This window comes from Toxoplasma gondii, chromosome X (assembly GCF_000006565.2).
Source record: "Toxoplasma gondii ME49 chromosome X, whole genome shotgun sequence".
Lineage (NCBI taxonomy): Eukaryota > Apicomplexa > Conoidasida > Eucoccidiorida > Sarcocystidae > Toxoplasma > Toxoplasma gondii.
In genome coordinates this window covers 605,491-872,839 of record NC_031478.1, presented here as the reverse complement: position 1 = coordinate 872,839, position 267,349 = coordinate 605,491, and the positions used below count along the sequence as shown (strand labels likewise).

General features: G+C 53.9%; 40 protein-coding genes across 40 annotated transcripts in view; 22 read left to right on the top strand and 18 right to left on the bottom strand.

The window, feature by feature from the left end:
- Nucleotides 1-917, bottom strand: part of TGME49_227615 (hypothetical protein) — a 3,160-nt gene extending 2,243 nt beyond the window's left edge. The window contains exon 1 of the mRNA XM_018780178.1: nt 728-917. Within this exon, the coding sequence (XP_018636073.1) occupies nt 728-892 (165 nt within the window). The 5' untranslated portion in view covers nt 893-917. The remainder of the gene's footprint in view (nt 1-727) is intronic.
- A 114-nt stretch (nt 918-1,031) lies between these two features.
- Nucleotides 1,032-3,438, top strand: GRA2 (dense granule protein GRA2). The gene is made up of 2 exons (XM_002366354.2): nt 1,032-1,614; nt 1,856-3,438. Exons 1-2 carry the CDS (start codon nt 1,466-1,468, stop codon nt 2,262-2,264), a joined length of 558 nt encoding a protein of 185 aa, XP_002366395.1. The 5' UTR covers nt 1,032-1,465; the 3' UTR covers nt 2,265-3,438.
- Nucleotides 3,439-3,579: 141 nt separating this feature from the next.
- Nucleotides 3,580-5,028, top strand: TGME49_227630 (hypothetical protein; the record flags this gene model as incomplete). The annotated part of the gene is made up of 3 exons (XM_018780179.1): nt 3,580-3,926; nt 4,299-4,368; nt 4,975-5,028. The coding sequence occupies exons 1-3, from the start codon at nt 3,748-3,750 to the stop codon at nt 5,026-5,028; spliced, it is 303 nt and encodes a 100-aa protein (XP_018636074.1). The 5' UTR covers nt 3,580-3,747.
- A 1,116-nt stretch (nt 5,029-6,144) lies between these two features.
- Nucleotides 6,145-7,991, top strand: TGME49_227640 (hypothetical protein). The gene has a single exon (XM_002366356.2). The coding sequence runs from the start codon at nt 6,877-6,879 to the stop codon at nt 7,627-7,629; it is 753 nt and encodes a 250-aa protein (XP_002366397.2). The 5' UTR covers nt 6,145-6,876; the 3' UTR covers nt 7,630-7,991.
- Nucleotides 7,992-8,088: 97 nt separating this feature from the next.
- On the top strand, nt 8,089-10,682 carry TGME49_227650 (microtubule-associated protein RP/EB family, putative; the record flags this gene model as incomplete). Its single annotated transcript, XM_002366357.1, has 3 exons — nt 8,089-8,265; nt 8,971-9,246; nt 9,495-10,682. 3 exons carry the CDS (start codon nt 8,089-8,091, stop codon nt 10,281-10,283), a joined length of 1,242 nt encoding a protein of 413 aa, XP_002366398.1. The 3' UTR covers nt 10,284-10,682.
- Nucleotides 10,683-11,683: 1,001 nt separating this feature from the next.
- Nucleotides 11,684-15,109, bottom strand: TGME49_227660 (DNA methyltransferase 2, putative). The gene has a single exon (XM_002366358.2). It carries the CDS (start codon nt 14,375-14,377, stop codon nt 11,867-11,869), a length of 2,511 nt encoding a protein of 836 aa, XP_002366399.2. The 5' UTR covers nt 14,378-15,109; the 3' UTR covers nt 11,684-11,866.
- A 1,922-nt stretch (nt 15,110-17,031) lies between these two features.
- Nucleotides 17,032-42,166, bottom strand: TGME49_227780 (hypothetical protein). The gene is made up of 27 exons (XM_018780180.1): nt 40,980-42,166; nt 39,900-40,241; nt 38,664-39,365; nt 35,264-37,888; nt 34,286-34,422; nt 33,734-33,834; nt 33,199-33,263; nt 32,644-32,835; nt 30,496-32,142; nt 29,928-30,013; nt 29,238-29,308; nt 28,598-28,688; nt 27,517-28,112; nt 26,516-27,006; nt 26,138-26,258; nt 24,535-25,712; nt 23,786-23,904; nt 23,238-23,340; nt 22,907-22,967; nt 22,229-22,343; nt 21,711-21,835; nt 20,796-21,112; nt 19,760-20,219; nt 19,118-19,213; nt 18,566-18,632; nt 17,831-18,182; nt 17,032-17,256 (listed from the first exon to the last, which is right to left on the bottom strand). The coding sequence occupies exons 1-27, from the start codon at nt 41,496-41,498 to the stop codon at nt 17,095-17,097; spliced, it is 10,941 nt and encodes a 3,646-aa protein (XP_018636075.1). The 5' UTR covers nt 41,499-42,166; the 3' UTR covers nt 17,032-17,094.
- A 245-nt stretch (nt 42,167-42,411) lies between these two features.
- On the top strand, nt 42,412-50,823 carry TGME49_227790 (glycosyltransferase, group 1 family protein). The gene is made up of 11 exons (XM_018780181.1): nt 42,412-43,478; nt 43,971-44,087; nt 44,452-44,528; nt 45,223-45,349; nt 45,892-45,964; nt 46,464-46,583; nt 46,986-47,122; nt 47,769-48,019; nt 48,776-48,862; nt 49,099-49,156; nt 49,656-50,823. The coding sequence occupies exons 1-11, from the start codon at nt 43,166-43,168 to the stop codon at nt 49,682-49,684; spliced, it is 1,389 nt and encodes a 462-aa protein (XP_018636076.1). The 5' UTR covers nt 42,412-43,165; the 3' UTR covers nt 49,685-50,823.
- Nucleotides 50,824-52,003: 1,180 nt separating this feature from the next.
- Nucleotides 52,004-62,778, top strand: TGME49_227800 (EF hand domain-containing protein). Its single transcript, XM_002366362.2, has 12 exons — nt 52,004-55,112; nt 55,231-55,443; nt 55,722-55,906; nt 56,537-56,609; nt 56,921-56,998; nt 57,481-57,615; nt 58,197-58,361; nt 58,770-59,198; nt 59,838-59,943; nt 60,630-60,880; nt 61,460-61,610; nt 62,130-62,778. The coding sequence occupies exons 1-12, from the start codon at nt 53,127-53,129 to the stop codon at nt 62,198-62,200; spliced, it is 3,843 nt and encodes a 1,280-aa protein (XP_002366403.2). The 5' UTR covers nt 52,004-53,126; the 3' UTR covers nt 62,201-62,778.
- A 1,521-nt stretch (nt 62,779-64,299) lies between these two features.
- On the bottom strand, nt 64,300-68,105 carry ROP11 (rhoptry kinase family protein ROP11 (incomplete catalytic triad)). The gene has a single exon (XM_002366363.2). The coding sequence runs from the start codon at nt 66,896-66,898 to the stop codon at nt 65,321-65,323; it is 1,578 nt and encodes a 525-aa protein (XP_002366404.1). The 5' UTR covers nt 66,899-68,105; the 3' UTR covers nt 64,300-65,320.
- A 216-nt stretch (nt 68,106-68,321) lies between these two features.
- On the bottom strand, nt 68,322-78,252 carry TGME49_227820 (hypothetical protein). Its single transcript, XM_002366364.2, has 4 exons — nt 75,696-78,252; nt 74,821-74,891; nt 73,805-74,204; nt 68,322-73,300 (listed from the first exon to the last, which is right to left on the bottom strand). Exons 1-4 carry the CDS (start codon nt 77,241-77,243, stop codon nt 69,263-69,265), a joined length of 6,057 nt encoding a protein of 2,018 aa, XP_002366405.1. The 5' UTR covers nt 77,244-78,252; the 3' UTR covers nt 68,322-69,262.
- Nucleotides 78,253-80,025: 1,773 nt separating this feature from the next.
- On the top strand, nt 80,026-87,098 carry TGME49_227830 (mitochondrial inner membrane translocase TIM44, putative). The gene is made up of 6 exons (XM_002366365.2): nt 80,026-83,280; nt 83,631-83,715; nt 84,170-84,260; nt 84,563-84,674; nt 84,926-85,155; nt 85,771-87,098. Exons 1-6 carry the CDS (start codon nt 82,044-82,046, stop codon nt 85,810-85,812), a joined length of 1,797 nt encoding a protein of 598 aa, XP_002366406.1. The 5' UTR covers nt 80,026-82,043; the 3' UTR covers nt 85,813-87,098.
- An 83-nt stretch (nt 87,099-87,181) lies between these two features.
- Nucleotides 87,182-94,785, bottom strand: TGME49_227840 (Memo family protein). The gene is made up of 13 exons (XM_002366366.2): nt 93,982-94,785; nt 93,348-93,429; nt 92,988-93,056; nt 92,573-92,691; nt 91,505-91,616; nt 90,845-90,909; nt 90,260-90,291; nt 89,771-89,817; nt 89,154-89,214; nt 88,704-88,752; nt 88,258-88,328; nt 87,796-87,858; nt 87,182-87,449 (listed from the first exon to the last, which is right to left on the bottom strand). The coding sequence occupies exons 1-13, from the start codon at nt 94,028-94,030 to the stop codon at nt 87,360-87,362; spliced, it is 909 nt and encodes a 302-aa protein (XP_002366407.1). The 5' UTR covers nt 94,031-94,785; the 3' UTR covers nt 87,182-87,359.
- A 1,552-nt stretch (nt 94,786-96,337) lies between these two features.
- TGME49_227850 (peptidyl-prolyl cis-trans isomerase, cyclophilin-type domain-containing protein) lies at nt 96,338-101,219 on the top strand. The gene is made up of 5 exons (XM_002366367.2): nt 96,338-98,211; nt 98,850-99,027; nt 99,388-99,508; nt 100,028-100,171; nt 100,571-101,219. The coding sequence occupies exons 1-5, from the start codon at nt 97,360-97,362 to the stop codon at nt 101,052-101,054; spliced, it is 1,779 nt and encodes a 592-aa protein (XP_002366408.1). The 5' UTR covers nt 96,338-97,359; the 3' UTR covers nt 101,055-101,219.
- Nucleotides 101,220-102,237: 1,018 nt separating this feature from the next.
- TGME49_227860 (hypothetical protein) lies at nt 102,238-107,618 on the bottom strand. Its single transcript, XM_002366368.2, has 7 exons — nt 106,653-107,618; nt 105,734-105,897; nt 104,965-105,059; nt 104,351-104,451; nt 103,682-103,909; nt 103,245-103,300; nt 102,238-102,823 (listed from the first exon to the last, which is right to left on the bottom strand). The coding sequence occupies exons 1-7, from the start codon at nt 106,671-106,673 to the stop codon at nt 102,355-102,357; spliced, it is 1,134 nt and encodes a 377-aa protein (XP_002366409.1). The 5' UTR covers nt 106,674-107,618; the 3' UTR covers nt 102,238-102,354.
- A 778-nt stretch (nt 107,619-108,396) lies between these two features.
- On the top strand, nt 108,397-109,859 carry TGME49_227870 (Tim10/DDP family zinc finger superfamily protein; the record flags this gene model as incomplete). Its single annotated transcript, XM_002366369.1, has 3 exons — nt 108,397-108,525; nt 109,275-109,378; nt 109,781-109,859. 3 exons carry the CDS (start codon nt 108,397-108,399, stop codon nt 109,857-109,859), a joined length of 312 nt encoding a protein of 103 aa, XP_002366410.1.
- A 4,086-nt stretch (nt 109,860-113,945) lies between these two features.
- Nucleotides 113,946-115,002, top strand: TGME49_227875 (hypothetical protein; the record flags this gene model as incomplete). The annotated part of the gene is made up of 2 exons (XM_018780182.1): nt 113,946-113,993; nt 114,451-115,002. The coding sequence occupies 2 exons, from the start codon at nt 113,946-113,948 to the stop codon at nt 115,000-115,002; spliced, it is 600 nt and encodes a 199-aa protein (XP_018636077.1).
- A 633-nt stretch (nt 115,003-115,635) lies between these two features.
- TGME49_227880 (hypothetical protein) lies at nt 115,636-116,759 on the bottom strand (the record flags this gene model as incomplete). Its single annotated transcript, XM_018780183.1, has 2 exons — nt 115,636-116,240; nt 116,570-116,759. The coding sequence occupies 2 exons, from the start codon at nt 116,757-116,759 to the stop codon at nt 115,636-115,638; spliced, it is 795 nt and encodes a 264-aa protein (XP_018636078.1).
- Nucleotides 116,760-118,351: 1,592 nt separating this feature from the next.
- On the top strand, nt 118,352-119,873 carry TGME49_227890 (hypothetical protein; the record flags this gene model as incomplete). The annotated part of the gene is made up of 1 exon (XM_002366371.1): nt 118,352-119,873. The coding sequence occupies exon 1, from the start codon at nt 119,085-119,087 to the stop codon at nt 119,871-119,873; it is 789 nt and encodes a 262-aa protein (XP_002366412.1). The 5' UTR covers nt 118,352-119,084.
- Nucleotides 119,874-121,947: 2,074 nt separating this feature from the next.
- AP2X1 (AP2 domain transcription factor AP2X-1) lies at nt 121,948-128,747 on the top strand. Its single transcript, XM_018780184.1, has 2 exons — nt 121,948-123,525; nt 123,746-128,747. The coding sequence occupies exons 1-2, from the start codon at nt 123,435-123,437 to the stop codon at nt 127,531-127,533; spliced, it is 3,879 nt and encodes a 1,292-aa protein (XP_018636079.1). The 5' UTR covers nt 121,948-123,434; the 3' UTR covers nt 127,534-128,747.
- Nucleotides 128,748-130,061: 1,314 nt separating this feature from the next.
- On the bottom strand, nt 130,062-133,496 carry TGME49_227910 (hypothetical protein). The gene is made up of 3 exons (XM_002366373.2): nt 131,996-133,496; nt 131,137-131,253; nt 130,062-130,486 (listed from the first exon to the last, which is right to left on the bottom strand). The coding sequence occupies exons 1-3, from the start codon at nt 132,238-132,240 to the stop codon at nt 130,480-130,482; spliced, it is 369 nt and encodes a 122-aa protein (XP_002366414.1). The 5' UTR covers nt 132,241-133,496; the 3' UTR covers nt 130,062-130,479.
- TGME49_227920 (hypothetical protein) lies at nt 132,904-135,134 on the top strand. The gene is made up of 4 exons (XM_018780185.1): nt 132,904-133,227; nt 133,412-133,495; nt 134,028-134,112; nt 134,707-135,134. The coding sequence occupies exons 2-4, from the start codon at nt 133,423-133,425 to the stop codon at nt 134,804-134,806; spliced, it is 258 nt and encodes an 85-aa protein (XP_018636080.1). The 5' UTR covers nt 132,904-133,227; nt 133,412-133,422; the 3' UTR covers nt 134,807-135,134.
- Nucleotides 135,135-137,388: 2,254 nt separating this feature from the next.
- Nucleotides 137,389-144,963, top strand: TGME49_227930 (hypothetical protein). The gene is made up of 5 exons (XM_018780186.1): nt 137,389-139,108; nt 139,386-139,577; nt 139,836-139,994; nt 140,177-140,490; nt 141,028-144,963. Exons 1-5 carry the CDS (start codon nt 138,668-138,670, stop codon nt 144,581-144,583), a joined length of 4,662 nt encoding a protein of 1,553 aa, XP_018636081.1. The 5' UTR covers nt 137,389-138,667; the 3' UTR covers nt 144,584-144,963.
- Nucleotides 144,964-145,028: 65 nt separating this feature from the next.
- Nucleotides 145,029-157,603, bottom strand: TGME49_227948 (peptidase M16 inactive domain-containing protein). Its single transcript, XM_002366377.2, has 13 exons — nt 155,116-157,603; nt 154,614-154,738; nt 153,774-154,037; nt 152,847-153,067; nt 151,941-152,035; nt 151,163-151,334; nt 150,590-150,655; nt 150,189-150,366; nt 149,645-149,799; nt 148,928-149,179; nt 148,272-148,622; nt 147,203-147,607; nt 145,029-146,627 (listed from the first exon to the last, which is right to left on the bottom strand). Exons 1-13 carry the CDS (start codon nt 156,474-156,476, stop codon nt 146,352-146,354), a joined length of 3,921 nt encoding a protein of 1,306 aa, XP_002366418.2. The 5' UTR covers nt 156,477-157,603; the 3' UTR covers nt 145,029-146,351.
- Nucleotides 145,062-145,691, top strand: TGME49_227940 (hypothetical protein; the record flags this gene model as incomplete). Its single annotated transcript, XM_002366376.2, has 1 exon — nt 145,062-145,691. The coding sequence occupies one exon, from the start codon at nt 145,062-145,064 to the stop codon at nt 145,689-145,691; it is 630 nt and encodes a 209-aa protein (XP_002366417.1).
- Nucleotides 156,794-163,053, bottom strand: TGME49_227952 (14-3-3 superfamily protein). The gene is made up of 5 exons (XM_018780187.1): nt 161,136-163,053; nt 160,432-160,590; nt 159,804-159,978; nt 159,111-159,340; nt 156,794-158,661 (listed from the first exon to the last, which is right to left on the bottom strand). The coding sequence occupies exons 1-5, from the start codon at nt 161,575-161,577 to the stop codon at nt 158,399-158,401; spliced, it is 1,269 nt and encodes a 422-aa protein (XP_018636082.1). The 5' UTR covers nt 161,578-163,053; the 3' UTR covers nt 156,794-158,398.
- Nucleotides 163,054-166,433: 3,380 nt separating this feature from the next.
- On the top strand, nt 166,434-170,717 carry TGME49_227960 (PCI domain-containing protein). Its single transcript, XM_002366378.2, has 3 exons — nt 166,434-167,767; nt 167,944-168,109; nt 169,185-170,717. Exons 1-3 carry the CDS (start codon nt 167,012-167,014, stop codon nt 169,781-169,783), a joined length of 1,521 nt encoding a protein of 506 aa, XP_002366419.1. The 5' UTR covers nt 166,434-167,011; the 3' UTR covers nt 169,784-170,717.
- A 72-nt stretch (nt 170,718-170,789) lies between these two features.
- On the bottom strand, nt 170,790-173,697 carry TGME49_227970 (histone family DNA-binding protein). Its single transcript, XM_002366379.2, has 2 exons — nt 172,347-173,697; nt 170,790-171,789 (listed from the first exon to the last, which is right to left on the bottom strand). Exons 1-2 carry the CDS (start codon nt 172,677-172,679, stop codon nt 171,415-171,417), a joined length of 708 nt encoding a protein of 235 aa, XP_002366420.1. The 5' UTR covers nt 172,680-173,697; the 3' UTR covers nt 170,790-171,414.
- Nucleotides 173,698-174,247: 550 nt separating this feature from the next.
- TGME49_227980 (hypothetical protein) lies at nt 174,248-178,138 on the bottom strand (the record flags this gene model as incomplete). The annotated part of the gene is made up of 3 exons (XM_002366380.1): nt 174,248-174,923; nt 175,377-176,951; nt 177,481-178,138. The coding sequence occupies 3 exons, from the start codon at nt 178,136-178,138 to the stop codon at nt 174,748-174,750; spliced, it is 2,409 nt and encodes an 802-aa protein (XP_002366421.1). The 3' UTR covers nt 174,248-174,747.
- Nucleotides 178,139-183,933: 5,795 nt separating this feature from the next.
- TGME49_227990 (hypothetical protein) lies at nt 183,934-189,462 on the bottom strand (the record flags this gene model as incomplete). The annotated part of the gene is made up of 5 exons (XM_018780188.1): nt 183,934-184,086; nt 184,594-184,695; nt 185,088-185,847; nt 186,619-186,807; nt 187,949-189,462. 5 exons carry the CDS (start codon nt 189,460-189,462, stop codon nt 183,934-183,936), a joined length of 2,718 nt encoding a protein of 905 aa, XP_018636083.1.
- A 136-nt stretch (nt 189,463-189,598) lies between these two features.
- Nucleotides 189,599-191,155, bottom strand: TGME49_227995 (hypothetical protein; the record flags this gene model as incomplete). Its single annotated transcript, XM_018780189.1, has 2 exons — nt 191,106-191,155; nt 189,599-190,169 (listed from the first exon to the last, which is right to left on the bottom strand). Exons 1-2 carry the CDS (start codon nt 191,129-191,131, stop codon nt 189,599-189,601), a joined length of 597 nt encoding a protein of 198 aa, XP_018636084.1. The 5' UTR covers nt 191,132-191,155.
- Nucleotides 191,156-191,354: 199 nt separating this feature from the next.
- TGME49_228000 (splicing factor 3A subunit 2, putative) lies at nt 191,355-194,698 on the bottom strand. Its single transcript, XM_002366382.1, has 6 exons — nt 194,111-194,698; nt 193,291-193,439; nt 192,844-192,992; nt 192,523-192,614; nt 192,058-192,158; nt 191,355-191,639 (listed from the first exon to the last, which is right to left on the bottom strand). Exons 1-6 carry the CDS (start codon nt 194,271-194,273, stop codon nt 191,565-191,567), a joined length of 729 nt encoding a protein of 242 aa, XP_002366423.1. The 5' UTR covers nt 194,274-194,698; the 3' UTR covers nt 191,355-191,564.
- A 1,221-nt stretch (nt 194,699-195,919) lies between these two features.
- TGME49_228010 (hypothetical protein) lies at nt 195,920-204,306 on the bottom strand. The gene is made up of 9 exons (XM_018780190.1): nt 203,503-204,306; nt 202,380-203,192; nt 201,834-201,970; nt 201,249-201,493; nt 199,653-199,820; nt 199,081-199,165; nt 198,319-198,411; nt 197,207-197,748; nt 195,920-196,603 (listed from the first exon to the last, which is right to left on the bottom strand). Exons 2-9 carry the CDS (start codon nt 202,487-202,489, stop codon nt 196,529-196,531), a joined length of 1,455 nt encoding a protein of 484 aa, XP_018636085.1. The 5' UTR covers nt 202,490-203,192; nt 203,503-204,306; the 3' UTR covers nt 195,920-196,528.
- TGME49_228020 (hypothetical protein) lies at nt 203,185-205,378 on the top strand. The gene has a single exon (XM_002366384.2). It carries the CDS (start codon nt 203,799-203,801, stop codon nt 204,663-204,665), a length of 867 nt encoding a protein of 288 aa, XP_002366425.1. The 5' UTR covers nt 203,185-203,798; the 3' UTR covers nt 204,666-205,378.
- TGME49_228030 (hypothetical protein) lies at nt 204,725-210,347 on the top strand. The gene has a single exon (XM_002366385.2). The coding sequence runs from the start codon at nt 205,979-205,981 to the stop codon at nt 209,387-209,389; it is 3,411 nt and encodes a 1,136-aa protein (XP_002366426.1). The 5' UTR covers nt 204,725-205,978; the 3' UTR covers nt 209,390-210,347.
- Nucleotides 210,348-211,716: 1,369 nt separating this feature from the next.
- Nucleotides 211,717-216,104, top strand: TGME49_228040 (PPIC-type PPIASE domain-containing protein). Its single transcript, XM_002366386.2, has one exon. The coding sequence runs from the start codon at nt 212,655-212,657 to the stop codon at nt 215,391-215,393; it is 2,739 nt and encodes a 912-aa protein (XP_002366427.1). The 5' UTR covers nt 211,717-212,654; the 3' UTR covers nt 215,394-216,104.
- A 2,566-nt stretch (nt 216,105-218,670) lies between these two features.
- Nucleotides 218,671-221,243, top strand: TGME49_228050 (hypothetical protein). The gene has a single exon (XM_002366387.2). The coding sequence runs from the start codon at nt 219,065-219,067 to the stop codon at nt 220,730-220,732; it is 1,668 nt and encodes a 555-aa protein (XP_002366428.1). The 5' UTR covers nt 218,671-219,064; the 3' UTR covers nt 220,733-221,243.
- A 1,208-nt stretch (nt 221,244-222,451) lies between these two features.
- On the top strand, nt 222,452-226,869 carry TGME49_228060 (hypothetical protein). Its single transcript, XM_018780191.1, has one exon. The coding sequence runs from the start codon at nt 222,898-222,900 to the stop codon at nt 226,282-226,284; it is 3,387 nt and encodes a 1,128-aa protein (XP_018636086.1). The 5' UTR covers nt 222,452-222,897; the 3' UTR covers nt 226,285-226,869.
- Nucleotides 226,870-227,515: 646 nt separating this feature from the next.
- TGME49_228065 (hypothetical protein) lies at nt 227,516-229,681 on the top strand. The gene is made up of 2 exons (XM_018780192.1): nt 227,516-228,915; nt 229,488-229,681. Exons 1-2 carry the CDS (start codon nt 228,674-228,676, stop codon nt 229,510-229,512), a joined length of 267 nt encoding a protein of 88 aa, XP_018636087.1. The 5' UTR covers nt 227,516-228,673; the 3' UTR covers nt 229,513-229,681.
- Nucleotides 229,682-233,461: 3,780 nt separating this feature from the next.
- TGME49_228070 (hypothetical protein) lies at nt 233,462-263,767 on the bottom strand (the record flags this gene model as incomplete). Its single annotated transcript, XM_018780193.1, has 30 exons — nt 233,462-234,136; nt 234,650-238,393; nt 239,076-239,135; nt 239,770-240,703; nt 241,427-241,836; nt 242,640-242,931; nt 243,536-243,645; nt 244,141-244,433; nt 244,996-245,074; nt 245,412-245,599; nt 245,927-246,018; nt 246,343-246,788; nt 247,871-248,008; nt 248,360-248,446; nt 249,087-249,377; nt 249,999-250,213; nt 251,257-251,482; nt 251,963-252,033; nt 253,087-253,303; nt 254,164-254,373; nt 254,859-254,939; nt 255,499-255,748; nt 256,151-257,304; nt 257,701-257,836; nt 258,350-258,565; nt 259,253-259,542; nt 260,446-260,807; nt 261,572-262,306; nt 262,928-263,042; nt 263,630-263,767. 30 exons carry the CDS (start codon nt 263,765-263,767, stop codon nt 233,462-233,464), a joined length of 12,255 nt encoding a protein of 4,084 aa, XP_018636088.1.
- Between the last annotated feature and the right edge of the window lie 3,582 nt (nt 263,768-267,349).

The window sequence follows — 267,349 nt, the reverse complement described above, 5'->3', positions numbered from 1 at the left end:
GCAGATGCAGCAGAATGCTCAACGCGGGCAGCACTTTTCCTCCCATATATATTTACTTCAGGAGTTAACAGTTCCCTTGTGGCTGGTCGAAAACATTTTTTCCGTTAAGCGTAGGTGTGTGTCTTCATCTATGGAACAAGCCGTGTGTCGATAGCGAATACATCTTTTGTTTGCGTCCTGCACTCGACTTGACGAGGCGGCTACAGTGGAAACGAAAAAAAAGGGTTTCAGGAGAGTGTGCAGATTTGGCGTAGCTGATTTCGTACACAGACAGATCCCGCTGAAACCTCTAAACACGAGAGATAACTGATCTCATGGGGTGTGAGCATGTAGGTGGAACGCGCAGATGGTCACACTTACTGTTCCCATGATTGGAAGGCCAGTGACCTTCATTCGGACACATTTCAGCAACTATACGCCAAGGGTTTCGTCGTAGCGCAGTCCCATAATCCCCTGGGATCACTGTAAACCCCAAGTCCAAGTCAATATGTTATGTTACTGAAAAGTATAGTCAAGCCTTCACAGTAGTTTCCAGTGTCTGCCACAGTATCCACTTGCCTCCACGAGTATCAACGCTACGCTGCAGTCTTAATCATTTCCACATAGTTTTTGTTCCCCCAGACTAACAATCCTGGCTGAGCCCCCCATGTACGCGTTCCACCTGCCAGTGCATATGGGTTTGCATATTTTTGCTGAAGTCCGAAAGAGGGGCCACGCAAAACGTTACCGGTTTGCTGCAGGCAGCCAGGTAGGTGGAACAGATCTCCAGCGAGTACGACCACTGTGCGTGTACTTCGCCAAAAGGAAAATACACCTGCACCGCTATTAAGCGGCAGTCGTCTACCTGAATCGTCTCCCCGGCCTCATCATTTTGTTCGACACAAGTTTCCATTAGGACTTTGTGACAGTCGTCTGCTCTCGACCTTTCCAACCGTCTCGTAGGCGAAAAATCCTCGGGTGACTTGCCGTGGACGAACGCCTCCCGTTTGCTTCATCAAGTAGCTATGCGATAGGTTCCGCAGTGCAGCCAGGCTTGCGAAAAACAAGTTCGTCGCAAAAGGTTAATTACCTACGCACCACGAAGGAAAACGCGTATCACGTCAGTCCTTACGGTCAATATACAAATACTTGGGCCGTCCAGTGGAGGCAACGTGCCCGTCGCACGGTGATACTGACTGGTGACTTGCACGTACGTCTCTCGCCGGCGTCCAAACCAAATTGACCCGGGGCAGCCTACTCCCTGTCGTCCCTTAGGCTAAGTGCGAGCAACATCTCTACACAGAGACGACGCCAGAGACGCAAAATGAACAGCGGAACCTGCGTCGCTGTCTGTCCTGCGAACTGATGACAGAAAGGGTCATTAAACGATTTCTTTTGCAATTCGCGTCGTTATCGCACGTTGTTTCTCGTCCCACGAATAGTTGTTTTGATTAGATATTGCTTCTTCTCCACATATCGCCTCACAATGTTCGCCGTAAAACATTGTTTGCTGGTTGTTGCCGTTGGCGCCCTGGTCAACGTCTCGGTGAGGGCTGCCGAGTTTTCCGGAGTTGTTAACCAGGGACCAGTCGACGTGCCTTTCAGCGGTAAACCTCTTGATGAGAGAGCAGTTGGGTAAGTTGGCAAAAGTAATGATAGAGGCAGGGGTTGAACGATAGGCGGCTGCAGATTTGTATAACACAACATGATGTAGCTGCCACGGTTTTTTTTCGGAGAGTGATGCCGTCTGACTGTTCATCGCACCCATGGGAGCTAGGGAGGTGCGCTTTCTGTGTGATATGTATTGTCCTAGTCCAATTTCCCACGCACTGTAGTGTCTTGAGACTCGGTGCCATGTAGAATTTTGTGTCTGCAGAGGAAAAGGTGAACATACACCACCACTCCCAGACGAGAGGCAACAAGAGCCAGAAGAACCGGTTTCCCAACGTGCATCCAGAGTGGCAGAACAACTGTTTCGCAAGTTCTTGAAGTTCGCTGAAAACGTCGGACAGCACAGTGAGAAGGCCTTCAAAAAAGCAAAGGTGGTGGCAGAAAAAGGCTTCACCGCGGCAAAAACGCACACGGTTAGGGGTTTCAAGGTGGCCAAAGAAGCAGCTGGAAGGGGCATGGTGACCGTTGGCAAGAAACTCGCGAATGTGGAGAGTGACAGAAGCACTACGACAACGCAGGCCCCCGACAGCCCTAATGGCCTGGCAGAAACCCAGGCTCCAGTGGAGCCCCAACAGCGGGCCGCACACGTGCCCGTCCCAGACTTTTCGCAGTAATGTTGACTACGACGAAAGTGATGCGCAGGCTGGAAAGCCGCTGAAGGGAGAAGTCTACAAAGCCGATCAGTGAAAAATGTGTGGGGAGGTGGTCTTGTTGCAGGAATGCAATGGTGTTAAGCATCGTGTTCGAATGCAGTGCGTGTATCAGTTGTGCGCGGAAGGACACTGCTTCAATGTTAAGAACCTGTTTTCTCCGTAGAGAGGACCAAAAGACGATTGCAAAACTGGTATGTACGCAATAGCCCAATGCCGGACGTCAGTTGGTTGTATGTGACGCTCCCAGATGTCATATGCCTTGTGAGTGTGTCTGGGATGCAAGTTTTTGGTGTGCGTTGATTTCGCCAGCTTATGACAGTGGCAGACGAATTATTGACATGATACAAGGACGCAGAAAGAAACAAACACCGATGTTCCAGTCGACCGTTGCAGAGAACGCAACGTAACACAGGAGGAAATCGGACTCGAGGGACCACTGGTCGCAGCATCTGGCAGCAGAAAGTCTCGACTGACCGGCTATTCTTACACAGTAATGGAAAGGGACACTTAAAGCAACGAAACAAAGTTTCAAGCAGCAAAGTTGTACAGGAAGTGCTTCTGGAGATTCTACTTCTCTGGAATGCATTCATGCTGCAGGAGACAGGAAATGTAGACGAACGCTGCATTATGCTACGCTATGTTTTTACCGCACAGCGGCTTCCGCGTTAATGGGTTCAGATGGTTGTGTTGAAAGTGGCGACAAGGAAGATGGGACGGCAGATATTGAGGAACTGCAACGGGATAGCAGTGAGAAATTGACTGAATGCACCCTTTGAAGGATATTTGCTGTCCACCCCATTAGAGGTAGCACGGGGATAGAGATACACGTGGTGGCACCTTGGAGAAATCACGAGGGCGTTCCAGCTTTTCTGCATTATCCTGGGGGAAGGATCGGGCAGAAAGGTACACGATTCAGTTGTTTCTGGGTGTGCACGAAGATACGTCTTTCTAGCAACATGTTTCCTCTGTTCTGTAATTTCACGTGATGAAGCACGTGTCGAAAGATTGAGAGGGAAGAGCGTGGGCCTTTGTTCGGGTGACAGTCGGTGAACAGGGTGGGGACAAACGGAGACGGTAGTGGAGTCCCATTGGAATTAAATGATCGGCACCGAAAACGGGGCCCGTGACTCCCTGGTTCGGGAGACACCGCCACCGCGGGCGGGTGCGAGGCGAGACCACGCCGACCGAAAGGGTGGTTTCGCAGTGTGATTTCGCTACAGAGGTGTTTCAACGCCAGTACTTTGTCGAGTTATTCTGGCGCATTCGCACTTTTCCAGTACTTTCCACACAGCCAGTTTCGCTGTTTTCCATTTACCACTGCTGTCGTTCGACACGTCCTGAACTGTGCCGTCTCCACACACGGATGACCGACTGGGGTAACGGCCTCGTCCGAGGACACTGTAAGCAACAAGTGAGGGCACCTGTCAGCGAGGCGGTGTAAATCATGTCTCCCGCTGTTAGGCAACCGCAACGCTTGCCAGGATACGTGTGTGCGCTTGCTAAGATGACGACAGTGAAAACGACAAATCTTCAGCGCCTCCTGGCCTCCAGCCTTGTTCTCCAAGGTCTCGTGACGGTACTCGCGTGGGCTCCAGCGCAACCCACAGCTGGACCATCGCCCGGGTAAAGCCAAGAAGCCAGCCGAGATGAGATGCAAACTCAGCGCTCGTTCTTTTTCGTATACAACAGTGACCATTTTCCAGAGTATGGGGCCTCTTTTCAGCGGCGCGTAAGCTGAAACAAGTTGCGTTTAATGGCCACCCTTTCAAGGCATTGAACCGTAGCCACGTTTGCCAGACCGACTGCACAGCAGGACGCATTCGTATGTGTGCCGTAAGTTTGAGACACGTGGTATATCCGATATTCCTCGGGGAACGAAATAACGTGACTAAACTGAATCCACTCGGGCAGACAACACAGTGAGGAGCGCTAAACTCTGGATACGCCATGATTCGCTGTGAACATCATGTGCTGTGCGCTCCTGTCTTGGTTCAGAACTGCGACTTTACCTGTTAATGAACCTTATGGAGGACTGGGTTTCGTTCCGGCAGCAGGAGAGGATCTGGTGAGCGCAGATGATGTAGCGGTAGCTGGAGACTCAGCAGGTTCCAAAGCCTTGACAGTCGAGGGCAGCCTTGGAAAGGAAGCAACAAAGAACGAAAAGAGTCCATTGAACGCTCCTGGCAGCAATATAGTCGAAGTTGCTGGGCGCCCTGGCTCTTTTGACGAGGAGGGCGTTGCTGCAACGGGGCAAGCAGCCGCTAAAGCAACTTCTGTTGGTGAGAAAGGTGTAACGAAAGCAGACGACGTGGCGAACCGTGCTGCAGTGTCAGGAGCGAATGATGCAGCGGCGACTGCAGGCAAAGCCCTAGGTGCTGCTGAGCGCAAAGCTTCTCCTGGAAAGGATGGTGCGAAGGGCGCCGGCAGGAAACCAATGAACGATGCAGGAGGAAAAGAACCCTGCACTATGCTGGAAAAACTCAAAGCCGCATGGAGAGCTTTCGTCTGTTTCTTCAAGCGCTTACTCAAAATGAACAAGTCTGAATCCCCTAATGTATGCCAACACAGAGAGACACTTGAAGACGACAGAGGTGTCAATCCGGAGAAAGGGAAAGCTGGTCGGGCAAAGCAGACAGAATGAGGAACACGAATACATTATGTGAATGCGCAGGACGACACAGAAGGTCATCGTGCAAGTGTGTGTAAACACCTAAGCGGCGAATAAAGCTGTTGGATTTGGGCGCGAGCGTCGACCATGACGAAGCAGAATTGTCACAGAATGGGGAATCAGTCTGCATCTTACACGAAGGATTGTCGCTCTTATCGTTGACAAGATATGCTGTTTTTTTGTCTGAGGAACTGAAACACAGGCGACTCAGACGAGGGCGCTCGTTATGCGTGTTCCTCGTACGTAGAGCAGTCAAGCTTTGTCGTCATGGCAGTGGCTTACTGCTGAGATAAAAGAAGACTGTATGCAGATATTATTGACAGACACCGGCTGTAGGCGAACATGTTTACCAAAGGCTGCCCTGGTGCAGGCCCCCTTCCATCTTTTTCCTCGAGTGAAGTTATGCTGCGTAGTCACAGTATGCGCTGACGTCTTCAATTGCTGCAGAGGGATGATTGTACAAACGGCGGCTTCCTCCGCTGAAAAGTGCATAGCATGCGCTGTCGACAAACTATTGTGAAGTGCCCGTAAGCGTTCGTTATGCCAATCGATTCTTTCCGCGCTCTGTAGAGCTAATGACGAATGTGTGGTATAATGCGTCAGCCGGACAGAGGTCGCACTGTGCAAACAAACATCTCCGGCCGGATTGAACTGTGCTACAACACTCTAACGGGTTCAGCTGTGGCATCGAGTCGCCCAATGGCTTCCTGTTGGCAATGCTCATCGCTTTAAAAGACGTGTGATGGCGTGAACCAACATCAACAAATCAGTTCGAATCCAGCAATTGTACAGTTGCATTTACAGTTGTTGCCACCAACTGGTTCTAACGCTTTTTTGAAGCTATGAAAGAGGCGCAGCTTTCCCCTTAGAAGACAACGGCTGTATGCAAAAGCTCAACTTGAAACCTGGAGTACGAGTTGGAAGGACCACAGACATGTAGCGTCTGCTCACCCCAGCTGTTTCCACGAAGGCATAGCTACAGTGGTCTGGCACCGAACAAAACACATGACACGAGCACAACAGAAATAGGGAAATTAAGACTGTCCTTCAAGCCGAAGGTCAAAGCAGCGTCACCTGCGGTGAAACTACAGCGACCTTAGGAGTGTAAGACTACCCCACAGAACTCTGTTGCTTGACTGACAGTTACACATGGATATGTGCAGCAATAATAAATGCACTATTACACGCCAGATATGGTGCGCACAGAAAGCGTCCAACACGCAGAGTTAAAACAGCACCGGCATACCACGTTCCGGTTCCATCTTGGTACTCGTCCGCGTGTGCCCTTGATACGACTGAATGAGAATTGCAGCGCAAGGCCTCTTTACCGGTGAATGTGCTGTTCCCCTGTGCCTAGAAAATGGATAGTAAATCATTTGATCAACTACACTGCCTATTGCGTTCGGCCGATGGCCAGCCGGCTGGAACGACAAGTGAAGTGCTTGTGACGGCTTACCGGTTTCTACAGTGACCGTGACTTCAGCTATCAGAGGCGCTCAGCTACCTTTGATCGCAGGCTGTAACCCACAAAATAAACTGGTTCATGCGTGTAGTACGGCCTTATGTTCATTTGTCGTGAACGCGAATTCCGATTTGCTGCATTTCAAGCGTGTGTTGTCAACCAAAAGGGCAGGGACCCCGCAACGTACATCGCGGTAGCCTCGCGTCATGCCACGGGATGACCCTCCCCCAAGAATTTTCTTTTGCAGTCCCGCTACTAACGTTCCGTCTCCGAGATTTGTTTTGGAGCAGAGATCGAGGAGGAACTAAAGAACCGAGTGATCATGACGATGAGTTGCTCAACCAAGCTGAGTGCCGTTTGATAAAAGGCGGACGCCTGCATTTGCTGGACACGTACTCCGGTCAGTTCGCGCGTTTCCGGTAGACAGTGACTTCCGTTTCTGTATGTGTACATGGGTGTGCCACGTGTCAGAAAATGATGTCTGCCACACAAGCTTCAGGAGGAAACATGGGCGTGAACGTGGCTGTCTCTGCAACCATTTAGGGCACGAGAAGCCATGGCCACTGGACTGCCTTTCGCGCAGCACATGCGATCCGGACACACACACCACATTCCAACTGCCCCCCCTTCAGCGATTTGTGCAATCTTCTCCCTGGTGGCCGTGCGTTTCTTCTTCTTCCAGCCACTCGCCCCCCAGCGAGGATTTTATTCGAAAAGTAGATAACGCACGCACTGCGATTGCGCTTTCCTTCCCTATGTTTTTCTTTTCCCCCCTCTGCAGTCGCATGACTTTTCCGCTTGTGTTTCCCCTGTGTGTCTTGACGGGGACGGCACGGACGGCTGTCGCTGTCTTCTCTCGTCACTCCATTGCTCCTGTTCAGGGCAATCTGTGGTGCTTGTCGTCCAGCTTGTTTCCAGTTGACAGTTTCTTCTTTGTGTTGACATTCGCACCTCTTTTCACCACCATCCCGAGTTACGAGTCTCCGCCGCGCTCGTCACACATTGTCGTTGGTGTCCGACAGGGGAAAACACCTTGTCTTCGCTGCCAAAACATTGTTCTCTGTTGGCTCTCTTGTGGCACAGCTGGCAGCCGCCTGACTGGGCAGGTTGCTTGTTTGTCGACGCTTTCCGTGCCGTTTCCAGTCTCGTCGTCATGTCTCTTTGCTTCGCGCCCCTGCATTCCGCAGCTCTGCTAGCTTCCGTTTCTTCTTGCCAATTTTCTCGGAGCCAACTCTTCTTTCCACTTCCTTCTCAGGCGTCCATGTCACTTCGAGCCCGACGGTTCATCCGTTCACACCACCTGCAGACGACCCTCCCCTGACCAAAGCAGTAGTCACACCGCGTTCCACTACTCTCTGCAAAGGTCCGCCACCATCTCTTGCTCTTGCAGTGCTAGTTTTTTCTCTATCTGTGGTCCCGTCTTTTCCGTTCCGTCCTCTCCCAGAAACACAGCCTTTCTACGTCCGCAGTGTTTCCTGCCATCTCGCTCTCTGGTCCGCCGCCTGCTCCGCGAATTTCCCTCGCCGAAGCGCGAACTGTCGGGGGCTCCTCTTCTCTGGGGAAAGGTGTTACAAGGAGAAGACAGAGGAAACAAACGATCTGACGCTCGCTACAGTTCGCTTACTCGGAGTAGAACATAAACGCGAGCAGCGAAAATGGCGCTCGCACATGCAAGCTCTGGAACCGTGAGGGATGTAGACCCCAGCAGTGTAGGAATGATGGAGGGGGCGTTTTTCGTCTCTCGAACTGAGTTGCTGGACTGGGTGAATACGACCTTCAATCTGTCGCTTACAAAAATCGAGCAAGGCGCCTCTGGCGCCATCTACCTCCAGGTATACTCGACATCTCCCGCGTGGAGGGTATTTCTCGTCTTTGTATCTCCAGAAAGCCTCGCTCTCAGCAGCCCTGTGCATCTCTCCGTGGAGAGCCAGTTCCCCCTGTATACGTGTCACGTCTCGTCTCAGTGTATATTTTGAAAGCAAGACGTCTCTGTAGCTGTGACACAGTTAGAAACGCATACACCAAGACAAACGCAAAACATGCGCTAGCTCGTTATCTGCCGGGCGGGTGAGTGTAAGTGTCGATCTGCCTCTGTCTCGAGCTGCCTGTTGCCGTGTCTACATCGTAGCCTCGGACGTAGACCGTCGTGGAATGCGGCGTACCAGAACCGGCCGGACAAGGAGGGTGTCTTTCTCGAATTCTCGACTTCACTGTGCGAGAAGCCGGGACAGAGGAGTTGTTCGAAAAAAGTCTGACGCGGTATTTTGAGCCTTTTTTCGTCGAATGCACTTTGCACGGAGTTCCCAGAACAGAAGTTGTTCGCCTTCCCTCTCTTCGTTGCTTTTCTCGCACTGCTCACATCACCAGTGGGGTCAAAATCTTCGTGTGTACGATGTTCCTCTTACGCGTATGAACATTTCCGGTCCTTCTTGCCATCTGAAAAAGGTGTGTCTCTGCGAAGCGTGTCTCTTTCGGTGGATTGGTGTGAAAGGGTGAGGAGAGAAGCGGAGGCTTGTGGTTTTTCGCTCTCTTTTCAGATCGTCGATGGCTTGTTCGGTGGAGGTTCCAAGGTTCCCATGGCAAAGGTGAAATGGAACTGCAAGTTCGACTACGAGTATATCCAGAACTACAAGTTGCTTCAGTCGGTCTTTAACAAACAAGGGATCAAAAAGCACATTGAAGTGGACAAGTTGATCAAGGGGAAGTACCAAGACAACCTCGAATTTCTTCAGTGGCTGAAGGCCTTCTACGATCGCCAGGCTGCTCAATTCCGAGCGCCTGACAAACCCTACAATGCGTACGAACGACGGAAGGTGAGACCACACACACCAGGCCTCTGTTTCTCGGCGCTCTTCGCTCTCCATCCCGTCACGGGACATGCGTCTTGGCTCTCTGTTGGAGTCACTGGCCGACTTCTCTTCGTCTGTAGGCTCCTCCAGTTCTTCCCCGTGGATTCAATCCGTGGACGCAGAGCGCCGTAGAGAACGCGGGCTCTTGCTCGTTGTTCTGACTTACGTGAGTTCTCTTTCCCCCTTTCTTCTGTTTCCGCTCTGTTGCGTAGCTCGCAGGATCCACGTTTCCGGACTGGGCGCAGCCTCACGACCCGGCAACCTCCAGTGTCTCCGTTTCGAGGGAGACACCTTCGCAGGCTTCCGTCTCTGCCCAGGCCTCTACGTCTCCAGTGACGTCTCGGGCAACAGGCTACGGCTCTCAGCAGGGGGAGAAACGGCGAATGACGTCTGCGTCGCGGCTGTCGAGCATGCAGAGTTCGGTGAAGGGCCGCGGAAGTCCGTACGGCGAGGGCGAGGCAGAGGCGAGGAGCGTGGGGTCTTCGAGACAAGTCTCAGGAAACCGCGACGATCGAAACTGCCTGCGCGAGCTGGAGGCGACGACGCTGCGGCTGCGGGAGCGCGTGAAGACGCTCGAGGCTGACGTCGACCAGGCGCGTTTGGAACGAGATTTCTACTTTCAAAAGCTCCGGCGCCTCGAGGTCATGTGTGGACCCTCTGGCGCTGGAACGCTGAGTGTGAAGGACGTCCTCGCCGTTCTTTACGCGACAGATGAGCACCTCGAAGAGGGAGAGGACGAAGCCATGGACGTCCAGGGAGAAGAAGAAAAGGAGGAGAATCGGCGCTACAAAGCAGGGACGATGGAAGACCCGAGTGGCTTTTCCAGAGACGAAAATGTGCGACGAACCGACAAGACAGGCGGGGCTTGCGCTACGCATGCACAAGGCTCACGGCTCGGCGGTCTGGGAGAGGAATGCGATAGAGACCTTCTGGCAGGAAAGCGCCGAGCGCCGGTCTGCGCACGCCCCGGTGTCGAGACAGCTGAGCCGATGCTTCAATGAAGCGACAGGGCGGCTTTCAAGAAGCAGGAGCTGACAATAGAAGAGACGTGGAGGGCCTCTGAGACTGGAGGTTCAGAGCGGGAGTCGGAAAAGCTTGCTCAGCGTTTTTATCGCTCAAGTGCCTCTGGTGGATTGGTAGAGTAGAACGGAGGCGAGAAATCGACGGCTGCCGACAACACGCGGATGAAAAGGGATGTGAACAGTGGAGAGGGGAGAAGAAACAGAGGGTCGCTTGCGCATAGAGAAAAGGAAAAGACGGATCAGCCACACTCGTCTGCGGCAACATTCTGCGACAGCCTGGCAGTAGACCTCAGAGACGCAGTTCGTCGGGAAGCAGCAGGCGTGAAAGTGCATGCTCTCGCTGCTTCGGTGGCTGCAAAATGACCGCACTGTTTTGTCTCCCAGTACGATGGATTTGCCCATACTAGCATATGAGTAGTAGTTTTCTCTCAATGTTAATTTGATTGAGAAACGCCATCCATGTATTACGCCTAGAGAACACAACCGACGATGAAAACCCAAAAACGTAGAACCTAGTCGGTCGACCTACTCACCATTTCTCGCCACGCACAAATCTCTCGAGATGCAGTTGCATGTACAGTATGTGAAGAGGCGTGAATGCGTACGTAGCTCTGGCTGCTTGTCGGGGTTTTGACTAAACACTCAGATACAATGCAGAAAGCACTCTTTCTGCGAAACACTTGGACAGCGGGAGGAGTGCCTCCGCCACAATTGTCTTTTTTTTGGTCGCTTTTCTGTCAACAAGGAGGCGGAAGGAACGTTTCTCCTCTGCGGGCCTGTTCGCACACGCGAGGAAGTGGGGACCCCAAGTTCCTTGGGATACTTTTTTCTGCTGCTTCAGTCTCGAAAAGACATCGCCGTGCGTTTCCACGCTTTTGTCTGGTTTTTTCTGGCGAGTGTGAGATAACGCAAATGCGAATACTTCGAGTGCGTTGTTCACGGTCCTGTTTTTCTCTCCAGTGGAACAACAGCAATGACAATTTTGACTGCTGAACCTGTACGAGTGGAACGAACGCTCATCCCAAAGGCGAAACCAGTCGCTGTGCGTGTCGAAACAGTCCCTCTACCTCTCTCTGCGACTTCATCGATCTAGCGTTTGGCGACATGTTTTCTTGCGAAACCCAGACCTAGTGTCTCTCGCCCAGTGGTCCCCCGTTGAGCTACACTGTCTGCGAACACAGGGATGCCCACAAGCGCTGCACTGCTCGGCAAAAGAGACAGGTTCGAGTTTACAGACAGACATGGAAACAAGAGGCGCAAGCCGAGGGCGAAGGAAAAAAATCCGGAAGGGATGCACCGTTTTTTTCGGTCTCGCAAGGCTCAAAAGAGGTGAACGGACGTCTGTCTCCTTTTTGAGGCCTTCCTTGGTCGGGCGACACAGCGACCCTGTGTCGGCGTCCACGACAGAAGCATCATCAGTGGTAAGCGGCTGGACCAAGCACCCTGTGTCACGGGGGTCGGCGAGTGGCTAGTAGTTGGATTCGAAACATAAATGGCCTTCGACACGGAAGACCCAGAGAGCTCTGTTCTCATGCTGCACACGACGGCCCCCGAGGTCTGAGTCAGTCTCGTCGGCAAGAGAAGAAGCCGAGAAGCAGATGCAGAAGCAACACCGCGACAACGTCCACATTTACAGAGTTTCCGACCAGGCTTGCTGCCTTTGCGTCTCGGATCGACAGAGGAAACGAGAAAGACGGAGGGTATCCGTGCAGCCGCAGCAGCTCCTCGCGCGAGAAGAAGCGGACAAAGTCTGTCGCTCGAAGCGCACGCTGGAAACGCGTTTTGTCCAGCTCCTCCGTCGCAAAAACATGCTGGTAAGGACTCCCCACCTCCTGAACACATCGAACCGCCCTCACCGCAGAAGGAGATCCAGACGACTGCATGCAAGGACATGCAGAGAGAGACGAGGACGAAGAAGAGCAAGAAGAAGAGCAAGAAGAAGATGAAGAAGTAGAAGAGCAGAAAGGAGGCGGTTCGTCAGATGGTTCTGAAGAAGAGACAAGAGACACATCCGGAACGAGTAGAAGAGGTCCCCCAGTGTGAATATTGGTTGTGTATCCCTTGGTGAAAGTGCTACTTGCAGTCGATTCTGGCGTCACGACATCCAACCGAAAGACGAACGAAGCACAGCTGCAGTTGCCCTCTTGACAGCATGCACAGGTGCACTCGGGAGGCCCCGCGGAGTTCCCCGAATGCTCCGCTCCCTCCGGCCCGCTCGCAGAGCCGTCGTAGGCCTTCTGCGTACACGACTCTTTTGTGCTCGCTTCCCAGGCTTCGCGCTCGAGCTTCGACGCCTGCCCAGACGACAAATTTGCCAGGCGCTCTCGTTTTTTCTGGAGGCGCGTGTGAGAACATCGCGGCCGATCAAAGCCGATGAATCGCCGAAGCTTGGTCGAGGGAACTTGCAGAGTTCGCAGCTTGTCGGGACTCAGAAACGCGTCGAGAAAAGCTCCAATGTGTCGCGCTACAGGCTGCAGAACCGCGGACGGACGCCTCGGCGAGAGGGAGGAAGGAGACGCTTGAGAAGGCGAGGCAGAAAGCCTCCACGGGAACCCAGCAGCTGTCTCTGGGTCTGCACGCAGCCGCACGCAGGGCACTCCAGTGTACTGACACCACAGTTCGAGGGCGGCTGCCGGGGGACTGATACAGAGGTTGAATGGATTGTCTGATTCGCTGTTTCTCTTTCCTCGCACAGCAGTCTCCTCGCTTTTAGCCACGAGTAAAGAGCCCTTTTGACACTTGTCTCCGCCGGCCTGCAAGCCACCGGAGCCGCCTCCTCCTTCGCCTTCTGTCTCTTCCGCCTCTCCACGAGCTCCTCCTCCTCCTCCTGTCCCGTATAGCCGGCCTTTGCCTTCCTCGCGCTCGCGCTCACCATCCGCGTTTTCGCTTTCTTCGTTTTCTTCCTCCTCAGCTCGCTCGGTCCTCGCGGCCAGGCAGTAGTACCGAACGCGCGTGTTGGGACACCCCAGCTGGGTGGGTGAGAGGAGAAATTCTTCGACTGTGTACGCCTTTTTTTTCAGGACTGAGAGAAGGCGCTGTCGCGTTTGCGACTCTTCGAAGCCGCGAACATTCTCCAGAAAAAGCAGCTTCGGAGGAGTCTTCAGACGCTCCAAACAGTCGAGAAGATGCAGAAGGCCGCGCGCGCGCGGGTCGTGAAGATCCTCGCGCTTCCCCCCTCGCGTGTAAGGTTGACACGGCGGAGACAGGAGCCAGACGTCTGCGGCTGCGTCGTTTCTCCTCAACTTTTTCTTTATTGATGGAGTGTCGAATCCATTCGCTGTTCTCCCGTTCTGTTCCCGCTGCGTGTCAGAGATGATCGGTGCTTTCAAATCTCTCATCTCGTCTTCTTCGCCCATGTTCAGAGGCGTCCCCGGCCGCGCGGCAGGCGCCTCCAGTGCCTGCGGGTTTGCCTTACAGATCGGCGTTTCTGCATTTTTGAGCTTTTCAGCCTCTCTCACTTCTCCTAGAACAGCCGCCGGGACGTATTCCAACGAGAGCGGAAGGGGCGCCAAGCCAAAGTTGTGTGCGTACACCTGATTCGCCGTCGTATTCACATCGTACGCGCGACACACTGGCGCATGCAGACGGACGGTCGTCGCAGACTCGCGTGAGGATGAGGAGGAGACAGGAACTGAGGGCAGCCCCTGCGGTGTCTCCGAATCGTAGATACATTGAGAACAGGGTATTCCGTCGGCTTGAAAAGCCGCTGTTTCCTGGGGACCGACAGGCGCATTGCTTGCAGGTGAACCGGCGACGGCGGGGCGTCCCTGTTGAGGTGTATGTACACCCGCCGCGTTGTTGAAAATCTCGACGGCGCGATTCCAGCCTGCATGCAAGCCTCCTATGCCGCTGAAAAACTCAAAGACCTGCCAGTCGACAGCTCCCGGGCTTCTCTGTCGAACAGGCTTCTCCGTGACGACTCTCCTCTCTTCTGGGACGTTGCTCTGTGCCGCAAGTCGTCTGGTACCTTCCTGGGAGGCTTCGACAGACTGCCGTCGTTGCAGGGCGCATCGGCTCTCCTCTTTCACTTCGGGTGCCGCCTCTCGACTCCTTCGCTTCTCCATCATCTCCATTCTTTCCTCTCGGTCTCGTCTTCCTGTGTGCCGGTCCTCGCCGTCTCTCTACATTGCGTTCCGCTCTTTGCCTTTCTGTTCGCTGTTCCGTCTCCTCTCCGTCTGCGAGCAGGCAAGGTTCTTGAGTTTCTCTCGTGCGTATCGGTGGAACTGAATGAGCAGCACCGCCGCCAGAGGAGAAGGAGTGGACGAGCCACCCACGAATCGACTCAGTTTACCGTCTCTTGACGCAGGAGTAGAGCGACAACTCGAAAAAGAAGGGGGAAGAAGGTAGAGAAGAAAGGAGGGAGAGGGAGACGTTGGAAGAAGAGAGCAAAGGAGGATAGGAGAGAGAGAAAGCCGACTCGAGAAAGGGAAAGATGAGGAGAGAGGAGAAAACCGGAGAGACGAGACAGAATAAATGGAAGGAAGAGGGATCAAAGAACGCGCCAAGAGAACGTAAAGGCGACGGACCCAGGAGGAGAACCAGACAAGAAAAGAGGAACGAGAACAGCGAAAAGAGAAGAGAATCGGAAGCAACGAGACAGACGCAGCGTGAGTGACGCTCGACAGAAACGATGTGCATGACACACACGAGAAATGTCGTTCGAAAGGAGAACAGTTTGTCGACGTCGACAGCGGAAGACGCGCTCTCTCACGAGCTCACTTCATCCTGTCTCGTCTGCTTTTTTTCAGTATAGAAACGACTAAAATCCTTGACCCTCTCTCGAGGTTATCAGCGTATCTCACGGAGAAAGTCGCTTTATTGCATGCATGCAGAACGGCGACACCCACCGGAGACAACACCCTCGACCAAGTTCCCTCTCTGCGTAAAAAAATCTCAATTTCCCTCCCTTTCTCAGTCCGCGAAAGCTCTCTTGTCGGCGACAGGAAAAGCGAACGTCAGCGCCGAAGCAGATGCGCCAGGCGATTGGCGGCAGATGCGCTGGTCTGCTGCATGCGCGGACTCGAACGCGACGGCAGAGCGACGACCCAAAACGAGATAAAACCATCTAATTGGCGATGCGAGAAAAAACCTTGCTGAAGACAAAAGCACCTGCCGGTTCACCCAGATCAGTGCACACACAGACAATCGTTTCCGACCCTCTGAACTGCAGGAAGGCGGCGTTCTTCTTCTTGCTCTCTGGCGACTCAAAACGCCGCGACGTCGCGTAGTGCTACGCAGGGAGGCGAGACAGCTGGCCTTCAGCACTGCGTGGATGCGTCGTGCATTCACCCGTTGACGAGAGAAATTCGAACGCTTGTCTGCCTCTCTGGAAGCTTCGCTGCCTCGGGAATGCTGCGTTTTTTCGAAGGGATAAACATGCGCAATCACGGCGACACAGGATTGCCCACATAAATAGAGATCTGTGTGCCTAATTCTACTTACATCGGCCTTTACAGCGGTGAGGTAGGTGCATGTCTCGCCATGAAGACATCAGGACCTCGCTCTCTGTTGCAGTGCATCTGTGTACGCGGCACTGCGACCAGTGTTCGGACAAAAACAACACTGGATCAACGTAGAGTTGCTGTGACAGAAGAGGCCGACTCCGTTTTTCGCGATCTTCGAGAGAAGCCGTCAGAGAGACCATCGACTCCGCCAAAGAACGATACTTGCCACAGCACCACACAGCAGAAATCCACCAATAGCTCTCCACCGATAGGCATCCTGTACCTATCCCAGTACAAATAACGGATCTACCTCTATGTCAGTGCACTGATATGTCTATCTATCTAATTATCTCTATATCTGTGCATCTATGTATCTGTCTATCTATTTGTCTCTTCTCTGTCCATCGATCTTCATCTCAGTTTCTCTCTGCGTCAATCTGTCTCACATCTCTCTGTGTCTCTCTATGCATCTCTGTATCATTCATCATCTACGCAAATAGATCTGTGTCTCTGCAAACGCACTGGCCCGAGTCTTCAAAGGCGTGTGCATGCACCTTCGTCTCTGGATTCATCTCTGCCGTTCTGAGAGAATTTCGGAGAGGTACAAAGATGCTCTCTCATGTCCGAGAAGCTGCAGAGGACTAGAGAGGACGAACGCTCGAGGGAGTGACACGACGTCGGTTCATGCGACGCACTTCCACACACCAAGCGCATGCAGCGTTGGCTGCCTTAACCAGACCGGATGCAAATCGGCGCAAGAAAAAAAGTTCTCCTGCCGTTCAAGACCCACCGTTCCTTGGCCCTGTGACGCGCAGCCGCGACGGCTTGACCACAGTCAGATACATTCGCTATACATGGAACCCCCACAAACACTTCATTCCCCAAATCCATCCGCTGGCAAAGGGAGTTCGTGATCCAGAACTGTACATATATACAGGTATATGTATACCTATAGACAACACATGCAGAAGGTACCTGACGTACACGACTAAAGACATTCATACATATATGTATATACACATATGCATATATGTATACATATGCATATATATATATATATATATACATAATGAAAACCATATATACATACATGTGTGTAATGTAGATATACTTTACATACACAAGGTACCATAGAGAAGAAGCATGCACAGAAAAGAGTAGGTACATATATATATATATATATATATATACGCATATAAACATGCATGTGATTGCATACATACGCATGTGTATATTTCGCTGTATCGATGATTGAAGGAGCCGAGTCAGAGGGACACAAACACCGTAAATACGTCGGCACCGCTGAACCCGTGGACCTTCTGCAGTCAGCGTTTGTGTCGCCTGGTCTACTTTGGACTCCACATGCCCAGCCGCGTTGCGAAGAGCACCTTGAGATACTTTTGGTGGTGTTCGTGCGTCTGTCTCTCAACGCGCTTGACCAACTCGTCGACGATCACGACGAAAATCCAGAGCAATCCGGCGAGTAAGCACAGACTCCAGTGCGGCCACTGAAGAAAAGAGATTGACAGACGAGAGGACAAGTGCACCCGCGGAACGGCGTAGACGAAGAGACGAGAGAGATGCACAAAGGACAGGGCGGAAGGACGGGGGTCGAGGAAACGAGTCTTTTACAAATGGAAACCTGTGGCGCATGCAAGTGCGAAGATACGCATGCGACATCGCTCGGTACCAGTGAAACCTACGCACTGCATGCGAAAAACGGAGGAAACCGGCGCAGAGTCCCAGTGCGTGAGGAGGCGTCGCTGGGAGGCAACTGTGCCGAGGCTAGCCGCCAGCACAGACAACAGGGAGAGGACGACTTGCCGATGAACAGCAAGGAAGAAAGTCGAGGTTGAAACGCCCTACGCGTGTCTGATGTTTGAGGAAGCATGTGCTGCCTGTCTGCCTGGCATCCTCTTGTGGAGTGCAGTGAAGAAAACAGTAACACAGATACCGGACTCGATGGAACAGACACTGGGTTTGACTGCAGCAAATTGAACGTCACACACACGAGACACGAGCAACGCCCCAGCGACGCCACAAGAGGCTTCAGTCTATGGGCTCGCGTCGAGACACACTTACAATGAGAGCAGCGTAGTTCGTGAACTTCCTGGTCTCCTGGGGGCGCGCATGCACATCTGCTCTGCCCGCGGCTTCTGGTCTGTCGTTCCCAGCTCTCTGCTCGGGTGCTGCCATCCTCCCTCCTTCGGCTCCAAGTGCACCCTCGCTTTGGAACGGTCGCGAAGAGCCAGAAAACACAGCAGAAGAAGAGAACTCCGCTTTCCTGCTTTCTTGGCAAGCCGCAGAGTCCAGATATCTACGATGCAGAGTGACTCGAGTCGTCACAGTCAACGCGATGACGACCGTCAGCAGCGCACAACTCGCGAGCCACCAGCGATTGCGAACGGGAGGAATTGCGAGAAGACTTTCGAATCTGAAGACGAACGCGCGACACCGGAGGCGAGAACGCAAGGCGGCAGAAATCGTGGAATGAACAGAAATTCGGGAAAAAACGAAATTGAACTGTGTGTTGAGGGCAACGCGGACCCGATTCGTGCGACAGGCACCGACCCAGCTAAGCCGAGGGAGGGAGATCTACATACAGACGCCTTTGTACACACAGAGAGCAAATACTCATATGTGTCTGGCTATGAAAGAAAGGACAAGGCACATCGCAGGCGCCGCTACTTACAACTCTATAAAAATGTAAATGTTGACATGTGTACATGCGCCTGTTTCTTGTCTTTGGCCGAGAGAGCTGCCGCTTCGACGACTTCCAGAAAGGGTGAAGAACGCGTCTCTCTCCCGATCGCTCACCGGTCGATGTAGGACATGGAGAGAAGCATGAGAGTGACGCCAACGAGTGTGAAGCAGAAAAGCTCCCCTAAAGACAGAACAGAACGACTTCAGGCGCGCAAGATGTCAAGAAACAAGTCACCAAAGATGAAGCGCATGAGAGCTGTGTTACAGCGTGCAATCACCGCTTGGGCTTCAAGGATCCCCTGATGCTCCACCCCTGTGCATGCCAACGATTCCGGATCGGCAACGGTCCAGCAAAACCACATGGCGTCCGAACGGGAAGACGACCGTCTGGACGATGAAGTAACATGCGACCAGGGAGGCAGAGAAAGAAGAAAACCTCGCGGGGGTCAAAAGCAAGACGAGGCAACATGCAAAACGTCGGAAGTGAAGCAGAAACGCGGCACCTCTTGAAGAGGGAAAAGGCGAGGAGAAGGAGAGGAGAAAACGGCGACGAAGAATGCAGCGAAGAAGCGGAATGAGCAGAGGGGGACAACAGCATTCACCGCCTGATAAAACGCTGGATGACTGAGAAAAAACACGAAAACTCACCTAACACAAAAAACTCACCTAACACAAGAGGCGTGGAGGCAGCGCAAACTAGAGAGGCTTCGCCCAACACGGACCCCGTATCCTTCATTGCGTCACCGCAGGCTAGCCACTTGCCTGAGGAGGTCGAAAAAGAAGACAGGATAGACACACAGAGAAATATCTCGTAACGAAGGACCGGCCAACGAAGAGCTATCCGCGAGTCCGCCACACACGCCACGAGAAAAAAAAGAAACGCCAAAATAAAGGGATAGGGGGAACCAGCCTCACGCATCTCACAACCGAAAGTGAGACAAGCGAGAAAGGGCACTGTATGTGCGACTCAACACCATACACCCGTTTCAAGTGTCTGGTCGACGCAGAGTTCTCTAGATCTCTCAACACCAATCTGCATGTGTATAAATCTATGTCACTATCTGGTTGTCATTGCACATATATATATATATATATATATATATATATATATATATATTTGTATACGAATACGGTGCTTGTCGTCTCGCCTTGCTGGTGGGGCGGAATGAAGTCAAACGCGAGCACAGGCGCCATGCGTTTTCGACGGTGTAGTCGTGCGTCGACCCCCAGATCAGCTCAAACACCGCATTCGCTGTAGTCAGCCTCCAGAGGCTCCACACTCTCTGTTTGTTACCAGTCTCCTTTTACCTGAAAGCCACGAGATTCCGAAGCGAAAGTTGTTGCATTTTCGCTCGAGAAATTCGAGAAGCTGAGCAGGGGTCTTTCCCTCGAGGTCGTCGAACCGCGCCTCGCTCGTCAGGTCTCTCTTTGTCTCTCTTTCTTCTCCAGTCTCAGCGCTTCCGTCGCGGCTGCGTTGGCGTTTTCCTCTTGTTCCTTCGAGCCGTTTGTCTCCGCCGCCTTCACTTCCACGGGCGTTCTCTCGGGGGCCGTCGGCGTCTCTGTCCTCCAGGCGCCTGCCTCTTCCCTCGTCGAGGAAACGCGGGAGAGGCGACGCATGCAGCGGCAAGAGAGAAGCAGAGAGAGCACTTCTGACCTGAAGCTCCTGGCGCAGGTCGCCGTAAAGATCATGGCCCATGTTGAACATGTACGTGAGCGAGAGAGCAGAAATGACAATCACCGACGGAACGAGGCGCACAGCGAAGTGCATCTGCGAAGCCAGAGGAGGGCAGGGGAGGAGAGAGAACGGAGAGAGACACGGAAAAGACGGCGATAAGGAACTCGATGTGCTACCGCGCAGCTCTCTCTGGGGGGGCGCGTCGAAAAAAAGAAAACGTCTGTGCGTTTCTATCCAGGTGGCGAGAAGAACGGATGGAGCACCCCACACCAGACGTTACGCGTGAAAGCGAAACGACTCGTTTAAGAAAGTTGGCTCTGCTTTCGATTCGAAGCTGGCGTCCAGCTCGAGCGACAGGTCGACCGCTCTGGAATCGTCGTCCTTGGTTGCAGAAAACGCAGAACAACGCACGCGCGAACTAAAAAGACGCGGCCTCTCTGGGCACAAGACATACGCCAGGCGCAAGGTCTCACATTAGGCCACAGTCTGTTCCGTTGCTTGATCTTTCGCTTTCGAGTTTAGCGTTGACGAGGACTGAACCCAGTCGATCAACGACAAGGAACGCAGACAGAAGAGATACGCCTTGGGCGTTTTCGAGGCTGTCGACTCGCCTTTCTGAGAGGACGACGGCCCGCACCGGAGCCTCTTTCTTTCCTTTGCGGGACTTACAAAGACGACGAGCAGCTGCCGTTGCGTCTGCGTGGGGTCCATCGGCTTGTACGGATACTCCTTCATGAGCTTGTCTGTTTTGGGATTTAGGAGGAGTGCGAGAGAGAGAAGCGGAATGAAGAGAAGGAGGAACAGCAGCAACGACACGAGGTCGAGGAGGTTGGGGATGAATGCGAAGGAGTTGAAGAGAAAAAAGAGCGAAAGAAAGATCGAGGACGAGAGACACAACGTCAGAGACTGCTGGATCGAGTCGACGATGCGCCGAGACTCCCGAAAGGCTTCGTAGATCACAGCCATCGTCACGTGCGGGTCGGCAACTGCGCAGACACAGGACGGGGAAAAAAGTGACAAACAGAGACCTACAAAAGGGAGGCATCGGAAACGCCGTGGAGACAGAAAGTGTAAATTAGTTACGCGACCGAGGTCATGGGAGTCGCCCACAAGCGGCACCAGATGCCAAACAAGCAGAACTCCATACATGCAGCTGCACACGGAGCAAACAAAGAAAGGAACTGAGACATCAACAAAGAGACAGACACGCTACAGATAACTTGCCAATCTGTCCATCCACCCACATCTATCTATTTATATGTACGTATGTATGTATGTATGTATGTATGTATGTATGTATGTATGTATGTATGTATGTATCTCTATGTATCTATTTAGCTGCCTGAAGCAATGAATCTGAATGAATCTATCTGTCTGTATCTCTCTCTCGATCAAGCAGAGGGGACGTAGGTGTTGCGGGATCGATATGTACGGTTCCGTCTACGTATGCGGATGCAGTGGAGGGATATCAAACTATGAGGAGAGTGCCTGTTGGGGTCACAGCTTCCAGGAGGTTTCATGTTTTCGTCTTCGTCCATCGCAGACGGCGCGGTCAATATCTCCCAACCAGCGTCCCCTGCCCACCGGGGTAGCTGCTCTGCTGAAGAGCACAAGGAAGGGAATTCAAATCGGCCGCAAAAGCGAGAGAAGGATTGAGCGTTGGCAGAGAGCTGTCGCATGCCACAGGCGACCATCGACCGCCGCAAGCTCTGGAGGCAGAAAGCAGACACCAGACACAGATGCTAGTGAACCTCCTCGAGAAACGTCATTGATTCCCCGCCACAAACTGGTTCTTCTCTCTTGCCATGTTCGACGCATGCCTAGACGCACAAGGGCGCTGTGAACAACGTGAACGAATACGACGCAGATGTACAGGGGAGTTGGGGATCTGCGCGCGTTCTTACTCGACAGGGTTCCGAGAAGGAATGCACATTTGGTATCATCGGATATCAAGGATGATTCTAACGCAGATGTCACGCTAATCTGGGCTCTGAGAGAAGACATGTTGAATCTTCTCAAAGCAGCGCAGATTGAACAATGAAAGAGTGTAACAAGGGAAGTCAGAGCAACGTGCAGTCTGCCTTTTCGATTCCTTCACTCACTTGCAGCGAGCGTCAGGGGCGACGAAGGTGGCAATGGAGGCATTGGCTTGTTCAAAGAGAGGAAAGTTACTCGTCCGCAAGCAGCTGCCGACGCAGGTCATCACTTCATTGTTTTCTGGAAAAAGAGAAAACGATAAAGGAGGGCAGCATAAGAAACAGTCAAAGCGGGATAAGCCTCGATTTGCGAGTTTTGTGTCCATGCCTCTGGGGCTCTGGAAAACGTAGGGGGAGAACATCTTGGGAGGCACCAGAGGCCGCCGCAGACACTCCGGCAACTCACGCGGGAGGTGAAAGAAAGGAAGAAGACTGACAAGATCCGCGCTAGGGTAAGATCTGTGGCTCTGACTCTGTTCTCTTGGACAGGAAGACAAGGACGTAGACGAAGACATAAACATGGCCGCGGAAAATTACGCATACGCAGAAAGATAAGAGAACCGCGTCGAGCGTCCTGCATGTGCATCCATATATAACTGCACATATATATAGATATATAGATATATATTCAGATTGCGCCTTATCTCTATATCTCTACAGATATCGATAGAAGGCATAGAGTGAAAAAGAGGTATCTGTGAAAAGAGGGAGAATACTCGGAGAGCCGCGAAACACGACGCGTGGAAGAGAAAGGAGAAAGGGGGACTGGGCAATATCGTCCTGTCACAACTTGCGAAAGACTACCTTGCAAGACTTGCATCATCTCCTGGACGGTGTCTGGCGTCGAGTTGCAGAAGAGCGAAACCTGCAGACAAGAAGGAAAAGAGGGAAGGTGAAGTGAAACAACTCAACTCTCGAACCGCGGAAGTGCTCCGCGGAAGTGGAGAACCATTCGCCTGCATGACCGTTGAGACAACAGAGCTTTTACGTTGAGAAGAGAGACCCCAGGAGAGAAGCAGGCGAAGAAGAGAAAGGAAAAACGCGGCCCGTGTTCGTCGAAGAGGACATCGAAATGCAGGCTGAGAATGGGCTACCACGCCAGAAAAAAGAGAGCAACGATATGCGTTCTGCGTACCTGAAGAGGAACATTGTCGACTTCCTCCACATGCTGTCGAATCGCAGCAATGCCCGAAGGCAGGACGATCTTTCCATCCATGTTAACGTAAGATGTGTCTCCGCTGTCGCGGCAAAAACAAAGGAGAAAGATCCACATGAAAGCGGAAAAAGACCGGCGGGAAGCCCCGAGAAACGGGAGAGTGAAGAGACAAACAGAGTCGCGAAGAGCAAGGTGGACCCGATGGAAAAACCGGGTGAAGTCTAGAGAAAACGTACGCGAATGACACCGGATTTGAACAGCGGAGTCCCGCGTGTGAAAGCAGGCTCGACAGGAAAGAACAGGCGAGTGGTGCGAAACATGGGGAGAGAGATAGACCTGCGTGGATCGGACAGCACGGGCGATGGGGAGAGGAGAGAAAAACACGAAGGAGAAATGAAGAAGAAAGGAAGGAAAACGAAACGGATGCTGCATGCCACAGAGACAGGCGCGAGACGGAAGAAGTAAAGAAGTGAAAAGGACGCCAGACAGGAAAGTGTAAGGAATGGACTTCAACAACGACGACGGACCCTGAAGTCGGCTGAAGCGAGATGATGCAGTTCCATCCAGTTTCGAGGCCGAACGCAGCGCCGAGAGCTCGAGTTCTCTTTTCGTCTTGAGACGAGAAAAACACGAATCGAATTCCTGCCTGAAGTCAAGAGAAAGTCCACGCAGACGAAGCAGGTTGCAACAGAGTGTTGCTGTCGGTGTTTCGCCGTCCACGAATCGGTTGAAAGCGGTTTTCCTTGTCTTCCTGGATCCCTCACCTGGTCAACCTTGAGTCGCAAGGTTCGAAAGCCACTGGTTTTTCTTCGTGTCTCTTTTGCTTCGCCCACCTTCTCCCCAGTGCCTTTGTCTCCTCCCAGGTTCATGCCGGTAGCTGCCTCAAAGTTTCTCTAGCGCCACCGGTCTCTCAACTTCACCTCCTGTTCTGTCTCTCCCCCACCCCTCCCCCACCCCCCCTCCCCCTCCCCTTCCCCCGGTTGTGTCGCGGCATCCGACGCAGAAGTGACTACGGAGGAAGCACGAGTCAAACTTCGAAACTGAACAAGACATCCACCATGAGCCGTGCACGGCGCGTTCCTACACAAGTGCAGATGCTCTGGGAAGGACTTTGTTTACCGACGCCGCATTCATCGTTTCTGGTGTGCCTCCTCAGGTGTCAGCCCGCAGCGCCTACGTCTCTCTTGTGTTTTCAGAGGTCCCTGCAGGACTGCGGAGCGCGCGGTTCTTTCAAAGTCATTCGTCCCCCGTCACTCCTCTTTCGGCCCAATCCTACCTCGTGCAGATCTTGAATCCGCGCGGCGACTTCCTTGGCACACAGTTGCTTGCTCGCTCCCATGCCCAACAAGATCAAGTGACTCTGCAGCCGCCGCAGCAGTTCGCCGCCTGCGTCTTCGTTCAGAGAGAGACAGAAAGCGGGGAGCTCGTCCCCTTGGCGCTCGGCGTCCTCCGCATGCTGTAAGGAGTTTGTCGCTTCTGTTTTCTCCCGAGTCCCGTGAAGGAACCACGTTTCATTCGTCAGGAGAGAGACACTGTCACTCTCCGTCGGCGGTTCCGAATTGCGACACCCGCGATGATCCATTCGATGCACCTCTCTGGCTGTCTCTCCTCGCCACTCTCGTTCTTCCAGAAACGCAGGTTCGCTCCCCTGAGCAACGTCTCTGCCGTCTCTGCCTTCCTGGATTTCTCTCAAGTTTCCCTCGAGCGTGTGTTCTGCCTCTCTCAGCGCAGCATGCTTCTCGCCAGCCTTCAAATGCGCGGACGACCGCGGCGTCTCGTGAGGCTCTTTCGCACTCTCTTGCTCGGCCTTTTGCTGAACTTGTCCCCACACCCGTCGCCGGCTTGTCTCCTCTTGCACTGTTTCTCTTTGGGTCTCGCCCCTCGGGCCGATTTCTCGTCGCAAGTTCCGTCGCATAAGGAGTCGACGTTCGCGCCGCCGGGCGTAACGAAGAAGACTCGACGCTTCGACGAAGGATACACGCGGCACCGGGGCAACCGTCTCCATCGCGCTAATCTCTCCAACATGACAAGGGACAGAAATCCATCGTTCTCGACTACAAATCCCTTCGTCTTCTCTAGCGTCTCTCTCGTCTTCTCTGCCGTCTCCTCTTTCTTCTGATTGTCTTTCATCTGCGTCTCTGGCCTCGCGATCTTCTGCGTCTCGTTCTTCGTCTGTGGTTTGAGGTGTGACAGACGCCGGAGAGAGGCGAAACTCGAATTTTCGCCTCTTGTTCGGATGCGGAACGCGGTCTCGCGTGCAGCGAAGAGTGTCGTTTTCTTCTCGTTCGTCGTCTGGGAGGTGACGGCTTGCATGAGGGTCCGGCGCCGAGGGTGTCGGAGACACCACTGGTGGGGTACAGAGAGAAAACAGTGACCTCTCGTGCAGCAGAGAGAGGAGGGCGTCCTCCTGGTCAAGCTGCAAAGGTCTGTACCCAAACGCGACGGCGTCGAGGCCTGCAGAGAACTCCAAAATCGCGTCAAACACTAGATGAAACAGGCGAGAAAGGAACAAGGAAGAAGGCGCGAAAAATGCCGACAGCGATGGAAGAACAGATCGACCCCGACAGGGATGAAAGGTGCACAGATGGAACGAGAGAAAACAAGAGGGAGAAAGAGAAAGGTCGAGACAGCGAATACGCGACTGAGAGAGCCAGCAAGAAAGGAAACGCACTGAAGCGAGAGAAAGAACGAGAAAGACGCCCCGCCTCTCGCACACAAGGCTATCTCCGCGCAGCAGCGGGCGGTGGCCCAGTGAGACAGATGAAAGCAAGAGGTTCAGTGAAAACGCGCAAGTCGAGAATCAAAGTGCACGCAAGTTTGAGCCCCCTTCACTGCTACGTTCCCCACTCCCGGCTTTCTGCCGCTCTGAAGCTCTCTACCTGTCGATAGCCACTGATTGTTCAGTTCGAGGAGGGAGTGGGCAGCGCCGGCATCAAAGGGGAGAAGTTGCTGGCCATCAAGATAGAACTTCACTCGAGGGAGAAGCAGCGCGGGGACGCCCTAAAAGCCGAGACATCGAGAAGCGCAAGAAACCTCACAACAATTGAGATAATTTCGTCCTCCATTTGCACTTCTTCCGGCGTCCGTCCGTCCCCCCCCCCCAACCTCGTGGATTGTGTCTGCTCTTGCTCAGCATGCGATCCCGAGTATTTCTACATTCGCTTCACCTCTATGGACTCCGCGCTTTCTCCCAGGTCTCGGTCTCGCGGTTCAGGCGCCAGGAGTGCTCTGCCGGTTCGCTTTGTTGTGTCGCCTACTTTGACGAAAAGGTGTGCGACATTGCTGGCGATGTCGCGGACCACCCAGAGCATGAGAGCGTCTCCGTCACTCGCTCGACCTCCTGGACTTTCTCGAAGGACTTCACTCTCCTCGTGGTCGCTTTCCAAAGCCTCTCTCTCCACACGTCCCTCTCGTCTCTCCTGTCGCGCCTCCCTCGTCTGCTCATCTGCACTCTCTCGCCTCCATTTCCCCTCTTCGTCTTCGCGGTCTGTGTCTTCTCTCCCGTCTCTTTCGTCGCGCTCTGTGTCTTCCGGATCTGTGTCGGTTCGTTCGCCTCCCTGTCGCGTCTGCTCCATGCCACTGTCCTGTTCCCCGAGCTTTCGAGGCCTCGCCTCTCGTTCCCTCCCGCTGTCGTCCGAAGGGGAAAAGGACGACCGCAGACAGGCACGAGGCCGACTCCTGTGGCTGACAAACACTCGGAAAAACGGAGTGAAAACTCCGCGTTCTTCCGCCGCTTCGCTGGTGTCACCTGAACCACACACACACACACACACACACACATTTGCACTTCACCAGGTGCATCCACCTCGATCTCTACCCTCACGCGAGTCACAGAACTCACGCGCTTCGCCCTCTGCGAACGCAGCGAAGCAGCCGTCGCCACAGAAGTTTTCCCTTGCAGAGAGGAAGACATCGAATCTGGAAAGAACACGAGCGAGAGAGAAGAAAGGGAGAAAGAGAGACAGAGAAAGAGGGAGAAAAGGGAAAAGAGAAAATGTGAGAAAGAAAGGGAAACCGCAAGCGAAAGGACTGCGGGCATTGGCCGCGATGAGAAGCGACACGAGACGGAGTTTGTGAAACAACGCTTAGCCTAACAGGGGGACAGTGAGAACGAGAGACTTCCGCAAGTATGAAGACGCGAGAGTGAGGAGAGAAGGGAGATGGCGAAGGAGCGGAACACAGGCAAAAAAGCAATGGCCTTTTGATACCTGTACCTGAGCTGAAAAGGAAGGATCTTCCTGTTCCATCGAGCACTTACGCTGGAGCGCAAATGAACGATCGCAGTTGGGGGCGGATGGCGTTTCTTTATCGGGCTCTGTCGCCGCCTTGCAGTGCGTTTTCCTGTTGCCTTTCGCTTCTTTTTTCAAAACTCCACATGCATCTGCCCATCTCACTCGCCTGAGAGTGAAGGCACGTGTGTGTTTATTCTCTCCATTCACTCCCAGCCGTCGCGCGTTCTCGTCGTCTCTCGTTTCGCCGTCCGAAACATCCACGTCTTGCCCCCAACGTTCTCGCCTCGCTGCGCTCGCATCCCGCGCCCTCTCAACGTCGCTTCCTTCGTCCTCTTCGTCCCCGTATCCGTCGTCTTCGTCGCCGCCCTCTGCTCCTTCTTCCTGTCTGTCTCCTCCCTCCGCCTCCACTGCTGTTCCCGTCGCGTTTGCCGCCTCCTCCGTGGCGTCTGGGTCACTGTCTCCTTCTGGAGCCTGCCGTCTTCGGTCCTCGCTTCCTCGTCTTTGTCGAGGACTGGCCGCGCGGCTCGCGGAGAGACGCGGAAGACGGGAGCAAGACGCCGGACGCGAGTTCAGCGATGCGGAGTGGCGCGGGGGCAGCGACGCCGCGACAGCCAGGATGAATCTGGAGCAAAGACCAAGCCACAGAGAAGACAGCGAGAGGCTAGAACATTGCGGAGGACGCGGGGAACTCGAAAGGCGCTGTCGAGAGAGTAACACAAAAAGCTACGCCAAGACAGATTCCAAAGCAGGTGCATAAGCTTTTTTCTACATCACGTCACGCGGGTCCGTGAGACGACCATCTTTTCGACGCTCGGCTAGCACACCAGCAGTTGAATCCGCAACGGAGAATAAACGGAAGAGGAGCAGGGAGGAAGCATGCGAGAACAGCGGCGGGGAGGACAGGAGAAGAGACGGTCTGGACAGTTGCGCGCATGCGCATGTCTCGGTTTCTGATCTTTTTGGGCGTGACCTCTCGGCGTCTCTCCCCTCCGCAGCACAAGCACAAATACGCAGAGGCAAGTGGAAGCATGTTTGCGGGGAACAGGGAAGCATGAGGATTGGGAAGCGACGAAGGAAATCCGAGAAGAATGATGAACAGTGTCACACCTGAGCGGAAGGAAGTTTCGCAGAAACGTATCGGAGCACCCCACGATCTTCGCCAGGCTGCACTGACAGTCGAGGAGTTCTTCATGAGCCGCTACGCGTCGGAGAAAATCCAGGATGCGAGGAAAAGAAGACACAGAAGGAGCGAGAAATCAGTGTGGCAGACTCGCAGAATCCGCGAAAAATACAGCATGCAGCTAGACGGTCGACAACACAGGGAATGGAGGGTACGCAGACGCGAGGGAGGTCGGCATCGAATCGTACGCAGACGGCTGCTTTTTGCGCGCGCTCTCTCAAGGGAGGAGAACATGAGCGAAGAAACAAGCGAGAGGATGCGGAGACACAGGAGATTCACGAAGGCGAACGAAGACGAACCGACATGACTAAGCAGACGGTCGAGCGGGAACACAAGAGAAACACTGAACCGCTGTGGAGAGTGAAGAATAGTGCAAACAACACAACAAAGAAGGACCGCAAAAGCAAAAATAAAAGCAAACCGTGAACATCTGGGGGAACGCGCACGCATGTGGTCGACTGGAAGATGTCGACGGAAACGAATGCGAAACAGAAGCGCATCTCAAACAGGCTTTTGCACAACTCAAAGGCCCTTTCGCACACTAGCTGCGAGAGAAGAGGGACGGACCTTGGCGATCAGGATGAGGCAGAAAGACGTCTTGAACGTAGAGGGAAAAAAGCCAACTCGGATCGGCGAGGCTGCGGCCACAAACACGAAAAGAGTTCAACTGCTCAGCAGCCTCTTGCTTTTTCGGAAAGGTGGAACTTCTTCTCGCTCTGTTTCAGCTCTGTCAGAAACCTCGCGTCTCACACGGTGCTCACCCGCGTGCCGTCGTGGATGTGAGACTCAGCGATCTCGCTCAAGAGTCAACAGACTCGCAACTGTCTCTAAGATAGCGAAAAAGCTACACCGGAATCAACGCTCGCTCCCTTGCGCAATTGCAGTCCAGCGACGTGACAAGACTACAAACGTTCGCAAACTCAAAGGCGCACATGCAGGTAAAACACGGACATGCAAATATATATATATATATGTATATATATATATATATATATGTATATATATATATATATATGCTTATACACATATGCGCGCGTCTAAAAGTGTACACATACATAGATATAGAGAGATAGAGAGGTAGATAAATCATGCCAACGCTTTTCATGTACACGCATCAGAGAACACATACCCATATATATATATATATATATATATATATATATATATATATATATAGTTATATATATATATATGTGAAAGTAGATGTGTGGCGTTGCATTCAAGAAATCGTAGTGGCGAGCCAGACTCTCCATTCACCTCTGTCGCGGAGTGCGAGGGAGCTGCGTCAGGGCCATGGCGAGTGCGAGAGCCTTCAGCTGAGTGCTGTACTCGATCCAAGAATCCTGTGGGAATGCACGATGCATGCGACCAATGAAAAAGCATTTCATGTTCGCGTTCCTGGCCATGAAATCCCTTCCGACACTCCTACACACATGACTCAGAGAGGCAATATATATATATATATATACATGTCGTGTGCTTGCACACGCATGTAGCTTAATACAGATATAAACAATATATGTACATATGCATAATATACACGAGTCTAGATGCTTCTGTGTTCGGGTGTGAATCGAGCTCTACATGCCTGTATCAGCACTTATACATATATATATATACATATATATATATATATATATATATATATACTCAAATAGATGCGTCGGAGCGCGCCTGCACATTCCGGTCACAGATGCACAGGGTAGAAGATCCGTAAAACAACTGCAGCACAACCAAGAAAAAGCCAGAGACATGTGGTGCACAGCGGCGTTCTAGCACCCAAGAGAATGAGAAACAACGAGAAGTGGAGAAGTCGACAGCTTACATTTTCGAAGCGCAGGCCAACCACGCATTCATCGTCGTTCATGAGGTCGAGAACAACTTTTCTGAACTCGGTTACAGGCCTCAACAAGACTTGGCTGTCTTGCGCATGTCGCTCGCGTGTATAGTCTTCTTCCTCTTCCCGTAGGCCGTGTGCTTCGTCGGCTCTTCGCTCCTCCTCGACCCTGCGCTCTTCCTCTTCCCGGTCCTCGCGTCTCGCCTCCTCGCTTCTGCGTTCTTCACCTCTTTCGTCGCCTTCCTCATCATGTTCCTCGCTGAGGTCCGACTGAACAAAGCGTTCGGCATCGACAGCGGAGACGCCCCATTCTGCGTCTCCGCGTCTCTCCTCTGTCTCGCTGTCCCCACTCGTCTGCCGCGCATCTTCTTCTCCCTCTGGGCCGTGAGCTCTTCCGTCTGCACCTTCTCGCCTTTCTCTCAAAGCGTCTCTCTCGTCTGCTCTTCCGGCCTCTCTGCTTCTTTTTTGCGTCGCTGCCCGACTGCGCTGGAGGGAAGGAAGAAACGAGGCGACTGAGGAGGCGAGGGAGGAGGGAAGTCGTGCAGGCGACGAAGCCGGTGACTCGTCGCGCGACTGCATCGCGGACTCTTGAAATTCCTCCTCTTCGGTGGGCAGGCGCCGAGGCGCGCCCAGTGGCTCAAGGAGCTGCCGACTTTGCTCAGACGGCCGCGTTGCGGTGAACGATAAAAACGAACGCTTGTTTCTTGCCTCTCTCGGAAGTGCGTTTGCTTCTTCCGTTTCAAGTCGCTCCTCCGGCAACTCCCGGCTTCTCTCACTTGCCTCTGCATGTGCGCTGTCCACGCATGCGCCAGATTTTTCCCGCTGACCAGCTTCTGTGTCTGTCGCAGGGATTGACGACGGCAACTCCCGAGTCATCCCAGAACCGTCGTCTTTTTTGGAGTGAACGCTGTCTCTCTCACGCCTCAGTTGGTCGCAGCGCTCATCGCTCGGTTCGAAGTCTTTTGACCGCCAGACAGAGACTCGCGTCGGTTCTTCTCTCTCTTCGCCTTCTCTCTCCTGTCGCTTCATCGCCTTCGCTCGAGCGTCTGCAGCTCGCGCAGCGCCTGGCCCTGTGGTTGTGCTCCGCATGCGTGTGCTCTTAGGCTTTCGGCCCAGAGTGAAAGGCGCCGCATGCTCGCCTACTGGGAGAAAACTGTAGAATCCGCCATCGACGCACTCGTCTTCTGGGTTGGCGAAAAACAGCGACGGCGAGTGCAGATGGTCGCCTCTTTCGTCTCCCTCCTCGCGCTCATCGTGCTCATCGTGTTCGTTCGGATCCTCCCGTCCACCTTCTTCCTGCTCGCGGTCCGGTCGCGCGGTCTCGTCTGGCGCGCCCTGTCCAGACTCATGCTCGTCGTCGCTCTGCTCGTGCTCCTGCTCTTCTTCTCCCTCTTCCTCACGAGTGCCGAGGGTCCCAGACTGCCCCCCACCCGCGAGGTGGAGGGGAGGAGATCCCGGCAGGCCTGAGGCCTCGCGAGCGGCTTCAGGCGCAGGTACATGCACCGTGCTCGACGCGCCTACAGCGACCTCTTGGAGCGTCCGGCACGCGTCGACCAGAATTCCATCTTTGTCGACGAAACAGAGAACCGTCGTGCTGTTCATGGTGTGCAGCAGATTCGAAGAGCCGTCCAGACCCTGAGAGTGGAGAGGAAAAAGCTTCCAGCAAAGAAGGTGATGATGCACCGACAAGAAACAGCTCAAAGAGACGATGGCCAACAGCCGGGCAAATGAGGAATGCCCCACAGTTGAAAGCGAAACCGAAACACAAACACGGTCAAACTCTTTTAACAGATTCCGCAGATGTACACACTCGTGGACTCGACAGTGTGCATCTACATATATAAATATAAATATAAATAAATAAATAAAAATATAAATAAATAAATATAAATATATTTATGTGGATCCTTATGTCATGTGCATCAACGCCCAGGCGTACATGAAAGTCGGTGAATCTGTGCTGGGATCCCTGTGTTGCTGTACCGAGACGTACACGCGTATTTTACATCCAGTTGTTCAGATCGCAAGAAGCGTATATATAGAGATATATGAGTGTGTTGCGGAACCTATGGAATTCCACATCTAAAAATAAGCTCATAGACATGTAGGAGTCCCACAATGGGAGGGACAGTATACCCTTTTGAAGATGTAGATCAGTTCCTTGATTTGTTTGCTGATGGGGACATTGGAGACAGAGACGGTGGACGAGACCGACGAAGCAGCAGAGGAGTCATCCGTCGTCCAAGAAGAGGAAGAAATCGAACGACAGACGCGGCCTTCGCCTTCCACGTCCACGCAGGCATCCTTGCGCGCCCGGTAATGCGCCTCCTGAACGCGCGCAGCGAAGAGAAGGAGGAAGGTCGCGAACAAGAGCCAGTGAAGGCGAGAAGGTGCAGGCGATCGACAAGGATTCGAAGAGGCAGAGCGAAGACGTGGAGGCGACAGCGACAACAAAAAAGGAGAAGGAGACAGAGCACAGATGGAGGAGACAGAAACACACACGAAGAGTCAAACGCAGAGTGGCACAAGGAGAGACAAGAGCGAAGCAACAAGCGACTGGACTGAGAAGCGAGGCTACAGTTAACGGGACCTTCACGAGAGGAAAGAGGACCGCGAACGACGGGGAAGACAGAAACAACCACGGGGAATTCTCTTAACAGGTGAGTCTGTTGATGAACAAGGAGGACGCACCTGAAACAAAGACTGAAGCCGGGCATTCCCCCAGATGTCCGTCAGTTCTCCGAGGATCCGCGGGACTGCATGCAGCGGTTTTAAAATACACAGCAACGCCTGGCGAACGCGTCTACATTTCCTGACAAATGAAGCTCGAAATACCGGGCGCGACTCACGCATCTGCCTTAATAGTAAATGCATGCATGTATAAAGGAATGCATGCGTGTATGTATGTATACCGCGCCTCTACCTATTTTCATAAAAATTCATATATATATATATATATATGAGAAGAGCGATATATATATATATATATATATATATATATGGATATAATAGTAGATATAAAAAGGCTGTAGATGTTTCGACATCTATACGCGTCTGTGTGTAGCTCCATCTTTGTGGTTGCGGTATTCGCGGTGCATCGCGGATGCTGTATATGTCGTCGAAGAGGATGCGGGTGAGTGGCGCATGAGGTGTCAACTTCCTCTGGGTTAATTTGTCTTTCGCCGTCTTGTCAAGCTCTTGTGTGTGAGTTTGCGAGAAGCCTCACTGGCCATGAGCATGCAGAAGGTGACGTTGATGGGAAGCTGCCAGCGAGCGATGCGGAGGCCGAGAGGTACGACCTCGTCACCTGTGCGCGCGATCACGTCCCTGGAACAGGCGAGACGACCCAGGAGAGACAGACTGCATGCGAGCGCTACGCGGATCCACCTCCAGAGGCTGTGGGGTGGACAGCTGTGGAGTCGCTGGCCATGAAACCAGCAGCGTCCTCAGTTCTATTAACTGCGTTGAGACAGGTGTCTTCACGGGAGCTTGTGCCAGAAAGTGAAACGGGCGTATACACTGGAATCGGTGCGGGAAGAGGGCCGCCGAAGAGCTCCACACAGAGAGCGATGGAGGCGAAGACGGAGAGTCCGACAACCGGAAGACGAGAGAACTATCGAGACGAAAAGAGACAGACAGACGAGAAAGGGAAGTAGACGCAGTGAAGAGGATGTGAAACCGCGAGGTCGACCGCGAGCTAGATCGAGAGGGAAAGCGACCGAGGCACAAGAACGAGAGACGCGCTTCGGTTGGGACTTTGGTTTTCGTGGAGGCTCACCAGAGGATCACGAAGACGATGCACACTGTGCATGCGACGAGCCAGACGACAGCGAGCTGCCGGCTAACTAAGTCTGCAGCCTCGAAGAAGGGAACTTTGGCGCGGCTTTTCGAGGACGCTGGGTTTCGCAGACTCGCCTGAACAAGGTGGAGAAGACGCGACACCCGCGAGAGGAAAAGCATCAAACTGCCGCATGCCTCCGTCGCCCAGACACAAGCCAGCACAGCGAGCGTCGGACATGATCAACACAGCAGAGGGGGGAAGCAATGTCACGGACGCACCGAGGGAACCAGAACGAGGGAGAACAAGGTAAGACGCGAAGAGCAATGAGGAGACACCCCAGAGAGCGAAACGGGGGCTGAGGGCCGTTGGCAGGAGACAGAAACAGAGATGACGCACAGGAGAAAAGGCGATGATCGAGGAGAAAAGGAGCGCCGCAGAGCCAGGCGCCGTATCGACTGGGGCGGGAAATCTCGCGTTTCATGACACTCTTAGCGTTTGCTTACAAATGAACTCCCAGCGAACACACGGAGTCGAGCCTTCAGCACACAAACCGTCTCGGAGAGTTTGACCCGGTAGCGAACTGGCGAAGGCGGCGCGCTGCGGTGGGGTGAAGATAGAACAGCGAGGCAACGACAGGGGGGGAGGGGCGAGAACGAGAAGGGCAGACGGGAAGAAGAAAGAAAGATCCACATGCAAAAAACGAGGGTGGAACACGAAGCGAGGGGGGCAACCACGGGCCGAGACAGCGACCGAGAAAGGATGAAAGAACGCGAAGGCGGAAGGGAACAGAGATGCGGAACTCGAGAGCAACGCAGCCTGCGACCAACGACCAGAGAGAAAGAGAGCCGCGAACAGGGACATGGAGCAAAAGGCGTTCTGAACAAAGAGGTTCACTTAGAGAGACAACTCAGAATCCCCCCTCCCTTCCCCATCGTGAGAACGGAGCAAGCCGAAACGCGGTCACGTGTATCTCACCTCCAAGAAGGATCTGAGCGTTCCAACGCACGACGTTCGGAGGGCGATGAACGTTCCTGACTTCAGCTCGCCAGCGACACCATCATTGTTTGCGGCCTCTATCAACTCTTCTTCGAGTTCTTCGACTTCCCACCACGCTGCTTTCTGCTTCGCTTCTTCGCAACTGGCTGCGAGTCCGATGCGACCTGTGTCTCCTCTCTCGCCTCCTGAGTCTGACTCGCGGTCTTTCCGCCCCAGTCCTGAGGTGGGGTGTTGGTCCGCAGGTCTCGAGAAGAAGTCGAGAAAGCGCAACGGCAAGGACGGTGGAGACGTGAGGGAGGCCGAATGCGACTCAGGTCTCGCTCCTGCATTCTGTGTCTCCGAGATGTCGTTTTCGCGGTTTCTTGTAGAGAGCAAGTAGTCGTCTGAGTCGCCGTGAGGCGCTCGACTGTGCATCGGTGCGTTCCCGAGGAGCCGCGGGCGCAGGGGCCGCGTCGCTTCTCTGTCAGCGAGGGACGCGCAGACGTATTTTGACTTTGTTTTGAAATGAGCTTGAAGTAACGGTTGTCGTCCTCGCGTTTCGTCTTCAAACGAGCTTTCGGCCGCGACAGCCAGAGTCTCACTCGCGCGCCACCGTTCTATGCAGTCTTCGAGACCTTGTCCATTTCCGTGACGACTGCTTCCATGCAGAGCTCGCTCTCTCGCCTCTCGCCGGTTCACGCATGTCTGTCTTTCTTCTCGCTGTTCAACCGAGGCACCACAGGATCCGCTCCGTCCACGTTCCTTGTCACCATCGCTCACACGGCGTATTCGGAGTGTGGTAGATGCATGCCCTGGCTCTCCCGACTCCTCTCTTCGCTCTCGTTCTCTCCGCCGCCTTCTCCTGCCCTCGCCCTCCCTGTCCCGCTCTCTTCCTCTGGCGCGGCTGCTCTCTTTCTCTCGCTCTCTGCCTCTCTCTTTCTCTCGTTCCCGGTGTCGGTCTCTGCCCCGCTCTCCCCGTTCTCTCTCTCGGCGACTTCGGACGTCCAGGTGTCGCCTCGCGCTTTTATCTCTGCGTCCGTCGCCGTGAAGGCCGTCATCGTGCAGGTCGCGTCTTCGTCGGTGGCCGTTGCTTCTCGCGTCGTCTTCGCTGCTGTCTAGCCAGTACCCTTCGTCGACGTCGGAGAGCCAGCGCTTTTTTCCAGAGTCCCGCAAACGCCGTTTCCTCGTTTGGTCGCTGGCGCCTCGCCTCGAACTTCGCCACGAAACCCCGCCATCTTCTCGGTCGGTTCTTCTTCTTCTCTCTCGTGACGGAAGCTGGTTGTCGCCTTCGCTCCGAACCGCGTCTCGACCTTGCTCCGCTGTCGTCCCCGACACCCTGCTCGGCCGCGACCGCTTTCGCGAGTCCTCCCCCCCCTCCCTGCCGGTCAAGGCATCCCTTCGTCTCGACTCTTCTCGGCTTCGCCTGCCTCGCCTTCCTTCCCTGCCTGCGATGGCGCCTCGTGCGATCTTGAAGCGACTTGAACTGCCTGCAGGGTCAACGGAAAAGGACAGGGGAGACGATCCGCGGCGCCGCGGTTTCCGGCTTGAGGCGTATGGTCGGCGAGACGCCCGCGGGGGCGAGTCGACTGGAGAATGTCTCCTTCCAGAGGCGTCACTGGACGCCCCAGAGAACGCCTTTCTTCGGCGAGGCGAGGAGGCCCTCAGCCGTCTTCCAGGGCGCGAGGCCGACCGCGAAGAGTCGTTTTTATTCGAGTCCGACGGTGAAGGGCAAAGCCGCGTGCTTCGCGGTCTCGCGTATGCCGCGTCTGCGTCGAAAGCTTGCCTGCGCGACACAGACTCCCAACCGGAAGACGCAAGCGCAGACGCGCCATCAAGACGTTCGCGCGGGGCGTCGGCCCGCTGAGTTCGGTCTCCGCGTCTGGGTCGCTTCGTCGCGTGGTGAGGTGATAGAAAGCGAGCGAGAGAGGAAGTGCGGGGCTCTCTGGCTCTCTCTTCACCGTCCGCCGAGCCGGCCAGAGGCGAAGAGGTCAGAGGCGAGGCTGACAAGGACGACGACGCCCTCCGGGCTCCAGTGCGCCGCGCTGGGTCGGAACCGAAAGGCGAGAAGACCGTGCCGACGCGGTAGACGCCGGCTGAGAAGACTGGACGAAGGACGAGGCGCGTGGACCTCTGGGACGCGGGAGAAGACGCAGCAGACGATGGGGAGGAACGGGAGGAAGCACAGGACCGAGACAGATACCGAGAGAGAGAGCGAGAGAGAGAGCGAGAGCGAGAAGACGATCCGGACGACTCAGACAGAGAACGCGCAGGGGAGGAAGAAGAGTGAGGTCGAGAAGAAGACGGCAAGGACAGTTTGAGTGCGGTTGCACTCAAGGACCGCGAGGGGGTCTCGCGAAGACTGGGGCCGCCCCCCGTGTGAGGCGAAGGCGCCTTGGAAGCCGTTCGCTGTCTCTCACCGTGGAGCTCGCTCCTCGGAGGAACGCAGGCAGACACAGCACGGCCATGTTCGGACCTGTGAGACATGCCCGAAGGCGAGTCCTGTCTCCGCGGACCTCCCGCGCTCAGCCGGTGGCGACGGGAAACCAAGAAGGCCGGAACAACGCGTACGGCGTCGCAGGGCAGTGGATCCCCCGGGCGAAGTTTGAATACATCGCCTGCAGCCAGCTGTGGGCCGAACACAGGAGTCAAAGGAGAGATCCACACAGCGCTGACCAGACAAAGGCGCGACAGACGGCTGACAAGCAAAAACAATAGTGGTAGGAGCGAAAAAAGAAACGCGAAGGAAACAGAGAGCACCTCAAGTAGCTGTGTGTGTGTGAAGACATGCACGTGTAAGAAGGTATTTCTCAATGTAGGGAAGATCGACAAAGTGCTCGCATACTTGTGCGTCTCCTTGGGATGTACAGTCATACGTGAGAAAAGACACAAACATCCCGGACAAGGCGCAGCCCGCGTTGCCAGTTGCGTGGAATGAAAAACAGTCTCAAAACGAAGTCAACATTCATTTTTCGTAACATGGAGTCCATACTTGTACGTGGTCAAGGTGCCTGCTTAGCAACGCAGCTGCCCATGATGCACATATTGTTAATTCAATTGAACCATTTGAAAATGCATCTTATGTTGACCGTGTTTCTCCGTCATCTAGCGGTGCGTACATTGCGTCATTTTCAACCGCACAAGTTACACCAGCATATCCCGTGACCCAGACCTCTGCTTTTTTTTTGTCATGCGTCTGCGCATCGACGTTTTTCTCCACCCATCTCCCTGCCTGATGGCCTAAAAAAGGCTTCTTCTTCCCCCTTTTTGCGTGTCTTCGGTCGCCCTGTTCCAGCGCCTTCTTCGTTGTCTCGCCTCTCCACATGCCATCCACAGATCGTTTCTATCTCTCTGTGTCTCCCCGCCTTGTCTCTGCTTTCTTCTCGCTCTTCTTCCACCTCACCATGTTCCTCGGCACCCGTTGCCACTGAGAATCTCGCAGCACCGCAACGAGCGACGCAGCCGGGAGATGGTCGTCGGGGGCGAAGTCGGCGCCTGTGGCGTCCTTGTCTTCCCTTCGTTTTTCTCCCTTCGCCGTTCTCTGCGCGGTCGCCTCTCTGACCGCCTCGGCGCCTGCGCGACTCTCCTTCTTCCCCTCCGCGGCGTCCCCGCTCTTCGCGGGGAGAAGACGACTCGCAGGACGTTTTTCGAATGCATGCAAGACTGCCGAGCTGCCCCCCGTCGCGGCTTCTCCGGAGCACGAGAGAGAAGAGAACCGGGCGTCGGCGCTGTCCCCGACGAGGACCTGCAGCGCGGCGAACAACTGGGCAGGCGACAGGCGCGAGTAGTCCGGCGGATAGTCGCCTCCCAAGCCACTGGAGGAGCAAAGAAGTCCTTCGGCCTGAGCGCGCTCGTCCTTGCGGAACACCGGAGACGACGCATGAGCAGCTGTCTCCTTCCCGATGAAGGACGCCTCGTCCCCAGGGCACTGCGACGACGCCTGTGAAGACGCGGCATGAGAGAAGAGCGCCGAGGACCCAGGCCGGCGAGGCGCAGACGAGGAAGGAGACAGTTGAGACGGAGACAGAGGGCCGCACAGCGAGGCGAAGCCTGTCTCCGTCTTGAACTCATCCAACGCCTCCTGGAGTTTGGACACTGCCCGCAGCTGCAGACATAGCTCAACGCGAGACATGAGGTGGAAAGTCTCTGAGAAAGAACTTCTTTGGAGACAGGAGAGAAAAGGACTGTGGGGTGCAGTCCCAGGCAGAGAAAAACATCCCGACGTCGGCACCTTCGTGTCTTTCTCCATCTTCCTCTCACTCTCTATTTCTGTATCTTTAGAAATTTGCCTCAACGTCGAACTATATTCGAACTATATCCGTACCTGTTTGTATACAGGTGTTCATGTCGCTCTCTGGAAGCACATAACTGCATCGCTCTCTGTCTATATCTCGATCTATCCATCTATCTATATATCTCCCTCTGTGTATGAATCTAGATCTCGATAGTTCTTTCCACAGTCTACATCTGTTTGTATCTGTCGCTTTCTCTCTCTGGTTCTCTGGCTCTCTCTAGGTCTCTCTCTCTCTGTCTGTCTAGAAATCTCTACTTCGCTCTCTGTCTCTATTTTAGGGAGAAAGGCAACAGCAGTAGGACTCTGTCTCTGCGACCGAGTGGGCGGGGAGCTCAGGAGTCTCACATGTTCAATGGTCCGGCTTCTGTACGCCAGCCACGCAGCGAGGAGAACGGGAGGGAGGAAGATGACGAAGCGGACGAAGGAGACAAGCGAGGCCTCGTTGTTGCTCAGGAGACAGCAGACGACGCACATCGCAGCAGACGCGAGGAGGGCGGCGGCCGCTACGCCTGTCTCCGCAGCCGGCAGCGAAGAGACAAAATGGTACAGGAAGGAAACGTACGGCCCGCATGCACAAGGAAGCAGGAAGGTTGTCCGAAACAGAGACGCAGAGCGTCCCGACGAGGCCGCGAGCAGCGGGCGTGAGGAGGTCCCGCGGCCAGCGCGACGAAATTCGTGGACCAGAGACTGAGGACAAGACGCGGCAGAGAAAAGAAAGCGAAGGAAATGGCGCTGGCGAGCTGGCGCGCGCGATGGGAGAAGTGAGGCCGCTGAGCAGAGGCCGAGGGCGGAAAGAACCTCGCCGGCAGAGCGCAGAACGATCGGGACCCAACAAGAGACGCGGAGAGACAGAGAGAACAAGGCGGGTGGAGAGGCCAGGCGGACGACAAGTGAGGAGCGACGCAGTGAGGCGACGGAAGGGGAGACAGAGGAGAAACGAGACGGTAGAGACAAGGGAAGGAAAGGCAAGAGGAAGAGACAAGAGCCAGGCGGCGGCATGACGCACAGCATACGCAGCAGCACTGAAGAGGAGAAAAGACAAGAGAACGCCGGACAGACGCGACACCCAAGAGCGTGCGAAGACAAGGAGTTGCGAGGTCGCTCGCGGAAACCGTGGAGACGAAACGAAAGAGATGAAGGCCATCGGTGATGCAGAAGGATGAGGAAATAAGAGGGACGACACCAGCGAGGGCATCTTCCTGGATGAACGCGGAGACGGAGGCTGGTCTGGGAGTAAAGGGAGGCAGTCGATAAAGATACCCGTAGCCACAGCTCCCTTAGAGACGTTTGGAGCGACGCGACAGAGAGCAGGACGAGCGGAGGAAGAGGCAAGGGTGAAGGCGTCTCCGCGAAACCAGCGTTCGCGATGAAGACAGAAGCACGATAGAGAAAGCAGAGAGGTCGAACAAGAACAAATCCTCTTACCTCGACAGCCTCGATGATTCGTTGGGTCGCCGCCACGGAAGACAAACCATCAGGCTTGCAGACAAAAGGCACAATTGGAGAGGAAGCATGATACGCCGCATGCTTGTTTCTCCCGTAGGGTCGTCGTCCTGTTTTTTCTCGTCCTTCTGGGTCACGATCTCCGTGTCGCTTTTGCTCTGACTGTCTGCTCTGCCGTCGCTCGAGGACAAATCTCGCCTTCTGTGACGGAACCGGGACTCGTTCACTTTCTGTCGACTTCGTCTTTCTCGTTTCGGAGCTTCCTCCTCCGCATCCTGCCTCTTTCTCGCCGTGGAAATCTCGAAGACAGCGCGACGCAGACGCAGGGTGACTCGAAAGAAGTCGAGAAGACTCACGGCACTCTTCGGCTGCTTCTTCATCTGCATCTTCCTCGCCTTCTTTCTCTTCGTGACTTCCCTTCTCCAGTGCTGGCGGAGAAACGCAGGGGGCTGCGCCGTCTGAAGAAGAGGGAAGAGTCTTATCCTCCCTGTCTGACGGCATCGCCCAGAGAGAGAGAGGAAGGAGGAGAAGGAAACGAAGAAGAGGTCGCCTGCTGAGTTGTAGCGCCCTGCGAGAGCCGCAGACCTAGAAGGATCGGTCGCTCTCTTCTTGACAGGTAAAAAGATGAGGAACGAAGGACGGTACGGACTCTGCGGGTGATTCTGATCTTCCCCGCTCTGAGGGAGGGTCCTGAAGGAGCTGAAAACAGCTTGAGGTCCGCGACCATGAAAAACTTGAGAAAACGCAGGAAACAGAGGCTAGCAGACTCGCTGCTAAGGTCTCTTGAAGCGACAGCTATTCGTTGCCACGACAGCAAATGGCCTTCTCTCTTGCAGCTCTGCATGCCAGAGAAAGAGAGAGAGAAAGAGAGAGAGAAAGAGAGAGAAAGAGAGAGAGAGAGAGAGAGAGAAAGAAAGAAAGAAAGAAAGAAAGAAAGAAAGAAAGAAAGAAAGAAAGAAAGAAAGAGAAAGGAAGAGAGAGGGAGAGAACTCAGGGAGGAAGAAGACGCGCGTTGCCCCTCCGTTAAGTCGACTGAACCTTTCTAAAAAAACAGAGAACCGAGAAGGTGAAACGTCTTTTCAGATCTTGCTCGTTTCCTTCTCGGAAGCGCCTCGCTCTTCTTCCATCTCGTCGAAGGTCACTCCTTTTCCTGCGTTTGAGTCTCGTCCTTTTTTCACCGGAAAAAAAAGACGCACAGTGTCACGACAGAGGAAGAAGAGATGGTTTTCGGCATGCATTGTTCGGCTGTCTCGGCTACCTGGCAAAGGAAAGGGAGAAACAATCGACGGGCCAAGGGAAATCGAAGAAGTCGCTGCGCATGCATGCACAAGTAGATGCGCTCCCGGCGGAGATACTGCGCGATATATTTGGCGGGGGGCCGAGCTCGCAGCCACAAGGCACACAATAATTGCCTCGACATCTTTCCTCTCTTCTTCACCTCTCTTGTTCTTTCTCTCCTTCTTCCCCCGGTTTTCGCTCATTCTCCTCCCTGCCCTTTTTGTTCTTGTTCTCATTCCTCTTGCTGTTGTTCGTCTTCTTGTTCTTTTTCTTCCCTGTGTTCTGGTTCTTGTTCTCGCCTTCAGGGACCTAGTAGAGAGACGACTGCGCTGTCGCTCGGAGGTCTTCCCTCTTCTCAATCCGGTGTCTCCTTCGAACCTGTCCTCCAGAAGAGACATGGGAGACTCCCTCTTTTTCTCTGTCGTGCATGCTTCTTCCTCGCCAGTGTAGAAGTCGAAGTCTTTGCTCCATCTACCTCCTCTGCAGCAGAGACAAGACACAAGCAGAGAAGGAGATACTTGGAACGCAAAGTGACGGGGGCCGAGACGAAGGAGGAAGGTTATTCTCTGCCTTGATTCATCGCTTGTCCTCATTTCCGTCTATCTTTCGCTTTGCTCTCTAGCTGTCTCCCGTCTCTTCCCCTGAGTTCTTCTCCCTCCTCTCTCGCTTCTCTCTCTTCTCTCTCTTCTCTCCCTTCTCTCCCTTCTCTCCCTTCTCTCTCTTCTTTGTTCCTGTCTCCCAATCCTTCGTCTTCTCCTCTTGCTTCTCGATCTTTCTGGGTCTCGACTTGCGCTTTCATCTGTTGCTCGTTCTCCGTCCTGTCCTCTTGTCGTTCGTTTCCCGCCTTTCCATTCTCGTCTCTTTCTTCTGTCGAGGCTTCGAGCACCAACATGGCGACGCGCGGGGAAGCTCTGTCATCTGAGGGCGACGAGAACATCGAGCAGAGCCAGGGTCACCGAGGAACGCATGCAGACCGTCCAAAGTGCACCATCGTCCACTTGGACCTGGGCATTGGGGGGGCAGAGCACCTCATAGTTCTTGCGGCTCTCGCCATGCAGGGCAGAGACTCGACGAGCGAAAGAGCAGACTCTCGAGGACAACAAAAGGCGGAAGAAAACGGCTCGCGAGCAGACGACGGCTACGATGTCGAAGTCATTACCACGCGTCACGACAGAAATCGATGCTTCCCTGCTACAGTCGATGGTGAGCAAGTGACGGCATGACTTTTTGCACCAGGACAACGAAGAATATAGAGACTGGTTTGTGCGGTTTCCTCGATATTTGGAGGGTCAAGGTCTTCTCGACTTCGTCACTCGCCTAAGGCACTTGGGGTCGCCCTGTTTCCTATCTCTTCTCTCTTCGCTTCTTCCCTGCTCTGTTGCTCTGTTGCTCTGCTGCTCTGTCCTCCCTTCTCTCGACCTTATCTCTGTGTTTCCTTCTGTCCGTCCTCCGTTCTCTCTCTGCCATTCCCCCTGCACCGCATCCACCGCATCCACGTCTTGTCTCTCTTCTCGCGTTGCCTCGTTCTCCATCGCGGTTCTCTCTTCTCCGTCGTGTAATTCTCTTCCAGAAGTCCCTGTCCCATCGTGTCTCCGTTGCGCCTCCTGTCGCGTTTGTTCTCCCTTCCTCGGCTTCACGTTGCGTTTGTTCGCGTCTTTTTCTTTCGCTGCATGCGGTGCCCCTTGGCTGTGTCAGGCCGGCTGAAAGTCTTTGAGTATGGCCATTTTCTGCCGCGAAGCATTTTCGGGAAGGCTGTCGCGTTCTGCTCACTCCTTCGCATGCTCTGGCTTGTCCTCGTCATCTTTGTCACAGGTAACCTTGCGCTTTCTTCGAAACGCATTCCGGTTATGTCTCTCTGAGGATCCTTCTCTTCCCGCGTCCTCCGTGTCTCTCCGTTTCTCCTTTACTTCCTCCAGTTCCTCGACGAAGTGCGTTTTTACCGTTTTCCTTTCCTCGTAGCTTCATGAGCTCCTGCAGCCGTCGGTGTCTTTCGCCATTCCTTCTTTCTTTGATGGCGTCAATCTCTCTGTCATCGTTTTTCTCGAGCGGTGGCCAGAACCGCACTCCCCCGACACCACCGCCCAGCTTCTCTTCCCTGGAGCTTGTTTGAAGCCTTGAATGTGTGAAGGCGATGTTCCCGTGACTCTGTGTTTCTCTGTTTTCTCTGCGAGACAAGGCCGGTGGAGACGAAACGTAATCATTAATGATCAAGTCGCAGCTGTGAATCCCCTGCTCTCGTTTTTCTGTGAAAAGGTGAGGAGTCAAACAGGCCATCGTGGTTTCGGCCGCTGTTCTCTATCATGCGGGGGCGGGGGAGGAGGGGATTTCGTCGTCCTCGAGTGCACGCGTTTTTTTCTTCGGAGATGTTATCCGATTTTCTTCTTTCTTCTGTCGTCTTGCATTCTTCCTCGCCCCTCGTTCTTCTCCCCTCTTCTGGTTCCTGTTTCTCCTGCCGCGTCGCTCTTTCTTCTCTCTTATTTGTTCTCCTGCCTGTCTCGTCTCGCGTTCTGCTCTTTGCCCTCGGATGTTTCCCGGTCGACTTCTCTCTTTCTTTCCTCGTCGGCGACTTGTCCCTCTTTCCTTGTCTGAACCGCTCTGCCGCTATTCGTCAGCGCCGGCATTACTCGCCGTCCTTCTGCAGAGTGTATCTCCAAGTCGCGCCTCAGGCGTTCTCTCGGCCTTTGCGTTCACAGCGCAGAACTTTCGTTTCCTTTCAGGGTGGCCTGTTTACTCGGCCAGTCTCGTCGTCTTCCTCTTGTCCGACGCTGGAAATATATATATATATATGTATATATTTGTAGTCCTAAACCCTATAGATATATAGATATACACTGGATGCCTTAAACATGATGGTTTTGCAGTGGGCAACAGCATCTGTGTCCGGTGGAAAAGGCCGCCAAAATCTACCTCACTTGGATGTGTGTTTTCTTTCGTTCCTCGCTGTTAGCTCGTCTTCTACGCGCACTTCCCGGATTTGCTCCTCGTGCAGAGAACTCCGCATTCTCCCGGTTTCTTCGCAGCGCTCAAGAAGCTGTACCGCGTCGTTATGGACGGCATTGAAGAAGCGACGACGGGTCAGTTTCTCCTGGCTGTTTTTCGATGTCTTCTCTTCTCTGCCCTCTCCATCAGTGCCTTCTCGTCCTGCGTTGCCGTCGTCTTTCGTGCGTCTCTCTCTTTTTTCCTCATGTCCCTTCGCCGTCCTCATCGCGCTGTTCGACCGTTCTTTCTGTCTCCTCTTCGCCGCGCTGCTGGCTCCTTTGTCTCCTCGCGCCTCGGACGCCCATGCAGCGCTCTTGCGTCTCTCTGCCAAGGAACAGGGACCGATCGAAGTGACACAAGCTTGCCCCCTAGGTCAGGTGCAGCGCCCCAGGCAGAGCTCTGGAGTGCATGCGCAGGGCGTCGCACTACTGCCATCAATAGGGAACCGAGCAGCAAGAGCGAGGCAAGCAAAAATCATTATACGTCTCGCTCATCTCCTTTTCAGGGGAGTAAGCACTGCGACTGGAACGCCATTTTCTCCTCTCTAGCCGGAGACGGCTCTCGCCATCGCGAAGAGACAGGTCCGCTGACGCTGTGGACCGAGCCCCTGCGTTTGATGGATTTGCCTCTTCTTCAGGGAAGTGTGACCTTCTTCTCTTCAACTCGCGCTTCACGGAGCAAACGTTTCGCCGCACGTTTCCGTCCCTGAGGTACGTTGTGTCGCCTCGTCGTTTGCTCGTATATCTTCTCCCCTTTCTACTTCCGCCCCAGGAAAATGTCCTCCCTTCAGGAAACATCACAACAGACGCCGCTGTCTCCATCCGCGCTTTTGACCTTTCTTGAGTTTCTCTCTGTGTCTCTTTTGATCGTGAGCTCATTGCTTGACTGTGTGTTGTCATTATCACGATCCCGGGAGATTGCCTAGTTATCGTTGGACAGCTGATCGGCGATCCAGACCCGTGTACTTCAGCCGGCGTTCTCACTTCGTGCTCGCTTCTTTGAAGTCTTCTTTTCGCTGCAGATGCGGCTTGGAAGTCGCGATTCTTGTCTCTCTGCTCTCTCCTTTCCGCAGGGGACGACGGGGGGCAGAGCTTTTTTCTTTGGGGGGATATGTGACGCTCTGCAGGCCGTTTCTCGAGCTGGAAACAATGCACTTTTCGTGTCTTTCCTTTGCTCAAAACATCCCTCTTTTATCTCCTCGATTTGCAGGTTCCCCCCACACACAGTGCTCTATCCCCCGGTTGACACCGCTGGCGCAGATGCCTTTCGTCGCCGCTTTTCGCGCGATGCATGCATCGCCTCGCTCAAGGCCCTCCCAGAGTTCAAAAAGTAAGTTCAATCCTGCAAACAAAGCAACGGCACCAGCCGCCGAATACGCGCAGGCCGCTGATCCATGGTTTCTGCTTCACTCTGCACACTGTCTTCTTCTGCATGCGTGCATGTGGACGGAAAGCTATATTTGGAAGCCTGTCCATCTGCATCCTTCATACCGAACCAGCCTCCTGTATATGCAAATGTGCCAAGGAATGCGATCACATATATACCTACACATATATGTATATGTATACATGCATACATTTATATGGATCTGGACAGATGTACAGACACCTCGATAGCTTTGTGGTCGTCCACAGCCAGTCTGGATTCCCCTGTCGCCCTCTGCCTCCGAAGCATTCTCGGCCTCGACAGCTCCGGTCTTTCATTCCTGTTCGGGTGTCTCGGTGCGCGCAGCTTCGACTTTTCGGTCCCCTTCGTCTTCTCACTGAATCGCTACGAGAAGAAGAAAGACCTCCCGTTAGCCATCCACGCGGTGGCGCATGCACGCCGGCACGACGCCGCGGGCGCGCCTCTCAACCTCGTCATGGCAGGTGAACAAACGCACTCAAGATCTACAAGAGACAGCGCAGTCTGTTGTTTCGTGTTTACTGGTTCATTACCTGTCTTTCAACGTGATCTACCAAAGCCTTTTTGTGCGTTATTTGCCTGTGAGCAAGTGACTCAATGTTCCATGCAATTTCTAGGTCTTACCACAGCATGATGATGCCCGTTTCCAGGGATGTAAATGGATACACGATGGCTCTGTTCATAGACACAGACGTATCTACATAACTCCACACACACATACGCATGTACGTACATGTGTACATACGCACATGAATCCATACAGGCGCATGCTTGTGGTGATACACGCATGCCTCGAAGCGGTCTTTCCTGCGCCAAGGAAGAGAGGCTTTTTGAGCGTACGGAGTTCTTCGTTGACTTGTGCGTCTGTCTGTCTGCACGGCGTATCTGTGTACACTGTCGCTGAGAAGTAGCCAACTGTTTCCTCCACCATGGAGCGGCTGTGTCTTTCCGCGTACGGAAGGTTTCCGGCCTCCAATCGTCACAGGTACAAGCGCATCTCCCGTCTTGTAGATTTCTTTGTGGATCTACAGAACTCGGTGCATCTTCCCGATTTTCGCTCGCAGTTTCCTGGAGAGGTTTCTGTCGCTTTATTTCTGCATGTGCGTCCAGGAGGCTTCTGCAGCCAGCTGCCGGAGAACGGCGAGGTTTTTGCAGACTTGCTTCGTCTCGCACGCATGCAGTCGGAGCTCGATGTCCTTTGGCCTGCCGCTGCGTCGGAGCAGGGATCGTCCGGGGCATCGGAAATCACGGAACGCACACAGGTCTTGTTCCTGAAAAACATCAGCGAGGAGACGCGCCAGAGCCTCATGGCCCTCGCTCTCTGTCTCGTGTACACGCCGTTCGAAGAACATTTTGGCATGGTGCGTCTGTCTCTGAATGGCAGCCGAGTTCCGCCTCCACACAGGCACTGTTTTTCAGAGAATTTGGCTTCATGCGCGTACTTTTGTGTCTCTGACTCTTCGCCTCCGTCTGTGTCCTCCCGTGCAGCTTGCATGTGTGCCCTTCTCCCCACAGCTCCGCTTGCGTCTGTAAACCTATGCATGTAACTGTGTGAATATACATCAATGGGAATGTATTATTTATGCCCGTCGAGAGGTGCATCCTTTTCTCTATAAAAATCTATAAATGTATAAAATAATATATATATATATATATATATATATATATATATATATACGTCTGTCGGCAGGGGACCCAAACAGTCCCGCAAACATTTGGTGTGGACTCCCCATCGCGTCCGTTCACACTTGCATCTGTCGTGATTGATTTCTCAACATATCTCTGTATGCGCGGATATACACACGAGTGGGTGGAGGAGTGAATCGGGGGAGGGGATAGGTTTGGAATGGCGTGCATCTCAAAGCATGTACAGTGACGAGTTTATCCATCTTTATGCTTCTTTATGCTTGTATATATATATATATATATATATATATATACCTGTATGTTTGCTTGTACAGAGACATGCGTATTTATATACATGTCTTGGTGTAGATCGATAGTTGCAGATATTTTTTTTGCTCAGTAGAGAGGAGAGACCCTTCGCGCTCTTCCGACGTGCAGATGGAGACGAGGGAGTCCAGATGTGCACACTTGGTGGCTGAGTTCTCGTTCAGGTGCCTTTGGAGGCGAACGCGCTCGGATGCCCAGTCGTTGCCTCCAATTCGGGGGGTCCTCGAGAGAGCATTCTTCATGGAAAGACGGTATGTGGAGAAGAATAAACGGCTTGTGAGGAAGCGTGCAAACGTCCGTTTTAAGGGATCCAAAGCGGCCCTCTCTGTCGAGCTATGTCCCCCGACATGCCCATGGCCGTGTGGGCCTCTACGTCTGGAGGAGACCTGTTTTGTGTTGCAGTTCCGTTGGGTCTCTGCCTCGCTCTGCATGCGTTTCTCGCAGTGCCTGTTGTGTGCCTTGTCTCTTCACATGCATGTCTCTCGAGCGAAAGGGCGTCGCCGCTGCCCGGTCTTCTCTCGCCTTGCATTCTGAGATGCGACCGGGTGAGGCGAAAAGGCACCGATGCCGGTATCCGCTCTCCGCGAGGGGGGGGGTCTGTCTGTGTCTGAATACAAGGCACCATCTTGATGCACATCGCCAAGTCTACAAACGGAGTTCCCTCGTTGTCTCCAGTTGATTCGCTCGCATGTGGAGGGGTCGGCGCCACGCACCTGCCGCACAAGCAGCCTTCGAATGACATCATCCTGTAGATCAATCGCTCCATGTCGTTTCTCGCCTGCACCCCGATCAAATCTCGGGACAGTCGCCTCTTCGCATGCGTGAAAGTATCAACGCAATCCGACACAAAAAAACGTACACACACGCGTACACAAATCTATCTATCTATCTATCTATCTATCTATCTATCTATATATATATATATATATATATATATATATCCAGTCAGGGAGGAGTGGTTGTGTGCTAGCGGCAAGAGATGAGGCATGGAAAGCGGAACGGCGCCCTCGAAAAGAGTTTCACTGGTGTTGTTTGTTTTCTCAGGGATTTCTGTGCGAACACGACGCGGGTAGTTTCGGAGACTCGATCTTGATGCTGGTTCGCATGCAGCGGGGCGAGCCTCACATCTACACGGTACGGTGGAGGCCGATCAGAACCCGAAGACGAAAAAGAATTCGGCGGAAACCGTTCAAAAGAAAGGAACTGGAGGTCAGGGCGTGGAGGCGGGGGAAAAGGCGAAGAGACTAGGAGAAGCAGAGACCAGAGAGACCGGAGTCCGCGAGAATGAAAGGACATGGGGAAACCGCATGCGACAGAAGCAACAGGAGATGCCGAGAAAGAAGACAGGGGGGAGAGCGAAGATGGAGAGTCTACGGAGGTTCGTGCATGGTTTTTCTCTGGATTTGTTCTGGACTTGGCACCAGGTTGTTTTTCTTCTTCCTCTGTGTCCCGTGTTTGCAGGAGATGAGGGAAAACGCGAGGCGTCACGTCAAGGAGAACTTCGATTGCGGTCAGTGTCTCGCGGGACCCTCGAGGCGTTTTCTGTTTCTACTTGTGTTTACTTAGCTTCTCGTCCTGTCTTTTTTCGCCCTCGCATTCGCTCTCTCTTTTTTCTCTTCCTTCGCGATTTTCCAGGTGCGTTTGGAGCGCGACTTCGCCAGTTGGTGGCAGAAACTCAAAGAAGAGGCGTGCGAGGAGAAACGAAAGCGCTCTAGGAGAAGCAGGAGGATTTTTGGAAAATGTTAGCGGAGTGAAGGACATTAGAGATAGAGAACCCAAAAGAAAAGGAAAAGGAAGCATTCAAGAATTCGACTCCACTGTTTCTGTCACACTTTCGACACCGCTGCGCCTCCGAAGGACCCGTCTCGATCCTCCACCTACAACTCTATCTGCGTCATATACGTGGATTTACACATGCATACACAGAAGCAAACACAGACATATATGTACATCTCCATATAAGTAGATGCATAGATCAACTACTCATGAATGGATCGATGTCCATGTTTGTTCCGAAAGGACTTAAAGGGGGCTATATGTGTGTGCTTATCTGTCGTATAGGGAGCAATGCATTTGTACGGTTTTTAAAGAAACCTTTGCGTGTACAGTAAATCCGGCGGTGTTTGCCTTCTTCAAGTTTGACCATGCATATGTCATTGATACAAATTTCAGTCAGTGTTGTTCTGCAAGATAAACGCTCTTCTGGGTCGGCGAGTTTCGCCTCTTGGAAGGCGGTTCCTGGAGCTTCATTTTCACCTTCCCTTCTGCCTTCTCTTCTTGTTCGCGCGATGTTTCCGGGTCACATTTACTGAGCCTTTCAGTGGGAAACTGACACAAACCCGCTCCGGAAACGCGAACTCTTTTTTCTCGGTTTCCACGTTTCCCTGCGTAGAAAAAAAAAGCTACCGACACACTCCTTGAGTCTACGAAGCGAAACGCACAGTTTTCTCCAAACCAAGCAGCCTGCAAAGAATTCACAACACCCCTGAAGACGAAACAACTGGATTCCCTGGGTTTCCTCAAGCACAATCCCGGGTATCAAGACGCACACGTGGCTGCAACACAGAAACTTATCAGTTTGACATACGGAACCGCGGTCGTAATTGCGTACTTTTGAGAGAGAAGTAGCTGTCCTCGTCCAGGGTCGAGATCTGCTTGACTTTTCGTCCGGTAAATGCCAGTGGCAGCAGGAGTCCATGTGCTACGCTCACAACAGAGCCGTAGATTGTGGCAGTCCCGCAGTTTTCAGCGTTCCATCAAACCGAAAGTCGCTTATCAAGGAAACCGATTAGTTATGATAGACAACTGGGATCCGTCATAGTTTGCGTTGAGGGTAAAGGGCGACCTTAATGGCGGTATCGATATCTCTCGTGTCTTCACTTTCTTCACGATTCTCCCTAGCGCTCGCAACCGGTCGCTGTCAACCAGGTACAGCGACCAGGCATTTGCTTTCGCACCTCTTTCGCGTTTTTCGTGGTCTCGGTTAGGGAACGAGGGCATCTTTCAAGAGAACACAGAGAAGTCCTACGGGTTCCGAACGCGTTGTTGAAGAAAAGTGCGAGCTTCATCGTGGCACTTTCTTGCGGAGAGCGAGACAAGCTGCTAGCCCAGGCCCTTTGCATTCTTTCTTGGCAAGCGCCCTGCTCGCGTCGGTATCGGCCCTGTTCGTTGAACTGTCCACCCCAGGGAAACGCGGCAAACGAACTCCAAACTCGTTTCTTTTCCAGTGCCGGCTTCGGGGAGGCTTTCCATTTTCTTTTGGCCATTCTCCTGCGAATCTGTCGGCAGTGCCTACATGCAACTTTTCGCTCAGTCGCGGGCGCCCAGCGAGTTGCCAGGAAAGCCGCAAATTTGCGCGTTTTTCAGGATTTCCTCGAGCGGTGCCTGTCGAGTTCGGCTTCACACATCGATTCCGTTTTCCCGCAACCTCGCGCGATATTCCGCAGCGTTTTTCTTGGGGAATGGCGACCGAAGCAAAAAGGGCATGTCGGTGCGGGCTGCCGAAAATGAATGAATCGCAGGCGCCGTGAGCCGAGCGTCGCCGGCGTTTCTCCCAGGCGACTTTTCCTTTTTTCGCGGGACACCTCCACGCAGTCCCTTCGACTTTTGCTCTTTTTCCGACGGCTTTTTGGCGTTCTCTGCACATCCGTTTGGGGCACTCGACACAGACATTCTCTCCACCTGCGCGATGTGCAGCCGAGGCAACCCGCTAGGTCGAGTCCGCGAGGCAAAGCTGAAATTTTGGTGTGACTCGCGTGTGTCTCCAAACACAACTCTTTTTCTCAGAGAAACAAGCGCATCGTCGCGCGTCTTCGACTGTAGCAAGGGAAACCTGGGGTATATTCGAGTGCAGAAAGCTGGATGCACCGCGTACACATGTCGGTGCTCTCGACTGGGCCAAACTCCTCGGCAAAAAGAATCCTTTCTGCTTTTCTGTTTCGTTTCGCTGCCTCCACATCTCCAGAAGCACCTCCGTCCTGTGTCTGGCCAGTTTTCTGACGTTCCTTCCTCCCCCGCAGTCGCCGTCACTCGCTCGCGGCACCCTCCCTAGCCCCTTGTTTCCTCTCTGTGGGTTTCTTCCGCGTTTGTCCCGTCTCGCGAGGGCGTTGCTGTGTTCCGCCTCTCCCAGTCCTTCGCGAGTCTTCTTGCTTCCTTACTCGCCTTCTGGCTCCTCACACCCCTCAACGTGTACGCATCCAAACTGTCGCTTTCGCCGTCTCTCCTCGGTCTTTCTCCTGTCTGTCGTCCTCCTTTTCCTTCCTTACCCTTGCAGTGTCTGTAGCTTCGCCCTGCCCCCACCGGGAAGATTGCCCGTTCAGTTTCGCTGGTCTCTTAGGATGTCGAAGGTGAGGCCTCAGAGTCTCCCCCTGAGTTTTTGTGCGTGTAACTTCCTCTGTTCTCCACTTCCGTCGCTCTGTTCGCTCCTGCATGCACTGCCTCCTATTCCTGCGCATGTGCAATTCCTTCTGAGAGTGCCTTTTCTCTCTGTTATCCACCATCGCCTCTGACAAGTTCATGCCCGAGCGGGAGAAAGGTCTCCTTTCTTTCCCTATCATGGCAGGTGCGTTTTCGTCCCCGCCCTTCCCTTCTGTTGGGTTTGACTTTGCTTCCTCAGGCCAGGCGTTGCCTGTGCATGCGTCTTCCCCGCCTCAGGGGCCGCATGCATCTCAGCCGTTTCCTTCTTCGTCCTTCGGCATGGAGCTCGCGTCCTCTGCTCTACCGGTCTTCTCCTCCTCGCCGGGAGGGCCAGGGGATGTCTCTTCTTCCTTCCTCCCTGCTCTCGCTTCGACCGGCGGACCCGACCCCGCCAGCCTCCTCGCGAGTTCTTCTCTCGGCTCCGCAGCGGCCGCGCCTGCGTCGCCTGCCTTTTTCTCAGCTGCCGGCTCTGCCCTGCCCGCCGAGACCTCGCTCTTTGCCTCGCAACAGCCTCTCTTCCCCTCTGCTTCCCCCTCGTCGGCTCAGCAGCGCCTGGTCCTCACGCCCCAAGAGGTCGAAACCTACATGCATCTGTGGCGCGCGGCCGGAGGCTTCGGACCCGATGCTTCTGCTCCCGTTCTCGAGGGATCTGTCGCCGCGGCCTTCCTCGAGAGCTCCGGTCTCGACCGCGCCCTCCTGCACGAAATCTGGCGCCTGGCGGACGCAAAAAACACTGGAAACCTCGATGTCGAGAGCTTTGCATGCGCATGCAGACTCGTCGCGCATGCGCAGAACGGCATGCCCGTGTCCGCGGAGGCGATCTCTGTCGAACCTGCGGCGCTCCCTCAGTTCGCCAGGGCCTCGCTGCAAACATCCACGCTTCCCTCCACAGCGAGTGGAGTGAATCCTGAAGCCGGACCCTTTGCAGGTGTCTCCGACCTGTCTCTCGGGATCGGGCCCGCCGGCGTTGACGGCGGTGCCGCTCCCGAAAACGCCGCCCTCTTCGGCTCGACGCTTACCGGCTCCGTCTCGAGCCCAACTAGCGGCGACCGTAGTGACGCGCTGTACGTGGGGACTCCTGAGGAGTACAGGCGATACGCGCAAGTTTTCGCAGACACCGATGGAAACCACGACGGCTACGTGGAGGGGGGTGATGCCCGGAACGTTTTTACATCTTCGCTGCTTCCCGACGCGGACTTGGCCGCCATCTGGGCCCTCGCCGACGTCGACTGTGACGGCCGCCTCACCCTCCATGAGTTTCTTCTTGCGATGACTTTGATTGGAAAAAGGAAGAAGGGAGGCCTCCCCATCCCCGCGGCGCTCCCCGCCGCTCTTTTCCAGTCCGTCCAGGCTTTCCAGAGTTCCGGGGGCGCGGGGGCCGAGGGCGGTGCCGGGTCCTTCTTCGGAGACACGGGGACACTTGGCCCCTCGGGCCTCGCGACCGCGCCCGCAGGGGGCCTGGGCGCGGGATTGGAGCCCACGGCGCCGGCGCTGCTGGACGGGCCCGCGGGAGACGGCGGCGGGTCCTGGAGTTCCTTCGGACTCGAGGGGCAGCCGGGCGGCTTCGACAAAGAAAGCGAGGGCCTCGGGGCCCTGTCTCTGTCTCCGCGCGAACAAGAGACTGTCTCCAAGCGAGAGAAGAAGAAGGCCTCCAGCTCCCGCGGCGGCTCCAGAAGCCGGCAGGCCCGGGACAGCGAGGAGGAACGGGGACAGAAGAAGGCGGAGAGCGGAGACGAGGAGACATCTTTGTCGTTCGGAGACCGAGTGAGTGCAGCAAAGGAGAAGCGCAGCGAAGGCGAAGGCGGCGCTGGCCGCGGGAAGAAGGAGAAGAAGAAGAGTCGACGGTCAGAAGAGACCCTCTTCGATCACGGAAAAACCGACTCGGACTCCGAACGCCGCGCCCTCCCGTCCCCCGCGGACCTCCGGGAGGAACGGAGAAAACGCAAAGACGAAGAAACTCTTGAGGCGAAGTGGCTAGCCAGACGGAGGGAACGCGTTTCTTCCAAACGCGCAGCCGCGGGTGCGGGCCTCCCTGAGGAATCGGAGGAAGAGCGGACTCTCGCGCTTCTTGAAAGCGTCGTCGAGGTGAGAACAGAGAGAATGGACCCATGCGAAAGACCCGGGATTTACAGACAAAGCTGCAGCCACGCTCCTTTCGCCTTCTTACAAGTAGCATGTCTTTCATGGGTGTTCTCTCTTGCAGACCGACAAGCGTCTGTCGGACATTCTCCGCGCGGACGTCGATGGCGACGCCGAAGAAATCGAGGAAGTCCGCGAACTCCGCATTTTGCTCGAGGCAGAGCTGCTCGCAGAGAAGAAGGAGCTCGCGCGCCAAATCGACCGAAAAAGAGACTTTGCTCTCCAACTCGAAGACGAAAAAGTCAAACTCGAACAACTAAAGGAGGAACGGAAAAAGGTGAGCAACATCCATCGTGCTTATCCAATAGCAAATACCCAAATCTATGAAAGTATATACGCATGAATTCATAGGTGTATATATATATATATATACATATTTGTCTGTGTATATGTATATATTCAAGAATGTGAGAGCATGCAGAGGGGAATGCAGATCTGCATGTTCGAATGCGTCTGCATGTGTATGTTGTATACGGTTAGGTCCAAAGATGCGTGTATCTCTGTGTCGGGTGCACTGTTCGAGAGACGTTCTCTGTCCTTCTCTGTTGCTTCCAGATTGAGTTCGAGCGAATTGGCATCGAGAGAGATCTTTCCCACTACGTCGAGGAGCTTCTGTTTCTTCGCGGTCAAGTGGATGACATGCAGAGAGACATCGACGCTCTTCACCAGGCGAATCAGACGCTCGTCGCCACACATCGCCATCAGCAAATTCAGGCCCAGAATCTCCACGCCACTCGACTGTAACTGCAAACCATCAAACATCAGTTCACAGTCAAATCCCGAGCTGCTTCCGCGATCGTGCAATCTCAAATCTGTCTATGGCTATCGATACCTATCTGTTTATCTATCTATGCCGATCTGAATCTATTTGTCTACAGATACCTAGTTTATCAGTCTATATCCAAATCTGTGTATGTATCCATTTGTAGCTTTATCCATCTGTACCCACGTGTACGTATGTATCTATCTGCCCCTATCTGTAAATCTGTCTCCTGGTGTCCAGCATGTTTTCTTCTCTCAATCTAGCTGTAGTTGACGTAACCGTATCGATGTGTATGGATGTTTTTTATGGATGTATGGGGCCATCAACGTTTATCTACGCGCATCTTTCTCCATGTATATTTACATGTAACTCTCTGTGTGTGGCTCTCGAGTTTTGCGAATACGGAAGGGGTTGATGCCGCGACCTTTCCACGTCTTTCACGGCAAAGATTGACATGGTTTTTTTACTTCTTCAGAAGTTTAAACGGACTTTTTGTCTTCAGGGCCCGACCGACTGTGACTCACTGGTGGATTCTTCCGACGGTTCGTTGCTCTCTGGATATTTCTCTTGAGTTGTCTTTTTTTTCTGTCCTCATGCTCCCGCTCAGGCAAGCGCAGGAACAGCTGAGGGGCGAACGCGAAGCACTACAAAAAGAAGAACGCGAAATTGCCGAGTTGAAGGTGAGAGGGGAGCTGCGCGGCCACCGAAGAGAGGTCAAGGCTCTTCCAAGAAATGGAGGGTACAGAAACACGGGGATCAAGCAGGGAGATTGTCAGAGGGCGACCATTAGCAAACAGAAGGAGGCTCCGTGGATTCTTCTCTGTCTCGTCGGAAGCGAAGATTTCTCGTGAAACTGTTCAGGTTTTCCTCCCGAGAGCGAGCACAGACTTTCATTTCTTCAAGAGTGGGGGTAGAGGGAACCCACGGCGCATTCGCAGAGTGGAAAACGTATTTTCAAAGAGACAAACAAGGTTGTGTCTTCGTCTCTCAGGCGCTGTTAAGTCGCATGCGAAGAGAGAAGAGTGAGGCGCAGTCGAGGAACGCCGTGCTCCACGAACGCCTTCGGCAGGTACGGAAAGCAAGCCATTGACAGATGTCGATGAAGCATAACATGTCTTCTGTCTTGTCTTATCGATGTGCATGCGTTTTCAAACGGTTGCGGATCTCGTCAGTTCACGATGACACACACACACCCATACCTTTTGTGTTGTGCACAAATGGATACAGATACAAGCGCATGAATGCTATGTGAAGGTCTTTTTGTGTAAGTGTCAATCTCTTTCTCTCTGTATGTATGTGTGTGTGCACTCACATATCAATTTAAGTGCATCTGGGTCTGGAGGGAGATATCTCTCTTCGTGAATGTATTTTCTCTTCGGCGTGAGGAAAGGCGTGAGGCGCATGCGGCGCATGCAGCGCATGCAGCGCTAACTGGGCCCTGCGATGCTTTGTGGTTTTTGCAGCTCCTGCGGCTACTGCGGAGCCACGAGCCGAGATCCGTCGCTCGCTGTTTTTTGCTCACCCCTCTCTTATATGTTTCTTTTTTTCCAGGCCGACCAAGATAAGTCCGTCCAATTCGCATCCCTGGACGCTGCGCGCCTCCAAGCTGCCGCTGTGAGAGACGAGCGCATGCAAATTCTGCAGCAGAAGCAACAAATTGTCTCCGACTTGAATCAGCTGGCGCAGGTAGGAGGAAAGCGAAAAAGCGCAGAAAAGGAGAGCGAAGAACAAGAGACAGAGGCGGCAGTGAAGCATAGGCAGACGGAGAGACAGGTGTAAGCTGGAGAGAGATCGCTGCAGACAAGAGGTACAGGTAGACATCTAGACTCAGATCAAACACAGATGTATATGCATTCTCAACGGGGATGGAGACACAGCCAGACGTTCGAAAATGGATAGGGGCGAGGGAGATAGAAATACAAACAGAGGCATATCGATATAGATAGATAAATAGATATGTTGAGACAAAGAGAGAGAGAGGTGGAGGAAAAGAACTACAAGAAGGTAGACACAAGACACAGAAAAAGGAATAAGACAAAAGGGGACCAAAATGAGAAAGCAGAACTGATTGGGGGGTGTCTATGATTTGCTTGACTCCTTGTCGCGTCGTTAGTTTCCCTTACAGTGTCTCCTTTGTCTCTTCTCTCATATACGGGCGTACCTCGTCGTCGCGTCGCTTTTTTCCTTTGTTTGCTTCCTCCTTTCTCTCGGCTTCTCATACTCTTCCCTCTCGCTGCTTGTCTCTGCGTGGGCATTTTCTTCAACAGCAAACAGTTCTCGAGCTCCAAAGGCCGTCGGCGCGGACGGCCTTGGCAGGCTCAGCCCCCGTCGAAGGCAGGGCCGCGCCTGTGAGGCGCGATGCGAAGGGCGTCCCTGCAGGAGCAGGCCCCGCAAATGCCAATCTCGTTCTCTCCAGTTCTCGTCCTATCGAGGTAAGAAACTACAGCTTCATTCGAGAGCCCACTAACGAAATCGGTCAACTGCACATTCATCGATGTATATCCACGTCTATGTATGTAAATATATATATATATATGTATATATATATGTAAATGATGCGTTTCTGTGGACCTAACTGTGGACCGTGTCGTGATTGGGTCATCGACTTTTATTACCACAGATGTTTGTCCAATCCACTTATTTCGTATGCAGACAATGTTATCTTCTCCACGAGCAGACGTATGGAAATATTTGTATTTCTGTGTCTTGGCATCAGTTTGCATCTGTTTGCAGTCTTGTCCGTTTCGGCGAGTCTGGGTCTGCCGTGAACGTGGATGCAGACGCTTGTGTGAGGTTGAAAAGGACGCGGTGTGATGCGTGTCTTCGGTGGTTCTCTGCAGTCGTCCAGTCCGTCGCACTGGACTTTGTTTTCGTCAGTCCCGGCGCGTCCTGCGTCGACCTTTCCCTCGTCTGGCCGACCTCTCGCGTTGCCTCTGCAGGGCGTGAGAGGCCCCGAGGCCGAACGTCGAGGCATGTCTTCTTTCTCGGAGTACAAACTCAGAGAGGCGACAGAGAGCGGCCGGCTGCCTCACGTCGCGCCGTTCTCTGCGGCGCATGCAGTTGCTTCTGATGGTTCTGCGCCGAACGCCGCCGGTCTCGACGCTTACGGAGAGGCGCCTTTCTATGGAGTTCTCAAGCCCAGGAGTCTGCATGCAGGCGGTCGTCGCGAAGCCAGCGCCGTGGCGAGAGACCTAGAAACTCGAGGAGTGGAGGGGATCCTCGGCATTGAAAGTGTGAAGTCCGACGGAGACAGAAACTATTCTCGACATGTGAGGCAGAGCCTCTGATGCGGTGAAGACAACCGCGGAAGAGGCAGACGCAGAGAGCGAGAAGAAAACAGGGGAGCCTGCCGTCGGTGGTTCGTGGAGGTATTGACGCACCGACGCATGTGCATGCGCGAAGAGGAGGAGCCCAGTCAGGGGACAAAGTGTCTACGAGGAAGGAGATCATGGAAATGAAAGGGGAATGTGCAGATGGTCTTTTTGGTGGACCTTGTTTAGGATGAGAAAAGAGTGATCAAGTTCGAATGGGTTTGGTGACACGCATGGGCGGTTGGACGAGTTCGGCGTCGCTGCTCTGTCAAGTCCAGTACTCGACTGTGTTTGAATTGTGTTTCTGGACCCACTGCCCTTCTCTTTGGAAGCCCATTTACCTACTTCACAGCAACAAGATACAAAAACTGTCAGGGCATACGCATGTGTATACAAATGCATATACTTGCATATATACATATTTATACGTAAGAGTGGGTATATAGGTATATGGGATGTTCTCTATGTTGGTCGTTGGAAAAGCAAAGATACTTGGACTGTCTGTGTTGGGTCCTTCTTCTTGTCTCAGTGGATCCTTTTTACACTTCACTCCGTGCAAATTTCTGTCTCAGTCTTTCTCGTTCTGTGCTTTTCCAGACTAGCGGCGAGTTGGACCGTAGGCGCCATACCGATCTTCACTGGTCCTCTGTGGGTCACTCGAGAGCAGGGGCAGGCGTCTCGCGTCGAGGTCTCAGCGAAGCAGGTAAGACAGGGGAGAAAGAGGTGAAAACAGTCTTCTTGCTGTCTTCGTGTGAAGAGGAGATGTAGGAAAAACTGGGGACGACGAGAGCCACTGCAGTCGACACCGCATTGCCAGTCGTGTACCTGTGCCGTCGCTGAGGTCTCGCATGGGTCGCCGGAGGCCTGCAGGTCTCATAGGCGAAACATAAAGTGACTCAAATAGTATACATATATACATATATATATATATATGTATATATATATATGTATATATATATGTATATATATATATATATATGTATATATATATATATGTATATATATATATATATATATGTATATATATATATATATATATATGTAACTGCATATGTGTCCACGATCTTGCAGGTTTCTTACTTCGTGCGAGAGGCTCGTAGATCTGTGTGTGTGCGTGTATATTCACTGGGAAGAACGGCTTTCGGTTCTCGCGAGTCGCTCCCTATCTCACCGAGCCAAATACACAGGCAAATCCTACGTGGATTCATCTGCATACCTATGCACGTATACGTGTATATGTATTCCGACTTACACATGTAGGGTTATGTTTGCAAACAGGGAGACGGTGAGACGTCAGCCCAGTGACTGCGAAAATGGTGTATCTGCACCTTTCCTTTGGGGAACTCGCGACGGAACCGTTTCCGATGTTCCCTTGACTTTGTTGCGCAGGGGCGCACGACGAAAGAGGCCATAGTCCAGGATCTTTCGGGAGTGAAGGCGGATCGCATTCAGGAGCGTTTCTTTCCTACGAAGGAAGTCGCATGGAAGAAGAGCGAACAGGAAGTGGACACGACCGAAGTGTAGAGTCCTCAGGCAGTCCTGACCGTTCAGAGAAGAAGGCGGAAAAGAGAAGCGACGAAAAGAAAACGCGCGGATCGTCTTCGGGGCGTCATGGCAAATCGAAGAAAAAGCATGAAGAAGTGAGAGACAAGTCTCGATGCTTGACGCGTGAAGAAACAAGGCGAGACTACCCAATTAACATGTCTTTGATACAACCTTGCGGTGCGGGGAAAAAATTAAACCGTAAAACTGTGATCCAGCGGCAACCAATGGAAATGGGCAGGCGTACCCTTGCTTCTGGCCACGTCGGCTGTCCCATCTTTATATATATATATATATAAATATCTAGAAATATATATATATATATATAAATATATATATAAATATATATATATATATGGGTTATGGAATGATATACAGACCCATGATATATATGTGTGCATATTTGTGTGTACTTGTGTATTAAAAAAGCAGATATCTATGCATGATATGTGCACGTACACGCCTGCATGTCGTAATGTAAATAAGGGGATATTTATGAACGAGCATGTTTACGTCGTTATCTGTTTATTCAGTTCAGACCTAAACATCAAACCGGTTGGGCGCGGCGAAGCACGGCGGTCGACTGGTGTGAAACGGATGACGCGTTTTCGCGTATTTTGTCTGTTCCGTGAGGGGCATGTCGAGTTTGACGGGAGTGTCTTCTTTCTTGTCTGCAGTCGCGTCAGAGAAATTCCGTCGACGACGGAAGTTTCGGGGCCGACTTCCGATCTTCTTCAGATGAGAAGAGAGAATACCAGAGACAAGACGAAAGAGGGAAAAAGGAATTCGGAAACGAAAGCTTCGGTGGCGACGATCCTATTCTTTCGGGTACGCGACTGGCCAGAGGCGCGCGAGAAACATGCGATCTCTCAAGGCATAAGAGTTTTTCTGCCTACTTCCATGCATACATCCATATATATATATATATTTATATATTTATATATATATATATTTATATATTTATATATATATATATATTTATATATATATATATATATATATATTTATATATGTAGGTATCAATGTAAGGCCAGTATTTAGGACAGACTTCGTGGCAGTGATAAGTTTGCCTGGTTGTCGACCTTCATTGTATCTCTGCTGCTCGCCGGATAACTGCGTGTCGTCGCCTTCGCGTACACGCGTAGGCATGTAAAAATCGATAGACTGATGTAAGGTGGTCTAGGTCTACATATAGCGCTTGCGTGTTTGCTGGTTTTCACTTGCGCAAGTTAGGCACATGTTCACTCACATGTGCGAATGCAAGTTTATGCGTCTAGATGCGTGGCGGAAAGTGTGCCTTGGTAAAACATGTAAAACATGTTTCTTTGCGCTGTGCGGTTGCTCCAGGTCTCGACACCCCATCCTTCGGGGCGCGGCCCGTCGCGGGTTTACGCGGTCTTGCTGCAGCTTCTCTCTGAGACATGGAGAAAAGAAATCCCAATTTCTGACGGCAGACAAGGCTCTGGAGGAGCAGCCTTTGCAGCGGGAAGGCTGGCGTGTATAGTGGGGAGCAGCGTTTGTGAGAGAAGACGAAAACAGTGTTCTGAAGGCAATGGCATTTGTGCGTAGAGAGTGGACGCTGTCAGCCGAGTGCAGCAAGCATGTCGCAGGCGAGAGCCTTTTTTTCGTTCGATGTAGACGAAAACGCGGAAGAGAGGAGACAGTGTGCTTCCGTCCGAAAGGAGAGAAGCGTGAAGAGGATCGAAGGCGAGGCTGTCCACAAGGACTTTGGTCGCATCGTCTGCCGCGGCTTCTTTCCTCCCTCTGTTTGTGTCTGGAAAATAGGATTTGTCTGTTCCTAAAAGTGCAAGCTGGAGGCAGATGTTTTCGTCGTGACGCAAGAAGTCTTTTACACTCCCGGGATTCTCTCAAAAAGAACCTTTTCATGAGGTTTTCCGTAGGTCTCAAGGCGACGAGACGGCAGTCCGCCTGTATTTAAATGAATCGATAAACGTGACTGGAAGCGATTCTTTCGCTGCCAATAACCGGAATCTGGTACGCCCTCGGTCGGGCTGTGTTGTGTTTAACAGAGGAAACGCGTGTTTGTCCTTCGTCGTTACATCGCGCGAAAATAAAGCAAGCAGGGAAAAAAGACAGAGATTCGCGAACCTCAGAAAAGGAACACAGGAACTCCCGCGTCACAGATGCATGCATGTAGCGTCCGACTTCAACAAGAAACACAAACACCCCCCATGGTTTTTCCACCCGATAAAACAAAACCGAGAGTCGGCGATGGCATCTAGGGAACACCGAAGGCGTAACGTGGGTGGCATTTGTCGCCCAGTTCTTGCAAATTAAGTCCTCAAGTGTCTGATTACCTCCGCAAGACGCTCCGCAGATTCCCCTGGCAGTATCTGTTGGCACAAGAAAAGGCACAGTGGACGATTGTCTGATAACGGTGGAAGCCACCCAACTCCACATAATGCAGTCGATACAGCTAGGATGTTGTGTGTAAACGCAGACGCAGGTCCACGCTGTGTGAAAGCTGAGGAGCATAGGCAGTCCAGAATGTAGCAGACTATCAGCAACACGAGGCTGAACGTGTGAGCCCACGATATATCACGTCTCAGCAGGTCGCCAATTAGTGTGGAATAAAATTTTCTGAATTGCTTATCATTGAAACGAGCACCACATGCGCTTCACGAGTCGCTACACATCAAGTCACATGGTTTTCGCAAGGTCACACACCTACAAAAGGACGCCCCGCGCCTGCCACGCTATATACAGAACAAACGGGGTTTCCTTTCACCTCATGGTGGACTGGCACTGTACCTCAAAGGAAATAGATAGCAGATACCGGGCTGTGACAAAGGATGGAATGCCTGAGCCTGGAAGCCGCAACGAGATGTCTGATAAAATGTATCCCCCGACAACCTTGCTGCCGGTTGCGGCGCATCACGGAAAGACACTTCCACGCAGACAAAGTTGCAGTAGCCGCCCGTTGATCGACACGCGCAAGGTGTCTACTTCGTACAAACCGGGCGAATCACAAAAGAATCGTACTGCTACAACTCGCCGTACTGTCCCGCATGTCGGTACCGGATGTCTGTTTCTCCGCCACTGCATTTCCTTGGATCTTCGCTACCTTCTTCCTACCACAAAAAGCGTGTCCGATGGCGGAATCGTACGTGACAAGCTCGAGTAGGTCCTCGAAAATTCCGCACAACCAGCTGCCGAAAGTGCAGGTTTCGTTTTGTCATTGTTAAAGTCTGGCTCCAACTTGTGTGAATTCATATTCCTTGTCAGGGTCCGATTGATCGACACTCGATCTGTACCCCTTTTGTCCTTAGAAACCGATAGGAACTGAGGTGCCCTCAAAAACGATGCAGATCGTCCAAAAAAAGACAGTGCAGAATCCTGGGGACCCTGCTGCCATGTATTACCTTCCCCAATGTCTCCATGGCACCTGCGATCGTGGGCTGGAGGGCGCGGAGCAATGACCTCTGTTGAGCAAGAAGGCAGATGGCAGCTGAACGAGCTTACTCCCAGTATGATGGTACTGATCAGACTAGCATCTGAGTAGTAGTTTTCTTTCTCTGTAAATACAAGTTATAACAGTAATTCATCTATTACGCCTTGAACGTAACCGATGTGGAATGACCTTAATGTAGTAGGATATTGCAATCCAAAAATTTTGGTTGTCTTAAGCAGTCCAGTGGGGTGGTGGTGTACAGTAGTCATAACGAACTTGTGTGTCTGTATCTCATAACTGGATTCATAGTCAGTATCCTAGGTACTATCATGTCTCTGTTCGATTTCCTAGTAGACACGCGCCCTTCTAAAGGATCAGAGAAAGCAGGTTGCATCCAAGTCTCCACAGGGAAGGATGAAGCGGGAGGCAAGAGGCAGCCGCAGTTGCTTCAACTGACCACACAGACGTCACGTGTTGACTTCTCCCACCTCGTACGAGAACAGGGCATAATAGCCAGAGCTGTGAATCACTCTGTGCTCGATCAGTTGCAGGGGTCCTCACGCGTGACTAACATTCAGCCATGCGTGGGTGGGTTCACAAACCATTCGCAGTGACAGGGTTAAATCCATCGGTGGATACCGATGAAACATCGGAGTCGTCAAAGGCCTCAGCCGCTTGGTTGAGATTCAAATTAACGTCGGTAGCTGTGACTGCGTCAAATATGAGGGTACCGTTCGGCGTGTGGAACGCCGGTTCAGAGCTTCGTGCTGCTACGGAGAACTTGGACGCGTTATTTACCTTAATGGGCTGCCCCAGGATTGCTGCGAACACTCCTCTGTCAGCAGCAAGACTCAGGAAGGTTGGCTCTGTATCAGTAAGTGGCCTCTGATCGCCGACTGTTATCCACCGCGACACTGAGGATAGAGCGGCATCATTACCCAGAAGCTGTTCTCATGGGCGTAGCCACAAAATTTAATTAATATCCTGAACAAAGGAATGAAACAACACCTGTTAGTCGGAACAAATGGCGTCCATGAACAAACATTCACTGCGCAACGGCAGATGCGGTGGACGCGTAGCGGATGCTGGATGGCGCCACACCCGGACACCAGCTTCCTTGAGAAAGCTACCCCGTGACGGGGAAGTACGCAGTCAGTTGAGCAGACGGTGCACCCCTTTTGTAGGGGTTGACATCGAGTAGGCTCTGAATGATAAACTGGAATCTTTCGTTGACGTGATGTCTGCATCTGTCCCATTGTGTGAATGCAGGGAAAGAGACCATATAGTCGTTGGCAGCAATGAAGTCTGCTTGTAACTGAGCCAGGACCTGAACCGCTTGGCGCGGCTCAGCAAGAGATGATCTTCGGTTGAAAAAAACATCGCCGCAGAACCATCGTAGCAACATCATTCCAGCCATCCATGCGTCAACAGCTGGGTTAACGGCAGCATAACTGCCTGGGTTATTGACGGCGCAGTGGGCTAGCCGCGGGTCAGTGAAGGTGACAGACGGGATTTTCCCGCAAGAAATACCTCCGTCCTTTGCTCGGACATGCTGGAAACCCCCCAGAAACAGTTGCCCGTCACGACCGACGAGCACATTTTCATCCGTTATATCAAGGTGCGTCAGCTGTAATCTCTCCAAGTTCGCGGCAAGTTGTAAAACGCGCATGACCACAAACTCGTCCATGGCTGGTGTGCGTGAACTGGATCGAAGAGTGTGAAGATCGCACATCATAGCAGGTGACACCGTAACAAAATTTAGAATAGCCTTTCCTGACCCATCCATTGCCAGCACCAACCCCTCGTTGGAGAGACGTCCGACCCTGAAGGGTAGCGCAAAGCCCCACTCACTATCAAAATTGCCCTCGGTCCCAGCAGCTGACGAAACCAGTGCAACTTTGTGGATTTCCAGTCGCAACTGCTCCTCCGCCAGCTGGGACAGTAATTCTGCCTCAGGCACTTCGGGTAGTTCTTGCTGCTTCTTACGCACGTCCACCACAGGAAACCGCAGCGCTACACGAGGACGAGTATCCGCTGGAGCGTGTGACTTCCTCAACCTCGAAAACCAGGACCGTCGCCGCCGTGCTGGCTCTTGTGGGACAGTTTCCTGTACAGCCTGGATGACAATGGAAGCAGCGCCTGCCCCGAGAATGCGCTCCATGGTGTATGGGAGAGAGGTGTCACCCTCTGGCGTTGCGAACACTCGCAAGGTTTCAATCACGAACGGTGTTTGAGGGAGAGTGCTTCTATTCAACAAGTCTTTCAAGGATGGCTCTACCATCGTTGCAAGCTCCTCCGGTGTAACTCTCGCGACTTGGCGACCGAGCTGCACTCTGCCTGTCGTAGTGGTACCAGTCCTGGCCACTTGCACCGGTTGTGGGCGACGTCTCACGGGATCCTGACCTAGCGCAGCCAGTTCGAGTGCTGGACTGATGTTAGATGGAAGCGAACTGTGCTGCAGGTAGGATGGGGATTCACTCTGCACCGTGCCATCCCGGAGCACCTGGTTAAGGGTCCAGTGGGGCGCAGAGTCGTTGAAGGATTTGTTGTCACTGTTCACTGCATGGTGGTGAGTTGCACTGTAGGCATGACCTGCTTGATGCTGCCAGACAGCGAGACAGAAAAATAATCCTATGCAAAAGCACGCCAGCCGGGCACAGCTATCGACCATCTTGGAAACGAGTACCAATCTGGATGACGACATACTCTCGATCGAACGCCGTGCTTCTGTGGAATCACTGCTTCTGTCAAAATGCGTCCGTGTATTTTCTAGTAGGCAAGCCGCTCGAGGACTCGAACAGCTTGCGGGACCGCCCTCTCCCAACTGAAGACACCAAGCTACACAACCAGTCCTGTGGCTTTCTACACAGTACCACTTTCCAGCCGCGGACTCAAGTTTTCTTAAGCATTCGATCGGGCAGAAAATTGGTTCGCTGCCCGAACGTGAAGAATATAGACGCGCAAATCCGTTAGCCTAACCAAAGCAGCCAGCGAGTTCAGGACACACCGAACCAATGGCCAGACGCGGGAGAAACGGGCAGCCTGGTTCGCCGCTGGTATTGAAGTGCTAGCGCAGTTGCATGTACCGAAACGCGTCGCTGTTCGCTTGAGATCTGCGGAACGCTTTCTCGAACAGAAAACGATTTGGCGCACGACTCGGAATACTGCAGGATGCCTAAACAAGATCCTAATAGTCGTCTTTCTTTTTTGGTGTAGCAACGAGACCCGCAGAACACGAGCCACCGCAAGTCAGTTGATCCGTGTCGGCGGTCATCCCATGTTCCTGATTAGTCTCTCGTCAATGTTGCAGTTATAGGGAGGGAAACTTGTTCCTGCACCAGTGATCGGAACAGCTGTCAGATGCCTTATAGTTGACTGCTTTTGGCTTGTTTCCCTGTCGCCGCCGTGGCGGTGACCGGCCCGGTCGGCTTCACAAGCTGCCAGTGAATCATGATCACAGCACGCGAGCACTAATCCCCTTGCACGTAATCTGATGAGGCGGGCATGAACCAGGCTCCTCTTATGCAGTTCCTTTCTGTTCTGCTTTTACCATCATCGCTGTTAGCAAATGCCCCTGCTGACGCAAGATGAGGGTTGAATTGTCAAGGCAGGCAGCTTCCTTTGCGGAATCCGAGGGGCTGAAAGAAGCGCATGGTCGAGGGATTTTCGCTTTTTCTGAAATGCGATTTCCGCGGTCTTCACTGTCGCGTAGAAACTTTCAGTTAGCTTCACGGTAGGAGAGACCTGGAGTCCACTTCTCACAGGACAGCGAGGGGAATCGATACTCAGATTGTGACCGTGCCATCGTACTGAGAGTGACAATCTCTCAGGATTATTAATATGCTTTTGCGACTATTAATATGCTTCTGCTGGAGAGCAACTGGAAATGTTAAATTTCAACATCATACGGCTTTGCGGTAATTTCACAATCTCCATAGACTAAGCGTAGCCGACGGACGTGGTTGTCTGTGGCTTACAATTGGACTCAAACTCAGAATCACCGAGTGCCTCTGTCCACATTGAGTGCCACAGTGATGGATAGCGGTATCCTTCTACAAAGATCATATCTGTTTAGAATCTGAAAGGCGCGTGTTCACCTTGGCATCGACGCGAATTTACAGAGACATGGTACATTGAATGATGAAAGTACGGCTGCATTTCTGAGATGTTGACAACCAAGGCTCTGTCGATGGCTCTACACTGCCACGTCCCTGGCCTACGAAGACAGCTAAAACCGGTGGTTTTCAATACCCTGTTGGTATCCACGTTTGTCTAGAAGCTGTCGGCATCGCTTGATAGCACTGCCTTAAGAACTCAGCCCCGGCTATAGCGGTTAAACAATTAACGGATGGAGTATTGCCAATACAGACCACGCATGGAAGAATACCTCATTCTCCTTGTACAGAACAAAAATGAAAGAACGGCACCTCTCTCAGCGGCCTTGTTCGATGAGCTTATTTCTTCCGTTGTCAGCCGGTGTGGACATCCTGCTCTCTCATCCCGGTGTGACCATGCGCTATTGAAAGATCGGGAAGCTAGAATTTCGTATGAATGGCTTTTCTCGAAGGTCGCTGCCTGCGCTGATGCCGCTTGATTCACTTTTGAACAGCGTTCGACCGCCGAGTCTTTGGGTCTTCTTCACACTAACCAAAAACCGCTAAAGCGTCTAGGGTCGCCGACGAGACAGAGAACGGAGCAGGCGTCCGTCCGTTTGACTCAACCGCCGTCTTGTTTGTCTTCTACAGACGTGGAAATGAACTCATCTGTGGAGACACAACGCCGTCGTGCCTCTTTTTCACGTGAAAGTGCATGCTGAGGAAAGACAGCGAACGCACTTGTTCCTGATGGATCCGCTTCCCGTCTTGTTTCCCCCGGAGGAATCGAGGAGCGCCACGAAAACGGCGCCACCAGACAGATCCAACAGCTACCGGAACGGCGTCCAGAGCAACAAGGCCCTGTCCGTCTTTTTCGCAGTATCCACAAAATTCGAATCTCACACACAAACAGCGTCGCACAGTTTCTCCCTCTTAACCTTGTTTGCAGTTCCACCACACACCCTCTGTTTTTTTTACTGGTGTTGAGATTGACTGCGCACTCGCCGGTGGTGATCCAGTTGCTGCAGATACCTATTGAGGTCTTCTGGCGAAGGGCCGTTTCGCTGTCTCTCGACAGCCGACGTTGCCTTCTGCTGCAACGCGCCAGAGAACCTTGGCTCCCTTCCTGCCACTTGGTTTCGCCCAGGAGTCCCGGAGTTGAGTGGACCGCCGGCACCACTGAGAGGGGCGCTCTCGCCGCTGCTCACGAGCTGCACACACCTCGCGTCTCTCCCCACTCTGCCCTCCCCTCGCTCTGTGTCTCCTCCGTGCTGCGGCGCCTCCACACCAAGGGGCGAGGCCGCCAGCGACTGCTGCGGCGCGCGTTTTTTCTGTCCGTTTTCCGCGAGCAGCGCCAGATACCGCCTCTCGAGATCAGCCGCCTTTCCTCGTGGGAGAAACCCAAAGCCCTCCATTCGCAAGACTGCGTTGCTGAGCACTCGCAAACTGTACACGGCTTCTTTCCCGCGTTGCTCCCCGCGCGTCGCCCCGCGAGCTCCGAGCCGTGTCTCTTCGCGGCCCGCGCCGGCTGCAGGTGCCTCCCCCCAGAGAAGAAGCGCTGCTTCCGCCGTGCGTCTCTGCTGGTAGCGGCACCACTGAAGCACATCCGTGGCGCTCATCGCGATTGCTTCCGTGAAGCCGTCGAGAAAGGCGATGTCGACTCTCCCGAAGAAGCACCGGCTACCCTGTGCGGAGCCTTCTATCCCGGCGCCTGCCTCACACGCGCCACCGGCGAGGCCTGCGTCGACCTCCTGCAGGAACGCCCCACTGCTCCCCGTGAAGACGCCGATAGATGGGTTCGGCCCAGGGCCATTCGCCCGTGGGGCGAGGGCCGTTCGAGAGGCCTCAGCCACAGCTTCGGAGCTCTTCAGAACGAGTGCATGAACGTCCCGCAAGAACCCACGGAGCGAATCTGCGAGAGAGAGAAGTGGGCCGGGAGAGAGGCCTTGGACTGCTCGCGCGTGAGGCAGCGGCGCGGCACTGAGGACTTCCACGCAGTCGAGGACACTCCGAGCCTCGATCGCGAGCCACAAGTCTCTCTGCGACATGAGGGTGATCTCCCCGCCTCCCGCGCACCGCAGCCGCCGTGTGAGGTCTCGCAAAAGGCCCCGTTGACTTCCAAGGGCGCGTTCGACGCTGGGAAGAGCGCCACCCCCTGCGGCCTGCGAGCCAGACCGCGATAAAGGCCCTCCCGCGCTCGATGGGTGAGTCTCTGGCCCCAGAGGGGGCGACGCCTCATTCTCGGCGGTCTGCGGGAAGTCGGAGGCGACGGCGCGGAGAAGCGAGCAAATGAACGCCGAACTGTCACACAGACAGCCGGCTAGGCCGAGGAGCGCAACGGACCGGAGTTCGTCCACAGCCCTCTGAAGCTTCTGCATCTGCCCGAGCGCGTGCATCTGCTGCTCGCGCGTCAGTCGTTGCGCGAGCCACCCCGGAGGACTCGAAGCTAGGGCATGCTGCAGGTGTTCGTGAAGGTCCGCCACCATATCAGCGGCAGACTCCACCGCTGTCGCGCGCTCCGCCGCGCCCCACAGCGCTCCTGGACTGGACTGCTTCGCCATAGGCCTCAGAATGTGTGCAAGATTAAGAGACACCCCGCTCAGTGAGCTGCGGGTCTCTTCGTCGGAGTCCCCGCCTGCAAATCCGGAGCCCGAGCGACCCAGCAGTCCCGAGCCGTCACCCTGCGAGAGAGAGGAAGCCTTTCGTCTCAGAGCCATCTCCGGCGACGCCGCCTCACTCGCCCGGCCTTCACTCGCCTTTTTCAAGTCGCCTCCAGCTTCCTTCGCGAAGAGAAGGTGGAGGCGCGCTTCCTGGGTGAGGAGCAACGCTCGAAGGGCAGGGGCGCGACTCTGAAGCAGAGCCGCGTCGGTCGTCTCCAGCAGCTTCCTGCGCGTCTGCGAGTCGACCGCGTTGCCGTCGCCGGAGACTGCGGCAAGCGATGTAGACACAGGTGCCTCCAGAAGGGACGCGAACGAGCTGGAGGTGAGAGACACCCCTGCAGCCACGGCGACGTAGAACCCAACCTGGTCGATGACGGCGCACAGCGCCGGAAAGGTGGCGAGAGGAAAGGCGAAAGCGAGGCGGAAGAAATGTCGCAGCTCCTTCGCAGCCAACTTCGCGGACAGACTCACAACGGGGCTCTGAAGCCGCCTCACGTGGATCGTACCGTCGTCGGAAGCGGGAGCCGCCACCTCGTCGGTGTACAGACACGGCGGGACGCCCGGGAGTGGGCGACCCGGACTCCAGCCCCGGAAGCAGTTCCTTTGAGGCAGAAGTTCCTGAGAAGGACGTGGATGCGCTGTCTGTGCGTGTGGCTTGCTCGAAGTCTCCGCGGAGTCGCACGCGTACGGAAAAGGAGGCAGGCGCGGGGGGAAAGGCTGTCGAAAGAAGGGGGGCATGTAGGCTTCTGTCTCCGAGGTCGACAGCGCGACAGAGGCGTTCTGAAGAGTTGCGGAAGTCGCGAAGTGAGGATCTGAGGACCTCTCGGGGGGAAACTGCTGAAACACAGCTGGATTCGGATAGCTGTACACCTCGAGGGGGACGGCGGGAGGGACTTGACGCCCGAAGGCAAAGAAGGAGAAGGTCCGCGGGACGGGAAGCCGTTGCCAGTTCTCCTCTTCGAGAAGGTGGAGAAGAGAGCGCAACTGCTCTCTTTCGAGCGCGTCCAAAAGCCTCAACACCTGTCTGTACAGCTCGTCCACGACGGGACTCCTCGCCGGCAACAGAGACCCGGCTTCCGCCCTCGACTCTGCATCCGTCTCCGCCTTCTCGATCCAGGACCTGAGGTGCGAGGAGACGCGGCCGTCTGTGTGGGCGACGCGCGCGAGAAGGTCGAGAGCCTCCTGCTCCATCTTCTCCACGAAACTGTCCTGCGATGCATCGCGAACGCAGCACAGTCGACATCCGCTGATCACGTACGCGTACGCGCCGTGGATGCCAGAGACGATGTCATTCACCGCGGGGCATGAGTGCGTGTCTGCGAGCGTCAGATGCGTCAAAACGTCCACGACCTGGTTCTGCAGAGATAGCCAGATGGCGCGGCGGCGCGCATGCAGACTGTGGTACACGTGAAACAGCAGAGACACAAAGTGGAGACTCGCGGAGAAAGCTGTCGGGCCGCCCTCGGCGCGCGCCCGAGCCGCCGCGTCCGCCGCCACCTCCAGCGTCGTTCGCACCTCCCGCGCCTCGCCCTCTGCGGTCGCCTTGCATGCCTTCACAGCCTCTGGCCCACTGTCTCCGCAGAGCCGCGTTTCCGGCGCGTTTGACGTGGACGCGAAGAGCGAGGACGGCGAGGAGACGAAGACCGAGGCGCTATGCAGAGGCTGGGAAGGCTGCTTCGCGAGGAGTTCTTTCAGGTGAAGAGAAATCAGTTCGCTGTGCCAGGCGAGCAGCGAGGACAAACCCAGAAGAACGTCCATGTGGGCCTCGAAAATCTTGATCAAACAACTCAGTGCGTCCGGAGTCTTCACCTGCTTCGCCAGGCGCCCCAGAGAAGGCAGCGTCTCCTCGCCGGCTTGCACCGCGGCAGCATGTCTCCGGGTCTCCCCTGGAGGGACGTCCACGCGTTCCCGCAGAATCAGCAAATGCTCCTTGCGCTCGCGCCCCCCGGCGTGGAGTCCACTCTTCTCACCCTGCGAGCCGCGCGCTCTGGAGGAGAAGAGAGAGGCCGGCAGAAAGGCGAGAAGAATCTGCTGTCCCGTCTTCTCGGCCGACTTGACCAAGTGCGCTACCAGCAGCTCCCCTACGGAGACAGAAGGAGGCAGGAGCGAAGCTGCAGCGAGCGCCGCGGTGTACTGCTTCCATGGGCATGCAGAGGCCGACAGAGAGAACGGGGACCCGGTCACGGGGGACGGAGACGCAGCCTGCGCGAGAGAGGCGTTGGAGAAAGAGAGGGAGCTGGAGACTGAGAGAGGATTGCTGGAGAGCGAAGTGACCGGAGGCGGCAGAGACCGCGACGCCTGCTCCACCGCCTTGTCTATGGACGCTCGAAGAGACTCGAGCGACTTCAGGAGCTGAAAAAAAGACACGGAGTTTGAGGTTGAACACAGAACAGGTCTGTGAGAGAAGAGGAAGCAGCGACGCGTAGACGCAAGACGCAGGCTGGTGACACACAGAACGTAGAAAATCTGTGACAGGTGAAACAAGCGGAAGTGAGTGTGTGGGGAGTACGCAGTGAAAGCGTTGGAGAACTCTTCTGCTGCCTGACAAGGTGAGAACCATACGCCACACACAGCCAGCAAGAGGAAGCGCGGAGAGAAGAGGAGGCGAACACCAGAAGCGAAGTCCAGGACTCGTCTATGGAGGAAGACGGAGAACGCGGTGAACAAGCGAGACAGGCCAAACCGCCGCGAGGAGACGGCGACTCCCTTAGAGCCGATAGTTCTTGCCTGTGTCTCTTCAGTTTTCTTCGGCGTCGCATGCAGTTGACTCTGCTCGCGCTTTGCTAGAACCGAGATCTCTGTTCTGCACTTCTTCCCAGTTACCTGACTGGCACCGTCTGTTCTGCCCTAACGCACCTTTTCTTTCGCTTTCTGGACGCAGAGAATCACTCCGGCGTTCTCTTTGTCTTGCAGGCCTGCCTCGCATTCTCTGTCTCCTCCCGTGTTTGCTCCCGGCCCAGTCTGGAGCTGCACCCTGCCGCCGTGAGCGACAAGCGGCAGAGAGAGGGCCTCAACAAGGAGCGAAGCTGAGAGAGGAAGGAGGTGCTCCGCTTGACACTCCTCCAGAGCCATGTCCAGAGCAGCGACCTTCTGAATCTGCAGAAGCAGACGCAGCCGTTCCTGTTGCTCCTGCTGCTTCCGCTGTTGGAGGACTACCCGCAGCGAAGGCACCAACAGTCGCTGTCTGTACACCACGAGCAGGTGACGCGTCGCCGCAGCCTGGTCGTGCAGCTCCCGAAAATCCGCCTCCAGGTCCCTGAAGTTCAGAAAGAAACGGTCGGGGAGAGTGTGACGCAAGGAACGCAGGGCAGACGCGTTGAGAGAGACACAGCAAAGAGCGAGAGAACGGTGAACCACCAAGCTCAGCAGCTCAGCGAAGACGCGTGTGACTATGAGAGACTATAAACGAGGCAGACGAGAAGAAGGAAGCGAAGAAAAAAGGAGACAAGACGAAGCCAGAGAAGGAGACACCAAAAAGAGAGAGGAAAAGAGAGAAGACAGAGCAGAAGACAGACAAGGAAACAGAGGAGACACGGCCAGCCAGAGAAAGGGGAAGGCGACCCACGAGATGAAAAAGCGTCAACTGTCTGCCTGCTTTAGAATCGCGGAACGACACTCCGACACGAACGTTTCGACAAATACACGAGGGAGAATGGTGCTGAGAACAGGAGAGAAAAAACATGCTTTCAACATGAATGAGAGAGTTGAGAGACAGCGGAAATGAGGGCGGCGAAACCATCAGAAGCGAAGAGCGTGGAGCGACACAGGGCGAGTTCGCGACGGAGCTGGATGAAACGCAGAGGCCAGCAAGAGAGACAGGCAACAGAGCGCAAGGCGAGAAGGAGACGCGCCGATCACCAGAAGAGACTCACCGCAGAGCTTTGCTGCTCGAGACGAGCTCGTCTTGTCGAGACTTCACACACAGCTTCGTCTCTGCTTCCACCTGTCGCAGGGAGAAACAGCGACACTCGCAGCAAAACGCTCGATCGGTAAACTGTGGAACTGTGCATGAATGCAAAGATGCATTATGTGAACCATCCCGTTCGACGCAGCACATGGGGAGTCGTTCGTTTTTCTCGCTGGTAACATCCGTGATAGCCGTGTGATCCATCGAGTCCTAGAACGCAACTGCCTGCAGCTTTCCTCATTCGGCGTTTCGACTCATTTAAGACAGAGGCGATCACGAGAGCAGCGCATGAAGCAGAAAGCGGGAGAGAAACATCAGTCTGTTGCTGCGATAGCCAGCACACACGCGACTCCTGAATCTTGGCTTTTTTGGGACCCGCGCTCCCTCAGGGGGACGGACCGACTGCCGCCACCCTGTGCTGGAGAAAAACACAAGGCGAAACAGTTTGCTGGGTGTACACCACGACATTCGCATTCCTCTCTTCTTGTCGTATTTGACTCCTCCTCGAGTGTGTTCATCTTTGATGTCTCGCCAGCTAGTGGAACCTGTTTCGCCTCTCTACTTTGCCTCGTATCGGAACCGCCCAAGGTTTTGTCTGAGCGGAGAGGTCTCACGACACTGAAGAACTGCAGCCTTTCAAAGATGGAGCTCTGTTTCGCCAACGGCGTCACGCACCCCTTTGCGACGCGCCGATGGGCGGGTCTCCATCTTCCTCCTTCTCTTCACTGTTTTTCCCTTCTCTCCACTGTTTTTCCCTCGCGTTTCTTTCTGGAGCTCGTTTCAGGTGCCTCTCTACTGTGCGTTCCTCGACCCAGCTTCGAGTCGAGGGGCTTCTTTTACCTGTTTTCTCAACGCCTCTAACTCGTCGATGCGCGCCACCACCTGGTCCAACTGGAATCCGTGACTCAGGACGTTCTCCAGCTCCCACTGGACGCCTTCGTCATGCTGTCTGTCCCCCATTTTCCGCCTTCTCGCCTGCCCCCTCTCCCTCTGCCTCTGCAGCTGCTCTCTGAGCTCTGCCTCATCCTCCCTTCGGCCGTCGAGGGCGGCCTTCATCGCCTCGGTCTCCATTCGCTTGATGGCTACCTCCGTGAGGGAGAAGAGGCACCCGTCTTGCTCGGCATCTCTCGCCTCCGAGTCTGTCGTCTCCTGCTGTCTCTGATCCGGCTGTCTGTACACCGCACTCCCTTCTTCCTTCTGGTCGTCAGCGCGCCCCTCAGCTGTCTCTCCACCTGCAGGGCGCGGCGGGGACCCCCCCCTTGCCCGTGTGCCGAGTGGACATCCACCAAGGCTGGGCGAAGACGGAGCCGGCAGGAAGGGAGAAGCAAGGCGGCTTCTTGAGGAAGACGAAGCAGCCTCGCGCTGACTGGGGGAACAGGAAGGCGACGAAGAGGCAGAGGAGCGAGAGCGGAGAAGAGATCCGGTTTCCTCCCCGCTCTGCAAGGAAGCAGAGAGGGAACCTCCGTCGCGACGCTCTCCCAGCTGACGGTCCAGCTGTTGTATGTACACTTCAGGCAGCAGATCGAGGACGGACGAACTCGAAGGTGGGTGACTCGAGGAACGGAGAGACGACGAAGGCGGCGAAGACGCGTTTTCCTTTGCTTTCTCTGGGTGGCAAAGTGCCTCACAAGCTCCACGGAAAGCAATGCCCCCTCGACGGGGCGAGGGAGAAGCGTCTCCGTCCACGGCCGCGTCCGTCACTTGCGGCGAACAGCGCTGTTCACGGAGAGGACCTCTGTCTCTGCCACTCATAACATTTTCAAGTTTCTTCTCATCTTCTCCTCGCGGCTCTTCTCCTGCCCCTCGGCCGCTGTCTTCATTCAGACTTGGGAGAGGACAAGAAGACGAAGGAAAGGAAGAAGACGCAGAGGACGAAGAAGGCGAAGAAAAGGAATACGCAGAAGACGAAGGACAGGATGAAGCAGACGACGAAGGACAGGATGAAGCAGACGACGAAGGACAAGTAGAAGCAGAAGACGAAGGACAAGTAGAAGCAGAAGACGAAGGACAAGAAGAAGACAAGAGAGATTCAGCGAGAGAGAGAGCTTGGATTGTGCAGGGGTACGCGAGCGTTTCGTCTCCACTCATCAGTGCGTCTTTGCCACGTTCGTCTTGTCCCAGTCCGGAGAGTCGAAGGAAGAGCTCCTCCTCCTCCATTGTGTCTCTCTTCATCAGAAGGTGCAACGTCGAGCTGGAGACGTCGCAAGGAGACGAGGAAGAAGACAAGGAAGAAGACGAGGAAGAAGACGAGGAAGAAGACGAGGAAGAAGACGAGGAAGAAGACGAGGAAGCGGGTGCAGCCTCGACGTCCTGATGAGGAACCGCAGAGGATGCAGAGGCAGTGTCAGGAAGAGCCATTCTCGTTTCCCCGAGCTGAGCGTCGCGCATCTTCTTTTACAGCGGTCCTCCTGTGCAACCACACCTGACTATGCAGGTGCGATGCTGCTTCTGCTCCCAAACACCGGTATGGGGATGTCCGCGTGGATGGTCACCTGAAAAGGTACAACAGAGGAACTGACAAACCAACCGAAGAGAAACATTGACACCAGCTTGATGAATACGGAGCCTCTTTTTGCGTTCCCAAGTTCTGCAGGCGAGAAAGCAGAACGTAAACGCGCCCGAAAGCATGCGCCTTGAAAATCCCCTCGGGACTCGTGGAGAAGACTCCCTTTTTCACCAGAGACATGAAGGCGCGACTCAGAGGCCGGAGACACGGCGGCCTCATCAGAAGGAGCTCTCCGAACACCGCAGAAGAAAGGGAAGCCCAACAGGCGTGAGTTGTGTGAAATACCGGAGACAGTGTCCCGAAAGAGCCGCCGCTGTCAGAACAATCGTTTCACTTGTTGAAAAGTGTAAAGTTCCTCTTGACTTTCGGCGTATGGGCTCCATTCTTTCGGAGCGAGCGACGAGTTCAACCCCCAGAGAGTCGGAGACACGCGTTTTCACATGTGCGACAGGAGACCAGGCCAAGAGACTGGAGCAGGAATGCAGAAGTCCGGAATACAGGGCGCTGAAGTCGGAGATCCTCGCAACTCAGCAGCCGGATGGCGGAGAAAAGTAGACGAAAAGATAACCTAGGAGGACGAGGTCAGGAGCGGGCTGAACACAGACGGCTTTCTCTCCAGTTGTCCAGGTCTGCTGACACACGCCGCAAAAGGGATCCGGAAAGACTTTGTTTTCTCGGGAGTCTGATGGAGGAAGACGCGCAAGAGACTCGCGTGCTCTCCTTCTGTTCGCTTTTCGCGACTGCCACCCAACAAGCAAAGGTGCCTGAATGAAGAAGAGGAACGCTTGTCCTCAGTTTCGGGGAAACGGGTAGAAATTGAGAGGGGGGTTGGACCCCCGTGCGAACGGCGCCGCTTCTCGCGCCTCTGGCCAGCCGCCCAGCTGCGAGTCCTTACGGACAGAAAGAGGTGACAGAAACGCACGTTTTCTTCGGAAAGAAACTCCGGATTCCTGCTTTATTTTCCTGTTTTGCAGCTCGCTCTGAGAAAAGATTCCCGTGCACGCGCAGCGTCGCCCGGTGTACGTACACTTGAAGACAAAGGCGGACCGCAGTCTTTGCGACAACGGCAGCTCCCGAAAAAAAGGAACAGAGATCGACCCAGGCGGATCCTTTCGACCGCTGACTAGGTAAAAGTGGCAACGAGGAAGAATCCCCAGAGGAAATTCGCCTACAGCAATCGCCAACATCTTGAAAAACAACAATTCCCCTTTAGAAAACTCCTCGTGTCCTCAGAGGCGACTCTATCGAGTCACCACGCCTCTCGGCCGCCGTCGCAGAGTCACTTCAGGTAAACCTCGCCTACAGCCTGAGTCTGGGTCTCTAAGCGGCTGCACCCATCCTCCGTTACAAACGAAAGGTTTGGCTGGACACTATCGTTTTTCCACCACAAACACGTTGCGTATCCTTCAAGTTTCTTGGAGAGGTGCCCAGGCACTGCAAACCGCCTGTGAGTGTGTGCGTGTGTGCTACTGGGGTGTAACAGGGAACCCATTTCTTGTTGTTGAGCTTAGTTTTGAAGAGAAGGAAAAACTCCCGCACTCTTCTTACTCAAGTCGGTTTCCAGTCTCTAAAACGGGCAGATTTCTCTTTCTCAGAGAGTCTGCCGGACAGAGGAAAGCGGAGCGCCGGGTCATCGAACTTTCCTCACCCAAGAGTCAACACTTCGGGTGAAAGTGCTCGAACGACAGGAAAGCGCCGTTGCGCCGGTCGGCTGTCGATCTGGGAATCTCGAAGTTGCGCGTTTTTCCTTCTGCATCATCTCCGTTCAAGTGGCTCTGACGGAACTTGACTTCGTGTAGCATTGAACGTTTCATGTGACGGTTCCTCATCACAAAGCAGACTTTCACGGACAACAGAACGTTTCTTGACTAAGAGAAGCAGAAAGAAAGCAGGGGAAAGACAATACCACAAGAAGTTAAGCAGTAGACATTTTCTTCGTTCCTCTACGTAGGCGTTGCCGGTATTTCGTCTTTCCGTCTCTATACGCTTTATTAGAGCAGTATGGCCAAGCGTTTTTTTCGACATGTGCCTACGCCGCTGTTCCGATTAGTTTGTTGGGACACCTTCGACTTTGTGTTTGATTTCTCTCGCAACGGCCTTTACGCAACGAAGATCAGCGCAGTTTCCCCCGTGGTTCCGGACTTCCTTTTGTTCGTTTACGCTCAGTGGGACTCTGCTGTCTCTGCAGTGTTAAAACAGTGACCTCACATACGTGTCTCTGTAGTTATGCAAATACATGTATATTTATATATTTATATATATATATAAATATATAAATATATTTGCATAGACACATGCACTCGGAACCTGCAAGAGGCACCGCGACTCGATGGGTCCGCTCTCTTCAGAGCCGGCGTGAGGGGCATCGAGAGATTCAGATTCACGGGACTGTTCTTGCACGATGACCCCTGCCTCCTCGGACGTCTCCTGTCATGGGGAGAAGCGAGTTTCTGGGCATCTTTCCGCTGTCATCAAAACAGAATGCGGGAAGGTAGACTGTCTGTGACAAGCCGAGTGTTTCGTGTCTTCGTGCTGTCCTGCCAGTTGCTCGAGTCGCTGTCCCTTGAAATGCCAACACAACCGAGGCTACTCCTTCAGTCTGTCGCCTACGCAGTTGCAGGCAGTTCTAGTGCTCACTCGTTTTTCTGAGACAGACATTCGGGACCCGCATCGTATTCAACAAGGTCTGTAGGATGGCAAGAACAGTTGAGTCCAAGCACAAGCTACGCAAGACGACTGAAACACACCCCGTAAAAAAAGACAAGGCAAAGTGACGCACAAAGACTCGAGCGAATCCGACATCAGGAACACACAATCCTGCAAGTGGCACAGGTTTGCCCACCACTGTCCGGGAGAGGCTGGGACAGGGACTGAAGCTCCTCAGTAACGCATTTGCTTGAAAGTAAATAGGTGAAGAAGGCAGATGTCTAGGTTTCCGCGATCGCTGGCAGTTCACCTTTGTCAAAAGCAAATTCAAGAAACCGGAACGAAACAACGAAAGCTGAAGAAGCTGCGTGTCGGCGCGAGTTTCGACCGAGGCGGACTTCTTGCCACAGGCCCTCTGTGATCAATGAGCTGCACAAACAACGCGATTTTCACTTGAGTGGTCTCCTGTATTCCTCAACTCAGACTGGGGAGTCACGGAAGCCGCAAAGGAAAGAAGCGAGTCGATCTGCGCATCGCAGTGCACACTCGTCTACGGATGGTAGAATCGAGCTGTCCGGCTGAACATCCCTTTCCTACAGACATCCGCGCCGAAAACTCAGGTGTATGACGGCAGCTCAGAACGGGGCGGCGAACTCTGCTGCCGGCATTTCCGTTCAAGATGGTTCGGCGGACAATAACTCTCGATTGAGCGGCTCTGCGTACGTAGTAGAACTTCTCGACCAGGCAAGGTCTCCAGCAAGTTGCAGAATTCCCTGGAAAAGCTCAGAAACAGTCCAGACAAAGATTCCTCTCACGATGATGTTGTTCTCGAGTTCGACCGCGACTGCTGGGACTGCATGTGATGACTTTCCGCTAGGTCGCGAGCCTTCGCCTTCGCTACCCCCCGACGTCCTTTCTCTTCGGCTATTATTCATGGCACAGGAGCACGAGGCGACACTCCAGCTGGACACCGTTGCCGCGACCCTGCGACTCTTTCTGGTGAACGCGTTTGCTTTTCGCCGTGTTAAAGTGGCTTTTCAGCCAGTCACCTTTGTCCTCGCGGCGGTAAAAGAGACCGAGACTTTCGTCGCGCTTCTGCGCGCGCGCTACGCTGACAGCGAAAAATCGCCCGTCCCGCTCACCCCTCAATTGCAGTTTCGGTGTTTACAACCGGGCAGGGAAGCGGCTGCTGGACCTCGCATCTGCCACCTGCGTCGTTTCTTCTTTCGGCGTTCGTTTTTCTCCTCGCCTCTCTGTTCGCCGTCATCTCCGTTGCGGCTCAAAGGCGAATCTTCGACTTGTGGGGCGGACTGTCGCGTAGGGTCTACAGACACTGGGCGGACGAACAGTGTCTCGCATTTTCCAGTTGATGCTTCTCTTTTTTCCGGCTCATTCGGCACCGTTTTCGCCTCCCTTCTTGTGCTCTGTTTCCTTCGTGCCTGCTGACTTCCAGACAGGTCCCGGTCCTCCTCTGTTCGCGTCCGTACCCAAGCCGTCGTCCTCCGCTGCTTGGTGCCCTCTCCTCCCCCCTCAACGCTGTCCGGAAGTGTTGGCATTCTCAGTTTCTGGGACTGGAAAGGATCGCAAATGCTCTCTCCGGTTTTCCTCCGCTCTCCACCTGTTTTTTCCTCTGTCTGTCCAGCGTCTTCTCGACGAAGTGAACACACCGCCGAATCTCCGAGCTCGACGCAGCTCCTCGCTGCGGCTTCTGCGTCTCGTCTCCCCCCGGACCTTCCAGTCTCTCTCTGGATATATCTCTTCTTCGTTTGTCTTTCATCACCTCGCCAGTGTTTTCTTCTTTTGCGCTTCGCCTGCCGCGGCTCTCGCCTCCGTCTCTGTATCTCGCGTCCTCAGCTTTCTCTCTGCTCGGTCTCTTACTTGCCTGCAGTGTTGTGAGACTTGGTGGGGAGCAGTTGCAGAGAACTTGGTTCTGTGCATCTCTTAGCTGAAGTCCTTTTCAGTGTCCTCTCCGGCGGTAATCTCTTTTCTTCGCTCGTTCATCTTGACTTCCACCGTCTTCTCTTCCATCTCCAACGATGGCAGCTCGAGCTTGGAAGGCGGCTTTGGTCGCCGCGCCGCCGTCTCGCCGGTACCGTCTTTCTGTGTCTTCTCTTCCTTCGTCACGTCTGAACTCTCCCTCTGGTCTGTCTCTTCTTTTGCGTCCGTCGAGCGTTTCTTCCGCGTCAGCTTCTTCACATGCTTCTGCTCCTTCTTCCTTCGCATCCTCTCCTCCCTCGGTCCCTACACTCGCCTCCGCCTCCGCCGTCTCTCTCGACTCGCGTCGTTGTCTCGCTCGCGTCTCGGTCTCCTCCTGCCGGAACTCTGTACCCACCTTCTCGCAGGTCGATTCCTCGCCTTTTGCGTTGTCTCCGCTCTTCTCGCGCATCCCAGCTTCTTCTCTCGCCTGCGCTCCGCGCGCTCCGCTGCGACTCTGCTCGCGAGCAGACTTCTCGTCTGCGTCTGGCGACAGTGCCTCGGACGGCGCCGGCCGGACCTCCTCCTCCTCTCGCTCTTCACACCACTCGAGTTCTCGGACCCACCGTTCGTCGCAGCACCGAAGGCCTTCCTCGGGGGGCTCGGGCTCTTCTGCGAGCTTCATCAAGTCCGTCCTCGCGCAAGTCAAGCAAGACATGGAACGGAATCATGAGCTGAAGAAGGCGATGGAGGATCTGAAGGCCTCTTCGCTGTCGCAGAAGAGCGAGAAGCTCAGCAGCCGCGTCCAGGAGGCAGCGGCGACGGCGAGTGCTCTCGCCAGCCAGATGGCTAACCAGACGCAGACGCTGTGGGGGGACGCGGCGACGCAGGCGAGTCGCATGCAGCAGCTGTTGAAAGACAAGGCCTTCACACCGATTCAGGAAGCGACCGAGCAGAACGCAGCTCTCAAGGGCGTCGCGCAGGCAGTGGGGCGCGCGAGACAGCGGCTCAATCATGCGTTGTCCAAGGTCGCGAGCGCCACAGAGATCTTCAGAGACGACGTCGACGACGCCGAGAAGAAAGCCGCCAAGTGGAGACAAGACATGGCAGTAAAGCGCTTCAAGGAGCAGGAGGCGCGGAAGCGCGAACAGGAACTTGCGCAGCGACCGAGCGACTCGGAAGCCGACGGCGCAGACGAAGGCGCGAAGAAGCCACAGGGAGCAGGCGAACGAGAGGGCGGCGAGCGACGCACGGAGGAAGAAGAACCTCGAGAGGATGCCCTAGTTCTCTCTCAAAGAACCAGCTGGGATCGATTCTCCACCAAGTTCAAGGAAATGTCTTTCCTGCAGAACTTCTTCGGTGCGCAAACAAGGACAAGAAAAGACAAGAGAAAGAAGGGGAAATAAAAAAAAAAAGACATCACGTCAAAAGTGAGGCCTGCATGCCCTTTGCATCTGCTGCATGTGCTGCCCGCTGAGGGTCCGCAGTGTCGCCTGACGCTGTCTCTCGCTGTCTCCTGTGAATCGCCGGTGTTCGCGCGTTGTTGGGCGCCGTCGTCTTCGCGAGTCGAGACGCCGGTCGTCCGTTGTGGAGTCTTTTCTTCTCCGCTGTGCGCGTCTCCGTCACTCGACTTGCGTATTTTCTCCAGCCGCGTCCTGCCCGTCTTCAGTGCGTCGCCGCTTTGTCTTTGCTCCCGTCTTTGCATGCAGAGAACCCCCTGGTCGCCCAACTTTTTGGAGAGACAGAAATCGCCGCCTCCATCCGTGAAATGAAAATCCTGGATCCCAAATTCAAGTAGGAAATCCTCGAATCCATGACACAATGCTCACAAATGTATATAAGTATACAAATACGCATACTTATATATTCATATATATATATATATGTTTATTTATATATATTTGTATATTTATATATATATATATATATATTTCCATGTAGGTATATATACGTATGTATATATATATATATATATATATATATATACTTGTGTATATGTGGGTCAATCGGTTGTGCACGCGCGTCGGATATAGCGCGAAGGAGGGGAGTGGTGTCTGCCCACCTTTTCCTGAGTTAACAGTCCGCGGGCGCTCGGTCTGTCTCCGAGCTTTTTGGATTTTCTTCGACGTATGTCTGTGCAAGGAAACGCACGAAGGCGCGCCTGCGTACATGCCAGGCATCCGTCGGCTGTCTCGGTGGATCGAGTGTCTAGGAGCCGCTCTGGACGCGTTTCGGTTTTCTTGTCCAGGTTGGCAGACATGCACAACATGATGGAGCGCGTCATCGCGGCTCACATTGTGCAAGCCTTTCTGCTCGGAGACGAAGGCACTCTTGCTGTGGTACGCCGCAAAACGGGGAGACAAGAAAAAGAGGAACGGGAGGTTCGGAAAACTGCCTGGGCGCGAGGGCGTCTGCACCAAGGGTTCAGCTTCACATCTGGGGGTGGGGGCGGAGGCGGTTCCGTATGCATTCATGCATTCTGTTTTGCGTGCATTTTTGTCAAGGCACTGATACGAATGCAGTGTAGATGTCTCTGCAACTGCATGTGAATGCGCAAATAAATTTATCTGCATGCCCTCGGTGGTGGCGCGGCTCAGTTGTGGGCTCACGCCGACGTCCGTGGTTCCTTTGTCGCGTACAGCACTGCGCAGAGGGCGCCTTCGCCGCAATGCGCGCGTCCATTATCGAACGTCGCGCCCAGAAGGTTCGCCTGGACAGCGAAATCCTGCAGCTTGGAAATGTTGAACTCGTCGGTAAGATGCGCCGTATCGAGACGCAGGGACGGTGGAACACCGGATTTTGAAATTCGTCTTCGTATCGCGTGCAGCTCATCTTCACACGATACCCTTTCTGTTCAGTTGTGCTTATCGCCCGCTCTCTTCTCGCAGTTCTGTTTTGTTTTCTTCCTTGTCCTCTGTCCGATTCTTTCTCTTTCTCTCTTCCTGGTGTCCTGCGTCAGTTTCTCCCTCGTGGTCTTTCTGTTTTTTTGACTTTTTTTTTTCAGGCGCCCGTCGCAGCTTGACGCCGCCGATTTGCGCGACGCAGAATTTTTCTGCAGACGAGTGTCCGTGGTTCGTTTACACCTTCACTTGTCAACAAGTGAACTGTTTGCGGTCGGAGGTCGACGGACGCGTGGTTGAGGGCCGCGAAGACGACATCCGTCGAGTCGTCTACTCGATCGCTGTCTCCAAGCACCCAAAACCGGAGACGGAAGGTCTCCTCTATCCCTGGATGGTGAGGGAGCGGCCAAGCGATGTCTGGACTCGTCGACAGCAGCGGGGCCTCTCTGCGCGCCTGGAAGTTACGCAGTGGCGCTGTAGAAGTGTGTGCAGTCCTGGGATGCAGTTGTGCAGGCCTGAAGAAAGGATGACTGGCGAGAGACAAAGCTGCGTAGAAAAAAGCTTTCTACAGCACCAGAGAACATGCGGGCGTGAACGCTTCACTTCCGCGGATCATCGAGAGACAAAGGGCAGTCGTGCGGCGAGACGCCTCCACGTTACTTATGGTTCAAAGGAGACAGACATGCTCAGGCTCGAATCCGCTGGCCGTCTCGATTGCCATTTCTAGAGACAGTTCGAAAATCAACTTTTGGGACAACGACGTGGCGACAGGACGAAACTGCAACTCGGAATGTCGCTCTGTGACACATATACATCTATATATATATATATATATTATATATATATATATCTATATATATATTTATACATATATAGGCATGTATGTTTACATGTATGAATATGTACGTGGACACAAAGTGCATCTCGAGAAAAGGTGTGGCTTCGTGTGAAAGAAAGTAGCAGTCAAGACTGTTGTCTCGAGGTGCAACTGTGTGATGTTGTCTTTCAGATTCGAGAGATCGCCATCATCGGCAGCGAAGCAGTATGGTGATTTCTGAGAGGCTGCGTTCACTTGAGGCGCGCTGCAGCTTGTCGACGCGGCCCTGCTGGCCGTTTCACAGCGGTGACTAGACACCTTCGCGAGAGTGGAAGAGAAACTGAAAGAAAGACGCAACGGGAAGACGAAGCTCGAGGAAGACGCCTGCAAATCCGTGTCTTTCCTGCAGCTATCGTCGCCTGTTCGGAGTCTTCCAATCAACAAGAGCACTGCAGGAAGCTCTTTTTTTTTCTCGTGTGGGTCGCACCTTTGTTTCGCTCCGCCCTCCCGTTGTTTCTGTTGTTGTTTTCCTCCTAGAGTTCTCCGTTTTTCCGTCCTCCGCTTCCTTTGTTTTTCCCTTCGTTTTTCTTCTTGTCTTTCGTTGGGCCTAGGTACCTCGTCGCTCGTGAGTCAACTGTCTCATCGAACGCGGCGCGACCTCCGCTGTCAACCGACGCCGTCCAGTTCCACGCTTTCCGTTGACGCTGAACTTTTTTAATCGTTTGAAAGCAACTGCGCAAGTCGAATCAAGAGAGACAGACGCGCACGGGAGAACGCGCGAAAGACCCAGAAAGTGACGAAACTCCGATGTGATTATCGAAGCGCCGCACACCCCCAGTTAACCGTAGCAGAAGCCGGCGTAAAAGTACCGACGTCGTGGTAGGATACGGAAACTGAACGCTCTTCCGCCCAGCGACAGGGCGAGGCGTTGCCTGAGAAACAGGATTGCCGACATGCGTTTGCAGCCTTTGAGACGCCGAGTTCGACTGCGGGATCAGAACTCGAAGGCCTCTGCGTACGGAATCCACGCTGTGTACTGTGTTACCAGAGCAGGCAAAAAAGAGCAACGGGGGCGAGACAAGGAAAGGAGGAAACAAGCGAACCGCCTTTCGGCTGTCGCGCTCTTTCGATTTCCAATTGCAGTTCCCAGGAGGGCTGGTCTTTAAGGCAGTCTTAATGCTTTGCAGGAGATGGGGAGTGACAAGCAGAAGCAACGCAGCCGAAAGAGTTTCGCGAGAGAGAAAACGGTCCCCGCAGCCGGCGACTCGACAGACCGGAAAATGAGGCTCGACTCAGAAGGCCACTGTCAAAAACACAGGAAACGCGTAGTAGCGGTACACGTAAAGCGAGGAAATGAAGCACCCACAGCCTCGTCAGGTGTAGGGACACCGCGCGGCAGCAGCAGAAGAAGGAACAAGCCAGAATGGCGGAGTTTCGTTTCAGAACGAGCGACATGCATGCAGTGCTTCCCAAAAAAGCGAGAAACAACCACATGCTGTCTCTTTTGTTCGCCTCTCCACGTATTCCTCTATAATATATATATATATATATATATATATATGTACACGCATCTACGAATATATATATATATATATACGTAGATGTGTATATGTATTGCATGTATGTGTATATATAGATATATATGCATATGAATATCTCTCGCGTTGTCATATCTCTCCGCTCTTGAGCGTTTTGAACGGACGCAAACCGAGGCTGCTTCCCTCAGGAGATACACCTGCATGCGGGCAGGTTGCGAAGCCAGCCACTTTCCCCGAGGCAGGCTAAGAGAGACTGGGGGCGGGAGACAAAAGCGAAGAAGCAAATGCAGCGTAGGAAACAGAAGACGACGACTCGTTTTCCACCTGCGAAGACTGAAAAGGAGAACACCGGCGACGGTTGAGACTTTCCCCGCAGCGAAGAACACTGAACATCTGACAAGCAGGTGAGTTCGAATCTAAGAAGACCAGAAGCGATACAGAACGCGAAAGAAAACAAATATCTTTACGACGAGAGAGAGGATGCGTCTACGATCCCAAAGACGCGAAGCAAAACTGCCTCGCAAGGCCGAAGAAAAAACGGTTCGAAAGCCTTCTCCTGGCGCAAGGAGAGGAGTGCTGCGGCGCGACGACGTGATGACCCTTGGGGACCGTGAGACGAACGAACTCGCCAAAAAGAAGGTCTTTCTACCAAGGAAAACATGTCTGGAAAGACACTCACCTGGCTGTAATCGAGAAGCTTCGTCTTAAACGCGGACCGCGGCCTGCCACTCGCCTCTAAGAGCTGCAAGAGAAAAACGGAGCAAAAGTTGAAAACGGTTCAAAGGTGAGAAACCGAAACACAGCCAGAAAATGCTTTGCACTCACGTGTGACATCCACACCCAGGGCACTGGCGCAGAAGACCCTGGAAAAAAAAGGCTGCGTGAGAGAATTGCATGCTTCTTCATTTTAAACTTTGATGTTGCACCTCGCTGAATCGATAGTACCTACGCAGACGCCTTTCCCCTTCCGACCCTCTGTCCCCTATGTTTTGTATCTTCGCTTTAGACGAAAAACATGTACAAAAACAAATTAATTTCGAAATTTACAACGAACTCCTTTGCCTGGAGAGTCTTTTATTTGTCGCCTTTATCCTAATCATTCGCGTAAAAAAACAGTTGGAATTCGTCGGGAGTCACCCACATGCAGGAAAATTGAAATTGGATTGTGACCGCAAATGGTGTTGCCCGTTCTCTCGTAGTACTCTTGAAAACCTGGACGCGAAGCAGAAACAACGACGAACCAACCATAAAAAGACAAACGTAAAAAATCCGCGAACACGGACCACAGCGACATCCCCATCAGTTGATCTTCTTCTATCGAGCCAGATGTGGATTTTGGGGGCGAGAGGGGGGAGGTGCTCCAACGAGAAATGGCTCCCCAGCGTCTGTTTTTTGTGTCCGTTGTTGGTTCAAGGTGACTGCGCATCTGCGACCGCTGACCTGTTTTCTGCTGCTCTGCATGATGCCTTCCTCTTAGACTGAGAAGGATCTGCTCGTCACATCCTCCACTCGCACTGGAATGTCGAACTCTTTGACTACCTGTCGCTATTTAGTACGCGTTTCTAAAAACCTGTGCGGTGCACTGACCTGCAGGGTCTTGCTGTTCAATCAGGGCCGCACCCTCTTTGTCAAGAATCTGAAGAAGACCATACGCAGAAATCGAAGAAACGGAGAGAGAAGAACAGTCGTCCTCAGAGCAGACGTCGCCCTCCCTGTGGAAACTCTCTCGGAATTGTCGCCATCTCGTCCTCGGTCCCCTATTTTCTTCTGTCTCTACCTTCCTCTTCCTGTCCCTCTCTTCGCGTCGTTCCTCTCTAGGAAGTGTCCTGTCCATAGCCCCCCTCAGGTTGACATGTCTCGTTTCTGTTCTTTTCTCTTCCTCTTTCCTCCCTCGCTCCTCTTCTCTCTGTTCTTCTGTCTCTGGTTGTCTCCCTCTTTTCGCGAGCTTTTCGCCTCCGTTGCCGCCTGTGCTCTCTGTGTCTTCGCAGATTCTTCGCCTCCTCAGTCGAACTCCCCTTTTGCCCTCTCCCCTCTCACGCCGATGCGCTCGAAAATGGGGAGCGAAGCTGTCGCCGGCGGGAGGTACGAATAGCGAAACCTGGGGAAAGGAGAAAACAGGTCGACGCATGGAGGTGCCGCGAAATAGGTCTCTTCAGCCGGAAACAGGAAACCGCCGAACCAGGAGGATTTACCAGGTTCATCAGACGCCGGTCCCTCGCCTATCCCAAACGACCTAAGTCTGATATATACATGTGTATACATATGCCTATAAGCAAACATATATGCATATATATGCATATTATACATATATATATATATATATATATATATAAGATGCATGTATAAGTGGAGAGGGGAGAAAGGCGGAGAAAAAGAGAGCGGTGGAGAGACAGGTGAAAAGAGAAATAGACAGGAAGAAGCATATAGAGAGCGACAATCAGAGACAAACAGAGACAGCGAACCTGATCAGGAGAAGAAAGAGAGATCGAGAGAACTGAGGAGAAGGGGAAGGAGACGAAAGTCGAGTTAAAGGTGGAGAGAGAAAAAGGAGCAGATCCAGAGAGCGAGAGGAGCAATGAACAGACTCCATCCGAAGAGGCGAGAGAAGTTGAAACTCGATGTAGTGAGTGTTTGGTAAAGGCCAGGACGCTTACCGGCGCCCCCAGTGACAGAAATCTGAAGAAAAAACGAAAAGGTTTCCCTGCGGCAAACAAACACAGGGCTGTGAAGCCTGCAATCACACGCTTAGTTGGCCGCTGGAAATTGGTGAACGGATGCTCTAAGATGAAAACGGATATGGTCAAGAAATCGCATCTCGAAGAAAACCAGCACAGCAGAAGGTGAGGCGAAATACGAGGAGATTGCTTGTCTGCTCTTGAAGAAAAACGGATCCCTTCAAAGGAGCGCCTAAAAGGGGAACTGGAAACGATCCTGATTTGTGTCTTGTCTGTGTTTCCCTGACCACAGTTGTCAAGGAAGACGGATGGGGAAGAAATACAGAATTTTTATAAGACATGCTTTTGAAACGAGGCACACATCGCCAGGGCAGCTAAGGCGAGAAATGGAGGAACAATGAAGTGGGGAGAGAGAAGACAAGTCGTTGGAAGGCCAGGCGAGAGGAACAGATGAGGAAAATCCTTTACTTCTTGCAGAAAGTATGGGCGAAGCGCCTTCGCTGAAAACGCAGAACGCACAGCAGAAAGCGGCGAAAGAGGTGAGACGGTTTTCCTCAATTCGTGCAAAGACAAACGTCCAGACGCGCCCCGGAGAGAAAGGAACTCACACGAGACAACGCACACCACGGGTCGCGTTATATACGGAGAAGAGCGTCAGAACGCGGTCTGCAGACAGTTTGAGGCGGGGGGGGGGGGCGGGAGACGGACGTTTGAGAGATTAACGCGGCAGTCTCGATCAGAAACGTAGTTCGAAGACAGAGCTCGAACTGCCTGGAAGAGGACGACTCCAGAAATCCAGGAAGCCCAGTCGTTTTTAGTGAGATCTTGTAACGACGTGATAAGAGCGAGTTCCCGCGTCTCAGCATACAGATCGAGGGGAAGTCTTTGGAGACGACGGCGATCCGAAGGACAGAAGCAGGCGAGGAGGAGAAGAAACGCTTGAAAGAAAACAACCGCAGGAGAGACAGGAAGGAGAGAAGGGACCGACGAAACTCGCAAGCGACAGGGAGCGCAGAAGAAGAGAAGAAAGCTCAGAGGAGACACGGGACGTACCGACGGCTGCGTGACCGGAGGGTCGAAGGTCTCCGACGACGATGGGGACGAGAGTGAAAGATTTCCTGCGAAAAAAACCGGAGGACAGGGAAGCGCCAGAGAGGAAGCGAGAAGGTGCAGAAGCACAGGTTACACACCACCGAAGCGACGGACGTCGCCAGAGCCGGCAGACGAACGCGAAGGCAAGAGCGGGGAACTCGCGACACAGCGACAGGCTGGAGGCGCGAGACAGACATCGAATGAACAGACACAGATAAAGAAGTCACAAGAAGGACAGAGAGATCTCCCCGGCGAATCCCTTTGCTTGGCCAGCGACGCGTCCCCGTAACGCTACTTCGCAGACGCATGCCGGAAAACTCAGTCTGTCTGCAGTCGAAACAGAATCGCTGCCGGCGAACGGCCGGCTTCAGACGCCTTTCGGGTGAGACTCCTCTCTGCGATGGAAAGGGCAGTGAAAACGCCCTATACTACACACACAAATGCTGAGAATTGGAAGCAGGCAAAGCCAGTGCAGATGCAGCCGAGCACAGGTGGGTGGCCAGGCAACGGCCTATTTTTTCGGAACGGGGCTCTGTGGCGACTCGCGCGGGAGAAAAGCAAGAGAATTCCTGCAGCGCGAGAACTTGCTGGAGACGTCCAGACTTCCGACTTCGCACTAACCCTCGCAGAATGTGGCGGAGAAAAGGGAGCTGCATTTCAATCGAGTGCTCCTCTTCGTCGTCTCGCAGAGCGAGTGTCTCGAACAGCTTCGCGCTACGCAATGTTTCAAGCACTGCACAGACATGCGCAAACAACGTGACTCCAGAAACAGTGACGGAGATCTACATCCCTCGCACGAGAGACTACACAGAGTGTACATACAGCGGCAGCGAACGTGGATCTCGCGTCCACGAAACTCCCAATCGAACGTCACGGGCATCTTCAAAAATGTACACATGCATACACCGAAACATGCGCACACAGACACTAAAGCTCTATATTTACATATGCATATATATATTTACATATATATATATATATACATATATATATATATATATTTGAACAGATGCATACATATGCACATGATCACTTATTTATCGCGAATACACAAAGACAACCACACATACATATATACATATACATATATATATATGTATATGTATGTATATATATGTATAGCATAGATATCATCACAAGCACGAAGACATCTGTGCATCTCGGGATATACGGGCATCCCTGTGCGGAGCGCTCTGTTTGTGTGGAAAGAGCGTTTACGTGAGAAGAAACAGTCTCTTCACCAGAAGAAGAGCTTTTTTCTCGAACGCGAGGCAGGTCTCGAGAAGTTCATGGGGAATTGTCGCTGACAGCACAGACCGGACGACTCCGCCGAGGTCACCCAACCCCCAGACGCGTCTCGTGTGAACGGGGAACGCAGGCATCGCCGCCGTTGGCTGCAGGTTCATGTTGTCTGCCCTTTACCGGCGCTCAAAGACAAGTTTGGGAGCACAACCAAGAAGCGTCGGTCACTGAGCCCCAAGGCCTCAAAAGGGTAGGCAGTGCTTTCGAGTTGGAAACGCGAACGGCGCTTCGCCATTTTTCGAAAAAACGATGCATTCAGTGGCTTGTTGCGCGCTTAGCCACCCGGCACTGGGGGTGTTCTTCTGGAACGAAGACAGTGCGCGAGAACGGCCGACGAAATCGCCTTCTGCGATCTCCCGGCGACGGGAAGGTCCGCCGCGTTTTTACCTGCGGTGTCGAGAGAAATGTCGCCTAGCGGCGTCGCATAGGCGCGAACAGACGAGGCCGGCAGGGCGCAGCCAGGCAGGAAAACATGGTGCGAAGGACCGAGCACGAAGACGCGGCGGCTGCGCAGAGACGGCGACACAGACTCGGCGACGCAGTGAAAGAGAGGAGGAGCCAGAGAGAGAAAAAGCGAAAAGGCAGTCGATCCACGAGGAATGCGAGACAGAACGACGCGACGCAGATGTATTTTAGGAAGACGGTACAGGCAGAGGCAGATGCGGAAGGGAGATAGAGAGAACCGGAAGGCGTTGACGAGAGCAGGAAAGAGGAACGAAGAGAAGCACAGAAACAGAGGCGCAAGGAGCGACAGAAACTGAGGACCAGCCGGGGGGAAAGCTGCGAGTTCCATTTTGCTCACACATTCTCTGGAGAGACCTGGCGCCATGCCCAAGCCGCCGTCCTTGCGCAGTACGCGTAGCCCGCGTGTCTGAGCGGTCGACGCAGAAATCGAAACGAGAGAAATGAGGACAGCCGATGGCCTGAAACAGAAGCCGCTAAGAAGCCTGGGAATCCAGGAAGCCCACTGCATGAGGGAGAAGAAGCAGGAAGCCTGACAGCGAATTTTTTGCGAAGAGGCCAGACGACAGACTGGGGGAGAAAGCGGGAAGCGACGGAACGACGAAGCGAAGAAGGGACATGGGAGAAGAAGCGGGAGAGACGAGAAGAGGAGACAAAGGAGAAGCGAGAAAGCAAAAAAAACGAAGGGGGGGAAGCTCACGGACAAATCAACGCAATGACATTCTCCTCAGTTTTCTCCGCCGTCGCCAGGCATCGGTCGAACAACTGCGTGAGTTCGCCAGCTGCAAGGACGACAGTGAAGAATATTCGAGAGGCGCATGAGGCGACGCACCACTGTGTCCACGTGGAGTCGAGCGAGGGCATCTCCCGACTTCCTTCAGAGAGACAAGATGAATCGGGTGGCGACCTTTTAACTAAGAACGGTGCTGTCTAGAAGCGCGAGAGCGGCAGTTGCAGTTGCCTGGAGGAACCTCCAGCAAAAGAGAAACAAGAAATCCAAGAAATTACACGGGAGAGGGTTTTTGCGTCTGAGAGGAGGAGAAGCGATCAAAGCACACAAAGGATATCCTGCGAGGCAGAAAGTCAGAGAAGAGAAAGAACCGGAAGAGAAGAGCTTTTTTCGCTGATGTCCAGCTTCTTCAAAGACAAGTCAAACAACATCGAAAACACCGTGATAAGTTTTCGTTGTTCCCTCCTCTGCCTTCGTCTCTCTTTTCTCTCTTCTCTCTCTTCTCCTTTTGTCCCCCTTTACTCTCGACCTCGTGGTAATTGTCTTTTGAAGAACTCAGCCATGCCTCCTCGTCTACGCAAGTTTCGTCTTCCCTGAGACCTACGGTCGCTGCTGTACCAGCTGCCGGCGTGAGCAGCTCGTCGGACTGCCATCGTCCTGGAGTTCGTCTTCTTCTTTTCCTTGTTCTCCCCTCCCTCTCTAGTTCTCCTTTTCTCCTCGCTCCTTCGTCCGCGTTCCTCTCTCTCCGTCCTCCTTCTTCCGCTCCTCTCGCCTGCTCTCTTGTCTTCTTCTCTCTCCGTTCTCTCTCCGAGTTTCTTTTCAAGTCTTCAGCCGCATCTTCGCGAGACCTCACGGGCAAGATCGGTGGCAAAGAGCGGCGGAAGAAGGAGAAGAAGACAACTCGAGAACGTGGAAGAGAAGAAGGAACGGGGAACGAAGAAGAAAACGAGAGCGCGTGACGGAGGCGCCGAGCACGAGACGTCCGAACAGTGGAGCTCCGCAAGAACAGGTCTTCTTTGTCTCGAAAAAAAGTCACGGAAAACCACGCGACGAAAAAGGTTTGAAATAAAGCCGCAGTCGAGAAAAGTTTGCTCTGTTTCTCGTTCTCTGAAACCTGAAATCTCTTCCTTCCTGCGACAAGCTCGACGAGAGACAGAGGCTGCTGAGGGAGACGCAGTCGAAAGTTCGCCGCGAAAAGAGGAGAAAAGTCGCGAAAAAAACCAGAAATCCGGAAGTGAGAAGAACAAATGCCGCCACAGGTGGGCGGAACGAAAGGCGTCCTCGGATCGAAGGAAAAAAAACAAAAAGGGAGGACGAAAAAAAGGGGACGACGTCCGCTGTCAGCCGATGAGCAAGCGAAGAGTCGCAGAGAGTGAGCCGAGGTTGTCTGCAAGCAAGACGCAAAAAAATAATTGGAGAAACGCAGCTCTAGAAACCTTTTTCTCTCTTCTCTTTCCACTGATAACGGACAATAAAACTCTCAAGTGGGCTTCTTCCTCAATCTCTCTCTCTTTCTCGACGAGCCTCTTGTGCCGCGTGACTCTGAGAGAAACAAGGTAATCTGCAGCATACGTCAGTGTATGGAGACTAACGGAAGATACCGCCCCCCCATCCCCGCCTACTCACCTACGCAAGGCCCCATTTTACTCCTTCGTTTTGTATATATCTCCACACATACATAAAGGAATTAATATATATATATATATATACATATGTGCATTTATATATATATATATATATATATATCATTTATATATATATATATATGTGTATATATATATATGTACATTTATATATATATATATGTATATATATATATATATGTACAGTCGGTCGTGCAGACCTATATAGGTCGAATTGTCGGCTTCCATGCGCATTTTGAAAGGAGGTCCTGAGCAACCTCCACGATGAAACAATGCACTATACTTCCACTCACCAGCTACATGACCATATACATATATATATATATATTATATATATAGATATAGATATACTACTTTCATCTGGCTATGTGCATGAACGCAGCCCGTTTTTCAGTTCTCGAGGGTATCTTTTTCTCTCTGCTTTTTTTTTCTGGAGAGGGCCGTCCGGTGAAGAAACTGTCACTAGATTCGAGAGAACTTGCCATTGCCATCAGCCTGATAAGTGAAAGCGTTTCTTCAATGAGTATCTGAATTGGACGGAGCAAAAAAATCGACGAAAATAATCTAGCAGTGGCTTCTGTGACGATCAACTTCCCCGGACTGGAGTTTCTGCCGGTCCCCAGACTTGCAGCTCTCGACAGACCAAGAGGTAAAGTAACGATTCACTCTTCTTCTCCCAAACCACCAGCTGAAGTCTTCCAGGCTGCTCGACGCAAGCAACAAGAACAAAAGCAGAGGAACACTGAAAAACAAAGTCTATAGAGCGAGAGAGCGAGACAAGGAACACAGTTAATCAATATATACATATCTATAGAGAGACAGGCATATATACATAAATGAAATCACACATGTTTTATGGACATTGCAGAGACACCTATACGATGAATCTTTCTGTCTATATACATGCATATTCCTATCTACCAATGCACATGTATATATATATATATATATATATATATATGTATCTTCGACCTATGCACACCTATCGCAGATGTACCGTGTGCGAGAAGGGTGAGGGTGTATCTTGGGACTTGTGTGGAAGGAGGAAGGAGCTTTGGCGTTCCTTGCCGCGTTTCTGGAGAAGCGATTTCTTGAAACGCAGAGAGGCTCAGGTTTTCGCCTGGGTTTCCGGTTTCTGCTTTAACGAGTGAAAAGCAAGTGCTCGCCCGCGCGGACCGTCCACGCGGAAACGCATGCAGCGTTCTGAAGTTGCCGAAAAGAAGAAAGGCGCGGCGAGAAGAGAACAGAGGAGAGAATAATAGGGTCGCGATATGGCGACACTGGAAATGTTCCTTTGAAAGAAAAGCAGAAAGGAATCAGATGCGTTTTTCTACGCCGCGTCCGGAGCACGGGAAGCGAGAGTGGACACAGAGGAGGAAAGCGAAACCGCCTGTAGAGAGGGTCGATCGCCTCGAGGCGGCAGATGCAGCCAGCATGCTTTTTTCTTCTTTTGAGACTCTGAGGAAGGGGTCGCGAGAAGCATTTATGTCAAAAAAACGCAGGTCTCCTTCCCTCTATCCTTTTCTGTTTGTCCACATACCTCTCTTTGCTGAGCGGACTCTCCGGCATTCCTCTTTTTTCCTCTTCTCCCTCCTCGCCCTCTTGCTCTTTTGTTTCCTCGACACACTGAAAAAAGGAATTCCTTTGACCAGGTTGCGGCGCGTGGCGCCTGGGTCACTGCGCTGTTCAGTCGAAAGCGGCTCACCCTCCTGTCCAGACATTCGCACGAAGGCGAAACTGTGCAGAGGAGGAGACTAACGAAGCTTTTCCCCTTCTCATCGTAAACGCGAACTCTCAGGCGTCACGAGACTCTTCGTCGTTCCCTATCTTCTCAGGTGTATGTACACCTGGAGTCGTGGTGTTCATTTTGAGGTTTTCACCTGTGTGTCTGCCACGAGCTGACGCAGAGACTCACGTGTGGCGGTCTCGGTGTGCTTTCTCTGTTCTTTCTGCCTATTCTTTTCGCTTTACCGCTTCCCTCTTCTCGTCTTCCGTGTTTTCTCTTCTTCGCGTTTGTTTTCTCGTCGACTTTCCTCGTTTCCTCCCCCCCCCAAGAAAGACCCCACCGGTGCCGCTCGAGTGCCTGGCGGGTGTATGTACACCGCGGCGTAGCCTGCTTCCCACGGTTTTCTTTTCCAGGTTCTCGGCGTGGCGCCTCGGGTCTTCCCGCCGCAGCTTTGAAGTGTGCGTGTATTTTTCGTCAGCGCGTCTTCTCGGTGTTGCTCTCGTCCGTCGCGCCGTTTTCTTTCCTTTCGGACTCCCCTGCCTCGCCTCCCCGACGAAAGGGGCTCCGAACATAAATCTCTCGAGAAAACGAGGAGCTCCACACAGCGTTGGCCATGGCGGTTCTTCTGCAGACGACTGTGGGGGAGATCGTGATTGATCTCCTCACCGAAGACGCGCCTTTCTCGAGCTACAACTTTCTGAAGCTCTCGAAGGCGAAGTTCTTCAACAACGTCGCCTTCCACCGAGTCGAGAAAAACTTCCTCGCACACGTCGGCGCGCCCCTCACGGCAGATCCTCGCTGGAACGTGGCAGGCCTCAAGGCGTTGACCAAAGCTGGCGACGAAGACAGACAGGGCTGCAGCGTCTGGGGTGTACAGACACTGCTCGAGGCCGGCCAGGTCGCTCTCCGCGTCCCCGCCGCCCCCCGACTTCCCTCGGTGCCTCTGAAGAAGGAGAGGGGTGAAGCCCCTTTGTGTTCCGTCGCCGCGAAACCGGAACCTCGCGCTGAAACCATCCCTTCTCCATCTTCTTCGTCTGCTTTCGCGTCGTCCTCTTCTCCGACGGCTTCTCCTCTCGTGGGTCGCACATCCTTCTTCAGTTCCGTGGACTTCGCCAGTCGCAGTTTTCCGAGCTTTCCGGCCTCCTTTTCGCTCGCGTCTGCGGGAGTCTCTGTCTCTCCGCGTCTGCCGCGGAGTGCGCGCTTCTGTCCAGATGAGGGCGAAGGAGACAGCAAAGTGAAGACGAGGCGACACGACGTGTGTGGCGTTGTGGGGTGGGTCCCCGCCGCGGGGCGAGGCGCAGATGAGGAGGGAGGAAACAGCAGCGTTTTCTACATCACCTTGAGAGACAGAATCCCCTTCCTCGACGAGAGAAACTTGACCATCTTTGGACGCGTTGCCGAGGGATTCGACGTCCTCGAGAAAATCAACCTCACTTTCGTGGACGAGAACTTCATCCCCTTGACTGTACGTACACACCCGGAAGGAAGTCGACCAAGTGTCGTGAAAGACATGCAAGGCGTTTCTCCACTCGACCGTCCCATGGAGGCGAAGACACAAAAAGCCACCTCGCATCGGCGGTCGTGTGTTTCTCTTTTTTTACCTCAAATCTCCATCCTTCTACCAGCTCAGAAATATATAAGTATATATATATATATATATTATGTTTACTCGCGCAGTGTAGGTGGAGATGCGCACTTCGGTAGATCGAGCTGTGTGTCAGTGGTCAGATTGTATGTGGCTATCAATGCACATAAGTATATATATATATATATATATATATATAAATATACATATACATGTGTGCTGGTATGTGGGGTGTGCATGTGGAAGAGTCGAAGAATCAGTGTGCTTTCCTGTCTGCGTTCGCTCCCGGAGTGTAAGCTGATGCTGTCGCTGCAATTCGCTGCGCGTCTCGCGTTGAGTCTTACGTTTTTCCATGTCTCGTGGACGCTGTCTTCAGGACTCTATTCGATTCGTATATAAGCCGACACCCGCGCAAACAACGCGCTGGGCTATCCAAAATAGGAGATGTGGGGTGCGTGTGGAGTAGCTCTTTGCGGAGTTCAGAAGCTGTTGTGTTGCGGGACTCTTGTGTGCTTCAGCCCATTCGCATTTTGCATACGTTTGTGCTGGACGATCCGTTTGAAGACCCTGCGTTTCTGGAGGACGCACCCAGCTCTCCGGTGCCTCTGGTCGAAGAAGTTGGGAGCGACGACGAAGAGCTCGACGAGGTTTTAGTTCTGGAGAAAATCGAGAAGAAAGAGGCAGACGCCAGGAAGGGTATGTGTTCGAGAAGGACCTGCCGGCAGATCCAGGAATTCCGAGCGAGAGACGAAAGGGTCCTCGACTCGGTGTCCTTCGTTGTTGTCTCTCGGTTCTCTCTTCGCTCTCTCCTATTTTTCGTTTTTTCTCTGAGTCTCCACTCTCTTCGTTTCTCTCCTCGCGCTTTCGTCTCCTGTGTCCTTCCCGGTCTCACTCGCGCGTTGCTGTCTCGTGCTTGGTCCTCTCCTCCTCTCTTCTCGTGTCTTTTCTCCCCTCTGTCTGCGGTTCTCTCTGTTTCCGGTCCCCTCTGCAGGCGCCTGCTCCTTGTCGTCTCTCGATTCAGTGATTTCCGCTGCTGCCTCTTTCGCTCCTCTTCAGTGACTCTGGAGATTCTGGGGGACTTGCCCGACGCAGACGCAAAGCCGCCAGACAACGTTCTCTTCGTCGCGAAGTTGAATCCCGTGACTCAAGACGAAGATCTTCAGACGGTTTTTTCTCGGTGGGTTGGCGAAGGCACAACCGAGGAACTCCTGGAAAAGAAAGAAAACGCCGGGAAGTAAAAATGGCCGAAACGCATCGACAGAAAGGCGAAGAAAGCGTCTTTTCAGACGCCAGCAGCAACAGCAACACGAGTTCGTTCGACGTCGCGCAGCAGGGGAAGCTAAAAAGGTGAAGCGCATGAGGAAATACGCACACGCGCATATATATATATATATATATATATATATATATCTGTACGTTACCACCAGAAGAAAACGCTATACAGCTTCCTGTGTAGCGAGTGACGGAACGAAGGATATACTCAGAGTTGAATATGTTCACGTAGAAAGTCCCATACATATATATATATATATATATATGTATGTATTCATACCTAAAAAATGACTGTACATACTGGGCGAAAGATGAAACAGAAATATATATATATATATATACATATATATATATACGTATGTGCATATATAAACGAGACAAAGGTGAGTATGAATTAGGGAGAGTCGAGCTGTCTGTTTTTTAGGTTTGGAGACATTCTGGCGTGTGACATTATTCGCGACTGGAAGACGGGAAGGAGTCTGCAGTACGCCTTCATCACTTTTCGAGAGAGGAGCGCATGCGAACTCGCCTACTTCAAAATGCAGAATGTCCTCATCGACGACAGAAGGTTCGACAACCACCGCAAGAAAATAATCTCCAGTGTCTATCCATTTGCATATATATATGTATATATATGTATGTATTCATTTGCATGCGTGTGCAGATATCCCTCAAATATATATGTATATATATATATATCTGTATATAGTTATGAATGCGTGCGTATACACGGGTATATCAAAGTATGTCCAGGCACACTTGAGTTTAATTGCAGGTATATATCATATATAGAGATAATACATAATAGATGTATGTACAGAGCTGGAGTGCACCTGTTTGTGCGTTGACAGAATGGGATGTCGAGGAGCGCGTGGATGTGTGGGGCGGGCGACTGTTTCGCGTACAGCTGCGTTTCGCGTCGACGCAGGTTTCAGTTCGATGCAGAGCATTCCATTTTTTTTTTCAGGATCCACGTGGACTTCAGTCAGTCTGTCGCGAAGGAGTGGCGCAAGTACAGGCAAATGGGAAGCCGGCAGAAGACTGAAGAAGGCGAGAAGCGGCTCTCGGAGCTCCCGCAGAAGACTGCGCGAAACTCTTCGGTCGCGTCTTCCATGTCCCGTCCTGCGTCGTCTGTCCCTGGGAACTTCAGTTCTTCCAGGCGATTCTCAGACGCGCCTCCGAGAGACCGGAAAGAAAACATGTCTGGGTGGAGCGATGCCCGCAGAGCAAGAGACGAAGCCTGGAGGCGAGGCTCTGAGCTGTACAGACACTCGACGCGACACGAGAGAGAACGCGACGCGAGAAGACGAGATGTGGACAGCCGAGACGACGACCGGCGAAGAGCCGAGAGGCGCAGAGAACGAGAGGGGAGGAAGAAGAAGTCGGCGAAGAGCGACAGTGACGGCTCCGACAGCGAGAAGAAGAAAAGAAAGAAGAAATCGCGACATTGAGAGGCGCGAACGCTCGCGACACTCGACAGAACTGTGCACAGACAACAAAAGGAAAAAGAAGAAAACAACAGAGACATTGGAAGGACAAACGAGCACTCGATTCCTTGTGAAGCTCTGGAAACGCAACCAGCGTGTCTCACGCTTGATGTCGAGCATACTCTCTGGACACTATACATTATATATATATATATATATAATTTATATCTATTTTACTTATAAATATGTATATTTGCGCGCATATCTCTGGATGTGTATATCTGCATGTGTATATATATATATATATATATACATATAAATATATATAAATATATATATATATATATACATATAAATATATATAAATATATATATATACATATAAATATATATATATACATATAAATATATATATATATACATATATATATATATATATATATATGTATTTATGTGAATGCATATTGGTATATACGCATGCAGGTGGGTCGACAGTGAGAGAAACTGTTTCAGCGGCTGGAGGTTGTGTGTGTGTGCTGCTGGAAGAGTCCCGCGTGGCTGTGAGCCGTCAAAAAGGAAATCTCAGGTTTTTTTTTCTCGAATTGTTTCTCTCTCCGTCTGAAAAGCGGGAGCTTTCTGCGTCTGTCGAACAAACGCGAACTACGCGAGGGCGCATGCAGACGCCGAACCAGGCGACGCTTGACAGTGCCGGACACATTCGCTTGCGCCCCTCATCAATACACAAGCAAAGGACATATTTTTGTGGAAATACAATTTTTCATATCTACGTATGCCTATACATATGCCTATACCTACATAGGTTTATATGGAGATATGCCTATACCTACATAGGTTTATATGGAGATCTATATATTTAGATAGAGAAAACTATACAAGTCCATCTGGACGGAAAAGAGTTTCGCGAGTGCACAGGAGCGTACGCAGAAGATGCGATGCATGCAGAATCCTGTTTTACGTTCAGGCACAGTTAATGTATCAGGGTGGATAGAAATGCATGTTAATAGACAGAGGAGCGGTGCATACTGGAGGAATATATATATATATATATTTATATGCATATATATGTGCGTGTATATGGACATTTAAATAGATGAGTGCATGATAGGCTGGGGGGCAGTTGCCCCTGGAGAGATTTTTCTCCGGGGTGCAAGGACGAGTATCTTGCAGAAGAGAAAGCGCGAGACGACGCAGGTGTCTCTATCAAAGAGTTGTACAGTCGTTTAGGCGGGCCGGATGAATACGCGCAGAACGGAGCTCCCAGGAATCTGTCGAGACTCTAGAAGTTCAATTCATTCACTCTGGACTAGTCGCGATCTTCGTCCCCATCGAACTCTTCCTCTCCTGCGTCAAACCATCTCATCATCGCCTCCTCGTCTATGGGCTCTGCGAGGTACTCCCCCTCTTCCAACTCTTCCTCTTCCCCGGAAAGGCTTGCCCGCTCTGACAGTTCTCTCCCCCTTTCGGCGCTGCCTTCGCTGTCTCGCTGGTCGCCTCCAGAGGCTGTCGAAGAAACTGAAGAACGAGCCGCGAGAGAAGAGAGCGGTGAAGCCTCTTCAGCCTGCGAGCGCTGGCCCAGGAGAGAGGCGCGACGCTGTCGCTCTGAAAGAGAAAATGCACGCTGCCGCAAAGACTGCAAGCCATTTGCTCCCCGTCGTGAAGGCCGAGGAGACGGCGAAGCAGCAGCAGAAGGAGAAGAAGGGGAAGGCGGAGGAGAAGAGGAAGGACTTTCGGCTTCCTGTTGAGCAGCGGCTTCTGCTTGAGCTTTCATACGCCTGCGAGGCAGTAAGGAGGAGAAAGGGAGGAAGAAGCAATGGTGAGGAAAGGGGAAAACGAATCGGAGAGAGGCATTCATTTATCGAGCGCAAGGTCCGGAGTGTTGGGCGGAAAATGACAAAGACAAGGAGCAGATGCGCGAGACAAGCTCGAGAAAGATGCATTTCCACCTCGGACAGGCCCTGGGTTTGGAGAGAGTGACAGAGAGAGGAGGCGCAAGAAAGCTGCGCCCAGGGAAGGAAAGGTGATAGTCACACAAGGGTCGTAGAGACAGACAGATAGAGGAGATAGACAGACAACGGCACAAAGGTCCTCGCAGCGCTGTGAGTGAAAAGGAAGAACGCAATAGGGAAAAGGAAACGAGAAAAGATCTCTCAAAAAGGCACGCAGCTGCAAAAGGCACCCTTCTCGTTCTCTCACCTGAGCACGCTGCGAATGCGAAGGAGGTGATTTGCTTGACTTTTCGCTATTTCAAACTGCACAGATCAAGAGACAGTCTCCACATGTGTATATGTTTAACACTCGTCTTGGATGCTGCTAGAAAGATACATAAACATGTATATTTATAAACATTTGTATATATATGCTTTACACACACATACGTGTACACGCTGTGCATCCGCATACATCTGAATTGCATGTCATTTGGAAACAGACAGAGGCATTATACATATGCATATATATTTCTTTACATATATACATATACTCATAAATATACATATAAATATAATATAAATACATATATATATATATATATGTGTATATATATATATATATATATGTATATGTATATGTATATATTTGTACATAAAAAGAAGTATTTTAGGATTTTTGAGGACGCACGTTTTTCTGCGCACCTGCCAGTAAGCTTGTCCAGAAGTGAAGAGAGGCTGGACGTCGCCCAGTCCCATAGCTGTGAGTCTGGGGAGACTGCTGGAGGGAACAGATCCACCTTGGCCTCTGCTCCCGGGCCGCCGCGCGAAGGCCGAGGGGTCGCGAGCGGCGGCGGCGACGACTGCGGCGGCCATGTTCAGCTTCTGCTGTTTTTCCAGCTGCATGCGTCGAGCGTAAAACGCTTGCTCCGCCTGCAGGAGCAGCCGAGGAAGCGACGAGGCGGGCAGCCGATGAGGCAGAGGCGAAGCAGAAGAAACCACGGACGCACAGAGCGGAGGGAGGAGCACAGGACGGGGGAGAGAAGGAAGACAGCGGAGAGAGAGACGAAGACAGAGCCAGAGGAGAGAGCGAAACCGAGGGAGGCAGAGAAGACGAAGAGACGAAGACAGAGAGAGAAGAGAGAAGGACGCAGCAGCTTCGGCGCGGGAAGCTTAACCGGTCACTTCGCAGAGAGAGAACAGCTAAATGACAGAGAGAGATAGAAAGACGCACACACATCACACAGACTGACTGACACTTTCGGTGGATTCACATAAAGCGATGGACCGCGAGTCGAAAGATGAAAACAGATGCATTTTTAGATCTGTGCATCTGCTGAAAAAGATGGGCGTTTCGTTCTTCGCGAGACGGACCTCTCGAAAGGCCGCATGTCTGTCCAGGCCCAAATTCATCAGGCGCAGCTGCAAGGCCACAAACTGCATGACAGGGTGATCTGCGCGGTAGGAGTCGTTGCCTAAAACAGCAAAACGAAGAACGAGGCGAGAGAAGACAGAGCGTATAAAGGCGCACCAAGAAAAAGAGGACGAAACGAGCAAAAAAGAAGCAGGAGAAATAAAAGCTAGAGAAGTAAAAGGAAAGGACGAAGAAATGGAGCAAGGAAAGCAATCAAAGGGCGGCAAAGGACAGCGAAGAAACAAGGCAAATAGAGAGAAGAAAGCAAAGGCAAGGGAACAAAAAGGAAAAAAGTGACGAAACACACATTTCGAGTAAACGGAAGAAAGACCGAGCAAAAAGCGCAAGTGAGCGAACAGAGGCGCGCACCGAAGGGACGCGACGCAGCTCGCGACGAACGAAGAGGAAAGAAAGGAGAGCAGACTTCTTCTTCCTCTTCTTCCCCGAACTGCCGTGTATCTCGTCTGGTCTTCTACTCCTCTATTCGCCTGTCTCTCCGTCCCAGTGGCTCCTTGTTCTGCCTTTTCTTGTTTGCGAATTCTCTCATCTTCTGTGGTGTCTCTTTCTTCCTCACCCTTGCTCCAATCGTTGCCGTCGACGTAGCAGTCTTGAAAGCGCATGTTCGGATACTTCTTCAGCACTGCCTGGGTCAGGGAGAGGTACTTGTTGCTGGAGAAAATGCAGACAAAAGGCAAAGGTTCGATGGGGAGAGTGACACAAGAACGAAAGACATATTTGCCCCCAAAAACAAAGACAAGAGAAAACCGGGAGAGACTCTTCATCATCTCTCTCTCCCGCTCGCAAAATCAAGTGAGCTCCGCCCAACAGTCGAAGACGAACTGGATCCCGCGCGAGAACCACTTTGGAGTTTGTGAGTAAGGCGACGTCCCTCGAGACAGCGGAAGTCTTTCGAAAGCTTTAAGAACTGAACTCTTCCTTGTATTGGCTCCGACGTCATCGCTGCCTTCGCCTGCCTCCTTCTTCGTTTCCCTCTCCTCTTTCTCGTGTCTCTTCTTCTCATCCTGTCTCTACGCATCTGCATGCTGCATGAGTTCTGCACGGTCTTCTCTCCTTCTTGAGCCGTCCGAACACCCATCTCCTTCTTCTCGGTAGAGCGGCATGTTCCGACGCCTCGCTCCACCAATTCGTCTGGAGCGTCTGTACTTCCTCTCCGTTCTGTTTCTCCCTTCTGATAAAATCTCTGCTTCTTCGTACTGGAGCCTCGACGCATACACACACAGACCGCGTGAGTCGCCTCTCCACCACTGCTCTGCGGGTCAGTCCCTGTTCCTCGCGTCTTGTCTTCTCGTTTTCTCGCGGTTTTCGTCTCGGCTTTTCCTTACTGAACCTTTCTGTCCATCAACTTGAGGTTCGAAAGCTCCATCGGCGGCGCTCGTTCCGCGGCGCTCAGCCAGAGAGGCGCGTCGACGAGGCCCTGCGCCACCAGTGCGCGCATGCGGTCGACGATGTCCAGCCTCTGGACGCGTCGGAAGTTCGTCCCTGTGTACTGCGAAACAGAGAAAAGAAACCGCGTTCGCAGCGCCGTATTCACAGGCAGCGCGCCCACCAAAAAAAGCAGCACAGGGGAGTCTCTTTACGTAGCCGCAGTCCTGACCGAGAAACGCAGACACGACGGCAGCGGAGACAGAAAGGCAGTGCCTCAGGCTGACGAGCAGGAGTAGGGAGACAACGCTCTCTACAGGAGAGGAGCAGCGAAAGAGAAGAAATAACGGGAGGCGTCTGCGCAGATGGCGACTTGCAAAAGAGGGGAGATCTCGAGAGGGAGCTTGACAGTCTTCGTTCTACGAGTTCCTCCCATGCGACCATGTACGAAGCGAGTGTGGAGGTGCACTGTGGCATTCGCAGAGACCTGAGACGGGGGTGTCTATGTCGGTCTCGAGGAGGGAGGCAGAGGCGAAACGAGGCCATATCCTTGTACAGAAATCGGAGAGTTACGGATAAACAACCTGCGACTCGCGATTCCGAACAGGATCTCGAAGGCCAGCACCGAGACTGTGGAGTGTCCAGGGTCCAGAGAGTTCCAGAATTCGGTTAAGAGATGCAGAGACTCAAGTTTTTCGTGAGCGCTGTCACACCACAGCCTTCAGGGACTGCTGAAGAGAGCTTCGAGAGTATTGAATTGCGCATGCACACAGTCGGCGCTACCTTTCTAGACACACACACTTGAGACGCGCGGGAGACACGAGCATGGAGAGCCAGTTGCGCGCGCGCTGGACGCGTTGGGCGTCGACAGGAGCTTACATGAACGGCGCCCTTCCCCATTGTCGGACTTCTCGACTGTCTGTTTCGGAACCACGGGAGGCGACTGCTCTCCAGGAATCGACGAGAAAGGAGATCCAGAGGCGCGTCTTTCAGACAGTCCTCCTTCGTCGTCGAGGACAGGGGCAAGACCGCGCGGACTCGGAGACGTCGCGAGGTGTACGTACACCCGAGGTGCGCGCCTCAGCCGAGCGCGCCAAGACAGAATACGCACATGCGACGCAGCTCTCCCTGTCGCTGCTTGCTCGGCTTCTCCCTCGCTCGTTTGTGAGGCAAAGGAAGAGCCTTCAATCCTCTATTCTGCTCGACGTACTGGCTCCGCTCCGCTCGCTGTCTGCTACCTCCGCCCAAGAGAAGGAAGTGCGACTGTGGATCTATCACGCTGCGTTCCTTCGTCTCCTCTAACTCTCAGCTTTGTCTCCTTTGTTCTCTTCTTCCCGAGCTACAAGGAAGCAGGTGGAGAGGGCGGAGGAAGTCGAGGGCGCGTCGCGAACCAGCCGAAGCAGGATGGAGAGGCCGGCGATTTCCGCGAGGAAAGTGGAGGACAGAAGAGAAGCAAGAAGGAAAAGTGAAGAAAGGGAGGAGAAAAACGCAAGGAAGAAGGCAAACTCGAGAAAGGAGATCGGGAGGAGGCCGGGGAAGAAAGATGCAGGGTCGTCACTGCGAGAGAGGCGCTTTCGCTGAAGAGAGGACAGAAGAACAGGAACGAGACGTGGATGTCGGAAAAGACTTTCAAGCGGTAGAAAGGCAGGCGAATGGAAGAACGAGAAACACAGAGAGGCAAGTGCAAGCAGAGATGAAAACACAATAGGAATTAACTTGTTCCCTGTGCTTTCCTCGCGCAAAGAAGGCGCCCTTCAGCCACCGGTGTGTCTCGCAGCGTTCTCGCGCTGTGCGTGGTGGTTAGTTGCTCGTTCGAGGAGTCTCGCGGAGGAAAAAGTTCTCCAAATGCAGCAAAGGCAGCGAAAGAGAAACTCATCAAACTCGACCTCTGAAACGCGTATGTTGTCGTCTTTCTGGGTCACAACTGTCCATCTGTTTCCACCGAAAAGCGAAGAGCCTCTCTCCCCCCTACGAGAGGGCGCGCTCGCATGCTGCCCTCCGACGACGCGGTCGCGAAATTTTCTCGCCCCGCAAAACCGACGCTGCATGCGCGAGTGTGCTTCGTAAGGTCGAGCGACTTTCTGAGCAATTTGAATCTCCTTTTTTCCTGTGTTTCCGACCTCGCTTCTCTTCTTCGCTTCGCGATCAACTCCAGTGTCCGTACACCCGAGAGCGTCGAAGAGCTCTACTTATCCGGCGTCTGCTTCCCCGTCACTTGGCTCCCGCCTTCGCGTCGTTCGCAGTTGCCAGATTTTTTCTGCAGAGAACGACAGCCGACCGCGAGATTTCACCCTCTTCCGCTTGCTCCTCTCGAGTCTCCTGAGGCATCTCTGCGGCATCTGTACGCCGAACTTGCCGCTCGCAGTCCCTGCTTTTCTGCCGCTTCCTTCTCCCCAAATAAACGCTCCTCGCTGCTCTCAACAAGAATCAGACGCTCTTCTTGCTCCTTCGGACTCTCTTTGTTTCTCGCTTCTCCATTCCACCTGCGTTCCTGGTCCTCTCCCGACTCGGTGTCGCAAGCCTGCCCCCGCGAGACCGCTCGGCGCCGTTTTCCACCCGTCGTCGAGTCTCTCTGTTCGTTGTAGCTTTTCATCTCCGTCTTTCCCTTTCCTCCTTTTTCCCCATGTTCGGCAGTAGCGAGAACTCGTCGCTCTCCAGCGGCGAGGGAGCCAGTGGCTTCTCCGGGCAGGGCGACAGCGGCGTCGAGGCGCAGCAACTCGTCAAACTCCTCCTCATCCAGGCTCTGAACCAGGCAAGAAAACGAGAAGGAAGAAGAGAAAAGAAAGAAGGAAGGGGACGCAGAAGCGGAGAAGGAGAGAGAGGAGGGAAAGGAGACAACGGGGGTGGGGAGAAGGCAGGAGAAAGAGCAAAAGGAACTAGGATGGGCGACGTCAGAGAGAGTGGTGAACTCTCGGTTTTTGCCGATTCGTCGAGAGGAATGGTGGCGGAGATACCGAAGGAGAAAGCGCGGAAATGAGATCAGAAGGGCAAGGTAATAGACACAGAAAAGACTGAAGAGAACAGCAGGATGGTGGAAGGGAGGCAGAGTTGGGAGGTTGTCTTTCACCCCCCTTCCCAGTAAAAGGTTCTTCAACCTGGTCGAAGTCTTGGAGCATCCTTTTACCTTCAAGAGAAGAGGCGCTCCTCAAACGCGACGCACTGTTAAACCTTGACGTTAGTCGGATTCTTCTGAAGGTCATTTTTCAGTGTTACTCTTGCCCCGGGAGCTCCACTCTTTTGAGAAACAAGTTTCATCTTCGCCATGTCGGCCAACGCAGTCGCACTCTGTTGACTGGAAACGGCATTCCAGATCTCATCGAGAAGTTTCTTTCGTAGGCTGGTCCGCCGGCGAAACGCAGACTGAGAATGGTGGAAGGCCCGGGAGGTGTACAGACAGTTCCGCGCTCGCGGAGAGTGCGACAGAAGGATTGGGTCGAAAGACTTGTGGCTTCGGGAGTTTTCATAAAATCTCAGGTTTCTCTGTCTACATTGTTTCTGCAGCAAGTTCACAAAACATGTTTCAAGAAATGTTTCCCCTCTAACAAATTCTACAGCGAACTCTCGAAGAGCGACCATGTCTGCCTCGCGAAATGCATGGACAGAATGTGAGTCCTGTGTCTCGCTTTCTCGTCTTCGCTTTTCTCTGGCTTCTCATCATTTCTCTGCTTTTAATTATGTCTCTGCATGTCGCGTCGTCCTCGTCGGTCCTCCTTCCCTGTTCTCTGGTTCTCTTTCCTCGCTGTCCGCGCCTCGTTTTCACCGTCGCTCTCGGCTTCCCCGCCTCTCGACGGTATCTTCTCTCTCTGTACGGTATCTCCTCTCTCTCTACGGTATCTCCTCTCTCGCTACGGTATCTCCTCTCTCTCTACGGTATCTCCTCTCTCTCGCATCTGTGTCCACCCTCTGTCGCTGTTTCGTCTCTTCTGCTGCACTCTTTTTTTATCGATTGTCTCTGCTCGGCTCTCTCTCTGTCTATTGTCTCCTTCCTCTGTCTGCCCCTTCTTCAGGTACGAGGCGAACGAGATTGTGCACCAAGCGACCGTGGAAATGCGGCAGAACTTTCCGCCGTCGGGAACAGGCTTGTAACGTCGCGAGCGCCCGGCAGAGCGTGGAAGTTAAATCTAACTGCATGCGCCTTGCCCGAGCGAGAGAAAGACGCAAAGGACGTAACGGTTGGGGCACCGAAGCAGCGGGTGTCGAAAGAAGCTGAAAAGGAAGCAGGAAGGCAGCGGAAGCGAGGAGAGAGAAAGGACGGCTACAGACGGCCGAAAGGGGGATGGAAGAGACAAGAATGAGAAGAAGGAAAGGATACGACGAGACTGGAGGAGAGAAGCGAACACGGAGAGACATTGCGGGAGGAATGGAGTGAAAGAGAGGAATGAAAAGATTTTGTGGGCAAAGCCTGGAGAGAGAGAGATTGGGCACAGGGCAGGAACGTGCATGCATACAGCAGCGGAGACGCGTACACGAGGCCTGGCAGAGAGGTCTTTCCTTGTCTTTTCGTTGTCTCCTTTTCCTGACGTTCTTTTTGTGTCGTTTCGCCGAACAAAGAGAGACTTTAGTGTGTCCTGCTGTCTTCGTGACTAATCCACTTCTCTGCAAAGTTCCGAATTCTGTGGAACGGGGGCGCCTTCACATCTCTCTGTTTCCTGTCCCCCATCTTGTCTCTTTCATTCGGTTTACCTTTTTCGCTTTCGCTCGCTCCCTGTCGATTCCTCTGTCTCTTGTCTCTTCTTTGTATCTCTTCTTTCTCTCCCTTCGTTCTCCATTCCTCTCCCGCTCTCCTATCTGGTCTCTCTCCACTCTCTTGTTATGCCTTCTCTTTCGATGGCGACCTTTCTTCACTCCCCTCTCTCTTCTTTAGGCCTTTCCTTTTCCTTTCCTGCGAAAAACAACGCACGCAACCGAGAGGTCTGTGCATGCATCTGCGCCTGCGTATAAGCACAAGCGTCTCGAACACAGGCGCGTTGGCTTGAGTCGTCGACATGATTCATACAGTTTGATGCCTTTGTCTTATTTGAATGTAGAACGCAGCAGCTCGCATCGACGGAGTTGCATGGGTGGGCAAGGGTAGTCCATACATGGCTGAGATCGGCCTTTTTTCTCTCTCTCATCTACGATGGATAGAAACGCTGTGCTGAAGTTGCATGGCTCATTGCCAGTCCTACAGGATACCGAGGATGACTCGCGTTAGAAGTAGAGACACTCAATACTCTTTTCTCTCGCATTCCTCTTTCCCCTTTCTCTTTCGCGAGGCCTCCGTTTTTTTGGAAACGGAGTGGATTTTCTCCATCGCCGCATGCGGCGGTGATCGAGCGAACGACAGGCAGCAGAAACCGAGAAGAAAGAAAGAAATCCAACAGGGTGTCTCAGCTCCTTGCACAGAGACACACACAAGAGGGAATAACCAGTGTGCTCTCGGCATGCACGCATATTCACATACGCATACACATGCATATACGGGTCTCTTTCCCACATACATACATACAGACGCATGCATACAGACATATACATATATATATATATATATATTTGTAGTTCAATACACACTCACAGAGTTATATATATGTATATATATATAATATATCTGGGCATACATGTGGTAACATGTCTTTTTCGGCCTGAATCTTGGAGAAGATTCGTTGACTGGTGGCTGAAAGGGCGTCGAGGCGAGTGTCAGAAACGGAAGCGAAGTTCAGTTTTTCGTGAAAACAGGAAGCGGAGAAACTGCACAGGAAGCCTGCCACTCTCCGTCCACACACCTCGCGGGCGCATCTTTCTCGACTTTTTTCGCTGGCGTTCCTCGCCTCGAAAACGGAACATTTCGCGCAGAGTGAATGCCCCATCTATGGGCGCATGCGCCTTCTGCTCGTTTTTTCTCCCATGTGCTCGGGTACTCCATCCAAAGCGCCGTCGCGAGGAGATGCCTTCCAGGTCGCTCTCAGTGTCTTCCCGTGATGGCGGACTTCCTCTGTTATATCTGCTACGTGTCTCTCCCTTTCTCAAGTTCTCTCTTGTTCTTCCTTTACCGTGACACACCTGCCTGTTTCTTTCTGAAGATTCCCCACCCTTCGTCTCGTCAAACGTCCCTCTTTCCCTCGCGTCACCGCACTCTTCTCTGTCTCTATGTCCACCTGCTTCTCTGTCTCTCTCGCTCTGTCGGTGTCAGCCTCTGTGTTTAGCTGCTTCTCTGTGTCCATCCCTGCGCGCCACTCTAGCGATACCCTTTGCATTTCGGAGTCGGCCACCGCGAGAGACCCGTCATCGAATCCCTGTCACACGTTTGGCTGTGCCACCGTCGTCGCCTAGATCTGTTCCCTTCGTCACTGCAAGAACCAAGGAAGCTCGGTGCTTCGACGAACCGTTTAAAAACTCAAGACGCCGTCACCTACGCATGATTGCCTCGACTCTCACCGATCCCCATCTCTGTACACACTCCGTTCTCGCGAACCTCGGCGTGCTATGACCCTGCCACGAGGATTTGAAAAACGCACAAATCCTCAGAACGCGGAGGACGACATGCGACCGTGCATTTCCTCCTTTTCGTCGTTCCCAGCCCTGACAACGGCTGACGCTCCTTCGGCGTTCGCAGTCGAACCTGTTATCGTGCTTCATTGTGTTGTCCACTCCCTGTGCACCCCACTCAGACTTCTGCGGCTTTTGGTCGAACGCCGCCGCCCGGCAGCTGTGTCGCCGACGCATGCTGCAGTGTGAGTCCGGGAAGGAAAGAGAGGCGGGGGTTCGCATGCGCGTCGGCCTGTCGTTCTTTCTGCTGATGGAGTTTGGGGTGGCTCTCGCCAGTGCTGGTGACGACTGCGGAGTTCTGAGACGCCTCAGATTCTGCGGTATGCTGGCACAGCAGCCTCAGCAGGGGCGGCGCTCAATATCATTATTTATGCTTTTCTGAACATTAAAACAATTCTGTTTAATTAGATGTATTTCTTAAATAAACTGCCTTGTAAAAAAGCTAATAATGAAATATCTGGTTCAGCGGCATTCCCAACACAACCAGAAGGCATGCGTAGACTCCGCACGCAACGCACTAACAGCCACTCGGAACTCCAAGACGCACAATCGGGACGCGAAAACCCCCAAATATATATATATATATATATGAGCTCGTATGCCCTTGTATATACATATACATATATATACATATATATATATATATGTGGAGAACTGAATGGTTGAGTGGTTGTTTGCCGAGTGTATTTCTGCGGGGCACACCTGGTGGCGCAGCCTGTGAGAATACTGCGGACATGCAAGTGCCTGGTCAGAGAAGCAGAATTACTTTTCACACCGCACAGTGTGCTGGAAAGTACCATTCAGGTACGCAGTGAAGTCTGCCTCCAGTGGAGTTCATCTTGCAGTTGCTTTGTGGCTTTTCTCTTGGGCGTTCCTCGCCCCGCATTCGCTCTGTGGAGGCAAGGGTGGATGAGTGCGAGAGGTGGAAGGGTCACGTGCGTTTTTGCCGGAGGGGACCTCGGTATGCACCTCCAACGAAAAAACGACAAAGAAGGCCGGAAGAAACGAAAGAGAGAGGAGAAAACGAGACCGGTCGGACGAGCACAACCCCCAGAAAAAGCACTCTTCGAGAAGCCAGTGAGTATCCCGGGCCTCGCGAGGTTCCGGGGCGTCAGGGACGCTGTTGCGTTGATTTTGCTGGGAGAAGGACTGTTCGGCACATGCCGAGCCTTCTGTGAGAAGGTGCAGAAGAAGGAAACAATTTTAGCTTTCGTGATTCACGAGTCTTGAAGAGCCGTCCCTCCCGTTGCCTTCCTCTCTTTCTTGAGGGAGAAACTGATGTTTCTAAAAGTGCGACTGCGTCCTGTCGATCTACCGGACGGCGCAGGCGAGGCCGTCGAGCGACGGCAGTCCGGCGAGTCACACGCTCACTGGAGAGTCAACCTGCGTCTCTTCTCCGCGACTGGGATTGAACTGAGTCAATACCACACTGTGCTGTGGTTCTACAGCAAACCATTGATATTCCGAAGTTCCAGGAGAAGGAAAAGCTTCCCTGTTTTCCAGAAAGGAGATGCTCAACAGCTCAGCAGGGACTCGCCAACGGGCTCCCCTGCGCGACTCTGAGCTGAAACGGGGTGGTTGTCGACATGAAAAAACTGACGATTACACCCAGACACAAAAATCTGCTTCAGCACCGCAGCCGACAGCATGCGTTCAAGACTCTTCGTCACTCTAGCCGCAACTGCAGAAAACCGTGTGAGTTAAAGCGAACTGCACTCTACGCATTTCGGAATGCTCACCTGCTCACTAAAAAAAGTTCCTATCAATCCCTAGCGAGGAAGACAGCTACACGTCTACAGCCACGCACCTCCAAACATGCACGCAGGCTTTCCCCTTACCAAAAAGACCCAGTCCTGCCCTGTATCCACACATTTATATTTATATATATTGATATATGTATATACATACATATACACATATATATACACATATATATATATATATATATATATATATATCCGTCGCTATAGCTAGTTGTTCCTCTGTCTCCAGTTGCCTCTGTATCGGACTCGTACTCGTTTTCTGCCTCTCATCAGTCGTTTTGTCCATCTCTCTCTTTCCCTGTCTTTTCCTCCTGTCTTTTCCTCCTGTTTTTCTCTCTCTTTTTCTCCTGCTCTCTGTCTCTTTGTTGCGCTCCTCGCTCTGTGTCTAGCTGCCTCGCTCGTCCGCTGCTTCGGTGGCGCGCTGCGAGTCTGTGGCACCGTGCGGGGCGTCCGCGTCTTCAGAAGGCGGAGGCGCATGGCACACCAGGAGGAGGAGCGGCTGGGCCGAGGCCGCGAGGACGCGGTACGGCGTGAGAGGCGGAACGGACAGCGCCGCGCGAGTTTCAAACGGAAAGTCTCGCTCGGTCTCGCCCTCAGTGACCTGCAGAACTCCCGAGCCTTCGAGAACGAACATGAAGACAGCCGTGGAGAGATGCAGCTTCCAAGGCAGCGCACCGGGCGAGATCGATGCCGGACAGGCAATCATCTGGACTGACGATGCGAGCGTCGCGGTGGAGAAGAGCGGCCAGGCGGCGAAGCCGGAAGGCGGGACCCCAGAAACGAGGGGAAGTTCGCGTCTTCTCCTCTCGCAGGACGGACACCGCTTCTCCTCCTCAAATGCCGTTTCCTTCCCAGGCGCAGGCGCACTGCGAGACCGACAGACTTCCAGGGTGCTCGCGGCAGAACAAGTCGAAGTCGCAGGCGCCTCTGCAAGACAGTAAGCTTCCTCTTCGGTCGCGGCGAGCGCTTCTTCACACGTCGCTTCCTCCCCGTCTCTTGGGTCATCCCTTGGCAACGGCTTCGCGCTCGCGCTCGAACTTCTCTCGCCTTCGGAGGTCTTCTCCATCCTCGGGGCGTCCTCCTCCTCTCCTCTCTCAATCGGTTCTTCTCCGTCTGCTCTCGGTTCCCCTTCACTGTCGCTCGCTTCTCTCCCTCCATTTGCTCTTGTCTGTCCTCTATCCTCTGCCTCTCTTCTCTCGCGTGTGTCTCCACTGTCTCCTCTGTCTGCACTCTCCCCCCTCGTTCGCGTCTCTCTCTTGGCGCAAGACGCGGGAGCGTCTGCAGGCGGGAAGGAAGGCGGCAGCGGACAAGACGCGCCCTTCATTCTCGCGCGCCACTCTGCCTCACTGAGGACGAACATCCAGCGCGAAAGCGAAGCGCCTTCCGCCTCCGCGTCTCTCCCCGCGTCGCCAGGGCACACACTCGAGCCGGCGCGGCGGCGGCGGGGAGCGCCGAGCGCGAGGGACGGCCAGCGCATGCGCCCCGGGTGCTGCGGAAACTCCCGCGCAAGGCCTCGCGTCTCTCCATTGCCAGTGTCCTCGCTGTTCCCTCTCAGTTGCGAGGGCAGGTCCACTTCACTCAGAGCGAAGTCGCTCGGAAAGACAGTCCTCTGCGTCTCCTCCTGAGATACCTTCGCCGCCCCTGTCTCCACTCCACCAGGCGACGCCGCGTCCGCCGTCGGCGCAGGCGCGAGTCCGCGAGCGGCGCCTCTGTCGCTGTGGGCGGTCTCTGGGCTTGCGCTCGCGAAGGCAGGAGAAGTCAGCAAAGCCTCGGAGGCGTCCCCTTCTCGCCGCGAAACGGAGAGACAGTCGTCTCCAACGATGGGAGAAGGCGACGCGAGGGAGAACGCGGAGAACAGCAACTGCGAGGAAGCGCGAGAAGGCGAGACCGACGTCGCCTCCACGCAACTCCACGAGCCAGGAAAGAGCGGAGCCGCCGACGCGCGCGGCAGCAGATCTCGCGCCGGCAAGGAGCCGAGGCGGCGGCGACCCTCGGGTGTACGTCCACCTGCACGCCGAGCGTCGGCCTGGGGCGCGGCCGGCGCGGCGGACGAGTCGACATCTCCGTCGGGGAACGCAGGCGGAGACGGGATGCGCCTCGAGTCGGAACTGGCGGCCTCGTCGTCGCCAGACGGAAAGACGGGTGCCGCAAACGACAGAGACCTTCGCGCGTTTCGCTTCTGGAAAAAAGACCAAGAGGAAGAGGAGGGAAAAAGCGAAGAAGGGACAGAATCTGAAGCGGAAGAGGAAGGGAAAAGAGAGGAGACAGACAGTCGGGGCGAGGAGTCGCCTTGCATGCTTGAGAGAGGCTTGGTGAGCACATGCGTGTAATGATCCTCATTCGCTTCTCGGTCCGGACCTTCGTCCACCGGCAGGCTTCCTCCTGTCTTCTCAAGGTCCCAGGGAGACCGCGTTTCGCTTTCTTCGCAGGACTGTGCAGCCTCCACCATGCCGTCGGTATGGTCATTCTCCAGGCTGGGACCTGGCGCCTCCTTCCTCGCTGTCTCACCCTTCGTCGCAAGCGCGCGGCTTCGGTCGCCTTCAGGTCGATTGCTTCCCAGGGCGCCCGCGACAAGCAACGCCGCTCCGTCGGGTGTGTGGATCCCAGCTTCGTCGCCACAAGGAATCTCCTCGCGCGCAGCCACTGCCTGCGCCGGCGCATCAGGAGAGAGGGCGCTGCGAGCGCTTCCTCCTTCCATAGAGAAGACGGGGAAAAGGAGGAAGAGAGAAAGGAGCAGAGGGGAGGAAGAAGGACCCACAGACAAGGACCGAAGGGAACGCGAGGCAGGCGACAGCGGACGGGGGCGAGACGGGGAAAGGGAGCAGACGAAGAGACAAAGGAAGAGAGTAGAGAAACGCGCCAGGTACGCCTAGACTCGGAAAAGGAGAGGTAAGCTGACCGCTGAAGGAAACGCCAGAGTGCTACGAAAGAGCAGAGAGGCACACGAACGAAGGACTTGAGCCAGCCAACAGACAAAACTGTCGTTCCTCCACACTTTGGGGTCAAGGAGGCGGCTCTCTTGGAGGAGGGACGCCGCATGCATCTTGGAAAAGAGAGTGCAGAGGAGGCATGTCGGTCGAGAAACGAGCACTCCGGTCGAACAGTCAGGAAGGAAGAAGACAAAGAAAAAGGAAGAGGCGCAAGAGAACGAAGGAAACAGAAAAGGGGAGAGAAGGGGAGGAAGAGCGAGAATGAAAAAGAAGGAGAAGAAGGGGAAAGAAACGGATCCTGTGCAGGGCAATGGCAACGACCGGCGAACGAGAAAGTGAAGGCGCATGCGCAGAGTCGAAAGAAGCGGAACGCGACCTTGGTACGGAGGCGAGAGCAGAAGCAGGCTCCGTCGCAGAGTCGAAGGATGCCGAACGCAAAGAGAAGACGTCCCTCGAGGCTGAAGCGCCCCGAGAAGAACATGCGAAGACAGCCAGCAAAGGCAACGCACAAGATGATGGGAGGCAGAGAAGGTGAGAGCGAAAAGGAGAAGAAAGAGAGAGTGGAGAACGAGAAGAGACAGAGGACAGAGTGGAGAACAAGCAGATGAGCACGAAAGAAGAGAGGAGAGACGGAGCAAAGGTCTCTGGTGGAAGAGAGGAAGGCGAGAGAAGAGCAGCCGGTAAAGCCTTCCTGGACAAGACAAGCCGGCGAAGAAGAGACAAATGCGGTTCGCAGGAAGAAGAGTTCGCGCCAAAATTCGAACTCTCACGCGAGCCGCGAACGTGGAAGCAACTGAGATTCGTGCTGCGTATCAAAAAAGGCTCAGAGAAGACGCCCAGAGAAACCGATTTGTCTGTCGGAGAATTGTGTACACACACGCGCCGGTCGACTCGCCTCTGTCGGCGCCGAGCTTCTTTCGCTTCCTCCGTATTTCCTTTGCACTGACGCCTCTTTTTCTCTTCCTCGCCTTCTCGTTCAAGAGTGGAGATACCTGCATTTGCGTGACGACTAGCGAGTGAGGACATACACGAGAGCCGGAGTCCGACGCCGTCCTCCTCGCGCGCTGCTCATCGCCGCGCAGAGCGAAGAAGACAAATCCCAATCAGAAAGAGGAGATGGAGAGAAAGAGAGAAGACAGACAGAGAGGAGATGAGAAAGAGAAGCGGAAAGAAAACCTCCGGAGTTCTCTCTCGCCTCGAAAAAACGCGAGACGGCGCTCGCCGCGCCCCGAGTCTGCGTGCATGCAACGCCGTCCAAAAGGCGGCTTTTCTCTTTGTCTCGCGTCACGGAGAGAGAGAGGAAACGAGGGCAGAACGCGGACAACCAAGGTGACTGGAGACGCAGATCGAATTGAAAGGCGGAATCGGAGTCTCGGCGCCTCTCTGTCGAAACACCGTCCCGGTTTGACACCTAAAAAAAAGACGAGAGAGACCCACAAACAGAACGGCTCTTCGGGACTCGGTCTACCTACACCTGAAGCTTGTTCCGCAGAAAAAGCGGAGAAGACTGTTCGAAACAGCCGGTGGCCGACGGGAGAAGGAGGCGTTTCGTTCAACTGTCCTCAGTTTTCCGGCCGCTCTCCACTCTCATCGTGCGTCCGTCGCCTGCGGCAACTGGCCGAGAGCTGCAGACGCCAGACGCGTCCAGGTCGGTCTTCTCTACTTTTCTTTTCACTTTCTCCCGCTGACAGGAAGGACGCTTCGAACGGCGAGTGTGCTCACTCTTGCCTGCTGCCTCGAACAGCGAGACTCTCTGGATTTCTTCTTCAACGACGCCGCGCTCCGCTGCGAGGACGTTTCTGTGTCTCAACATCTTTTTTGCGTATCCTCGATTGGGTATCTCCCTCGCGTCTTCGGCTTCTTCTCTTTCTTTCCTCCCTCTCTGCCGTCTTTGCGTCGACGCTCGCTGCTTGCGGCGCCCGCAGGTCCGATTTCTCTCGGCGTTCCTCTCCCTGCTGCGTTTCTTGTCTCTCCTTCTCTGCGTGTGTCAGGCTCTTTGTTCAGAGCCGCTCAGCTCCTTCTCCTCCTCCTCTCTGTGGGCCAAGCTCGTCAGGACTTCCCCGCTTGGCTGCAGGCTCCAACAGAAGCCGAACATGGAGTTTCCAGCCTTCCGCTCTCCAGAGTGGATGGCCAGCGCCTTCGCACCCGCCTCGCCTGCCGCCTCGAGCTCTGCATCTCTGGCTGCCGCCGCGGCAGTGGAACTCCAGGCCGCAGAGGGGAAGCCTGGCGGCACGACCGAGGGTGCAGCCTCCCCGACCTTCGCGCCTCTCGTCCCTCCCGCCTTCTGCTTCCGCGACTTCGAGCCTGTTCCGGCGTACCTCGCCTCTTTCCCGACTGCTGGGCTGTACGTACAGCGCGTGCAGCAAGTCAAGTGGACCATCAAGCGGGCGCTGTTTCGTCAGAGTCTGTTCAAGATCCAAAATGTGGAGGTGTTGGAGATGAAGCGCTGCAGACAGCCGCGCCGGCTGGTCGCGAGCGAGATTCAGTTCGACGCCGAGAGAGATCGAAGAGTGAGGCTCTCCGGCGCCGCGCCTCTCGCAGCGTCGTCAGCGACGCAGACGTCTTCTCCGTCTGCAGACGCGAGCGCGCGCGCCGTCTCCGCCGCCGAGACGCCGGCAGGTGCCTCTGCTGCTTCGCCGTCGTCCGTCACCGAGAGGCTGCGACGCTGGCGCCGAGAAAACCACAGAGACGAAGAGACCCTCCGAGAAGAAATCTGGAAGGTCGACAGATGCGGCTCTCTCAGAGACTATCGAATCATCGTCTCGCGCGACCGAGCCACCAAGGACTTCTTCACCGTGTCTGTACAGCCTGTCGCCTGGAGCGACTGGCTGCGACAAAAGTACTTCAACTTCGTTGACAAGACCGTCCAGGCCGAGGAGTGAAGAAAAGATTTTCACGAGAAATCCGATTCTGCGTGCGCCTCAAACTCGGGTGCAGGCCGAGAGGAAGACTGCTCGCCTGAGAAGCGAAGTCCGCTTCGTCGCGCCGCAGCAGAACTGGACGCGGCTGCCTGGGGTGTACAGGTCAAAAGAAGGAAGGGCAGCGGAGAAGGAGGGTGGGGAAGAAGACAAGAGATCAGAAGAACGGCAGGAAGAAGAGAGGGACAGGGGAGGTTGAGATAAGGAGGAGGGTCCTGGCGAACGATTTGAGGGAAGCCGTTGTTTTTTCGTTCTGGTCTCTCTTTGGTGTGGAATTGGTGTGGTGGATCAGTTTTCCTAGATCTTTTCCAGGATATACGCTCCGAGAGAGGCTTGTCTCCTTTCTGACACAGGAAGATAGGAGACCCGTCGGCTTGCCTCCGCTCCGGGAGAACAGCGAAACGCATGTATGCATGTCTTCTGTCGCTCGTGATCGTCGTTCATCGGTGGCAACGCGCCGCTCTCTGGTCGACGCTCAGATGTGCGGTTGATACGTCAGCTCTTTGTAGATTTTTGACGAAGTCGCTTGCCTCTTTTAAAAGGCGCAGTTGTGAAGAAGAGAAAGGCGGTCTGCTTCCGACCTTCAAAGACACCAGAGTCATTTCCGCGGGCAGTCGAATCAGTCAAAGAGGCTCGTTGCTCATTTTCTTGTTTTTCTCCACGGTTTTCCTCAGAGGAACAAAGAAAAGCAAAGGGAGAGAGACAAGAGACAGCACAGTCGATTAGAAGAGAAGAAAAGAACTGAGAGACAGGGGAGTTCGACAAGACATCTTATCTACTTTCTGAGTTCCTTTGCGTTTCGCATTCTGTGAGGCGAATCGCGCTGCACTCCCCCACAAACGTTACCGTCGCCGTAGATGACTGCTTATTATTCTTGTAGAACAGGATTCTGGTTCTGGTTAACGGAGACAATATCCACACACAAAGCGGGCAGACAAACTCGTGGTGTCTCTTCTCCCCAGAAGGAGCATCTGAATACTCCGCAGAGTTCTTTCGACGCCTGGGAGGGTGCTGGCTCTGGCCACTGTCGCTTCTGAGGAGCCTTTCGTTCTCACGGTTCAGAGGGGATGAGAGCGTCATTCGTCTCTCGACTCGGAGGAAGAGCGAGCGCGCAGAAGACACACAAGCGACCGACGCTTCTTCGCAGAGCTCGCTCCGAGCTCCACCACTGCTCTTGTGATGCTCCAGGAATTACACGCTCACATGCAGAGACGCTTACACGCGTATCTGAGCACTCAGACGGAGTTGCAGTTTGTGTGTCGATAGACTCTGAGCCTCGCTTTGTTCAACTACTTCCTTATGCAAATACCGTCATCTATGCGGAGCCAATCAGACAACCAGGGTGCATGACGCGACCTGCGGTTCGACAGAGCCAAGAACAGTGGTTGAGACAGCCTCTGGCAGTCCACGACTTCTCTGTTCTCCATCTGGTAACTCGCGCTCTTGCGCTCTACTTGCGACTTCTCTTCCACTCGGTGTATCTGCTTCTCCACGTCTCTGTCTCGAGTTCTCTTCCGGGTCCGTGTTTGTGACGCTTTGCTCAGAAGACGCTTGGAAAACGTCTGCTTTAGCGCCTTCTTCACTTGCAATCGCCTCTGCCTTCCTCAGCGACTACAACACCCTGCTGCATTCGTGGTTTGCTTCTCTGGAGACCCAGAAGCAAATACATGTACTGTGTGTGCCTGTCTGTCTGTCTGTGTTGTGTGCTGACCTGCCAGATACCATCGAGAGACATGCTCCTGACTGCAGCTCCTTCGGCTGTAAGCCGAAAAAGCTCTTGATTTAAACTGGGGACCGAGTACGCGCAAATCACCAAAGTCAAATGGTCGGCGACGAGCATTTCACTCGAGAAAAAAGAGGGGGAAGGCGCCGAAACTGGGACGGAAAAGCGCCTCGAGCCAGTGTGTGCTCTGCAGGTGAACCTGTAATACACCTGAAAGACTGCCGCAGCAGTTGGCGGGCGCTTCCCCGAGAGCGAGAGTGTCTTGAGCTCAGTTTCCGGTGATTCGCGACCGGGAAAACGGCGCTTTTTTCGGCTTCGCACTGCTTCTTCGCGCCTCTTCTCCAATTCGACGCTGCGACGACTGCGCGAAAAACGTTCCATTGGACGGCGAAACGCCAGAACTTCCTCGCGGCTAGTGCCGTGCACAGAGCGGCGCAGAGGTGGGGGGCCACTGAGCTGTCGCGGAAGTCCTTTTCTTCGAAATCCCGGGCGATCTTCTCTCTCCCTCTCTTCCGCTTCCTTCTTTTCGCTTCCTTTACCATTCGGTTCTCTTCTCCTTTTTCCGCGGCGTTCCTTGTCGTGTGTGCGAGAAGCTCTGCGCCTGTCACAGGGGACGCGACAGAGGAGAGAGGTCACGTCGCGTCCGCGTTCCAGGCTTACTTTTTGCAGCGAACCTTCGACGGGCGGGGCGCGTCGTTTTTCTCGCCGTTGAGAGCCTCTCTGCTCGTCGCGGCTGCCTCTCCGTGGAAACTCGGCTTCTCGCGTTCGCGTCTTGGAAGAAGCTGCTCGCGAGCGTCGACGTCGCCTGCGGAGTAAAGTGCGACACAGAGAGGGAGCTCTGGAGGGGAAAAGAAGAGGCGAGTGGAGACTCTGAGAAACGCCGCTCTTTGGTGCTGCTTCGTCCTGCGTCGCGCGCTGGAACAGACACCATTTCGCCTGTGAGAGAAGGGCAGTTGACAGGTGACGCCGCTCACAGTTCGCTTGTGTGCTTCTTTTGGAAAGCGACCGCTCGCGGTGGCCTCTCAAGCTGCACTTACACCCGACTTGGTCCAGGGTGAACAACACAGCTCTCGCAGACCCAGATCCACGATTTACATCGCCCTGTGCCTCTTGGGTCGGTGGATTGTGAAGCTCGTTACCTCCTCTTCGCGATCTTTTAAGACGACGAAGCAGGTTCCGACGTACTTGCCTTCTGCTCTTCCCGACCTTCCTGCCGCGTTGGCTCTGAAGCGAAACACACCCTCTTTTCCTGTTCGCTTTGCTGGCCATTCCGTCCTCTTCGCCTGTTGATTCTTCCCGTCCCCGGCGCGAAGGAGGTCCGCTGCGAAACCGGGGTGCCGTTTCTCGAGGACCGTCTCTCTCCACCTTTCTGCTGCTTCTCGGCGCGGTTCGGCGAAGGTCGGGGATTCCACGAAGGTGCAAGGCGTCTCGAGTCTCGAACAAGAGTGGGCGTACACAGTGGAGGGAGGCCGTTTCATGGACAAACGGATCAAAGCAAGGGTGTGGAGACCGAGAGGGAAAGACGCACTGCTCCATCCGACTCTCTTCAACTGGGACTGAGTCTCCCTCATCGGAATCTGCGTCACGAGAAGAAGATTCTCTCGCGGCTTCTACATCCCGGCCTTTCAGCCACGTCTCTGCAGAATTTCTCTTCAACTGCGAGTTCTTCACTCGAGCCGCGTGAGACAGACTCCGAGGCTCCATGAACGGACTCGCAACTGAGCGCCAGGCTTCCCAGAACTGAGAAACTGCTGTTTCCAAGCTTGCTGGAGCCGAGGGATGGCGCGCGGCTGAGAGGAAGAATGTGCCAAGAGAGAAAGCCGAGGGAGTTGTCTCTGAGGAACAACTCGCGCGCCAGAGAGCGGAGGGGCAGCAAGCTCGAGCCGGGTGTCTGTACACCGCAGTCTGACGGCGCCTCATCGGCCGCTCCGGAAACGAGGTGTACCGCGGAGCGACGACATTTCGTCTGCTTCTCCAGGCAGAGAGAGCCAAGCGTCTCGGTTCGTGCTTGAGGCGAAAACGCTTCTCCACTTCAGCCGGGACCCGTCAAAGTTCCTGCGTCTCCGCGTGTGTGTGTCTCTCTCGCTCTTGTTGACCTGTCTCTCCATCTCAGCGTGCCTCTCCCTTTCGGCCTGTCCCTCCGTCGCGCCCAACGATCGCGGTGGCGTGACGACCCCGCGATCGTTGCATGCATGGACTCGCGAGGTCTCGGCTTGCCGTCTTCCGCGTCAGCAGGTCTCTCGGCCGTTGCCTCGGCGGTCGCTCTCTCGTCCTCGCTCGGAGCCAGACGCGTCGCCAGTGAAGGGCCCTGGCCAGCGTGTCGAGGCGAGCGCGGTCGAGGGCGGGCCGTCTGCGTCGAGCGCGGAGCGTTTGCAGGTGGACGACGGTCTGGCTGCGATGAGGAAAACGAAGAAGGGCAAAGGAGAAGAAGGCGGCGAGGAGACAGAGAGGTGGGCGACGCAGGCGGTCGAGCAACAAGGCACCTTGAAGCCTGCGGGAGAGGAGACAGCTGTCCCTGGAGCCAGCGAGCGCAGCGCGTCTCCGCAGCAAGCCATGGAGGGGTCGTGTGGGGTGGAGACTCCCGAGACGTTCTTCGGTGTCTCGACAGGCAACAGCCAAGGCAGTCCCAGCCCCGAAAGCGTGGCTGGCGAGGAGGCGCGTCCTGAGCGAGAGAATGCTGAGAAGTCTGCGACTGGCGGGTCTGCCTCGAAGGCGAAGAAACCGAGCCGTGAGAGCGCCCGGCGTCCAGACACCGCGCTGATCGACCGACACCTCATCGCGGCTTCTCCGTCGCCCTCAAGTGCGAGGAGAAGCTCTACGTGCTCTCCATCGCCTCACAGCAGAGAGGGTGAAGACAAACCAGGCAGCGGCGCGCCCCCTGCCTCGTCTCCCTCCGCGAATGCGGGAGCGCTGGAGCCTGCCGAGAAGGGCACACTCGGTTCACCTCCCCAAGATGTTTTGCCCGCGCTGCCTGCTTCTTCCAGCTCCCCTTCGACCGGTGGAGGATCTCCTCTTTCTCCGCCGCCGGGACAGGCGCCGCGCGCCGAATCCGGCGCCCCAGGGTCTGGAGCGCTGAGTCTTCGTCGGTCGCTCAGACATCGCCAGCCGGTCCGGCCGGCCGCCATCGCGGTGTCGCCTCTTGGCGGCCCGGGGAGCAGCTTGAGCAGCCGCAGCGCGAGCCCAACACGGCGGGGCGGAGTGTCTCCATGCGGGCCTGCGACCGCGGTCGGAAAGGGCGCGGGGGCGGCGAGCGGCGCTGCGGCGCTCCCGGGAGTGGGCGCGAAGGCGCCGCCGAGTGCGACCCCGCTCGCAGGTTTGTCTGGGAGGTCTCTGCTCGCTTCAGTCTCGCCTTCCGCCGCGGCGCTTGGGCCTGGCGCCCCAGGCAAGAAGAAGGCGGGGCAGGTCCAGGGCGCCGCGAAGGCCCGCGGGGCGCCGCCCTTCGTTCTCGCCGAGTACTGGCCGGGGGTAACGCTCGACGAGATGGAGAAAGGCGAACTCTCCTGGGCTCGCGCTGCTGCAGGCCTGCCGCTGCCCGCGTCCCCCCACAAGGTCCCTGGAGGCCCCGCTCCTCCTGTGGGCGGCCCGCCTGCGCGCGACGAGGACAGCGTCGCTGCATGCGCGGGCGAGAAAGGCAAGGAGAAGGCCTTCCTGGGGAGCGGCCGTAGCCAGGCGGCGCAAGGCCTCCCAGGGATTGACGCGGTCGCCGCGGCTTGCTGGGGCGGCGCCGGCGTGGACTCGCGAGTCCTCGCACCCGCAGAGGGCGAGGCCAGTGGTGCGTTCGGGCCTGGCGGGGAGAAGAAGAAGGTGCATGCGTCGTCCGACAGCTCTGGGGGGTCTCGAGCGGCGCTCGGGGGCCGCGCGAGTGTTCAAGGCAAAGCCAGGAAACCGGCAGGCTGGGAGGAAGAGCGAGGCCGACGAGATGACCGGAGTCGCGGGAGGCGGGATGAGACCGACGGACCACGGTTCGACGTCACCTGGTTCGTCGACGACAGCCCGCTAGCGCATACAAGGAAGCGAACGCGGTGGGACAGTCTCTGGGTCCGACCGGCCTCGCCAGTCCGAGTGGTCGGCGACTCTGCGCCCGAGGAGAGCCCTGAGAGACGCGAGGGTGGGGGGCGAGCACCGGACCTCCAAGCCTCGATGGCGAAGCGCCGCACAGCAGACAGTGGCCTCGAAGAAGAAGCGCAAGTGGAACGGGGTTTCTCCTCGAGTGACTCGGACGACTGCGACTGGCACCTACCGACAAGAACCGTGAGTTCTTCGCTCGCGCCCTTCGCCGCTTCGAAGGCCCACCTCGTCCCTCGCTGCTGCTACTGTCTCCTCCCGCGGCGACTTCCTGGGAGACACACGGAGGCCGGCGGCCCGCCCCGCGACCTTTTGGGTTGGAGCACCTCCGTCGAGTCAGAGGAGACGCGAGGCCGGTACCTGCAGCTGTACTGCGCATGCACAAAGCGGCCGTTTGGCGAGAGCGTTCTTCAGGGCGCTGCAGGCAGGCGCGGCCTCCTTCTCCCCGTGGCGACAAATGCGCTTCTCTACTCGGTGCGAAGGGTCGCTCTGGACGGCGCGGCGAGCGAGCAGAAGAGTGAGGCGCTTCCGACCTCTGCCGTCTCCAGGCCCTCGTCTGCTGTTCGTGCTCGCAGCAGCTGCGCCTCCTCGGGGTGCGACGACGGCCGCGCAGAGGTTGCTCCGGGCGCGCCCGCGGAGACGATCTATCGCTGGAGAGATCCCTGTACACTCCAGACCTTCTCCTCTTCTTTAGATCGAATCCAAGGGAGCCTCGCGGCGACAGCAGCGGTAGCGGCAGCGGCTGAGAGCGCCGGGAAGCCCGTCGCGTTTCTCCCCCGGCTGTACTGGGACAGCCAGGCGGACTGCTACATCGCTTCGTGTCTCCGGTGGGAAGAGGAGGCGCAGCCGACCCCCGCCGCAGAACGAGGCGAGAAGCGGAACGGCGTCGAGCGGCCGGCGGAGGCGCGCGAGCGGGGGCGGGATGAGAAGAAGCCGGAGGACCCGAGCGTTCCAGGCCTTCGAAGAAGGTCTCTGAAGCTGCTGCAGAAGAAGTTCAGCGTGGCATTTTTGGGAGACGCGAAGGCTCACTTCTATGCGTCGGAGTGGCTCAAATGGCAACACAAGGGACAGCGCATGATGGATGAGGAGGACAGGAGACAAGAAGTCGCCAGACAGATGCTGCTGGTTTCGCCGCTGCTCGCGGGCCGGAAGGCGCCTGCGAAGGCCCCGGGCGGCTGCTCCAAGAAGGCCTCGTCCCTCAGCGCCGCGCAGCTCGCCCTTGCGTCTGGGCGCCCCTTGACCCCAGAGGAAGAGGCGGAGCTGAAGCGACAACTCGAGAACAAAGAGCGACAGAAGAAGCAAAAACTCCTCCGGCAACAGTGGAGACGCCAACAGGCCCGCGAGGCGAAACTCCGGCTCCGAGAGGCAGAGGCCGCAGCCGCGGCGGCTGCCGCTGCCGGGGCGCCGAGCGCCCCGGGTACCACGGGCGCGAGTCAAACGCGCTCGCCGCAGTCGCAGCAGAAGTCTGAGTCCCTGCCCGTTTTGCGCAGTAAAACGGAGGTCCTTCAGCCCTCTCCTGGCGCCTCGTTTGCTCCCGCTTCTTCGAGGAGCACTCTGCCTGCGGGGGAGTCCGGGGCCGCGCCCTGCGAGGGGGTCGGGACGAGGCGGAGCGCCGCGTCTGCGACCTCGGTGGCACCTGAGAAAGTGACTGGGAGAAAAAGCGAAACTGCGAGAGACGCTGCAAGCGCGTCTCTCGAGGCGGCCAAGTCCACCATGGTAACTCGCGGTGGAGGACGAGGGTCCTCCGTGGTTGCCGTCACGCGGTCAACTTCTTCACCTTCCGGACGGGCAGCGTCTGTCGCTTCGTCCACCCTGGGGGGCTTCGGGGCGAGGTAGTCCAGAACAGGCGAGGCGGTTGCCTGGCGTCTCTTGACAGTCGAGGGGGTTCTCTTGAGTTGTGACAGTGCAGGTGCTGGAACTGGAGTTCTCTGCTTAGCGATGCGGAGAAATGCAGAGAGGACTGAGACGCAAAGTTGTGAGGACATGCCCCGATCAGTGTCTTCGGTGTCCAAAACAGCGACAGTGGAGGCGCGGGAAGCTTGCTTCAGAGGGAATTGAGGGAAGGGCGTGGGGTGTCTAGACAAGGCGATGGGGAGTTAGCACAAGCACCCTGAGGTGCCGCAAAGATAGGTGACCATCAGCTGGTGGTCTCTTTTGACGTTTCCTTGCGCTCGCCGACGGGGCGTGACGCCCGACCCAGCCACCGTTGGCCCATTTAGTTCCTCGGCATGCGCTGTGGTGCAAACGTATGGGCTTTCCAAGCAGCAGCTAACATGTGGAAAGCCCACAAAGCAAAGACAAAAACGTACACACTTCGTCGAGCGCGCGGTCGACAAATCGGCTTCTGTCTCTCAAGTGTCTCCTCCGTCTCATCCCGGGCTTCAGATCGGGGCCACAGTTGCGCGTTTCACAAGGACGGCGACGCTACTGAAACACAGAAAATAGACAGCTATGTCGCACGGGCAGCGACAGACACTTGGCAAACAGCCAGAGTTCACGCTGCGTGGTGAAGGGGTGCAGGTTGGGGGATTCTGTTTTCGGCGATGCCAGCTCAAGACCTCTGGGTGCACAGACGCCTCTCTGTCCCCGAGAGCAAACTTGGTGCAGAGGCCACGACCGTTCCCGGGGACTGGATCATTTCAGTGTTGGAGAACAGATTGAACTCCAGCTCGTGAATATCGGTGAAGGGTAAAGGCGAGGGAAAAAGCACACGCAAGTTGGACAAGGTGGAAATGTGGTTTCTCGACTGTACGAACGCAGCCGGCAGAGACGAGGCCTGGGAGGCTAGTCTGAGAATCTACAAACCCCATCAGAGAACTGTTTTTACACGTACACTGCGTGAGGTGTGGCCAGAAGTTGTCACGACGCGTGAACAGAAAGTGGTGTAATGGCGAATCTCTGAATGCAGACGGCCGTCGAACGTGCCGGCTTAAGCAGCCTCTGAGGCGTCCATTCAAATCAATCACTGCTTCTTTTTATTTGCCTTTCTGCTGTGTTGACATTAAACTCCTCAATACGTGACAAGCCGTTTGCTAACGCCTTTCTAACTGTCCAAACACGCCCAGACAGTCACAGATCGCCACAAGGACGGCATGCCACAAGCAACCTTGGCTTGGCGTCACAGCCCTCGCATCGGGATCTGACTAGAACGGGAGGTTCTCAGGAAACCAGCGTGCATCTTGCTCGAATGGGAGCGTTTGACACTACAACTGCTGACGCGACACTCGCGTTGCGCCTTTGTTTCAGCGATACGTTAACTTCCCGACTAAACGCCGCTCTGAAACACACTTCGCTTCTCGTTCGTTCGATCTCAAGCTGCCAGAAGCCATGCGATCTCCAGGTATGATGGGGCATTAGGCCGACCCTGTGGTAGGGAAGTACATCGCGGAGGACTGCGAGTTCACCTCGCCTCGGACTTGCCTGCGAGCTTCATCATATCTACGTTGCTTGTCTATAAGACCTCTAGAAAAGAAGCCCATCATAAGAGTACGGTACCAGCGTTCCCCTCTGGAGTGCCGGGAAAGACTACGATATTTGAGAAGGGGATTTCAGGCTGCGACATTCTCGACAGCGGCAGAAGAGTTGCTTTTACACCAGGTACTAAGTCCGGTGGAAGGCACTGCTGATGCCGAAGAACGGTTGACAGTGTCTTGCCATGAACATTCGTATCTGGTACACTCGTTCGAAGGAATGCCGACGCTCGCAGGGGAGGGTTGTGTGGTTGTTGCCGTAGAATGTCTAAGGCTTGCTACGATCGACGGCAGACCCGGAAGACGATAACACGAGATAGGTACTTTAAGCATACTTCGCACGAGCATTCAGCGGCCACAGATCCTGGTGAGAGTCCACGGTGTGCATCGGCTTAACCTCCGCACCCGCCTTGTTTCTGCACCGCTGGAACGGTCTCGCAAGAGTTGTGTAAATCAATCTCTATGTGTTTGTGCTGAAGGGATGTTGACACCGTTGTGTGCAGACTGTCCACGTCTGCAGAGTCCGAAAGCTCAGTAGAAATAACTTGTATCAAGAAACGACAGCTTCTTCTTACGGAGTTCCAGAGCTGTCCTGGGCGTGTGTAAGCAGCTGCGGCACCTTGAGGACCAATCTAGCTGTGCTCTTGATGTTTCCAGGTGCCTCGAGGATGGCAGAACTGGAGTTACAGGACGGTGCTGGGAGTCATAATCTCTGAGACTAGAACGCCAGTGACTGCGTGGTGTACCGAAGCCACGTGCTACCATAGCAGAATCAAAGTAGTCTGGACTATGAGTTGGACTCTCGATCTACACCCTGACTGGATGGATACGACTCCAGTCATGAGATCATAAAGTCCTTATCAGCGCAGCGCCAAGTCCCTGAGAGGGAATCTCTGCGGCAACAGTTGCTTTTGCCAATGAAGTTCGTGCAGCTCCGCCCGATCGGCGATCTGCCCGGTGAAGCTGAACACTGCAGTGTCAGGTGGAGTCTGTGTGTGTCAGCGGACTGTTGCACTTTCGCGCCCGATTTGCAAGTGGTGCACTTCCAGCCACAAGAAACGGTTTGAACATGAGTTTCTCTGACTCTTCGCAGAACGTCGTTCTGAACTGGTGTGAAACGCAGTTCCCTCTCGGCCCCGCGAAGCGCCTTCACCGACCGACACTTGGTGCCTAGCGTCCTTCCGTTTTACGAGTTCAAGTCGTAGAAACAGCGCAGACAGTTTCAACACCTCGCGGATACGGTCGCCAGGGTTTCTCTCCCGCAAAGAGGCGAATCTGGACCGGCAAACATCGTTGAAAAAGCCGACGACGCTTAATACCTGCGAGCGAAACACCCAGAAAAAGGACGCACTTCTCTTCCAGTTCTCCAGGCGCTGCCCCCTGTCTGCCGCAGCAGGAGCAACAGAAGACTCTGAAGACGCCTCTTCCGTCAGAGGCGCAGCCTGACCCCGCTGAAAAAAGCCACTACCCAGCAAACACTGCTCGGTGCAGCCAAGGCGAAAAAGAATCGCCTTTCCGTATCGCAGACACCGGTGGAGCACCACTCCATGCGCAGAGGGTGTGTTTTGCACTCGCGAACGAGCCACAACAGCCACCGCGTGTCTCGTCTCACGAATTCAGATCATCGGGTAAATCTGTCGGTTTCCTCCTCGTAGAGTGAGTGCGCATCCGCGATTGACGTTTACAAACTAACACTATGGACTCCAATACATACGGACCGGCCACAGATTCCATATCGCGGAAGAAACGCCCAGAACAGCGCAGGCGCGGTACCACGGTACAAAAAGTGCCAGTGGACTCAGGTGTACATACACCGCACGTCACCATGCGCTCGCGGTTTCGTTTCCCGCCGCACTACCAGGAGTCTGCAGAAGCGGAATTTATTTTCTACCGGTTGTGCCTGCTTGACATTTCAGTGGGAGTTGAAAATCCCTCGTTTCTGTCTTTCCATCTGCATCAAACGGCTTACCAGTAGTGGTCACGGATGTCCTCCTCGACGTCGTGGTTCATCTTTTTGACCAGACCGAAGGTAATCAGTCCCGGCCACACCCATGGCCAGGCGTACGCGCTGCACTTGCACCAGCATCTGCAGGCACAGACATCGAAAACGCGGCATCATCAACAACTGTCAACCAAGCGAAACGAACATGAAAAGAGAAAAACAGGACATCTCTAGTGCACAGCCACACCGTTCCGGTCCCCGGAACAAAAGACCTCGCAAAATGACGAGAACGCCTCCATGGAGCTGCCGGCACCATCCGAAGACTGCCGCATCACATCGTCGGCACCGAGCTCCGAGTTTCACGCATTGCCTGCGAAAAGTCTGGAACTCGTTCCTCTCTCGGACTGCACAACGTCCCTAGTCAGTGCTCCCCGTCACATTAACCGAATGCTCTCTTGCCTCTCCCTCGAGTCGGTGAGCACATACTTCAGGAGTTCGCGACAGAAACCGACATTATCTCTCGCGCCTTCAGCACAAGCGTTTCTCGCATCGAGCAACTCCTGCTGCAGTCGACGCGGTGCGACCGGCAGAGCCACCATCGCGTGCATATGCGTACTTCCGCCCAAGTGTCTACACCGGCAGATTCGAGGTTTTCGACCCAGACTAAACAGACATTTGTCCCCGACTTTGCTCGAGTAAGCGTTCTTCGAGCCCCCGAGCTCCATCCTCTCGACTCTGCCTGGAAAAAAAGCGTCCTTTCCCTAGGCGTTCTTGCCTCAAGCTAGCTTTCCTCGGACTTCCTTTCCCTAGACTTTCTTGCCTCCGACTTGTCTCCTTCGCGCCCCTGGACCCCCCGTGTTGCGGCGCGCGCTCGCGGTCCACTCACCGAGCAAAGAAAGTGTGCCAAAAGGGATAGATGAATTTCAGCTGGTACGGGGAAATCGTCTGTTGAATGTAGCCGCCGTGCGCAGTCAGGCGGTCTCTCCAGACCATCTCGAATTCGGGGGAGACAGGGTAAGATCCGAGCATTTTGCGTTCGAATTTCGGCGCACCGAGGCGGGGTGCCGACAGAGACAGCAATCCCGTCTGCCCGCGGCCGGCGAGGTACTGGCAAAGGCGAGAAGCTGCCATTTTTAGAAAGGCGAGGTCGCGAGGAAGCTACGGGTTCTCCAAAGTTTCCAGTGCATGCGCGCTCCTGTCTGAAAACAGGTTTCTGACCACAGAAACGATGGTGTCTGCCTCTCCTCTTTCGCGGGAAGTTTGCTCGGAAAAATACAAGCGAAGGAGCAAAGCGCTCCGTTTCGCTCCAGGAAGAAACGCGAGAAAAAATCCAGGAAAAAAACACACGGAACCCGTCGTCGAGTCCCGCCTCGTTCTTGGCGTCGACTCCCGCAGAGTTCAAGACTTCTCGGCGGCCGGCGCAAGAGACGGGTGGAAAGCAGCGATCGTTTCGAGCAAAGTGCAGAAAAAGACGCGTGGAAGGAAAAACAAAGGCAGAACAAATCCTTAACCCACCGCTAGTCTCTGCGAGAGCGCGAGACTCGTCCTCAGCGTTCGTCTGCAGAACAGGAGAGGCCCCTTTCAGTCAGGTCATCGCGTGCGGCCTGTCACACTCGGAGGCGCATCGCGAGGTAGACGCCGTGTGGAAGAGATCGATCGAAGCTTTTTCCGTCGGGATTTCGAGGGAAATCGTGTTTCTCCGGAAGCAAGAAAGCGAAATATGCGACCTGAGAATACACCTTAAGTTGAATCTTTTTTTTGCGAAGAACCCGGGACGTGGCCGGCTGGTCCGTCTTCGTTTGTTGACCGGATATTTGCGCTTGCGACAATACACCAGTGAGCATGCAGTTTCTTCTTGCCGCGTTTGCCTTGGGTCGCTTCAAGATGTCATCTCCTGATAGGGGCCGCCTTTTCCTTTTCAGAAAACCACGGAGAGAGACGAGAGACGCTGGAATCGAGAGCGCGTGAGATCTCTGATTGCCCGAATACACGAACACAGGGAGGTCTTCCACCAGAGAGCTCTCTGAAGTACACCGACAACGTGCATCCACCGTGTTGTCTCTTACCAGCAGAAGAAGACGAGCCGGTCCTTCTTCACAGCGGATCGCGAGGGTCTGAGTAAGTCGCCCGACTTCTTCGGTTCCGTCCTTTTCCCCGCGACAGAAAGCTCCGTCTCAAAACCGTTCGAGACCCGCCGAAGCTCGTCTGTCTACTGCGCGCCTTTTTCTCCTTAAGTCTCCGTCTCGTCTGAATCTCTTCATCTCTTTCTCTTTTCTTTTTTCGCGTTTTCTCTTCGAGAAAGTCTCTGCAGCCATGGCGCCGTCCACCACGCCCAAGGACGCCTCGACGGACGCACAGTCCTGGCGGTCTTCGTCGAGAGGCATCGGTACGCCTTCACTTTCGATTTCGATTTCGCTCCTCTTTCCGCGCTTCTTCGTTTGTTCGTCTACGGATTAGAGCGCAGAGCTGGCCTCTGTCCTTGTCTCCTCTTCGCTTTCGCTTCACTCTGGTTGCCGGTTCCCTCTGCGTTGCATCTCCCACAGAAGTAACGCTTCGGCCGTAGTGAACGCGACAGCCCCTTAGCCCTCGACATAAATGTATATGTGTCTACGTCTGTAAATGTAGGTATGGTGCGTACTGCGTCTGCGCCTGTGCTCATTTAAATGTGTACTTGTATACGAATGCCAAAGGGGAGTGGGCGTAGGGACCTAGAGCCGCGGACGCGACAGAGAGAACGGCGAAAGTGTAGTCCAACTTGTGCGGAACAGAGTTCCAGGGTGGAGGAAGAAGGGGATGTGTTGGAAACGTTGCGAAAGACTCTGTGTCCGTCTGTGTGCTGAGTGCACATGTCATCCGCAACAAACGAGAGACGCATTTACTTCCAGATTGGGTGCTCATTTTTCCTTCGGTGACTGCAGGCCCTAGACTCGCCGCGACCTTCTCTTGGCTGGCGCTGTCGTCTGCAACTTTCGCCTTCATGACCACTCCCCGCAGAAAGGAATGGTAAGAACTCCCCTATGGACTCGCCCGAACTGCGACTCGCCACGTCGCCTCGGCTTATATACGGAGAAGTGTCGGGAGGAAGACAAGTACAAGCTGCTGAGGGCAGCGGCTGGGCACCGCTGTGGTTTGTTATGTCGGATATCTGGGCCAGCATTGGTGGAGTGTTCACTCGGAGTTTCCCTTCGACAAATGTCAGGGAAAACTCAACGAAAGATACACTTGGATGTGTAATAGCGAAGGTATTTCTCTCTGCAGTGTCTGTTGTCAGGCGGTACTTCACCTTTTTTCTAGAAAAACTGGTCCACATGAGCTCTCATGGATTGGCAGGAGCTGAATGCTTCACAGAGCAGCGCACAGTGTATATTTAAAACTGCAAACTGTGGAACTGACGTTATTCGAGCCTTCAGTTTTCTCAGAGAAACGGCTGTTCAGTTGCGAGGGGAAATGGTTCCGGATCTCGGGGCAGCACGACGTGCGAGCGCGTTTGCAATTGCTCTCTCTTTCCCTTCACCGAAAACGGAGGGGAGTCTTATCCTCGGATGATATTTCTTTTCTGTGAAATATTGTCTGCGTTTGTTCTGCGCTTTTCTGCAGGGCAGACATCTGTCTAGACTACTGCTACTCGAAACGCGCAGTTTACGCCCCATCTGTGTACGACCGACTCTTTGCGTTTTTGAAGAAAGTCCCTAAGTAGACAGTGGCTGTCGAAACTTGTGTGTCGGGACCGGTCGTTGGATTTCCGCGAACCGCAGACACACAAGACATCTGCCTTCTATTCACAGCTACGAAGGAGCCCTGTTCTTATGTTGCGAGGCATCTCAGAAGTGGAAAAAGAACTCCCTGCAAGAGACGAGCGCGTGTGTCACATTTGTACCGCGGACTTGTTCTGTCAGATACGCCGCCAGGTGCAGGCGTTCATTCTCCCCCAAACGCTGCATGTGCGAAGGCGTGGCGGCCGACCGCACGTGTACGCATGAAAAATCGTGAAAAGACCTGCATGCGTTCAAGTCACTTTCTCTCGCCATCGAATGTGGCATTTTCGATGCTCGTTTCACCTCTGTCTTTGCGCCCTCTTGACACACGGGTCATCGTCTCTCTCGGCAGGAGGAGCAGTCGCGCCAGGACCCGACTGCGGAACATGCGCACACACGACCCCATTCTTCGACCGATCCCGACATCTCGACTGTCTGCGCAGAAGTTGTGTAGATAAAGCACGCACTAGAACGGCGAGGGGAAACTCGCCTAAGCATCGAACCCAGAGAAAACGCGTGGAGATCGGAAACAGAAAAGCGACGCAAGCCGCGTAGAGGACTCTGAGAGATGCCAGTGATTTACCTTCACAGCCCAACACTCTGAAACGTTCTCCTTGATCCGAACGTAGTCGTCATGGACGACACGAAAAACGAGCGAGTTCCCCTTGTTCCCTCTCCTCCGCATCCCGCGGATGTCAGTGCGAGTGGCTACACTTAGGCATCTCGCGTGTCTACGCCGAGAGAATCCAAATGGATATACCCTTTTTCAGAGTGTTTGGATCTTTCAGCCCGCCGTAGGCTTCCTTGTCTCAGCTTCCACTGTAATTGTTGGACGAAAGCAGAGGGCTCGAAAACATTGAAGATGTTACTGAAGACCTACACAGTTTCGAAGAAGTCCAGGCCCAGTCTGACACAACTGCTTTCTGCAGGGATGCTGGACCGCGGTGGCCAAATAAGCGTAACTCCAGTTTGTACACTCTGCGAATCATGTGAAGAAAACTACGCACAAATACGAAAGAGACTGCTGTAGCATGAAGCAGCATCTCAATTTCTATTCTGCTGCTACTTCCAGTGGTGAACGCTGCGAAAAAAAACGAGCTGGACTCTAAGGGGTCCACGTTCTCCTGTGTTAGCGAAATGTAGTGAAGAAGGTAAGGGTGTCGAGACGACGGAGTAGAACTCTGTGTACTCATGTAACACAGATCACCAGGGTAGGGCCGAAACGTGCGGTCCCGAAGAACTTCTTCAACTTGGACTTCCTCGCTTTCTCAGGAGACGGGCGTTTCACGTGCAGAGCAGTAGAACAGCAGGCTGGGGAGCGGGTACGCAGGACGTCAACCCGCAGCTTGTCAAAGTCCCTGACATACAAACCGCGACCGTGGATTTCGCTTAAACGTGCACACCATCTAGAAACGCCCCGACATTCCCCGTTCACGAAGCACAGCACCTGGCGTAATGCCTTCTATGAAGGGCCGCTCTCTCGGCAGCTTTGGGGAAAAGCAGCGACAGATTCAACAGGCGGAACTTTCCACGGTCCACGTGGACTGTTGCTTCCAAAGTTCCCGTAAATCCAGTTTTTCACTCGTCAAGAAACAGTTCTGCAGTTCGAAAACGTATCCGTTTCAGAGATCAGAAAGGATTCAACGTTCAGGCGACAGTTTCTCGCGTTGGTAGTTCTGTCGCTGCGGCTGCATCTTCAGCGCGGCACATATCTAGCGTCGGTTTCGAGATTCCAAGAGGGGCGGGACCTTTTAGGTCAAAGCACAAGAATCAAAAGGCTGGAGAGGAGGTGTCCGTGTGCAGATAGAGAAACTCAAAAATAGCGTACAGCCTCTCTTTGTAAGTGACTGCGACCAGACGCGAGACTGTTCGACGCCGCAGATGTGAGGGACTTTAAAACACCGTCGAAGAGGCACAACACGCATCGTTTCCTAGTCCTTGCTGTGTGAAGAGATCTGGAAACGCTTTTCAGCCTCTTTGTCTGCAGAGGTAATGCGCGTTCGCCCGCAAGACGATAGGCCTTCACTTTCTTGAAGCTGTAGAAGTTGACTTTGGTTGAACCCTTCAGAATCAAGGAAGAACTGACAAGACATGCAACTCGTACAGACTTGACGTTTTTGTCCGACTCATTGAGAGTCTATGTGGTCTAGTCTACTTTCAGCGTTTTTTCCAACAGTTCTCAACTTGGGGACGGAACAGCCACCCCGGCGCCCCTTCTGGTCAGACGTCTTCGCTTCTCCTCTGTGTTTCCGCATCACATTCAGCCCGCGGTTGACTACAGAACTCTGCTTTTTTACATACTTTTCCCCCGGTGCGAATCTCCATAAAGTCTGGTTTTCATCAGACAGCGACGCAGGCTTGCACTCCTTCACGGTTGCCGCACACCGTACCGGAGAGCCGTGGCCGGGGGTCGCCTTCCCTGCTCAGACGGGTCACAGATTTGCGTGTCTACGCTCTGAATGGGTTTCCGTTTCGATGGAAAATGAAGAAAAGTGCAAAAGAATTTGTCTTTTTTCCTCGCACACCTAACCGTTCCGGTGTGCATGTCTTCTGAGCACTCCGCCTGCACATGCAACCGCAAGACACCAAGGGCGTCTCGCAGTTCGACTTCTTGTCGGCGTCAGGTAAAGACGAGTTTCTTTTCTGCAGCTTTTTTCCCTCCAGTGTTCCGACTGCTTTCGTTCAACTTTCTTCGGTAGGTGCGGACTCGACGAAGAAACTCCGTGGCTATTTAGCGTGGGTTCGAGTGACGCGTTTGTCAGCTGGTGCTGCGAGAAATTCACCTCTCGACGAGAATCCTTCTAGAGGAATTGCGTTCGGGTGCGCGCCAGAATTGTTTTCGAAACAAGAGCTTTTCGCGGACTTTCCTCGACAGCTCCGCGAGTGCGTTGCCGTTGCACACTGCCCCCTGCGCTGGGGGCTTTGCTTTCGGGACTTCTCGTTCTTCGAAGTCCGGCGAATGATGTCTCAGAGAGAGACTACACACTTCCTTTGGCGTAACGGCGCATGGGAGAGAACCTTCTGCAGGCAGCAGCGCCCTTCGGCGTGTATGTACAGCTCCGCGGGCCAACCGCTAGGGCGGTGACAGACGCAGACAGGAAGAGGGAAGACCTGACGTTTTCTTTCAACTCTCTCACTTTTCTCGCTCTCCAGGTTTGTCTCAGTTTGGTTCCCGTCCACTGCAGACATCATTCGTTACTGCCACTGAAAAGAGAGAACTTGTTCTTCCTGCCTCGCCTCTTCTTGCTGGCCCGGGCCTCTGCGTTCTCCGCTGGGGTGGACCGCAGTCGGCTGCCTGCGCCGCTGCTCTGGGGTGTACAGGCTCCTCTGCTCGCATCGTAACACTCAGTTTCGTGTGGTCTTCCCAGGATCCTGAGGGCGCCTTCGTTGCATGCGTTTCTCAGGAATGCTAGCCACGGTCTCGCGGGGTCCCTGAGGGCTCTCGCGAGCGAGGAGAAGGGAGAAGACACGCAACGCGTCTCCGCCTTCTGCCTCCCGAAGAGCTCTTGTCTTTCTCTTCGTTCCGCTGTGCTTCTTTCTTTTCTCCACCTGTCCTCTGTTTCACTCTCTTCTCCTCTCTCTCTCTTCGTGAATGCGCCACTATACCGGAGAAACGGGGTCCGAGCCTCCGTCGCGGCGCAGGAGAAGCTTCGAGTGTTCCGTCCAAGCTTCTCTCCCTTCTTCGCATCTCCGCCCTCCGTCTCTAAACGGACTTCTGATCACCTTCGTCCCTTCGCTTTCGTCTCTCGCCTCTCACACGCTTCCATGCCCAACTTCTGCGACTCGTCAACTCGTCCGACGCCATGAATTCCTTCCAGGACTTTGCGTTTCTCCTTGCTGTCCCCGCAGTGGGCGGCGAGAGCCTTCTTTCGGCCTCTAGCGATTCAGAACAAGAGCCTGCAGCCGAGCGAGTTGCGGACGCGCGCGCCAGAACTCCAGGTGTACGTACACTGCACTGCTTCGCCTCCAGGGGTGGATGCGCCTCTCGACCCGCACAAGGCCTGCGGCAGGTCGCCCCGCAGGATACAGCCGTCTCCGCGCAGCGTCGGGAGGAGACGGCACTCCTCCGCTCGCGCGCGAGTGAAGTCCGGAGACAGCGAGCTCGGAGAGGGGTCTGTCGCGAGGTCTCTTCGTTTTCTGCATACCCGCAGGGACAAGACAGAGAAGACGCTGCCAAGAAGCGCGTGACCAGACAACGCGAAGCCACAGCTGCGGCGATTGCTGCAGAGAAGCGGAACGTGGAGGTGAGAACACACGGTGACAAGCGGTTCGGCCTTGCTGGATCGGCACAGCGGCGCCTCTCCGTCGCCTCCAGTCTCAGGTGTATGTCCACCGTAGGGTCTTCTCCGAGCGTCTGTGGCTAGGCCCTGTTGGACGGCAGTGCGGTGGTTTTTCTTTGGCGAGTCAGGAGATGCGAATTCGACAGCCTGTCGAGGTCTGCATGCGTCCTGCGTTCTGCTGTGACGGTCTCGCTGTCTGCTTGTTTGCGGGACTCCCTCTGGACTGCCTTCTCCTTTTCAGCTCTACAGACAGCGGAGGAGGCAAGCGGAAGAGCGGGCGGCGGCGCTGAAGGCCAAGGCCGAAGCAGCAGTTGCACGGGAGCGAATGGAGAAGAAGCGAGAAGAAGCGAGGCAGGCCGCGATCGCGTCTGAGCGTCGGAAACAGGAGGCGCAGCTGCATCGCGAACTCGAGGCCCAGTTGGCGAGAGAGAAGGTTCGCACAGATCACCTGTTTCCCCTCTGTAGCTTCTTTCTGTACTCACTCTCTCCTTCTCTCGGTCGCTCTTCACTTGTTCTCCTGTCTCGTTCGCCGCCGGCGCGGTCTCTCCACAGGCAGTGCAGACGCAGAGGGGACTTTCCTCCTGTCTCGTGTCTCCGCGTCCTTGTATGTCTTGTCTTCGCTGCCTTCGTGTCGACCTTTAACCTCAAATTGTTTCCAACTTTCCAGCTTTTGCTTTCGTTTCTGCTTCAGAAACTGAGGCGCGCCCACCAGGAAGAAGTGCAGGCCTCGAGGGCCCTTGCGGCGCTGCGGAGGCTGGAGGAGGCGAGGGAGGCGGAGAGACTTGCGGCGGAAGAGAAACAGAGAAGAAGAGAACTCGTCCGGCAGATGGAGAGACACCGGACGCAAGCTGTAAGCGACAGCGAAAGGTTTGCATGCAAAAAAGAGAACCAGCTTGGAAGCCCACTAGAAGTGGCGTGGAAATGTCACTCTTTCTGGTGGGGAGACACTGGAGGCAGGATGGAAGCGGCAGCGAGGGGCGGAGGAGAGGAACCAAGGCACAAAAAAACTGTCTTTCTCTCTTTGTCTCTCAGTGCGTCCGAGCGGCGGAGCGACAGCGTCATCAGGAAGAGCGGCTTTTCTCAGCACGCGGAGAGGAGAGAAGAGAACAAGGCAGGCGAGCGGAGGGAGATCCGAGAGGAGATTCAGGAGACGACAGACGCGAAGCCAGACCAGCAGCAGTGTCTCGCTCGGCAGAGGGGAGAGCGGCTGTCTGTACACCTGAGGTGACGAGGCTGCAGCGAAGACCCAAACACGAGGAGACGCGAGGGCGCCTCAGCAGCAGCACGCTCCGCAGGCTGCAGACGAGACAGCGAAACTTCGCGAGTTCTTTTCTTCACCGCCAAGGGTAGGTCCACAAAGGCGCATGACCGAGTCGAGGGAGAGAAGAAACACGAACTGGCGGAAAGAAGAAGCGTAGCGCGAACACCAAGATGAAACAGAGGGCCGCGAGCCGTCGTCTCTGGAGAGCTCCAGAGAGCAGAAATGAGAAGGAAGAGGTCCGGAGGAAAGACTGTGGCGGGCGGTCACGAAAGGGGGGTTTCGCGAGAGACGAAGAAAAAAGCTCGTTGGTCATTTCATGGCAGAGGGAGGAGAAGAACGTCTTCAGCTGGAAAAAGAAAATGTCCTTTCTTGGGTGACTCTCTTTATCGAACAGAGGCGCTTGATCGCGGACTGGCTACATTAGTGGCCATTGAGTGGCTCGTTTCTATGGGGACGTTTGAAGCTGTTCTTTTCCTTTCGCCTCTTTTCTTCCCACTCTTCGTGACCAGCGGTTCGGAAAGGGGGAGGCTTCCTGTCCTGCGTTTTCTTTCTACCACTGGGTGCCTTTCTCCCCTTCTCGCGATTCCTTCCTCGTTCGCTTCTCTTCCTCTGTCGAATGCAGCGTCGGCCTCGATGTGCCTGCGCGCCGCGATGCTGAGCTGGGGTGTCGAGACACCCGAGACGCCCCTTCGCCTTGCATGTGTTCCCCGCGTTCTGGATCAGCTTTCGTGCAACGGCAGCTCCGCGAGGCTTTGACGAACTCTCGCCTGGAGACCACACGAAGAGAGAAACAGCGAAACGCCGACTCGTGCGCTCCACCAACACAAGGTTCTAGGCGAAACTCGCATATTTCCTCCAGTGTATGTACACCCCGTTCCCCCGCCTTCCCACCCGAAACGGCGGGGCTTCTACCAGGTGTACGTACACCGCAGCTTCGGCCGGTGGGGGAGCCGAGAGCTGCGCATGCTTCTTTTTCACTAGTGAGAAACCGCGAGAACCTTCCACGCTTTTCGACTTCCCCGACTTCTTCTGTTGATAATTTTCGCATTCTTGAGACAGCCGAGAACTCGCCGAAGGCGTCCGCGTCTCGCGGTGGCGAGCCTGGCGGCGGCCTCTGTCCCTGCGCAGGCAGACCGAGTGAAACAGAGAGCATCGAAGAAGAGGAAGGACGAGGAGCGCAGAGACAGACGCCAAAGGTGCGAAGGCCATGGCGCCTGCGCGACAAAACGGCGAAGGAGATTTTCGATCCGGAGAACACCGAGAATGTCCCGAATGGGATGGAGCGTGACTGCTTTGAGAGCACGGTCTGTGAGCTGCTTCCTCGGTCGAGGCCCGAAGCCACCCTCATCTCGCAGGAATACAGCGAAGAGGAGTTCTGGGCGTCGTCGGGTGACTCTGAGTTTGACTTAGAGACTGGCGATGGTTTCAGTGTTGAGCCGACTGGCGTACCTCCTCGAGCCTTCGCATGGCCTGCCGAGAGCCTCCTGTCTTTCTCGGGTGTGTCGTCTCAGACTGCAAGAACAGCTGTATCTCTGGAGCGCTCTGGGCGGGGCGTCTGTGGGAGACACGCGAGAGAAGCGTCAGAGGAAGCCTTGCCTTTTGCAGCCTTCGCAGCCTCTTCGGCAGAGAAGAAAGCCGCAGAAGACAGGCACGACGAAGAGCCTGCGAGGCGGCGTTACGCGGAGGAGCAAAGAGCGTTTGGAGCCTGTTGGAAGGAGAACTGGGCCGCAAACGCGGGAAGGCGTCGTGGAGAGTTTACGCGCGCGGGGCAACCAACGCATGCAATCGAAAGCGCGCCACTCCCGTGCTCCTGTGGCGCGCTGCCTCGCGAATTCTCCTTTGCAAAGCTGCAGTCGTCGCCTTGCGTCTGTCTCGCTTCTGCCTTCGCTAACGGCTCTTCCGACCCCTCTCAGCGCTCTTCTCCGACTCGTCCCTGCGCGAAAAGGCCTGCTGCGGAGACAGGTGTCTCTTTGTGGGGAGCGCGCGGGAGGGCAGAGAGTCCAGAAGGCCGTGCATTTAAGGCAAATCATCCCGAGGAGGCGGAGCATTCGTTCGGCGAGAAAAGGTCTTTTTCGCCTTGTTCGCTCTCGGGACAGGGGACTGCGAGTGGGTCCCCGACCTTTGGACGCCACGAGGGACTCACAGAGATGCTTTTTCCCCACACAAACGGAACAGCAGCACAAGAAGACGACGAAGACGCAGAGGGAGAAGAAGAAGCAGAGAGGCTAGAGGCAGAGAGAGAAGAAGCAGAGAGATACGACGAGAAGGCAGAGGGTGTCTGGGCATGGAGGGAGGACGCGGCGTTTGGCCGGGAGACGGACTCCCCACGTATCCTTTCCGCAGTCACCTGTGCATGCACTCGCACTGTCAGTTCTCGCGTCTCTCCGCGAGCTTCTCTCTGCTCCAGTACGCCGCCCTTCGCGGAGCTTCCTTCTCTTCTGCAGGGGCACAGTTCGCGAGAAGGAGCAGTCGAAAAGGTCCTTGCGAAGCGAGAGGCGGGGGAAGCGGACACAAATGATGACTCGCAGGCTGCGGTCCCGAGTGGGCCGGGAAAGAAGATCTTCGACTTCGCCGCTGAGGTGTATCTCCAGCAGAAGCAACACGGATCCGGAGGCGGAGGTCGCGGAGACAGAACGCCTGCTTTGCTCAGGGAAGCAGACAGGGGGAAAGGCGCAAGTGGAAAGGAAGTCTGGGGTGCCCAACAGACAACAGTCGCGCGTCTTGACAAGACGCGCCAGGAGGTGTGTTGCTCTGTGCGAGTCTCTTCAGAGGCGTCCGAGAATCGTTTTCACCGACAGAGAGAACCTGCAGGAATCGAAACTCACACCTGGCTGGCACCGAGACACACCTGTGCTTCTGCCTCAGTTGAGAATGTGAAAGAAACTTCCCTCAAGTGGCCTCCGTCAGGTGTCTCGACAGCGTCTCTGTCCGAGAACGAAATGAAAAACGGGAGTCCTGCGCCGACCGCAGTTGCTGAAGCGTCTCGGCCTGTGTCTGGGCAGGACGGCGAGGCAGGACGCAGTACGGAAGCAGAGCTTCCTTCTCTCTCAGCAGGTGCTGACCGTGTCTTTCCAACGTCTCTGCCTTCCACCCAAGTGTCTCTGTCGCCCTCGTCTCCAACGCTGCAGAGTTCCTCCGCGGCGCTGCCTTCTTGTGTTCCTCCCGTTCTGTCTCGTGGATCTCTTGTCGGGTATGCAGGTTTCCAAACTCAAGAGTTCCCCGACTCTGCAGCAGGCGCGAGAAAAAGAGACACCCCAGAGGCCGCGAACTCGACCGCGCGCGAAGCAACTCTGTGTGGCTTGTCTCCTCGAGGCTTCCTGGACGCAGGTCACGCTGGAGGAGAGAAGACGACGGGTGAAAGCTGCGAGGTAGCGCCGAGAGAGGACTCTGGCAAAGCCTGGGCCGTCGGCAACGCGAACGCACAAACAAGAAGACGGTTCGGAGTCGGCCGTACTCTGCTTCTCTCCTCTTCCCTCCTCTCCGCTTCCCTCCTCTCCTCTTCGTTTTCTTCTCTTCTCTCCTCGTCACTTCAATCGTCGTCCAGCGCAGACACCACCCACGGTGTTTCCTCGCCAGTGCGGACGGCACAACAGCGAAGAGAGACGAATGGGGCCGAGAGCAAGAGGACTGCGTACGCGTCAGGAGGACGGAGGCAAACAGAGTGGCAACAGACACAAACAGAAAGACCCGTCGCAGAATGCCAGTCCTCGCCTGCCTCCCGCCTCTCCTCTCGTTCGTTTTCTCCCTATTCTCCCTCTGCTTCCTGTTCTCTCTCTTCTTCCTCCTCTCGCTCTGCTTCCTCTGAGAGCCGGAGAGGTCGACGCTTCCGAGCGCGAGAAAGGAGACAGCGAGGAGAGGAACCGTGGAGGAAAATGCAGACGGCAGGGGACTGCGGGAGAGACCCGAGTGGGAGGAGACAGCTCGCTGAAGAGAGAAGAGAAAGCGGGGCGCGAAGGCGACTCATCCCTCGACAGCGGGCAAACGCGACAGGTGTTCGAGGCGCCAGGAAAGAGAGAGAAGAAAGAAAGAGAAGAGAAGCGCAAAGAAGAGAAAACGAAGACGACGGCCACCAAGGTGACGACGAAGATGGTGGAGAAGAAGACGGAGAAGAAGAAAAAGAAGACAAAGGAGAAGACAACGGAGAAGAAAGAGAAAAAACCGGGCGAAGGAAAGAATGAGTTTGACAGAAAAAGGAGGAGGTTCAGAAGAAGATGAAGCAGACACAGAGAGCACGAGATGAAGTGAAGGAAATGTGTTGACTGTCTTTGGGGCAAGACATGCGATACGCATGTTGTCTTTCTTCTCTCTTCTCTCGTTTCATGGTACCTTCCGCGTTTTTCTTGTGTCTCGACAGAATTGCAATTTCCGTTTTTTCTGCCTTCTTTCTCCCCTCGCCCGTTTTCTGCGAACTAGCAGGGCGAACGCGCTTTGTTAAAAAATTGAAATCTCAAAAAGTAAAGCGTTTCGTTCGATAATTAAAACTGTGTTTTGAAGGTGAAATGGTTTCTCCGAACAACAACCTGTCTGGTCTCCGAAAGGCGGCCACTCCCCTTGTTTTTTTGCTTCTCCGCACCCTCTCACAGACGGCCTCTCTGTGCTCACTCGAGAAGAAAAAGAAAGGAAGCGACTCCTTCTGTTCCTCCACTTTCCGCTGGCATGCGCCTCTCGGTCTCTAGTCGCGTGGACGCGCATCAGTTTCCTCGATCCAGGCTGGCCTCCTTGTATTTCCTTTGTCTCTATGCCTCTGTCGGTAGCTATCGAGTTCTCCTTCTCTGCCTGTCTTCCACGATTCCCTTTCTATGTGTGTCTCGTTGTAGCCTCTTTCTCTCTGTGTCGCATCCTTTCGCGCCCGCGGCTCCCTTCTCGCATCGCTTTTTCTTCTCTGTGTTCCTCTACCGCTCTCCTTTGCTGGGTGTTCGTACTGTAACGCTGTCCCTGCATTACCGACGGCGCTTCTCGTCCTCAGAATCTGTTTCTGAGTGGGTGCCTCTCTCTCGTTCACGCTCTTGGTGCTTCGAGAGAGTGTGTGGTGAAAAAGTCTTCAGAATTTCCTTCTGTTTGCTCATGGAAATAAAACGAGTCATAAAACGCAGTTCCAAAATGTCCAAACATCACATTTCAAGCCTGTTCCACTCGCAAGAGAACGGCTTTTCTCGCGATGTCTCCACTGCTCTTCACCTCTTCATTGGTCACTTCTTCCCCTCTCTTCTTCTGACTTTCAGTTTCCTCCTCGCAGCGGTCTTTACAGACATATCCTTTCCTTCTGCGCACAGTGGCGGCCACTGACAAGAACCTTTCCTTCTCGTCTTTCTTCTTGTCTTTTGTATCTTCTTTCTTTTCTCCGGTCTCGTCTTTCGTCCTCAACTCACACCTGCAGAGGGACATCAGCCTTGCTGGTCAGCCGCTCCGGTCTTTCCTTCTTTGTCTCTCGTTTCTTCTGCTCCTTCCGTTTCCTCCACTGTTCTCTGCTCCTCTTCTTCGTCCCGAGGTGCCGCTTCTCGCCCCCCCGGTTCCCGATACAGTCGCTCGCTTCTCACAGCTCTCGTTTCGCTCCCCCTTGTCTCCTCGATCTCATGGCAAACACTCTTATACGCATACGCATGCATCAACATCCAAGAAGTGCCTTCGGCATACAAGCATATTTATATACATACATATATATATATATATATACATGCATCATACATGTACACATGTATACATGCACACACACACACAAACAGAATGTCTCTGTTCCATTGTAGAGACAGCTCCACCAGATGTCCTTTTCTGAAGCTTTTTGCAGTTGCATGGGCATCTCGAGGTTACCACGGGACTGGCCGTACGGGAGTGCCGAGGCTCCTCTGGCTGTCTTCGTTCTCAGCATTGCTTCAGGCCTGCAGCTGCGCTGCATCCGCTGGGTTTCTATTCTTTTCACGGCTGTTCTGGCCTCGCCATTTAACTCAGTTAATTAGCATTAGGTTTGATGTCGCCCATGACGCTTCTCAGCGAGTACACGAGGTCTGCGTCTTGACGTGCAGCATCGTCGAAGGCGGTTCTGCTGCCGACGACGACCGTGACGAGGTTTCTCGCTCTGAAGGAATCTTCCGGGAGAGAAGAATCCGCGACGCGCTCCCGGTCGAGAGTGTACTCCTTCAGCGTCCTGCTCCGCAGCTCACCCCGCAGACTCGCCTCCAGGCGCTGGGCGAACGCGCGAATCGCTTCCGGACTTGTTCCCAGCACCTGAAAAAAGAAGTCGGCGGAAGACGCAAGAGCCGGAGAAAGAAAATCGAAAGAAGAAAAGACGCAACAGGAAGACACTCGAAGAGAGATGAAAAAACTGAAGAAAACCACGTCGAACGGAAGCAGTCGGAGAAAAGGGGAAAACGAGGTCACCTTACGCCTCCCCAGAGGAGCGCCTTGGGCTGTCTCGGCCAAAACAGAAACGAAGTTGTCGAGACACGAAAGCGAAGAAACCAAGAGACGAATGAAGAAGCAGAGACGAAGGAGAGAGAAGAAAGGAGAGAAGGAGAAGAGGTAGAGGAGAAAGGGGGAAGATGGAGAGGAGAAAGGGGGAAGCGAGGAGACCGAAGACGAGGCAACGGGGGAAAAGCCACCGCAGAATGAGGAAAACGAAAGAAGACTATGTTACAGCAGCAAAGATGCATCAATACATCGAGAACAAGCAAACGACTCCTCGACGTCGATGCCGACCCTGCTTGAGTCGGCTGCGTGGAGTACGCGCCGAGTGACAGACGCGTTCTTCTTTGTTTCGACACAAGTCGTTTCTGTCTCGAGTTCAAAAAACGCACTCTCACCTCCCTTCGATATCTCTGTCGATCTTCCTTCGATTGACCCTGTATCGCCTCCCAGAGGCCGCGGTACCCTTTCTGATCGTTCTGCGTCGGCTGGTCGAGGTCCCGAATGACGCCCAAGATGGCGCGCGTCCTCGCTCGCTCGTCGAGCGTTTCTGCAAAGTGTCGAAGCGCTTCTGCAGCGCCGAGGTACTTCTGCAGCGTCTCGCGGAGGTGTGGATCTCGGTAGGAAGTGAAGAGGAAAATCCCCGTGAAGTCCGAGCGGAACGAACTTCCGTAGGCGCCTCCCTGAACGCGGACGCTGTCCCAGATGTACCCGGTCGACAGCGCCCGCGTCGCCACCGCCGTCGATCCCGAGAACGGCTCTCCAGGTTTAAAGAGACGCCCTCCCAGGCCCACATAGTTCACCTGGAAGGAACCGAGAGAGAGGGAAGAGAAGCCGGCAGCGAATGAGCATCCAGCAGCGTCCAGACGAAGGAGACGCAAGAAGCAACAAGAGAAAACGCGAAGGCCGCAAGACGGGCGGCTTCGCTCACGCTCTGTCGCACGAGGTTGAACGCAGCCACGAGACGCTGGAAATGCCAGAGATCGACGCGGGGATGGAAGGAGAGGAACTCGAACCTTGTTCAAAAATCTATGAAGGAAACGCTTCGGGTCGTGGATTCTTGCTGGCGCGAATCTACGTGGTGAGAGTCGACACAAGAGAAAAAACTCGAAAAACGAGACGGATACTTGGTCAGAGGGAACTGCTCGGGGAATCGGCGAGCTCGAGAAGAGGTGATGTCGTCGAGTCTCGCGGGGGTGTCAACGAAGCGGTCTCAACAGAAAAACTCTCAGAAAGCCAAGAACACTCACAAGTTACTTTCTGTCCAACATGTCGCACATGTTCTCTCTCGCTTTGTTTCTTCTCTCTTTCTCCTCTCCTCTCTCTCTTTTTTTCTCTCGCCTTCGTCTCTCATCCTTTTTGTGGGTCATCTGAAGAATCCAGGATTCAACACACCTCTCTGCTTCAGTCCCTCACCCTCGGCATGACAGTAAAAAGGACGTAGGAACCGTGTGTTCGTTCTCTCACCTGCGTCGGAATGACGAAACCTTCTCCAACAGTGCCTTCGTCCTTCGTCGGCACTAGCGCGCGTTTCTTCTTCAGTTCTTCTCCCCACGGACAAGGCGTCACCGCTCGCTTGCCATCAAGAGTGTGAGAGTGGCGAGAAGAATGAGGCGAATGAGAATGCGGAGGGTCGCGACGCATAGCCTTGACGGCCGCGGCGAGTGCGCGGCCGCCAGCAGTCGAGGGAGACGTCGCTTTTTCGAGAACGTCTGCCTCTCCGGTCAAATTCACGAGCAGCTGTTCTCGCTGAGCCTGCAAGAGTTTGCCCCGAATCGACTTCAGCTTCGCCTCAATCGGCGCCCAGTCCTTGTCCGCCTAACGAGACACCCGCGGAAAGCAACAGAGACGCGATTCATACAGAGACCAACAGAAAGAAGCAGGGAAGAGCGCAGAACACAAGAAGAGAAGAAGGGAAGGCGAGAAGAAAGAAGCAGGGAAGAGGAAGAGAAGGGGAGGACGAAGTAAGGAAGAAGATGAAGAGAGGACGAAACACAAAAGGTGGAAGAAGGGCATATCGCATGAACTGTGCAGGCGGCAAGGTGTTACCATCGGGGTGCAGAGATCCGCAGTAAACGAGAAAAAGAGGAAGGCGCCCCGACTGCAAGCGCTTCCTTGCATACCTGTTTCTTCAGATCCTTGATGAACTCGAGGTACGCGTAGCCTCCTCTCAGTTCGCTAATGTAGCCTGTGGTCGTCAGAGAGGCCAGAATTCTCGAGGCTGCGACGGCATGGCCAGAGTGAAGAAAAGCAGCTTCCAGCGAGGACAAAGTTTCCTTCAAGATTTCTCGGCCTCTCCGTGCATTGCCGAGATTCGCGTCCGTCATCACCTCAGCCATCGTGGCGAACAACTCATGAATATGCGGCTTCAGCACCTACGAAAGCAAATTGCCGCAGGTCCACAGCGACGGGAGGGAACGCCATGCAAAGATGAAGGGTGTCAAACGCCCTTCTCGTCAATTCACATTCCCCTCTCCCAGGAATCTGCAGCGGCAGAAAATCCTCCGGCGAAAATGCGCACCTTTCACGAACTCGTTTTATCCACAAAAGAAACGCCTGTACAGGGGGACATGCATATGTAAAGTGCAAAGCTACCATCTGATACACACATAAATATGCATAAATATACAAAAAAACACACATAAATATACAAACAAATACACATAAATATACATAAATATATATATATATATATGTAGATGCGTCGATATGTGTGTGCCTCCGTAATGCATGTATTAGAGTGAGAAAAGAGATGAGTGTTCTTGCAGTATCAACTGATTGAGTTTCTTGCGTTATCTCCACGTGACGAGCAGGGACTCGAACGAGGTGTCTCCTTTTACTTTTCCTTTGAGGACGAAGTATCCGACAGAGAGATAGGGATCTGCGACTTCATCTTGTTTTTCGTGGAGCGTCCGGATGTCTGTGACGGGAAGGATGCCGCCCGTGTACCGACCAATGTGGTGGATGAGCGTCGCTTCGTCTTTGGTCGAAGTGCCTGGAAAAGGGGATTTGGAGAGAAACGACCACCGGACATAGGCTCCAGCGCGGAGAGAGAGAAACGCAATCGGGGAAGAGAAGAACGCAGGACTTCACGCACTCGCCATCGAGAGAAGAGAAGCACGGAGACGGAGCCGACCGCAGAGAACCCGCTCAACCACGAAGAACGGCTGACGCGAGGACGCGAGTGCAGCCAGCCAGGACTCGGCTCTCATACATGCAGTTGTGCACCGACACACTCCTGTAAAAACCTCCACGGAGACGCATGATTTCACGGTCAGGGCAGTTCCGAAAATATGCAAAGAAACAAACGACGAGTACAAACATTTGCGCGACGCTAGGCAAACAGTTCGCTGCGCATGCAAACAAACAGTCCAGGATCCTTGCCTGCCTCGACTGTCAGACGCGAGAAGAGGGAGAGGTACTGGAGGTCTTCAACGGCCAGCGTGTGGAGGGGAAACGCGACGTCGGCGTAAAGAATCCCCGATGTGGGGAGTACGTGACGAAGAATCGCGGCTCGCCCGTCCAGGAAAGGCTCGATTGAGGTCGGAATCTCCTCGCCTTCCTGAGAGGAAAGACAGAACGAATCTCTTCCCCGTGCGTTCTCAAGAAGACACACCGAACGAAAAGTGAAGAAGGCCCACCCCACAGAGACAGTGGAGACGCAAAGGAGAAGACGCAGAAGCCCGAAACGACGAGAGACGAACAACGCGGTGCGCACCCGAGATCCTTCCCAGGCAACGCGACACCTGCAGCAAAGACTCGAGAGTCACTCCTCGTTTCCTCACCTTGTCGACATCCTCGAGACTCAACGTGGGCAGAGTCGCCAGAGCTTCGGGCGGGTCTTCGGCCATCTGAAAAAGCAAAAAACGCAAAAGGAATTCACTTGAATACGGCACAGCATGCTGATTCCGCACCTGAAAACGAATTCCAAAGTTTTGTGTTCGCGGACATCTCCCCACGGCTGCAAAAAAATGCCTTGTCGTTTCTCAAACGCGACCTAGTGTATCCTTCAGATCACCTCCCGTTCTGTTCTACTTGCTCATTTGTTCTTTGTGCAACACACAGAGGTGACCCAGACATTACTCAAACCTGCAAAACGCCTGACAAAGAATTCGCTTCTCCCCCTTTACACGTTGTGGTGTGAACGTCAATCCACTCGCATCCCGCTTCTCCATTTCCGTTCTCTTCACAGATCACCAGGTGCTGCGGCAGCAGAGATTTCGACCTTCCGAGTTTCGATGTCAAGAAGGACTTGCTTCTTTCGCAAATGTTCCGCGTCAACGTGGACCTGGAAAAATGAGCTCCCGCTTTCTTTTGCTTTTTCCTTTTCTGCAGGGAGCTGAAAGGTCGAGCCTCACCTGTCTCGCCTTGAGCTCCTTCGTCTGCTTCTCCAGAAAGTCCAGTTTTTCGCTCGAGAGTGAAGCCTGAAGGGCGCTGATCTCCGCTTTTTCCTGCGCCTCTCTCCGCGCCTCTTCGTCGGGATCTGCCCGCAGATGAATGGTCGCCCGATGTGGGTTGCCGATGAAAAATCTGAGAGAGAGAAGAGAGAGGAAGCGCGGTTTGAAACAGACGAAATCGCAGCGAAACAGAGCACGCAATGAAGCCTCGACAATTTCCGCGTTCACACCAGGATGCCCTGAAGGGCAGAGATACTGGAGAGTCTATCACGCCGCGAACGGGGCTGCGAGTTCGGGAGAAACGAACTTGGAACGAGCACTGCAACGAAACAGGGAAAACACCCTTCTACTCCAGGAGAGAGCCAGGCCAACGACCGAGAAGGCGAGAACGACACCGATGCATGCAACGCAGGACAGAGATCTGGAAATCCTCAACGGACAGGGCGCGTGGAAAGGGAAGTGAGCTGAGCTTGACGTCAAGAAGCGAACAGACAGGAACGTTTTCTCAAGCCTCCGCCTGTCGGGAAGGAACAAGAAGAAAAGAAGCTGCACGACCGCTGAAGCCGAGACACAATGAAGCAGGCCCACTACAGGCAAACGCACCCATCGACCCTGGAGATGTTAACAAGAACACAGCGCAAAGGCAGACACCTGGATGCTTGCGCTATTTGTTACTTCCTTTCTGGGAGAAAGCGAGAAGAGGCATCAGGGAGGAAAGAGACTAAGAGCTTCAGCTCACTTTTGCAGAAGGTTCTGGAAGACCGGTTCTCCGCTCTTCAGTCGACGCCTCAGCTCCTCAAAGTGCTCCTCGAAGCGCAGACCTTCGACGGGGTCCTGCGAGAAAGACCAACGAAAGACTCTGTTTCGCGAATCTAGAAAAGCTTTATGCTGAGTTGAAAAACGGACTCTTCCTGCAGAAAACGCGCGCGTAGTGAAGAACGCATCTTTATCCAGAACCTGAGCATGCAGGCGACCTCCGAGACACAGACATTGCAAGCGTCTCGTCCCAACTGCCGCAAAAAACGTGGAAATCATGAAGACGTCGTGCAGCTTGCGCGAAAGGAAACCTCTCAAGCCAATGTGGGCGCGAGCGACTTAGGCGCCGACTTAATATATTCGCTCGCTTGGTCCAACAACTCAGGCGTAAACTGCGGTAACAGAGTGCGACGTTTCTGTCGGAAACGGCGCCTTCTCCCAACTACGGGACTCCTCCGTTTGCGCAGTAGTGCATTACATCCCCTGCATTGCGCGTAGCGTCAGCTGAATCACTTCCGAAAAAGCCAACGCTTCTGTCCGCTCTGTCTCGCGAGGGCTGTCTGCGACACTAGGACGATGCGCTGGAAACTGCAGTCGTTAACTTTGTGTCTGTCTCCTGCCGGTAGGATTCATCTTTGCTTCCACGCTGGAGTGGTGACAGACGTTCGTTTCGTGTGAACTCAGAAGCCAACAGCGAGCACCGTGTGAGACAGCAGGGAGTCTTCACTGGAAGGAGAATGGTGCCTGTCGTAGAGAGCAACAGAGCGTCAACTGTGAGACTCGCTCTCTTCAGCAGAAAAAAAATCTGGAATAAGATTTACTCCTTCTTCGAGGATTCTTGCCGAAGTCGGCTGAAATCGACATCGTCCATCGTTCTTCAGAAACTCACTCTGTCTTCAGTCCACAGAGCAGCCATCTCTCGAATGACGGCCAGGCCTTTCGGAAAGGTTCCTGTATTGAATTCTCGCAGCAGAAACTCCCGGCTGTTGATCGCGGCCTCGATAGCCTCTTCCGAGAAGCCTTCGCGCGCATGTTTTTCTAGGCAGTCCAAAACAATCTGTTCAACTTTGTCGACGACGCTCGAGTCTTCAGCGCTCTGCTGAGGGATTCCTGCCAAGAGAGAAGAAACGCGAGAAGAGGGACGGCTTTGATTGACGCGCGGAAACGCAGAAGCAGACGGGGCGCGTCGCCCTGGAAACTCCGTCATGAACACAGAACGCTTTAGTAGTTGGAGAAAGAAGACGCCGGGCATCACAAAACCAAGAGGAGTGAGTCATAAAGAGACAGACAAAGCTGAGGTCGCGGAAACAAGGAAAGAGTGACAAGAGACACGAACGAAAGCGTGATGAATCGATGAGACCGCCACCTGCGTGTGTCGACGGATGTTGAGCTTCACATGGGAGAGTGTACGTCTCGACAAGGGATGCGCATGCAGAGACGAGACGTGGATGTCGACTTTCAGAAGAAACACAATGTTTAGCGAGGTCTGTCTCCACAGCCGAACAGCTTTACAAACCTGACATCCTGAAAACGAGACACGAGGCCGTAGGGAGCCTTGTTGCGTCGACGTCTTCCCCAGGATACCCAGAGGGCGTCTGGGGACTTAAAAAAGTATGCGTTGTCTGCATGCAAGGCTACAGCTGTGAAAAACGATCCAACTCGCAAGAGTTCGAGGACAGACAGCACGGCTTCATTCTCAGTGTGTCTCATTGTGTCCGCTGTTTCGAGCGCGAGCGAAGAGCGCAACTGTTCCGTTGGAAGAATCCTCTGAAGACCTAGAGGAGGCGAAACGTTGGATCGAAAGCGGTCACCGTACCCTTGAGGCCCGCAGTGAAAATCAGGTGTTTCAGACCGTCCTCGAGTTCTCCCATGACTTGTTTTCCGAGTCCACTCTCGGTCAAAGCTCTGTACAGCGGACTCGGACTTGTGCCAACAAGAAGGTGCGTCAACACGCCGAGCGTCTGGCGCTGAAAAGGAGTTGGAACGGCGACTCCCAGGGGATCGAGCACCATGCTGACAGTCACGAAGTCCTCCAGCTGCTCCTTAGGTGCCGGAAACGTCCTCGTCACGCGCCGCGGGCCTGCACAGACCCCCGAAAAAACACACCATGCGCGTCCAGCCTCCTGCGACTTCTCTAACTCATATAGAGACGCGTAGATGTATACACACAAGCGCGCATCTACATGCAAATAGTTAGTGTACGGGGAACGAGATAGACGCATACCGACAAGTATATACACATCCATAAATCTACAGTGTACGCAGACAGACATACAGAGAAACAGCCATGTATATAAATATATATATATATATATATATATATATATAAATATATATATATAAATATATATATATATAAATATATATATATAAATATATATATATATATATATGCGTCCTGTGTGTCAAAATGAGTGAGTTCAGTTTCACCACACGATGTGAACCATGGGGTCGATATCTTGGGTCTCTGTACCTGTCGCTGTTTTACATTTCCTCGCGCATGCACATCGGAAAACGTTCTTTGCACGGAGGATTCTAAAACTGTGTGTTTTTAAATAAACAGCTCAAAGCAAGAACATGCATGTGTAGGTTTTTGCGTAGGGTAGAGGAGACAGGAACTTCCGAGTCTTCCCCACTCTCATCGATGAGAACCGACTTGGAAGGAGCGGCTGGCTGGGGACGGCTGACGAGGCCTCAACGGCGCGGTCGCAGGTCTTGGGTACTTGCAAGTTGTTCAAGTTTCGATCCACGAAGTTCAGGCGGTCGAGCACATTGTCTGACCTGCAGGGACAGCCGACGCACAGCCGCAGTTTCCCCGTCCAAACGAGAGCGGAAGACGAACACGAGGAGAACGCGACGGGACTGCGTCCTCGCGAACATGTCTTTGCAGCTTCATCTCTACTATCCTCTCTCCCCCACAATATATGTTGGGACTTCGCAGTTTTCCAGAACGTGGAGAGCGAGCTTCGAGTCGACAGGCAGATTCCCGTCGCTCACGCGTCTGGGTAGACGCGTCCTTCCCCTCTTCGCGAAAGTCTCGGTGTTCCGCCTCCTCCCTCCCCGGCAACAGCCGTGACCGTTGGCGCGAACAACGCAAGTTCCGACCCCCCGCGAAGAGGCTCCCTGGTCGTCGTTCCCCGTCTCTGCTCTCCACGTACCCCCAGAAGAAGATTCTCGCGTTCGAAGGGTGGTAGAATCGGTTGTAGAAGGCAACGAAGTCATCGAACGAGAGGGTCTTGATCACCTCTGGGTCGCCGCCGCTGTCGTGGAAGTAGGCGGGGATATCGGGGAAGAGCGTCTGCATTTGCGCCTTCCAGAGCAGCGCCTCGGGGGAGGAGTACACACCCTTCATCTCGTTGAGAACGACTCCTTGGTAGGCCAGTTTCCGCCTCCGTTCGCGCGGTCGGGGCGCCTCGTCCTCGCCGCGTAGACGCACGGCGTCTGCAGCTTCTTTCTCGTCTTCGGAGGTGACTTCCAAGCGCCACCCTTCCTGGAGGAGAACGTCGGGGTCCCGCACAGCGCGAGGCTGGAACACGGCATCGAAGTAGACGTTCGCGAGGTTGTAGAAGTCTTCGTCGTTCGCGGAAGCGACGGGGTAGAGCGTTCTGTCGGGGTACGTCGACGCGTTCAAGTACGAGTACAGACTGCCCTTGAGCAGCTCCGCGAACGGCTCTTTCACAGGGTACTTGGCGCTGCCACTCAACACACTGTGTTCGAGAATGTGAGGAACGCCTGTCGAGTCCACCACTGGAGTCCGGAACGCAATGCAGAAGACTTTCTCCTTCTCAGTCGACGGCACAGTCAAGCTCACCACGTGGGCGCCTGTCTTCCGGTGGACGTACTCAGTGACCGCCAGATGCAGCTCCGGCACTGTGTCCTGGGAAGTCACGACGAACGCAGGGTGCGCAGGCGCTGCAAGCGTCGTCAGAGAGCCAGCGCCTTCGGCCTGGGCGGCGGACGCCCCTCGCGAGCCGCTGCTCAGCGCGGCGGCAGGCATCACGGAGAAGAGCCGTCCTTCCCACGCGTTCGCAGTTGAAGGCAACGCAAATGCGGAGTAGCACGGCGACTGCGACGAGGCGCTGAACGCAGGCGAGGCCCAGGCGGAGGCGCTCGAGGGAGATCTGGGGACTTCGCGCGGGGTGCTGGGCGCAGCAGGAGTCGAAAGCGGACCTTTCTGTGCAGGGAGTGGACAGGCAGGCGGCGGCAAACAGGTGAAGGCGAGAGGATTCGGTGCAGGAGAAGAACAGGAAATCGAGGAAAGAAGAGCTGTCAACGAAGGCACCTGACTCGCGAAAGCTGCGGCCACACTGATCGCTGCAGCCGCACGGATCGGCGAAGACAACACAGAGGAGAGACCCGCGGGCCGACGGCCGCTCGCCAAGAAACTGGGAATGGTCGCTCGCTTCCCCAGCGACAGGCCTCGGCGCTGGACAGACGAAGAGCACGGAGAAGAGACCGGAGGTGACCCAGTCGCGGTCGACGGCGTCGCCATCGGGGCTGAGACAACGGAGAAACGCATGCGCTGACAGCGAGAAAACCACCTGAAACACGCAAAAGACAGCAAAGAGAGCACAGACAGCACGGACAGACAGCGGATAGCATGTGGGAGGAAGAGCGAAAGGAAAACAAGTCGGGGGCGGGAGAACGCTTTGCTGTGGTGGAGTTTTCTCTACTGACACTTTAAAATCATTCGGCGCCCGTCCAAACATGCAAACCCCCGAGCAGACTGTGTTCCCATAGGGTCCTCAAGAGTCCGAAAGGACTCAGGATGCGGCGGAAATGCTACGATCTAAAGCTACTCGACGGGACTTTTTCGGAGTCCCTCAACGAAGTCGACGCGGCAGCAGCGGCGCAGGGGAACAAAGATGCGTGCGTGGTTGCTTGCAGTGAGGCTTCAAATGTTCAGAAAACAAATGGTGACAATCGTAGCAATTTTTTATGGCGGGGAACACGGGCGATCGACATGTGGAATTCGCGCCATCCGCGGCGACTGCGAGAAAGGCGGCTGCGGGCCAGCTGCCAAGCTTTGTCGTTCATGCGACCAAGACACCACGGTTGTAGGTCGGTCATGAGTAAACTGCGTTTCCGGTGCTGCATGCGAATCTCTCAACCTCGCCATCTCTCCTTTTCAACGCTGTCTCTGCGACCAGAACGCGCTTTCTTGTCGACGGCGAGAAATGCGCCGGCGAAGTGTACGAACGCGGCGCATCCCGGCGACGTCAGGATCTCGCGAACCAGCAAACCGGGAATCTCGTGACCAGAAGCGAAAACGAGAGAAAAATCCACAAGCTACATGCCCGCTGCAAAAAAGGGAGGACTCTATCGTGCGATGCGTGACGGGGTGACGCCGAGAAACGGCGCTAGCCACCGGAACTTCGGTGAAACGCGGAACCTACCTCAAACGTAGTGCACCCCCACACTCTTTCCCGGTGTGGCGTCTGGATGTTGGAGTGATAAACTACAAAACTGTAGAGAAACAGTTAGAAATCGAGGCGGAAGACGTCGCAGAGGCCACAAAGAAACGTTTCAGAGTGCCCCTCAGTCCCTCGGCACGCTATTATTACACGGCGTTCCGTGGCAGCAATCGCACTTCAGCCTCAAAGTCTAGCGGCAAGATTCCCTTGTGGGTTCGTTGAACGGCAGAAAAACCGCACGCACAAAGTCAAGAGAAAACTTCGACAGATCCGCGAGGAAAGTGCGCGTGTGGTCATCGACACAAGGGAGGAAGCGAGAAAATCGACTTCGGGACTAGAGCGGCATTCTTTGCATGCAGAGCGACGAACGACGACACGCGGTTGCGGAGTCACTTAGTGAGCTTTCCTTCGATCGAATCGACCCCGACAAAAATGAAAAAGAGGGTTCTCCGTGTGGCGCCCTCAATCAAACTGGGCATCGAGATTCCTAGGGAGGGGAATAGTGGCTTCAAAACAGAAGGCAGCGGCGCGTAACACAGAGCCGACTTACGCGGGAGTAGCCGGTAAAGTGACGGCACAGATCGAAGCGTGTCCTGTTGTGAATTTTTTTACAAGTAGAGTTTCCTTGATGAAAGCGTCTCTGTTGTTGGCGTGTGTTAAAATCATTGAGAAACACCTTGTGTGCAAGTGTTCGTTTCTCAAATGGACGATGCTGTCACTCTGCGTCATGCACGTCAACGGGTCGTCATGAACAGATTCATGAGGTGTCATTCCAAAAAATCTGAACCCTGCCTAGGTCTGTTGTTTTTAGACATCCCTTCTTAAAGTGATGCGAGGAAATAAGAGATCGCATTAGTTCTTGGTAAGACGACTTTGGAACCCCCAAACAGGTCGGTATAAAGTCGCTCCCCCATCCCTGTGTAACCCACCGACGGGGTCGCAAACCCTGCTCAAAAATCTGGGGAAATACCCGAAAATCTGCGACAAGTTACTGTCGCTTCAGCTGATTCGATTCAAAATCAAGCTTTCACAAACTTGACCACCAGTCGTACATGGCGTCTTTCCGACTTTCTTGGTTCCATCGCCACACGCTTTTCATGAGAATTTGCAACGCCTCGACAACTTCAGCGAAATGCTCTTCAGGCACCGTTTCGAGTTGAGCAATGGCTTCCTGGAGTGTCTCGCGGGCCGATGCCAACGCTTCTTGTCGCTTCTCCAAATTATAAAACAGAAAATTTGCCCAGCTGATCAGGGTCTCGATCCGTAGCATGTCGCAAGGCCTTAGGGTCGCTGAAGACACAGTTCGCAAGAGGCTAAAACCCTAGACTGACCACCGAAGACAGCTCGGCATGACTACGTAGACAGAATTTGAGATGAAGCCTTAAAAAGACTTGCCGTGTCATTCCCGCGGAAAAGAAGGGGAAACTCCTAAGAAAAAAGTCACGGTCTTCCTGACTGCTTTATCGGCCAACGAAAGGACGCCTTTCCCTTCGAATGGCAGTTGCGCATGCTTTCACACACTTGTCCGGGAAATCGGCTTATCGACTGACACGGCGTCTAGAGCAACACTTATTTCTGAAACGTTCTGGACAAGTTCCTTCAGATCGCCGGAAGGAGTGGCGTCACGACTTCTCTTCTTGAAGCGAAGACGCCCAACGAGTGCTTCCAGCGGAGAGACTATTCTGCCTGTGTGTTCCCAGCTTCTCTGTCCCTTCTGCGTGTCCTTCACTGCCACGTACTGTCTGTTTTTGCGACGTTCACTGCTTGCTGGTAGTTCGATTCCGCGAGCTGGAGGCACTGGTACTGAGGGACGGAGTCAGTGAATTGCGTAACCTGCCGAAAGGCCGTGGCGATCCACTTGTAAGAAAACATCTGCGTCGCGGCCGATCCAGGACTCGGCATAATTAGGTGAGTCACTGCCCACACGATGGCGTAGCAGTGCCGGACGATGTCGTCCTTCAGTCTCTCTCTGCAGAGTGGGGAGAATAAAAAGATCACCCGAATTAACCACGAGAGACCGAGAGTTGTGCTTTGGACTCGTGACTGACTCTCTCCGTGACTGGCTGAGTGCTTTCGAGCCGAACGACAATCTGAGTCACCGGAAATGCAGAACCTAAGAAAATAGGGAAACCATGCGTCTGATAGAGAGCGCTTTTTCATCCTCGCACGCTGCTCTTCCTCTGCTCTTTCGACGGAGAAACCCAGGCAGGGGTTCCCCAGGAGATGCATTCAGAGCTTGAGAAACGTGACGACAGCTGAAATACCGACCCGAGAAACGGAGTCGAAAATCTCTGTTGTCTCGACACGCAGAAGGATGTGGATCCAGTGTGTTGGAGAAAATTTTCTTCTATCGGAGCATGTGCTTAATAGAATGGAATTCTGGAACCTAGAGGAAAACGATCGGAACTATTCTGTCGCCGAACAGCTCTTACTTGTACGCTGCTACCTCCGCAAGTCGGTAGGTTCTGTTCGGCTGTCCAGCGTCTCGTCGAGCGTCGAAGGCCCTCTCGAGCGCCGTCACCTGCTTCAAAGAATGCTTGCTTCGTTGGATTCGGCGATTGAACGCACGCTGGACACACGCTCTCTCTTCCTCTGTCAGCTCCTCAACTGTAGAACAGCACACAAACAGGCCACCCACAGTGGACCGGACAGCGGCCGATGGCCTACAGTTGCAGGCGTCAAGGATTGCCGAATAAACAGGTTTCACAGCTCGAATCTCAGGTGGTACGCATCCTGGACTGAGAAGGATTTCGCACTTGCTCTAAGCGAAAAGAAATCTCGGTCCAACAGCATTCTACGAGGTCCCATTTGTGGAGACCTCAACGAGGACAGCAGGCTATAGTGAAAAGTGAAACTCGAGCTTCAGTTATACGCTGCTCAACTCACGTGAACTGAAGCACGCGAGAGAATACGGCAGAGGCTGTGGCATTTGATCTGGTCGACGTTCCCAGCCTGCCAGGGTCAAGACGCACTCCATCAGTCCCCCAAAACCTCAAACCGATTCAACAGAGCTTCGAGTGCACCCTTTTCACTGGACAAAGCGTTTTCCCTTCAACTCACGTCGAGATGCCTTGCGGACGAGCAGCTGAATGACGTAGACGTCCGCCTCGTCAAATCGACGACAAGCTTCAGCCATCAACGCCAGAAAAAGTAATGTCAAACCGCCACCGGGTCGTTCTCCGCGGGCGGCCGGGAAGAGTCGCCTCCACCTGTCTTTGTCTGCATCCACAGTGCCAAATCGAGAAACGGAGGGGGGAATCGGGAGAGGACTGCGGCGATCACACAAGACACGTGGATCTCGACTCCGTGCAAACGGAGTGCGACAGAAAACTGCGCAGCTGGATGAGGATAACATTTCTTTCAACGCCGCACATTTGAGAGGCTCGAAACTGCTACATGTCCATGACATACACATGCAGAACTGTGACGTTGGGGACGAGACAAAGCGGTAAACATCTTGACTGCTGATGCACAGATACAGTTATCGGTCAAGCACACATCGTAGGCAGTTTTTTGACGAGAAATCCGCACGAGAAAACTCAACAGTGATCTGTGTTCTTTTCAAGAAAAAGTTCACGGACGGTACCAGGAAACAGGTGATCACGTCCCTTCTCGGGGAAAGCACACCTGAAACACAAGACTGAACCTGCGCTCGGAAAGTGCATTTTTTGACTCCCTAGTCGCGGCTGAAAAGCAGGCAAAGCGTATGCTCGTGACAAGCCCACAAGACGGCAGTTTCGCCCAAAAGGGAAGAAGAGGAGTACCCGTGATGCGTCTTTGGACTTCTGTAGGAATGTTGAAGATGCTCAAGGCTAGCGTAGTTCTGCCGAGAAGTGGATCTTTTTCTCCGATAGGAACGGAGGCAGCAGTCGCACGCTTTGTTGCACTGACGAGGTTGCGAAAAGCCAAGACGTTTTCCAGGCGAATTCCACTGAGAGCTGCAATTTGTTCTTCGTCTTGCAGAGGTGCCAGTTTTTTATGGCGCAGGCGCCGCTGCAGTTCCGCCACTTTCACCACTCGCATCGCGATCTGGTGAATCTTCAATTTCTCGAAAGCACTCGTATGCTCCGGAGTCGAAGGATCCGCCTTGGGGGTGGGAGGCGAAGAAGGCACACGCAGTGCGCCAGACTGAGATCTTTGCGTTTTCTCCTGCGGCGGAACAGCCAGCCCCCCTGCTAGGGGGAGTGTCGCGAGGGAGATCGACATTTCGCCGTCCAGAGCAGCCACTCTTCGCAAGAAGCGCTGGGGTCGCTCAACTTCGTAGAAAGGTAGAAACTACACACTGGCTTTCGGGGGGGTTCCCAGATTCTATGGGCGCGTTTGTCTGGTCCGACGGTGGCGGCGCGGGAGTTGGAATTTTATCGATTCAGAAACACAGAAAAAAGTGTGAATGTAGCGTGCACCTCTACATTCGCTGTGGCGCAAGTCCTGTTGACTTCCCCACAAGCGGTGAACTCGAATCGCTCTATGAAGTCCTGGCGGTGAGTCACAGCCGGCAGTTCATACCACGCGTACCGTTCCCGATCTCGGGTCGTGTGGAAAATGTTCTTTCGTTGGCAAAATGCCGCGCTCGACAATTTTCGTGTGACCTGAGTGTGAAGACTCTTGGATTCTGAAGCGTCTGTTCAGTTGGTGGACGGTTGAAAGCCGTGACAACCTGCTTTTTCGGACTCATGCGACTTCACCAATCGACCGACGCCGTCGGGGGGCTGCGCCGTTCTCTGACGAAAACTTCCAAAACGGGCTGGTACTTTGAAGAAAAGCCGCACTCTATACACTGCAAAAAAGCGTTGACTTCCGTTTCGAAACATGTTCGTATCACTCGCGTTAGCAATCCCAGCAGTCCCTAGTGCCAGTTGTGACTCCCTTTCCCGTCTTGGTGAACAGATCCCCACAGACAAAGCTCACACTCTGTCCGCGAGACCCTTCAACTGCGGCAGATTTCTCGACTCGGCTTGGACGACACTTTTGAGAGGTGCTTCCAATCCGGGGAGGAACCCACGAGTGTATCTTGGTCGGTGTTGAGAACGAAAGCCACGTTAGAGAAACGCAGCAGAGTGGAGGGTCAGTGTGGAGGGAGAATCTGCAGAGTCGCGAGGACGCTGTAAACGAAGGGCCTGAAACGCGGAAAGAGATGAGTCGCTGAAACCATGAAAGGCACGAGGAGCATGCAATTAGAAGACAAACAGACTTTGAGTACGGAAGCAGTGGCGAGCTGCGTGTAAGTCACCTGGTCGCGGAGAAATGGTAGCTAGCGACGACTCTCTCGAGTTCAGAAAAGTGACAACCGAAAAAATCCTGCATTTACGAACCGACACGTAGTTTTAGAAAATGTGCTTGGCGTGTCTCCGAACGCTCGATGCTCGGCCGAGCATGACTCGGAACAAGCAAATGCTACGGCGCCTCGAGACAGCGAACCAGGCAGGGTAACTCATGCATTTTGGTGTTTTTTTGCCTCGCACTCCTCGGAAGTGTCGAAGCGAAGGCAGGAGAAATCTTTTTTCTTTTCTGAAGCACTTCGTGCCTCATGGCACGACCGGGGCATCGCTTCCTATCAGTAAACGCTCAAAGGCGTCGAGCCAGCTGGACCCTTCCGAGACTAGCGACGCTGAAATTGTGCAACTTGTGTGTACGGGACTGTCGATGCACGGGCACTCGTGGTACGCAGGCAAACTCCACGAGAAGAAATTCACCGGATGTCTTAGCCCACACGAGGAGACTCTTCTCGCAGGAGTGTGCTGAAATTCGCTGTTGGCCGAACATGCCGCAAAGAGGCAAAAGCTCCTCCACTCAAGATTTGCGCCGGCCACACGCATGCGCAACAGAGCGCGCAGAGCATAGAGACTCGACACGGTCTTTTGCCAAAACCCGGGGGACGAATGACGGCATACGCTGGATGTTGCTGGTATTCGGCGACGAATATCCTCCTTTCGAAGCTCAACACTCCTGCCTTCTCTTGATCCACTCTACGGAACGATGTCGCCGCTTGGTAGGAAGGCCCACTTTCTCTGTCGTGTCAGAAGGGTGCCGCGAAAACCAAACTTGTCCCGACCCCCATCCCAGCGAGACACTGACACTCTTACATTCACAATCCAAACATAGGAGATTTTTCCCTTAATGCCCAGAAATCAGTCGCGTGAAGCTGCGCTATGAGGATTCTGCACCGTGTTGACCCTGAATCCTCAGCAACTCGAAATTCTCTGGGACAGGCATCTCCTGCGTTTGGCGTTTTCGAAAAAGCACTGCATTTCCACAGAGCATCCCTGAAAATGACCACAACGCCGGTGCTGGCAGTCCGTGAAGAGGATGATAAGTCTTGTCACTGCCAGGAAACCATCCGAGATTCGGATCAACTCGTCTCACACTATGCAGATGTCCGGTATAGCCGATGTCTTTCAGTCTTATTCTTGTAGGTGCGAAAGAAGGCTGTTCCGTTTGAGTACGGCCGTGAAACTACATGAAACAAGATCTGTACGCTTACAAATGAAACGCCGTAACGACGCACCGACCTGGAAAAGTTTCTGTGGACAAAATCGCGAATCCGAGGTTTTTCTGGAGTTTTATGGGGTCTTGTATGGCCAAACAAAGAACTAGCGTGCCTGTGTGACATCCCAGAGACTCCAAAGGAGCACAGTGAGGAGCCTCAGCTGGGTTGTCTTTTTCCACGGCCACGGGAGGTGGGAGTTCTATGCAGTATTCACATCAGCCGAGCGTCTTCCGCCAACAGAGTGGTCGATGCTGGAACACCAGTTTCGTCATCATGAGAGAAAATGGAAGCGGCGCATGAGTGAAAAAGTGTAGCTGCCACTGTGAACATCTTTCGAAACCTGACAGACACGCAAATCGCGTGCAGACATAAGGCGATCTGGTTCTTTATATCGGGGAGTTACTGCCGACAATAAAGTCGTTGTGACCACCAGACTCAAACAAGAGCTGGAACTGCGAACAGAGCTCAAAACACCAGACGACGAGTGCATGCACAACGGAGAAGCCGCCGAAACTCGCTGGAAAAGCCTCGTTAATTGCTGGAAACTCAGTGCGAAAACCACCACGACGTCATGAGCCGGTCACGCGTTCGGGCGCTTCGTGTCCCCAAGTTCGATTTCTCCGAGTTGTCTCCCCAAGAACAAACGCGAGTCTCTTGTTCCTCGCACAGCTAGTGAACTGTTTCGGTCTGATTTTAGCTACGCAATGAGGTAAACAGATACCAGGAACTTGACAACGATTCCTAGAGTTATCTGAAACGGCGAAATGACGTCATGAGTGTAGATCGATTGGTACAGAATAACAGATCTCACACGAAATAACTGCGTTACACAAGGGGTTGAACTGTGACTGCGTTTCAGCTTCCAAGGCGGAGCCCTGGATTAGATTCTCAGGGACCCATGTTAACCGTAGTGGGCCCAGAGAGGCAGTTGCCATATCTTTCGTACCAGACCAGCATTGCGAACATAATGGCCATTGCTAGACCACGTGTTGTAACGAACACAGTCCCAGTAGATACTGTCTCTGTACAAATGATCCGCGGTCCAGAACTGTAGAACTCAATTTGTGTAAACGGAGAAGTAACTCGACGAACTCGATCCACTGTTCTCTCAGACAGCTCTCCACAGACGAAAGCGTAGACTCGGGACATGTTCAGACTTGAGTAGAAAGGCTCTTTGGCGGAAACTGTCAAACAGCTGGACATGAACAGACTCGCGAACGTCAGAGACGGCCGCCTGCTGCTGCACTGGGTTCCCCCGAACTGGGGCCGACACGAAAGTACAAAGGTTTTCCACGAAAGCCGTCTGAGGAATCAACTGCAGGAACACAAGCTCCTCTCTGACAACAGAACAACTCGACGCCACACACGAAACAGTGGACGGCGGATCTACACCTGGCTGCTTCCCCAATCTCTTCCTGGCTCTCTACATGAGGCGTGCTTGAAAGGGGAGGCAGGCACCTCTAGCGATGTCAAGAAGCAAAGACAACATCAACTGGAGAGCCCTGAGGTACTTGTTCTGCGGCGAATCTAACGAGACGGTTTGCGCAGAAGAGTTGCTGTGCAAAAAAAACTCTTCATGCTGTAGACACAAAGTCCTTCACTCCCGTGAAGTTCTGTTACTGCAGTACATCCGACACTACCATCATACTAGAGTACTTTTTAAAAACGACTCCGGCTCTTTCGTCCTTCGACGCTGAGACGTCGTGACTCCGCCACTTTTGTTCGCGTCTTGTATCCTATTCACTCCCTTCAGAGTGCCGAGAACGGACTTGAAGAACGCGCGGCACACTGCCATGAACCTTTTGGGAGGACTAAGAGGTTCAATCGCCGCCTTCCGCTCATCTACAGTTCCATTTGTTCTAAAAAACTGCGAACGAGGGGACGGAAGGACACTTTTTTGAGTACTTAACACTTTTTCAGCTGTCTTTAGTGGTCTCCTGGGGTGGTGGCGTACAACAGTCATAAAGAACTCCGTTATCGGTATCTCAGCAATCACAACAAGCATCGCTGTCTGTGTTCCGTAGAAACTGGAGACGTATGTCGTACTCCAGGTACTTCGAAGTCTCTGTTTATTCGATTGAAGTTGAGTTCTAAACCAGGAGTCCAGTTCGCAGCTTACACTCCCCAGAAGAAATACGTCTCCGGAAACCTGAGAAGCCCACTTGATAATGTGTAATTACAAGGAAGGTGTAGCTGTCTCTATAGAGTTCTGGAGGGGGGAACCCGTAGTGTTCTGCATTTAGTGGGGGCCTCGACATCGGTGTGGTTGTTTCTTCTGTTCTACAAACGATGAGGTTTCTGCCATTAACTCCTCGAACGTGTGGTGTCCAGCAGTTTCACGCACCAGAACGATGTTACCCAAGATTCTTCGTTGAATTTGAGTTGAGTAGCCGACTGTGAACTTGAAAGGGCGCAAGGTCCTGTCGCGACTCACTTGAACATCCGGAAGCCTCTACTTTTGACCAGCATGCACGCGCATTGTGTCGCGAACTGTTCTCTGTGACTGACGGGGCAAATTTCACCTCCCGTGAGTTGCGCAGACATGCTAGATGGGGTCCGCGGCAGTGCAACAGACAAAATCGGAAAGTTCCTCGAAAACAGCACTTGCCCCCCAGGAAAAGCGATCCAGACCGAGATTTTTGCGGCGGTTGTACCACCACCACCTGTGGCTGTCCCAGCTCAGGCTGTTGCATGTCTGCAGGGAAAAAGCAGGCGCCGTTTCCGCGTTGCTCCTGCCTCCTTCTGTTTGCGAAATCTGCGCCTCTTTGACAGCTCTTTTCTGTCGGTTTGTGAGGATGCCGCGAGTCGGGAGTTAGTTCCCGTGGTGCCGGATCCACATTTTTCTCAGGTCCGTTTTCCGGGCGGGCGCCACTTTCGAGTTTCAGCTTGCGTCTCACTAGCTTTTTTTTCGTCGTCTTCTCTCGCGCCTCTACGCTTTTTTCTCCACTTCCTGCATGACTCGAGGAAAACTCTCCCGTCGAATGTATGTCTCCTCTTTCGTAGGTCTCCTCAGCTGTCTGACGAACCCCCAAATGGGTTCTGCCTTCCCGTTTCGCGCGCGTTCAGTGTGCACTCCTTTTCGCACTTGATTCTGGAGCGAGTGTCTTTTTCTCCAGCTGTTTCCTTCTCTCTTCGTCTTAATTGTCCGTCACAATGCCGCCCTCCGCGCAGCCGTCAGAGACACCGGAAGCTCCTCCCGAGGAGAAGCGTGGAGAAACCGGAAAGGCTGAGAACAGCGTGGCTGCTCTGTTGAAGAAGGGCCAGGACCTGGTCGGCGCGGACCCCCAGAAAGCGATTGCGTTGATTGAAGAAGCGAACCGACTCGCGTACCAGTGTGCGGTGAAAGACCCCCAGGTGGAGAAACGACCGCTTCCGCCACCGAGCGTGGAGGAAGCTATGCGCCTCCAGGAGCAAGGCATTGCTCTCCTCGCCTCGCTCTACGCGAGCCAGGGGGACTGCGAGTCTCTCCAGCAGCTGATGCGGTCGTCGCTGCCCTTCTTCTCGCTTCTGGCCAAAGCACGAACCGCGAAACTTGTGCGAATCCTCGTCGACGCCGTGGCAGAGCTCCCCGGCGCCGAGCACGCTCTCGTCGAACTCTGCAAAGAAGTGATTCCCTGGTGTCAGGGCGAGAAGCGGACCTTCCTCCGCCACAGAGTCGAGATCCGCCTTGCGCAGGTGTACGTCCAGCTGGGCATGCTGCAGCAGGCGCAGCCTGTGCTGCAGCAGCTGCTTCAGGAGGTGAAGAAGTTGGACGACAAGCTGCTCTTGGTGGAGATCCACTTGATCGAGTCGCGACTCCAGTTCAAAGTCAAGAACTATCCGAAGGCTCGCGCGGCGCTGACGGCTTCCAGAACGAATGCCAACGCGATTCACTGTCCCCCTCTTCTCCAGGGAGACATCGACTTGCAGGTACGCTGCTGCGGTTCCTCGAGTTGTGTGCTTTTTTCGGCGGCGATCGCGCGCACCGCCGGAGACGTTAGGAAAGCCCCGTCATCGCTCGTCGGTGTTCGCGCCGTTCTGCACTCGCTGTGTTGCAGCAGCTGTGCGAGAATCTGTCCTGAGATCCGCTGTCTTCTGTGGCGCAGGCTGGCATCCTCGCAGCCCAAGACCGAGACTACAAAACGGCGTTCTCCTACTTCTTCGAAGCGTTCGACGCCTTCAGTGCTCAAGACGCCGCTCACCACTCTCAGCGGCCACCGAGTGCTGCTGGAGCTGCGGTCGCTGCAGCGGCCAAAGGCACCCCGACACCAGGTGAGAGTCTCGAACTGCGTTCCACTTCAAGAACGGCTTTGAACAGAAAACGTCGTCTCAGCTCTCTCCGTTGGCCGTTCGGCTGCGGGTGCTGGGTGGGCATCGAACTGCAACTTGCCTCGCGGAAGGAGGCAGTTGAACGCGCAACTCCGGTGTCCAGTCGAAGGAGGCGACGTCGTCGAGAAGGGGACGCTTCTTTCGCTGCATGCGGGGGGGTGTGAGGAGACGCAGCCGGATGCGAGCTCGGTCTGTGGTGCTCGCATGTCCCGATCGCGTATTTTTAAAACAGAGCTTGTCCTCGCGTAGACGCGACACAGCTTCTTCTTCAGCGTCGTTGTGCTTGTCGCATACATGTGGCGTAAACGGTTTGTGTTGAGCACAGAAATTCGATCGAGCTCAAGAAGGCCTGCCTTGGCTGGATCCGAGGTCGTTTCGTGCTGTCCAGGACTTTCTTTTTTAAGTGCATAAATTTAGGCAGGAAAAGGGCATGTCTGAAACGCCCCCACATGCTGACAAGCTGCTCAAACATGTTGAATTCTCAAGTAAATCTCACGACTCACTCCTTCGTTGGGGGAAGAAAACGGCTTCTTCCGTACACGCTCGCAGCTTTAATCTTGCATGGGCTTCGCTTAACAACATATCGACTCTGTTTGAACGCCTCGACTTTACGTCACATGTCTCCAAGCACCACTACTCTCAGGTTCAATTGGCGGTCGCCACAGTTCTCAAGTCCGTTCTTTTGCATGGCCTGCGACCCCCACAGTGCATTTGTGCGTGAGGGTGCCGCGAGGACGGCAAGGCGACGACCTTTGTGGTTTTTCGGATGCGTTTGAGTTTCAGTTTCGCTGGAGAAAGCAGAGGCTTTTCCCGCGTTCTGTTTCGTCATTCCTGCTGTGTTTTCCGAGGCGCTTCCACATCGATTGAGAGCTCTGCAGGCGTTGAGCCGGATATGCCGTTGTCGAAGCGCTTTCATGCTGAAGTCCAGGACTGTTTCAGTTACCTGAAACCCACATGTCACCGTAGGCGTCGAGGCGGCGACAGCGAATCCGTTTGCCAATCTGCTTGACTCTCTCAGGTCCGTCGAGAGCGCTGCAGGCGCTGAAGTACATGCTGTTGTCGAAGATTCTTCAAGGAAAAGAAGAGGAAGTGAGCTCGTTGCTCACTGGAAAGCAAGGACTGCGGTACTACTCGATGGACGCGGCTTCCGCCAGCAACAGACAGGCGGGCGCTGCTGCCTCAAACACGAGACGGGACCTGGAGGCGATGCGGGAGCTTGCACTCTGCCACAAGCAGCGTTCGCTGAAGAAGTTCGAGGAAGTTCTCCACGAGTTTTCGACGGAGCTGGAGGGCGACGAAGTGCTCATGCACCACATCGATGAACTCTACGAAAACCTGTTAGAAAAGAATCTGCTCCAACTGCTGCGGCCCTTCTCCAGAGTCGAGCTGGCTCACGTCGCCCAACTCATCGGCTTGCCGGGCCCCAAAGTCGAGGAGAAGTTGAGTGCGATGATTCTCGACGGGAAGCTCCACGGAACGCTCGACCAGGGCGTAGGAGTCTTGCTCCTGTTTGAGGAACAAGTGCTCCCCGAGATGCACCTCGACGCTCTCGCGACCATCAAAAACATGGCGCAAGTCGTCGACACCCTCTACGAAAAGAGTCTGCAAGCTCTCTAGTGGCCGCGCGCATGCAGCCTTTGCTCGGGAGGCCTGGCGCGCGCCGGAAGAAGGAGAACGGGGGCTCCAGTGTGTGGAAGAGTGAAGTTCTGCCGCAGGCTCACGACGAAGTGCTCCGCTTCTATGCTGGTTACAGACTCGCGTTTCTCGAAGCAGAAATCTACTTCCTGGGCTCTGATACCGCAGACGAGAAAAGGCAACGCGCTGTCGGGGACGCTGCATCGAGGGAAGAGGGGCATTTTCTGAACTCAGTCAAAAAATCACTTTTTTCACCGGCTGCTCCATCTTCTCGAGGCACCAGACTCCACAGAGGTCACGGCCCTCTCATCTTCACAGGTTTTCCCCGCTCTGGGTGTACAGACAGACGGGGAACCTACGAAACCGAATAGGGTAAACGTGTCTCTGTACAACGAACAGCGATATTAAACTGGATCATTCAAATCGAACACAAACTCTATAGGACCTAGGATACGGAGTGGAACTCCCTGTTGGCATAAATGCTAGCAGGCCCTCGACTGTGGTAGAAATTATTTTCCAGCCGGATACTGTGCGAGCTCAAGTATTACAGCAGACTCCACTGACAAGGATATTCATCATTTCTCAAGCCCGAAAAAAACGCGTTTGCAGGCAACAACGGAAGTTCGATTGCAATGTCTATCGTGTTGGCGCCGGCACAATTCTGCCTGAGAGCAGGGAATCCGACCGTCTCGTCTTACGCAGCATGCGACGATAGCTGCTCACCTTGTCTGTCCTTTAAGTGATTCCAAGGACCCCTCTAGCGTCTACACACTACCTTCTTCGTAGGCCTCTCGTGCATTTGCTAGTGTTCAACATCTAGTTAGAGAAGCAGCAGAGGCCTGAATGGCATCAGATTATGTTGCGCGCGACAGACCAGCCTCTTCGGAACTCTAGCGTGTGTCGGATCAAGTGGCTCGCGGAATGTAAAAAACTGGCGTTTCGCGGCCCCGACTCCGGCGTGGACGCCTGGCTTTCCGTTGCGATCGTTGATCAGAAGAAAAGGTTTAAGAACGCATGCAAGATCAAGTCTTGGACTGCCAAGAAAGGTCTTTCCACGTTGCACAGGTCGGTCTGTTTGTCGCGACTCGCGCCGACGAAAGAAGACACCTCATCCACATATGCACAGCAGTCTCCTTTCGTTTCGCGCGTGATTCAGCTGTGCACAAACACGTTGAAAAGTTCTCGATCCTCCTCTTTTTCCCTTCTCTACACAAAACATACTTTACGTCGAACAGCCACACGCCGATTTCGGCAACTCGACTGCGGCGAACGGAACCCGACAAAGCGTTTCTCTACGGGCCTAGAGGCCTAGAAGTCCACTTCTAGGATTTCTTTGTTGTTCGCAAATGTCGTGACTGACAGGACTCACCGTTCGCACCCTAGCTGTACGAAGTTCTCTCTGTCTCTTCGATTCGACTTTTGCCAGCGTGAACGGGGAGTTGTCGAGCTGCGAGCCCGTCGCTTTCCACCTCAACCTCGCCGCCACGGACTCTCCGGTTGTTTCACACACTTTCTAAACGCGCAGAAAGCTCACTTCGTTTTTGGCTCCTGCAGTTTGTTACAAATTTCGACAGAACTCGACATCCGCACGGTGTACTTGCTTCTGTCACATGCTAGTTCCAGCCAAAGAGGCCTTTTTTCTTGGTCTCGTCAGCGTCTTCTTCGTCGGCTTCGTGAGCAGGAATAACTTCTCGGACTTTGTCCTTCAGAACTTTCGAGAAACTGAAGGTCGGGAAAGTGGTTGCGGGAACAGTGAGCTGCTCTCCCGTGCGTGGGTTCCGCGCCACTCTCTCGCCGCGACGCCGCAAGCCGAGACTCCCGAACTTTGACAGCGAAACTTTCTGGCCCTGTTCCAGACTCGCGGAAATGTGACGAAGAAACGCACTGACAGTTTTCTCCACCTCTGCTCGCGGCACCTGCAACTCCGCGGCGACTGACGCGACGAGGTCTTTCCGAGTGACCGCCGAACCTGCCGCCTCTTTCGTCGTCTGAAGACAAGTGAGAATCGCCAAGACAGGAAACCGAGAAGCTCAAAAACCACAGGAAGCATTCAGAGAGAGTGGCGACCAACTAAATACAACGCAGACCCTTTTCTTGAGGAGAGGAGAGAACCACTGAATGCTAATGCTGCTTGGACGAGCAATTTTGGATACCGAAAGGGGTAGTAGAGGTGGACATGTGGCGAGGCAGCAAGCTTCAGAAAAGAGACACCAGCGTGCTAAGGGAATCGAATTAGTATTTGTACCGTGCAGCCTATATCGCGAGAAAAACGTTCTGCTATCTACATCGTTCCACGGAGTATCTGTAGCAAATGCCCCGCGTCCCTTTTTTTCGCATACTACACACCTTTTGTACTGCGTCTACAAATGCGGTTGGCAAATGCACTCCCGAGACCCCGCTTGTTATAGCACCAAAATATTTCGCCAGTCTGGTCAGAAAATTCGTCCGTGGGCAGTCACCACCTCTGCGGCAGGACTATTCCGCCTATTTCTGTGGTCTTTTTTTGTTCACGCCCGCCCGGTGCCGCCTGCTTTTCTCAACTTACTTCGTCTTCTTCTGTCGTTTCGCTTGGGGCAGAGGCGGCTTGAAGAGGTCCCATAGAAGAGGTCTGGAAAGACAGTTCTTCCTTCGAGGTGGAAGAGAGGTCAGGGAAGCTCACCGACAGCGACGAGGATGCCCGGCGGTACCCAGGCCCGGCGGCGTGGTTTTCCTGGATGTGAGCGATTGCCTGTCTTCCGCGGAAATTCCCGGAAAAACTCTGAGAGGCAGTAACTGAAAATCCTCCTCCGGGACTGACTTTGAAGCTCTCGGCTACGAGCAGTTCTTGAGAAGTCGAGAGGACCACAAGCAGAACGAGAGACAGCGAAAGCGTCTGCATGATGGAGACACGACTTTTTTCACCGACGAAAAAGGCACGACTTCCAAACGCAACTCGCCTTGCTTCGCCGTCACTTTATCTACACACTGCCGCGAATCGCGAAGGAGAAGAACATACAACAGAAACTGTCTGGAAGAAAAGGAGACAAACGCGTGGAGACACACGTCGGTGTGTGTGTGTGCAACGAGAGAGACGGAAGTCGAGGAAGACAGGGACGGGAACGGGGCGTCGTGCTTTCTGGAGTGCTCAAAGGATTTCTTTCGACGGGAGTTTCAGCAACAGCGTTGCTAAACGTTTGTGGCAGAACTTCAGACTCATAAAAAGACTTGAAAAGCGAATAAACACGGGCCGGCAATTCCGGAGACGACGATGCACACTTCACCCCGACACATGGGCGTCCACGCGGGGGGGCACGAGCTGACGTAGCCGTTTTGTGACATGCGGCTTGTGAAAAATTTAGAAAACAGATGCACAGACGACGCATAAAAGTACAAACGTACGAGAAGGAACTGTTCGATCGGTGCATCTGAGTTGCAACTCAATTGCACAGGATAGTCTCTGTTCTCTGAATACCTGGCATTCCTTGAGGTCTGTTTCTGAAATGCTGCCCACCTTGAGGTCTCCGACACACTCACACACAGACTGCCTACGCAATTCGTTCGAAGAGTTTCGGAGAAAAGCCCCGAAAAATACACATGTTTGCTTTCCGCACAACGCGATAGTGTGCACAGGATGGGTGCGTGGAAGTGTTTACGTGGCGGGGACTTTCTGACAACTCCGCGGTGTTGAAAGTCCTGGGATATCCGTGTCTTGTTGGAACTTGTGTCACTAACGAGCCAAAGATCCGCGCGGTGAAGCGCGTCTGATTAAAACAACGACGTGGAAGACCACACTGAAACTCCCAACTCCGGAGACCCTATACCCAGTTCGAGGTCGCCCCTGCCACCACAAACAGCAAGGCCTTCTTCAGCTAACCATCCGGTATGCTTGCAGTTCAGGAACAGGACGGGACTTTTTGGAATTCTGTGCATGTGCAGCAGCAGCCTCCTCCGTATATTCTTGTGTCATGCCATTCACAGACTCGAGGACCGTACAACTGAAGTAATACTCGTCATCTCCCTGTCAAATTCCTCGTTTTTCCACCATATGGACTTCCCTGGAGTTATTGTAAAGCCCCTGCCTTCCTCAGGCCAGGTGTAGCCGATAATGCAGACCCCGCAAGCTGTACTTACGCGCGTAGTGCCGGCATTCTTCAAAGGACCTGGTAGCTTCTTCGAACCACTTTAAGAAACACTCCTCTGACCGGGAAAATATGAGCAGTAACGGCAGACGATGGGCTGTGTTGAAATTCTCGAGTCGCCACTGTTCAACTGCTGTTTTACATCTTGAAGGCTCCAGCACAATGAGCCTGAAAAGACTCGCACTCTTCGCTCGAGTGACAACGAAAATTTTTGAATTCGTGATTTAGATTCTTTTTCCGACACACGTGCGTCCTTGCTGTCGAATTAGAAGCCGCCAAACCAACAGCTGTGAATCTAGTTTCAGCGAAAACGACCGTCTGCTCTCTGTCAACACGAAAAGAAAAAACTCCAAAGTGGTACATCAGCTGTCTACGAATTCCTAGGCTCACAGATCGCGTTTGAGTAGGGCTCTGTTTTTCTGTCGCTCTATCGCAACTCTCGTGTACGGTGGAACAGCCCCGCACCACAGCGAAAGCTTTTCGAGGACGCGGCTGCGTCTCTCCGTCTGCGGAACGAGAGTTAATTGCGGCACCGTTGTCTACAGAAACGTCCCTCGCGTGGTGGAAAACCAGGAGTCTTGAGGCCTTCGGTGTGCATGAAACTCTTGAGAAACACACAACTTTGAGAGACCTGCAAAACGGCAGAGTCTCTCCTCGGTCTTCTCTCCCTTCTCACGCGAAACCCCGTGTCTTTCTGAGTAGCGCTTCTCGACACACATCGCTCGGAGTGTGAGCAGACCTGCGAGGGATGTCGAAGAAAACGTCACATCTCAGCACAAAACTGTTGCGGCGCAGCGAAAGCAGAGACACAGCAGGAGTCCAACAATATCAGTCCAAAGAGGGTATTTGCGCGGCAGCTGCCAAAATGTGGCGAGCACACAAAACGCGCCTCGGCCTCTCTTCGTCTTCAGACGACGCAGATTGACGACTCGCGTCTGTGCCATCACGGGAAGCTCTCGCCGCAAACTCCGCCGCCTCGGCCGCAGAGGCTAGCGTCATGAGCTCTGCATGCAAAAACAGTTGATCCAAAAAAGACACAGTGTCTGGGGACGTCCACATGGTGCCGATCCGAGAGACACTCCTCCGTTGACTCTGCAGGCGGTTGCGCTGCCTCCCGCGAGCCTAGACGGGGCCCGGACCCCACTGTTCGTCCATTTTCGTTCTTCCCTGTCTACGACGAGAAACGAAAAGGCGCGCTTCCGCTGCAGTCCGTAACAGAGGTGCCAGTGGAAAAACCGTTTTTTACCGACGCTGCATGCAAAGGCTGCACAAACTCCGTGGCTCTTCCTTAACATGTTTCTGCTCCTGCAGTCTTGCCTTACTCTATCCAGCCTAACACAGAGAACTCTACGCGGAAACGCCACCGGGTCGCCCAACGAGCTTTCGATCCCCATTTTCGCAAACCCTCGCGTAAAGGAAGCTGTGCATGCACTTCTCTTTGCAGAGTGCCGGCTCACCAGCGACGTGGACTTTGACAGCGGCAGCGAGTACGATGAGGAGTTCTTCCAGTTGCTGCGGCGGAGGGACAACGTCGACATCTCTCCACCGCTTCCATCCTGCGCCTGATTCTGAAGGGCTATGCGCCGAGGCGAAGGAGCCTGGAGAGCTGGCGGCGCCAGCTCCTCCATGCGCACTCATCGCGGCCTCCGCCAGGACACTTTGGTGGAACAGAGGCCGGTGGTTTCGACTTTGCGCAGCTGACGCTGAGATCTCTGGGTGCTGAAGAAGCACTTGCTGAATCTGCTGGTGACACCACTGAAGCGAGTCGTCCTTTGTCGCAGCTGCAGCCGCCGCGGCCGCTGCCGCAGAAGCCGCCGACGGGGCTCCTGCGTTCTTGTTCCTGTCACCTGCAGGGAGCGCCGGGGCGTCCTCCCCTCCGCCGCTCCGAGTGGCTGAAAAGCCTCCAGGGCCTCCCTCTCGTCCCGCTTCGCCTTCGCATGCACTGTCTCCCGGCGACGGGCTGCTGCTCTTCAGACTGGAGCTCAGGGAGTGCGGCCCCGGTCGCTCGGCCAAGTCGTAGTAGAGGTCGATGTTCAGGGGCGTACTGCAGCCGCGAAGGGCCTCCTCAAACGGCCGAGAAAGCGAAGGGGCTTCAGCGTCTCTTCCAACTCCGTGTCGGGCCTCCGGCCGCATGCGTTTCGTAGACCGAGGCTGCGAGACAGAGCCCTCGAGGTAGCGCAGCAGCGGGTTCCGCCGTAGCCGCGCTCGCCGCGCATGCAGCAGCCGCGTGAGGACCTCAGGCGACAGCGGAGGCCCCAAGTGCGTCTGTTCGATGCCCTCAAAGGTGGGGCCCGACGAACTCGCCCCGTCTTGGGGAGGAGCCGTTGCGGGAGCGGCTGCTGGCCGTCCTGGCGGACTGTTCGAGTACGCAGTTCCTCTCGGCAAAGACGGTACATGCAGCAGATCCGCACCCTCGCGAGAAGACGCCTGCGGCGCCCCCCCAGCAAGGCCCTCGCTCCCGCTCTGGCCCCCCACAGTGTGGGCCAAGTCACCCGCCCGCAGCGGGGACTGAAGGCCCGGGCCCTGCGGCGGTCCCGGCCCGCGCCCCACAGAGGGCGAGGGGTCGCGGCGCGCCGCGCTGGGCTGCATCGGCGAAGGGCTGGGTGTCCCTTTATGGGGAAGGGTCTCTGTCTCCCGGGAAGAGGGTGCAAACGCAGCCAAGCGCAGCGCACCTGACGCCGGCAAACTCTGAGGGCCCGTCTGGCCCACACAGTCCTGCCCTGGGGTGGGGACCGGCACCGGAGAAGGCCCAGGGACTTGCGAGGCTGTACCTCCAGAGAGACTCCGGCGCGACTCTGCGCTCGCACCTGGCCCCCAAGAAGTCTCCTGCGAGTGGTCCTGGCTCGGCCTCCGCGCAAAGGGCACTCCCATCCCTCCCGCCGACACAGGCGCTCCAGGAGACCCCGCCAAAAAGGGCCCCTGCGGGCCAACAGGCCCCTGGGCGACAACGCGTTCTGAGGACTCTCCAGCAGTCAGCTCGCTTTCCACGGGGCTTGGCTCGGACCGCGGGTACGCGGCAGCGGGGAGGAGACCTGAGAGATAGCGAAGAGCAAGGGAAAGGGACCACGCATGAACGGCTGCCAAGTGGCTAAGAAGACAGGCAAATTGTGTGCAAGCCTCGGAGCCCCCGACGAAGCGCCAGCGAGTGTGCGTGAGTGTTTTCGCGACTCGAGACGGGGAGAGAGAAGTTTTTTTTCGCATTTTGAGATGTGCCGAAGCTTTCTCAGCAATGCATGCTTGAATCGACTCGCAGACGTTCAGGTCTCGATGTCGTTTCTTCCGCGATCCAAGAAAGAAAACCCACCAGCACCCACGACACGCAACCCACCCCCCTCCCCCAAGAGGAATTTGTGAGTGTATACTTTGACCCAGACTGCTGCGAAAAGTATATATTTCTGGTTCCTCACTTCTGAATAAAGGAGGCGAGCGCCCCGTCAAGACTCTAAACACTTTACCAGCTACAATTCGGGTCCAAAGAGTCTTTGCACAAGTTGCTTGGGCGTCCACACGCACTCAGGAGCAAGTCTTACTGCCCTGTAAGCCCTCTTCTTCGCTTCTCACCTCTAGATGCCGTCGCATCATCTCTCAGCTGAGAACTCCCCCTGTCTTGCCCATCCTCCCGCCTGTAGAGTCCCGTCGCCGAAGGCTGGAGCGTAGGGTGCCCCATGTGAAGTGACGAGGCACCGCCTGCATGCGCAGGTGCGTACGCCCCGGCTGGGGGAAGAGCTCGTCCTTGGTCGTACGAACGACTGGCGACGCCAGAGGGCTGCCGCGAGACGAGCTGACTGGACTTCGAGAAGGGGGTGGGAGGCGCCTCGCACTGGACGCTCTGCGAAACTGGCAACGAGGGAAACTTCTGGGCCGAAGGGTACTGGAGTTCTGCGCCGCCAGGAGATCCTTGCGAGGCGCCTCGCCGGGCCTCGTACAGCCCCACCGGGTGGAGAGCCGGCCGGGCCGCGAAACCCGCCGACGGAGCAGAAGGCTCGAAGTGAGAGAACGGCCCCGGTGTCCGAGCATGCGCAACGACAGGGGCGTGGAGACCGCCAGGACCGAGCTGAGAAGGGACTGAGCCTGGAGGCGCCTTTCCGTAAGGGAAGCAATGCGCGTCTTCAAGCGTATAGACCCCCGCCTGCCCCGGCCGAGAGAAAGACGGCTCCCGCTGAGGCGAAGCCTCCGCGGAATGCCGCTGGCCGTGCTGATGGCTCGGATGCGGATACATCGTGGCCTCGAGAGAAGTAGCAGACACCTTGAAGGAGCTTTGGACAGGAACTTAAAACGGGCTCGACTTTTCAGCTTTGCAGAAGACACAGGACGCTCCGTGTCCCCATGGTGGCTGCTGATAAAAAGTTCTCTTCTCTGCGTAAGACACCCTTCTGGAAATCCATCAAAGATGAAACAGTTTCCCGAGAGTGGCGGCTTTCTGCAATGGTCCCGGCGATGTGTCTCTCGCCCTTTCTTCTTTCCGCCAACACACGGCGGCTGTCGGCTTTCAGCCCCCACGTGCACAGTCAGGCAATGTGTCTTCTGCGGAGAAATTTTCGGGTGTTGCGGGAGAGTTCAGACAGAGGGGATGAGGAAATCTTTGTCGCAAAAGACACAGAACTGAAAACAAGGGACCAGACTCGCTCGTAGTGACGATCCATGTCGAGAGCCACAAGTATCTTGTGGCGTGTCAGCGCAAGAGTCGAAAGAGCTTTTGTCCTCGCAAGTCTCCAGAGAGTTTTTGCCAGGTTCTCTAAAGACAAAAACGTTCAAAAGAAAAGAGGGAGACGACGTCCACCGGAGGAGAAGTCGGTCGGTGAGTCGGTACCGCAGCGCTTGGCGAACAGAAGCTGGGCGTTTCAGGCAGAGCTCCCGACAGAGGGATGCTCCACAACACAAGCGCTGAAAAGGTGAGGAGGAAATCACAAGAAATAGCGAAACTGTTTGCTCCCAGACTTGGGAACTTCCCGTGAACGTTGCTCTTAGGCGGCCAGGAGCATGCATGCACAACGCGTGCTTCTACCGGCTGTCGGCTGAAGCCTCGATGCCCACTCAGTCAAGACACTTTTGAAACGCCTTTCCACGTCGTTCTGTGCTTGACCCAACGCTTTTCCTCTGGCTTCCTGAGAGAAGGGAGCTGCACACAACTTAAGCCGCCCAGACCCACATTTTTGTTGACGTGGAAAAAGTATTACCACCGCAGCTTTCACAGAACGCTGCCGGTCGACGGCGTCCGGTCTGCTTAATTCCCGCTGAGACTCTGCGTAGAAAGACATCGCTGTCTGCCGATCGTCTACACGAAAAGCTTGTCGTGATTTGACGGGGAACTCACGTTGTCTGAAAAGTGGAAGCTGCGAGTTGCTCGCTAGTCGGCTGTCGCGGCAGTGTACCTACACCCCGGCGCCGGGCTGGCAGGTCACTTTTGGCGCAGGCGTGATGCAGAAACATCAGTTTCCGGGTCAGATTTCTGTAAAGACTTGTAGCCGTCTCTTTTTTCCTCGAATGCTTCGCTTGCACGTTCCCCGGAGCATATCTTCGCCCTCCAGGCGCGGAACTCCCTGTTTGATACACGCGAGCAGATCTTCTCCAGTCCCCGTGCGTGAAACGAAACACCTGTTCGACGGGATTGAGTCAAAGCGTTTTCGCTGCTAGAAGTAGAGTCGCCGCTTACCTTCCCCTGCTTTTCGGCTGATGGATGCGTTGCGGTTTCGTCAAAGTGCATGCAAACACAAAGTGTGTGACTCCTGCAGTATGTTGTTGGCAGCCACCGATATTCGCTTTTATCCGTTTACGACCACTGTAGTTTAACCACGAAACACCGTTGTTTCTGCGACAACGAACACCACCGTTTCCTGTTCACGGGTCCCATACAGAAGGCATCAAACAGAGGCTCGGTTCACTGGCAAACGTCACTCTCGTAACAACGCGGTTTACCGCAGACAACACCCCCGGTACCATTTACTTGAATGGAACCACTTACGCGAATGGTCACTGGATACGGCAGGTGTAGGGCGTGTATCCTCGACTGGAGTTTCCAGTTCGGCAGCGGTAATTTCTATAGAATCAACTTGTATATACTCTTCAGCCAAAATCAGTCTGGTGTCCCGTTCTCCGCTCCGACCACATGGCTTCTCGGGCCTTTGAGGTCATCCTGACGGCGAGGGAGGGGAAGTGAGTGCAGACAAATGGATGCTCAAACCGGAAAGTAAAGGACGGGGTCCACCGATCTCTGCACTTGCTTTCATAGCGCATCCGCCTCAGTGTCTTGCGCCCCTCCTATCACATACAAACGCGTGAGGAACTACAGGAGACGTTCTCGTGTTGGGAGAAAAATTCGTGTTGAAGTTGGAAACCCTGGGGATTCTCTCAGGGAATGAGAAACCGTTTCCACTTAGCTAAAGAGAAGTTGTCTTCTTGGAAACTCTTCTGTCGTTCGTGTTGCCAGACTCAAAACTGCTCTCCGGTCCCGGAGAAGAACATCTGGAGACAGCTGGTTCCCTATTCAGACTTTCACACCACATGAGGCGGAGACTGTACACGTGGAGCTAGAGTTCTGCAAACAACTGAGAGGTCTGACCTGGGTTTTTCTAAAAGTTCCGCGGCGGGGATGCTGTTTCATCCGGGAGCAAACGCTGAGTGGAAGCCAACAAGCGCTTTTGTTGTGACCATCTCTCTGTGGACGACGTGATCCCCCATCTCAGTGCTCGCGTACAGGCCCATCACTCTTGATTGAATCTCCACGTGCTTTCCTCGCCATCTCACTCGGCTGCAAAAACGTGTGACTTCTGGGCGTGAGCCTTTGCCGCGAATCGCCGATTTCTGCGAGTGTAGAGGCGCGCCCGGCACAGGTCATGTTTCGAGACTTTCTGGAGTTTCGTCTTGCAGTTCGCAGACTGATTAGACAAGTGAACGCTTTGTGAATGCAAGAAGCTCTGCGCAGATCTCGCCTTTTGTTTCCTGCCTCACCAGGTGCTGGACCACCGCGGAGGCACTGACACGTGACTAGTCATCTGGACAGCTGCCCAGGGAGTGCGTGCTGCACAAACAGCATCCGTGACAACCGTGTTTTTCTCGACCAAGTCTGCCGCTGTACAGAACTGCTTTTAGTTCAACTCTCAGAGAGAGAGAGACGCCGTTGTATCTTCCGATCTCTGCCGCGGCGATTTGACCCAGAAAAACCAGCACGGTGGAGTCGGTGCCTCGCAGCAGATCCTGCATAGAATATCTCTGCCTTTGCTCAAATACCTGCAATTGACTAGTGAATGTGTGGCTAGACAGCTATGCATTCCATGGCCCTAAAAAGTCGCGAGAGTGTCACACCGACAAGAAAGTATGACTGAAGTGTATCGACCAGTGAGTGTACACAAACCAGTAGCAACTCCGTCATGTGCATTCCCCCTTAGGATCCTACTTCTTAGTTCCATTTACGAGCCACAGACGGCCAGGTTCTTTGTGACTGCTGTATATACGTCGCTCGACTGGGCTGCTTTCTAAGACAGGTAAAAGTGGATCTCCACGTCGTGAAACGACATTAAGGTGTCTCCCCATTTAAGCGTGGTATGTGTGGAGGAGCCTGTTCCGTCACAGACCTCGCAGAGACCTAAACTGCGTTTGTTGGGTCGACAGTGTTTAGCCTCTCAACGCCGGAGAGATCTGAAAACCTTTCGAAGTTGTGAGTTCCGCAGCGGGAAAGCCGCAAGAAGCGCGAATCAGGACATTCAGTTTTCCTCCGAACAAGAGACAAATGAACCAGGAAAACACACATCTGTTCAGATACGACGAAAATGACGAAAGCTCAACCTGTGCGCCTGACAAGGACGCCGCGGCGTTTTACAGCCATTACGTTTGCCTGCAGGTGTTGGTACCTTTTCCCCATGAGCGAAAACAGGTGAGGTTCTTCGATCTTCGCTTTGTTGAAGGCCTGTACAGACAGCACAGAGACGCGGTTTCCACAGGAGAAGAGACTTCAACCGACACACCAAAAGCGCGCTCGACACAAAAAGAGTTACACGAAAAACGCCTATAACGCCCGCAGTCGCCTTGCCCCACTCTTCCCTTTTGTCACACGAACATTGCACCTGTTTCTCCTGGTTCTGAGAACTCCGCCTGCTAAAACCATGCATCTACAGAGTTTATCCGGCAGCCCCAGCGCTGAAGAGACACTGCCGGACTGCGACGAGATTGAACGAAACAAGCGAGAACGGTAGTGACCAAGCGTCTTTCTGCCAGCACTGAGAGACACGGCGACGGAGCCGCGAAAGACAAAGACCCGCTTGAACTTATGCACCCATGACACACACTCGGCGACGCGTGAGATACACCGAGACACCAGCGCGACGCAAAAAACTACAGAGTGACAGCGGTCTAAACACCGCGAGAACACTACACACGTTCTTGTTTCTTTCTTCTGAAAACAGACTAGATAAAATGTTGCATGCGCGCTGCTCCCCGCAAGCGTGTCTCTCCACGGGGCAACGCGGTCGAGAACGAATTCGTCTCCAAAGAGTCTTTCGATCTTGAAACCTTTGTCCTCGGCACACGCGACACCTGAAGAGTGCTGGCGTCCCTAATTTGCGTCATCTTAAACATAGACACCCAACCCTCTATCACGGTGTCCGCTTCTCCAAAGATGTACAGTTTTAGGTTCACATGTACATGTTTATATCCGAATAATCTACAGGAATTCCAGAGGGAATCTCCTACGACATTGCATAACGTACAAATGTTCTTGTCTCCATGTCATGTATATTTTGTTCATAAATTAATTATATGTACGTTCATATACATTTCGATATATCTGTGGAGCTGTTTTCCGCGCGCGTCGATAAGGGCACTGACCTGAGTGACATTTGCAATGTCTTCTTCCTGCATTTCGCCAAGTCGCTCTTTGAGGTAATTGACGAAGACAGTGAAGAAAGCCGGCTCCCGGAAATCCACGTAGGCGATCGCGCGTAGCATTCCAGTCAATTCCTTCATACTGAAGCTGCAGCAAAAGAAACGTTCCACGCAGAACTTCTTCGACCGACTGCATGCATGGTCTCAGAAAAGTGTAAGTCACAAGAGATGCAGTGCCCCCTTCTCTCTCCGTTCCTCCTCTCCGGAAGATTCAGTTTCTGCAAGCGTCTCAGACGCCCCTCCGCTGGGGAAGCAGACACACACACGAGCACTCGTCTGAGAAGACGAGAACCGTCGGTATCCCACAGGTTGACTGAAAACTTTCGCCTCGTTCGAAAACCCTCCTGCGTTTGAGCTGGAGTGGCTCCCTGCGTCCGCCCTTCGCCTAGGGCCTCACGGTGTCTTCCAGCCTCAATCTTGGCAGAAAAAATACGTTCGTCTCGTTTTTCTACGACGCGACTTCCTTTGTTTCCAACATGACCTGCACCTGAGTCTCCCTCTTCAGCCGCTGCAGAAAGAGGAAGCTTGCATGGCCTCGCTGCCCTTCAGAAAGGTGCAGAGCGCGAGACGCACAAGTGCCTTACCCCCCCCCCCCCGTTTTCGGTTCACGGAAGGCTCAAAGAGTCCGCCTACTTGTGTACGCGTTTACAGAGTTGCTTGCAGACAGCGAGAAGCAGAGGTCGCGTATCCCTAGCCTCTGGACGCGGCGCATGAAGCCACGGGAGCGGCCGGTATGTGTTGCTCCACTCTCGCCACCTCTTCCGTTTGCAGTGGGGCTGTGGGGATTTCGTCGCGCTCCACTTGACAAGTGATTTGAAGAAGAGGAGACACTGCGCCGGCGACGCGACTTCGCAGACGAGAGCGTCGACGAAGCTGCGAAGAAAAACAACGCGTCGAAACCTCTGAGTCGCGGCATGGAAAGAGACAAAAAGAGAGAGACCCGACCTCTGGACGTCAAGCTTCTGCAAGGGATCCTCAGCAGATGCGCTACACATACACCATTCACCTCTTGACTGCGTTCCCCAAGGAGGACTGCGTTGGACGCTCTGCCTGCTGCCTGCGTAACCCGCCGTGTGTTGAAGACCGCTTTGCATGCGCCAGACTCGACAGACCTCACCAAAACGCGACTACGGAGATTTAAACGATCAACGGAAACGCACAGACTACAGGAGACGTTAGAGACAAATCGCGAAACAACACTAACCGCTCTGTAAGGCGGCGAATGCAGTCGTCAGGGTCTTCACTCAACTGGCGCCTCGTCTCCGCGAAGAAAACCATCAAGCTGGTGCACTGCAGAAAAACGGAAACGAGGAAGTCTAACTCTACGCGGTGAGGGCCCCGTGGCTCTCAGGTGTACGTACCCCGCGTGACGCGGGTGGCCGTCCACGGGTGATGGGGAAAAGAACGACTGCCATTCCCGAGCTCAAGTTGGAACGAACTCACGGAAGTCTTCTTATGGGCTGCATGCGTTTCCTCTCACAAACACCACTGCCTACTGGGCTACTTGTACGTGTCTGTCTCTTTCGATCCTTCACCTATCTACCAAGTGTCTCTCTCTTCCTACATCTGTAGACTTGCTTAGCTTCTGAATCTGCCCTTCATCTGTGTACGTCTAGGATCCGTCTGTCAGGTTTTCTGAAGCCTCGTGTGGCTGTACCGCGGAGATCTCCCGACTGCGAGTCTCGCCTGTGTTCCACCTTCCCCCTCTCCTTTAAAGGTCGGCCGCCGCGTTTGCAGGTCGAATTCACACCGAGAAAAGTGGATTCTCTGTCGCTGCTGTGGCGGATCGAAACTCACTTGCTGCGGGTCGAGAGTCTCGACGGCGCCGCGCTCCGTCGCGCGCTGCAGCAGGACGTCCGCGACAGGCCCGAAGAACCGCGACTGGTGGTGAAAGCCGAGCTAGAGCAACAGCAATCGCAAAGGCAGACACTCACAAAAAAGGAACTAAAGCGCGCTAAAGGAACGCAGATCGGAAAGGCAGATGTTCACAGAAAGAATCCGCGACACCGGCAGCACGGAGAGGAGAAAACCGCGAAAAAGAGAGAACGTAGAGGAGGAAGGGACAAGGCAAACGGCGGAAGGCAAGGAACAAAGGGAGGAGAGAGGCTACGGAAGAGAGAAGAAGGATCCAAGCCGCTCACGGAAACATGCAGCGAACGAGAGAGGTGAACAAAGGCGATCCGGGAACAAAGGGAAAACAGAGCAAAGTAGGGCCTTGAAAGAAAACGAGGCAGCACGACAGCTGCAAAGCTGACAGGTTGTTTCTTTCGCTTCTTTTCGCGTTTCCCTACAAACAGCATCGAGTCGAGAATGACCGCCGTCTGTCCGAGAGTGAACGCCTTGATTCCGCAGGGGCTGAAGTCCTCAGACCGCGGGAAAGTCTCCTGCGCGTCAGGAGACTCTCCAGCCTTCGCGTCCGGCAGCTGTACAGACACCGGAGGGAGCGAGCCGCGCAAGCCCCGGCGGAGCTCTGCGACTTTCTCGCGAGTCACCAGAGGAAGAATCTCCTCTTGAAGAATCACGCCGCTCGGAGAAAAGTCTTTTTCCAGGCCCAACCCCATCACGTACCCAGGGCGTAGATACTCCTGCCACCTCCACTCGCCAGTGCCTTGTTCCAGAGAAGACGAAGAGCACGAGGAAGAACAAGAGACAGAATCCGAGGGAGAAGCAGAGGACGAAGACGCGGAAGAACAGGAGGAAGAAGAGGGAGAAGGAGAGGAGGAAGAAGAGGGAGAAGGAGAGGAGAAAGAAGAGGGAGAAGGAGAGGATGGAGACGACTCCAGGGATTTCTTTTTCGGATTGAGTTCACTCTGGAGACGCGAGAGCCGCTGCCTCCTTTGATGCTGCCTTGCAGCCTGCAGGGCGTCTGCGGACGGTTCAGAGCGGCCGAGGGCGAGAAGTCTCTGGCGCTCGGCATTCTGCTGGAGCAACTCCTCCGCAAGGTGCCGGAAGAACGTGAAGTGGCGGAACTCGAGCTGTCGATACACCACAGCCAAGCGCGTCTTCTCAAACGGCGTCAAGAGGCCCAAGTGCAGATAGCAGTGCATGCGTCTGGAGCGTCGAGGCAGGCACAGGAGACAGCGAGAGAAACGTCAAAACGCAGAGCAGACCGAGAAGCGCCACGCAGGTGTGGGGAGAGCAGACGCGTCCCCCGATTCCTGAAGCGAGGAAAGAGCGTCACCGGTTCAGGCTGGTCGGCGTCTGCACCTCACAGCGGGAGGCAGGCTGGGTCGCCTCGGTGCCCCCAAGTCTCTGCAACCGATTGGACTTCGTGATCCCTCGTGAACATAACAGCGAGCGTTGGAGCCCATCGTGTGAGACTCGGGAGCTCACGCTCAAGTGTGTGTTACATATGTTCCTTTTATTGTGCCAAGCGACCTTGGAACTTTCCAGCTTCACCCGGACGTTTCAGATGCGTCTTCCCTGTCACTCGCGAGGTAGCATGCGTGAGAGGCTGTTTGTTTCCGGACTCCAGGTGTAGAAGGACTGTCTCAACAGATTTTCCAAGTGCCGACATGCATACTACGCCGAGAGAGTGCGTGGACGCAAGGCTCCCGGATACCCCAAAAAGACGCTGCCCCTCGAGAGAGTCGACAGGAAACTGGGAGCCTCTCGCACAGCCTCTTCAACACAGACGAATGTTCTTCGAGCTGTCGTCGACCACAAAAGCCGCATGCAGTCTCTGCGTACTTCACTCTCTCGACTAGCCTTTGTCTGTGGAGCTTCGGCTCTCGCAAGAATGCAGAAGTCCAGATATACTTTTACCTCTCGAGCTCCGCGCACCCTGTCTCTCCACACCTCCACTCTTCCCCTGTCGCTCACCTGCTGATGTCCCGAATGAAGTCGCGCTCCGTCGCTCTCTTCCGCGCGAGAGTCTCCAGAAGCTGCAGGCCCGCCGCAGGCTCCACTGTGCCACTTAGGTCGCGTTCCCAGAGGAAAACGAAGGCTTCTGCGAGGCGCGCCACGACGCTCTCGCTCGTGCTGGGACTCGACGCCAGCGCATGCAGCAGCCTAGAAAAACCCAAGAGGCAGCGGGGCACAACGCCATGTGGAAGGGGAGAAACACCGTGTGAGAACCTGAACGTGGAAACGAGTCGAAGGAGGGAAAAGACAGCCAGAAGAGAGCCGTGATGACAACGGACAAACCAGGGCCGACCAACAGCCGTGGACCGTGGCGCGTTTTATCCTTCTGGCATTCCTTCTCCCCCAAGAAAATCCAAAGAAAATGGAGACGGAGACGCTCTCGAGCGTCTCGCTCGGGGGGGACGCGCGATCTCCTCACGCAGATACACACAGGAAGGCAGTGCCTGTACACCTGCAGCTGCAATTTAGGATCCAGCGGCTGTGGGAGAGCCGCGGATGCGCGAGAGGAAGAAATACGGAGACACCCGAGAGAACGGATAGGCCTCGCGCGTCCAGTGGCTGCTCGCCGCATGCGCAGACCTCACAGGACGCCTGGGTTGCCGCGTTCTGCCAAGAACAAACGCTGGTCTCTCTGTTCCTTCGTGTTGAGCTTCGGGATCTTCAACGAGAAGCGACAGCATGGGGAAACGACATGAAGGAGAACGTTTCTTCCCGATCTTCCACTCCAACTCCGGTACTCCACATGGAATCGAACACACGGCGCGTTCTCCTCAAAAACGCTGTGTGCGCGCCACAGTCTCCAGTTGCGGTAACGAGAGACGGAACGCATGCAAGGAGAGAAGAGAACTCAGAAACGGTCCCTACACACTGCAGGGATACAGTTTTTTCGGCAGCTGCAAAGTCCTCCGCAGAGCGCTGCGCTTTTTTCTCCCTACGCCGGCAGCAGGAGGCCCGCTACCTGGTCGCTCAGGTGAACCACACAAACGGAAAAACCATTAGTGACGAGGAGGCTTGTAAGCGTCACCACGGACAGACTGCATCGCGACTGATCTTCATAAGTCCCATCTACACGCATGCAACTCCACCTTGAAGTTTTTGTCAGAGAAGCGCTTTGCGGTGTGACGAAGGGCACTAGCACGACTCAACGACCAGACTTCCTGGAAATCACACCACAACAAAGCCAGTCATCAATCTCAACGCATGCACCCGCGTCCCTCGACACTTCACTGAACGCGTTTCGAAAAAGGTACCAAGGCCCCGAAGACCCGCGAGTTTCTGGGCGGCTTACCGAGCTGCCTCAGGCGCCTCCAGGGCAGGGAGCTGGCGTCTGGCGTAGAGCATGAGTTCCTCAGTACCCCAGGTCCACTCATGTCGGACGCGGTTCGCGGCTTCGCAGAGCTTGAGGACAACGTCTGGAAACCTTTCCTTGGTGTCTGTCGCCTCGCCGTCTTCTCTCTTCTCTGCTCCGGCGCCAGGCGCGGAGTCCTTCGACACCATAGCACGCGCCGCAGCTGCGCTCTCTCGCTCCTCCCGCTGTCGCAGCTCCCGGAGAAGAGGGTCCATGGAGGCGAAGAGGCCTTTCCAGGCTTCGGCGAGCACGACGTTTCGCGAGGCGAAAAGGCGCGCGATTTGCAGGCCCAGGTCCACAGACAGCTGCACAGGGTTCGGCCGGCTTTTCTCGCTCTTCTGCTCCCTGTGGTTCTCGTCTGCGGACGCGAGCGCCGACCCCGCCAGCAGTCGCCGGATGTACGCACACCAGAGCTCCTCAGTCTCCGTGGAGAAGGGTGGCATGAACGCGTGGGCGAGCCGGACAGAGACCGAGCGCAGCTCCAGGCTTCGCGGCGAGGTCCCTTGTTGCCAGACAGGAAGTGCCGCGAGCGCCTGCAGAGGACGGATAACCGGAAGGACGTACGGGAACGTCTGCCGGAGCGAGCGAGAAAGGACGGGAGGCTGCGCTCGCGAACGTGATTCAGAAGGAATGTCGGCAGAGGACGCGCCTTTCTCCGCAACCGTCGTCGCCTTCTCGTCTGTCACACCCGTCGAAAACGCTCGGAACGGAGCGTTGACGTTCCCCGCGCATACGCTGTCTGGGGTGTACATCCACTTTGGGGTGTATGTACACCTCGGCTTCGACCGCTCGAGGACGGGGCCCGGCAGTTCGCGGCTCTGCGGTGTCCGTTGAAGAAAGGTGGACGGAGACGCCCGTCGCTGGGAGCGACGCAGGCGCGAGAGATCTCTGTCTGCATGTTTTGCGGGAGAAACGAGTTGCTGAGGAAGAGTGAGAGAGGAGCAGACAAGCGCGCGATTGAGAAGCGACTGTGAGGCGCGAGCGATCGAAGAGAGCGCTCTGCCGTACCGAGGGAACTGGGGGCTGCGCGTTCTCGCGGGACTCGCAGCGAGGAGCTCTTGGAAAGCAGGAGATGAACGAAGAGATCTGGAGGCGAGAGAAGAGTCGAACTGAAGGAAGCCTGTTTCTCCGAGAAGAGGGCAGGAGAGAGAATGAAGAGAGGCCGGAGAGGACGGGACTCTTGCGTTGCCCGGAAACAAGCGCCTGAGAGACGCCGGACAACCGGACGCCGAACGCCGACGGAACCTCAGAAGACACGCGCGAAGAGAGTGAGAGGATCGAGGAGAAGAAACTGAAGAAGAAACAGGAGAAAGACAACAGGACGAAGAGAGAGGAGAAGAGGGAGGAGACAGAGAAGAAGACAGAGGAGGAGAAGAGAGGGAAGCAGAAGGAGAAGCGGCGAGCACGAGGCGTCGGGACGCCATCTCTGGCAAGGCGTTGACAAGAGACTGCATGCTGCGACTTGTCAAGGTGTGAGTCTCTTAGTACCGGCAAACTTGGAAAAAACAGGAAAAAGAGAAGTGGAGGAGAGAAAGAGGAGAGCAAAGCAGTGATATGGCGCCGCACACACACTCTGCATTTCAGTGCCTTTCACAGAAGATGACGGAGAGAAAAAAGAGAGGAAGAAAAGAGAAAGAGAAAGTTGAGAGTTGCTTGGGAGTCTCGACTTCGTGGTTGAGCGCGGGGAGTTTTTATGACGAAGGCGGTGAAGACTCGAGAGGAGAGAAGAGACAGCGAAGTCAGAGCAGGGAGAGCCGCATCGAGGAAGAGACAAGATCCAGAAGGGAGTGAATCAAGAAAACAGAGAAAAAGCGAAAGGAAAGCTTCGACGAAGTAGAGGAGAGAAAACGCACAACCCAGAGAAAAGATACGCTTTCTTGCTTTGCATGCACAGTGAGCTGCGGCCTCTCTCGCACCGCGTCCCTCGCTGGTGTTGTTCTGTCTCTGTGTCGATCCGAATCGGGCGAAGCGGTCTCGAGGGCCTTTTCTCTTTCTCTTTCCTTCTCTCCGTCTCTTTTTTTGTGTCAGACGTCGCTTTGGATGCATCTCCTCGATACCACTCCAAAGAGCCTCCGGAAACAGATGCGCGTACGGTGTCACCTTCCGTCTTTTGAGAGAAACTCTGCCTGAGAGGCGCCGACTCTCCGTGAGGCGTCGTAGGCTGAGCACGCAGATGTTTCAAAATAGTCTCGCTGCAGGGCCTTTGAACTTCGAAGGAGAACTGATAGACTTCCAGTTACAAATTGTTACACAGGATTCCTGGGGACGTATATGCTATCTTTCTCTGGGAAGTATATACCATAAGCTTTTAAACGAAAGAAACACGCGTAACTGTGAGAGAGGACCCCCAACTCCGCGTTTTGTCGGGCGTCGATGAGGCCCTAACTCTCTTTCTTGTCCCCATAATTGTTTCGCTTCCTCACTGCAGAGCACAATCTCGGGAAGAGTCTGCTTGAGAATGCTTTTTTCTCCTGTTGCATGAGTAGCTCCGAAAGTCGGAGCAGAGAGGCCAAGGTTTCTGGACTTCTATTCTTTCTCACACGCAAGACCAGTAGAAATGCGAGTTTGAGAGACAGAAAACGCTGCTCGCACTCTTCTGTAGACACCTCGACTCTAGGGTCTACGCGAAATAGGAATCCTGTCGCCCCTCCTACCAACGCTTCCCCACTTGGATACCTTTTGCAGGTGTTCATATATATATATATATATAAGTACATATATATATATATATAAGTACATATATATATATATATATCTTTATGTAGAAATTCAAATATATGCATATATATATGTATATTTATACCTATTTGGGTTGTACAAAATAATACATTTATGTCACTACACATGTCGACAAGTACTGTGGCCTGGCCTTTTTGTCTTCATACATCTACGTTAAAAATAAAGTGATAGTGTAGGTATTCGTTGAAACTATTGCACAGTCTATTGTAGCTCGTATCTAGCCCAGAACATAAAGCGCATCGCATATATATATATATATATATATATGCATATATATATATATATATGCATGCATATACATCTATGCATATACAGAAACAAATATATAAATCGACAAAATATATGTTTATATACATACATGTGTGGTTGCATAGGTGCATGCATGTTTATCCTAGTGTCGAGGTACGCAGGTGCGGTCTCTAAGTGTGGGGTCAGCGAATGCGGACATGTCTGGTAGCTTGTGCGTAGACGGCGTCGTTTGATTCTTCATTTCCTTCTTCGCTTTTCTTCCACCGCTCTGTCTTTCTGGACAGAAAGCGCCGCTTGGAAAAAAGATGAACAGACAAGACGAGAAAGAAGTCCCGAGACAGCTGCAGTCATAAGGGGGATGCATGCACGAGAGAATGACGAGAAAAAAGAGACAGCTGGAAGCGACGAAACGAATTCACTCCTTCAAGAAAAGAGCACTTGCTCCCGGGCAATCGCGACAGAGAGTTGCTGAAAGACAATCACGAAAAAAGCAGTCCCTGAGGCCGAAAAAGGCAACAGAGGAGGATCAACGCCGAAAAGCAAAAGACGCGTCTCTGTCAAAAAAGCTTCACCACCGCGCAGTGACCGGGAGGAAAGACGTCGGTCGCTGAGGCAGGGCTGGTAGCGCCTTCACAGATCTCTTCTGAAAAAAAAGTCATAAACACAGTCGTAAAAACAAAAATGCACGTATATAAAAATAAATAAATATATACGTTGAAGCATGTGCACATCTCCTAATCTGAAATATAAATTCAATGAATCACACCTACCGGAGGACAAAGAAACATAAATATACACCTCCTGACATATATATATATATATATATATATATATGTATATGAATGATGGAGACAAGAGCAGGGATTGCCCGATGGCGTCTGTTTTCACAAAAAATACTGTAGAAAGAGATCTTCGAAAGACGAGCGCGCGCAAATTCGCGGCCAGAACTGGCAGTGGAGCACAGTCAAACCATTTCACCTCCGGATTTGTCTTTCGTTCTCGATTTCTCTGGAGCGCAGAAATTGCGCAGAATGTGAAGACAATCACCCGCACACACTCACCAAGAAGAACAGCTGAATTGTGTAGACCTTCTTTTCGGCGTCCCAGTTGCTGTAGAACTTGCCTTCGCTTCGGTCGACCTCCATGTTTGGAATTTTAAAAGCTGAAGAACGTTGGAAAGAGAATTCTTCCCAGCTGCCATAGAGTGCTTTCAAAGAAGAAACTACATCTCCAAAGCGACCGCAACAAAGACGCGGACCACCCCTAAAAGATTAAACATATCCTCTCCTGCAAACGAACGTCTCGAAAAACCTACACAGGTAGGATATGCATAGATGGTCTGCCATAAAAAACGCATATATATATATATATATATATATATATATATATATGCATGCGGATATGCATAGAAGCGTATAATCCCGACATATCCATATAATTGTATTTACGCATATATATATATATATATGTATAAATATGAATACGAATTTACGTGTGTGTCTTTCTGCCTATGTGTTGGATCTTACCGATGGTTTCGTACGGGTCTGCAGCGAAGAGAAGAAATTGGTACTTTGTGTCCGGAGGAGACTCGACGCGTTGTTCAAAGGAAGACATGAATCTGAGACCGCAGCAGAGACAACGGCAAACAGGAAAAATAAAAGAAAAAAAGAGATAACAAGAGACACGGATAGAGGACAAGAGCGAGGAGAGAACAAGAGGGAACCGGAAACAAAGAGAGAAAAAGGAATTGGAAACGCAGTGCTGGGGCGAGCTTCTGTGGCCGTCTCCGGCGCCGTTGGAGAGCATTCTTGGACGCGCAAAAGGAAGACCAAGTCGGCAGTGCTCACCGATGATAAGGCTTCGCGCCTTCGTTGATTTCTGGATAGTCAATTTCAAACAGCAGCGCCTTCTGCAGCGAGTCAGGATCTCTCAACTTGGAGACGCGGTAGCCTGGGCGCCCAATCTTCACTGTGAAGCCCACGCGAGACGGCGCAACCTGTGCAGTCGAGACACAGACACACCGCGAGAGACGAAGAGAAACGCAGAAGATGAAAATGAAGAGAGAACGGAGCAACAGAGCCGGAAGGAAGGAGAGAAGGAGGAAGCAGAGGAGAAAGCTGAAGAGCCTCGGGGAGACGCAGACATGGCTAGAAGAAAACAGCGAAAGGGAAGCGACCCCAAGGAGAGAGAGGAGCACGAAGACGAGAAAAGATGAAGGCGAGAAGAAGAGTAGAAGAAGAGTGGAGGGAGATGGAACGCAGAAGGCCTGGAGAGAACAGAGAGGAAGAGAGTACCTTTGCAGGGACCGGAGCCACGGCGCTTTCCGCCTTCTCCTTCTCCTTTCTTCTCGCGAGATTTGTCTGATGCTTGCGCCCCTGTGTGTGCGCCAAGTAGCTGCCTTCATTCACGTGGAGAGTGAGACAAAGTCGACATTCAAAGTGCCCTGAGAGAAGCAGAACAAGGCGATGAACAAGAGACACCACGCAAGTCACTCCGTCTGCGTTCTGGGCAGGTTCTTCTTTTCTGAACGACAGACAAACAGTTCTGGACTTCTGTGGAAAACAACACGTGAGCGCTCCACATCTGTCTCGGCCAGGAGAGGCACTCGCCAGCAGGCTACGCTTGGCCAGAGAGAGGAAAGATCGCGCGGCAAACCGAGACGCAGACAGCTGCACCTGGCCGCCGAGAAACACCGTCGCGGCAGTTCTGCAGACCGTTCACATCCCGACCAATGGAGCGTTCTGGAGGGAGGCGCTGTTTCGACACTGGGTGCATGCATCGCAAATGCGAAGCTGAGACGCGGCTGCGACACTCCACGTCTTGTGAGAACGTAAATGTGTATACGCGCGCGCGGAAGGAAACCACGCTGCTTTGAGCTTCTCCCTCTTCGCTAAGACTCGGCTGCTCTCTCTACGCAAGCATGTTCCCGAAGCTATCGCAGGGCGCAGTCCCCCTGCAAGGGTGCCCATTCAGCGAAACTTCTTGAGCGCTCCACTGATGGCCTGTGAGGGAGGTGAGTGGAAGGGAGAGGACGGGGAGGGAGCTCGCGAGCGATTTTGACTCGACTGCGATTTTCCGACTTTGAATTACTCTTCCCTTTTATGGATGACGCACCCAGATGGTTCTTCATGAAGTACGGATCTTTGTTGAGGTCGACTGTCTCGAGAGCCAGCCGCCGAAGTCTCTCTTTCCTCTCCAAGTTCCATTCCTGGGCCGTGGCGGGCGCGCCGCTGCCGGTCTTGTGACCGACGCGGTTTTGGTAGTCAATTCCCGACATTTTCCGCGCGACTGAAGACTGTGCGACGACGCGGACCGGAAGCTACGGAGACAAAGAAGCTGCGGGGCCTCCAGAGAAACGGCGCGCTCGACGGGGACTCGCAGGCGAACGCGGAGCAGCGACGCCGGAGAGCTTTCGCGCCTGCTGCAGAGAGGAGTCAGCGCCTTGGTCTCCGCGAGGAAAGGCGCAAGACGGCGCTTGACAGCTGCGAGCGGCAGAACAGAAAGAACAGGGAAAGCGAGAGGAAAAACGAAGAAGCGCGGAACCGAAACGGCGTGAGGTTCGAACACCACGCACAGGGTGCATGCAGCGTCAGGGTGGAACGGGGAAAAGAAAAACGTCTCTGCTGCCTTCGTGTTGCGGATTTCGCTCGAGTCGAGTGCGACCCGGTTCGCTTCGGAGAACATCCAGAAAAAAAGGAAACCGTTCAGATGGGCAGCAAGAAACGGCGAGACCTGAGAGAGGAGCAGACGCACTGCATGCGCGCGGCAAGAGAGGCGAAGAAGAGCCGCCGGGCGCACAAGCAGACACAAGCCCTCAGCGTGAAACGCAGGAAACTCGGGGAAAAGTCACCCTCGTATCGCCGTTCCACCCTCAAAGTTGACACTCTGCTAAAAAAATTGGAAAATTGTCTCGAACTCAAACTACGTTGACACAAACATCAACCCCTCTGCAGAGATTTTTGTATCGGGAGTTGCAGAGGGGGAACTTACAAATTGGCGCGCGGCCACAGCAGATTCAAGACGCACAAGTGAACCGATTCGCTGCGACACACACATATGAACGATATATAAATACGTATATATATATATATATAGATTGATAGATATTTTCTGACTTCGAAAGTACAGTTTTATCCACTATACATGCTAGGTGTAGACACAGACACGCATACATTTTGTAGCGCGTTGCAGTGTGCATTTTTGAGTAAGATGTTGTGGTCACAACTATCCGTCTTGTTTTGCGTGCGGCAGAAGTTGGTGAGGAAAGCAGAACGACGCAGAACGCGTCGTCGCAGCGAGAGAGCGGTAGTCAACAAGTTTGAGATTTTCGTCTTCGGTGAAGAGACCCGATGTTCTCGGACACCCAGTCTCCTTGGAGAAATGGACCAGCCAGTTCTCGGTAAACAGAGGAAATCTGGAGACTTAGCGTGTGGAGTATTTCGACTTCATTGAAGAGAAAAGGAAAAGTGCACAGAAACGGAGAAAGCGCTAGATGCGGTAGAAGAAGACCCGCGGCGAAAGAGATGCAGGCTCAGTGCGAAGAAAAAACAGCTCCAACTGAGGCTCATTCCTGCTGTCTGTACACCCCAAAGGCTTTTTCGGAGGCTGAACAATCGAGAACTGCATGCAGACAACTTGCTAAAAGCAGGACCACCATTCCTTTCGCCCAAGAACGAAGGCGACAAGAGGTTTCGTGTTCGCGAGGCTCTTCACCAGAGGCTGTTCAATGAGTGAAGGAATTCTAGGGCTTTTTTCCCTATTTTCAGAAACGGAACGAGCGCTTCTTCCGTGGGCGACCCAACAGATAGAGAGAAAGCGTTTTCTTGCTGGAATAAAATGCAAGAAAATGGTCGCCTCAGCCACTCCACAGTAAGTTGACGGTGACAGAGCGATCTTGGAGAGTTTTTGACTGTGAGTGCAGTTGCCGCAGCACAGCTGTATGAACAAGTGAAGTTTCATGTGGCAAACGATTTTCATCGGAAAAACGAGGCACTCTGACGTCATTCTTGGTCCTTTCTCTCCTTCATCTCTTGTTGATTTTGCTCAGCCGAGTTCTGACGCCCTTCCTCGTCCGCGCGAACCTCCGCCAAGAGAGGAACGACGAAATGTCGGAGGCGACCGACTCTCGAAACCTCCGTTAGCGTGAATACATCTGTCTCCTTTGGAAACCGTCGACACCCACACAAAACAGAGAACTGAGAAACGCCTTACGTATGCGTATGTGTATATGTGTGTATGTGTGTATGTACGGGCACATCTCCCTTTATACATATGTATACCTATATACATGCATAGAAACATGGCTGCATTTTTTTCATCTGTTTGTTGTGCATGCGGGTATGGGTGTGGATGTTGACGTCATGAAGAACGTATACGTGGGCAGGTGTACGTAAGCCGGGGTCTGCGCAAGTACCGATTCGCAAGAGACAGAGAAGGCTGTCCACGCGAGAGGGACGGTGCGGAGAGAAGGAACGCCAGAGGCGTTTCAGCAGCCTCTTTGTGGAACTTGGAGAGAGTTGAGCAGACCTTGAATCACCAAGCCTCGTGCTTGCGGCGTCTTTCACTTTCTGAAGGCGCAGACGGACGCGGCGCTTGCGCCAAGAGAAGCTGCAGTTCGCAAACACACAGACTTTCGAGAAAAAACGTAAAGAGACAGAAGCCTGAAAATTGTCTGCTGACGTAGGTGTAGTGGGCCGGCGCCCGAGCCTCTCGCACTGTCGCTCTCTCAGGTTTGTCTCTTTCGGAAAAACCTTTCCGCATCGAGCTGCCGCGTCAGCCACGGAGACACACATGGAGAAAGAAACATTTTCTGCTCCTATTTACAAGCAACGCAGAAACCTACAAAACGAACGGTACGCGCTTCTCCCGAAACAAACCACGCCGGACACACGGGTCCATGTGCATGTAGTTACATACATCTTTATACGAATGTATATATATATATATATTTATATGTAGATTTATGTGTAGATTTATGTGTATGTGTACATATATATATATATATATATATATATATATCTGTGCACATGCACATACTTATATGTGCATACATGTGCATGCATGAATATACATGTCTTCGGCATGCATGTCGGTGGTTACTCTCTTGGGTGTGTATTGACCTGCATCTGCTGGAAAAGGCTGAAAGTAAAGCGAGAAGAGACAAAGGAGAAGCGGTTGCGTCCCACAAAACACTGCATGCACTGGACTTGCCTTTTCGTGGGTTCTGCTCGCGACGCCGACGGTCTCAGTCAAGGACGCTAGAAGCACCGCCAACTGAGACATAACGATGTCGCGACTCGCGTCCTCAGCGCCCTCTGTGCGTTGCCCCTTGGAAAGGAACGAGAGGTCGCGCAACATCTCAGACACGCTTTCACAGTCGCCGATCGAAGGAGAACAGCCCCCGCTCTCTCCAGGTGCATCTGCATCCATCGACGCCACCAGCGGCTCCGCAACGCCAGGAGACGTCGCAACCTGCTTCGACCCGTGAAGCGAGAGCGAGGAAGACGAGGAAGAGGAAGAAGACGAGGAAGAGGAAGAAGACGAGGAAGAGGAAGAAGACGAGGAAGAGGAAGAAGAAGAAGAAGGCAAAGGGGAAGAAGACGAGGGAGAAGGCCAGGAAGAAGACGAAGAGGAGGGAGAAAGCGAGGAAGAGGACGGTAGATGAACAGGAGACGGAAGAGATTTACACGTAGACAATGTGCGGCAGAGAGACATGACAGACCGGAGGAGGGCCTCGTTGCGAGGCAGAGCGCCTGCGAGAGAGACACAGCGACGAGAAGAGAAAAGGTGACCGTGCGACAGCAGAAAACAAATAGAGGCGTCACGGCGGGACAACAGCGAGAGTGAATACACCCGGAAAGCGAGAAGAGAGAAACGCAAACCTCCAGAAAAGAAGGCTAGCAGTCAGACAGTGGAACGTCATGGAGAGACGCCGAAACCACGCCGGCGGGCGCCGCGCAGACGAAGAAGGGGGTTCGAGGAAGACAGCGAAAAGAACGGAGACGCAGACACGGAAACAGCGAAGAAAGAGAGGAGATGACGAGAGCAGAGAAGGAGAGGAAGCGGCAGAAGGGGAACATGAGGAGAAGATGAAATGAAAGAAAATAAAAGGAACAAAACCAGGGTGGAGGGGGCCGAGACGAGAAGAACGGGAACACGAAAATGAGGCCCAGATCCACGAGGACAAGACAAAATTGAGACTGAGAATGCTCCATTCTTTCAAGACTAACAGAGCGCATCCGATCTGCTTCTACCGCCGAACGTGAGGAAGGAGATTCGGAAAGTCTCGATGGCATTTCGACAGCTGGGATGCTTCCTCTCACCTGCTCGCACTCGAGCTACGTAGGCTTTCAAGTCTTCTGTTCGTCTGAGCAATTCCTCTACCGCCCGCAGCTGCCGCGCCACTTGCAGCTGGTCTGTACATACACCCCAGACGCAGCGGGTGCCAGGCGACATGCGTGAAAGCTTCTGTCTTTCCACCTCGAAAAGGGAACAACGCGCGGACGTTTCGTTGTTCAGAAGAACGCCCCAGAGACGCACCGCACACTTATGCAAGACGATAAAACAGACAAACACACACATAAGCATTGCATTAAACATATATACATATTTATGCATATATACATACATATATATATATATATATGTATATATGTATATATATTAGTTAACGGGTTGAACAGATTCCTGCTCACCACATGGTCTCGAGGGCAAATGCAACTACGCAGCTGCAGGGCTAGAAATCTTGCGTTTATCTCTGGAGAAGAAAACTGAGGGAAAACAGTTACGTGCTCGTTTTCTGTCCAGCAGAGAACACAGCAGAACTACAGGCCGCCTGACACTCTGCTGCAGATGCCGCGAACGCTGCCCGTTTCCCCACCGGTCTCGCACTATACACAGTCTAGAAGACATGCATGCACGTACATTATCTATGAATATGTTTACCAACTCGCAGCGATCTGCACTGTTCTTGCATCTGTCTATCTCGGAATGAAAACGGATGTAAATGGGTCTCGGGAGAAAGCAAAAGGCGAGGTGCGAAAGAAGATGCAAACTGTTTCCAGAAGACTCCGCGGGGTACGTACACCGGCGCTCGGCTGTCTCAGCCTTGGCGCCAGCGGCTGCGCCTTCGTTGACGATGTGATCCAGAACGATTCGTTCCACTTCATCCTGAATCCGAGACACGGCAACGGCAGCAAAGCGCATGCGTTTACTCGTCGAGGCCCTGGAGACCCTCTACGCAGAATGCAGGCAGGCATACATACAGCGTCAGGCGCGACTAAATGCACACACAAAAATACATACGCATTTACATATTTACATGAAATACACACATTCATACATGCATACATATACATATATATATATATGTATATGGGGCTTTGCAGCGCTCAAGTTTCAATCTAAAAATATGTGGGCATACATGTTCTGAGAGGGACCTCCTTATAGACACAGGCGCATGTGAAGATGCATGCATATACATTTCCGACATGTCTTTGTGAATGTAAATAGATGCATACGGATGCATATGTGAACACACACAAACAGTTAGGCGCATTGAGAGAGGCAGTCATGTGCGTCTGTGTCTCCGCATCAATCCTCGCGAGTTTCAGTGGCGACAGGCTGGTTGCCCAGACGCGTCTCGCTCTTTTCTCACCATGGCAATCTCCATTGGAGCTTTGCGCAGAGAGCCTGAGGCCGCGCATGCAGTGTCCGCGACCCTGTACACCTCGGCGAACTTGCACGTCGCTGCATGCAGGCCCGACGGCTGGCTGAGAGCTGTCGGGTCGAAGAGCAGGGCGAAGCCTGCCCCGAGCGCTGCGAGCTGGAGAGAAAGATGCAAAGGTGGAGACACAGGATAAAACGCGGATCGAGAGAAAGGTAGAAAAAGAACGCAAAACATGGACAAGAAGCGTCAACACCACCGACAGCGCTCGCCACCGGGAAAGCACCGGATGGCGCGGTCCACGTGTGTACAGACGACATGCGTTGTCGAGCACCCTTCCTCCAGTGTTGCGGACCTCCAAGCATCTCTCTTCTCCGAACCATTTACAATCTTATATCCACATTTCGTCGAAGCAGTGTGAGGGAGTCCTGTTGCCACTCGTACGAACAGCGAGAGAAAACTACTAGTCAGATGCGAGTCTGATCAGTACCATCGTATACTGGGAGTAGTAATCTCTGAGACAGGAAAATTTACACGCTTTTTCTGGGGACCGGATACTACGAGTTGGACGACTAGTTTAGATCTTGATGGTCTAAGTTCTACTGTTTTTGCATGATTTCGAGAACACTCAGTCTAAATCTATGAGTTTACTCCGGGCGCACCCTGTCTTGCATCGGTGTGCTCTAAATCTAAATTCATCTTATAATTTGGATTTCTTAGTTGCAGTGACCTTTGTACTCCAAATCATTACAGATATCACTCTAGCAGTGCAGGATGCATAGTGGTATCCAGCGTATTTGAAAAACAAACATTTACTAACAAGCTGTACAAATATCGTGATACTCACTTTGGTACTCTCCTTCCTAATAGTAGTCTGTACGGAATACTTCGGTCTGTCTATTTCTGTTAGCGATAATGGATTTGGTAATGGTCTATTTATACTTACTAGGATATATATATATATATATATATATCAGTCATGTTATTGTCGGTATGAGCGTAGACATTTTAGTTCTGTTGTATATATTTACAGCATTTTAAATGGTAGATAGGGGACGAACTGTCTCCAGACGTTCTTAATCCAGCCCATGTATTTCATCTGACGGCGAACGATCGTTCCTAACTGAATCTTGCTCAACAACAAGGGAGTAATGAGCCGACAGGGAGGTGTTGATACACTCCGAGCATTAGAACTACCACTCGTATCTGAGCTGCTATCCCCGGCGTACCGTACAACCGTTACGTGATTTAGAGATAGAATGTAAATCCTTGGTGTTTCACTAGCACTGGTTCATCGCTTCTCTCCTCGCCGAACTGACGAACAGTCAAGAAACATCTTCTCGTTTCCTCCTTCCTCACCGTCTCGTGTAGTGGTTCCCTCTTCCCAGAGATAGTCATATACATATATATATATATGCATATATTTGGATATAGTTAGATGTCTACATAAGTATGAATTTCTCTTTGCATGCACGAGTGCGTACAGCTAAAGGTGATGCGAGACTATTCTGTTGGTGGACGTTCAGGAAAGCGCATGTGGTCTTGCCGCGGTGAACCTGCACCGCAGTGTGTGCATGCGCGCCTGACCTGTGCAGCGAGTTCTGCATGCAGGGCGAGAGGCGCGTGGACGTCGGAGCAGACGACGTAGAAGCCGAGGAGTGTGAGGCCAGGATTCGTGGCGATAAGCTGCTGTGTGCGCTTTCTGCAGAACTCCAGGTCCAGCGGTGCGACGCGCATGCAAGTCTCCCCCGAGTCTTCTCCAGGTCGAGGTCGAGGGGACGGCAGCGGAAAGGACGCGCGGAAGTGGACCTGCTGGGCTGTTGTGCGGTCGCCTGGCGCGAAAGAAGAGAGGAGCGAAGAGACAGAAGGGCAGAACGCAGAGGAAAAACGCATGTTGCGACTGATGGATAGATGCCTGACATGTGACTGCTACGTTGACCACGAAATCCATGCACCAACCGAGACGCGACAGTTCAATTACCGACCTGGGAGACCTCAAAAGGAAGAGCTGGTTTGACAGGAAAGGATACGACAGGCCCAGAGAGAGAGAAAAAAGGTCTAACTGGGAGTTGGAGACACATTGCTCTTTGCCTTTTTAGACGAGTGCGCTTCCGATGCGCGTTTGTTTTCTTCTGTCACCCGTTCTCGCGTCATGAAAAGAGACAGCCGTACCCAGAATGCCTCCGCAGAGGACAGCCGAGTCCTCCTCGAGCTCCGAGACATGTTGCCCCTGTCGCCATCTTTCTTTCAAGGCGAAGTGGTGCACGCAGTGATGCGAAATTTCGAAGAGAACCACCGGATGAAGTAGCCTGGAAACAACAGGAAATCAGCGACGCGACCCGCCCCGTTGGGCAATGACTTCTCCTTCTCTCTCTCTTCTATCTACGCATCCCCTAGTATATGTGTATTATGTGTATATATAAACCGAATATAGTCACGCATGCATTTCTGTGTACACTGAGAACTCTCTCCTCTCGGTCTCTCTCTCTCTCTCTATATATATATATACATATATATATATATATATGTATATATGTATATATTAGATATTTGTGTATTTTGGAAAAACAAGGAACTGAAAAAGAACAGGGCGACTCTTTTCATTCGACTGTCATGTCTCCAGGCTTTTTCTGATCCACCGCAGATCCACGCACAGCGTGGCTAACTCGCTGCGGGCAGAGGGTCTTCCTCGCCACTTGTCGTTTCCGGTGTACATACACTTCAACTTGTCTCGAAGAAGAGGTGCCAGCCGCAAGAGTTGTTGCAGACACAGCGGACGCAGAGTCGTTCTCTGTTTCTCCGTCCGCGGACTCTTCTCGGTCTGCCATGGTGGGAGCGACGCCTTCGAAAGCCGCAGAGAGGATGTACGCATGCCACAGCTGTCGGAGAGGCAGCGCGGCGTGCGTCGCGGGACGCCGCGGTGTACGTACAGCCGAGAAGGCGGAGGCGGGCGTCGAGAAGGAGTGAGGACGCCTCTGAATTCTCCAATCTGAAACACGGCTGCAGGCGTCTCTCGAGCCTATTTCAATCGGCCCTGACAGGCTGTGTTCTCGAGCCGCCCTGGCGGCGCGGACTGACGCCTCCGCTTTCCAGAGTCAGCCGGGCGTCTCGTCGTGGCATGCAGACGCCTTTTCGCCTCTCAGCAAAGACTCACAGGTCGCCACCGCCAGACGTTTGCATGCACGTGGAGCCTTGGCGCGGTCGCTGAGACGTATCCAGTTCGCCGTTTGAAAAGAAGTTCCTCGATCAAGAGAGCGTCGACTCGCGGGTCGTGGAGGCGAACGAAACGGAGAAAGTGGAACGGGCACTCGATGCCGTCCAGGAAATCTGTCGATTCGTCTACAGGCGTTACGACGCGTTGGCCGTTCCTCGTAGAATCTCTGTTACACCAGGAGACAGCAGTCGGTGTATTTCAACTCTCGCCTTGTGCGCGGACTCGTACCCACACCGCGCGTCGGGTTTGTGCCCTCTCTGTGTCCTGGAAACTGCGAGTTTTGGAAAAGTCGCAGTCAACACATTTGAGTCTGGAACCTGAGCGGACAAGAAGATACACATCGGTGTAAATGCAAAGAGCGAAAAATACACACAAACACCATCGTACCTGGGAGAGTGCGTAAGAGTTTAGTGACACCAGCAAGCCATATATGTCGCCTCGAACACAGCAGACGTAAAGAACCTTGATGGCGTTTGAGGACGTCGACATACGCCGCTTTCTGTCGTCTGGGTGAGCAGTCCAGAGAGTCGTGGCGGTGCACAGCAGTCAAGAACAGCTTGGTCGCCGGACCTCATAACTGGGTGGGCTCTTGAACTCTGAATTCATCTCAAAGACTTGGCGTCTTACTTGCAACGGCCTTCGTCTCCAGACACTCTTCCAGGAATCGCTCTAGCGAGAGGCATACTTCAGAAAGACCTTGCGCATTGTTGCGGGCGTTCCACATCGAATCAGAGAAGCAGCAGCCGGACGATAAGTTAAGATGCTGCCTGCTGTATCACGTGGTTCTTTACTCAGGGCAGGACTCCTCAGAACCTTTTCTGGGGACTCTACACTACGAGCTGGACTGCCGCTTCAGGTTGACACTGCCCAAGTCGAGCCGCGAAGTTCGAGTCTGCCAAGTCGAGCCACGAGTCTCAACTTGGATGCACACTAACCAGCAGAAGGACGTGATCAGCAGTCCCTGTACAGGGTGTACCTCCTCTGTCGCGTCAAAAAGTTCCGTTGCGGAGACCTTTGTTACAGCTTGTCCGACACAACAGTCAGGCGCATACCGGTATAGTCGGTGTCAGTCGCTTCAGGCAACGAGCTCATGTTCCTTGTCTCTCTCCCTGTTGACCGTCGGCGGCGGAGGGGCAGCAGGCGCGCGCCGTTCCGGTCCTGCGTCTCCTCGAAGCGAGCAGACGCAGAGAAACGCCCTGCATGCGCGCGCACAGGAGGAACTCGGGAGAGTCAGAACGGCCACCACCGCCAGGGGCTTCAACAGTCCGAGAACAGAGAGAGAAGCGAGAGGGTGTGGAGTCGAAAGAGAGGCAGGGGACGCGTCAGAAACAACGCCTGTGCACCTCGAGTTCGCCCAGGAATGTCTTGACGCCCCTGACGCGCTTGAGAGAAGTCTTGTCGCGTTCCGACACGCAGAGAGACAAAGCGGATGCGGATGGGGAGAAATCCGAGAGAAAAAAAGTCATCTGGTTTCCCGCGAAAACGCCGCTCTGTGTCCTTCCCTTGCTGAGAGGCACACACAGTGTCGCTGCATGCAGCTCTGCAACTCCTCGGTTCGCCGTCTCGTTGCAGAGTGGAAAGGCTCTTTCTCCAAACGCGAAACGTTCTCGCGTTCACCCTGTGTCACAGAGAAGACAGCGTGCTTGAGAATGAGGATTTCCGCGTTTCGAAAACCGTCATCTTTTCTCGACAAGTTCGTCGCGTGTGTAACAGGAAAGGCTGCGGACTGCTGCGCTGTCTCTCTGTCTCGAGCGCTGCTTTGGCGCGACTTGACGTGTGTCGCGCCCTGACAACGCCGAGGAGCACTTTCGAATGTTTCCGAGTTTTTGCGTTCCCTTTCTTTATTTGCCGAGATTTCTTCTTTCTGTCTTTCTATCGAAAGCTTGTCCTCGGAAACCATCGCACAGGCGCAGGCGGGCTTCCCTGTCAGTTTCTCGCTGTCCCGAGCTTGTCGTCCCAGGCACGCGACTCGCCTTTTGCCTGCCTTGTACATGAATGTCTGTCCAGCTAGCGAGCTTCGACTCTCTCTTGACAACAACACAGTTTCTTCGACAGTAGCAAACACGGCTTTTTCAACCGGCCTGGACGCAGGTCCACTTCGCTTGCCTCGTTGCGACAGGCGTCAAGCCTGCCGTCCGTTTTTGGTCGCGCGACTTCCTCCTTTTTCCAGTCGTTCGCGTTCGCGCTCATGACATCGCCTCCCTCTCACACTCTGGCTGGGGGAAGAACTCTCTTCTCCAGCGGCGTCTGCCTGCAAACTGCGGCTCTGGCGCCAACAGCTGCTTCGAACGTTGCCGCACGCGGCGTACGTACACCTGGACCTACGCAGCGGACGGCTCTGATTTTTTCAAGGCAGCAGACGAGAGAGGAAAGCGAGGTCCCCCAGTTCCAGCGCTTGTGCCTTCTCGTTTTTCTTTCACGTATCTGCAGAAGTCTCTGCATGGCCTGAGGAGAGAAAACGAAGACCGGACCCGCGTCCTTGGTCGGGCAGGCTCAGACTCTGGTGGCGGGCAGGCTCAGACTCTGGTAAAACGCTGCTCTCTGCTGCTTCCGCAACGAACAAATCCGATTGCTTTCTCCCGCATTCTCTTCACTGGAAGGCAGCGAGACATGGATTTCTCTTGCCACTTACTTTCTGCTTCCGCAAGCCACACAAACTCCCTTTCTGAATGCTTGCCCGTGCAGCCCCCCGTCTGCGTCGCATTCCTTTTCAAGCTAAACCACGTGTATATACAGCTGCGCGAGGCAAGGACACTGTTTAGGACTCCGACGACATGCTGAAACTCAGAAAACAACGAAACCCCACGTACACGCGTATATACAGAGGCGCAGATATATATATATATATATATATATTCTTGCATGTATACGTGTGTATATCGATTCCGTTCAGCGTATCTCGTTTCTGTAATTTGACTGACGGAACAAGGGAGGAGAAGCGACAGGCCTCAGGAGAGAAGAAGACGCGAACGCTGAAGCCGAAGGGGAGAGAGGAGAAGTGATTTGGTTTGTCAGATGCGACTTGAGTTTCTCAGAAGGTACATGCCTCTACGCATGTGAGTGCCGTGTCTCGTCTACCGTCCTTTTCTACTCCTTTCTCAGCATGGATTTTTCTCCATATTCTTCTGCCTCGTGTTCCAGCTTCTCTTTCTCTTCTTCTGCTTCTCTGGACTGTGCCCGAGGAAGCGAGGGCAAGGACAGCTCTCTAGAGATCTCCTCTTCGTTAAACGAAGGTCCCGACCTTTGGTCTTGCCGTCAGGATTCTTCTCGGAGGACTCTGCCCTTCGTCTTTGCCTCGACATCTCACACATTCGCCGTCTCTGGCGCCTCTTCTCCTTCCTCTTCGTCTCTCTCGTGTTCGTCTCCCTCGTCGTCTCTGTCCTCTTCTTCGTTTCCCTCATCGTCTCTGTCCTCTTCTTCGTCTCCCCCTTCTTGTCTCTCCTCTTCTTTCGCTTCTTTCTGTCCTTCTCCGAGATGCGTGAGTGCACCGTGGTGGCCCGCGAGCCGCGAGAGGGTCCTTGCGCCGCGGCGGCGGGAAGGAGGCGCAGGTGGGCTGTCTGGGTGTCTCCTCGCCTCCAGTGGAGAGGGCGCAGGAGCCGCGGCTCTTCCGGTGCCTCTGTTCGCCTCCCAACTCCCTCACTCCGCGAAGTCTGTGGGGTCCGGCGCCTCGACGACAGTGTCTCTGTCGCCTCTGCGGTCTTCCTCGTCGCCTTCTCTGTTCTCGGAAGATGACGCCTGCGGGTGTGCGGAGGCCGCCGCCGCGCCGCGAGCCGGCATGCGTCGGGGCGGGGAGGAGAAAGGACCTCGCATTTCAGAGGCCTGCCCCGAGAGCGAGGAGACAGCGCGAGTCGACGAGGAAGGCCTCCCAGGGAGTGCACGTCTTCCTCGCGTCTCCGACGGGTGCCGACGACTCTGGCGCCTCTTTCAGAAAGGAGAATCTGCTTTGGAAGCAGAATCCGAACGGCGCGCGTCTGTTCAGAGACTGGGAGAGACGGAGGAGCAGCGCGTCGCGCGTTCTGCGGCTGCTTGGCCCGACTCTTGGGGCGCGACTGGGGGTTCTGAAGATCCTTCAGCGACGCGTTTCACGACCTCATTCCTTCAGGACTCGGTTCGCCTCTTTGCAGACTTCGCCGAAACCTGGAAACTCATCGCCCCGTCTGTGGGCTGTGCCTGCCTGTACCTCGTCGTCTCTCCTCTCCTCACGTTCTGCAACAAGCTCCTGTACCTTCCCTCTCTCTCCTCTTCCCCGGTCACTTGCACCATGCTTCAGCAGGTCGTCGTCGTTCTCGCTGTCGGCGCAGCCAGGTGTATGTACACTTGGGGCTGCCACCGCGCCAGCGCTGGGGAAGCCGCGGACCCGCTGCTGCGTGCAGGTGGATGGAGAGAGGCCGCAGACGCGGATCGAGACTCGCCGCCACTAGGTTCTCATTCCTTCGCAATTCTGGCCAAAGCCTTGGAGCAGGCGTCTTGCTTGGCACACGGTGAGTCCGAGCAAAATCAAGCGGAATCGGAGAGGACGGGTCGGCCCAACGCAAAAGGGCATCCCCACCATGCTTCCTTCCAGGAGCGAGAAATGTCTTTGCCTTCGCGAGGAAGCACTGAACGACTGGACCTGACAACATCCACGCGAGCCGGGGGATCGGAGAACCGACGCGGGGAACGCGGCGAGAAGCTGCCAAGGGGATTCGTCTTGGGGTCGAGCTCTCGGTCACTTGAGCAGTCGCGTTCTCCAGAAAAGCCAGTGTCGCCTCTCGCCGGCTGTCTCCGAGTCTTGGAGGGTGTCTCCGCAGCGTCTGGACCCTGCTTTCGAGCGGCGAAAAGTCAGTGGGGACAACTGGTGAAGAGGGTCTCCTCCGTCCTCGTCTTCTCCCAAGAAACGTTTCAAACACTTGCACCAGTTGCCCTGCCCTACACCCTCATGCTCGCGTGCTCCAACATGTGTCTGTACACCTCATCGCTCTCGGGGTACCACGTCGCGCGGTGCTCCTCCATTCCACTTCAGCTTTTCCTGGACGTCTTGGGAGTGGACGTCTGTCTTTCGCGTGTGTCTGAAGTCCAGAGAAAAAACGAGGAGGCCTCAGCCGCGAAGGCCGCTCTTCCTGGCTCACCGCCTGACACCCTCCAAGCCGGACCAAAACGCGTCGAAGGTGACGGCGGCTGCGCACCGGCAAAGGCCTCGCAGACGGTCTCTAGTGTGTACAAAGAAGCGCCCGACATGCTGGTGTCTCCACCTCGTCCCCGCCACTCGGCGACGTCTCTTCCTGCTGTGGAACGACAGTTTCTGAAACTGTCTCCGCCTGCTGTTTCCCCCAGAGGGCTCACTGGACAGCGGAAAGCCGTCGCCGGCGAAGACGGAGACGGGCATGCAGTTCGCGCGAGCGCAAGAGACCGAGAACGCACAATCACGACAGAGACGGAGGGTCAACCGGGCCTCCGCGCCGGCTTGTTCTTTCTCCTTCTCTGTTTCAGTCCGTTCTTCTCCGAGACCTCGCGCCGCCATGTGGCGTCGCCACGCCGCCTCCAGGCCCGGCTCCAGGAGCTCGGGGTGTCTAGGCACCGGCTAGCTGCATGCACACTCATTTCCGTAGGCGTCTTCTGCCTTGCGGTCGAGGGGCAGAAGCTCGCGGTCAGCGGTGCCCTGATGGGTCTAGGAGCTTCGCTCTTTGGCGCGCTGTACATGCAGCTCAGCAGCCACCTGCTGCGACTCGGCAGGTCCCGAGAAGCAGCGCGAACTGCCGGTTTTTGCGCCGAAGCAGAAAGGAACGAGAAACCGAGAGAACTCCCGGCAGAGACAACTGACGAGCCAGGTTGCCACATTCTCTCCGACTCCGAAAGCGACGAGGAGTCGAGTGGGAGAACCAAGGAAGAACGACTTGACGAAAGAAGTGCAGAGTCAACGAAGGAGACAAAAGAGAAAAGTCTGTCGCACGGACAGAGGTGGGCGCGTAAGCCTTTCGTCGCTCCCGTGTGGAGAGAGAGTGTCTGTACACCGCAAGTGAAGGATCCTCGAGAAGAACCCTCGAGGCGCCTGGCCGTGAACGACGTCTCTGCAAGACGCGAAACGACGCGCAGAAGCCTCGAAACAGAAATGGCCATGCACACAGCAGCTGCGGCGGCAGTTATCCTTTTGCCTCTGAGTGTGGTGGAGCAGCTGTGTCTCTGCGCGCTCTCAGAGAGGCCGGACGCAACTTCGTTCTGGGCCTGGAGACGCCTGGGGACGCTCGCAGCGCTGCTGCTGTGTTCGGGGCTTCTGGCGGCTCTGATGCCGTTGACGTCGTACATCTGTTTTCGTCACCTCTCGCCTCTGTCTTGCTGCGTCGTCGGCTTCTTCAAGAACTCCGTGCAGCTCCTCGTGTGCCCTCTGCTTCGTGGAGAGACGCCCCCGACGCGCATCGCTCGCTTTTCTGCGACGCTCTGTTTGCTCGGCTGTGGACTGTATGCGCTCGACTCGTGTCTGACCATGCGGCAGCGAGTCGCAAAGGGAACGCGCAAGGCCGGCGGTGGCGGCCAGTGAGGCAGTGCAGACTCGGTTTCCAGTGGCGCTGCATCGACGCGTTTTCAAAGCCTGAAACGCCTCGAAGTCTTTGCAGCAGAAGCCGCCTGGGCTGGGGTGAGGCGACGACCACAGTGAATATCTTGGTGTGTGTACAGCTGTGAAGAAGCTTCGGTTTCTCAGCTCTACGCTGGATAAGGAGAACAACCCTGTGCAGTGACTGGACTCTTTTCAATGCTCTTTTTTTCGGATGTTTCGAATCGAACTTTCTGACGCACTCGCCGCGACAGACTGCGGCCAACGTCGGGAGAAACACGACCCACACTCACGCAGTGCATTTGCCGACGTGAACGGAGCCGAGTTCAGAGCTGGGGTGTCATATTCGTCAACAATGTGGAGAGGCAGAAATGCGTCCACCACACCACACAGTCGAACCGAGCTGGACGCCATGCGACTGCGGGAAGTCACTTCCCTCGGTACCGATGCGGCATCTGATCCTCCACTCTGCGGTGTGTTCACTTTCAGAGTACACATCTTTTAGACACGGCTGAAAAGAATACCCTAGAGGACGGTACACTGACCAACTGGCTCTCTGCTCAGAGGTGGGCTACAGACGTACGTCGCTTCTCGGTGTCCCTCCCCAGGATCAACGTACGCGAGTTCTCCGTGCTCAGGTTCTCCCGCTAATCAATCACGCTTCCTCTACCGATTCTGGTCGTGTCTCACGTTGCGTTGAAACTGGTGCATACACCTGACATGCGTGTTTTCTCGTTTCTCGCGCCATCGCGTCAATTCTCTGACGCTCTGGCTCCTCTATTCGCAGCGTCGGAGAATCGCGGTAGTGCGCTCTCGCCTAGTCTTGTGTTTCTACATTCACATACATCGACGGGTGTATAGCTAAAGTTCCGTTAGTTACATGTCGCTTCGTGGCCGGCAGAAGACTTTATACCGTTTACACAGGAAACTCGCCTGCGTCTGAGTTCTCACTTGGCGCGAAGACCTGACGCGCTTCCTCGTGATGAAAGGATCCCCCGTCTGCGTCGTTCGCCTCTGCCACTTTGGTAGACAGAACCAAGAGCGAACAGAAGTAGACGTCGAAGCATGAGTTTCACAAGTTCTGAACTTTCAATATTTGTAAGCGACTGTTTTTTCCATCTCCCGCGACAGATGTTTCAAGCGCTTCCCCTGTTGAAGACAAAATCATAGGTTCACATCCCGCGAGTCCGAAGTCGAGTTATTCACTGAATTCAAATTCAAAAGTTCTACAAAGGCACTTTAAAAGGAGGCAATATACCTAAACGGATCAATTAAATACGCTTCGTCGAGAACCAGATGACAAATGTCCTCCGAAACACGCGCCTCCTGTTCGACTTCTTGACAAATGGTCTACCTGCCGAGACACTGAGGGACATTCTCTACGTAGTCGTTTGCGGACAAAGTTTCGTCTGCTTGTTTACTTCAGAAAGAGACGTTAAATAACAAGGTCTCGAGCCTAAACAGAAACAGTCCTCTGGCGTGCTGTGTTTGCCGTGTCTCCAGCGCCGCCGTAGATTACGGCAACCAATGCTTTCAGCTATCTCGAGAAGCCGTCCAGTCGAGTGGCGGTGTGTACACAGCAGTCCTGCAGAACAAGGTCGGCGGTGTCTCAGAACTCGTTCCAGATTTATCATGTTCTAGGTACTCGAGTGTGTCTGTAGAAAACTTTGAGGAGTGCTAGGGTGGAAGCCTCCGGTCAGCGAGTGCCTCGTGGACTGCTCCTCACACATGCGTGGTTAGAGGAGGAGCAACGGACCGCCTTTCTCCTTTCAAGTTCTGCCCCGTCAACATGCATAGAGATTTCCCTTTCGCATCCCCACTCTTTGAATTCTTTGGCATTCTCATCCGCTTCTCTGTCGGTTCCCAGAAAGCAAGAAACGCGTAGCTGAACAAAGAAACCGAGGTTCTGGAGCAACTCCAGTGGAGGCACGAAAACCTGAGTGTGGAGGAGATTCCGCCTCTCTTGAAGGAATGCGGTTTACTGGCTCTAGCACAAAGCGTCCTTCGAATAAACGAAGAATGCGGGTTGCAAATCAGCGGGATTGGAGCGCTCTGGAAAAAACAACCGGGCGGAAGGAACTCAGAAAAGAGAATGCCTCCCTCGTCTAGGTGTGAAAGGCGTGTGTGCGAGATTTATCAACGTTAAAAAACACATCTGTGGCTTCGCCGGAGCGCCTTTCCTTTTTCTCTTTGTTGAAACAACGCAGGACTCTCAATCGAACTCGAACTTCTGGGTTTTTTGACAGGGAAGCCGCGAACAGTTGTTGCACGTACGTTTGAAATTTCCGATGCATGCAATTCAGCAGTGTGTTTTTCCCGTCAGCTCGAAGGGAAGCAGGTCCGACCAGAGAGCAGTATTTTTTCTAACTTCTGCGATTATTCGTGTCCAGAAGCACTCGGGGTTCTTCACGTGCTTTTTCATCTATGTCTCAGTTTTCCCTGTTTCGCCCCGGGCCCGCGTGTTCCCGGCTCAAGCTCTGAAAATCGCTGTGCGACTGTTGCTTGTCATCCGCAGATTCAAGAGTTGTCGGACTGTTCACCGCGTTTTCCTCCTTCGCTTTCTTCCAGTTCTTCTCGAGTCCTCCTCCCATGGTTCTATCGCCTCTTCCTCTTCCTTTTTGCCGGACTTCTCCACCTCTCCTTCCCTCTATATTTCTCTCTGGGTCCACATTTGCCACACAGAGGCAGCGACCTGTTTCCCTTCCCAGCTTATCTTGTTCACTTTTCTCCGTCTCGTGAGGCCAGTTCTGAACTCTTCTTCGCGCTGCCTCTGGGACCTCCTGCCTCGGCTGCTCTGCAGTCGCGTCGAGTCGCCGCTGGCAGCCACCCTGACAGCTTCTGTTACATCAGCAGTTCACGGGGCTCAACAGTCCCGCGAGTTGTAGCATCATAAGTAGCTCGACGTCGCCTCTGTGCAGTGGTCCGCGATCCGGAACTGCACACCGTTTCTTTTGTTTTCCACGGTCTCCGCTGCCTCCCCCCTGCGAGAGAGAAGAGAGAATCTTGTCTCTGGCCGCACGTAGACGAGCCTCAGGCGCAGAAGACCGCTCCGGCTCTCGGGCGGTGGTACTAGATGTCAGTTGTGATACGCAGGAACTCAGCGGAGAATCTTTGTTCGGGAACTGAGGGTGAGTCTGACGGGATCCCAGGCAGACCGCGCGCGTTTGCTGGAACCGAGGAAGCTACGGCTTGTCAGCTCGGAGTCCGAGTGTTCCCTTGAGCGTCTCTTCGTTCCGCAGAAACCCACAAAATGCGTTTCCTGTCTCCACCAGACTCGCCCTCGGGGATCGAAGATGACGTCGGCGCGGCTCCGGCGACCTCTGAGGTGTCTGAGGCTCAGAGTCACTACACCCGGCAGCGCTCAGAGTGGCAACGCCGTTTCGCTGGCCCTCCCAGTTCCGCTTCGTCCGGCCTCCCGGCTTCTTCTGCCTTCGTCGCGGGAGGTTCTCTCCACTCCATGAGCACGCAGAACAAAGTCGTTGTCCTCCCGCCGTCGCTCTCCGCCGCCTCCGCCGCCTCCGCCGCAGCGGCTTCGTCTTCCGCTGCTGCTCCGCCAACCCCCTCAACTCCCGCGACCGGCGTTCTGCAAAGCGCCTCGGGGCGCCCGGGAGCAGCTGCGGCTGTCACCAGTTCGAGTGCTGCGGCTTTAGTGGCGAAGGCCTTCGGACGAGCAGGAGGAAATGCCAAGTTCGTCGCCGCAGCCGAGGTGGCGGAAAAGGCGGCGCAGGCTGTCGCGGCTGGCCGCAGCGAGGTGGGACTGGCGCCCGACGCGAAGGTTGCTGGGAAGCCCGTTCAGAGCTTCTCACACATCAAAGTCATGAAGGAGGGGACGTGTCTCGAAGTCTTGTGCTTGCCGGTCCTCTTCCAGAAAGTCGCTCCCAGAGACCGCCTCGTCATCGGCCGCGGGGAACAGGCAGACATCCACACCGACCACCCCAGCTGCTCGCGTCTGCACGCCGAGATCCGCCGGACCGCCGCCGCTGGCACAGCCAGGTGTACGTACACCCTGCGGGACCTGGGTAGTGGCCACGGGACGCTTCTGAACGGCGGGAAGATCGCCGCGGGGAAGGAAACGGAGCTTGAGGACGAAGACGAGGTCCAGTTCGGCTTTTCGCAGCGGCTGTACATCTTCTTCGGAGGCAGAGAGTCGCTCGACGACTCCGCATGCCCTCCCGCTGTCTCACCGACTGCCGCGCCTGGCCTGACACCGAGTGGCGGCGGAGACAGTGCGTTCGGGCCGAAGCCGCGCGGTCCGAACTTTGAGCCTCCGACTGGGAGTTCGGCGACGTGTAACCCGCAACGTAGTCCGTGGACGGGAAGCGCACCACCTCAGCCAGGCCCACCGGCGGTGCCGCCGCCGCCTCCAGACGATTTCTTTCCTTCGCATGCAAAGGGTGGCTTTTCTCCGACTTCGCGGCAGAGCTGGGGCAGAAGCCCCGTGGGCGCCGACCGCGTCGGACCTGCAGGCTCTCAGTTCGGAGGCGTCTCTGGGTGGGATTCAGACGCCTCTGCTTCCTCGAACTCCGGATTCGCAGCGCCCGATGGCATGCGCCAACGCGAGGTCCAGACTGCATGGCGCGGCGGAGAGTGTGGAAACGGGTTCCAGTGCAACTCGGGAGAATGGTCAGAAGCAGACACGCGTTTCCAGAGTGCCGGCTGGGGAGGAGGCTGGAACTCTTCCGCCTACGAAACATCCGCAGGTCCGCAGACGCCAGGGTACGGGGGCCAACAGGGAAGATGGGCGGGACAAGGCACGGAAAACTACTACGATTCCGGATCCCCAGGGTTCAGTTGGGGCGGGAGCAACTCGGGTGTCTGTACACCCGGGGGGGAGAGCTACGGCGAAGGCCCGATGAACTCGGGTGTATATACACCCGGGGGAGAGAGCTATGGCCAGGGCGATAGTCGGGGGTCGGCGCCGCGAGTGTCTGGTTACGCGTCTTTTTCGCCTTGGTCGCTTGGAAGCGGCCAGGGGGGAGAGGAGTGTTCTTCTTACACGTTCGAAGAGGCCGGAAAGTCGCATCTTTACACTCCTTTCGCTGAAGACAGTCGTGGCAACGAGGCCTGGGGAACAGCGAACGGCGTCTCTCCGGAGAAGGGGTCCAGGTCGTTTGCGGAGCCGAGACTGGACATGGCCGCGAGGAAGAAGCTCTGGCAAAATCGGACGGAGAAGAAGGTGGACACGCAGCGGGAGCTCCAGGAACACAAAGAAAGGGTAATCAAGGAACACAGCGAGCGTGTGCTTCAAGAGAAGCAGACCCTGCTGTTGCAGAAGCAGAAACTCGTCGAAAAACGGCGTCGGAACCAAGTCGAAGAGGCGTCTGCGGCTGCGGCGAAACGTGCGCGGGGGGACACAGAGACATCCGAGAGCGAGGCGACAAAAGCCGCTGATTCTGGGGCGTCAGACGAATCCGGAGCCGCTGAAAAAATAAGCAGAGAGCGCAGCCGCGGGAGCTCCTCAGAGTCTTCGCTGGAGACGGTGAACGAACTCAGGAATGGGCAGGAGACGAAGGAGACAGACGAGGAAGGCGAAAGCGATGAAAGGAAGAATGCGGTGTACTGTTCGCACATTCTGTTGAAGTTCAAGAGACGGAAGGAAGACGGAGAGTGGACGAGAAAGTCGCGGTCATCCAAGAACGTCAACGCGGGAAGCGAGGACATCGCCCGAGGGGGCTTGCCGGTGACCCGGACCCGCGCTGACGCCTTCAGCATGCTGGAGAGTGTGCGGCAGATCGTGGAAGAAGACAACACTCAGTTCGGGGAGATCGCGGCGGAGTTGTCTGACTGCCCTTCGAGTAGAAAGCGCGGCCTTCTCGGCTGGCTTTCCCCGGAGAGCGAGGAAGGTCAATCGGAGAAAAGCGACACAGAGACGAAAGGCTATAGCTTGCCGGTGGAAGTGGTCCAGGCTGCTCTCCAGCTGCCAGTCGGAGCCATTAGTCACGTCGTGGAAAGTGAAAACGGAGTTCACCTTCTGTACCGGATTAAATGAAGAAAGAGAATGGAATCTTTAACGTTGAAAACAAGCAGCGAAACGCAACGCAACGCAACGTGTCGCCTTTTCAACCAGTTGGGACCCACCCACGAAAACTCCTGTTGTCGGAAATAAAACGGTCTCTGTTGTCGCGGCGGAGTTCGCCGGCTGTCTCGACTCCCGGCGCGGGAACGAACGCATTTCGATTTCTCTCTGTGTGTGTAGGACTATGGAGGGAGATCTCGTCAATGACTCTGAAGGAAATTCTTGTGTAGCCTTTTCCGAAGGAAGCGCACACGAAAAGCAAAGATAGACGAACGCGAGTTTCCGTGAAGAGAAGCTCATTCCACCCTCCGATGCACCTTGCTTCGAAAATCGGGAGTCAAGAGACCGGGCCATGCCTTCGGGCGTCTGTTTCTCCCCACGCTACCACTTCTGGATGGGTTTGTTTTACTGTTGTTGGCAGCAGTCAACGGCTTGGTTTCGGGTGGATTCAGAGAAAAAAGGGAGCTTCCCTTCTGCCGCTGTAAACAACATTGGTTGGACCTCCCCAGTTCTGAACGAGGGGGGAGGGGTGCGCGTTCCCAGACGAAATCGGCTTTTTCGATTGGCACTCCTGACAACTTTGACGTGAGAGACGAGTGCATTTTCGATATCCTTTTTTTGTATTGTCTCGGTTGGACTCATGTAAACTGTTAACTGGATACCTGTACGCTCTACGAGAAAGGAGACTAGCCGTGACTGCACTCCCTTCTGCGCAAGACCTGTGAAGACGCATGCACCAAGGAAGTTAGTGGAATAGAAAGAAACGAATACTCAGGGTAAACAAGGGTAACAAGTACATTCCGGTCACCTCACTCCTGGTGCTGTCCCCAACTAACCGCACCGTGTGGGCTGGCTAGGTGAATGGCCGACGCTTGATAAGAAAGCACTCACTGAAGAAGGCGTTTTCGACTTCTATGAACTGAGTAAACAAAGTGCTATCCCGCAACTTGCTTTCTACCGCAAGTCCTGGCATCAAGACGCCGAACAGGACCAGCTCTGAGAGAACTCCTCCAAATAACCACCGACGACGTTGTAGATGAATTTAGATTTAGAGCACACCGATAAAAGACAAGGTGTGCCTGGAGTGAACTCATAGATTTAGACTGAGTGTTCTCGGAACCCTGGCAACGCACGACACCTTGGATCCGGTAAACACAGACCTCAAGATCTAAACCAGATGTCCAAGTCATGGACCCAAGAAGCGCGACTCAACTTTTCCCCCTTGTTACTACACTTTGCAGGGGTGCCGGCATCCGAGGTTCCCCGCTTGACAAGATTGACAAATCCGGGATAAGAAGGAACCCTGACGACCTCTGTTGCACTAATACACGGTGGTCAAAGGGTTCCCGTACACAGGGAACATGACCTCACCTTTGCTGTGGTATCCCCGTTAAAAGAAACAAAGATCTTGAAGATGTAAGTGAGGAATCCACTTCGGCAGGTTATACTGCTCAAAGCTCGCACGAGGGGTTCTCTTAACGTGATGATAAATGGAAACACACCTCGTTTGAAGCGTGTCAGTGTGTGGCTGCGATCTGCTTCAAATGCATAGACTGGAGTCATGCTTTTCCAACGAAAATTTGGCACAGCAGTTCGTTCGACGCTCAAGAACCATTCCAAGGAAATCGATAACATGTTGGAAATCAATAACATTTTGGAGTTTCCGACGCAGTGCCGTGATGACTCCTGGGTGCCACGGTACATGCTGTCGCTGAAATCTCGATAGTTTTCTGGGTCGGATGTAGTGACGTCTCTGTTTCGTTTTATATGCGGTTAGACGTCTGCCGATTCCTTTTTTCCAAGCCTTCACTCCTTTGCTTCGTGTCTGCTTTCAGTTCTTTTCTCTGACATTCCTTCGAGCGCACACGTCAGAGTCCACTAGACCTTCGGGCACCCACCAAGCGGTACTTGATCACTTCGCTGTTCGTATCTTTCGCGGCTTGTCTCCACAGAAATGAAATTAACCTTCTGCTCTTGAGATTCCAACGTCATCCCAACACGAGTTAACCATAAAAAGAATTAAAGCTTGTTCGGGTACAGTCAAGAAGCTGCAAACAGCCAGCGTCTCCTGGAGGGTTTCTCCGGGGCCCGGCAGCCCGAAACAGGCGAGCACAGAGACTGCTGCTTTGGACAGAGAAGTAGTTATCTGCAAGTTTCTCGTTTCCTCATTCCGCTAGTCTTTCTTTGTTCTTCTCTCATTCTTTTCAAACCCTCAGACCTGCGTTGATGTTCTACTGCGGCTTCTTGCAGAGCGGCGAGAGCGCTCGGACCGCCTCTACAGCCGCTCGTCACCCCGGTGGACGAGAGAAACCTACGGGAAGGTGACTTAGAGAAAAAGAAAACTCGTAAATCGGGGCTCAAGTCCGATTGTTGGTGAGTTCAAGGCTCGCTTTCCATGGTGTAACTTGCTGCCTGTGGCCAGAGTTACAGGAGCCACCGGAGGCTGTCGCGGGCCGAAGGAGGCGTCGGTGGATGTGAATGGCGTGCGCAGGAAATGAAGAGAAGACCCGTTCATCGTTCTTGGTAATTCTCCTTTAGTGTAAACGACTCGATGAAGGAAAAGCAGAAGGTTACCACGCGAAGAAAGAGAGGAACCCTCTGATATCCTTGCCTCGGCAATGCTCCAAGTAAGCAACGCAGGACCGTCTCTCAGCGCCTCCGCGCCGGTAGAGAGTCCATCTCCAAGTAACATGGGGCATTGAGCCAGATGTACGTCCTCGCTCTCAAGAGGTTCTACTACACCATATTCAGCTAAAAACAGAATATATACCTCTGGATGTCCAAAAAGCTAGAATAGATGTTGATATAAGACCCTATTGCTACAAAGAAGTTACCATATCCTCAGCGCAAAGCCGGCATTAAGAACATAAAGATCATAGCGACACCATGTACCTCATTCGACTTTCTTAGCGAGGATAAGAAAAAGAGAAAGTGAAGGGAGAAGACAAAGATGGACTCCTCGCTGTCTCGGTGGAGCAGTCACAGTCTGTGTTGACTATTCAGAGTCTATGTGGACTCCTCAGAGGGCTAGGCATTCAGCAGCTTGGTGCCTGTTCACTTTCGTTTCGCTGTGGTCTTCTTTTTCCCTATGCAGGTCCATGGCTTTGCTGCGCCCGAAACTCATGCATGTGTAACGAGGGAGCTTCTTGTCTGAATTGTCTGAGAGTGCGCGGAGTCGCCTCGAGTCTACGCGCGCCTAGCATATCTGTTCACACTGGATTTCTACAGGCGTTTGAATAGAGGCGTAGAGGCTGGATTCATTTATACTCTCGGGAGAAACTATCTTGTTCACAACTTCCTTGGCGCATGTGCCTGTACGGGACCTTGTACATGTTTTCATCACCTTTACGGCTTTCGTGCAACTCTCCACTTATGAACGCGTTGCTCCCGTCTTTCTGCTCGGATTTTCTTTCTAAAGTGTTTCGCCATGGCTGCTTGACTGTGTGCGCATCTTCGAGGCGGCCAGTTATGGAGAGAAATCGTCGCTGTTTCTTCTACATGGTGGCCTACACTCTTTCGCTGTTATTCTCCTGATCTTCTCTGTGCAACTCAAAGGATGCGTTGCTCTGCTCCACCGAGTTGGGCGCTCCTTAGCGCAGAGTCTTAGGGTCTTGCAGCTGCTTCTCTGTCTGCTAGTTGCGAGAATGGACTCTCCTCGACTTTTCGTCCGTCTCCGCTCCTCGTTTTTTCTCTTGTTCTTTCTGGGACTTCTCCTGGGTCCTTCGCTGTGGCTTGCGCCCGCTGCGTCGTGGCTCTTTCCGCCTCGCGCTGCAACTAAGAATGGCAAGTCCTCCTCGTCTTCATCTCCTAACCCTGTCTCCCCGCTTGTTTCCTCGGGATCTCTCTCGGAGTCCTCTCAGACTGGCGTCTCTCCGAGTCCCTCTGCTAGTTCTGACGACAGGGCGTCAGAAGGCTCCTCCTCCTCTGCAGCGCCCCCCGCCTCTGTCCACTCTGCGACCACAAAGCAGCAGTCTGCTCCTTCAGGCGCCTCGCGCCCTCAAGTGCCTTCCTTACCTGCACCCCTGGCGGTGCCGTCGCACCCTGGTTCGCGGACGGAGATCGAGAAAGCGATGCTGACCAAGATCGTCGCGGATTTGTTGACTCATCAGGCAAACCGGCTCTCGTTCAAGGTTCTCGACGACGCGCAGATCCGCACCGCAGCCCCGTACGTCATTCTTGACCACATCGTCGGCGGGTACAGAGCCGCTCTGTCGGACTTGAAGCTCGTCTTGCCGCCGCTAAGTACGTTGGACTTGGCCGTCGAACTGCTGCCGCACTTCGTGTGGAAAGGGTTCTGGACAGACCTCGAGGAGGACCCGCTGCATGCAGCCTCAGTCGAGCACAAGCTGTTCGACTGGACTCACCCGCCGCTGCTCTCCACGCCGAGTTTCGGTGGGCCGCTCACGGCGCAAGAGGCGGACGAGTTCCCAGAAACCGAGCACGGCCTGTACCTGCGGAAGATGGCGGACCAGTTCGTGTCGACGCTGAAGCCGGGGATGCTGAACATCTCCGAGGAAGAGCTGCAGCCGCTCAAGCACCCGCTGGCGCGGCAGCTGTTCGTTGTGCAGCGAATTCGCGAACAAGTAGGCGCCAGGCTGTCAAAAAATTTGGGGACCAAGTTTCTCCAGCACGCAGCAGCAGACGCCGGCTCAGGTGTCTCGACACCCGAGGCGTCGCCGACGCTCTGGTCGAAACTCGCGAGGGTCTTCCAGCGCATGCGGGCATGGGAGAAACGGGGAACTTCAGAGGACGAGATGGGCGGGGAAATCCGTCCGCACCGACGGGCGACGCAGCTTAATATTCGGGTTGAGTCGATTCCTACGAGAGACGTGAATCTGCTTCTCGAATACGCCGCCGCAGTCAGCGTTCTGCAGCGCCTGCAGCACCCTGGGGCTCAGGGGCTGCTCCCAGGGAACCGATCTCTGGAAGGGTTGATTAACGGAAAACAGGAAGCGGAGGTCGCGAGAACCGCTCAAGCGGCCAAAATGTGGCGAGACAAGAAACGCGCACAGCATCTCCGAACCATTTACTGCGTACAGCTGCTGGTCTTGTCAGTGGCTGCGCTCGCGGTGGCCTGGTCGTACAGAGGGGGGGACGAAACAAACGCAGCGAGGAAGCGCAAAAGACCGAAAATCTCAAAGAGGCGCAAGCGGAATAAGATTCGAGGTGCTGTGAACCACCCAAAACGAACGGGCGAGTCCGACAGTCCGGAATTCGCGAATGCGCAGTCCAGCGAAGAGAGTGACATAGAACCCGCAGGGCACCTCCAGTTAGGAATGAAACAGAAAGTATCTCCGCTGAAAGCGTTCTAAATAGTCTCGATACAGAACAGTCCACGGGCACATTTGAGGAAGGGGCTGCAGTGGAAGCAGCCGGAACTGAAAATGGAAAGGCGAACTAGTGAGCTCCAGAGCCTGAAACAAATCTCCGGAAGAAAACGGCATTCAGGACGACCTAGAGGCGGGAGAAGAAAGCATTAGAGTCGACACGCAAAACTGGATTCTTCCTTTAAAGTGTTCCCTCAGAGCTAGAACTGAGAAGTTCTTTTTGGAAAGTCTCGAAAACAAAGTATTTTCCGAGTGGCTTCATATGCGGTATTCTGTCGTGGAAAAGTGAAGAACGGCGCCTTCTTGATGGTCCTCCTATGCAATGGGCGCGATTTCTTCCAGTTATCTGCTGTTCGTTGTAGCTGAGGACGAGGTTCCTTGTCTGCTTTTTTTGGGACAGACACCTGGAGCTGATCGTCCATGTTTGCCACCGTGTTGATATCGTCAAGGCTGGGAGTGTTCGGTGTCATCCCGCAGCAATGCTCATCGAAGTCTTCACTGTACATAAATCAGGTACCTTGCAAAGAACAGACCTGTTCTCTATACGAAAGTTTTTTCTATCTTTCATTTTGTCCCCCCCCCCCGCTCGCCTCTATTCGTCCGCTTCAAGGCTTCCACCCACAAGGCGGCAGGGTCTACAGCCTTCCGATATTGGCGTGGCGTTAAAAAACAATCTTTTTTACAGAAGAGCTCCTTTGAATTCTTCGTATCAGATGCTTTTCGGCAAGCTACTCACGGAACTGAACTGACTCGTGAGAGGCCTTCCCTTCCGCAAACAGTTGTGGCATTTCGCCACTCCTATTAGATCTGTTCCAACAGCAGGCAATGCATTTACAATCCCGTTTGCTTCCTACTGTACGAAAGGTACCACAACTCCAAGCGGGAGACTCCGTCTCTAATGCACCGTAATAAAAACAGTGAACGCTTATCTGGAAGAAGTGCGTACAGCGCCCCTCTTTTTGCGGGGTTTTACAGTGGACAGTGGACTCGCGTTTGACACGTGTTATGACACAAACTTCTACGCGGAAACTGTGCCTTTGTCTGCGACATGCTGGGTTCTTGCACTGGTAATGATCGTGACATTTTGTGTTGGTCAACCCTTTGCCGACGTGTTAGATCCGTTGCACAACTTTATGCGCTTGCCTAGAGTGCGACAAGCAAGCGCAATGCGACTATTGGGTTTTCATTCTACACAAAGCAGTGCGTATCTTCGGTTTGGGTTCTACACAAAAGTACTACTTGTACTACGTTTAGCGTGTCCATAGAAGGCTGGGGCAGGTTTTTCTCGTCCATTATCTCTACGCATTGACCTGGCAGAAACAACAGCATCCAGAAAAAACGGATCTTGAGGGAGAAACGCAAACGCTCTACACAGCAACAGAACACCAGATGCTCAGGTATCATCTCGGGTTGGCATCAGCAACGCAACTGTCAGGTGGCCAGAAATTTGAGACATTCCACTTCTCCAGAGATGGTTGGTTCCCAACTTCTCCTATTTATAGGCAATCCAGACAAATCCATTTGCAGACCTCTAACTTCCTCTGGGTCAATCGCGGCGATCACCTAAATGGTCTGTCTCGTCCAGCTGCATGCAGCCCCGAAAAATTTTTTCTGCATGCCTCGCACATCTAGATTGAGCGTTTGGTAGAGTTCCTCGCCGCTGTCATTCTCGCATATGATCCGTTTTTCTTCTACGATGTGTAGGTCATGACTCGTCTTACTTTCCCATGGTAGGAAAGTGGACAGACCTGCAGAATGTCGTTTTTTCGGGCGCACTGACAAAGGCGCCTGTGTAGTCACGGCTGCAAGAGGAAGCTGCACTCCGTTTCGTGTCCGATACTTTGTCTTTTCCTCTCGCCTTCTTAGTGCTGATGTTTCGGCGCATGTTTAGGTGGAGCTCCTCTGTCAGAAAATCGAGGGTCCCCCTCCGTTTTTGAGCCTCGCGAGCGCTGCATTTCTGCTCGGAAGCTCCACATCAGCCACAGTTCCTCCGGTTGTTCTTATTTGATCGTCCCTGACCGGATGTTTCTTCCTTCCCAGCAACGGAGGGTCTCTGTGTTGGCTAAGAGCAAGGAAACCTTCCGCAGCAGCGTGCATCGTGACGTGGACATCTCGACAAAGATGAATCCACCGACTCTCTTGACTGCAAAATGAAGCGGCCTGCCTTGTCAATTTCTGCCTTCCGTGAGTCTCTTGGAGTGAGCGGCGGTTTTTCTTGTAACTTTGTCGGGACAATCGGTGCCCGTTCTCGCCTGTTTACACGACACAACTTCGACAGACGGAGTACAGGACTATCCAAAGACGACTCTCTCGCAGGAGCTCTATTCGCACTGAAACGGGCACAGAGTCCTCGCACAGCTTCGTCTCCCCTCCAGGGGTGTCTCTGCAGTTCTCCGAACTCGTGGAGTTTGTGCAAATTCTCTCTTGCGCCCCGCCCTTGCTGTTGTTTTCTCGTTTCTCCACCACCTTCTGCCTCTGTGTCTCTGCCTCCCGCTCCCCTCTGCGGTTCGTCTTCTGCCTCGTCTGGCTCTTCTTCCCGTCCGTCATTTCCTCCTCTCTCTCCTGTTCTCTGTCGTCGTCTTCCACCATCCGATGCAGACTCCTGCCTCTGTGTGTCGAGGGCGAAGGAGACACCCGGCTTCCGGCCCGCAAACACAGACCTCGCCTTGAGACAATACTTGGCTTTTCCGTTTCCCCATGCGCAATGCCGTGTCGTCGCTCGACGAGTCTCTGCCTCCGAGCTTCACCACTTGTTCTCCCCTCTTTGTCGCGCGGATTCGTCTTTCCCTGCCTCTGCGTCCATCCCGCTCACTCATCCCCCGTCGCTTCACGGTTTCTCGTCAAGATCTCTGTGCGAGAAACGGACCTTTCACAGCTTTTCTGTTTGTGCTTCTCGCTCCCCATGCTCTGCTGGCGCGTGGTGTAGCTCCAGCGTATCCTCAAGACGGATTTCGGCATCTTCCTCTCCCTTCTCCTCTGCACCTCTGTCTGCCGTGCTGGCTGCTTCTTGTCCAGCTCCGCTGGGCTCTCTCGCCTCGCCTCTTCACCTGCCTCTTCCCCGCTCCTTCTCTTCGCGCTGTTGCGGCGTCTCCGCCGACGCGGAGACAGAGAACGATCCCCGGTCTTCGCGGACTTCCAGCAAGGCAAGCGAATCGGTGACCGAGGGCCAGGAGAGTCAGGAGAGACAATCGCCTCTGTCTTCTTTTTCCTTGGACGTCACGCGGCGTGTGAAGCGGCTTCTGGCGCGGCTTCTCCGCTGGTGCTTCGGCTCGACTTTGCTCGCTCTTCCAATCCTCTGTTTGATCTCGCTGGAAGCGCCTCTGTTCGTTGTCCATCCAGAACAGTCCTTAGCTGTGCGCCTTCCCGTGCTTCCTCCAGACGGAGGCGAGGGCGAAGAAGAGGAGCTGCGAGAAGAAGGGAGAGAAGACACACGGCGAGGCCGCAACCGCGGTGAGGACAGTCCGCGGCCACGAGGCGAAGGCAAAGGAGGGGAAAGCAAGCAAGGCTATGGGGGTGGTCGAGTGGACTCGGAGAAGAAGGAGACCATAGAAGGAAAGGAGACCTCCGAGAGACAAGAGCGAGAATGTGGAAAGCAGGGGGAGGTTTTGAGGCGGGTGCCTTTCTCAGGCGCTGACACCGAAGGAGACGGGGTCGGCAAACTTGAGGTGTATGGACAGACAGAGGAATGCGAAGAGCGGGACGGAGGACAGCCGAGCCGCGGGGAAGTTGATTCGGTTCGGCCGGGTGTACGGACGCAAGCTGGCTCGGAAGCCAGTTTGCGAGAGAGGGAGACGAGAGAACAGGAGAAGAGATATCGTGATGAAGCAACTGGGGACGGGACTTTGGTTCTCGCGTCTCCGTGGGCAGTTCAAGCTTTTTCGCGAGGCGATTTCGTCTACATTCGGCACCCGATGGACTCTCAATGCAAACTCCTTCTGCGCGTTGTTGCAGTGGCCAACGACGTGATTCGGGTGTCGGCAGGGTCCCTGCTGTCTATCCACCCCACTCTGAGGAAGCAGCTCCTCGTCTGCGGCGACCCGAGGGTGGTCACTGAGGACGGAGTGCCTTTTCGTTGCGACTTTTCTTACAGTTTTCTCACACACCTCGTGGACTTGTGCAACGAGGAGAGCCTCGCGGCCGCCTTCGAGGGCAGGCCCACCTGGACTCCGTTCCAACGCATGCGCAACGTCGGCGAGAGTGTAGAGACATCAGACGGCGAGGTGGAAGGCGTCTCTGAAATCTTTCTGGAGCTCCGAATCCCCGCAGGCAGCTGCTGGCTTGAAGCTGACTCGGACCTTTCTTCTCGTGGGGGGGCTCGCTGCATGCAGGTCGAGCGACACGGTGCGGCGAAGAAAGACAATCTGTCGGCCGGCGGAGGAGAGCACCTTCACGTGACCATTCCCACAGTTTTTCAGGATAGCTACGCCTTCGGCCTGGCGCCCATCTCCCTCATCCAGGGCATCGTGTACGCGGTCCTTCCTCATACGCACTCGGCGACAGAAGCGCGACGCCTTCTCTGTCAGGCCTTTCTGTCTGCCCTCGCTGGGGAGGCTCGAGAGTCGCGTCTGGCTTCTGGGCTCCTCTTCCTTGGAGAGAAGATCAGACGCATTCTGGCAAACGTCAAGGTCCACGTCGTCAGCAAGGTGACACAGAAGAGAGAGACCAGAGAGGGGGAAACGGATGGCGAGGCCGACGAAGGACAAAGAGCACGTCTAGAGCGAGCAGAAATTGACGCAGGACTGCAGTGGAAAGAGGCGGATTTGAGTCCTACGACAAGGGCATCCGAGCTGCAGGCCGCGGGGAGATTGAGAGAATGCGTGTCAAACGGGGCCGGCGAGAAGGAAGTCAGAGGAGAAGGAAGTGAAAAGAGCGCAGGCACGCCTGGATCACGCTCCAGCGAGAGTCGAAGGAGTACCCAGTGTCAAGCGAGACTGAGAGAACCTGAGGCGGAATCTACGCATAGGAATTCTGAGAAGAACCTGAACGAGGGGAGAAGACGTTTTCAAAGAGAGGGGAGTGAGAGGGAGGGAGAAACGAACGTGGTTCGAACGCCGGAAGAGACAGAGACTCGCGTCGAATCCGAGGTCCCGATCTGTCTCTCTCCAGAGGCGCCGAGTGAACAAAGGGAGGAGCGAATGTCTAAGGCTTTGCCGGCGCAACTCTGTGTCCTTCCGACAGCGACAGCAGAAGTTAGTGGGGAAGGAGGACAGGCCATGAGGGACCTTGAAAGACGCGTAGAGGACGACAGGAGAACCCGCGAGAGAGAAGCAAGGCGCAGCGACGCGAGCGAGGATAACACAGATGAGGAGAAGGAGAAGAAAGGAGAGAGAAGAGAACAAAGTGAGGCCGAGGAAGACGAATGGGGGGAAACAGTTTTGATGTATCGCCTGCTGAAGCGAGCAACGCAGTGGTTGGTGACTCATGCAGATATGCGAGGTCTCGAACTCCCAGCTGATAACTGCGTTTCGTCAAAAGGAACGATTTTCGTTGATTACGCTGAATACCAGAGCGAGGGAAGCAACGCGAGAAACAGGTAGAAGAACCAGACGCCTGAGACGAAGAGCAAGAGAGAGCAAGCAGAAGCGGCAAGAGGGAGACAGGCTTCGTGGAAACAGTGGCGGTAATGGAGGAAGAGAGAAAAGAGATAGAAAGGCGAGCGCGGGAACGAACGCGACAGGAAGAACAAGCCTCTTACGGGGAAGAACGGGGATGGCCAGACAGATGATGAAGTGTCTCAGACATACGTCTCTCAAAGAAGAGAAAGAACTGGGGGAGTATCCAGGAGATCAACGGGCAGGACACAGGAATCAAGAGGAGACGACAGCCTGAAAGAACAAGAGGCGTGAGAGAAAGATCAGAGTAAGATATCTCCGTTTTCCATTTTTGTTCGAACTGGAACCATTGCCGAAGAAACAGTCACAGCCGGCAGGCTCCTCCTGGATCAGAGTTGTTCCGATGTATGCACAACGTAGCAGCCTCGGCAGTGGGAGGCACCAGACCGAGGTCGAGTTTCCGCTTTCGCGCAAATGGAAACTCACTGAGGAGCAGACCACATGCGAAGCCTGTTTCGAAGGGGCCGCTGTACAGGAGGAATGTTTCCAGAGTGTCACAACAGCTCGCTGGCGTTTCAATACGTGCGAAGTGGAAAGAAAAAGCTATGCGAATCTTGTCGGTAATCGTCTTCTTTCGGGCTTGCCCAACAGACACGCACACTCGCTGGAAGCAATTTCTAAACGAAGGAGACGCTGTTAGAGAGACGACTTTGTACGGTTACACTTGAATACACACAAATCCCTGGTAGCCGAGGAAAACCCTGACACAAAAATATGATTCATAAGTATGAAATGTATATATATATATATATATATATATATATGTATATATATAACACATATACTTATGCATGTGGATATATGCGAATGCTGCTCTGAGTTCTCTGGACAGACGAAGGGGTCTCTGGTGAGCAGAAAGGTGAGGTTCGCGGACTAGCGTGTGTACAGTCGTATTCTTCAGTGTTGAATACGAGTGATAGTAGGATACCGCTGTGTCTCTCGAGATGTACCTTTTATGCGTTGTGAAGGAAGTGGTGTCTCCTCAGCTTCCCTGTTGAAACACTCCGAAAGCCATGAGGGTCACTCGATATGCGCAAGTTCGGGGTCTCCGGAAATGCCATTTTCTAGTAGAGTTTTTTCCAAGAGGAAAGGGGAAGTGGAGGAACGAATAAATGATACACCAGTGAAAAAGGAATGGTTAAAATCACATGAGACGCAGGGATCTCCTTCTGTTCGTGTATCCCTCTCGAAGTGAACCTCCTGCAGGAGACACGCGAATTTGCTTTTTCCAAAAGCAGTAGTGACGCCATTGAAAGGAGAAAAAAGGGGACCCCCTGACAGAGAGGACAGAGAGAAGCACAGGGGTGCTGGTGTGCCGCGCGCTCGCTGTGTGCTATAATTGTTTTTTAGTTTTACTCAACTGATAGAATCACCGCGCTGAAGATGAGGGAAGCCGTGCTTAACGGCATTGCGCCAAAGAGAACGTAGCGTGATCCAAGTTAAAAGAATGGAGCGTTGCACTCGGAAGCAGGAAGGCTGCGAGGCACTGGAAAAGATTCCCCGTGCAGGGTCTGTGTTCAGGCTAAGGCCCGAGACGCCAGGCTCGTGATCTGCATGTTTCTGGAACAGAAATGTGAATTCAGCAAACCAACGTTTTCGCCGAAAACTAGCTCTTTGTGAAGCACTTGACGACTGTGACGCCGAGAACCGCTTCGACGTGCTGCTTCTCGTTTTTTTGACACCACGGGCTTCCCCCTCCTTTTACTCGCTTTCACCTTAAAGCGTATCCGCTAGCCTCCTGCCTGTTCAATCCTCGAGTCTCTTCTTCATGCTTCTCCATTCTTCACATTCACTCCTAGACGAGCACCAGCTACTTGCGATAGCCTCCGGATCCCGAGGCTGTTGATTTGCCGCCTCGGCCTGAAACAAAGAGAATATGGCAGCAGACGTTCCTTCCTGTTGTGATACGGTTGCTCACGAACGGCAACTATTCCCCTCCTCGTAATCCGTTTGTGCATTATGCAGAGAACATCAGCAAAGTCAAGGGTAGGGAGTGCGCGTTGCGGAGACGACCGTGTTCGTCTTCCTTTTTATCACCAGTTGTTTCTTCCTCTGGCGTGATGTTTAGATTTGTTCCTCTGCTAGCTAAGAAAAGATTCATCCGCATTATTAAGAGAACTGGACATCTTAATTTCAGACCAATTCGTCCAGAGACAACACTTTTTTGCCTTCAGCGTTCTGCCTGCTATTTCATCCAAACATAGTGGAGGACAGTCCGTTTCTCGTTATTATCTTCGTAGGCGTAGCTTTTGCTCGTAGCCGCATCTACATAGCAACAAGCGTCCTTCCGATATCTGCCCAATGTCTCGCCGAAATGGACACTGATTTTTTCGCCCTCGCGCTCCATCTTCCCTTCGACTTGTTGCCGGTCGCCACCATCGCTGCTACACATCTCGCCATCAAGCGAACCCGAGGCACAGTGGGAGTCGCTTTGAATCGCTTCAATTTGCTTATTCATGACAGTCCCTCTCAAGAAACTTGGAAGGCGGGTTTTCCTTGTTTGCCGTCTGATCGCCATCCCTACCGCCGCCGTTACGAAAACTTGTTCTTTCTCCCGTAGGTCGCGCCCACCAGCGACGAAAATCAAGATCGACAGATGCTTAAAATAAATGCTTTTCCATAGCCATATCCACTCTGACATTCGCACCGCGGGCTTTGCCTATGTCGACAGACTTTTTTTTTCTCTGGCCCGTCAGAGGGATCGACGTAACATTGCGACTCCGGATGTGTGTCCATGTGGTGCGATAGTGCCTTCTTGTGGTGCGGCTGTGTCTTCGTGGGACGGCGGCTTGCTTGTGGGAATTCTGTGTCGAGACTAGAAGCGTTCCCCAAGCTGGTACAAAGCGCCCTGCCGAAAAATACTGCAGCAAACGGTTCGCTGTTGTCACAGTCTTGTGCAACAAACGAACGTGGTTGGCGCCGCTTGTGGAGTCGAGGAGGCCCGTGAACAAATTCGGTCCCGCGAGGCCCCGATTTGAACCCACATCGCTGGGAAAACCACGCGAAGAAATTAAGGTAGCCCGCAAACATGCTGCCTTTGTGTCTCCAATGTGGACACGTCTGGTGCTCTTGCGCATCTAGGGAAGTTTGTGTCTGCGCCTTGGTCTGCGGTGTCTCGTTTGTTTCAGGAATTCTCAACTGCGAAGAATGTGAATCGCCTTGAGTTGGCAAAAGTGTCAACCTCGAGACAGCGACAGGCGAATCCGGATGGCGAGGAGAATCATGGACAACCTGGCTTGTGCCTGTGCGTAGACTATCTGCTTCAACGTTTCCGAAAGCCACTGACGCAGGAGGGGCAACGATAACATTCTTATCAGACGCGGAACACCCAGAAGTCCATCTTCCACCGCGTTCATAAAGCAGAATCTCTGTATCGTAAGCTGACAGCTCCGTAAAACCGTGGCTGCTTTCACTGCCTCTGTCCTCCAGTCCACCAGCCGTGTTTTGTCTCTCCTTTTCTCCACAGCAGGACAGGAACAGAATGGCAAACGTGCTTGTATGCCCCCGTTTGAGTCTCCTCACTGAGACGGCTGCAGCCTCCCGGACCTGTCGACTGTCTCCAGTGTGTCCATCGAGGATGGAGACAGTTCGCCGCATTGGTCGAATCTCGGAGTTGACTTCAGTGGTGAGAGCAGCATCAAGACCTCCAGACTTGTACGTCAAATCAGAAACGCCGTCTGAGGCCCGTAGAAAAGCGTGAGAAGCTACTGCCAGTTGGCTTTCAGAGTTACATTCGCCGTTCCTTTGTGAGTCACTGGCGTTTCTCTGTTTCCTGTTGACAAAGGGTCCAATAATTCAACCTGCGCGCCACTTTCAGGAAGACACACATGCGTGTCTGCCCCTTCGCTGCAGCGGTGCTCGGCTTCAGCGGTAGCGTGCATAGAGCGATTGCCCTTGTCGTCGGGAAGCAAATCCACCGAGTGGAAATCACTTTCGGTCGGATAGTTTCATCCCTTGCCCAGCTTTGCGCCTTTTTTGCTGCTGTAACCGTCATCGGTTGAAGCGGTAGTGGACTGGGAGTTTTACCGTCTCGCCTCCTACCCAGGAATTGCCTGCTTCTGCCCAAGCTTCTCTCTTCAGTTGATTCAAGGGTGTGCCTTTACTATCCAGCACTTCTTCACAATCGTGAACAACTCCGTCTTCGGCTGGCTTGTTCTGCACGGTTGAAAAATCAAAACTCGTCTCCGGAGCCGCGTTTCCGGCGGTGTCGACGCGGGAGGGAGACGGGACCGAAGAATGAGGCGAAGGGCTCTCAAAGAAAAGAGCTGGACAAACGCGTATTGGATGTGAAGTGTTCCTGATTGAAGGGGATAGCAAACCTGTACGAGATAGTGGGTCAAACAGAACATATGGAGGACCGTCTAGATCAGTGTTGACATCTCCGGCGCGTTTAGTATTCGGTTCCACATCCGCTCCGAGACAGTAAGTGACATGCAAAGAAACCGCCGTAGTACGGTTTTCAGGATCGCTGTGCTCCTAGAATATTTTATTCTGGTTAGTCGATGACGAACCCATGACTGTACACCTCGAACAGAACTTCAACTGGCAGTTGCGGTTGTTACAGCAAACACTCAATGGTCATCTTTGCGTCTGGCAGCAGGAGAAAAAAAGGGGTGATGAGAAACGGGACGTGCGTCTGCAGGGTTCGCGATTTCAGAGAACCACAGAAAACGTGGGAAAACGAATAGGGTGGACCATGCTCGTTCGCGGAAAAAAGCGAGCGGAAAAGGCGTAAAGGGGAAGCTTGAGGTGTCCCGCAAAGGTGGCAAGCACCACAAAAGGGAATGGAAAGAAGAGACAGGACAGGTAAATGAACAAGGAATAAAAGGGCGGAAAACCGAAGGCGACCAACGACAGACTTTACCGGCTCACCGGACTGAGTCTTCAGGAATACGGCGCAGCTCCCGTGTGACACGGGAAAATATTCTGAACTAACCACGCTTCCTGTGTGCGGTTCGAGAATTCGATTTACAGAAAGAGGGAAACGCAGTCGATACTGCACGACAGACACAACACACCGAGGTTGAGAGCGTTTCTGTGTCTCGTTCTCAACCAGGAATAGGAGTGACTTAACCAAGCGCTCGTCTTCACTTCGAGACAGAGAGACGTGCCAATCTTGTACAGGAAATCAACGAGAGAAACTCGACAACGGGGAGGCGGGGAAAGAGATAAAGATGAACATGCGTTTTTTATAGACACACACTGACAAAATGTTCACCGGACACCGTGTTGAGAACCCCTGTCGATGCGGCGTTGACCAGCCAGCTCGCCCCACGCCAAGAAATATAGAGAGGGTATCACCGAGGCGTTCCCCGAGATGCTGCATGATGAAAATGTAGACAGAAACTGGCTTGGACAAGATAATTCAGTTGTTGTGAGGAGAGCAAACTCCCAAATCAAGCAAACCGAGTTTTGAAAGCGGAGTTGATCTCTCTTGCAGGCCACAATCGAGCCTCACGCCAAATATGCAAGAAAGCGAAAAAGGAAAACAACTTCCTACGTGCGCCATCCTTGGTGACTGTGAGCCAGTGCGGAAAATAACTCGGCTCGTGAAGGGCGGACACACACAGATGTTTCTCTTCGGTGTGCTCCTCGTTTGCGAATCCTTGATGCCAGCACAATCGTACTGGCATCTTTAGAACAACAAACACTTCAAGCACCACGATGCTGTGTCAAGCGTACACGGATACATGTAACCGAGGAAATAAGAGCGTCCTTGCCCTTTCCCATGCACAAGCACACTGATGTGTTCTTCAAAGGAAACCAATGAACAGTTTCTTCCTACGAGAGATCTGACTGCAAGTGCGGCAGACTGCCAGCAAAAGGCGAGACGTGATTCGCGCACGTTCGGAGAGATTGCTCCACCGTTTTCGCCGGCCACCAGCGGAATCAAAAAAACTATCAGAGGTTTCGGCATTCACTGGAATGTAGACTGACTTGCCCTTTGCCACCTTTACAGACTTGAGGAGAGTCGAAAATCGATTTGAGCACTCGACACAGACACATATCAGGTGTCCTGGTACCGAAGCTGCAGTTGTGAACACAGAATGCCGGTGAAGACGGAAGCCCCCGCAGACATATCCCCTAAACAATTTCGTTTCCTGGTTCTATTGTGTCCCTGCAAACTTTCGTCCGTTTCGCTTCGCCCTTGCTAGTTAACAAAACCCGGTTAGGAACGAAGGTACTCCGCCAGGTGTAACACGTGAGCTGAGTTAAAAGAGTCAGGAGACAGCTTTTCCCTATCTACCATTCAAAGTTGTGTCAACACACGCACCACAAGTACAACGTTCACGCTCATGGATTCAGTGTTCGAGACTATTTGCCGCTTAGTAACGACTACCCCTTTTAGCGACTTCGGTTTCCTCAACACAGTTAATCAATGATTGCAGTGAGCATCACGCTGTATCCAAACGCTACTGTGTAGACTGCGGAGGTGGCGTTGTGTCGGACGTAGTCACCACGGCATGTTTCAAGGAAACCTAGGGGCTTCTTAGGCCAATGCCTCGAAGCGCCTCCACGTTTGGAGATTCGGAGCGACTCTCGCGGCAGCAGGAAATGCTGTTGGTGAAAGGCCGGGATTCGTTTTTCCCCAATACTTAGAGAACGGCCAAGCAGCTTTGAACACAAGCTGAAAGCATAAAATGACCCGCAAGGAAGAAGAAAGTAGACCAGCGCAGACGCAACGAGACATCCGACAGGCTCTGCCAGTGCTATAGACAAGGAACGACAAATACGCAAGACTGGGAACCTGCGCGACATAATAACGGAAGGCAGGGAACCAGTGATAACATCAAAAGTGGCAGAAGCGATTGAATGCTGAGTAATTGTTACACACATAGACAGCACACACGAGAACGGTCTCCGGATGTAATCAAGCAGTAGAACGCCTATATATCGACAAATCGCATGCGTGAAATAAAAATGCCACCTGCCCGTTCCTCGTGGCTCATAAATCGCAAGGGAAGAACCATCAGAAGTCACTTGGTAGTTCAGTCAAACCTGATGAGATCCGGTTTCACTGCCTGCCGGTCACCCTGGATTTTCCGTACTTTCTGTGGGTCTTTTCTTTTTCCGTTTGGCTCGGATTTACATCTTCGCTTCTTCAGAGGGAATGAGGCAGCAGTAAGTCGCGGAACTCCGGCAAAACATCTTCTGCTCGCTCGGGGAAGTAGAGCGTCTTGGCATACAAGGCAAGAATCTGCGCCTTCTCTGTAACGCGGCTGAGGGTCGACAGAGACGACAGCTTCTGACGTCTTCCTGTTCTGTCTATCGTTTCGTTCATCTGTTCTACATGTGTCTCCGAGCGACGAGACACGGGCCAGTTTGCTGTTGCCCTGCTGCACTTTGCGTCTGAGGTTGCTTTCAGGGCACCGAACAAAAGCTCTCTTTCACTGCCGTCTGCTGCTGCCTCCTCTCCCGACTCCTCGCCTCGTTTCTTCCTGAAAGACAAAGAATGCCCATGACACCTTCGCTTCGTCTCAGGCTCCGTCTGTATGCGGTCGCCGGGGGGGTCGCCAAGCGCGGGGCTGGCGGAGAGAGCCGAAATGTCCAGCCTTGTGGGTGTGTCGGATTCGGGCAAAAGCGAAGAGACAGGGGGCGGACCGGAGACACCGGAAAGGCAAGAAGACACAAAAGACGCTGAAGTCCGGACAGAAGGAGATGCGGAAGATCGACGAGGAGGTTGGAGGGAAGCACACCGAAGAAGGCCATCCCGTGTCCACGATTGAAGAAGGAAAGAGACGTCTGCGAGATCCAATATTGCCAACATGTCCTTCACCTACAATCAAACAGAAACCAATTCCAGGGAGAAAGTGAAAAACACTAAAGTAAAGCCCATGTTGCACCCTCGAAAAAGAAAAATGAATATATATATATATATGCAGTCACAATAATTGATGCTGCCCACCAGACAGATTGAGCTGATGTCTCGTACATCTTAGAGAGAGACAGACATCTCTACACAACCCTACACCTAGGAAGCTGGAATCGTGGCTCCTTCTCGTCTTTGTCGAAGCAACCCATACAAAAACATAGACGTTAGTAGCAACGGCAAGCGCTTGACCCAAATCAAAGGTAGGCCTACCTATATAACGAGGTACATACAGGGTACACTATATATATATATATATACATACATACATACATACATACATCACTGGGGCTTCAAGCGACTGGAGGCCACCGCGCGACCGCGCGTGTTTCTTTGGTATTGGGAAGCACTTCAATGAATGCTTTTTGCGCCAGGTTTTTTCAAGGCTTCGCAATCCCCCGACTGAGTCCGTGACCTCACCTCTGTTGCTGAGCTTCCAGGCTTGCTTGTAAGGAGACTCCAGCACCTGAGAGCGAGAAGCTGAAGTAGCGATGCATGCACGCGGCCATCCAGGCGAAGCCAGGGAGCCACAGGGACGATGTCTCGCTGAAGGGTAGCAAGTTTTCCTGATCGGAGTTCTTGCGTCGTCTCTGGCTCTTCACCGCGAATTTCTCTACATGCGTTTGCTGCCCCTGCAGTTTGATTTCTGTCTCTTTCTTCGAGACTGTCCAAGTTCGACATTCTGTGCCGAGACGCATTCAATACGCTGTCTCCCCTGTCTCTTTGCGAGAAGCTGTTGTGTGGCACAAAGGAAAGACGTCCGTTTCTCATCGTCGTCTCCCCCTGCGCGGGGATCAGACCTCTTGCCGCCCAACTGTGTCTTTGTTCGAAGAAAGCGCGAGCGAAGAAACGCTGCGCGATACGTGTGACGCAAGAGATGCGAAGGAGAGGCTTTCCACGAACTGCGCTAAGGGCCGGCGAAACAGAGGGGGCATTTTTCTCTTCACACTCGTTTGGAATTGAAGCTCGAAGCTCCGTGTCAGTCGCCTTCTCACGCACCTTCCGTAATGATCCCTGTCTGCAGACCTGCGCTGACCCCCCCAGCCGGCGGCTGGACTCGAGGAGGTCCACAGAGGCCTCGCCCCACACTTCGTGAATGAGCGGGGAGACACCTGCAAGAACGGAAGAAGATTTCACGAATGCAGGCAAGAACGGCCTTTGGCGAGAGGGAGAAGGCTCTGAAACGCCGCAACTCAGCACTGGTCTGTCTCGTGAAGGAGTAGAGGACGAAGAGGAAGAAGAGGCGACAAGCCGTGCAGTCCGTCCAACACCTCCGCTTTCTCCAGACGATGTCTCCTCTGACACTGTGTTCTCTTCGTTTCGTCCTTCTTCTCCATCGCCGGTCACGGCCTTCAGCTTTCCGACATGGTCCTCGATGACCTCTAAACGGCGGACACAGTAGCGCCTCGCGGCTTCTTGAGCGTCGACCAGATGCCAGTCGTGGGCGCCGGGGACAACGACAAGAAATCTGAGCGACTGGAGAAGAGAAACAAGCAGAAGAAATGCCTGTCCCACCGCGGCACTCAAAAGGTCTTCCTCGGCTCCAGTGTTGGCGTCGTCCTCACGTTTTGTCTCCGGCTTTTCTTCGCGTCTTCTACTCGCTTCGCTCACTGCCGTCGCTGCAGGCACGACGTCCTGATGCCTGCTGGCTCGGATGTCTCGGCTTCCTTCCGTCTCTGCCTCGGACTCCTCCGTCCGCCCTCTCAGCGCTTCCGCAGCAGGACGAAGGCTCTCCACAAGATCCGCCAACGCGTTGTCTCCGCCGTGTGCCCGGTACGCAGTGCCTTCTACTGCTTCCCCAGACGAACCACAGCGTGTGCGGAGCGAGGACGAAGAAGAGGAACGGGAAGCGGAGTGAGCAGACGAGGGAGGCGAAGAAGAAGAGGGATGGGCAGAAGAGGAAGAAACAAAGGTAGTGGCACCCTGCAGAGGGGATCCGGATGAGCGGAGAAACTGCAAGAAAGCCGGTTCCTTGAGAACAGCGTCTCGCTTTGTCGGGTCGAGAAATAACTGGAACGCGGTGCATGCAGGCATGCCGTCGGCCTTGGTCGAGGCTGTGCAGGCCAGAACGAAGGTGGTAAGTTTGAGGAGAGGAAGAAGAACGGCGAGAGCTTGAGACGAAGGTGGCGGTGAACATAGACAACAACAGCAACACTCGAAAGATGCAGAAGAAGAGAGACGAGACGCGTGACAGTTCGTAGACGAAGGCGTCGGCCCTGTTTCTTCCGGAAACAGATTGCCCTTCTTATTCCTCTTTCCGCGTGCGTTCTTCGACTTTAAGCCTCCCAGATTCGTCTCTTCTCCACCCATGACCTGCGCGCGGCATGCACTCCCCCCTCTCGGTTCGGGACCATCCGTGCCATTTGCGCCCTCGCGGTTCCATTCTTTGCTTTCCTCTTCGCTCTCCAGTGCCTTAAGGAGGAGGCGGGCACCATCTGAAGGCAGCGGATTCGGAAGAATCGGGAGGAGAGCTTGACGCGTCAAGAGGCGGACAGCTAGCGCATGCAGCGCTCTGATCCCGCACTTGATGCATGCATCTTGCATCGTCGTTCGCCCGGCTTCCGATCTGCTTGCCTCCGTCGCTGCGAATCGCTCCGCGGCCACAGAAGACGCGGTTTGTCTTCCCTTTCTCTTGCACTTTCGTGATTTCCTTTCGTCCTCTCCGTCTCCCGCCTCCGGCCCCGAGGAATTGAAGAACACCTGCCATGCCTCCTCGTCCAGAACAGGGCCTTGTGACGGAACGGAGAATTCGTGAATGAAGCTCACGCGAGCTCCCCGGCTCACCGACGAGGTCTCGCCTGCCTCGGTCGCTCTTCCTCCGCTCCGCTCGTCTTCGTCTTCACCTCCAGGTTCACCCTCTTCATGTCTGCTCTCATGCGGGCACCTGTCACATTTCAAAAAGAGACTCTGCGGTTCCGGCTCGGCCGCGCCCGCCCACGCCCCCGCGTTTCGCGCGCGCGCATGCACTCGGGTCTCTGGGACGGCTCCTACGTCTCCTGTGGGGCCTTCGGGATGACCCTGTTCTTCTCTTCTCAAACTGGCAGACTCCAGGACCTCTGTGTCCGTCAGAGACAGCCTTGCGACAAGCGTGGGGTTCTGGCTGTTTGCGTTTCGCCTGCTTGTCGCGGCCGATGCTTTCACGCTGCCTCCATCGGCGGTCAGGTCTCCCTGTCTTTCGTTGGTGTTCGGAGACGGTTTTTCCGAATGCACCTGAAAGAGATGCGGCGAATACACTGGACTTGCATGCAGTCGCAACGTGGTCGCTGCGTCTCGCCACCAGTCCCATTTGCGGTCTTCGTCGAACTCTGGCAAGCAGAGCGGAAACCCGCCACTGCCAGCTTCCAGCACGGGAGCTCCGGAGATGTTTCGCGAAGCGTTTTCGTTTCGCGCGTCGCACACCACCCTCGACGAAGAGTCTCCGACACTGTCTCCGAAACTGGCGCCGCCAGACGCGGCGAGAACAAAGTGAGCCCAAGCTGCAAATGCTGAAGACCCGCGACAGAAAGCGGGAGGAAACATGGAAGGATCGACGGCGTCTTGTTCGCTAGCTGCGCCGAGAAAACCATCGACCAAATGGAACCCCGGGGGTGGGAGAGGCGAACTCGCCGAAGAACAAACAGGAGGCCGGCGCGACAGCGAAGAAAAACCACGAACCTGCCCAAGACTCGCGCATGTAGAGTCTGGAGCCTTGCTTTGGGGAAGCCTGTGAAACTCGCGTCTTCTCTCCGTCGCGCTGGCTCCTTCAGAAAGCCTTGCCTCCGATGCGGAGGAAGTGAGAGACACGCGATCTAGGTTCGGAGACACCCTCGACGTTCCTTCCTCTCTCTGAGGCGTAGAGGAACATCTGTTAGGCTGCATGCGCAGCGACTGCATGCGCAGACTTGCGAGGCGCGGCACGCCACGCGTCAAACGCAGCAAGTGAGTTGTGACGCCTCCTTCGACGATGCGAGCCGCGAGGGAAGCGGCGCGGTCGCCTTGCTCTTGTTCCTCGTCTCTAGCTTTTTCGTCGTCGTCGTCGCCATCGACACCCAAGAAAGAAGAAGAAAAGAGGGCCGACGTCTCCGCAGATGCCGTTGGAGCGTCTCCGTGGGACGGCAGCGCCGCGCCTGAGGGCGCGTCTGTGCCTTCGAGTAAAAGACGCAAGAGACTCCTGTCCAGGTCTTCCTGTGAGAAAAGACAAAGCAGAGAGAGGGGCGTAAACACCAGAAGACACAGTGGACGGGAACGAAATGTGGAATGAGATATCTGGCGGGGTGGAACGGCAGAAGAAACGCAGAAGAAGCAGCGGTGGAACAGCGGTGACGCACAGGGAATACGCCATAAAAAACGCAACGCGCGAAAGGCGGAGAACAGAATTGGCATGGGGGGTAAAAGGGTTTGGACTGCGAGCCCAGTGCAGAAGCAATCAGAGGAAACGGGGATAAAAAGACAAAGCAAAACTATGCGAAGAGAATACATGCGTGCGAAGAATATTCGCCGCGAGCGGAGCATTGGAGAGTCGAGAGAAGACGCCAGGGAAAACACAGTGAAACTCCAAAACGCAGAACGACCTCAAGGGAAACCCAAAACTCCAAGAATACAAGAAGAAACAATGGCCTTCTGCGGAAGTCACATAAACTGCCGGTGTCACCTGAGTCACGTGAGACACTGTTGCGAAAGTTCCAGAAAACTAGGAGGAGAAAAGAAACGTGCGTCAGAGAGCTCCAGTGAATCGGCGCGAGGCCGCGAGAAGGCACAGCTGTCTGTTCCAGAAGCGTTCAATCCCTATGCGGCCCAAAGACGAGAACATGTTTCTTCGCCGCCTTTGTCTGGGACAAGGAATAAACTCCCCGCGCTGCACACGTACATCGTCCAGAAGTCCTTCAGCGTCTGCCGCTTCTTCGTCAGCTGCTTCGTCCGCGAGAGGCTGAAAAGCAAGAAAAAAACCAAGCAAATGCATATCCCACTGCTGAAACGGATTCATCGGACCCTGCGAATCTGGAACAAACAGGGGGAATCTCCCACTCTGCGGTTCGGCTTAGTTCTGTCGACAGTCTGTTCGCCGAATACACAAAAATTGTTTCGTTCACCTGCGGAAACCGTTATTACCATTTCTGCCACTTTGACACGTTGGCCGGCGACTCATCGGTCTCCCGATCGATGCCTCTCCAACTTGTCCCTCTCGCCAACTGGTTGAACCCCCGCGTTCACTGGTCCCAGGCCCTGCCCCTACCTTGCGTGCGACAGTTGCGCCTGCATATGAGGACTCAGTAACTGTTGAAGGAAGAGAGCTGACTTGTGTCTCGAGGGAAATGAGAGGGTCACCGAAAAACAGACAGCGCCAGTTTCCTTAGAGAGGAACACCAGCCTCGAGACGCATGCAACGATGGTTCCGTTTTCTGCGTTTCTGTGTCGATAGACAACCAGCCCTTTGCTCGCGCGTGCCGACGAATAAGTGAAACAGCACACAACTCGACAGTGCGGCGGTTGCATGCTTTGCAGAATCTTCTTTGAAGTCCGCTTTTCTGAACACTCCGTCCCCACCACAGCTGCTTGCCTACCTCCTGCTCGTCTTGGCCTTCTGGCCTCAGCGCTTTTTTCGTGCTCTCTGCCGCGTCTGTAACGGGAGACCCTCGGGTGTCTCCAAGCGAAACTGGGTCTGCTTGACCCGGTTCTCTCTGAGGCCTCTGTCCTTCTTGGGAAGCTGGTTCTCCTCCGGTGCCGTCGCCTTGGACTGGCGACTCTCCCGCAGCTCTCCGGCCTGTCTTCGGAGCACCCAGCATCCCACAGACTCGCGCGCAGTACTGCTCAACAGGGTCGCCTCTCTCGTCGGCAGCGTCAGCGTCTGACTGTTCGTCTCCTGGGCCTCCGTACACGCGCGTCTGCAACGGAGATACGCCTTCGCCGTCTGCTTCCCAACCGGGAAGAAGAAGAAGATCCTCCTGCGCCATGCGCTCCAAGAGAATCAGCGCGGAGGCCGGAGAGACGCCCAGAGATGCGCTGCTGATTTCTCGCCAAGAAATGCCACAAGACGAGACATCCTTCGTTTCTCCTGGAGCAGCGGACGGAGGGATGCCCTCGGCCTCCGCGACCGCTTCCCTTTCTCGCTTTCTCGGCGCTCTCTCTCTTGACTCGCGTGCTTTCTCCGCTGCTGTCGCCCGCGTCGTCTCTTCCGCGAGAGCCTCTGCTGCGTCTTGTGCTACCTCTTCGGTTGGATCTTGTGAGTGGTTCTCGACGTTCCCTCCCTCCCTCGCTTCTCGTGTGTCGCTCGCGTCGTCCGAGTCGAGCGCCCTTCTGTCCCCTCGCGAAGAGACACCTGGCGACGCGCTGCGGGGCGACTGCGGTGAGTCCGACAACGGGACGGTGCTGAGGCTCTGCTTGTCACTGTCTCCTTCACAAGACTCGAACGACTCCCTTTGCTCCAGGATTGCGTGACAGCATGCCGAGAGAGATCTGAGGCCGCGCAGCTTGCCAAACAGCGCTGCCCGAGCACCGCTGAGAGAAGACACAATTTGAAATCAAACACCGAAGACTCTTGTGCGGTCTTCGGAATTGAAACTCGCGAGCCACTGGGCGGCCGCGGACGCCCACGCACTCCGCACGTCAGAAGACTTGACCGTCTGGCGTCGCAGCAAAAAGGTACATGCACTTTTCATTCTCACATATACTGCCATATATATATATATATATACACGTCCCAAGTCGTACTTCTTCAATACTTTCCCGTCATTTATACAGCGATCTGTCATCTGTCAATTGGTCGATGTCGCTCTATCTCTCTATCTCTCTATCTGCCAATCTGGCTCTCTCTCTCAATATATACCTAGATATATCTACAGCTAAATATCTATCTATACGAGAAATCTACCTCTATTCATCTGTCTTTCTACCGATCAATCATCCGTTCATATAGACCCATGGACATGCGTGTATAATTGTGTACGTCGCTACAGAAAACGATTGCATTTGTGAAGAGTTCGCCAGACGGCCCTTCGAGTGGAAAGCTCTGAAACCAGTCACGGACCGTGGCTGTGTTTACGTCCGTCCTCCCCCTGTTTCTTTTTTTTCAGTTCGTATCCCCTCTTCTTTTCTCTCCTTTGCCCAAGGGTCGTCTCTCTCTGGCCTTCTTCTTCCTTCTCCCTCTTTCCTTCTGTCTCTGTTTCCACTGTGGTTCTCTCTTCCATGAGCAGTTGTCTCTTCTTTCGCCTTTAGACTTACGCGCTGAGGGCGAAGGATCGTCTGCATTTCGCCGCAAGCAGCGCATGCAGAGGCGACTTGCGTGTGATGCCTGCGTCTCGCTTCTCCCCTTTGTCGGCGACTCTCTCTTCGTCCTTCGCATCTTCGTGTTCGCCTCGTCCTCCCGCTCGGACTCGGCTCTTCGCGCAAGCAGTTGACGACGCGGACCTGGCTCGAGGAGGCAGCAGATGGTGAGGCAGCGGCTGCTTCACATGCGTCACCCAGCCCCGGAGACTCCAGAGCCGCCAGATAGCCTTCCACTCCCCTTCTCGGAGCTCCTGGGCCGCTTCGAAGGCGGTGAAGGGTCGATAGTGCGTGAGAGGAGTGAGCAAGAGCATTTTCAACACCGTCCTCGCTAGCGTGACTCTCGGACAGTTGAGGGGTCGACAGGTCTGTTTACAGAAAGCACAGAGGCTGTGTCCTATTAAAAGAGTTGCATCAGATGACTTCAGGGACAACTCGGGATCCGGTGAGAGGCGAGAAGGGACGTGCGTCTCGAGGAAAGAAGGACTGGTCGAGACGTTAGAGTCCCCCGAAGGAAAGACGGCAGAGACGAAGAGGACGATGGTAGAGCGAGTGGCGGCTGTGCCGTAGACACCGGTACACGCTTTGCAGGCAACGCTAGAAGAAGAAAGTCGGAGGAACGACGGCGCGAGAAGGTAACGAAAGCGGAGGCGATGAACGCCAGAAAGAAAGGACGAGAGAGAAGCGCCAGGGGAAGAGAGGCGAGCAGAGTGAAACACATAGAGTACGCGAGAAGAAGAACTAAGTGAAGGCGCGTACCTAAGAAGCGGAGGCAGAAGAGGGGAAGAGAGTGGGATGGAGAAAACACAGAACGCTTCGGAGGGACGAAAAAAAGGATGTCATGAGGGGATGCGAATCGCTGAGTCGCTGCGTATGTGATTCCTGAATAATGTTTCATCTGGATCGTGTCTACCTCCAAGACAGGAAGGAAGGATTCAGGCGCAAACCGACGCGTCGATTCCTCAGAAAACGACACAGAGACGTATTTCGACTGTTTGCGGTCAACACAGAAGCTGCGAACCATCGAGAGCCCGAGGACGTGGACATTGCCCCTCGGTGCGACACAGGATTCAGAACAGGTTCTCGGTTTTCGATTCAAACACTGTCCGTGTGGGCCAGTAGTTTTCCAGGTCACTGAAAAGGAGCTTCTCCGCCACATCAGTGCACTCACCAGTGAAGTTGTTCGCATGCACTGAACGGAGGGTGAGGCGCCCCACAAAGGCGAAGGCGTTGAGCGCAAGAGCAGGCGATCTGCAGGCGCACCGTCGCCGAGGTGAGTGGCGTCGGAACGAAATGAGACAGACGAGGAGACAGGAGCAGGCTGGGGGGCCAGCGTTGCGTCTGCCAAGGCACACAGTTCAGAGTCAAGCAGGCTGTCCTCCAGAGATGCCGCGCGAGCATCGAAAATCGACGGAATGCGACACGAGGTCACGTGACTCCTGAGCTCGAAGCCTGCCAAGCGCCTGAGGAGAGAAGAGAGGAGCAGAGAGAAGCCGGCAGAAGCAGACAGTGCTGCAGAAGAGAAAGGACAAAAGCAACGCGACGAACGGGGCCAACAGAGAGAAGAAGAGAGGAGACGAGAGGAAAGAGAGATGGAGACAAAGAAGAGAGAGGGACACCGCAGAAGGTGATCTAGATCGGAAGGCAGACACGCATAAGGAGAGCCGAAGAACAGGCAACACCATACGAGAACTCCAGATGTAGAGACAGACGACTGAGATAGAGACAGGCACAGGCAAGTGGATTATTAAGGCAACGGCGAGACAAGGCCACACACATCGGGAGTGTGAAAACAGGCAGACCAGATGAGAGAGGCGCCTTTACCGTGCGCCCGTACGAGATGGTCGGCGACCCACTCTTCACACAGTAGAAACGAAAGTCCACACGTCGTGAGAAAAACGGGAGGACAAGTCGCCATATTTATATATATATATATATATATGCGACAGAAAGACGTCACCGTATTACACTGGTTAGAACAGAACATGGGTCCAAAAACTAATTACACCACAGAAAGAAATAAGTAACCTCCGAGTTCGCTTCGACGTCGAAGACAAGGAGACCTACCGGTAGTTGTTGAAGGCCCGGTAGTTGACTGGGCGCCGCAACATGAGGAAGGAGAAGACATGCATGCAGGCGGCGGGGTCGAGGGTGGCGCTACAGAGCGAGCTCAAGATCTACACGGGAGGAACCGGGACAGAGATTAGAGGAAAAAACACAGAGAGTGGAACAACCGAAATACCTTCAACTGGGAGGCACAGATGCAAAAAGAGTCACGCTGAAGCGTCGCAGAGAAAAAGACGGCCGACGATCACGAGCAGGTAGAAACCGCAACTACAAAGACAACAACAGCGTCATGTGCGACGCGAGGTCAGAGTAGCCGAGACAACGACTAAATCAACACACGCGAAGAGGAACCGCAGGAAAAGAAGACGAAAGAAGAACGGCGATGCCGATGACCAGCAGAGATGATCAGAAACTGCTAGTGAGCGTCACGTGTGAAACGAGGAAAGAGAGGGACAGTCAAGCAGAGACATGAAAAAAGCCGAACAAGCGTAAACGTGCAGACTCCGTAGGGCCGTGACGAGGTCGACATTCGGTTGAGGATCAACTGAAAGACTCCGTTTCGATTTTAGAGGAGACCCGGTTCGGATCTCGTCGCCCAGACGCACCTGCCACACAGGATGTGAGACCGGAGGGAGCGTTCTGCCGTCGACCCCAAACACACTGGGGAGGGCGCTGTCCTGTCTCCCATACGCAGCAGCATTGGAAGAAGAGAGAGAAGACCAAGGAGCGCCAGTGAAAGACGAGGAGAAGGAAACAGCAGTACGTGAAGACGCGCAGGCGTCGAAATCTCCGTTGCCTCCGGGAGAAGAGCAAGAGCCACGAGCGCGCGCCAAACGTTCAGCAGCGACGAACAGGCGCTCCGCCACAACGCTCGCAGTGACAAAACCAAATTCATCCTCTGTAAAGAAAACGAGACAGAGACCTTGTTTTTGACGAAGTCACCATCTAGGGGGGCAGCGAGGGGGGGGGGGGGTGACGCGGGCACCGACCGCATGCACAAAGCACTTTCCAGGGCCCCGACAAACCTAGGCATCATGGAACGAAACTTGGTGACTGCACCTCCGCTGATCAAGAGGACGTTCAACCGTGCGCTCGTGCATTTACGACTGTAGATGCAAACATATGTATCTATATCTATTTATATCTATATCTATATCTATATCTATATATATATATATATATATGTATATGCAAATGTTTGTATTGTTGCGGAGGGGAAGAAAGGTCTACTGGGCGACTCACGTATTCGTGTGTAGATGACTTCACATGATTTGAGGACTGTATAACTCGAGCCACCTGGAAATGTACAGCCAGAGGGCGTCTGGGGAAATCGCTTCGAAAGAGAGCTGACGAGACACACGAGTGCACCCGTCAACAAGTCCGTTTAGACTGTAGATGTGCAGAAAGAAGAAGACCGCCAAAGGCGACAAAACGAAGGAAAACGCGACGACGGTCTCTACCTTTTCGCATTGCCCGAAGAAATCGCTGAACAGCCTCAGAGAGAAGTCCCGCCGCTGTCGAGCTGCCGCCGGGTCCTCCCTGAAAGAAACGCATGCCGGACGGCGCGGCATCACCGACAACGATGGGGGCCTCTTCAACCCACCTCTGCATATATGTCAGCCATGTCTTGAATATATATATCTATATATCTATCTATATATATATATATATATATATATATGTATACATGTGTACGTCTCGCCTGGTCGTTTTATTGACAGATCCATCAACTTCTCTATCGGCCGTTCTACAGACGTCTGGATCTCGCTCTCTCCCTACATATCCTTGAAGCGTTCCCTCTCCGTCTCTATGAATCCCCAACTGGTTGCCGTCGGGCCGAAGCATGAGTGAGTGCAACAGCAGGCAAAACACCCACCTTGCCTATCTTGTCTGAAAGCCAGGATGCGGTCGTGTCAACGAGCGACGCTTCTTCGTCTCTGAAATGCAAGGGTGAAAGAGCCTCGTCATCGCCGTCCTCTTTCTCATGAGAATTGTGGATAAGCTCGTTGCTTTGCAACGGCTGGCAGCCGCCAAACCGTTTCCCGGACCGAGGCAGCGAGCCTCCTGGGGGCGCAGCAGACACGCAAGACCACGCGAGCTTGCATGCAAGGTGTCTAAACATTACCCCCTTGGCACAAGTGAACCAACGAATGTGCGCGTAACAATATTGTCACATGCACATGTATGTCCGTAACGTTACATGGCAATACTGACACATACAAATATATATATATATATATATATATATATATGTATGGATGTGGATATTTGTCTCTGGGGTTGCAGGGGGAATGACAGGCACGCAAGCAGTACTGGGAGGTATGCATGACAAATAAATGAGGGAAGTGACAGCGGGAAACACATGCAGCGGAAAATAAAGCGATAGCTTACCGAGGTCGTCTCGTTCTTTCTGTTTTCGTTTTCGCCGAAATGCAAGGGCCAGCTGCTTCTGCTCCTGAGCCTGCTGGACCCTTTGGAGTCTCCTGCAGCCACACGACCGACGTTTGCATTCCAGGTTTTGCATTCGTATCTAGCCACACCTTATCAGTTCTTGCAACATGTACAAGCTTCGTTCCACCGACCGCTATGCATGTAGATATATGGATATACATACACAGAGATGTACTGATATATACAGATAGATATGCAAGGACAGAAGCACCCGGCCACAGCTACGTATAGCGCGTCACCGCGCCTCATCTGCATGGGCTTACGCATACATATACATGCATACCTCCACTTCGCCTACATCCTTGAATATATGCATACATGCACACTTATGTTCTCTGTATTTGAACCGTGCGTACTTTTCTTTTTCCCAGGGTAGCACAAAAGTATCGGAGTCTGCAGGGAGTTCTGTTTTGTGAATTTTTTCATAGTGGTGTTTGAGGGCTCGAATGAGGCTGTACAGGCAGCCGCACAAGTGGCAGCGGAACCGGACATCTCGCGTTCGGTGGAGAAGGACGAGGCGTCTGCCGACGAGGAGTTTTCTGTCTCTTTCTGTCCTTCTCTCGTCGTGGGTTTCTCGCCTCTCGTTCTCGCCCTCTGTCTCGCTCCCGCTGCCGTCCTCTGAGCCTGGATGATCTGCGTCGGCGTCCAGACGTCGCCGTTTTCGTCTGTCTCTTCTGGCCTCGCCGTCTTCCAGAGCGTTCTTCGGAGCTCGAAGGCCGGGCAAATGAAACGCGAGGCTCTGAAAGCCGCATCCGACCCCGCCTCGCGTCTCAAAGAGTCTCAGCAAGAACCGCAACACAACCTGAGGAACGAGTTCCACACACGTCCGCGACAAGCAAGAAAAACAAACTCAAATATTCAATAGCAAAACATACTAACAGAAAGAACACGGGAGTCTTCTCCAAGCCCCAAAGGTGCTACCAAAAAGGCTTGTGCTTCTCCAGTTCAGAAAGAGAAATGAACGACTGGCGAAACGAGTGAGGTTACCTTTTACACTGTCTTATTGGAGACTCTCGAGGTGGAGCATCCGCACACGGTAGCCGCTTATTGTTGTATCGAGGAGTGTCAAGAGATTTCTTAGGAAGTCCAGATTCCAGAGGCAACGCCCAAGCCTCTAGCAGAAAGCCGAGCCATAGCAAAGGCGCAGTGAGGAAAAAGGCAACTAGTGTAGGTTGTAGAGCACAGAAAATGAAGACACAGGAGTCGCCGCGAGCGCAGACTGGGCATGTTCGAGAACAGAGAGGAAGGAGCTTTGAAAAACCAGATGATGAGGCAGGCAACGGAGACAGAAGACCAGGAACATCTAAGTCAGAGTTTTGTGTGGAGTTTCAGAGTGTTGAAAGGACCCAGCCAACAGCGCGTCAGCACAACAGGTCGAGGCCGTCTAAGTGTGGCACACATGGCGACCACGGCGCAGTTCCGACAACTGGAGCTAGAGACATATCTGTATAGATCGATCGATATCGATGGAAATAGAAAACGGCATATTCATATATATAGATATAAATATAGAAATAGATAGACAGGGCTCCGAACTTCTGCCGGAAGCAAGAGCACAAAGACAGAAAAACAGAGCCACCGCACAGTTGGCATCCAGTTACATACCGTAGATGTGCCTCTTCATATACAGAAAAGTGTGTTCAGATCCACCGACAACGAAACGGAGAGACCGAACTCAAGGCACAGTCATACAGAGATGAGCAACGAGAGAATTCGCGCCATCATGAAATGGAAAACCTGCATGCGATTTAGGCAGGCTCGATCGAAGACCTAGGCTGAAGGGCGTCAGCCTTGCCGGCCAGTATTCTGAGAATACAGAACAGAGGCGCATGTATCAGCCAACACAACCAAGATGGCATGTGGCTTTTACAAACTGGCTCTTACATCAGTTGGAATCCTCAGCCTGGATGCAAGGCTTTGCACTTCGGGGCTGTGAGGCGAGAAGACAAGTCGTCCCAGCTCTTCTCCACCCGCCTCTCTGTAACGATCCAAGATGATTTCTGCAAATGCATCGAGTTCCGCCTGAAGCCCGGAAGACAAGGCAGCAGAAAACGGAGATCTCCAAGTTTTTTATTTGCCAAATGTGCATGCACAGGCCTGAGCAGCTGCTCACGGTCCGGCAGGCGCAAGAGCACACAGCTGGCCACATAACGCGAGTCCGAGAGAGCTCATATGAGGGGCAAGCGAGACACGACAAGAAAAATGGCTTTACCACGCAAGTGGATGGAGGCGTTGAAGCTGGGAAGAGAACCGAAAGGCACAAAGCAGAGTGAGCGGCGATACACGGCAACCGAAGTGTCTGTGTTACGGAAACGAGAGGAAGGATCTGAAGGTGCCGAAGAACATTGGAGAAACCTAGGATCGTCAACGGACCCGGAGATACGGCGTGAGGAGAATTTGACCCTTCCAGTTCCGCTTGCTGAAGGCTTCGGCGACAGGGAAGTTGGCTGGAAGGGGAACCTGGAGACGCAAACAGAGAGGAAACACATGCCTGCCAGTCCCGCCTTCGACTGTTGGAGTTCTTGTCCTCGTCGAGCACGCGCCTACACAGACCTCGGCGGGACTCGAGAGGCCGCCCTATCTTGTGCAACAGTCACGACGAAAAGGCGACACTTACGATGCCGCGAGTCCTCATGGATTCATTAGCCTACGCTCGGTAGTGTGTCTCTGTTTGTGCGAGTCGACGATCACAATTCTGGACAGCGGACATCGTGCGTACACATGCAGTGTCTACTGATGCTGCGATCGTTTGCGGTAGTTACAACCTCCTGCACAGCCGCCAGGAGTCGTGCCAGCGGCAGAGTTGCCAAGAAGCTTCATGGTTCCACCCTGGAAACAAACGGTGGTGCCGCCTTGGAAAACGTAAGATGCGGATGCCCGACACAGCCCCCCAAAGCGAAGCACAGAGCACTCTGGTACTTTTACACGGTGTGGGAACAAAGCGCAGGTGTAGACCATCCCTGTTGCACTAGTACACCGTGTTGAACTGGTTCTATTTCTCCACTTCTCCACTCAGCAGCTTCTTAACTCTGCTCTGCTGACACGGCACCACTTGGAATCTGTGAACAAAAATTGCGACGAGCCTCGAATCTCTCTGTACCTTTGGTCGCGATAGGTCCCCAAGCCCCTGCGTGTCGTCCGCCTCGGTTTGCCGCTGCGTTTCTGCGTCCACCTCCCCGCTCTGCCTTTGCCTTTCTCCAGTCAGAGTCCCTGTCTTTCCCTTGAGCGCGTCAAACGAAGACGGCGGCAACGGCGCGTTGAAGTGAATCCATCGAGCGACTTCGCTCTGTAGCTCCTCCCAGAAGGCCTCGAAGGCCCCGGGGGCCAGCAGGTTGAACTGGCCGAGGGACGCGGCCTCCGGCGAGTCGCCGCCAGGAGACAGCGGCTCTGTCTGAAGGAGACAAAACGGGATGAGTGCAGGCGTTTTGAGCGATGCACAACGCGTCCCTGGAGTTTCTTTAACACACGGGATTTACTGAAGGCAAGAAACTGAAGACGCTCGCCCCGTTGTCCGTGCAGTGACTTGGCGTCCATCAGAAGGACGCTCGTGTCTCGCCCCATAACAGAATGTAAAGACTGTGTGTAGACCAAACGCGACAGGAGAGACAGGCGCGGTTCCGAAAGCCCGGTAACAACACACCACTGCGCAAACCGACGTGCGTAACATCGAACCTAATACTTCTGAACAAAGTTAAATTATACAGGGGTGAACTATGGATGGCTAGTTTCGACGCCCACGATAGAGCAAGGGGCTGGAAGACCATGGCACTGCGCGTGTCTAGGTGATGGCAGAAATATCCTGATTTCCCCGCGCCAGCACCTCCCTGAAGTCCTTCTAAAACGCACAAACTGCCCTTCTACATGTAGACTACGCTGGATCCCGGCTGTCTTCTCCCGCCGTGGTCGGCAGAACATACGGCCACAGAAACGGGGGACACAGAACGTGACTATCACAAATCCTCTCACACAGAACGGGTGCGAGACAGACTGGAAACTTAAAAAGGTGCCTGACCTCTGAAACAAATGCAGGGAGAGAAACGACATCGAGGATTTGCCATCGCGTGACGCCTGGGATATCCCGAGAACCTTCGCCATCTTGTTTGGGCCTCTCAGCAGCGGGTGCTTGACCTGCGCCAGCGTTGCATTCGCTGTCTGGCCCTTTCTCCAGAGACGTCGCCGATGCTGGCAAACAAGAAGCTCCCAACGCGCGAACAAGCCCCATGCGACCTGTGTACAATCACGGCGCGGAAGCGAAAGGCAAACAACGACAGTGAGCAGAGTGGAGACGGCTCCTTCTCCTTTTTACCTGAGTTTCGTTCTAATGTCGCACGCAGCTTCATTTTTCTTCTGTAACACCGCAGCACAACATCTCGCGCCAGTTCACCTCTTGTGCATCCGCCGCTTATTTGACGGTGTTCCCCCGCAGCTGTGCACTTCAAAAACCACCCGACAACCCAGCTCATCCAGACAGGTCGTCTGGCATTTTTCGTTTGACACGTTTTGGAACTTCCTTCCTAAACAACGAGATACATAACAACGCGAATCCCGATTTTTTGTCCTCTGCTGCTGCAGCGTTATTCGTATTTCGAAGACGACAGAGACGTGGTCGACGCTGTTCTACCCCCCCTCCCAGCCAACCGGGAGATCGCGGGGATACACCCCAGCTGATGTAGTAAACGCTGCGACTCCCTATCGCAGGCTTCTCTCTTTTGACCGTTGTCTGTGAAGATTTCCCCGCTTTGCTCGTCACTCGCGTCCCCCGTTTTCGCACCACAACAAACACCATCTCTTCTGTTTTTTGCGGCCGTCGCTGGCCTTCGTCGCTGCATGGATGCATGCAACGGGATCTTCAATGAAAACTCATTTTGCCTGCTTTCGGCCTCCGAAGCCGCCCAGTGCCGCACTCACACAAAGCGCCATCTCTGGGCCGACCAACAGGGCTCCGTGTTGCCTCTCAAGAACTAGTTAAGTACCTTTCGGACAGAGGAAAGGGTGCAGACTGACGTGTGCAGCATTTCCTGTGCTACTGACAACGACAAATGTCTGCCCTGTACGACGCTGAAGAAAACCTCGTCTAAGCAAGCTCAGAACCTTTAGTGACAAGGCGCCCCAGCGATCGACTCACAGCTTCTCTGAGTGTTCCCGACCCCACGATGACAAGCGAACGGATCTTGGATCCGGTAAACAAAGGGCTTGACGCGCGAGACGCATTTCAAGGAACAGACGAGCGACTGAGAGGAAACCACGTTTGCTTCAGCTTTTCAACGTACACAGAGTTGAGAGTAGGCGCCGGAGTGCTGCAGGGGCACTGCGTTTATTGTTGCCTGTGAGCGGCAGCGTGGGCGGCTGCTGCCTCTGGCGTTTGAGATGAAGTTGCCGGCTGGAGAGAACAAGGATGTCAAAGACCGTCCGCGGCAGATCCTCGACGAGGACCTGAGAGGCCTGCGGAGCCGAGAGCTGCTTGTCCAGGAACTGCACGCGATACCCGCAGCCAATCTGCAAGAAGAAAGACGAACATTAGGGGAAGAAGAGCGAGGCAGGGACAGCGAGTGAACAAAGCCGGAAAGGAAAGCGACTCCGGTGCGGGACAATGCGCGGCAGTTTGCAGGGGAAGGACGAGGAAACAGCGGGTGAAGAGGAGAGACAATCGACGAGAAACGAGGAAGACAAAGACGAAAAGAGCAAGAGACAACTGAGGAGAACAGAGGACAGACAAAGACGAGAACGGCATAAAGGCAACTGACAAGAATATATATGTATGGAACGAGTTGGCTGAGACACTCCCAGCCTTGGTCCTCTCTTTCCTCTTGTCTCCCGTGCTTCCCTCTGGTTTGCTTCTCTGTCAGTTCATTCTCTCGGTGTTTTCTCTCGCCTCTCTCGCTCTAATCGGCTTTCGTTCACTTTCCTGCTTTGCTCGCGCCTCATCGTTTCTGGCCGTTGATGTCCGTTGCGCTACTCAAGGGGGCGCAGTCTTACCGTTCGCAGGAAGATTTCCAGCGGCATTTTTCTGAGCATGAATGCAATCGTCATTCCCTTCTCGAGAAACTCTGCAACGATCAGCAATGAGGCACAAACGAAACACGCGAAAAGAACTCCAGTGAACAGCAAACAACCCATAACGGCTAGAAACCTCACGCACCCCCACTCTCGAAAGCCAAGCAACGAACCGCAACAGGTAAGAAGCCTCGCAAGTCCCTCTGGACAGACCCGTATATGTCAGAGACCGCAGGGGGCTGTAGAGACCGAAACAGAGCAACACCGTTGCATGCAGTGGACCCTATGGTCTCTGGATCTCGATTCACTGGACTCCTCGAATGCCCGATTTGACTTTTTATCATGTTGACAACGGTCCCGATAGTGACTTCGGTTTACTCCTCTCCCCACGAAAACAAATAATGCTGGTCTTGAAGAACTCTCGAAACGGCAAACGTCTTCGTGACGTGTCTCTTGCGTTTAAACGCGAAGAACCACTCGAAAGAAATACCTCCTTAACCTGTGAACCACTTCGCGCCCAGTCCAACAGATACGTAGCAAGCAAGCCATTGTTCAAGTTCCACGCAGGCCGCCTCTCAGGCCCCGCTTTCCCTTGGTGTAGCCTCACCGGAAACTTGAAATAAGACAGATCATCGAATACCACTCAGAACCTCAACGAGTAAAACGGGGAAAGGGCGCATGTCACTGTAGACACAAGCTGAATTGCTCCTTTACCGTTCGCGCATAACCAGCAAACGACTGACAACGGCAAACTCCAGTACCAGCGAAACCGCGGGGTCCCCGTTTCATTTGAAAGTCGGCGTTTCGTCTCCCCAGCGACAACCCACGCTGGTTTCGAAGTGAACATGCGTCTCTGGCCAGACGAAACCATCTGAAAAAGAGAGTGGTCGTTTTCTTGCGTGTGAGAGAGAAGTGCCTGGTACCGACCCCAGTGTGGGTGCATGCGTTCAAAGAAAGCCGCTGTCTCCCTTGTGAACCTGAAACGCGCTTCCTCCACGGGCGCTAGCGGTGCCCCAAAAGTCACGGGCACCCCGTCACGACGGTGAACACACAAGGCAAAGGAGGCGTCTTCCACCCGCGAACTCCTGAAAAGCCTGCAAACTTACCGGTTGCCTGATTGCCGAGAGAGGAAGCGCTCGGGAGGGCGCCGGTGGGAGAGGCAGCCTGTTGTTTGACGTTCGAGAGAAGCTGAAGAAGAAACTGGTGCAGGCACTTGAGACGAACCATGACTGGGAAGAGAAAGCCGTACAGCGCAAGAGTTTTTTGACTGAACTGGAGGACGCCGGTCGAGTGCAGCGAAGGCGCGTCTCCTCCAAGGCGTTGCTGACATATAAACAGCATCACAGGGACAGAAGCGAAGAAGAGACCGCTGGAGTCCGTACTCGCCAAGCAGCGTCGGAGGAGACACAAACGCCGAACTGTCTCAGCTGCCACAAGAAAGTGACCGTGAAAGAAACGAAACTGAGACGCATCGCGACAGATCCGCAAAACGGGGTTGCGGAGAGCGAGGACGCGGGGGCAAGAGCGGCTCGCGGAGACAGACAGAGCCCACCTCAGTGAGTAGATGTGAGAGCGAAGGCGGTCAGAGGCAGAAGCGAAAGGAACACACGAAGGATCGTGGATCGAGAAGAGAGAACACGGTGGTTTCCGTTCCATTCGCAAGAGGCAGTGGAAACGCTCGAAGACATGTCAAGCGTGAACCGCAAACGCATTGTACAGCCAGCTGTGCAAGTATCACATTGCTGCAGGTCGAGTTGGCTCTTCTGTGTCAGTCTGCTTGAACGGCTTTGCTCTCTATGCAGACGAACCGGGAAAGACAAACGGAGGGGTGCAAGACGAAAGCGGAGCACGAGATGAAACGACCGCGCGCATGCGAGGCAGGGAGTTACCAGTTTGGGCGGCAGAACCGAAACTAATACGTTTGCAGGCAACTGGTGTATGGGCAAAACTTGGAAGACACAGCTGGCTTTGAACTTTGTTTCTGAGGAGCACAGAAACGTTGCTTTCGCCTTTTATGCTCCTGGAAACGTTTTTTTTAAAATACGCTTGCAGGTTTGGCATCTTCAGCTGAAGCTCTGGTGAACCCCGCGAGATTGCCTGTTTTCAGCCGTTGAGCGGAAACGTTAAGCACTTGAACCTTGAACTGCATTTCACAACAGCCTAGAAGGGTCCCGACAACTCACTTTCGCGACGACGTGAAGAACAGGGGAAACGTGGACTTGTTCAGGCTGCATTGTGAGCGGCATGCCTCCGCCCGTTCCTCTGTTTACGTCGCCGTCTGCCCCCGACATCATCAGCTTGCTTTTCTCCTCGATTTTCTGAAGCTTCACAATTTCGTCTTCCAGAGCCCTGCGTTGCTCAGCCTTCTCCTGGCGCCTCTCGTCCCCCACACTCTGGCACAGAAGTGAACAGAACATGCAGCGACGCTCCTCTTTGGCCTTCCCGTCAGGCGAACGCGGACTTCGGCTTCCGACAGCCCCGGGGCAGGAACAGAGCAGACAGGCAAAACTGACGCAAACGGAACACGGGCGTCCAGCCTGTTGACAGACAGCAGGTTCGGAGTGATAGGGAGAGCCGAAAAACGACGGGGAGAAAAACGCGAAGCACGAACAGGAAGCAACATAAAGGCGAAGGAAGGCAAGTCGCAAAACAAAGACGGAACGAGAGGAAGAAGGCCAATACTAGAGACGAGCAGGCAAACACGCCAAAAATGAAAAAAGAGTTCGACGGAGACGGTAAGCGCCGAAACGGCAACAAGATGGGCCTGAAGGAAGGAAGTTGGCGAGAAAGGCGACAGAGAAAACAACCACGTTCGGAGAGGAAACAAGAGCTCTACAATCGATTGAACTGCATCCAGTGGCATGTGTAAGGCGCTTGCCTGCTGGTCGCGAAGGCCACTGAGAAGACGTTCGTTTCGCTGGACCGCGAGTCTGCAGCCTTCTATGCGGCGGGCGGAAATCTGTGGAGATCGCGTTCCCAACAACAGGCGGCGAGAAAGAAAAAAATCAACTAAATGGGTGAGAAGGCGCCCACGAAACCAAAGACAAGCACAGAGCGACACTCACGAATAACAAAGCAAGGCAACATGAGAGCCCAAATACACGCATCACATCATCTTAAACTCCCTGACACACACACGCATTCATATATATATATATATATATATATCTGTTCGAACTGGTGGGCAGATTTGAAGAGAGGCAAAACTGTTTGCTGGCAAATGCCTATGTGGATAAAAAACAGTCTCTGTGCAGCTCGCGATTGCGAGAAATGGAGCATTTTCACGGGAAGGAAAACATGCCCGTGAGGAACCACACCCTAGAGGATACGCGAAAACGAGACCACCTCCGGAACGCTACACACCAGCCACGAAAGAAAACGTCTCCGCCCGCGGCCCACGAAGAGACACGAAAGCGCGTTCAGTTCCGTTGTTTCGCCGTTTCGCGACAGGCATGTAGAGAGTTACAAACCAGCCGCTGCTCCTGTTCGAAGAAGGGAAGCCTTGCATGCCTCCTCACCATTTCAGTCACGCGTCTGTGCGCTTGCTCCTCCGTGAATTTTTCTGTCCAGTAGTAGAAGACAACTTCGGAGCCCACGCGTCGGTGGCAAGCATTCTTGGGTTTCTCCTCTTTCCCTTCGTCTGTTTCAGGGTGCAGCACTTCGTCCTTCCTCTCCATCGCCTTCTCTGCATCAGGCTTTACCAGGCCCCCCACTGCAACGCGAGGTTCGATCTGCATCGCAACGGCAGCCATTCGCTGAACCGTCTTCCTGAGCGGCAAACACAAGATAGTGTATGCACTCTTGGTTTCTCCGAATATAAGCCGAAATCAGAAGTAGCTCAAGGCTATGACCCTCCAGCCCTGAACCGATGGAAAGCCCCCAGCTTTGGTCGACTCTCTACTGGGGTTCGAAACTCCGCTTTCCGAAGTCTCTCATGGTCTCCTACACCTTATTCCTTTCCTGAATTCGTTGCCTCTGACTCTCCTGTCTTGTCCCGGCAAGGGCTGCGTCCCCTGGTGCTGCTTTTGTCACAGCGTGCTCGCGCCCTCTTGTCGTTTGTCTATGCATTCAAAGAGCATCAGAGGAGGTATAGAGCAACCACAAGAAGGCGAGAAAGCTACGGGGCATCCCTGTGAAGAGCCATAGCAAGACTAGGAGTCCGGACGTTACCTGTCAGGGCCGTTGACCGAAGACTCGGCTTTGGCAAGGACCTTGGAAATCGCTGGAATTGTCGCGCATCCCTCAGTTTGCAGGTGGGCAATGAAGAGACGCAGACGACGCTCGAACTGCGGGGTCCGCAATTTTCGAACTTGGTTCTTTCCAAGAGCCAGAGAAAGTGTAATGTCCTCTCGCTCCCGCCCCCCTCCCAACAGAGACAGCGAGGAGCTTGCAGGAAGGCAGTCCAGGGCCGAAGACGTTTCTGTCTTGCTCGTCTCGCCGGGATTGAAACCGTCTCCACGTCCAGCACCGGCGGCTTCCAGCGAGGCCATCCGAGGTCCTGGCACTGACTCTTTAGGCGGTGAAAAGGCATCCGACGAGGGCGCAGATGCCAATGAAGAGGGCGGAGAAGCAGAGGAAGGAGACACAGCGGGAGCCGGGATAGCGTTGCGTGAGATGATTGCCTCTGGACAATTACCTGGTACTGGAGAATCGGCAAGCGAGAGGCCGGTTTGAAGAAAAGCAGACGAGGTACTGCTTTCACTTTGAGCAGTGTCTCCGTATGTGTGTCCTCTGCTCCCTCGCCCCCGAGCCCCAGGTCCTGAATTGCCAGGAGCCGGAGTACGCGGCGCCTGCGAAAAAGAGGGGGACGTTTCAAGATCGATTGCCTCGAAAGGTTCACTCGCAGGCTCTTTACGTCTTCGTCTCTCGCGGCTTCCGTCCCCTCCTCCATTTCCTAGCTTCTTCCTTGCATCATTTGTTGATTCACCACAAGGCCCCTGCGGCTCTCCACTCTCCCCATGCACATCTGCCTCGGCGGCTTCTTGCCGAGAAACCAGAGGCACGACTCTTGCGGCCGATGCAGCGCTGTCTGCCTCAAGAACATCGACGGCTGCGTCGCACGCCAGAAGACGGGACAGTTGCTCAGGCGCATCATCGGGGAGATCCTCCGTCTGAGTCGGGAGTGTGCTTTGCAGGCATCCAGCTGGGACAAGAGACGAAGCGCCACAAAGGGACGGGGCTGCGAGAGTCGAGCCCGGGTCAGTGGGCAGTCGAGCGGAGGGAGAGAGACTTGGATGAGGAATCGAAGAAGCGAAATAGCGATACATGAAGCAACGGCCGCGCCGCTCCGCAACCTTCCATACCCGCTTCCGGCGTTCGAGCTCCTGAAGAAGAAAATGAAATCCAAAGAAACGGCACCCCACCGCAAAAACCACGGAACTGCAAGAGGTCTGCACCACACTCAACTGACACAGCAGAACATATATCCAAACGTACCCTGTCAATGGAGATAGAATGAGACAGATTGAAAGACGGAGAGATACATAAACCGAGAGAGAGACAAACTTATATAACGAGAGATAGAGAGAGAGAGGGAGACAGATAGACAGACTGACAGATATATATATATATATATATATGTAGACACAGATAATTGTGCTGACTCAGTATATGTCTGTGTGAATGAACACGAGTTATTTCGTATCGTCGGGGTGGGAATGCTGTCTGTGAATGGGTTTAGAGTGTTTACGGTTGTGCCTCGGTTCGCGTTTCCAGCTCACCGCGAAGATTTTCCCGGCACGTTTGTTGTCAGTTCCAATGTAACGCGCCACCTGAATGGAAAGAAGGCCTGCCGCACCGCTCGCTTCGAGAAGCATCACGACCTGGTCAGCCAGAGGCAGCTCCCAGGCGAGCATGCTGAAAAACAAATGCGCATGCAGTTGGGGAAAATTGATAGATAGCGAGACAAACGCACCCGAACATGGCGGCAACCAGGGAGAGAGTATATGCTGAACGGCAAGAGACAACTTCAAGAAAACATTAGTTTGTGAGAACCTGTCGAGGACGCCGCATCCCGAACTCGTCTGCGGTACGTGAACCACATCTAGCCAACCGCAAGGGAAAGCAGAGAGGCAGGAACAACGACGGCGGTGAAGATTCAAGGTAATGGGGAAGCACCCTGGAAACGCTTCACCGGTGAAAAAGCGAAACCAGATAAAGGCTAGACGTGCGCCTTGTTCGCCGCGCAAGTGTGTCGTCGAAAAACAGAAAAACTCAATTCTTCACGAAGTGATGACGCACCCATGAACGACGGGTGAAATGCAGTAGTCTCGACGCCTACCTGGAACGACAGTGAAAAACCTGGAACCCACGAGTGTAACATGAGAGAGAAAAACAAATGAAGACAATCTCGCCCTGTGTCTCGCGTACCTGCAAATCATCTCGTCTTCATATGCCTCGTCTTCGTCTCCCCGAGGATCGTCTCCTTCTGTGCTGTCTGCAGCAAGGATGTCTCCTTGCTTGTGTGGGGCTTTGTTCCCTTCCCCACGAAGCGAAGGAGACACGGAAGAAGATGAGAGAGTGGAGGAAGCGAGAGTCGCCCCAGGCTCCTGTTTGACTTTAGAAAGTGCCATGGAGGAGCGCGAACTGCGAGCACAGGCACATGACGTAAGGCGGGAACTTGCACTATATTGGTCGAGGATTTCTATTTGACAATCGAGCGGTAAACGCCCGCAGGCTCAATCGTCAACATGACTGGAAAAAGAGTCGCTGGATGGGTGTTCATTTGCGAATATCGAATCACCTCTTAATGGTAGCTGAGCAGGCCCGTGGTGTTTCATATCCTGCGACATGAAGGCTATTCCACAGCGGTTAGGAACTAGGCGCACGAACTGCCACAATCCGTTCCAGTTCACTGACGAGGGCGCAGGTCAGTCGGCGTCGGATTTCCATGATACAGAGAACGATGACTACCACACCAATCTAGTCGTGTATCCCTAGCGTACAAGGAATTCGGAACGCCCTCATGGATCACTTCGCAGGAAAGCTGTTCGACACCCGTGAGGCGCGTCCACGTTTCAGCTACGTCGAGCATGCATGCCGTGCAGCGGCCAGCAGTTCTCTACGGCCAGTCCTCCGCCCTGTCGGACCACGATTGCCTTTCCTTCTTCGTAAAGACACCCGCAGCATGACATTTTCTCGTTCTCGGAACCCAGCGGCCACACTCAGAGGCGCCGTGAAAGGAAGAGGGAGACGACGGGGGACGGCACATGCTTGAAATACCGAAATGCATTTCCTAAACACATGCACTGGGCATCTTGACGACGAACTCACTTTGAATCCTCATCCGCTCGCGTACGTCCCTGTGTCTCTCCCTGGGCGGGGCCCTGTCGTGTGGCTTCGCCTCCAGCGGCCTGATCGTCGCAGAAACGTGTGGGGTTCTCTTCTTTTGCTTGCAAGGAAGAATGAGAGAAGGCAGAAGCGAGGCAGAGACACTTTTCGAATTTTTGCGTTTGCGGACACCAAGCGCGAAGACGCCGGACTCGGCCCGCACGCATCAACTCCCCACGGAGCTTCTGGTAGAGGCGACGAAACTGTTTCGCCGTGAAGGAGGCAAGGGCGAACTGAAAAGACGCGAGAGACAGGCGGAACGCGACGGCAACGTGAGAAAGAAAACGAGAGAAGGAGACCAAGAGAAAGGATGCTCGAGGAAGAGCGAAATGCAACGGTGGCATAAAGGACGGAGGCGCAGGAAGAAAGGGTCGCCATGCACACTAAGGAGACAAGGGAGAAGGCGGTCGCACTGACCAGGACGACAGCGGCAGTCGCGAAGTGGGCAAAGACGACCACAACGCAGAGCCCTGACTCGGCATGACTCGTGAGCATACACTAAAGAAGACGACCAAGACAAGTAACAGGATCGAAAGTGAAAACAAACGAAACGAAGAAGCCTAACCTCAGCACACACGGCACGCCCGTGAATCCCGAGGAGAACTCGACGCAACGGCGGGGCGCGGCACAGGGAAACACTGCAGGACGACTGATCTACCGTGGAACATGAATTGACGCTGTCATTTTCTGACCGAGGAAATTCCATTCGTTTTCAAACTCAAAAAGCCATGCAAGAAGCCCCAATACGGCATCAAGAGAGCCGTCGCCCAGAACGACGACCGTCTGTTCCACAAGACGCCAGAGCGTCGACTATTCACACGACGAAGCGTTCGACTTCAGGGTCGGTCGTAGGCGCACACTAACGACGGCAGATACAATCTGGAAGTCGCACTCATCTCCGTCTTCCTCCGATGTGAATGCGTCGTGAACCACGCGAAGCTTGAATTGAATGCGGCCGGAAGCCGCCTCACTTGTCTTTCCAGCTGCTCAGACTGAGCGTCGTGCTGCTGGATACGCCCCCCTCCTTTGCTCGTGTCTCAAGAATGTCATGGAGCCTAGGTCGTTGGCCATTCTTTCTCGATCCCCTCGAGTGGGTCTGCCATCCCCCCGTTCTGTCGCTTGTTCGTTCTGCGTACCCTTTCGGAGGTGGTGAACGCCTCAAGGCAGAATGCATGAACTTCGCTTTCCAACATCACGTGCGTCGGCGCCCTCTGCAGCATTTCCACGACTTGGTGCTCCAACGGGAGAAGATGGTGCAGCGAGACAGTCGCCTGGACTTGCGACGGCAGACGAGGAAAGTCAAAAAATCGATAGTGCCACAGCAGCGCCGACATCGTGAGATTGGCCGGCCCTCGCGCACAGGCTGACGGCCGTGCAGACGCAGGCAGCGGCAACTGCATGTGCGTCACGAGCGCCTGGCGATACAAAGGCTTCAAATGGTGAAACACCGTTTTCGGCGGCATCCCCAAATCCGTCGCCAGCTGGTACTGCCAGTGACCTGAGGACGCACCACGAGAAAACACGGGGCCGTCTCGTTCCAGTGAGGTTGTCAAGACATCTATACAGCCATATATCTATATCTGATCATATATATATATATATATATATATATATGTGCATATATATATATATATATGTAGGGGATGGTAATTTAGGGATGCAGTTGGCATCCAAAGGTCACTAGAGTATTCTCTTGAGAATGAAAATGAAACGAAGTCCTGCACCCGTGAAACAGACGCTGTTGAGGAGGATGCGAGCGCATGGAAAACAGGCAGCCTTCTTGGCCGAAGAAGGCGAAGAACCTGAAACAAGTGGCTGGCGCCTCAAGACACGGCAGTCACAGAGGGAAGCAACAACCCGGAGAAAACGCACAAACTTTCAATCGAAGAAGCATTGCCACTGCTGAGTGGTGTTTCGAAAGCGTTAGTCTTGACTTGGTTTTTTCGTAGGAAAACACTATTTGTGAAAGCCCAGAACCTAGCTCTGCTTGAGCACCAAACGCAATTGAGGTTTGCGTGTTTAGACATTGCAAGAATCACTCCGCGAAAATTGATTTCGTTCCTTCACGTTAATTAGGAAACTCGTTAAACTCTGAACAATTGAACCCCGCTCTTCCGCCGTCGTGGTCTTGTCGTAAGACTGTTTTGCTTCTTCGACGAGAACATAGGTGGGTGCGACTGGAGGTCCGAAGGCGCTGTGTCTGTCTTCCAGCACAAGCGTCCGAGATGACACTCTCCTGTTCCACGAAACTGAAGGTCTCACCAGCGTAGCGTCGCTTCGTAATCGCCTGGAGAACAACCATTGGCAACTCCTTCATCTTATTTTCGATTTCTTCTTCATCGAGGAACGGCGAGAAGGGAAGTCCGAGCGCATTCAGCCGAACCGCAGCACTCACAGAGAAGCGCCAGTGAGCCAGGCACTGCTCTGGAGTTTCCTGCTTCACTTGTCTCTCGCTCTCCTCTTTCTCACTCTCGTCTCCATAGTGTGAGCTCTCTTCCTGTTTCCTCTCCTTTCGCACCTTCTTCTGAATGCCCCTCGTGCGTTCGAACTTGTTTCCTGCGGCCACCGACCGAGCAGGTTTCTGCGATCCGCTGTTCTCCGCTTCTCTCCGTGTTCTTGCCTTGCCTTTCGTTTTCTTCTTCGTTGCCTCCTCTCCAGCCACCTCCTCTGAACCTTGCCTTCCCCTTGGGCCGTCTCGCTCACCCTCTTCGTTTGCCTGCTGCTCTTTGTTTCTTCTGCCTGCATCCTCCAGAGTGCGTCCGAGCTCAGAGGGACGTCCGAAACGCCCTTCAGACAGAGCAGAAGAAGACAAAGAAGAAGACGAAGAAGAAGACAAAGAAGAAGACGAAGACGGAGAAGCCTGTGGACACCCGGAGCACTCTTCGAGCGGGTCTGTTCCTGTTTGCGCGTTTGCGCCTCTGCTTTTGCGAGGACAACGCGACGGCAACACAGGCGGCACTAGGGGATGGCGCCACTCGAGACGGCTGGCCTGTACATCTGCGCGTCGCGAAAAGGATAACCAAAACGGGGAAAAACACAGGAGTTGACTTGTGCGGTGCACGGGGAGAGACGGAGGACTCGAAGAAAAAGAGGAGGTGAAAGAGAGACAGTGTTCTCAACAGAAGAGAAGACACGCCACGGAGGCGACGCGACGCAAACACTGTGAACGACGCCAGTCTCTCTTCACCGGCTATTGACTGACCATCAATGAATCAAAGAGACAAACGGAGCCTTGGTGGAGACAGAGAGCGGGTGGCGACGTGAAACAGCCGCAAGGGTTGACAGACATGCCCGCGAAGACAGTGAAGCTATTCGTTTGCCGCGTTTCAGAAAGGAATCAAGAACAGTCAAGCGAAACGAAAAGAGACAAACGCCAGGTGAAAACATCGATCCCGTGAGAAGAGAAGAAGTGAACCGCAACAAGACGAGTCTCACACGATGATATCTGACCTTGGATATGATCCCTTTCCGTTTTCTGATTTCGCGGTCACTTTGCTCGTTTTCTGTACTCCTTCTTCCTCTTCTTCTTCTCTCCTTCTCCTCACTTCGCTTTCACCTTCCTGTTCGTTCTCTAGTTCTCTCCTTCTTCGCACATCCCTTTCTTCGTTTCTCGCCTACCTTGTCCCCCTGCTGCAGTTCCGACAGGCCGTGAGTTGCTCTCATCTTCCGACGCGCCTTCGAGACGTGAGAAGAAGACGAGAGGGCTGTTGTAGAGCGCTCGCCATAGCGCATCCTACGCAAGCAACGAACCACGAAAGACAAAGGCAAAGAGGCTGAAGATGAATTGGAGCCGGAAAAAAGCGCCGATTTAAACATCGTCCGCTTTCCGCCGGAGCACATGGGAGAGCTGAAACGAACTCGGAATACTTCGAATCTTTGAAACTGAAGGGAGGCAGGATGCTGAAAAACCTATTCGGCCGCAGGGACAAACACAGTGAGGAACAAAAGGGTGGTCTCGAGTTCTTTTGGACACCGCGTTGTGTAGAGAGATGTTGCGTAGAGTCCTAGCAAGGGAAGACCGTCTGTTGTACATCGACACAGTTGCGGATGCCCAGCGGCCGGTAGGCACATAAAGGTGAAACGTGGATTTGGGCAGGGGATTCGACGACGCAGGAGGCCAGAAATCTCAAAAAAACGATAGGGAAGGAGGAGGGCCGGCTTGCGCATTCACTGGTGTCGGTGAAGGTCTGCTGTTCAGAGAAGAATCAGATCGTTTCGAGAAAAAAACAACAGAGGCGAGAAGAGACAAGAAAAGAACCGTGAAAAAGCGTGCGAGTAGACACGAGAAAGCTGAAGAGGAGACGAGGCAAACGCGCCTACCTGGAACTGTCTCTTGTTGGTCGCAAACTCTGGATGGGCCGACGAGAGAAGAACAAGAAGCTCTGGAAACGTCGCGCCTCGTTCTCCCTCGAGCGCAAGCAGGTCGACAGCAGCTGCGAGCAGCTCTGCCTCTCTCATATTTCTGGAGTCGGTGAGTTCGATGTGCACGCTCGTGCCTCTTGCTCCTTTTCTCGTTGTCTCTCTCTCTCTTTCCATACATCTGTTGTCGTTCCTGCCTGCATGAATTCTTCTCCTGTGGTTGTCCTCGTCTCCCGCTTTGGCAGGGCGTTCTTTGTCTCTAGGACTCGAGGACAAACAGAAACCTCAAAGGAGAATCCAGGCCTGCAGCGCGCGTGGATGGAAGAAGATCGTCGATGGGAGAAGCAATGAAAAACGGAGAACGCGCAAGTGGCAGTCGAGGCAGGCGGGAGGTCTCAGAAAAGGGTGTATAGAGTCCAGCGATGCGAAGAAGAAAGGCGAAGACGCAGACGAAGCTGTGCAAAAAAGCGTTTCAACTGGAAGAAGAACGAGTTTTCTCAGAAAGGAGCGATGAAACAAACAAAGACAAGTGGAGCGGAGGAGGAGACAAGAAAGCTGCAAATGACGCAGGCGAAGAGAAAAGCGAAACGGAGGGACGACCGCGCCAGACGGAAACGAAATTTGTTGAGCAAAGTTGAACTGAAGGGAGACACTCGACGAAAAAAAAAGCAGCGTGGCGAGCAAAGAAGTGACGAGGTAACGCTTGAGTCCCCGAGGGAGACGGCAGCAAAGAGCTGGGAAGTTGCTGCAGAAGACTCGGGCGAAACAGAAAAGTCTGCTCTTCAGGGTCCTCCGACGGATAGAAAGTAAAGTTGGAGATAATTCATGTCGAACCACTAAGGCGTGAATCTGCGCAAAAGTGACGAAAAGAGGCAAACGAAAAGTAGGGCTGGGACGCGAAAGATCGTTAGAGCGTTCTCGGAGGGTCCAGGAGAGAGACGAGGAAGCAATTTAGATTGTTCTCACGGATTTTCCGGATCCGCAACTTAGAAGGTGAAACAGATGGTCTTCGCATCCTCCGCCTCGAATAATCATGGCAATTTGGGGATTCGTAATCAGAAAACCAGCCTTGAACTCCGTGGCTCTTCCTCGCCCCGTGGGTCTCTTGCCTGCGCATGCAAAACGGTCATCAAGCGTCAATATGAAGACCAAGTCGTTTTCGTGTCGGGAGAAATTTGGGTGATTTCCACAGAAGGTACCGTTTGAGAGAACTTCTGAAAAAGCAGTGGCTTTTACTCTTGTTAGAGAAGGTGTGCTTGACAGGTTTGGAGAAGTTGATGCGTTTCTTTATGCGGCGACACAGCAAAACGGAAAAGGTCTTCGCCCGCTGGGCCAGCCCACGAAGTGACTCAAGACGTAGCTGTAGAAGCTAGGAATCATCTTATATATGGAGGAGAAGGATTGGTGATACGGGCGTTCTTTTGCATGGGAATGCTCAAAAAACGCGAAACTCGAATTGGTACACGACACACAACATGCTTCCGTGGTGCTGGTCTTTTGCTGCTTTCTTGTCTAAGTGAAATTTCATCAACTAGAGTTTGTGTCGTTCCGAGTGTCTTGCTTCAAATGTACCGAGAACATGCGAATTTGACCTAGCATGGGAGCTACATACGGGGAATGCGTTGACGCCAAAACGTCTCGAGGATACGGTTTGGCCGTTATCCAGCTTCATCTTGAATGGAGTGTTATTCGTCGAATAAGTTTCATCGTTACTGATAACTCGTAGACATGTTCGCGGAATAAATACAAGCAAGGTTTTGTATGGAATGCTTTTCATCTGCTCTGTTTGTCTCACACCTGCGTGCTTGCCGGGGAAAGACATCCCAGAAGGTGCAAAAAGTGAAAGTGGTGGCACGGGGAAAAGATGTAGTGGAGAATTCAACGTAATTTGTTTCGGAGCTATCTTTCTCCTGTAATCCATGTTTGCCGGGGAAATGGCATGTGGCAGCCTCAAAAAGAATTCACATGCCGAAGTGTAGGGGTCGAAGGCCTGATTGTATGTCTCTGTGTCAGTCGAAGTGTATAGGCGGATGCGTTTTGTAGTCGCTTCCTAATTCCGTCACGCTTTGACTTCAAAACCCCATCCTTGAAAAAACCACGAGTTCTTTACACTGGAACGTGTCAGCTAAGCCGTTGTCATGGCGGAGTACTCAAATCGATTAGACGCATTATAGGACCCAGGATACTAGACTTCGGACGACGGGTTTAGACCTTGGAGGTCTTTATTCACCGAATCCACGTTCTGGGCGACTTCATGTGCTAAATACGAAGTCCATGAGAAGTTTGGATCTTACGCTTTGTCTTCTTCGGGTCCTTTCGTGCAAACTAAAGGGGAAAAGAGAAGTCGATTCTCTACATTCGCCAATCTCCGGGGACGTCGATGAAAGAACCTCTCCCCGTTTCCAAGCAAGAGGCAAAAAAAACAACCGCAATTTGACAGACGCCGGTGCATATTTGTCGTTCTGTCTTTTGTCACTGTCAAAACCCTGTAAAACAGGCTGCAGTTGGCAAGCAATGAATACCTTGGGTCTAGACCCGACACTGTAACTCTCGCCAAAGCGCACCCGGGTGTGTAGATACCCGACAAGACCAGCCATCTTCTGTAGAAGCAAAAGTCGTTCGCTGCCTGATTCTAGCGACATTCCAAGGCAGGGTGACTAGTTTTATGCTGCCATGATTCCCTCGCTTGTCTTCTTCATATAACCAGGCAGAATCATTGTTCATACAATATCATCAGCAGATCGACGTGGGAGTAAGCATAGCGTTGTGCGCTTTTCCTCCGCTGCTTCACTCAGAGAATCGAAATGAGGTACCGCAGACGCTGGTGACCATCACACCGTCGGCGTTTTGCATCTAATTCCTCCCTGCTACTTTGACGATCGCAAGTAGGTCAAACATACCAAGAGAAACTCAATACGGCGCTACAATTTGTCGGGAAATCAGCAACGATTGTAACCTGATCTACGTGAAATTCTGTAGACACATCAGTACAGACAAGAAAACATCAAAAGCACACTGCGTGTTTACATATGCACATATATCGACGTACCGGGAGCCGAGGAAAATTCTACCAGAATGCAATCCTGTTGTGGGATTCATTGCCGGCTACAGTTCTGCGCAGATGTCAATACACGCGCGCGCCTACACACCTTTGTGAACCCGACGCACTAACACATGGTTCTTTTTCTATTGCCACCGCGAACAGAAGCTCAATTCAACGCAGAGAATCCAGCCTAGACAGAATGAACCGCTGTGACTCACGAACCATAACGAACATGAGCTCTCTTGTCAACAGTGAAACTGGACGCGGTGGCTCGACTGTTAACGGCCGCCGAGGATACTAAAAGAAGATACGAACAGTAATAGTAGAGCGGAAAAGGTAAATGAGTCTGGGAAAGCGGAAAGCAACTTCGAGAATCTTTTAACGGGTGGTGTTTACACAGTCGCGTAAAACGCGCTTCCTGTATTCCACGCAGTTCTATAGGAAGATCGCTAGGCTCGCAGCAGCCGTTTGACGCCGCTACGTACCCTAAAAAACAAGCCAATATCGCAACGTCCCTTAATGTAATCAAGCTTCAGCGCCAACACGACCACTGTGCAAAGACAGAGAAGGAAGGCTCGTGGATGTGGCGACCTCAGTAAAAGTAGGTTCCCTCATGTAAGACCATACTGCAGGAATCC

Excerpts from the sequence above, each read along its gene's own strand:
- GRA2 (XM_002366354.2), top strand. The coding sequence starts at position 1,466 with ATGTTCGCCGTAAAACATTGTTTGCTGGTTGTTGCCGTTGGCGCCCTG. Across the intron at positions 1,615-1,855 it reads CTTGATGAGAGAGCAGTTGG|AGGAAAAGGTGAACATACAC; the intron begins GTAAGTTGGCAA and ends TTGTGTCTGCAG.
- TGME49_227640 (XM_002366356.2), top strand. The coding sequence starts at position 6,877 with ATGTGTACATGGGTGTGCCACGTGTCAGAAAATGATGTCTGCCACACA.
- TGME49_227660 (XM_002366358.2), bottom strand. The coding sequence starts at position 14,377 with ATGGAGATGATGGAGAAGCGAAGGAGTCGAGAGGCGGCACCCGAAGTG.
- TGME49_227780 (XM_018780180.1), bottom strand. The coding sequence starts at position 41,498 with ATGCCGTCAGACAGGGAGGATAAGACTCTTCCCTCTTCTTCAGACGGC. Across the intron at positions 39,366-39,899 it reads GAAGCCGGACCATTGAACAT|CTGCGGGCAGTGTCCAAACT; the intron begins GTGAGACTCCTG and ends CTATGTCTGCAG. Across the intron at positions 33,835-34,285 it reads ATCGTCTTCGTGATCCTCTG|GGACGTGATCGCGCGCACAG; the intron begins GTGAGCCTCCAC and ends CGCCTGTTCCAG.
- TGME49_227790 (XM_018780181.1), top strand. The coding sequence starts at position 43,166 with ATGGCGACGCGCGGGGAAGCTCTGTCATCTGAGGGCGACGAGAACATC. Across the intron at positions 43,479-43,970 it reads CTTCCCTGCTACAGTCGATG|GCCGGCTGAAAGTCTTTGAG; the intron begins GTGAGCAAGTGA and ends TGGCTGTGTCAG. Across the intron at positions 44,088-44,451 it reads CCTCGTCATCTTTGTCACAG|GCCGGTGGAGACGAAACGTA; the intron begins GTAACCTTGCGC and ends CTGCGAGACAAG.
- TGME49_227800 (XM_002366362.2), top strand. The coding sequence starts at position 53,127 with ATGCCCGAGCGGGAGAAAGGTCTCCTTTCTTTCCCTATCATGGCAGGT. Across the intron at positions 55,113-55,230 it reads TTCTTGAAAGCGTCGTCGAG|ACCGACAAGCGTCTGTCGGA; the intron begins GTGAGAACAGAG and ends TCTCTCTTGCAG. Across the intron at positions 60,881-61,459 it reads CGAAGAAAAAGCATGAAGAA|TCGCGTCAGAGAAATTCCGT; the intron begins GTGAGAGACAAG and ends TCTTGTCTGCAG.
- ROP11 (XM_002366363.2), bottom strand. The coding sequence starts at position 66,898 with ATGTCGTCATCCAGATTGGTACTCGTTTCCAAGATGGTCGATAGCTGT.
- TGME49_227820 (XM_002366364.2), bottom strand. The coding sequence starts at position 77,243 with ATGCGCGACGCTCAGCTCGGGGAAACGAGAATGGCTCTTCCTGACACT. Across the intron at positions 74,892-75,695 it reads TAGAGGCGTTGAGAAAACAG|GTGGAAGCAGAGACGAAGCT; the intron begins GTAAAAGAAGCC and ends TCCCTGCGACAG. Across the intron at positions 74,205-74,820 it reads TCGAGCAGCAAAGCTCTGCG|GGACCTGGAGGCGGATTTTC; the intron begins GTGAGTCTCTTC and ends TCTGAACTTCAG.
- TGME49_227830 (XM_002366365.2), top strand. The coding sequence starts at position 82,044 with ATGGCAGCTCGAGCTTGGAAGGCGGCTTTGGTCGCCGCGCCGCCGTCT. Across the intron at positions 83,281-83,630 it reads TTTCCTGCAGAACTTCTTCG|AGAACCCCCTGGTCGCCCAA; the intron begins GTGCGCAAACAA and ends CTTTGCATGCAG. Across the intron at positions 84,261-84,562 it reads ACGAAGGCACTCTTGCTGTG|CACTGCGCAGAGGGCGCCTT; the intron begins GTACGCCGCAAA and ends TGTCGCGTACAG.
- TGME49_227840 (XM_002366366.2), bottom strand. The coding sequence starts at position 94,030 with ATGGCAGTCCGACGAGCTGCTCACGCCGGCAGCTGGTACAGCAGCGAC. Across the intron at positions 93,430-93,981 it reads CAGCTGGTACAGCAGCGACC|CTGGCGAACTCACGCAGTTG; the intron begins GTAGGTCTCAGG and ends TCGTCCTTGCAG. Across the intron at positions 88,329-88,703 it reads TGAACAGCAAGACCCTGCAG|GTTTTCAAGAGTACTACGAG; the intron begins GTCAGTGCACCG and ends CTTCGCGTCCAG.
- TGME49_227850 (XM_002366367.2), top strand. The coding sequence starts at position 97,360 with ATGGCGGTTCTTCTGCAGACGACTGTGGGGGAGATCGTGATTGATCTC. Across the intron at positions 98,212-98,849 it reads AGAACTTCATCCCCTTGACT|CCCATTCGCATTTTGCATAC; the intron begins GTACGTACACAC and ends TGTGTGCTTCAG. Across the intron at positions 99,028-99,387 it reads AGAGGCAGACGCCAGGAAGG|TGACTCTGGAGATTCTGGGG; the intron begins GTATGTGTTCGA and ends GCTCCTCTTCAG.
- TGME49_227860 (XM_002366368.2), bottom strand. The coding sequence starts at position 106,673 with ATGGGGAAGGGCGCCGTTCAT. Across the intron at positions 104,452-104,964 it reads CGGCAACGATTGGAGCAAGG|GCAACGACTCCTACCGCGCA; the intron begins GTGAGGAAGAAA and ends TTGCTGTTTTAG. Across the intron at positions 103,910-104,350 it reads GACATGCGGCCTTTCGAGAG|GCGGAGCAAGCGTTTTACGC; the intron begins GTCCGTCTCGCG and ends CTGCTCCTGCAG.
- AP2X1 (XM_018780184.1), top strand. The coding sequence starts at position 123,435 with ATGTGCCAAGAGAGAAAGCCGAGGGAGTTGTCTCTGAGGAACAACTCG. Across the intron at positions 123,526-123,745 it reads CAAGCTCGAGCCGGGTGTCT|CGTGCCTCTCCCTTTCGGCC; the intron begins GTACACCGCAGT and ends TCTCCATCTCAG.
- TGME49_227910 (XM_002366373.2), bottom strand. The coding sequence starts at position 132,240 with ATGGCAGCTTCTCGCCTTTGCCAGTACCTCGCCGGCCGCGGGCAGACG. Across the intron at positions 131,254-131,995 it reads TGGCACACTTTCTTTGCTCG|ATGCTGGTGCAAGTGCAGCG; the intron begins GTGAGTGGACCG and ends CTGTGCCTGCAG.
- TGME49_227920 (XM_018780185.1), top strand. The coding sequence starts at position 133,423 with ATGGCGCCGTCCACCACGCCCAAGGACGCCTCGACGGACGCACAGTCC. Across the intron at positions 133,496-134,027 it reads GTCTTCGTCGAGAGGCATCG|GCCCTAGACTCGCCGCGACC; the intron begins GTACGCCTTCAC and ends CGGTGACTGCAG. Across the intron at positions 134,113-134,706 it reads ACTCCCCGCAGAAAGGAATG|GGCAGACATCTGTCTAGACT; the intron begins GTAAGAACTCCC and ends GCTTTTCTGCAG.
- TGME49_227930 (XM_018780186.1), top strand. The coding sequence starts at position 138,668 with ATGAATTCCTTCCAGGACTTTGCGTTTCTCCTTGCTGTCCCCGCAGTG. Across the intron at positions 139,578-139,835 it reads CCCAGTTGGCGAGAGAGAAG|AAACTGAGGCGCGCCCACCA; the intron begins GTTCGCACAGAT and ends TTTCTGCTTCAG. Across the intron at positions 139,995-140,176 it reads AGAGACACCGGACGCAAGCT|TGCGTCCGAGCGGCGGAGCG; the intron begins GTAAGCGACAGC and ends TTTGTCTCTCAG.
- TGME49_227948 (XM_002366377.2), bottom strand. The coding sequence starts at position 156,476 with ATGCGTTTCTCCGTTGTCTCAGCCCCGATGGCGACGCCGTCGACCGCG. Across the intron at positions 154,739-155,115 it reads GCGAGAATCTTCTTCTGGGG|GTCAGACAATGTGCTCGACC; the intron begins GTACGTGGAGAG and ends CTGTCCCTGCAG. Across the intron at positions 153,068-153,773 it reads TTTCACTGCGGGCCTCAAGG|GAATCCCTCAGCAGAGCGCT; the intron begins GTACGGTGACCG and ends CTCTCTTGGCAG.
- TGME49_227952 (XM_018780187.1), bottom strand. The coding sequence starts at position 161,577 with ATGTCGATCTCCCTCGCGACACTCCCCCTAGCAGGGGGGCTGGCTGTT. Across the intron at positions 159,979-160,431 it reads CGTCCGCAAGGCATCTCGAC|TTGAGGAGCTGACAGAGGAA; the intron begins GTGAGTTGAAGG and ends GCTGTTCTACAG. Across the intron at positions 159,341-159,803 it reads GCGGAGGTAGCAGCGTACAA|AGAGAGACTGAAGGACGACA; the intron begins GTAAGAGCTGTT and ends CCCACTCTGCAG.
- TGME49_227960 (XM_002366378.2), top strand. The coding sequence starts at position 167,012 with ATGCCGCCCTCCGCGCAGCCGTCAGAGACACCGGAAGCTCCTCCCGAG. Across the intron at positions 167,768-167,943 it reads AGGGAGACATCGACTTGCAG|GCTGGCATCCTCGCAGCCCA; the intron begins GTACGCTGCTGC and ends TCTGTGGCGCAG. Across the intron at positions 168,110-169,184 it reads CAAAGGCACCCCGACACCAG|GTCCGTCGAGAGCGCTGCAG; the intron begins GTGAGAGTCTCG and ends TGACTCTCTCAG.
- TGME49_227970 (XM_002366379.2), bottom strand. The coding sequence starts at position 172,679 with ATGCAGACGCTTTCGCTGTCTCTCGTTCTGCTTGTGGTCCTCTCGACT. Across the intron at positions 171,790-172,346 it reads AAACGACAGAAGAAGACGAA|ACGACGAAAGAGGCGGCAGG; the intron begins GTAAGTTGAGAA and ends ACTTGTCTTCAG.
- TGME49_228000 (XM_002366382.1), bottom strand. The coding sequence starts at position 194,273 with ATGTCGGGAATTGACTACCAAAACCGCGTCGGTCACAAGACCGGCAGC. Across the intron at positions 192,615-192,843 it reads GGCGCGAAGCCTTATCATCG|ATTCATGTCTTCCTTTGAAC; the intron begins GTGAGCACTGCC and ends CTGCGGTCTCAG. Across the intron at positions 191,640-192,057 it reads CAATTCAGCTGTTCTTCTTG|AAGAGATCTGTGAAGGCGCT; the intron begins GTGAGTGTGTGC and ends CTTTTTTTTCAG.
- TGME49_228010 (XM_018780190.1), bottom strand. The coding sequence starts at position 202,489 with ATGGCAGACCGAGAAGAGTCCGCGGACGGAGAAACAGAGAACGACTCT. Across the intron at positions 199,821-201,248 it reads ATGCAGAACTCGCTGCACAG|CTCGCAGCGCTCGGGGCAGG; the intron begins GTCAGGCGCGCA and ends CTTTCTCTCCAG. Across the intron at positions 198,412-199,080 it reads TGAGACAGCCGAGCGCCGGT|ACCAGCTGCAAGTGGCGCGG; the intron begins GTACGTACCCCG and ends GTGTATGTACAG.
- TGME49_228020 (XM_002366384.2), top strand. The coding sequence starts at position 203,799 with ATGCACACTAACCAGCAGAAGGACGTGATCAGCAGTCCCTGTACAGGG.
- TGME49_228030 (XM_002366385.2), top strand. The coding sequence starts at position 205,979 with ATGGATTTTTCTCCATATTCTTCTGCCTCGTGTTCCAGCTTCTCTTTC.
- TGME49_228040 (XM_002366386.2), top strand. The coding sequence starts at position 212,655 with ATGCGTTTCCTGTCTCCACCAGACTCGCCCTCGGGGATCGAAGATGAC.
- TGME49_228050 (XM_002366387.2), top strand. The coding sequence starts at position 219,065 with ATGGACTCTCCTCGACTTTTCGTCCGTCTCCGCTCCTCGTTTTTTCTC.
- TGME49_228060 (XM_018780191.1), top strand. The coding sequence starts at position 222,898 with ATGAAGCGGCCTGCCTTGTCAATTTCTGCCTTCCGTGAGTCTCTTGGA.
- TGME49_228065 (XM_018780192.1), top strand. The coding sequence starts at position 228,674 with ATGGACACTGATTTTTTCGCCCTCGCGCTCCATCTTCCCTTCGACTTG. Across the intron at positions 228,916-229,487 it reads GAAAACTTGTTCTTTCTCCC|GAATTCTCAACTGCGAAGAA; the intron begins GTAGGTCGCGCC and ends CGTTTGTTTCAG.